The 288358-nt window shown below is 33.6% G+C and overlaps 2 protein-coding genes, 1 long non-coding RNA gene and 1 other non-coding gene across 7 annotated transcripts; 1 reads left to right on the top strand and 3 right to left on the bottom strand.

Moving 5' to 3' along the window:
* Positions 1–68397: 68397 nt before the first annotated feature.
* On the top strand, positions 68398–273341 carry LOC149413758 (uncharacterized). Of its 4 annotated transcripts, XM_089644504.1 has the most exons (7): positions 68398–68840; positions 69679–70065; positions 177245–177294; positions 203587–203644; positions 262004–262886; positions 271275–271459; positions 272037–273341. In XM_089644504.1, the coding sequence occupies exons 5-7, from the start codon at positions 262014–262016 to the stop codon at positions 273031–273033; spliced, it is 2055 nt and encodes a 684-aa protein (XP_089500630.1). In that variant the 5' UTR covers positions 68398–68840; positions 69679–70065; positions 177245–177294; positions 203587–203644; positions 262004–262013; the 3' UTR covers positions 273034–273341. The 4 variants fall into 4 exon arrangements, with proteins under 4 accessions (XP_089500630.1, XP_089500629.1, XP_089500632.1 ...); XM_089644503.1 differs by having other exon boundaries at positions 68398–70065; XM_089644506.1 differs by lacking the exons at positions 68398–68840; positions 69679–70065 and adding an exon at positions 141135–141160.
* On the bottom strand, positions 242554–242626 carry TRNAA-GGC (transfer RNA alanine (anticodon GGC)). The gene has a single exon. It is a non-coding gene; the product is annotated as a tRNA-Ala (tRNA).
* LOC149413759 (uncharacterized) lies at positions 263850–268139 on the bottom strand. The gene is made up of 3 exons (XR_016304188.1): positions 267594–268139; positions 267142–267190; positions 263850–267037 (listed from the first exon to the last, which is right to left on the bottom strand). It is a non-coding gene; the product is annotated as an uncharacterized LOC149413759 (long non-coding RNA).
* A 681-nt stretch (positions 273342–274022) lies between the features above and the next one.
* On the bottom strand, positions 274023–283976 carry Prosalpha6 (Proteasome alpha6 subunit). The gene is made up of 6 exons (XM_089644707.1): positions 283844–283976; positions 278887–279137; positions 278121–278280; positions 277698–277907; positions 275089–275286; positions 274023–274487 (listed from the first exon to the last, which is right to left on the bottom strand). The coding sequence occupies exons 1-6, from the start codon at positions 283844–283846 to the stop codon at positions 274467–274469; spliced, it is 843 nt and encodes a 280-aa protein (XP_089500833.1). The 5' UTR covers positions 283847–283976; the 3' UTR covers positions 274023–274466.
* Positions 283977–288358: the final 4382 nt, after the last annotated feature.

Here is a 288358-nt window from a genome sequence, read left to right as displayed (position 1 = left end):
TTATCAACATCAGCTTGAAGGTGCAGGCAGTCCTCAATATTTCTTATTAGAAGAAATGATTTTAGATCGTCAGCGAACAGCAGAAAGCGAGAAAAACGAATGACTCCAGCAATGTCATTAATGAAAATGGAAAAAAGAAGAGGCCCTAGGATCGATCCTTGGGGAACCCCAGAAAAAACAGGATTCCCAATTCCTAGCATTCCCAATTTCTACGGATTTAAAACTCTCTTTAACACTTTTAAGTTTTGAGTTTCTAAAAAAATATATATTATTTTGATCATATCTTTACTTTGGGATAGCTAAAACGGAAATTATATGAAATTCCCTAGATAGAAAAAAATTGCAAAGTACGTTCAGAAAATGATTAAGGCGATGCACTACGTCATGTAATATTTTAAATTGAGCCGCTATCAATAACAACCCTTACGTAGATGGCGATAAGGTTTAAATTCCCGCTTAACACCATCCACCTGTTTTGATTTATGCAAGAAAAAAACATGGCCAAAAAGTGCCTTTTATTTTATTTTGTGGATGTTCAGGCATAAATATTAATTTTTTTTTCAATCATTTTATAAATAACTTAATTTGCCACATTATACAATAAAATTATAACCGAAAATGGGTTCGTAAGTAGGAGATTTTGATCTTTAAAGCAGTTTTCATAGGCCTTTACACTATTTTTTCTTGGCTTGTAAAAAGACTTATCTAAAAAATACACGATTATTTCAAAGGCCAAGATGTATTCTACTCGCAGTATTTAATTAAAGCATCTGAAAAATTTCTAGGCGACCAAATTTTCAAACCAAAAACACATGATTTTGCATTACTACGTATGGCATCGCCTTAATAACACGTTTAATTCTGTTATTTAATATGTTATAAACATGAAACAATTCACAGTTTATCTTTAAATGCAACTTAAGCATTTGTTGAGAGATTTTTGCTCTATTACAAACGAGTCGTGTTTTATTAAAAAAATTTCACCATTTTCGCTTAATTATTATCGTTTTTTAATATTAGCGCGCTACCTCTAAAGTTCGTATTTAGATATCTCCTTTTCAAACTATCTTTGAACGTTTACCACGAAGCTTTAAGGCGAAGGTTAGTGCTTAATCACTATTTTGATTAATCTTTATAACGAATTGGTTTACATTATGAATACAAAAAAATATGCTTTAGATAAATTGAAGGTTTTCCTATAGTTTCGTTTGATTAGAATACAAATAAAATAATAAATTACTCAATAAAAAATATAAATGTAAACTACTAAAAAAACATTTTTTCAATAGAAATATATGAAGGCGTCAAGGAAACAACTTTAAAAAATACAGTATTATAGCTAAGATTATCTGTTGCAGTTTCACTTGATTAACTTTTTTGCTTTCTTGTAAAATTATTCAAAATAAATAAAAAAACAGTTTTGTGCTTGAAATCGAACGATTCTAGACTCCGTTTGTCAAGCGATTTTAATGCCTATTTAATACCTACAATGTACGGTATACCAAGAATATACAAATTATTGGCTTGTAGCTTCCTCTTAAGGCACAGATTTACATGTAGTTAGAGTTTGTTGTATAATTTTACAGCTAAACATTCTAAGATTATTTGTCCAAGGTTAGTATTACATTTAGGTATATTTAACTTGTCTATTTACTTTGCTTTGGTTTTATGATTAGGTGAGGTGTTTGACTTGTGGTCTTTTTTGAGATGAAAAAACACAAAAATTTAGAATAGATTTTAGATTAGTGTTATTGATATGTTCTTATGTTACGAAAGTCAGTGGGGGAGGGGTATTCTGAGGATGCAAAAATAATTATTACATTTCGACTTCTGTTTTATTGCTTTGTTTAGTGTTCTAGTTGCATGACGTATAGAGAAACAGAATAATCACAAGAACGAACCTTCATGCATCTTTAATTATTTTTAATTTATTATACATTAATTATTCATAATTTAACGAAGATTAATAATTGATACCAAAATCCTTGACACTGCGTCCGAAAAAAACATGACTACTACCAAATAACATTTGCAACATTCCAGTGTGCTACGTTCCATTGTGATTTCCGTTGTGCAACGTTGCAAAAAATTTGGTCGTTGCCCATTTATTTGAATAAACCTTCAGTCTCTCGATCATGCTTGCAATTGGTATACCTATAGAGTTTAGTAATCTCGTAATACCTAGAAGCGGATTTGGATACCACCACCCTGGGGACCTTTATAGGATTAACAACATCTCTGTCATAAGTCACCCAAAAATTCACAGTGTATCTTTAAATACAACATAAGCATTTGTTGAGAGATTTTTGCTCTATTTTAAACGAGTCATGTTTTATCAAATTTTTTCACCATTTTCGCTCAATTATTATAGTTTTTTAATATTAGAGCGCTACCTCTAATGTTCGTATTTAGATATCTCCTTTTCAAACAATCTTTGAACGCTTACTACGAAGCCTTAAGGTGACGCTTAATGCCAAATCACTATTTTGATTAATCTTTATAACAAATTGGTGTACATTATGAATACCATAAAATATGTTTTAGATAAATTGAAGGTTTTCCCTTCGTTTCACTTGAATAGAATACAAATAAAATAATAAATTACTCAATAAAAAATATAAATGTAAACTACTAAAAAAAACATTTTTTCAATAGAAATGTAAATCTGTCATAAGTCACCCAAAATGGTTCCACTAAGTTTTGTGACTTAACAGGGGTGCCCAATTTCATAGGGTGAGGTTAGTTCAGTAGTTAGCGGTGAATGCGTCTGCCGATTGAGGTAGAACCTGTGACCTCTCTAGCCGGACGCTCTCGACCCAAGGCCTTGCACCACAGTTGGCGGAATGGATATTTATTAAATTATATTCCTGGACACACTGACCCGCACATTCCTACCAACACCTCATATGTTTTTCTTATCCGAATCTGCCTCTCTTTCATTTCCTTAAAACACCCTCCACGCAGCATTGATGATCCCAAAGATGACATACGCCCTGGGGGCAATTTTGCTCTCTGCAACCACGATGGACCAATTGTCACAATATCAAATACGTAATAGGTTTTTACTTCCATTAATGTAACAGTCATTTCCAAAGCATTTAAATAACCGCTTTCAGTAAAAAAATTATACATTATTATTTATTGTTGTCATGTCCATTTAATAGGTATGTTTCCTAAGTCATCATAAACCCATTGACGTCACCCAGAATCCCATACAGTCTCACACGATCATCAGAATGATTCACAATCTCCGCTATAACCAGATGAATCACGCGAACGACAGAAAAAACCTGTTAAATTAGATTTTAATATGACACTGGTCATAATCGCGTTTTATTGTTATTTGTTCGAGATATATATTGTTGCTAACGACGCAATAGAAACTTAAAAGATGTTTATTAGAATCTGTAAGCATGGATTATTTATTTTTTTAATGATAAACTAATGTTTATAAGACAAGGTTTTTTATGCATAGCACAAAGGAAAACAAATTATTATAAACAATAATTAGTCACCTGAAATATCAATTCAAATTGAAAATATCTCCCGAGTTAAAATAAATGCCGCCGACGGAAATTGAACCCGCTCCTTCTGATGTCCGGTCAGGTGCTATGGACCACTGAGCTACGTCGGCTTATTTCCAACACGCCAAATAATTCAACATGTACTAGTACTTCAATCAACAATTACAATTAAAATAAAGGTGGTTGTTTACAGGTGAAAAAATATAATAAGCATAATAATAATTTGTTATGTATTATTTATTTATTAATCTTTGGGAAATCAATAATTTTTACTTTTTTTACACTAAATATAACAATTTTTTTAACATTAATTTCCTTCAGGACCTATGTGACCTTTGGGGATTCTGTGTGGAGGGTCTTTTAAAGGAAAGGAAGTAGAGGAAGGAAAAAGGTATGTGAGTTGGGTAGGAATCTAGGATACATTATGTCCAAGAGTTAAGAATATCCCTCCTACTGAGGCGCAAGGCGATGGGTCAAGAGACCAGTTGGAGAGGTCAAAGGGTCTCCCCAAACGGGTGGAAGACAGGTGCATCCTGAACATACCTCATCCGATGAACCCGGGCACCCCTGCTAAGTCACCAAATATAGTGAACCACTTTTCTGACAGTAAGTCAGAATTTATGATTTTTCAATATTCAAGGAAAGGGTATTTACTAATTAATGTAATTTACTATACTTTATGTTACTTAAATTTAGGTAGGTACTAACATAATATCATAAAAAATTACACGTCTCGGCGCTAGTTAAAGAGATGCACTACGTCATGTAATATTATGAATCGAGCCTCATTTTATAAATAACTTAATTTACCACATTATACAATAAAATCATAACCGAAAATGGGTTCGTGCGTAGGAGATTTTGAATTTTAAAGCAGTTTTCATAGGCCTTATACATTATTTTTTTCTGGGCTTATAGAAAGACTTATCTAAAAAATAATCGATTATTCAAAGGCCAAGATGTATTCTACTAGCAGTGTTTAATTAAAGCATCTGAAACATTTCTAGGCGACCAAATTTTCAAACCAAAAACACATGATTTTGCATTACTACGTATGGCATCGCCTTAATACAATAACTGCACAGTCCATTATAATATTACTTAATACATTATGAGTTTTCCTTACAAGATAGACTCACACCATAAATTTTTTTCTGTAGGCTTTTTTAAGATATACAATTCCGTAGTAAATCATTTTGATGTATCTCATAAGGTTTAGACAGCGCAGCAATGTAGTGCCCGAAAATATATTTTTACGACTTTATTTTAAAACATAGACTTTTCTCTACTTTTTATCAATAAAAAATGCACGTATTATGTATGTAAACTTTTCGGAAGAAATTTTCTAAATGATAGTAAAAGTCTTGTCAAAATACGATTCGTAGTTTAGAAGAGCTAGGCGCACAAACAGACAGACGCGCATAGCGATTTTTAAATCGTCCATTCAATAAACAACAAAAATAAACTTACATATTTGGGTCTTGGTTGAAGTTATTTAGTATTTTTATTTTTTTATTTATTGATTTTATTTTAGTAATTTTTACATTTAAGTTTACAAATGACTAATTAATTGTTACATAAAAATATACTATGTTTTTTTTCTTGCTTGATGTGGCTCCTACACAACATCTTGAATTTAATTATTATTAATTTAATTATTACGTATTTGAATACATATCAAGAAGAATCACAAAAATCATGTTTTGTGGCAATCACGAAAATAACGTTTTTATTCATTCCTAAAAATTGCTTTCAAAAACGGGTGAACTGAAGGTTAAACTTGTATAGTTGTTTGATATTTTCTGTGTAAGATTTTTTTAATTTTGCCGAGTCGGTTGTAAGCGTATATTATTACTCAGTGTTATTAAAGATATAAAAAATATTGTTTCATAAATAATTGCTTTCAAATTTTAAGTGTTTCTTTTAAAACTTTCTTGGAAAATCGTGTCTTTGGTCTAACAAGGGGGTCGACCACTGAAAAGATAAACCCATAGGCAAGTATTATGGACGTTTCTCGTGTACCTGGGTAGTAAGGTCAATGTTACCTTAATTTTCTTCTAAATTTGATGAATATTTAAAAGAGGAACCGGGAAAGGGATAATTCTCTATTAAGAGTCGAATTTGAGAATATTAGATCGGTCGCTGTTGATCATACTTACGTGTCAATGTGTTACCACGTCAAAAGGTTAAGTACATGAATAGCTTGTCTTCAACTTCAAACACAAACATAAGTGTCTTAACCCTTTGAATGCCATGAGTAAAATACCTCGCACTCACTCGTACATGATCTCTCACTTCTTGTAGGTATGTTGGTATGTCCGGTTCTTCCTAAATGAATGATTATATCACACATTGATGTTTAGCTAAATGCGTTACGTTCATAATAATAATAATATATTAATATGTTGCGTAGCGCTGTTTCGTGCTATTTCATTTCTAAAAATAATTATTTAGTTTAAAGCAGTCATTTTATTAAAATTATTCTTATAGTGCTCTTTGTCTGGATATAATAAAGAATGAAGTTCAAAATTTGCTAAAAATCTTCTCTATTCGCGATTGTCAGTTTGTGTGCTTAGTTCTTCCAAGCTACTCAATGGATTTTGATAGAGTTTTCATCATCATTTAGATAATTTCTTCCGGAAGGTTTATATATACAGGGTGTATCGTCACGTACCCGACAAACTTTAACCAGCTATTCCTTAGCACATTTGGAGTAAAAAATGTTATCGGCACTTTGCTGTCCGGTAACATTTTTTTAATAAAAAAATTATTATTCATATTTTAACCACATGTCACCAATGTTTTATCCTTTGTCAAAGTTTGAAAACCCATCTGGCAATATTTTGTTCGAGTTTCGTTGAATAATGTACGTATGTACCTACGTTGGCGCGCTTTTACAATCACAACGAAATGGCACGGCACCATTCGTCTCATTTTTAACTATTATTATTTAGTGTGTACGAAAGAGCGAGGACACTTTTTGACACACTTGCTAATAACAGCTGTTGAACACGAGATTCAATGCAAATGATAGTGACGGAGTGTGGATTTTTTTATTTATTTTTTTGTTTTTAATGGAAAAAAAATGTTACCGGACAGTAAAACGCCCATAACATTTTTTACTCCAAATGTGCTGAGGAATAGCTGGTTAAAGTTTGTTGGGTACTTGCCGATACACCCTGTATATAAAAATATAATACGTGCATATTATATTTAAAAAAAAGAGAATATCCGAGAGGATATATAAAAGTTTAGCCTGCGTATGTTTTGTTCGAAACACTCAAAAAGTAGTCGACCAATATCGCTGAAAATTTCAAAATTTGTTCTTATTAGTGCAAGGAGTGTTTATAGAATAGTAGAAGAAGTCGGTGACGCTTAAGGAATACTTAATGCAATATCTCTGCACCGGAATGAGATACGGACTCGAATTAATGTACTTTTTGAACAGTAACATTATGGTATACAGAGGTAAATGGCGTAAAGAACAGAAACACAATAGCAACAGCGGAGCATTGCGGGCTCCACTAGTATTACCATAAAATCAATTCGTTAGTGTGATTCTCCTAATCTAACCTACGTTATTGGTTCAGTCTAGACGCCTAGACTCTAATTCTCAAAACTCAATTGAAATTAAACCGAGAATATTGACGATTGATTGATGCTACTCGAGTCGCAATGAAATAAAACCAGAGATGTGCAAAATGGGTATCCAAAACCATTTGAAATGCAAAATGGAAATGGGTCAAAATTTTTCCATTTAAAAATGCAAAATGCAAAATGGTTTTTAAAAAAGCATTTCAAATGCAAAATGCAAAATACCTATTTTCAAAATGCATTGAAAATGCAAAACGGTTTCTCAGGTAAAACAATCAAAATAATTATAGAATTTTTAAACAATTTTGTCATTTAATAATGGACATCAATGTAGAACAAACATATTACATGATGGTAAATCCAAAAACACCACGACTACAGATTATGAAACCACAAAAAATTTGCGCGGGACTAATGTTGTCAACGTAAAAACATAGAAACTGCTATCTAACATTTAATATTACAGCGTCATGGCCCCATGTTCAGTATTTGAATCAGTATTTTTGTAATGGTATCACTCAATTGCCAGGGCTCCTATCAGGGAGCAACTTGACAAATGTAAATTATCTCTCATAGCGAGGTTGAGGACCGACTGATATTGGGGCTTATGAAAAAAAGATGAGTGGAGATAGTAGGAAGTATGTTGCAAAAAAGCATTTAAAATGGAAAATGCATTGAGAAAAGCATTTAAAATACAAAATGCAAAATGGTTTTTAGAAAAGCATTTAAAATGCATTTTGCATTTCTATTTGAAATGGATTTATTTGAAATAAAGCACATCTCTAAATAAAACTCACAGCAAATAAACAATGAAAATTCCAAGTGTGTCTAAATTGGCAGGTGTTTTTTATATAAAAAACAGTTGGGTATTCCTCAGGTAGTTATACAATCTGATGACCAACAAAACCAATCAATAAATTTATTTTTGCGAGGGAAACAATAAACAATGCTTTATGAAAATTTGAATAATACAACACTGTTACATAACAGATTGGAATATCATTATGGAGCATAACACACATGAGAAGACAATTGAATCTGATACAATAGATCGGTTTTTTTCCATGATGAGATAATATCCATTTGTGTTTACTCAAAAGGTGGAAACCATTATTTGTAAGAAAATCGGATTTTCAATGAATAAATTACGAACACACTGGCAGAAGTTTGTTTCTTTCTTCTTCGTGAATCCTCTTAGTCTTGCGTAAATAAACATAACCTTTTCTAGCCTCCTCTACTATTCCTATATTCCCACAGTCACGAAGTGCCGTATTTATATAAAGAAAACTATCTAATGTATCTAGTAATAAGTCACCTAAAAGTATTCCTATTTTGCGCAATTCTAATAGATTGGGTCCATGTTGTCTTAATGTATTTAACTGTCGAACAGCCTCTGCAAATCAAGAACTAAAAATATAATATTAATCGTCGTTTCAGTGTTTTTCGTTCGTCACGGAAGATAATTCATATTGTTTTACTCATTTTAGTTTTTAGAACCTCAAGATCTACACGAAGACGTACGAATAACTCATGTAACTCTTTTCGTTGCGGAGTTATGACAGATTATTTTGTCGCGCAGAGTGAATTTCGAGGCACTGATCTGACTCCCCTCTCTGCTCGATGACATAAATGCACGATGACGTAAATGCACTAACAAGCAACGGACAGTGGTCTATATTTAGAATATATAAGCCACTTTGCACCACAACCCTTGGGCCATGAGATATATTTAAATATTTCACGACAATTATTTTTTCAACAAGCATTTCTTCGCTAACTCCGGCGGGATCTTAATATGAGACTTTTCACGTTAAAAAAGTAGTACATTAGGTATTTACGTAATTTACTTAGATTTGTGCACGGCGACCGGTAAGACCAGTTTTAGTGGTATGTACAGGGTTTTTCAAAATGAGGTGTTATTTTGATATTCAATCGTAAAAGATCAATGGTTTCATTGCTTGTGTGGCACGTAGCGCCGTCTTGTTGAAAGCAAACGTTGTCCAGATCAATACCATCCAATTACGGCCATAAAAAATCATTAATCATCTCTCGATAGCGCAATCCATTCACCGTAACTGTTGATCCAGCCTCATTTTCGAAAAAGTAAGGTCCAATGACTCCGTCGGACTGTAAACCGCACCAAACAGTCACACGTTGAGAAAAGAGAGGATTTTCAACAATAATTCTTGGGTTTTCCGAGCCCCAGATCCGAAAATTTTGCTTGTTGACGAATCCACCGAGGTGGAAATGGGTCTCATCACTCAAGATGATTTGCATTTGATTCACTCAAGTGAATTTTAATAATTTCAATGCGTTGTTGAAGCGTGTATCGTTCCATTTTTATTAATGGCGTAGTTTCTACTTGTCAAATATCAAATGAAAGCTTCAAAAGTAACATCTACCAAAATAGCGGGCTATTCAAAATAACACCTCTTATTGGAAAATTCTAGTATTCGAACACATTAGTGATTATTATTATTATCATCAATAGGTAAATATAAAATGTCAAAAACATGAATTTTCATAAAATTATGCATTCCATTCAATGTTTATGACATGCAAAAGGCCTGATTTTCCCCGGGCGTGCGACGGGAAATCATTGGAATTTCATTTATGCAAGTCCCTCAACCGTGAAGAGCGATGACTCAGTTCATTTTACCATTATCAACCCACTGAAGTAGTAATGTCTTAGACATTTATTCTTTAAGACTTAAAGAGTCTGCCATAAACACTGACCAAATAATCCCTAGAGGTGTGTGATATATACATGTTGTTCGGAAACTAGTAGTACAAGTTCGAACTAGATAATCCGTATCACATTTGGAGTAGATTTTGTGGTGTAACTTTTATGATTTGTGCTTTCATTTTTGAGTAAATTAAAAAAAAATCTGTCGCTTGGGGTTAATATCAGCTGTTTAATATCGTTGAAATGCGTTTAAAAGTGTAGCCCCGCCCCTAAACGTCGTTAGGAAGCTCCTTAGCATTGGATCCATTTAAATACCTGTAAAATAGACTCAGCATGCCCAAATTGCGTCTGCGCTTTAGTTTCGGCAATCGGTCTGTTAACAATGGATTATCAATCAGAAATCAAGTCAAGTAAATGTATCAAATATTGTGGGGCTCCAGTCCAGAGGTGGCTCCCAAATTCAATTTTTAGGCATTTTCGGGATTAATATAGAGTTATCAACTGATTACTATTGAAGAATACACTAGCCCTGTACAAGACACCCAGTGTCTTGGAAGCCAGTCTTTCTCAAACTTCTATAGAGCTCAGATATTTGAGCCGGTTTGACGTACATACTCCTACAATTACAATAATGTCAAATTTTAAAAAAAAATCGTAGATCAAAAAAAGATTCACGAGGTCCCCTATTGCCCTACGAATTCCGGACACACTAAAACAGTGTTCACACATATGTATTGCTTGCACACATCATATTGGTCTTGTTAGGGGGTATTTCACTATGTCGGGCTAAATATCTGACTAGCTATCCGTTGGCTGGATTTAAAGATCAGAATAACTTCGTTATTCAACGGCGACCGTTTCACCATTGTTTCAAACTTCCGGATAGATAACACTCGAAATAGTCTGGCAACATCGCAAAATGTTTGCAGTTACTCAATCTACTGCCACGGCTGTCATGCATCACAGTCCGCACACCGCGAAGTGTGCATTTTTTTGGTTATGTTATGTTGATTATCAGGTCATTTTAGATAGATTCGTGTCGAATTAATACATTGTTTCTTATTTTGAACACAATCAAATAATTCAGGATGGATCATACAAGCATTCAAATTCATTCTACAAAATTCGACTCACTTCTCAGCTGTTAAACTCGGAATGTTTTGACGCCATCTTTGATTCGAGGAATAGCGCCTAACGTGAAGTTCGAGCACTGATTAGTCAAATCTAACTTTAACCCGACCGTTAGCGTTATTCAGATATAGTGAAAACGAAAAAATGACTAATCCGCGGATAAGTGCTTAGTCAGAACATAATCAGAGATAGTGAAATACCCCCTTAATCTGTTGTCCTTATTAGAAACAATAATCGGGAGTAAGCAAGATAAAAACCTATTTCTCAGTGACGTTTCGCAAGGACGTTACTGTCGGAAGTATGTATATATACACCAAAACACTAATTTCTAAGTGTGTTTTATTTAGATCAACTCTGATAAATAGGTACTTTAAAAAAAAGCTGATGTCACCAATACAAATAACACATTTTAACTCCAAGATTTCAGGAAAGCCAGTGAAATTTATTATCTGTAAAAAGGATTACATGATTATTATTTTATTACTAGCGTTGCTGGGGACTTAATAATGTTTTGAGATGGTGAGGCCTTTTTAAGATATACGATTCCGTAGTACATGATTATGATGTATCTCATCATAATGTTAAGCCAACGTTAGCATTGTAAAGGCCCGAAAATATATTTTTTACCATTTGATTTCAAATCATCCACTTTTCTATACTTTACGTAAATATAATAAGCATGTATTATATATTTATACCTTTCAGAAGAAATTCTCTAAATGATGGTGAAAATTCCATCAAAATCCGTTGCGTAGTTTAGAAGAACTAAGCGCACAAACAGACAGACATGGATAACGACTTTGTTTTAAACTATTTAGAGATGTGAGAAGGTACCGCAGAAGAATCCCAATTTCTCCCAACCGTCTGGAGCCAGTGAGACTTCGGCAACCCTAATTGTAGTATGGGTGTTATGAGGCTGAAGGTAGTGGGGAGGGGAAGAAGGTGTGGAAGAGGAAGATGTACCTGGCAATTCAGATCTGGTCACCAAACACGGCTAAAGGCTTTTCCAGCAACGTTTCAATTCTTAATGGTGTTCTTTCACCAGGACGATACTATAAGTATTTTCCATTAGTTAAGTGAATTAATAAATTACAGTGAAATTGAGTTTAGCTGGGATTCGAGCACGCAACCTTCGGATTTGTAGCCAAGGATTTAATAAGAATCTCTTAAAACTCTTAAAGGGATTGCAGGTCCTTAACGAATGAATTGATAGGTTTCTAGTTAAACTTCTAGTAAAAGAGCCATGTATTAACAGGATGTCGGAACACGTGTCCATAAATACCATAATATCTTCTCATTTAATCGTTTTTTTCATCAGGTACATGATGAGAAAAATGATCCTGTTCAAGTAGTGACAACATCCTGATAAAATATTAGTCATTCAGAATATATCGAGAACACGTGTCTTTTTTCTAATAAATATCATGAGGGAATGCGACAATATCAATTTGTCCATATCAATATCAGTATTTGTATGTGTTCCATTCGTTGTAAGCCTGCGGTCCCATTTTTAACAGGAAAACGAATAATTTGACCAGATATACAATAAACTAACAGTATTTAAAATCTGTAAGTTTTCTCCGTGTAGGATTTTACTAAAAGTTTATCGAGAAACGGCCTGCAATCTCGTTTGTAATAAATCAGCAATACTTATTTTTCTCCGTGCACACAACCATAGAAACCGTCACGAAAGTCATTTGAAATTTTTGATCAATTTTAGCAGAAGTAATGAAAAATTGAGCTTAATTCGGGCACACGGACAAAGCTCACTTCTTTCTGCTTATTTCTTCAGTGGGCATAAATAATAATAATCATTCTGTTCACTGTATCGGATGAGTGAGTCATTCTGATGTAATTCTTTATTCTGTCCGACGGAAGGATGTCTAGATGATATTATTTAATTTATTTATATAATTTATGTTGCTGTGGTTCCGGTTTGTCCTTCATAATGCTAATATCAAATGATTTCAGTGTCTTAGCAACTGAAATGCATGCACATGAATGATATAAAGATATATAGGTGCGAGTTGATATTGATGCAATCTACATGCAATTATTTTCAGCACGATCGTGATGTATCGTTGTTGTGAAATGTTTTGCAGTTTATAGGTTACCACGGACTAAAAATAGATTAGACGTGACTTTGCAAATCAACTGAACATAAGAATGCTACGTAACATTTTATACGACAATATGTAACCTTTTTTTATACACAACGTTTAAAAAACAAATGTTTGAGTGCCAACTGCTCCACACCATCTGGAGCAAGTGAAACCGTAGGGCTATGTTGTGAGGATGAATGTAGCGGGCACGGGAAGGAGTTAGAGGACAGTAAGATGGGGAAATATCTGGTTATTTAGACCTGGTCACTAAACGCGGCTGAACTGTGGGTAGATAACACTGTATCCCAATGGCAAAGTCGCTTACTATTCCGCCTACCGAGATACTTACTACTACGAGATAGAAATGTTCCTGGAGGGACGAGTGCACTCTTTCAGAGCGCTTCTCCGCCACCACATGGGAAGCTTATGGCGCAGACAACGCCAATCAAATAACACTATCGTCACTGCCATGGTTGCCTGGATGGAGTCCCCCCTGATGGTTCTCTGGAGACGGGAGATGTTCAAATATCCTCCATAAACGGCTGCTTGTACACATTTTTCACTTCTATTCTACATTGCCTGTAGCCCAGTCAATGAAGGGAAAAAAAGACCCAATGTCGGAACTAATTCCCCGGAAGCTGAATTTTTCACAGATGTTAGAAGACCTTTAGACATGTATTTTAACAAAAGTCCCCGACTTTCCCCCTTGTGCTTCCTTCCCCACCCCCTCTTGAATATATTTTTCAAAGCCTTTCGGAATACGCTAATATCTCCTTAATGGTTTTATAAAATCAGATTATTTATTTTTTGTTTACTTTTTAATTAGTTATTCTAAAAAATTGTACTCTTTCATTTTTGCGAGAAAAGCTATACAATCTCTACAATTTATTAGTAAAGGAAAAATATCAGTTTTTAAAATAGTATTTCAGAATATATTTGCACATAAGTTTTTTCTGAGCCAGTTAACGAACAAAAATAAATCAACAAAACTTGTAGACAATATGTTTAGCTATAAAATAATGTATATAATGATGGGTTTCAATTTATAATAAGGCACGTAGGCTGTTAATAAGGAGCACGGCGCGCGGCGGCTGGAACGCGCAGCGGTTCGCGGCGCAGCGAAAAATTACAAAAACCTATGGAAAGTAATGATTAATTCATGTGATTGCTTTTTTTATAACAAATTCATTTAACTTTGAAGAGTTTTATTGTTATTTACCAGTTTTAGTTCGGAGGGGAGGGGGGTAATATAAATATTTTCCCCTGCCCAATGAAGCGCTTTCATTATCCACAAACCGCCGTGCCCCGGTCTGGCTAAACAGTCATATTATGTTGTATGATTGTTTGTAACTTATTATTTAAATAAAGGTATGTGAAATAAGCCAAAAATACCTACAACAGCGTGGGACTACCCTTTCACAACATTAAAATATTGCAAACCTTATGTTATGGCGAATTTAAAAAAAATCTTTTGTTGAAATTCTCACTTGTTTTATTAAGTGCACCTATCAACTAAAAAATACCGAAACAACGAATCACTTAAAATAGTGCATAGATCTAAAATGGTTTACTTTCAAACAAGCTTCTTAAAATATACCTCAAATAATATTATAATGACAAAATGGTTTGTAAATTATATTATATACTTATCAATATTATCTATGACAAAATTAGGCAAATATTCAAATAATTTTCTAGTCAAGGGTCTTCCATTTATTCGTCATACTTGGGTGTGTTCAGACATGATAATCCGTTACGGTTGTAGCACATGGCAGAGCAGGTGAATCCAGATTTTCTGCAGCCACAGTTATTTCCACCTCTAGACTTGCAGGAACAGGACACCAGAGAAAGAAGGTCATCATGAGCAAATGGTTTCAGAAATTTCTTCTTTCCACCATTTTCATTAACATTTTCATACCTCCATCCCCAGTTTATAGGGTTTAGTTTGTTTCCTAACCAAAGCTGTACTTGCTAATAAACTCTCAACAAATGTTGATGACACGATTCTGAAGTCGGTGGTAGTTTTGCCAAGTCAAATTTAGATTTAAAAGCTGATTTTGTCGTTAGTCTGGTAAACTTATAGTATCGAGCTTCGTTTCAATTAGAGTAGCTACCAAGACCATACATGGCGAGAGCGAATTTTTCTCCATTTTGCAACAAGTTCTCTTCAGTTGCATCTTTTTCCAGAAATGCCTCAGCTGCGCGTTTTGCTTCGGGATTGTTTTTCATCATCTGAACAGCTTTTATCTTTCCTAACCCATATAAAGATGGGGTCGTATCACAGCCTGTAAATAGCATGTGTTTTCGTTATCATATCTATAATATCTTTTAACATTGAAGGTTTCTCTATGATGTAGAAAGTTCTTGAAGGGACCTTTCCACCAACATCTTTACAGAAAAAAATAGATTTTCCTTCAGGAGCAAGACTTACAAGTAATACCAAAAGATCACGATCAATGTCAATATCGGCATCACCTGCGGCCGTGACTGTTTTCAAACCAGATTCACTAAATTCATGACACAGTTCTTCAATCATTATTTTTGTTGTTTTTCTAATTAGATAAGAAAGCTTGTAATGGACCTGTTTGGGGTAAAAGAACGTAAAGAATTTTTTTTTATATAAATTAAAATACGTTCAGAGAATAGGGAGAAACGAACAGACTATGGACATCTTTGGGACATCCTAGAAGCTTTATTATAGAAACCTACGTCGGTAATAGGTGTTAACCACGTAATAATTGAAAAGGGGCGCGTTGGGTTAGGACACGTAAGTGCAGTTTTAGGGAGGTTGCGTGTTCAATTCAATAAACCAGATATAATCCAATTCAAGTTTTATCAAGGCTTTATTGATAACCAGCCACACATAAGGACTAATATTTATTAAAGAAAAGAAAAAAGGTTAAAGTCACGCGAAGATTCAAAATGGTGGACAAATCAAAGATTGCGTACTTTTCGGTAGAAACAATTAACAGGTAAAGGTGAAGAACAGTTGTTTCAGGTTTTAGGGAGGAACGCTTGAAAAAAAAAAAACCAGGAAAAAACCCACATGCAAAATAGCTACGCGTTTTAAATAGATTCAAGTTGCGAGCATATATCATCATGAAAAAAACACATACAACCAAAACTCCGGTCAGGTACCCATAGAACTTTGCTTAGACCTTTGGGGGTGCAACAAAATTAGTCATAAATCTCCCGGAGAGATAAGGAATGACAGGGTCCCATGTGTATTTAAGAGGAAACTCGGTTATTAACGGAGCGCCTAGAAATAAATGCAAAGTTACGGGTTTTGTGACAAATGAGACCGTGTTTCGCCTTAATGAAATCACGAGTGGTAGGAAAAGACAGATGTGTGAATGGCATTGTGCCTTACGTTTTGTTTAAAAGCATTTGAGTTAAGACACGTACAGGGGCGAACTTCGTGAGAAGAAGATAAGCCAAAAATTAACGGAAGATTGAAAAAAAAAAACCCATTCTAGAATTTATTTTGCATTTAAGGAAAATAGGAACATCTTCTCTTAGGGAGGGATTGGGGCCGGCAAATTGGTTAGTGAATTTAGGCATGTTTAGTGCAGGCCATTTTGCAAAAGGAAGCGGAGTGGAAGCCCCGAACTAGGGATAAATTTGGGCAATCACACGTAGGGAGGTAAGGGGTACGCAACCGTTGGAGTACGAAAAAAAAAAAATTGAAAAGGAAGGAAAATGAGTAATCTAAAACTATTGTTAGTAATGATTTCACCAACTAAACACCAAAACGTGTTTATCCGCTGTAATCCTTACTAAAGGGAGGCTGTAATGGACCTGTTTGGGGTAAAAGAACGTAAAGAATTTTTTTTTATATAAATTAAAATACGTTCAGAGAATAGGGAGAAACGAACAGACTATGGACATCTTTGGGACATCCTAGAAGCTTTATTATAGAAACCTACGTCGGTAATAGGTGTTAACCACGTAATAATTGAAAAGGGGCGCGTTGGGTTTCAACGAATCAGACCATTCCCAAAATCAATTAAATAATTTTTCGCCAATCACGGAGACTAAGGGCGGTCTAAAGACACGAAACACTCTAGGTTGATTTACTGTTGAGCTAACCTTGGGATCCGGTCTCACGATGCGTGTAAAGGCACTTGGAATTCGACGATAAATTTGCATTCTAAGGCAGAAACGAAGCGATACCCAACCATCGATAACGAAAAAGGGGGGTGACGGTTTGGTGGGAGAAGAGGGGGTTTTTAGAATGTTTTGGTCCAGAAGACATATTACGAGTTGATCCTCGTAGAGAGAATTGTTTACGTTCGCTGAACTTCTGAGTGCTCTTTCAAGTGGCCACAGTGAACACAAATTTTAACTTAAGATAGGACGTTTGGCCGAAATTGCCTAATTATATTAACACGGGGGAGATGCAAGTTGGGTAATTAAGAAAAGACATAAAAGTTAATGGGTCACGAAGTCTTTGATTAACGATCAAAATTTTACGACCTTTTTTGCGCGTAAACAAAGTTACGAGGATAATATATTGAAATTCCTGGATGAAGCGAGAAAAGAGTATATGGGTTGGGCTAAAACAAGACGCAAAAAACTGTAAAAACAGGGATGTACTGGGCGTAGATCACCGAAAAGAAAGGACCAGGAATCGAAAAGAAACCCGAAAGGTAGTTTAGCTCATGATGGAAGAGGTTTCAACGACTCGGGTAGTGGACAGCGATGGGTTACGAAAGATTACCAGAAGATATGCGGCGGATATCACGAAAAGAGTCAAAACAGGTAGGCGAAATTACAAAAACGTGTCGAGTCGAATTTCGGAACGAATGCCTACGTATGTCATCACCGAGAGGAAGGTATATGTGTCCTGGGATCACCCACGGATCGTGTAGACACCAATCAAATGCTAGAAGGCAGCACACAAGGAAGGATACTGTATTGCGCAAGCGCTGGACATAATAGGTGAAAAGCTTCCGTTAGTTGGGATAATTTATTGATTATATTATCCATATCAATAGCGAATTTCTCGGAAATATTTCAAAAACAACGATATAGAAATGAGCTACACCTAGTCTAAAGGCCGGAAATCAACCAATATTACGGGCACAACACGTGTACGAGGAAAAATAATCTAATAATTTTACGCAATAATCTACATCGCCGTATATCATTTACGAGGGGGCGCTCGGAGGTCAGGACACCGAGTGCGGGCCTGCACCCGCCTCGACAGGTTGTTAGGTGTCTATCTCAAATCGGGAGGCGGGAACAAAAAACCCTGAAACGGGATTATGCAATTCTAAACTTAACAGGAAGTGAAACCTCGAATGCATAAAGGCGAAAGTCGCACAAATTTTAAGTCGATTTATTCGAAAAAACATTATTAAATAGCGTTGTTTGGAGGAAATCGGGGCTTTTTCGTTTTAACTTGGTTGGAGTCGGTCTTCGAGAACTTAACGTCGCGACAGTTTGGTGTGCTATCTTTAAACTAAACTGATAGAGTTTTAAATATAGTGAAGTTGTGGTTTTAATATTAATTGAAATAATTGAAGTGTTTTAAAATTTAATTAGATTCAACCAAAAAAAAGGGTAAACTCATAATTAGACGATACTAAATTCACGGGTTGGAGTCTCTTGGTTCAGACTAATATAAAACGATGAAACTCGACTGCGGTAATGTTTAATAATAACGCGTGTGCCATTAGAGGAGGAAAAATAGAGAACCATAATAATTATCAAATGACCAGACGAAAACGGCTAAGTCAGAGTTCCAAATTTATTGTGAAATTGAAGAGACAGTGTTTCCTTGCGAGCACGGGAAGGGATTTTAACGGTTTACACGATATAATAATTTAGTGAAAAAATCGAAGTGAACGTGGCAAATAATATATGAAAGGTTCTAGGGAGGGGGAGGGGGTCGGTGACTCTCCATAGGAGAACGGCGCTATATAGATTACCGATAGTTCGCAATAAAACACGGCTGAAGCTACTCCCGTGTTTCACACGCTCATACTCAAAGGGGTAATGAAAGGCTAGCTAATAACCTTCGAGAGTTGCTTACGGGAAATAAAGACAGGATAGATCTCGGCAAATACTTACTTAGATACTCTGAAATACAGATAGGGGGAGATATCTAGACTAGGTACAGTGGAGGCCAACAAATACCTATGCATGTCAACTATCAACTTACGGTTAGGGAGGAAGAGATCTTCTATTGAAAGAAATGATCCGCTTAAACATTCCGAATTCTAGTATCCGGTAATTTATGTGCTATCTACGGGGCGGCGTATGAAAGTAGAAATTTAGCTAGAAAAATTAGATCCAATATGGTTATAGTCTCTACTGGCGAGTAGACGGGTGACATAGAGAATCGATTTCGAATTTAATACGAACCCTTAACGGCTTAGGGGCTTCTACTCATACCTACAGTTCCTGGACGCGGATTAATGTACATGTCGTCGATATCCCGACTGGATTGGTAATATTACGCTTTTGGGGTAAGTGAAATTGCATGTATATATATCTCCAGAACATTAAAATCGCGACGAAGATGGGGCTGCAACCAGCAGCTCGGACAGGGCTGCGATACTGGTAAAATAGTATCACATTTAGAACTGTTTGCTTGCTTCTAACAGCTGTGTTTAGCACGAGGCCAATGACCTACTTATTTGTAAGCAGTTAGGGTCGACGCACGGCCCAAAAGGAAGAAAAGGGACCCCCATAAATCACTTGACGTCTGTGTCTGACGACTAAAGTCGTACACTCTACCGAATTGGCAGCCGCGCAGGGGCACCCCAAATCAACATGGAAGCGACTAGCTGCAACCAACTCATGCTCAAAACAAATAAAAAAATCAAATTAATAATATTTGTATAACCTTATATGTTCACTAACAAATTCCCAAATACCTTTGGCCTCGGCTTAGAACTCGCCGTTGGAGTATGTTGTCCGTAAGCTGTCTTGGGAAAGCACACAACTTCCTCAGCTCAGAAGATTTTCTACTTTCCTCATCACGCGATTTCGGGGCGTCAACGTTGTATGGAGAATCACGAAGAGTTCGGGAGGTCATCCCTTTTCGCGGAGCCGGGTCGGATGAGAGGACACGAGAGGCAGTATGAAAATTAATGTCAAGTTGGAATGTTTGGGCCTTGGTTCGCTGCGAAGGCGTTTAATTGAACGGGCTCCAAGTCTTTCAAAATCGCGTGGAGGGGACGTCGGCGTGATGAACGAGGGTTCAAAATCGGAGGACGAACACATACTAAAGCGGGGTTTACCCGGAGGTTGATGCAACTCGACTGGAAAACCCTCGAGATCCTTTGCAGCAACCTTCGTGAGGTGGATAGTAGGCATGGCGGCTAGTGGACGTTGAAAGCCTCACCAGAACAAACCTATTTGAAACATGCACGCGTTTAGCATCATGACAAGGGAAGCAATGAAAATTCCCCTTTTACAGTCAGTAAAGTAGTCCGTCGGAGGAAGCGGGGCGGGGTGATTTGGGATATTCCAACAGGTGCATTACCTCTCCCTCTGACGTGAGCGGTCCGGAGGTGTCAAGGCGACTATAAGAAGAAGTTAGACCAGACCTCGGGGAAAGCCAGACACGTATTGGTTCTTGGGGTTGTGCATTTGGAAGAATAGCGACCATTTCATTTGGGGCAGTGAGGTGCCGACCCAGTTTGCAAAAAAAACTTTTTCTCGTCATTCAATCCGTTCCCATCTCCTTTTCCCTCTCGTTTCCACTTCCATTCGCAACACCCAAAGTTTACTAACCACAGCTAAATCCATCTATCTAGTTTCAGTACACCATTACAGAGGTCAACGAGGGAGTCCCAGTACTTATGCGGAAACAACACCCCACTCAACGAAGGGTTTAGTAGCACGTACACAAAGGGAGGGGGGGGGGGGTACGGTTCTATGTCACAATCTAGAATTTATAAACACGGGGACATTAGGTAAGGGCGGGGATACAAGGAAATTGTAGAGATATGATAGAAACTACTAGGTCAATTAGCAATAGGGTCCAGTATTCGAAAGTTAGGTGAGACACGTACTCGTTTCTTGTAGTACTCGCTGAGGGTCGATGGACGTTTTCCCCACACTTTGGCTAAAAAGAACCGGGAGTTACCATGGAAAGGAGACATTAAATACCTACCACCCCATAACGGTGGGCTTCGAATTAACAAATCACACAACGTGAAGTTAAGGGATTTATTGTAGATCAACCCCAAAGCGAAGGCCTTATTTTACTGTGTGCAATATCACAGGGGCGGGGGATGTTCAGAGTTAGCTAGGCTCAGCACGATATCATTTTGCAAAAGCGAACTGAACGCTGGGGATAAAGAGGTATAAAAACCTCATTCAAGCGAGTTAGGACAATTAGGAGGTCGAGTCAACACAAGCTTCCTTATTAGTCAAACAACGTGTAGTGAAAATTCAATATCGGACGATGAGTTGTTAGCCGACTTTCGTCTTTGCTCTTCATATTTTACAGTTGGTTCTTCAAGGTATCCATCGAAAACGACAATAGAATGTTTGCCAAATTTTGTATGGACGAAACGTGAGTATGATTTAATGATGCCTTCGTAAGTAGTTTAAGTTTGCCAAACAACAGAGTGTAGGAGGTATCTCCCATCGATGACTATTGCAGCATTTTCCAAATCAACTTCGTCATGAATACTTTCGCTAAATACTTTCGCCATACATGATTTTGTTCCTTTACGAAGGGAGACTTGATTAAAAATAGAAGGAGTCTTGAAGCCAATTCATATCCTAAGTAGGTCTAAAGCTTGCTAGGACTATTACTAATGCACAGTATTCTGTTAAATAGCTGCTGGGGGTTTACTGCAACTTGTCTCGTCCTAAAAGTTGCGGATTTGAATCTTGCTGGGTAGTCACCATGTCTTTCCTTTTCAGTCGTATATCTCCAAAATTACATCCTTTCATTATTTGCATTGCTGCCAGGCCCATCTAATAAGCGTTATCACAATTGACACTATTATCTGAAATAAACCCTGAAGATAAAGACACCAGCTCCCCCAAGAGCTTGGTGAACGGGCTGTGCTGTCTTAGCCATGATGTATATTTTCCTGTATCTAGCTCAACCCTTTTCTTCCGTGATTCGCGCAGCTCAACATTCTGTTCAGTAAAATTAAATTCTATACCGATGAATTCTTCAATGCTCTTTTGAATTTTCACGCAGTAAGTGGTTCCAAGTTTCCACTTTGACAAAGCGCTGTCAGTGATTCCGCGCCCAAGTGTCAAACCTCATACTGACTTCATTGGTCTCATGAGACACTGCTCGATGATCATGTCCGTCTACGTACCGGACCAATATCTGTCGCTTCTTCTTATTGTAAAGTACCCATTTTCAGTGAATAGTTTATATTCTTCTTTAGTTATTCTTGATTCGAATTGCAACATACTTTGAACTTACATATGTGCTAATTTTGCGTATGGTAAATGTCCCGCCGGGTGGAAAAATGGAAGCATATCAACAATAGTATTTAGGTGCATTTTCCGATTCCCGGACTTTTCTGCAAATATAAATCTAAGCATGAGGTCAATGCAATGTAGAAGGTAAAGCCACAACTTGGCAGTCCTTCTCGATAATTCCTTAATCCTGTCTTCACTTGCTTCTGTATATGGAATCGTCTCTTTTAGATTGTCATCATTATTAACCTCCTTCATATTTTTTTCCACGTAACTAAATCTTGATACATATTTTCTATTTGTCTTAATTTCCCATCAATATCTCGGTATTCTTCTCTCATTACGTGGACAAGAGACGCTGCTGTTAAAGTGAAGGCTCTGTTTGCCCGAGAATATTCATGTCCCTGGAGCATGTGGGTTACTGTTGAGGACGCGTAAACTGATTCCCATAAATTTTCCACATACCTTTATTTAAATAATAAGTTACAAACAATCATACAACATAATATGACTGTTTAGCCAGACCGAGGCACGGCGGTTGGTGGATAATGAAAGTGCTTCATTGGGCAGGGGAAAATATTTATATTACCCCCCTTCCCTCCGAACTAAAACTGGTAAATAACAATAAAACTCTTCAAAGTTAAATGAATTTATTATAAAAAAAAGCAATCACATGAATTAATCATTACTTTCCTTAGGTTTTTGTAATTTCTCGCTGCGCCGCGAACCGCTGTGCGTTCGAGCCGCCGCGCGCCGTGCTCCTTATTAACAGCCTACGTGCCTTATTATAAATTAAAACCCATCATTATATACATTATTTTATAGCTAAACATATTGTCTACAAGTTTTGTTGATTTATTTTTGTTCGTTAACTGGCTCAGAAAAAACTTATGTGCAAATATATTCTGAAATACTATTTTAAAAACTGATATTTTTCCTTTACTAATAAATTGTAGAGATTGTATGGCTTTCCTCGCAAAAATGAAAGAGTACATTTTTTTAGAATAACTAATTAAAAAGTAAACAAAAAATAAATAATCTGATTTTATAAAACCATTAAGGAGATATTAGCGTATTCCGAAAGGCTTTGAAAAATATATTCAAGAGGGGGTGGGAAGGAAGCACAAGGGGGAAAATCGGGGACTTTTGTAAAAATACATGTCTAAAAGTCTTCTAACATCTGTGAAAAATTCAGCTTCCGGGGAATTAGTTCCGACACAAAACCTTCATTGACTGGGCTACTGTGTGTTCATATTATTTGTCTGTTATTTTAAAATATGGAATGTATTGCATTGCACTACCCCTGCATACATTCTGGAATAAATTCTTCTTATTATTATTAAAACCATTTTAAGAGGCTGCTTTGGGGAGATCCTTTGACTTCTCCAACAGGTGTCTCAACTCATCGCCTTTGCTGCAGTGGGAGGGATATATTCATATGTCCGTCACTGCAGGATGCACTGACCCCTTGATTTTTACCCAATCCTGATACCTTTTACCTTCCCAGATCTTCCTCTCCTACCATTCATTAAAGAAGACCATCCACACAGCCTTCCTAAAGATAACACAGGCCCTGAAAGAAGTAAGTTACCTCAGGGCCTCCTGTGTGAAGTTAATATAAAAAAGCAAGGTTTCGATTCCAAATGATGGTGTTTGGTGAAAATAACTACCACTCTGATACGTGCTGCAAATATATTATATATTATTTCTACTTAATAAGTTGCGATTTGATACACAATAATCAAATGAAATCTGTTTTCGTATCAATATTCGGAGGTATTCTTTTTTGAATGAGTGCGGGAGAATTCAAAACCAAACGTATGAAAATCTCCAGCGCTTAAGGCGATGCACTACGTCGTGTAATATTTTAAATTAAGCCGCTATCAATAACAACCCTTACGTAGATGGCGATAAGGTTTAAATTCCCGCTTAACACCATCCGCCTGTTTTGATTTATGCAAGAAAAAAACATGGCCAAAAAGTGCCTTTTATTTTATTTTGTGGATGTTCAGGCATAAATATTAAAAAAATTTTCGATCATTTTATAAATAACTTAATTTGCCACACTATACAATAAAATCTTAACCGAAAATGGGTTCGTAAGTAGGAGATTATGAACTTTAAAGCAGTTTTCATAGGCCTTTACATTATTTTTTTCTGGGCTTATAAAAAGACTTATCTAAAAAATACTCTATTATTTTAAAGGCCAAAATGTATTCTACTCGCAGTATTTAATTAAAGCATCTGAAACATTTCTAGGCGACCAAATTTTCAAACCAAAAACACATGATTTTGGATTACTACGTATGGCATTGCCTTAACTCATTTTATCGTAAATATCTAAGCACTCCAGAGCTACGAAAAATTTCGTATATTTATTTTATAGTAGGTACTCATTCAATATTTTATCTTGTAACATTGAATAATTTAAACAGAGTTTGGTACTGTAGACAAAAGTGGCTATGAACGTTTACAAATTAAAAACGTATTTTAATGATTCATCTCAAATTAATCAAGAAAATAAATCATTATAACTTTATTAAAAATACAAGGCTTCAAAATAATTAAGTTTAGCTTTGTTCAGCTGTTCATTTTATATTCATATTAATCAGTTAAAATAAACTTATTAAAAATCAATCAACCGCAATGCTTATATCAATCTAATTAAATATATTATATTCTGAAAGATAACAATATTAAAGCAATCATTACCATAATCAAAATTATCATATCAACCTTGATTTATCATTATTAAAACAGATCTGTCATTATTATTATGTATTACTTAGTGAATTACTAATAAAGTACGCCCAGTACCGGATAACCGTTTAAAGAATTACAATTGACAAAGAGAAGTACTTGTAAATACCTGTTGTTGTAAGTCAGTTACCTTTTGCCAATGTCCTTGGGTCGATAAAATATTAGCGAATAATATTAAAAATCATTAGAATTTTTCCTGTAAAGAATATTCTTATAAATACATCTTATTTTTTTACAGAATTTAATTTAGTGTAATTATTTAACATAGCTAAAAGGTTGAAGATATTTTCTCCAGTATCACCCTTATTAAAAAAAACTCATACCCAATTTTCATCGATTTATAACAAGTTTCTCGTTAACTCTTTAAGTTTTTAAGTTCAAAAAAAATACAGGGTTTTCCAATAAGAGGTGTTATTTTGAATAGTCCGTTATTTCGGTAGATGTTACTTTGAAGCTGTCATTTTTTTACATTGACAAGTAGAAACTACGTTATTTACAAAAATGGAACAAAACACGCTTCAAAAACGCATTGAAATTATTAAAATTCACTTGAGTGAATCAAATGCAAATCATCTTGAGTGATGAGGCCCATTTCAACCTCGGTGGCTTCGTCAACAAGCAAAATTGTCGCATCTGAGGCTCGGAAAACCCAAGATTTATTATTGAAAAGCCTTTTTATCTTCAACGTGTGACTGTTTGGTGCGGTTTATGGTCCGGCGGAGTCATTGGACCTTACTTTTTCGAAAATGAGGCTGGAGCAACAGTTACGGTGAATGGATTGCGCTATCGAGAGATGGTTAATGATATTTTATGGCCGAAATTGGATAGTATTGATCTAGACAACGTTTACTTTCAATGAGACGGCGCTACGTGCCACACAAGCAACGAAACCATTGATCTTTTACGACTGAATATCAAAATAACACCTCTTATTGGAAAACCCTGTATATATGTTATTTTTGAAGATAATATCTATACACTTGTTATGCCGAAACGTTAATTATATGAAAAATTCCTCGATAGAAAAAGAATCGTACAATATGCTCCGAAAATAGTTAAAAATATGTTTTTTTCTGTTATTTAATATGTTATAGGCATGAAAAATTCAATGTGTATCTTTAAATGCCACTAAAGCATTTATCGAGAGATTTTTGCTCCATTTCAAACGAGTCGTGTTTTATTAAATATTTTTAGTATTTTCTTCCTTTGAAACCATCTTTGAACGCTCACTACGGCGCCTTAAGCGTTGCTTAAAATGGCGTTAGCCTTGTTTGGTGACTAGGCCTGAATAACAATGTATTTCAAAACCTTCCTCTCAGCTATCTCCCCACACCCAAGTGTAGATACAGGACAACATCAAGAAACATCACAAATACATAGATTTCGATACCTACCTATAACAAGAAAGAGAACTGTCTGACAACAGAACATCATAAAAAGAAAGTTTACTTTAGGTTTTGTTTGTTGTTTAATGTTCTCTTTTTCATTTTTCCTCAATAATCTGTTTCGTTCCTTTTCTATTTTGTCATGGAATCAAATGTAACAGCATTTGCAAAAAAACCGCGATCACATTGTTACAATATTAAATTTATTTCTCCACGTAGACATTGATAACTACTGGATCCCGGTTATGTGCTTAGTTGCATATTGAATGCATAATGCATAGAAGTAAGTTGGCGTGCTGTAGCATACAAAACTAGCTAAATAATAATATTATACTGTATTGTTGACATGAATGGCTGCAGACAACAGACAACATTGCCAAGAGCTCGACTGATTTAACTTCAGCGCGGCGACTTTCACTTTTCAAGAGATTGAATTTAACTAAACCCGTTGAAGTGAAATCCATTAGACGAATTCACGATGAAGTACTGAAATAGCTAAAGAAATCGACTTATTTTTCTATTTTTGCAAACTTTCGGATGAAAAGTAAAACTTAATGTGTTTTTGTATGATTTAAGATTCTCAAAGTCAATAGCCGGAAGCAGACGTCTGCCATGGCGGTGGGAACCTGCAAAAATCTAAAATAAATGACACCTTTCGAAATGAAACTGTTGTATTAAAAATAACATCACACAAAATGTTGAATGGCTGTGTGGCATGGAATAGACAGTGGAGGGACGAATGTACGAGTATACTACATATGGTAAAAATAGTTACCCATGGTACATATATGTATAGGTATTTTATTACGCTAATGCCGTCTGCCTATTTTGTTCACATATTTGCGTTTACTTCCAATTACGCTACTGCAAATTATTATCACTATGATCTTGACGTCTGTGCAAATTTTTCTTTTTCATTACTGAGAAGATAATTTTTTTCTTAACATTATCATGGATTAACGAGATTTATGTTGGTAGAAGGATATTCCTCTCATTATCCGTGGTGTTGGTAAATTTATTCTTAACATTTTCATGGATGAACGAGATTTATATTTGGTTGAAGGATATTCCTCTCATTGTCCGTGGTGTTAATAATAACGTTCTTTGGGGATCTTGCGAGAGGCACGAAATGAAAGACGTGTCGTGAAGGTCACAGTGTGTATTGAGTCAGTTTGCCGTGATGAAAAGATGACGTAGGATAGATGTAGTATTCTCCGGATGCAGGCTGTGATGGCTGGTCAAGCGCGGGTCAGTAAGTCAACGCCAAGCGCTGGTGACCGGACTCGTTGACTGTCAGGCACTGGTGATCTTGGCAATCAGTACTCCAGTGCTGACGGGAAGGGCGAAGGTGCGGTGGACCTTGTAGGCGGTTGAGCGGGAGCTGCGTAGACCAGTGAGGATGCTGCGTGTCCTCGTGGTGGTCATGGTGCGTGTATAAAGCGCTGGTAAGAGGCGCTGGAACCAGGGCGCTGTAATACGTTGTAGCGCTGGCCAGGGACGGCGGCCGGGGCCAAGGCGCTATAATGATGTCCCGATGGAGTCCATAGTTGAAAACCGGCGGAGCCGGGAATATTTTCCTTCGCGCAAAGGTGCGCGGCTTAACACTTGCGAGACTTGTAAACTGACGGCTGACTGATGACTGACGAGATCCTTCATGCTGTTGCTTTTATAAGGTGAAGAAGCTTCTCGAACATTTTGGTTGCTATGTAGATATTGCCAAAACAAAATTAAAAAGAATAAAAGAACGTTCAAGAAGCTTGTTTGGAAAAAGCCGAAACTTCTATAATGCCGTTCGAATCAAGTAGTGGCGTACCACTGCAGTTCTAAACCATGCATTGTGGATGCTGTGTGGGTGGTATTTTTAGGGAAGGGAAAGAGAGGAAGTTATGCGAAGAAAAAAGGTATGAGGGGTGGGTAGAAATCTGGAAAAGAACAATGTATCCAGGAGTGACGGACCAATGAATCAACACCTCCCCTGCGGTGCAATGCGGAGGGTTGAGAGAGTCCGGCTGGAGAGGTCATAAGGTCTCCCTCAACCTGTATCTGCCGATCCGACCCACTACGTAGCAGGCGGGCAAACGAATTCACCCCGAACCCCGGCCACCCCTGCTATGTGACCCATCGTAGTAAACCACTTGTCAGTTATAAACACCACTGGTTATAACCGACATGGTTATCCCAAAAATGGTTCCTGGGGCGGCGGTACCCAAACCCGCCTCCCAAATTGAAATGCATTCTCAGAAGGTGTTGGTTCTATAAAAGGGCAAAGCTTTATAACTGGTCAACAACATTTAAATTGCGATCCAAAAGCGGGGCGTGCTGTATGGTTAAACCGCATTTTATCAATTTACAAATGTGGTGATTAGTAAAGATGCACGCTGGCTTTAGAATGACCTTGGTTGAGCGTAATGAACAAAGTTTAAAAAAAAAAATAATATGTACAAATGGACACGTCATGATTAAAACGTATCTCGATATACCTGTACCTGCAATATCTGTTGTTTGCAGCACGTTCCAACTTGTTTCAATTATTGCTTCGTGCAAGCACGTTGAATGTGGAATGCGTTGAATGTGGAATGCGTTGAATGTGGAATGGTGCCAACTTCCAGTTTCCAAGATATCTTCCTGGTGATCTTCTTCCACAGATCTTCCCAACTAATATTCGTCACACCTTTGCACGTGTCCAAAGTTGGCTATTTGATGTGAAAGAATCCCTTCTATTTAATGCATTTTTCTTATAGCCCTCATCTCGAATGCCTCATGTGTTTTAATTACCTCCTTTTCTGGAATCCAGGAAAGGCGTCCGGATTGCAAGTTTTACCATACATAGAAGACCGTGACTCAATGTCTAAAATTAAATTCTATCTTCTTAATGCAGAAGGCATTTTTTCTCAGCTTAGTCTTAGCCTGAAAAATAATATGCCTGCTTTTGTATTGCGCTGTCAACATATATAATTATTAAAATGATGAGACCCGAATAATAGAATTCATTGACATTTTTCAGAGTTAACTGAATAACATGATATTCAGTCACAAATGTTGTTCATCTCGCTGCTCATACAAACTAAAGTACATATTTTTCCCCCAGCTTTTTAAAAATACATTTTGTTATTATTTTTGTTTTGTAGGGCTGTAATTTTTAAAAACAGTACTTACAAAAATAATGTCATCTTTGGAAATATCGCGTGGATGTTATTTGTAACGAAATAAAGAGACCCAGTTAGTTGGAGAGAGGAAACACAAAATTCAGAAAACCAATCAACAGATTACAGGAACATGTCGTAAAACAACCCGTTCTAAAGTGACATATTTTTTTTTTTTTTTAATAAAACACAAATAACTTTGTTTAGATCACTTTATTTCACTCATCATTTATTCGGATCATTTATTAAATAACGATCATACTTTCGATATTGATTCAGGTTTTTAAATATTACATTCTGGTTACAAGGTATCTCAAATCAATAATTTTGAAATTTTAGAAATAAGAAAACACGTGAATATGAAAGCAGATATTATTAATAAACAAAAAAAAATTATAAGCTCCATTTTAAATATTTTCCCACTTACCCGGTCTTTCCCGTCTAGTGACATTTTAATTCCTACTTTGAATAACCCTCCCCCACTCTTACCCCTCCCCGCTCCTTCTATCTCATCTTTCTAGACCTAATTTTAATTATAACTTTAGTATACTTGTGCTCCTGATGAAGTGAACTTGGTTCATGAAACATGTTGAGATTTTGTGTCAAAATAAAGTGATGTAAACAAAGTCATTTGTGTTTTAATAAAAAATAAATAATGCCAGCACAAAGTAAAAAGCAGTTAGAAGAAGTTTTCTTCGAAAAACATAAAATATATATTTACAAAATGCGTTTCAAATGCTCTGCCGTGCTTCAGTCCAGGGTATCGATTCTCCAATCCAGGCCGCTCGTAATCGGCGTCGAAAGTACATACATTGGTCGACGTTCTTATTCTTGAGTATCGTCGAAGGTACATACTTACATACGCCAAACGTCAAAAGTCACTCGTTGCTCGAGTGGAATGACTTCGTCGAGGATTGAAGCCCTGGAACATGGCGCTAGTTGATTGGAGCAATTTCCAATGAAATATTGTTCAGTGGATCGTGTAGCGAATGTTCTGATACTAAAACAACAATTTATTCAACGGAATTAAATTATTTTTATAACCTAGACGGAAATGCAATGCGATAAATATAGCTAAGATTTAATGGAGGCTGATATTATAGAAGATTTCAAAAGTGTTAGTAAAAAAAACATAAAACTACAACGAGTAATACAATTCGAATCGAGAGTTAGAATAGAAGAATAGTATGTATAAGTGTGGATAAAGCAAGTCGTACATGCCACGAAAATCTTGTTTTTGCAAATACGTTTTCTCTGCCTGCCCCTGCTTAGAAATGGGGCTAGTTAGTAAGTGATTTTCGTTATTTAAGAACGGAGGTTTACAAAGTTTTTCGTTACACAAAAACCTAATTTATTACCATAATTTAATATTTTCAATTCAAGACTATTATTTGATTTTTCGCAAAACACTTACCTTTATTCGATTTAAGTTCAAGGTTAGGAGAAAAATATTTACCTAATTTTTTTTTGAAAGATCAAATAATGTTGTTTACGTCTAGAAGTTATTTGTACCCATAATTTTAAGAGTTCAGGAGAAAAGAGAAAAAAAGGTCGTCGGATCAAGAAAGGTTACATTGATTGTTGCTAAGTAAATAGAAACCAAACATTTTATATAATTTCAATACTGAATTCTGCTACAGTAGCGAGATAAATTAATCATGGAATAAAAATTTATTTACCTTCGGCATTTGAAAAAATCGAGAAATTAAGTTATCTAATTTTTAAAAAATTCTTTAATGCACATTAATGTACATATTTGTCTTTAATGCACGTTAATGTACATTTTTGTCTTTAATGCACGTTAATGTACATATTTGTCTTTAATGCACATTAATGTACACATTTATCTTTAATGCACGTTAATGTACATATTTGTCTTTAATGCACGTTAATGTACATATTTGTCTTTAATGCACATTAATGTACATATTTGTCTTTAATGCACATTAATGTACATATTTTCTTTAATACACATTAATAATAATAATAATATTTGGATGATTTGTATAGCGCCGTTTTTGTGCAAAATCACCTCAAGGGCGCTGTACAAATATATAATACATTTCTACAATGATCTATGTTATTACTAACTATATATGGAGATATTAAACATTGTAATACTTACCTGATAGGTCACTTGAGATTAACGCTTAATTAACATTCACTAATTGTTTATTAGCGAAATTTAGATACAGGATTTGGGACAACATTGGATATAACTGGAGTTTTTCTCAGGAATGGTATATTTAATTTAAGGGTATGACAGCTTAAAAAGGTAATGTACATATTTACCTTTAATGCACGTTAATGTAGAAAATCCTTAGCAGGTAAGCCTTCTTTCAGATCTACAAAAATCGATTCTACAACACCCACACCTAATTTAGGAAAAAAATATTAACTTTTTTTTGCACTGCGTGGCAATCGAACCCTCAAAAATTGACCCGAATAAAACTCTAATTCTTACAATCACACTTCACCACATCGACCTTAAATGTATTATTATAAGACCGCTTTCTCAGAAAAAAATTTTATCTATGCATTTGATACATAGATTAGTTTGTAGGCGAACTAAATAAAACATAGCAAAAAATATCACTCACCCCCTGTCGGACTAGTGCCTCCCCCAAGCAGAAGTAAATAAATAATTGCTTCTAAAAGTCAGTGAAAATCCCACGGAAAAAGAAAATAGAAACTTTCGGATAACTTTACGGTGTTGACCTAGATTTTAAACATTTAAGGTATCTAATCTTTCCAGTCCAATAAATTTAGGTCTTTATTGTGGCAACACCAAAGAGGTTAACATAAAAACCAAGGTTTTGCCTTCTATTTTTAAATAGACTGCAAACAAAAATAATATATATTTATATCTTTTTTTTGGTTCGACTGAGGATTGAACATTCTTCCCCAGGGACTGGGTCTTATCTGCTGTGAACTTTTAAAATATCTCTTTTTTTTGTTGTACAGGGTTTTCCAATAAAAGGTGTTATTTTGATATTCAATCGTAAAAGATCAATAGTTTTGTTGCTTGTGTGGCACGTGGCGCCGTCTTGTTGAAAGTAAACGTTGTCCAGATCAATACAACCAATTCCGGCTACAAAAAATCATTAATCATCTCTCGATTTCGCAATCCATTCACCGTAACTGTTGCTCCAGTCTCATTTTCAAAAAAAGTAAGGTCCAATGACTCCGCCGGACCATAAATCACACCAAACAGTCACACGTTGAGGATAGAGAGGCTTTTCAACAATTACTCTTGGGTTTTCTGAGCCCCAGATGCGACAATTTTGCTTGTTGACGAAGCCACCGAGGTGGAAATGGGCCTCATCACTCAAGATGATTTGCATTCGATTCACTCAAGTGAATTTTAATAATTTTAATGAGTTGTTGAAGCGTGTATTGTTCCATTATTTATAATGACGTAGTTTTTACTTGTCAAATGTTAAAAAATGACAGCTTCAAAAGTAACATCTACCGAAATAGCGGGCTATTCAAAATAACACCTCTTATTGGAAAATCCTATATTTTGAATGAAGTCAACCGCGCTAACAACTGAACCAAAACCCTCTTGGTTAGGAGTTAGGACTGACTATTATTTCGTCTATTATCTTCTGTAATTTCAGAGAAATGCATATACGTCCACGTGTTTATGCGTGACTGCCACCAAAAGAATTCATTGTGATCGACAACGAGTCCATTTGCTGAGTTTCAGCTCGATAGGATGTCGGTAAAAGTGTTAATTTCCACTTACAAAATTTCCATTAATTCATTCACGTAAACAAAATCGAAATACAAATAGGTATTTAAATTAATTTTAAAAAAAAATCATTAATCTCTAGTATGCTTCTAAAACAATTTTACTATTTTTCTGGATTTAAAATTAATTAGTAGATTTTACTAAAATAAAGTTTAGACTTATTTCTAATTAGGGGATGTTGGATTAAGTTTTTAATTTCATTCAAGTTCAAGAGATTATAAGGATTTGGTAAAAGAAAATAGGTAGGTAGGTACTGCTGTAATCTTTTACAAATACTACCAAGGTGCCTAGTTGAAGGTTCCATGATAACTCAACACAGTGACAATTCAACACACTTTTAAAAAGTGATATAAAGTCATTAGAAACGATGAAAAAATAAATAATTTAAACTTAACCTAACCTAACCTAACCTACTTAACCCAGTTAGTAAAGTTTTTGTTTCATCACTTTCCATGACTTAATATAACTTTTTAAAGATGTGATGATTTATCCGGTCACCCTAGTTGAACACTCTCGGGCGTATCCAAAGCGTATCTATTTTACAACTGCCGGGATCCTATGGCGCTGAAAATACCTAACACCTAACAGTCCTAATACATCGCCTTTTGATTATTTTTCATAAAAACGGCGCTACACAAAAATACAAACCATCCGAATATTATTTACTACAGTGATCACCTAACTGGTTGTGCAAAGGGGCGCCAAAATTTTACTCGCGCCAGGCGTTGATTACGGTCAGACATATAAACCTGATTTCTAACCAACATGTCTGTATTTTGTCTAGACCCGAGGGATTAAACAGAATAGAGTAAAGAAGGGTTCATTTAGAATAAAACAGTTTTTATATCATTATAACATCTCTTTTAATTTCAAGTTTTCAAATTTAGAATTGAAAAAAATATTTCAAAATTTCCAATATCCTCAATTTTCATCAAAAGTTAGTTTTACAATTCAACGACAAAAGATATATTTTTTAAATTTTAATTCACAGAAGAAAATTTTAAAAATATTATACTACTTTATACCGCCGTTTTAGCGAAAAATCATCTCAAGAGATAAACCATGATTGATTGTGATGAAATAATAAAAACAAACAAATGGAATGCGTGGTCAAACTAAATTAAATAAATAAAATATCTAACTAAATGTACGTGGATAATGTTACGAGCTACGTGCGTAGATCATAGGGGTGGAAAAGGTTGTACAATTTTTAGAAAAAGAAGTGTTAAAGTATATACCTACTTGAGGTTTTCTACTAGAGATTTTCCTTTCGTTGTGAGTGTCCCCTAAGTACAATGCCGTTATTAGAATGAATATTTTAATAAAGTTTTAAAGTAAAAATATTAAATATCACCTGAACAGATAGTTAATAATAATTGTCATACATAAAAACAAATCGAAGTTTTTGAAAAAAATGACGGTTAGCGCCATCTAGCGAATGTAATTAGAAATAATAGCAACCTTTTAGTGAATCACTTAAACAGATAATTAATTATTGTCATACATAAAAACAAATCGAAGTTTTTGAAAAAAAATGACGGTTAGCGCCATCTAGCAAAGGTAATTAGAAATAATAGCAAGGATCCAAACCTTTTAGTGCATTTACTTACTAGCGTACTCGTTCTCCATTATTGAAACCCCCCGGTTACTTTGAACAACGTAATGAATAACTTAGGCATAATTTCTGTAGATGGCGTTAGCATTGATGTCTGTGTACACATAAAAAAATGAATGTTATCATTTTTTTATGTATGTGAAAGATTCAATTAATACTTTTAATAATTATTTATTTTCCATTTGCTTAGCAAAACATCATGATGAGTGAATAGATTTTTATTCAGAGAGCGCAAAAATATGAATGCTTGAGAACTAAAAACTTGCTTATCAATTTTCAAAAACCTAAATCAATAATTTAATGCAAATAATATGTTTTTGATGCTAGGTCGTTAATCCCATAAACTTTGAAACCATCTACATTCCCAAACTTTTTAGTGCACAACTCGCAACCAACCTCCCCTTAAAATCAAAAAAGAATAAAGTTTAAAACCTTCAGAACCCCATTACAGTCCGGGGGGTAATGTGCGCTATCTTAGGAAAGTGATTTTACATGTTGGTAGAAGTAAAAAAGATAAATAACTGTTTTTTTATCCATACAAACATATTCTCCATTGCAGAATATTACTTTTTCTATACGAACAATTCAACTTCCTCACCTGAAAAACTACCATAAATTGTTGGAATTTTGAAAAACGTTTTTTTTTACTTTTACTATCACGTAGAATCACCTCCAGAAGTTTGTGCACTTTACTTGGCATATTTTAAAATCTTTCAAAGTTTTACAATAATTGTGAAAAAATGTGTTGAAAGTGAACGACTCTAATCAACCAACTAATTGAAATATCAGCTGACAAAACACTACAACTTGAATTTTTGTCTCAAGATTTAGATATAATCTTCACAATATTATCTTCACCCGAAAATATTTTACTTTACGCGTTTTTCAAATGTCAATAGGAAACATTTTTATATGAAAAACAAACTAAAACTATCGCATTAATTAATTAATGAACGCGTCTTTATTTATTCGTTTATAAGGAAGTAGATATGTATATGACAATTGATTATAACTTGAAATTCGTTATTTCATAAAAAGTATTTTCGTACACGTGACTTTTTAACAGATTGCGAACCTCTATATTTGACCCTAGGGGTGGGTGCACTAGGGGTGGTGAGAAACAATAGTCTATTGTATTTACATACTCGTAGATATACATGTAGATATGTCGTCTAAAGTTGGAAACTTTAGGTCCCTTACTTATCAATTTATTTGACTTATCATGGTTTAATGTCCCTGACACGGCCTGTGCATAGTGTTATTATAGGTGGGTGTTAGGAATACTAAACCTCTCTGGTGGATGCGAAGACAAGGCGTTATTATAAGAAAACGTTTCGGAATGTGAGGCTGCATCTAGCCTGATGGATGCTAGCGGTTAAATATATATATATATATACGTATATTCAAATTTCAGTCTTTGTCGACCAAGAAATGAATTGATAATAAGCTTCTGGTACCTTTTGTAGATTATTCCTGTCATTTTATTGTTTTTGATTTGTTAAATAGATATAATAATGTTTTTAAAAATATGTAAGTTTACTCCTTTCATTCCTCGAAATTCCTACCACACAGCATCTTCAAAGATCACACTATTTCGAAAAGAACCTTAGGGCTTGATATTTAAATCTGATTTGATGAAAACAGTACCTCAGCTTTGCGCAGCTTGCTCCTATATCGACTGAATAAACACTTGTACATGTTCTTAGACCTCGATCCTTCCCCTAAAAGGGCGAAAAAGAATAATTTGGTTATTAGCCTTCGACGACGTAATATGGAATCCATTAAAACACAATTGCTGTGAAACCCTCTTATAAGGTTTTTGGAATCGGAAAAAAATGCCGGAAAACCTTACACAATGGGTAAGAAAGCTATGGTAGAAATTATAAACAATTTCGACAATTTAAACTTGTTTAATGTGTATGTAATTCTTTAGAAACTTACCGTTGATTTTCGCAACCTTCTGATTGCCTGTCAGGTGCTCTACCATTCCATATAGGTGTTTCAGGCTTATAATTACTGCTTTAAAATAATACATTATCCTTTGTGCTACGCAAAAAAACTTGTATCATAAACATTAGTTTATCATTAATAATAAAAATCAAAAATTATTCAATGTTTTGGCTTCAAATACAAATTAATGTTTTGAATGATACATATCGTGCCTGCGTTCCTCTAAATATGCTAGTTTACCTGTAGTAGTTTTAAGTAGGCAGTAAAATCATGTAAATATTATATTTTTAAGTAAGGTCCGATTATTTTGAGTTCGTGATTTAGGTCATTGAATGGGGTTTTTCCCCGAACGGCGACATTGTGTCGTGAATTGGAACCAACTGCAGAACTGCGGCGGGAACTAATGGAAGTTAATGGAAGCACTTGATGGAAACTCGAGGAGTGTAATTTTCTGCGCAGTCATCCGTTGACATTATTCATTATGCGGTCAAATTATGTAGCTTGCCACCGTTGTGGGATTTTCTACCGTGGATTATGAGATATTATTAAATATTGGATACTTCGCATTAAAGAATAGTGAATAATTAAAATCACCGATGCGGTGAGAAATGCGTAGCACTCTTGAAAGAAAAGTCAGTTAAAGCGAAGCACTACAAAGTCACTGAAGGTTCAAAATTTGTTCATAAATTCTTAACATCACATCAAACATAACACATTAAAATTAATTATCATCAGTTCAATTCCTCCGCTGGCTAAGTCCTCCATCATGACAAGCAATATTTCGATGAAAAATACAACAAAGAAAATGTCACCGGAGACCAAAATTTAAATTACATATTTTACTCAAAACACTGCAAGCAACCACTGGTTAAAGTGAGTCAGGTACGTCTCTTGACACCCTGTGTATTATATTAGAGTGGAAGATGGCTATAGACGGTTAAGTGCAGTTGGGACTATGGTTTTCAATCCCGAGAATTTTATTCAGCACTGGGATTACGGTGCTAGAATTTTCCCGGGATTATAAATTATTTTAAAGAAAGTAGAAGTAACAAATGTTTATTTTTGTTTTTCAGGTATTACACATATATTATTAACTATATTATAATAATATAAAAATAGCTGCAAAGAAGAAACAAAATATCTGTTCAAAAAAAAATCAAAAACATACATGGTACAATAAAAAAATCAAATTAATATATATTTTTAAGAAAATGAATTTTATAAAATATTTTATGATAAAACTATACTAACAGACTGAACGATTAGTCATAATAGACCCGATATAGTTTTACATGACAAAATTTAAAAAAAAATAACTTATATCATTGATGTCGCTATTCCAAATTCATATAATATTCAAAAATCTGTTTCTGGAAAAATAAGAAAATACACAGATTTAAGAAATGAGATTAAAAGAATTTGTCATTCTCAGACTATAAAAATATTACCATTTGTTATTTTGGCTACTGGCATTATACCTAGCTCTCTCATTCAAAATTTAGGCGTATTAGATCTGTGAAAGAATTTATATATAAAATCAGTCATTTTAAATAGATGTAGGATTACGAAAGATTTTTAAATATTTATATTGAGGGATCAGTAGGATTTATACATCCAGTTAGGATTTCTTCCGAGCCGAGCCCTCTGATATGAAAATATCTGGAGTCTGTGAATTATTTTCCCGTTTGATCTCTGGTGAGTTGGCGTGTTGTTCTTGTATTGTTTTGTATTTATTATGCTTATAAAACGCATTTTCATAATGTGGATTGACTAGATGATAATTTGTGGAAAAGTGTGTGGAAGGGCTTAGTTTTTCCTGTGGGGTCAGAATTAGAGACCTCATGAACTAATAATTCCCTTTTTAATGTCAAAAAGTACATGCGGACTGCCAATGTACCCTAAAGTTATTATTTTAATTAAATGTGGTCAATTTATTAGCATTTTTAACTTGTACGTAGCCGTCACACGTTTAGGAATGCCTATTCACAGACAAGATGTTCCATTGTTTCCAGCGAATGTCAATTTGCATTATCAATATGTCAATGTCTAGGTATCAACCATTACCAAGGTGTTCCTGGAGACAACTTGTCGTAATGATGGGTCCTCGACCCGAATACGTTAAAGGGAATAAAATGATAATGAAATATATATTTTGAAATAAAATAATATTTCTAGTGTCCAGGTATGTATAGATAATATAGATAGAGTTGCCATCTCTCAATTCCGATTGTGATCTTTTACTAAATCCTATTAAATGTAGCAATAAAAATACAGTTGCAAGATAATAAAAAAACCTTGTAAGTAGAATATAATATCAAAGTTGATAAAATGACTGCTTTGGGAAATTATCAAAAGATCAAAATGTCATCTTATTCCCGGGCAATAAAAGATTCCGCATTCATATTGAAGCGATAATATCGACCAACGAGATTGGATGATAGTCACAAGCAACATAATTACGTATTTATTACATTTATCATGACGGAACATGAGTCCCTTATATTCGAAGCCAGTAAGACAATTATCACAAGTGTTTTTAAAAAATATATAGTTTTTATATTTATAATACGCCCATAAGAGCTTTTACAAACATTTGATAATATGAACATAACAATTCAGTGAAACAGTAATCAATATCAAGATTTGCATTTAAATTATACAGAACCCATACAGAAGAATTGTATTATGCTAAACTTATTTGTTATTATTACTGAGGTATGTTATTATAGCCTTCTTGTAACTATATTCCGTGCAGTTGAACACATCTACTACTTCTGAGAAAACATTGCCAACTGCATGTAATCTAGGTATAAGCGAGTATCTAAATGACTGAGTCCTGATATTTTTATTACAATTAAAAATAGTTTTGGATCGACTAGTTCTTATAGGTATATGGAAGGTAATTAGACTTAATAAATCAGGGCTGTAAGCTAGTTATAAGCTAGTTATTAGTTATCCTTCAGTACCTAAACAATGTTCCACAATAGCGAACCGCTATGAACAACGTTAGAGAATTTGTTATAGAGAGATTAGTTCAGTATTTCTCGACCTTTTTGTGACATTCCCACTTCAACGCTCCAAAAATCTCCATGCCCCCCACTCCTCTAAAATGAAAAAAAAATGGATGCTTCAAATAGGAAATGCACTCACAAACACGTGTAAACCAGTGGTTCCCGAACACTGTCGGTGACGTAACCCTACATAGATGTTTGGATGTGGACGAAACCTTGCGATTTTGATTAAAAAATATTTTATTTTCTTTTTAAGAAACATCATACGTTAATATTGCAGAGATATGTTTTGAGGCTGAAGGAATCTTAACTAAAACAAGGATAAAAGCGACGCAGGCAAAATTTTTTCTCGGTTAACAAAAACGTTTCCGATTATCATAATTCGGAAAGCTCTCTTTACAGTTCTTCAGAGGCCTTGAGGAAAACAATTTCCCTCGGGGCCTAGGTCATCTTTGGGGATGCTTTGTAAAGGGTATTTTTGTGGAAAAAAATGAGTGGACCCTGGTCTCGAAGAGGAAGAAAACAGAGATGCCGTACGTTTTTAAAATACATTAAATGTAAAACCCACGAAAATCGCGATTTCAGGTCGAATCACATAATGATGGTGTTTCCATATTTTTTCGGTCATGGTTGCAATATTCAAAAAAATATTTTCGACAGTCGTTTTTTTTAACAAAATAATGTATGAGTTTCTCAATAGCCCCCATAAAATTCAATTTGTCCTCTCTATGGGACTCCCCACGTTGAGAAACACTGAATCAAATGATATTTTAAATTACGAAATTCAAATAGGAAGGCAAGTGTAGGAGAGACAGAGCGCATGTTAAATAGGCTAGAACCAAAATGTATAAGCTCTCTGATGACATGGGTTTCCTTTCAAATCTTCTTGGCAGGCATTTCTAGTATGTTCTCTATACAGTGTTTGTGCGGTACCTATTCAAATAATAAACAAACAATTTAAACAAAGTACGTACTGTCCCATCATTTTAAAATATCACCAAGAATTATCATCCTCCAAAATGCATAAAAATAAAACAACAATGTCTGGCAGGTACGAGCTGTTTGTATGAAAGCATAATGATGTCACGGATGCGCGCGCACGCCACCGGAAGTTGCACCCCCCTGCCCAACCCGCCCCCCCTCTCGGCATAATGCTCATAGTTTTATATGTATGGAAATTTGAGCAGCAGGTACCAGCACGTACGAGTGTATCCAGGGGTGAGTCACCTTTTCAAGATTCGTATCAGTGACGACTTAAATTCACGTTTCTTTTATTTTATATGACACATTCGATTTTATGCCGTGAGTACATAATGTAATGCAACTCTCTTGAAAATGCCTTTGAACAAGAACATGTTTTTGACGTGTAAAATCGTCTTTATGACAAGGCCGAAAAGAGTACAGGCCTGGCAGGCCATGAATTTTAAGACTCGTTTATTTGAAAACTCTAATACCGTGGGTTTGCTCAAGCTAAAACATCTAAAATATTATTAATTAAAATAAACTCCGTGGAAATATCCATTTTCTAGGCTTGCTAGAGCAAATTCGACCGTAAGTGCGTCTGATAAGACGGGCCGCCTGCCGAATATTTGTTTACACGACTTCTTTACTCACGTCGTTAAGATTTCCACTTACCTACTCGAGTAATGCCAGTGGAACTTCGGCATCCCTAAAGATTGGGGTATGTTGTGAAGCTGGTAGTGGAAGTGGAAGGATATAGGGAAGAGAAAGGTGGGAAAGTACCTGAAACAAGGCTAAGTCTATTTCAAGCAAGTTTTCGACTCGAAATGGTGGTCTTTAACTATGGCGAAATTGAAAGTATTTTTAAAACTTGACAGATTATGATGTATGTACTAACGTAGACTCGGAACTCCGACTAGCGGAATAGTCTGAACTCTTGACCGAAGTAAAAAAGTATTAAATTACAAAACAATTTTCTGTTAAATTATTAAAATATTAAGTAAAAAGTAGGCACTTACCTACTTTAGCGCTTGTGGAATTCTTCACACAATCCGTAATTAAAAAAATATTATTTTTATAAGCAATAATAATTAGCCTGAAACACTCATCCACATTGAAAAATCTCCTGATAAAAGATACATGACGCCAACGGGACTTGAACCCGTGTCCTTTCGATTTCCGGTCGACAGCTCTGACCACTGAGCTATGGCGGCTTATCTCTTATTCAATTTCAGTGCCGGCAAAAAGCAAGTGCCGAGACAAATTGTCTGCATTTTTATGCTGGTGGAGGGTCTTTTTTAGGAGAGGGAGGAGTGAACATGGGTCTTAAAGAGGAGAAAGGAAACACAGTGGCCTGCAAATCACTCCACAGCCGAGCTGTTGAACTCAAGAACGAGTCGTACAAACGACCCGATTTGAAAATAACACAAGTTCAAAGAAATTTGAGTTCATTTAACATGATTTCAGGCAGAACGCAACCGAAATTAATGTTTGATTATAACAAGAAGAACTACACGGAGAAAAATGAGTATAGCTGATTTATTAAAAATTTCTTCAAATTATTCGTAATCCGGTTAAAAACGGGATTGCAGACGAATTTAACGAATGACTTAATAGGTTGAATGACCTAATAAACTTTCAGTAAAACACGAGTGTGTTCTTAAAAATTCAAATATTTTTGCATTTCGTCATTTTATATTATAAGGACAGATGCAGGTGCACGAACACGTATTCCTATGTATTAGGAATGTACTGAAAGTTTTATAGGAAACGGCCTGAAATCCCATTTTTAACCGGATTGCCAATAATTTGAAGAGATTTTTAATAGATTAGAAATACTCATTTATCTCGGTATAGTTACAAAGTCAACATACTAAATTACTAGTAGAACAGTTCAATAGCTTTAAGGCGATGCCATACGTAGTAATGCAAAATCATGTGTTTTTGGTTTGAAAATTTGGTCGCCTGGAAATGTTTCAGATGCTTTAATTAAATACTGCGAGTAGAATACATCTTGGCCTTTGAAATAATCCAGTATTTTTTAGATAAATCTTTTTATAAGCGCAGAAAAAAAATTATGTAAAGGCCTATGAAAACTGTTTTAAAGTTCAAAATCTCCTTCTTACGAACCCATTTTCGGTTATTATTTTATTTTATGATGTGGCAAATTAAATTATTTATAAAATGATCGAAAAAAAATTAAATATTTATGCCTGAACATCCACAAAATAAAATAAAAGGCACTTTTTGGCCATGTTTTTTTCTTGCATAAATTAAAACAGGCGGATGGTGTTAAGCGGGAATTTTAACCTTATAGCCATCTACGTAAGGGTTGTTATTGATAGCGGCTCAATTTTAAATACTAAACGACGTAGTGCATCGCCTTAATGTGGATGGTTCTTCGCCTCTGTATAGATAGGTATACAATACAGCATCGACCAAATATAACATATACAGTCATAGCGCTAGGCGGACAGGTGTTAGATGGTGTGCTGTGTGCAGACTGCAGTGTGCAACGGACATCAACATTATTCACATTCACCTGCAGCAGAAGCGCAAAAGCCAGCAGAACAGCAGTCAGTGGCCATTGTTTCAGGAGTCGGGACAGAGGTCACCAGTATTCAAACAATGTTAATGCAGCAATTATTATCCCTATCATTATGCGACTGGAATGCTAAAACTGCAACTCTGACGGCACAATCATGTCTCGCAATGAGAAATTTCAATGAAAAAATATAATAAATTTTAAAATTTAAATAAAATTTATACATTCGTTGAAAAATCATGTGTATTTGGTTTGAAAATTTGTTCGCCTAGAAATGTTTTAGATGCTTTAATTAAATACTGCGAGTATAATACATCCTGGCCTTTAAAATAATCGAGTATTTTTAAGTTACATATTTTTATAAGTCTAGAAAAAATAATGTAAAAGGCCTACGAAAACTGCTTTAAAGTTCAAAATCTCCTACTTAATTTTCCACATTATACTTTTATTGTATAATGTGGAAAATTAAGTTATTTATAAAATGATCGTAAAAAAATTAAATATTTGTGCCTGAACATCCACAAAATGAAATAAAACGCATTTTTAGCCATGTTTTTTTTCATAATTGAAAACAGGTGGATGTTGTGAAGCGGGAATTTAAGCCTTATCGCCATCTACGTAAGGTGTGTTATTGATAGCGGCTTCATTCAAAATATTACACGACGTAGTGCATCGCCTTAATAACCTAAGGCGAATCTCACCCATCTCTATGCAGTTCTCCCAGTTGTCAGCCTATATTTCATTTATAGCCGATCTTTGCGGCTCTTATTCAATAGAAGACTCCATAAGTAGATCTCTCGTAAAAACATATATTTCATGCACCGATTTATTTATAAAGGAATGTTAGAGGAGAGTTGAACTCGAATTTATAATTAAAATGCACAATTTCGGCGGCCATCTCGATTTCTAGAGTTCTGCACTGATTTGATTTAAAATTGGCCATCTTGAATTTTTATATTTTCTCCGTTTTTTTTCAAAAATGGTACAGGGAAAATTGGGGTTGAGCTAAACTTGAAACTTTAATCAAAATGCAAAGTTTTGGCATCAATTTTTAGACTCTGGAGTTCTGCACTGATTAAGGTCATCGGTACAGGGCTTATGACCTCTATTGGATTATGCCAAGTATGAAATCGTTTCAAAAGGTGGACCATAAATAAACCACTCACAGGTAGACAGAAAACGAAATGCAACTACTCTAATGCCTTGAAATGGAAGGGGGAAATACCAGAAATGTGTTGTAAAAGAGGAAATGATGCGTCTTGCCTATTTCCAGATACACTATAACCTTGAGATAAAGGAAAACGATGGGACTGTCAGGGACAACAACAGATTTTGTAAAATATTTCATACTTAAAAATATGAAATATATTGTTATATCTGTCTTACTTTGCAGATTTAAGTGTTGGGAACTCTTTGTTAAAAAGTAAAAGGTTCTACTTATAATTATGTTTATTTACGCTACATATAATAAGTCTGGATTTAGCTACACTGTTCATTACCCGAGGGTTGGTAATTCAATGGTTTTGAGAAGCTTGTTCCCTGTCACTATTACCTCACAAGCATCTGTTACACTCTAGCGACATCTGACGGACTCTGGAGTAAGCTTTATGATTAGCGCCATCTATCGCTTAAATACTCAACTTCTTACCATACATCACACTATTATTACTTTTTAACATAGTTTTAATGTCACCTTACAATTATTACTACCAATTTACTATAAAATCACGTCGTTAAAACTTGTAAATAACCCAGAGCAGCGCCGAATACACAAAAGTTAGTATTTTGTATTAGTATAATATATCTGTTATTTTAATGGCATGTTTTGATGAACAGAATGATATGGAATAGCAGATAGTCATAAAATTATTAACATTAAAAAGATTGCATCTAAGTTTTAATGGCTTAACTGTGATACGACGATAATAGGACGTATGACAAATAAGTACAGAAGTTGGAATGTGGTTTATTTAATGTCCCTCCGATTAATAACGGTATTAGAATCATAAAAGTCAAGTAAAACTTAAATTTAGACTAATGAAATCCGATTAATAACGGTATTAAAATGTAATAATATGTAAGTTATAATAATGCTCATCGGCTGTTGCGCAGAAATTCGTGTTTGACAAAATTATCAAATGGTTGTTCAGCGCATTTTTGTTTTTTGACAGTTGAAAGACCACCATTTTTTTTTAATGATAAACAAATGTTTATTAGACAAGGTTTTATGCACAGCATAAAGGATAACAAATAATTAATGGTAAGTTAATTAAGAGTAAAAATAAATTCCGCCATATTTCACCAATAAATGAAGATATAATATGTCTCGACGCCATCTAGTGAGAAATTTAGCACTAACAAAGCCTTTCCAACAAAAATAAAGTTGGTTGTTTACAGGTGGAAAAAATGTAATAAGCAGCAATTGTTGATTGAGGTACTAGTACATATTTAATCGTTTGGCGGGTTGGAAATAAGGCGACATAGCTTAGTGTTACAGAGCACCTGACCGGACATCAGAAGGCACGGGTTCAGTTCCCGTTGGCTGCATTTATTTTTACTCGGGAGATATTTTCAATTTGTATTTTATTTCAGGCGACTAATTATTGCTTATAATTATTTGAAAGATTACCGCTAAATGCCGATTCGGAGAATTTGAAGAATTCACTAAATTTCAACATTCATTTTTAGGTTTTGAAAAATTCTTATTCGAGTTCTATTATTATATCATTATAGGCTAGTTGCTTGATAGGACTGAAATAATAACAGAACTTGAAAAAATCTTTTACAGAAACTTTGAAATTTGAATCTCTGAAACAACCCGTCCTTTCCGTCCGTTTCAGCTTTTGAACAAATCGTGATCAGCAGAAGAAGACAACTATCATGTTTTTAAGCTTATCAGCTCTTTACAATTTGATAGAAAACCAAAACGCACCTAGAATGGGCGTTTACAGTGAATTTTCAAATGTCGGAAAAAAACTGTCGCTGAATAACTATTAGATGACAAGGTTACATTTAAATTTTTTCGAAACAACTGGACCTTTAACCATTTTATGTGAATTCGGAACACTTTTTAGGTATGTGGAGGGCCGATAACCATCTGTTATATATTTTTTAAATTTTACTTATTAACATTCAAACCTTAAGTACTGAAGTTTGTCAGCGTATACCTATTGACAACATTACGGATTCACACTTTTGTAATGTTTGGATGTAACTTACATTAGTTTTACAAGAATGTCCCCAAGAAGTAATTCCACATCGAATAGTGGATTCATCTAGAGATAAGTAGATTAATTTTAAAGCATTTAAGATTGATTTGATACATGGTGTCTTGTTTTCACAGGGTCGTCAAAGAGGACGTCAATATTTATTGGGCAATTTATATAGCGCTGCTTTTGTGAGATATCAACTCAGGGGCGCTTTACAGTTGATGCAGGTTTTACAACAAATAAAAATATTACAAAAATAAAGTGAAATGAGATTAAATAAAATGAAGTACAGGAACATGTGACACGCAGATAGAAGATGGAAAGTCTGCAGCAAGAATCCTAGGTGGTGAAGAAACTTGACCAGCTGCTGCAGCGAAAGAGGGCATCGCGTCCACCAACAGTGCCAGCACGAGGTTCGTCATCCGTCCAGGTATGTGTCTGCCGCTAATAGAGCGCTGAATTAGTGAATATTAATCGTAGATTGGCATAGTTCATGCCATAGACTAGTAGATACTGCAAGTATCGCCCTTGTGGAAGAACACAATTCAGAATCGAAGCGTTGCCTAAAATATCAATAGCTGTGCTTTGAGATCAGATTCAGATAGCCTATTATTCCGCAACCTTCCTTGGGAATGCCGTAGACCTGATGGCTTCGGACAGTTACGAGTGCGGTATTCACATAAAACAGGCTTCTCTATAAGTGCTCTCAAATTGTGCACTCGTTTCCATGTAAAATTTTCTTTAGCGCAAGATGTGGATAACATAACACCATATAAAAATATTCGAAGTATAAATTAATTTGAATTCGATCTAGATAACTCAAATTCGTTTTTTAACGGTTTTCACCTGACTTAAGAATAAAGTATCGTTGAGTAGGTAGGTAGGTACTTGTTTCGTAGTTTCAGAGGTAATGACAGGTGGTTCGCGGCCGGCAGGTGTGTGTCACGTGGCCCCTGGAGAGGGATGTCGTTGGTGGATGCTCCAATTTTAATATTGACTGCTGTCAGACTCACTGAAGCGGGGAAAGACGTTAGAACCTGCAAACACTTAATTGTGACTTCGACTTAATTGTGCCAGGGGGAATTACTTCCCTTTGCGCCGCAGAGAGGGTACTAAAATTCTGTGTAGAGAATGAAAAAAAGGACTCAAGATGAGCCCGTATAAATTATTCAAATATTTTTATCAGGTACATGTGATATTTTTATTTAAAACAAATATTATTGTGAACGAATATGAAATAGTAAAATTTTCGTTTTCAAAATCATATTATGCAAAGAGGACAGTTAATTAGTGTTTCGTCTTCGGGAAGTCACCTAGTAAATGCTGATTTAAAGAAATTGTCAAGTTCAGGAACAACTTTTCATTTTTGACTTATTTTGAAGAATATACCCATCGAAGATAATACAAATAAATGAAACAGAACTAGACACAGACAAATAAAATGCCTAATTCTGGGCGTTAACAGAACAAGAAACATTTTTCTGTGTCTTGTTCTGTTTCATGTTTCGTTTAGATTTATTACTTTTATCTCTTTCTTCAATGATAAATTGTCAAGTGTTTGAAATATTGATGTTTATGTAATTGTGACTAAATTGAACAATAATTGGATTTTTTTTTAATTTTTTTATTGCCGGTAACCCGGGCGTTTATTGACATCAATATTTGTTTACAAATTATGTGCGCTACCCGACTCACTAGACAATTTCTGTTCTGAGCCGGGTTATTATTCTGTTATACTATACAGTAATAAAAAATAGATTAAAAATATTTGAGTCGGGCCATGTGAAGAGTCAGAATAACGGAAGAGTATGTATAAGACCATATATGAATTTGAATGAAGCAATGAGTGTGTGCCAAAACACACTCTACGCAGTCTATCCTCTTGGCGTACCTCTGCGGATAAATGGCGTCGTGGTTATAAACAAAGTTCCCAGCCAATGCACCTGTCCTCAAGCCCTTTAACCTTTCTTTTCCCCTGTCCGCTGTATGCCGCTGCTCTTTGGCCCGTAACGGAGACCGGTGTTTGCTGGAGACCGGTGTTCGGTAAAAGTAATTACTGAGTTACCCATCCATCCGTCACTCAACGGTTTCCGATGTTCTTCGATCCTGATGTTAATGTCTCCGCACTCAGAGACACTTGTTGTGATGCGCCATCTGATGTCAAAATGATATTTTTAGGTCAGTACACAAATGGAAACATAATACTCATTGTCTAATTAAAAATGCCCGTTGATCATCCTGCTTTACTTTTAATTTTCTTTTTAATTGACGTCATACACAAGCAGTAAACCATAGTTAGCTTGCATATTTATGTTGAAACAAATTATGAGCTGCCCGTAGAAGCAATTTGCAATAAGATGGGTGAAAAATGTTGGCAACCCTTTTGTAAGCGCGTTTTCATACTAATAATTGGTCCATCTCCCTCGTTTCTATTTTCTATGGCACTGAAACTATTTATTAATTGCCTGGAGTGTATAGCTTTATAAACATTTTGTTGTTGAATTGAGAATACGTTAAATTGTTCAAATTATATTGCTGTTCGATTGAAACGGGTATTATTTAAGAAAAGATATGTATTACATTACTTCAAATAAAGATTGCATTTTATAAATATAATTAATACAATATACGAGGGCCAAATTTTGAAGAGCACTTCTAAATGCTAAACTCCGAAGCTAACGATATTTTGAATACAATATTAGTAGAGCCTCTCAACTTTTCCGGTATGAGAACACCGGACAAATATTCACAAAATTACGGATTGTCTATCTCTGTTATGTGTAAAAAAGTTTCAATGGGCTGTATGATCATTAGTACCCAACCAAGTAATTTCACATGTTTCCTCGCCATATTTAATATCTATGAATACATAAAGAAATATTGACTGATAGAAACACTGACTTGATAGAAACATTCAATTTGTTTGATGAAGAGTTCTAAGAGATGGTCTGCTTAGCTCTGTTAGAACTGAGGCAATAGGCTCTTTGTGCGACCACCCACATTTGATCTTATTCTTTCGACAGTATCTTAGTTGCTATAAAAACGTCAATGACGATTTTTACAAGAAGTTATTGATAACCTCACCTTTTCGTGAGCCTCCCTTTTCAAACAAATTATGAACGGCCCTATTCCGGTACCCTGTAGAACCCCTCAGAGTTAACCCAAGTGACAGTACAATTGCATATTCTTTCATGGATTTCCCTTCACCCGCGTCCATCTCCTCCCAATTTCCTATTGACAATGGAAGAATGCGTAAAATAGCAGTTGTCACTCTGAACTACAATTTTACAAATACAGGGCCGAAATAATATTCCAAAATTTTATTAAAATGTCACAATTAGTTGGCAGGAAAGATTGGTACGAACGTTGATCTAAGCTTTTTTTACTCAGCTGTAATTTTTAAATTCAATTTCATTTTTAAATGTGAAAATTTATTATTTTGAGACATCACAAAAAGTTATCTTCAACCAAGTTTTGACATTATTTCTAAAATTGTTTTTCCTACTAAACGCATTCGTGTTTAAAAAAATGATCTGGTCTTAAATTTTTGGCAGTTGAATGGTACTTATAAAGCTCCTCGGCTCATTATGGAAATGTGAAGTGAAAGTAGTTGCATCTCTTATCCCTAAATAGTATAAAATAAAGTCGCAATCTACGTATGTCTGTTTGTGCGCTTGGTTCTTCTAAACTACGTAACGGATTTTGATAGGGTTTTCAGTATAATTTAGAAAATTATTCCGGAAGGTGTTTAATATATGAACATTTTATTTATAGAAAGTAGAGAAAAGTCGATGTTTTGCCGTAAAAAATATATTTTCGGGCGCTTAGATTGCCAACGCTGGCTAATACTTATGAGATACATCAAAATAATTTGCTATGGAATTGTATATCTTAAAAAAGCCTACAGAAAAATTCACGATGGTATAATATGTCTATCTCCTAAAGATAGCGCCCTTGAGGTGATTTTTCACAAAAACGGCGCTATACAAGTTATCCAATTATCATTATAACCCCATGCAACGCTAAGCAACCAAGAAACAAACGTCTTTGCTAATTTCACGAAGTTGTAGATTACAGTTGGTGAGTTTTTGACGACCCGGTTCAGACGAATAGAATGACGATCAAATTAAAAATAAAAACGAAATAAAAGATTTTTGTCATGGTATTTCTAGTTCACTCCTTTTTCCTTTGTATTCATAACAGTGATCGCCATAACGGATAAATGAGGGAGTTTGCGTAAAGTGTGGCTAATGACAATGCGGTGTTGAGTATTGTCGATGGGAGGAAATTGCCAATACCGTTCACCTACTGCCTTCTGTCTGCTAACTCCTACCTCTTCCATTATGGAAACGCCGCGTCACCTGTCACCAGAGACAAGCGGCGACAGAACTAATCACGGCCCCGCTTTGTGGATGGTTGAACGTTCAGATTAAAAATATAGTCATCATTACGTCAGTGTTTAGTACTTAAGTAGTAGATGATGTCCCCGTGAGTAGTAGATAGGTTGACGAACTTCTGAAAGAGGACTGTCGGTTTCATTTGAAGAATTAGCCATTTTATAAAGCTGGACGCCATGAGGCCAGTGAAGAAGAACATGAAGATATGCAAATAGTTTCGTCAAGACGTCCACACAACGCACAACACATTCCCAATCAGCAAATAAATAATTAAGCGGCCAAAAGGGCAAAGAAACTGGTTGCAGAGAATATTTTAAGTATATCAACTCAATATAATAACCATAATAATTAAAATATAATTCAAGGCCATCGTGTGATCTTAGCAATATTTAACTAAATGTTCCCAATTCTTTTTGTTTAAGACGCTATAACATATTTTACCTGAATATATCGCCTTTTTAACCCTCAGACCCAAATGTGAAGACTATTATGACAAAATAGAGTGTGCTGAAGTAGACATTTTCGTTGATAGTTTATACTTGATTAGATTTCGGGGAGTGAGTCAATTTTCACTAGATTATATTTCATTAATTTATTTATTAGGCGACGCCATACGTAGTAATGCAAAATCTTGTGTTTTTGGTTTGAAATTTTGGTCGCCTAGAAATGTTTCAGATGCTTTGAAATAATCAAGTCTTTTTATAGGCCCAGAAAAAAATAATGTAAATGCCTATGAAAACTGCTTTAAATTTCAAAATCTCCTACTTACGAACCCACTTTCGGTTATGATTTTATTGTATAATGTGGCAAATTAAGTTCTTTATAAAATAATGGATTTTTTTTTTAATATTTATGCCTGAAAATCCACAAAATAAAATAAAAGGCACTTTTTGGCCATGTTTTTTTCTTGCATAAATCAAAACAGGCGGATGGTGTTAAGCTGGAATTTAAACCTTATCGCCATCTACGTAAGGGTTGTTATTGATAGCGGCTCAAAAGCGGTGAACAAAAAATACCTAGTGAGCTACCGAATTATACACAACATTTTCAAAGCATTAAATGACAGTAAACTGATTAATTGAATATGAAACAATATTAGTAAAACATGTAATAGTAACATAAAATAATTTAGAAACAAGAACGATACTACAAATAAGGTAAATCACTGAAACTACATTACCAACGATATTATAATTTGTAGTATTCAACAAAATGCTGGTATAGATTACAATTAATTCTATGAAATGGAGTATCTTCAAACTTGTTCGCCAGATCATGCAGCTTATTGGTTAGTGGGTGTGTCTGATAGTTGGTTGTGTATGTATTGCAGAAGAATGTTATATTTTGTTTTGTGTTCCAAGTCGGCACATGGAATTTAATAGTGGCAACGATCGCAGTGCTGTCAATTAAGTTGTTAATGACTCTGTGTAACACAACCAGGTCTGACATAATTCTCCTATCAGACAGTGTTATTAGATGCAATTGATTAAATAAACTGACATAATTAATGTCTTCAATTAGAATTTCGAGCTTAAAATTTACGTACCTTTGAAAGAAATTTGTGTTGAACTCTTTCTAAATTGTAAGAGTGAACTTTATACAAAGCGGAAAAATAGGTGAATTATACTCCACTTGACTTCTAACTAATGAAATATAGAAGGTTTTCATACAATCTAAGGACTTAAAATCAGTTAAAGTTCTTCAAAGGATGCCAAGCATCTTTACAGTCTTATTAATTACGTTAATTATCAATATTATGTATTTAGAAATAGAGCCGATGGAATTATACAATTCAATGGGCTTTCTGGAATAATGGTAATTACACATGAGTCTAGACAGTGTGGCTGTGTTATAAATTCTAGCGAAAGGCAAATTAAAATAAATACTTGCGTATTACTTACCTACAAATAAAAAGTATTAATTATAAAAAAAAAATAACAGAACTTTAAAAAATCTCTCAAAATGAATATTCATTTAGACTTTTAGAAAAAAGTCTAAAGGTATTTCATATAAATAAAACTCGGATATATTTATCTGAGATACTATTTAGGTTACAAAACCATTCTTAAGAATATTATGATCATTCAAAAAGATAGCTGCCAAAAAGTGATAAAAATTAGTTGTAAGATAATATTTTTACTTCTGAATTTGAAATGTGAGATCGAAAAAAAATTACGTATTATAATAATTAGGTCCCACCGGACGTGTGGCTAAAGACGTTGTCCCGGTAAGGCAGATATCACAATACACCTCAGCCGATGAACCAGGGCACCCCTGCTAAGACACCAAACGTAACGAACCACTTGTGGTGAACTATGACAGGGGTGTTGGTTATCCAATAAATGGTTCCCGGGGCGGCGGTAGCCAAACCCGTCTCTCATAAGAAAACTCGTTAATAATTGCAAAAAAGTTTGTAAGTATTTCTAATGCTTCAATTACCAACGGTTCGTCCACCTGCGGCCAAATAAATCTACTGGAGGTGTAATTTAACGGCTTTTTGAGTTACCTCTCACAGAACCAAAGTAAGGTCCTTCCTCTTGCCGAGGGAAGGTGTAAAACAGGCAATGACGATGGGACTTCAAGCGTGTCCAAAAAACGTTACAGGTGGACCTCAGTAGGTACTTACCGACAGAACCTACAGTCTGTCTACAAAGTCTAAAATTTTTATAAAATGAACATTTTTCATTACGATGATAACGCTGATTTTAGTAAAAAAATTATTCATTCAAATGTTCGACTCCCAATTCTATCAAGTTGACTGGACTGATAAAACGACAAATACCTTTTATCTTATCGTTTTTATTTTGAAAATATTAAGTGCGCGCTCCTTTCACATTTTAAAATATATTATTTTGATTTAACATCTAACAAATGGCCTATTAAATATGTATCTATATTTAATAACTATAAGTTCAATTACGAAATTTTCTTAGAATCGTATTTCAGAAATTGCCACGAAGATAACAAATAACGTAGAACTCACAAGTAAGTGAGAAATGGTATAAAAATATGTAAACAAGTTGTAACTAGTAATAAATAACAAATAGTAGAGGTTTTCTTTCAACCATGTTGGTGTTGTTAATTAAAACCATTTAAACAGTTGCAGCGCCCTTCATTTTTGTCTGCTATTTGTCGGCAGGCTGTACTCACTGAGCCAACCTACAGTGGGGTATCCGGACAAAACAGAACACAATAAAATATAGGTTGGATTTTTGTATTTCCGTTTTCAATTTTCATCCTAGTGGCGTCATATTTTGGCCCGGCTGGTAGCCAATTTCAAAGATTTTTTTTTCGCTTGACTGAGAATTCACGAGGATCTTCATTCTCAGGGACTGGTTTTTAAACTGATGAGAACTTTTAAAACATAAATTTAATTTCTGAGGATTAAACCTTCCTCCCCAGGGGCTGGAATCAACCAATTGAAGACTGGAAATGGGTTAATTTCCGCTTCTTATTTATTATTGATTACATTTAAAAAAAAAACCTGTAAAGTTTTTTGACACAGAGCAGTTCTAACTACCAACAAATTTAAATAAAATAGTCTATTTTAAACGTAGATAATGTAATGTTTATTTTTGCGATTTGTAATGTATATATTCGGATATCATATGAGAGGCGTTATGTACATGTCAATGTAATTTTGTAAATATGTTCGAACTACCGTTAATAAGATAAAAAAATAAAATAGTTTAAATTCAAAATCAATGTAATTTATTAAACAGCTGACCAAGCGCTGAGAAAGAAAAATAATTTTCACTAATGTGTGTTTGTACGAACGTTTTGCAAACTTCACAAAAATAAGAAATTTGTCATAACTTTTTTTATTTGGGCACTAATAAAAAAAAGAAAGATTCATTTTATGTTTTCATGAATAATCACCCCCCAAAGTTTCGCGGTTAAAGCGTGCAACACGGTGTACACCACTTTTGAATAGTGTTCTGTTTTATCACTGTTCTATTTTTTCGTGGAACCCTACAGTGCCTACCTGCTTGCAGTAGACTGCAGGAACCTGGGAACCTTTTGTTGTAACGTTTTTCTTTATCTTTACTTCCGCTATTTTACCTTTTATATTTTATTAATTCAGTTGTTACTATCGGAATAATCGTTATGATACGTGAAGTGTGTATTTTTTATCTTATAATAATAATCAAAATTTTGATGTTTAATAACTGACGTTTCGTTTGTGTTGTGTTCGTACAAACAGGTCTCCAACTCGTTTTGGAAGGAGTTAATAAATAAGTGGTTCTTTTAGATTAATCAGAGATTTAATAATACTCCGCGTATTATAAGGGTGACTCGATAGACGACCTAACTAGTAGCTGGCTAATTGGAATCTGCCACAGTAAGTTTCTCTGAGAGCCTTACCACTGGCCCTGGCGACTACTGGCCGCTGGCTCCATCTTGCGGACTTCCACGCAAGCTCTATGCACTGCCATCTGTGCGTGCATCTATGAAGCTCTTACTTCCCAACAGTTTGTTTGAGAAGTTCGTCGAGATTTTGATTGATTTACTAATTTACGTTTGTTTTGGAATGATGATGTAGTTTTATTGACATAGAAATACTTAAATGAGTACAATTACATTTTGTAAATAGTTTTCGTTGTTTGATGCCTATGAAAATAATTTTTTAGCATATTTTAATATCTGTGACCGTATTACATAATTGATTATTTATTTTATTTATTTATTATTAGTACATAACCACAATGACGGCTGTTTGTTATGTAGGATCTATACATATGATTTAACGTTATATTTGAAATCATGGATTAAGATCTTAACTAAATATTAAAAGAAAACAACACGAAAAGAAAGTAGAGTAAAAAAAATTATATGAAAAATCAGAGAAAAAAAAAGTCGGTATAAAAAAAAATATTTTTTCAGAATGCATTTCATTGTGAAAATTAAGTACTCATTTTTTATTTAGTTTGTTTATTGACTTGTGAAAGTGTTAAACTCCTTTATTTATAAACGCATATTAACGCTTTTATAAAACATGTAACGAATCAGGTCAAAAACATTCTGAGACTGTTGTCTTTGAAATGTGGCTTAGATGTCCATTTGTGATCATACGAAGTACGTCTTGAATACTTCAAGATTAACTCACGAAATTCACTGATCTAATACATTTACACAAAATAATTCACGGCCATCTTGACTCTTTATTATGTCTTAGCAATATTTTAATAAATGTTCCCATTGTTTCACCTGAATAAATTTAAAACATAACCCTCTTTCCCAAATATTTAAATTATTATAATAAAATAGAGTGTGCTGAAGTAGACATTTTCGTAGAAAATTTATACGGATTTAGAATAAAATATTCTGCTGTTGCTTAAAATATATTGCGCTATATATTTTATGTATTACTACTTCACACAAGTCCCATTAGATAAAAACTGAATGTCACCCTATCTTTCTTTATTATCTGCTTTGCTTCTTCTTTTGAATAATGATTAATGATTAGTTATGGTTCAAATATTGTTACAAAATACTGTCAAATTACCCTTCTGGTAACACATCTAATACTTATTTTTTATTTAATTTTGAAATATTTTGTGTTTGTATGTAGAATTACTTTATGTTTGTGATTACTCTTATGTTTGCTTCACTCAAATTTAAATTGTTAACCTCGATACAGGCTTAGTTCTAGTGAGGTTGATTTTTATATGAAAAAAAGTGTTTGATGTATAGTGAGATGCAATAAATAAATAAATTACTTGCGTCTCTGTTTGTGTATCTTGTGTCTCTATTTGTGCCTCTTTTGTCACTTGCCCTTCTTTGTATTATTTGTCATTTGAGTGAGCATACTTTCTGAATATATTTTTGTAGTCTGTGTATCAACTGAGTTTTTATAACTAAATTATTCTCACGTAAGTGAGAACATCTGTAAAAACCCCGTACAAAAAAATAACTTTTCAACGAATACTAATTTAAACTGAGTATACTTATATGTTATGTATTAACTTGTATCTCTTATTTTCGTATCATTCTAGAGCTTGTATTAATTTTATGGATTTTGAAGTCATTGTACGATCTAATACCAAATGATTTTAATTTTATTTTTTTTATGCGCTTATCTGACATGCAATTATCGTTTATGGTATATTTGTACGGTTGATCACAAATAAATACATAAATATTATTTATTGTTATGCACACAGCCTGGTTCTCAAGCGTTAATGGATATCATTTATATTATAATAAAACAAATAAAAAACTTTATTCCACTTAATTTTATTTTGACCGTAACCGGTTTCAGCTCGTCAAAGCCATCTTCAGACTGGTGATCATTTATAATATTGTAAGGCGCAACAATAATAATTGAAGATTTGTGGTTGATAGTTAGACTGTGGGAGTTTTGACTGACAACAGAATACACTGAAGGGTGTAGATTTGTAGATAGTACATATCTGAACTATTTTTAAATATAGAGCATCTTTGGTGATGCTGTGTGGATGCGATGATGTTTTTTAAGGAAGGGAAAGAGAGGATGTTCTGTGCAGTAATAGGTTTGAGGAAATCTGGAAAATGTGTCCAGGAACGAAAGACGTACGAATTATTTTTTTCTCGCTGCGGTATAATATAACTAGGCAATAGGTCGAGAGCGTCTGGAGAGGTCGAACGGTCTCCTTTAACTGACTTTTCTCTTTCCGACCCGCCATGCAACTAGTGAGCAGGTGTATCCGCCTCCAAGACCTGGACAAACTTTACCTCATGACCCCGGGCATACATCTATTTTAGTTAATAGATATATTTATTTGTTGGAACATTTGTATAGCGCCGCTTTTGTGAGATATCACCTCAGGGGCACTTTACAGTAGATGCAGGTATAACAAAAAAAAAATTACAAACATTAAGTGAAGTTAAGTTAAGTAAAATGAAGTATTTTATATATATAAATATAAAATGTACATACGAGCATATATAATTTTTTTATGATTTTACTGAAGATTGAACCTTCCTTCAGATGGATCCTCCATATCTGAACCAAATCCCGATTGGATAGGACCTACATTTTTTCTTCCGATTTCGGAGAAATACATACATTCCGCGTGTGTGTATGTGATTTACGCTAAAAGTTTACAGAATGCATTGTCATCTACAACGAGTCTATATCAGCTCGATTGGAGAAAAGAGAAATTACATTATTTTTGTATTTTAGAGTTGTTAAAAAATATTTCCAAAAAGGGTGCATCATCTTGGACGATGCCGACTAGGAAGAAATAAATGCACTTCGATAAATTCAATATCAGAACTTAATGCTTTCTGATTACTATTGACAAGTAGTTACCTACCTAATGAGAGATGTAAAAAAATACTTTTGAATTGAAAATTATTTCTCGCTGTATTCTATAAAATCTTCTCGTTGAAATTAATTTTATTATTATTTTATTCAATAATAGACACTCAGGTAGAATAAAGATATTCAATATTAAAAGCTCCGTCAAACCGCAACTATGTAGCTACTGCAGTTGTGCATCTACTGGCTACCGGTAATGGCCGAGACATGAAGAGAGGATGCTGTAATCGGATAACTTAATGGAGATAAACTCCCATGGCTTCAGGACGATAATGCAGGACGGGAGATGGGGCAGAAAGCTGTGAAAAATAAAATAAAGTCAATCTGCAAGGTTGTGCTGCCAGTAGCTAGGATGAGAAGATGGCAATTGTGATAGTAATTACATTTTTGTAGAGGTTCGAAAAGTTGTGTATAAAAATGAAATATGACGGATGTTATTAATTACTGGTTGTTTCGGAGAATTTGAACAATTTATCGAATTTCGTCGTTAATTTTAGGGTTCTCTGAAAGTCCTATTCAAGTTCTGTTATTATATCATTATAGGTTCTGTTATTTATTTATTTATTATTACACGCCCTAATGGGCTTTTACACACTACAAAGTTTAATAGTTGAGTATCACAGTTATTATAAATTCTACAAAATTAAAACGATAAAGGAAATATAATTCAACGAAAAAAGAAAAAAATATTAAATGTTACAACAAAAGCAAATAATAAAATAAGATACATTAGTAAAAATGATAAGTTAGTCTCACATAAATAGATATTCAAAATAATAAAAAATATTTATATATTGCGGAAATTATAGATTTCTATTTGTGTCTCGATATATAAAAGAATTTAAATAAACAATATTTAACAATTTGAGGTTTTACTCAATAAAGTTATTCCGAAAAATAAATAATATTTATATTTATTCTTTTTAAGATGAAATATATCTCCCAGATCAGAATATTTATTTCCGAGACTGTGAAGTCCTGGTGTTGTAAAAATAAAAGGGTAGTAAATTTCGGCAAGATCTTTTGGGTATGTGGATGCTGATTAATTGGAGTAACTCAGGAAGTCAATTTTGTAATGAAGTATTTTATGTAGTACCTACTATTAAATCTGTGTTTATTCTTCTTTCTGAAAGTTTTAATAGGGACAATTTATCTAGTAAGTAGTTATAATCAATGTTATCTACTTGCTTACATATTGTGTCAAAATTATTTATCTTTTTTGGAAATCTTGCTAAATATTATTGGAATTTGTTGATTTCTTATCTACCCGAGTGGAATTGACCTTACTGTTAACCGGCATAACCGAGGTACGTATGACGTCACACGTCCGTTGTCAGATTTAGATCGTTTTGGCGGGCTTTGAAAAATATAAACTTTGAAAATAAATTGTTGTTACTAAAACACAACCAATAATATAATTGGTACATTGTTAGAAAAGACTTGAGTAGGCACTAATATTCTGCCCTGATGCTAGACACTGCAAGGCTTTCGATGGATGATCGAGGCTGCAGATGTAAGTGTCCCTGTATGATCTAACGTGTGATTCCTGTTAGTAGCGGAATTCCCACTCAGGCGTCGTTGGTTCAATTCCTCTGCTAGCTAGATCATCCATTATGATTGCAGTAGGAGTTCTTCAAAATTTATAAAGTTATTCTAAACCCCGGAATGTTAGTTTTTCCTTAAAACAGATCTCTAGAAATCATTCACATCCAGCATGCTTCCAGGCCTGAGATGATCTCAACCTTATAACTATTTCTCCTAGGTCTACATAGAAACTTTTGTTTGTTGTAACCCCCGAATCTACTGGTGTGATACATGAGATTCTGAAACCATTAGTAGAAAGGCGCTACTCGTACAGCCTGATTTCAGGGCTGAGATGAACTAAACCTTCTAAATAATTCTGTTATGTCTGGATAGAAATATCCTATGTAACCCACGTATCTACCGGTGTTATCCATGAGATTCTGCAACCATTACTAGAAGGGGCCTACTCGGACTGCCTGATTTCAGGGCTAAGATGAACTCAACCTTCTAAATAATTCTGTTATGTCTGGATAGAAACCTTCGTTATAATTCACAAATCTGCCGGAGTGATTCATGAGATTATGCAAGGATTAGTAGAAAGGTGCTACGCGTACAACCTGCTTCCTGCTGAGATGAACTGAACCATCTAACTATTTCTCATAGGTCTGGGTAGAAACATCCGACGGATCCGTGAGATCCTGCAACCATTGGTAGATAGAAGCTACGCGGAAAGAACCTGATGTACGTATTAAGATGAACTGAACCTTATAATTGTTCCCCTTGAACTAAATTGAGCCCCCTCTGTGATCTACGAATATTCCTCGGTGATCTATGAAATCATTAGCAGCCGCGCGCTACACAAACTGCACCCGGTGTTGAGATGAACTCAACCTCACGCGGGTGATTCACTGGACCAACTGATCAAACCGCGGCCTCTCAGACGGACGGGTGCGTCATCTCTAATTCAGTTGTTAGCCTTCCGCAGGCTGTATGCTCTGCCACCTTACAACCTCCAATAAATGAAAAGGTTCGATTCCTCACACATCAACTGTCGATATCGTAAATATGCAAACAGAGTAATTCTCATAAGAATTTATTTTAGATTAACACAGACCCGTGAAAAATAACGGAGTAATGGTATTGATTTGTGAAGCTGAATGTTTATGTTTTTTTATGTGTAGAATAGTGCACAAGGTTCCCAACTCCTCACAACTATCTGGGGCCAGTGAGACTATTGTATCCCCAATCGGGGTGTGTTGTGAGGCTGAAGGTAGTGGGGAGGGGAAGGAGATGAGAAAGAGGAAGGAGGGAAAGTACCTGGCTATTCAGATCTGATCGAAGTATTCAATTGCTTATTTAATCGAAGTAGAAAATGTACTATTAAATAGTTAGGTAATATATTTATTTATTTATTTATTTATTTATTTATTTATTTATTTAGACGCCGTAAAAGGCTTTTACAATATACATGATTTATGTTTACAGTGGTTCACAGGAGCGAAACAGTATTATGTTAAACAGAATAATTACTGAGAAATTATGTTGAAAATTAAACAAGAATAACATCTGGTATACATAGGTACGATAGCATTTTTATTTTCAATCCGTACAGTAGTTTAGTATTGAGGTTATTGTTACCTTCAATATTGGATTTGGTTGAATTTGCTGAGAACTAAGAGTTAGCTCTATTGAAACAGGGCTGTCAGTAAGACATCTCATAACAATTTTGGGAAAAATTATAGTTTTGATTAAGTATATAAAATTATTAGATAACACTCTTCTGTCTGATATCTGATGTAAGTGCATAGTTTAGGTTCTGTGATAATTTATGAATAGAATGGTATTATGCCTAATAACTTTGATAATTACGACAGAGGTATGTTATTATAGCCTTCTTATAACTATATTCCGTGCAGTTGAACACATCTACTACTTCTGAGAAAGCATTGCCAACTGCATGCAATCTAGGTATAAGCGAGTTTCTAAATGACTCAGTCCTGATATTGTTATTGAAATTAAAAAGAATTTTGGATCGAGTGGTTCTAGTGGGTATATGGAAGGTAATTAGGCTTAATATATCAGGGCTGTCTATAATACCATTGACAATTTTAAAAATAAAAGTCAAATCGGAAATAAGTCTTCTATCTGAGAGTTTAAGTAAGTTTAATTCTTTCATCAAATGATTGTAATTTATTGATTCTATAGGTAGACCGAGTTTATAGTTAATGTGTCTTAGGAATTTATGCTGAATTTTTTCAATAGAGTCGGAGTGGATTTTAAAGTAAGGACACCAAATAGGAGAATTATATTCGATTTGACTTCGAACAAGTGAGGAATATAAGATTTTTAGTGTTGAAATATTTTTAAAGTCTCTGCCATTTCGGAGAATGAAGCCGAGCATTTTTAGTCCTTTGTTGGTGACTGTTTCTACATGTGAAAGAAAGTTAAATTTTGAATCGAAAATAATGCCGAGATCGTTAATTTCACTTACAGAGGCGAGAGAAACATTATTAATTTTGTATTGATAGTTAAGGGGTTGTGTTGTTCTAAAAAATCTTATAATGTGGCATTTACTAATATTGAGATAAAGTTTGTTAGTTTTGCACCAATCTTGAAGTTTATTTAAATTTAATTGAATTTATTCAAATTTATTCAAACAGTCATTTATTGTTTTTATAATTTTAAATAGTTTAAGGTCATCGGCAAAAAGTAGCACTTCAACATTTTTATCAAATACAGTAACAATATCGTTTATGAAAAGGAGAAACAGTATTGGGCCTAAATGTGACCCTTGGGGTACACCGCTAGTAGCTATGAATTTGTGTGAAAGGTTAGAATTATTTTTTACTTGTAGATTTCTATTTGTTAAGTAGCTTTTTATCCATTCCAATAGTTTACCCTCAATTCCGATTTGACTAAGTTTATTAAGAAGAATTTTATGGTTAACTATGTCAAACGCTTTTACAAAGTCTGTATATATTGAGTCGACTTGGGTTTTGTTTTCGAGTGAACATGCTATAAAATTTTCATATAAGGAGAGATTTGTTAGTGTGGATCTGCCTGGCATAAATCCATGTTGATTAGTTACAATGATGTTGTTAATATGTATGGAGATTTTATCGAGGATAAGTTTTTCAAACAGTTTGGGGATAGTTGAGAGCATGCAGATGGGTCGGTAATTAGTGACATCATGAATATCGCCTTTTTTAAATACAGGTGTTAGATAGCAATTTTTCCATAGGTCGGGGAAACATCCAGAATTTAATGATTGGTTAAATATATGACATAGTGGATTGGCTATTATTGATGCACAGTTAATTAGAAAGGCAGGACTAATTTTGTCAGGACCCGCTTTTTTCTTTAAGTCGAGTGTTTTTATTTTGCGTATAACATCAGGAACATTTATATGTAAAGCGGGAATGTGGACCGATTCCTTTGGATGAAAGGGTGGAAGTTGAACATTTGGGATATCATTATCGTAAACATTTTTGAAGAAGTCGGCAAACAAATTAACGATGTCATTAGTATCACTACTACTTTTCCCTTCGAAATACATGTATGTTGGTAGGCTAGGTTTGTTTTTTCTTAGTGAGTTTACATGTGTAAAAAAGTTTTTGGTATTTGAAGGAATAGACTTTTCTGTGTTGAGTATGTATGTTTGATATAATTTTTTGGAGAGCTTTTTACATTCAGTTCTATATTTATGAAATATTTTGTAGTCTGAGATAGAGTTGCTCTCTTTGAAATTTTTGTGCCAGATTTTTTTGTTAATTATTAAGTGTTTTAAGTCATTATTAAACCATTTGGGGAACTTTGATGGTTTGAATTGAATTAAGGGAAAATATTTTTCAATAGCCGTGTTGATGATGGAGTAAAAAGATTCAAGATTTTGGTTAACATTTGTGTTTTTGTCTAAAAAGGACCAGTCTGTACTTTCTAAGTATTTTGTTATGAGTGGATAATCTGCCCTTGCAAAATTGTATGAATATTTAGGAACACTATTAGAGTAAATGTTTAGGAAGTTGTTAGTAATGGTGATGTTTAAGGGAGGATGGTGGGAATCTTCGGGAAGAAGGGGGTCTATGGATTTACATAATTTTACTGAAGGATCGCTACTAAATGCAAGATCTAGTAAATGGTGATTAGAGTTGTATACGTTATTAATTTGTTTAAGACCTAGGAAATTTGACATATTTATAATTTCACGAGCATTAGCAGATGTATTAAAATTAGTTGTTGAGTTATCGCTATGGGTAATCCAGTCTATATTGGGAGTATTGTAGTCGCCGATTAGCAGCATTCTAGCTTCCGGATATTTGAGCTTGAGGGCCTCTACATCTTCAATGTGGTTTACGTAAATTTGTGTAATTGATCCGGGAGGAATATAAACACATCCAAGAATGATTTTTCCTAGGTTCGTCTTGAGTAGTAGGAAAATTTGTTCTATATTTTTGTGTTTGCATTTTAGCCTGGATGCAGTTATAGATTTGGTGACTGATATTAATACACCTCCTCCTCTTGATTTGGTGCTGGTGGCGGTACTTCTATCTAAGCGGTAGGTGTTGTGTGAAATGAAGCCTAGTTCTTCTGTGTTAAAGGACGGATCCAACCAAGTTTCAGTCAGGAAATATATATGAAAGGGATGGATTGGAATCGATGATCTTAGCTCATTAAGTTTTGTGCGGCAGCCTCTGATATTCTGATAGTAAGCCATGATAGGTTTTAGTTTTTTGAGTTACTATTTACAATAACAGGTTTATTATTTTTGTATTTTATTGTGAGTCCAATCTCACCATTTTTGGTTCTTTGTTCTAGTGTTAAACGTAGCTTGGTGAGATAGTTTCTTTGAGCTGGGGTTTGGTCTGAATAAATTTTAATACCGGGGTATTCGGTTATGTTGTTCTTTTTCTTTAGTATGTATATATATATATAAAATATATGAATTTTTGAAAAATCTGTCCAACTTTGAAAACGACAATTTAAATTAAAATTATTTAAAAAAAATACAATTTTATTATTGCGACTATTTGTGAACATTGTAAATACAAAATATGATACACGAGACAGGCAGTCGCCTAGTGTGGTGATTTAATGTATCACATGTAAGAAAATGTATTATTGTATTATCATGTATTCTATAAAATAAAAAAATAAATATATTTTTTAGTCCTCCTCACTAGGGTGACCTGTGCTGAAGCGGACTTAAGTTATTCATTTCTGTTTTATTAGTTTTCCATGTCATTTTAAATGTTTTTTTCAGAGTTTTTTCATTAATCTCTTTCAGCCAGATTTTTATTCTTTATTTGTAATCATTCAAATTCTCTATTCGTTTTATGTCAGGGGGGAGGATTTTGTGGGAGTTTCGTCGCAAAATAAATATTATTTCTTTGTCGGAATGTGGTTTTATGACCTGGAATATTTTTTATGTCATTGTGATTTGACCTAGTTTGATGAATACGAGATCAGTTTTCAGGTTGTGTATATACTTAGATACAGCAGATCCCCGTCCTATAATTCCATATTCAATACGAGAATGACATAAAGCGTAATAGATCTTTTTCATGTCCTTTTTATTTACCAAAGATTTTTTCAGATTTTTAATGAATATATAAGTTTTTCCGTGATACCTTTGATATGTATGACCCATCTAAGATTTTCATCAATTACTACCCCGAGATATTTTATGTTTTGTGATTTTTCTATAATTGGGCATTGCCAATTATTTTCTCTTAAACAATTTTCACGCAATATAAAAAGCCAATATATTTTTTCTACAGGTTTTCTAAAATAATTGATTAACGCTTCTTTATTAAATTGTTGGAATGAATGATTTTCACTGACTGTATTTCTAAATACAATTCTATTAAATGCATTTGATAGTTCCTGGGACTAACTACGATATGTATTCATCATTACCCAGAATACCCATGGAGGAAAGTAATTAGTAATTTTAAGTAGACATCACTTTAAAATACAAACGATTGTTGCGAAGGCAGTTTAGTTACGTATAGTAAATATGTACAGCCTTACTAAAGAAAAATCACTTCACATTCGTTAAACGGTGTTTTTGTTACCAATTGTATAAAGACTGTGAAAGTTTCGAGTTGGTACTAGTAAAAATATCTTTATCTAAGAATTCCATGAAATTAATGTTTTTTAATAAAATAAATGTTTTATGTATGCGCAGATAAATACAAATCATGTAAATCAACGTTAATATTATATTTTTTTATTGTAAAAACAAGATCAAAAGTAAGGTGACAGTTTTATTGCAGATTCGTTAAATAAAAGGAATGTGTCTCGTTTTATCTCAATTTATTGATGTTTGGAGTAAAAACATGTGTGTGTTTTTGTTCAACTTTTATCGTGTTGTTTTTTTCATTTCAATTAAAATACAGTCAGAGACTATTTCAAATATAAAAATATAAAAGATAATTTTGTCTAGTTTCTTAAAATGGTATTTGTTTTTACGAAATCTTCAAAGGAATGAAATATATTGCACATTAAAAATGCCTTGGCAATATTTAGAAATTCGATGAGAAATTTCAAGTTTAAACAACAGATAAAAAAACCCTTTTGGCCGTGTAAAGAAATGTGTATATTTATATGAACTATTTTATGTCAATTTCTATATTAGTAATGTTTTACCATACACGGTCGTTTATCAATTTAATAAAATTTTCAGCAAGTTTATTAGTAAGAGCGGTAGTGTATAATTTTTACTATTCATATGTAAAAACCCCTAAAAAGGGCGTTAATAAATTAATACTTAAAAAAATAAACACACCGATATTTCAAAATTCCACACGTGTTCTTGGCACGTGGGTGATGATTACGATTTGGTAATCGCTTTTCACATTACATATCCAGTTACATCAATAATTAAACCGAGTGAATGGAGCTGAGATTCTTTTCATTCCTTTCAACAACCTAATGCCATTGGTTTCAGATTCACGACGTGAAATTTGATTCATGCCTTTACAGATAAAATAATGTACTGCATTTTAATGTAGGCATTACTAAATACTAACATGTTATACGAGTATCAAATTTCATACACTGGTACGACTAGACATACCGCTGATAGTTCCGTTGTAACCTCTCTGTAATAATAACAACGATTTTATATAAAATATAAATATTTATTTATAAAATATTTATTACGCAGATTTATAATAGTTTATCTCTAGCATGCTTTACACTAAATCTAGTATAGAGAGTACATTTCAAAAGCAGCAAATTTTCAGGCGAGGTTCTGTGAAAGTTCTATTCAAGTTCTGTTATTATATCATTATAACAGAACTTGAAATTTTTTTCACAAAATTTTAGAATTAACTTTTAATTTGAAGAATTGTTCAAATTCTCCGAAACAACCCGTCCTAAGACAAAGAAATCCTAAAGGTATAAACTGACTTGTAATAACTTCTAGTACCAATCAACAAATAATAATTTCAGATGTATTTTTATAAACTTTTGCCTATTTTGAATTGAAATATATTTTTGATATTTTATTGTGATACCACTCGAAGATTTTATCCTAGAGATACAATTTTTTTTAAATTTTTCTTTTAATACTTAGCATGATAGAAATAATACATTAATTATACCTATCACTCTAGCTATATAACCCAACGTACAAAGACCTCCGTTGTTGAGTGGTTACGATGTTCTGCTACGAATCCAAAAGTCGTTGGTTCAAATCCCGGCGCGCGCAAGAAATATATTTTTTGATTAATGTGTGATCTTTCCCAAATTATTTATTTAAAATTATTTATATAATATTTGTGGCACGTTCCAGAGTGATAGATACTTTCAGTATCGCTCTGGTATAAGACCACCATTCAGAATCCAAACGTTGCACGAAATTGCTTTAGCCGTGTTCGGTAACCAGATGTGAGTAGCTAAGTACTTTCCCACATTAATCTCACCATTTCCTTCCTATCCCCACATACTACCTTTAGCCTCCCAAAATACATCAATAGGGAATGTCAAAGTCTCTCTGCCTCTAGACTCTAGATGCTTGAAAGTAGTTAGGTTTCTCGTGCGGTACCTACTAATATAAAAAAAATCTCTTTAGTGCATTTAATACAAAGAGAGGTCTAAAGATAGTATGGTAATGTGGGTAGGTACCACATATGATTAAAATTATAATAAAGGTACCTATATTCACTTTGAATTATAGTATTATTATTATTTTGTCAAATGGCATCCGGCCGATTAATCGCTGACGAGTCCGCCTCGGCGGATAAAATATTCGTCATCCGTCAGCCGAACCGTGTACCTGTGTATAGGATCTTGGTTGGTGTGCACTGGGTAGGCAGGGGGTTTGATGGGGGAGAGGAAGGGGCAACAGGTAGGAGGAGGTAAACTAAGTGAGGTTAGGCTAGTCGCACCACGGCTGGCAGACAGGTACCATCTCGCGCAGGTGGAACAAACCGCGGGAAAGAAACGCGCCAAATCTCGCGTCAGACTTACGTTCGTTCGAAAATCAAAAATAAATATGAAACTCGTAATTTAATTTCAAAGTGAAGTGTAAGCAACATTATTGTGAAGTGTCAATTTTTAAAAAACTGTAAATTTAAAAAAAAACACGCGTTTTGCTTACAATAATTTATTACAGTTGTGTTTCGTTATTCGAATCAAACATTTTTAAACGTACAGTGATTGTGTTCAATTAATTAATATATTGGAGTATAAAGAAATATTTTTGTAAGAGTTTTATGAATCGGTCGAAACTGTGTTACTCATTTTGATGAGGTAAATCAACAAGAACCGGTGAAATCGTTTCAAAACAAATCAACTCTCGTAAAAAGTGCACGACTTTACAAATCTCCCGTAAACGGTACAAAACAAAAAACTTTCTTACTCGCATAACGGAACTTTTAGTAGGAACATTATACTTTGCTGTTAACGTCAAAAATCACCCATTTCAAAACACTTCGGGCTCTTAATGAGCAACGTATTATGATTTTAATATCACAATAAACAGAATTTACAAGTCTTAAATATGTGCGCAATAAAAACTTCACGCAACATCTAGCTATTTGAATTTATGGTGATGACTTCAAGAAACATGTTGTAAATAATTTTAAATGAATCCCACGATACATCGAAAACAGAAAACGAATAAATAATAACACACTGCCAATATATTAGAATTAAAGAATTAGCATAATATATATGTACCCTATGCCTGCAACAAATATCTAAAGTACTTTTATTTTGACTGGTAGAGACTCACAGATGCCAACAAAATGAACAAAATACAAATCAATTCGAACAGTTTATTAGTACATAGATATTGAAGCAATATAAGTATCTAAAAGTGCATGAATACGTGCGGGTCACTGCTGTTTTAATTGCGAGCCCCTATAACCATAAACAGGTACATAAATCGTAAGTGCTGTTCACCTGTGCGCTACTGATAAGGCCGGCGATTTGCATATCACAAATAACATAAACAACCCAGATACCAGCATAAAACTAGGCTTCTGATAGTAAATAACTATCTAACATTAGAGTTACAACTCGTAGAAAGAAACAGAAAATAAAACAAAGATAATTTGTTTAGGGTGATATGTGTTTCGTGTCAGAAAAACTGGCATAAAAGAATACAAAAAAGATGACATACATACATAATACCTTGGTTTTGTATTTCAAAATCACTATCATAATTTCAGCTTGTAACTATCTACAATAAATTGAAGATAGAACTTATAGAAAGAAACACAACATTGAAAATCGAAAAGTTGTTTGGGCTGATCAGTGTTTATGTGTCAGGAAAAAACTAGCATAAACAAAATTTAAAGAATATGAATATATACATATAATTAAAACACAGTGCTTGTAGCACACAATGCCAGTGCTTCGTTTTTCAAAAAGCACTGTTAAAGTGTTTGATGTTTTAGCTCCACAATTATTTACCAAGTGAGTATTACTTTGACATTGTTCTATTGTGTTTGAGTGTTTGGTTGGTTCTTTTCACTGTTGTTGTGTTTTATTGTTCACAAATCCACTGCTGTGTCATATTGTGTTCGTGCCTTCTTCAGAGTGACGTTTCTCCTATTGTAAGTACATATCTGCTCGTATTCATTAATTTTTATTGCTTTATTTTTAAGTGCACTTCGTGGCTTTGCATGTATTCTGATTTTATGTACACATCTAATGCATTTTTTATTTTTTTTACTATTTTTGTAATTTAGAATGGTTCGGTACTGATTCCCTTTGAAAGTACGAATTTATTCGAGTTTAAGTTAAGAATCAATACATCACGTACATAAATATTTTAGATATTACAACTTCATTTATATATCTTTTAATAAAATTGTAAGAAAGGTTTTAGATGGTACTCCTGCTTTTTGAATGTGTAAGAGCGAGATGCATCTGCTCGCTCTCTTTTCCCAACCGACAGCTAAGAAGATAGTAGTAGACAATCCGTTCTAAAGTGTTAATAAACATTCTATCCGCACACGCGTATAATTATTGAGATCCTCACAGTACCACCAAGTCTGTATATAACAAAAATCTTTCAAAATTAAACAATTACTTGAACCAACTGAAGAATGTGTAAAATTTTTAATAAATTTAATTTTTCCAGGATTGGTTCAAAATATCACATTTGAAAATGAGAACTGTTCTCTTCAAATCATTAACTATCCCCTTGAGACCCAACATTCCTAACGTTTGTATGAAAAAATCTTCTATTTGTATATCTGTATCGAATATTTCTATTATATTCGTATCAGACAAGCCGCAACTAGAGAACTAACAATAAGAAAGTGTCGTACCCTGTTAATAAAATATTGAAGAAGAAGATAATACTTATAAATCTTAACTAAACATGAAACAGAATAAGACAAATAAAAATAAAAAGATAACGGTCTCTATCCTGATCAAACATTTTAGAGACTATAATCATCTACACAGTGATATCAATACTTACAAATATAGTTAACAATTTTTGTAAAACAGCATTACAGAGAAAAAACTAGTAGCTTTAGATAATTTGTAAATTCTATTTTCTAGTAAAAACTAGTATTTTTGTAATAATTAATTTTAAAAACATATTTTTATTCATTAATAAAGCCTTGTTGTGCTATAAATATGTTATGCATTGTGATAAAACCAGTTGGACGAGAAACAGTAGCCGTGTGACAGGTTTGTTCCCACTTATTCTAACTCGTCGACTTTTTGGAATTTGTTTGTATTTTTCTCTGTTCCGACTGTAGAAGTGTAGAATCACCCTGGGGAGTTAATTAGCCCTTCTGTTTTACCTGTTAAACAAACGATGTGAACATGTTGCACACAATTTGTAAATGGTTTTGTTTAATTGAGTACAATTAGTCTCCTGTTGTAACTTGATTTTATACTGCCTCCTTTGACCCATGAAACTAATCGTTGTTATTATTTCATTATATTTATATTTTATTTGGTTTTACGCCGAACCGGGCTTTTAGATAGACTTTAAAAATAGAATATATCTAAAGAGATTCGAAAATTATCAAAAAAAAACTTAAACCATGATATAACGGTACACTGATTATAAAACAATATTAGTAAAATACAGTAACATAAACTAATATAGAAACTTGAACAATACTACAAATAAGAAAAATCACTAAAACTACATTACCAACGCTACTCTCATTTGTAGGATTCAACAAAGTGCTGATATAGTTCTACAAATGGAGTCAATAAATATATCATTAGTACCCTCAAATTTACTACCCAAATCGTGCATCCTATTGGTTAGTGAGTGTATCTGATAGTTGGTTATGAGTATGTATTGCAGAAGAATGTTATATTTTGTCTTGTATTCCTAGTTGGCACATCAAATTTATCGAGAAGATTTATAATTATGTCCGTGTCGTGTTTATAAAATACTGTTTGCTTTCACATATTTTTGACTTTTTTACAAAATTATTACAACACTAGCTTTTCAATGTGATTGTAATTTTTTATTTTTATTTTTTTTTTATGCTTCCGATTTTGTTGTCCGGGTTAAATCTTCCCCATTGGAAAAACTAAACCCTTCCACTCACTTTTCCACAAATGATCAGCTAGTCAATCAACATTATGCAAGTGCATTATATAAGTAAAATAAATACAAAACAATACAAGAACAACAACACGTCAACTCACCAGAGATCAAATGGGAAAAAAAATTCACCGACTCCAGATATTTTCATATCAGAGGGTTCGGCTCGGTAGAACTTCTAACAGGGCCTATAAATCCTACTGATCCCTCAACATAATTAACATGATTTGTATTAACATAATCATTTTTCGTAATGTTTTCCCCACAAGGACAACAGCCACAACTGCCTAAAGTCATTAGGATTATGGCAGCCACAATAGATGTGGTATTTTTCGATGTTGAAGTGAATGACGAAGGGAAGGAGATGTACCTGAACCTTCAGACTGGTTACTATACACGGCTAAAGTAATTTCAAGCCAACCTGCCGAATGGTGGCCATTCACCAGGGTGATACTGAGAGTATCCAATTCTAATATTTTTATTTTTAGCATCTCTTTTTTCGGTTAACATTTTTGAAGGCCCCAGCGCGGCGTTGTCCGGGCTTTACACAGATTTTTTCGACATCAGACATAGACAAGAAATCGACAATAACTGTTCTTTTATTTTGAACATCAATAAGTAATTATTAAAATTTCTACGACAGTCACATTCCTCCTGTTTTAAAGGTCAAGTGTGCAAAATTTCATCAATCTCGGAATAAAACTGTAGATCGGTTTAAAAACAAGCCTACAAATCCACACCGATTGATTCTCAATTTGTTTTTTTTTCTATCCAATAAAATTCGCCCTATTCGTAACATCATAAATAATTATAATGATAATTAATTATTTTTCGGATAAATTATTGAGTAAAACCCTGAAATTGTAATATTTTATCATTGAAGACAATATAAGCGTTTCTTCATCAGAGACTTGCAGAAAATTAAAAAGATGTCGCGCATTAAAATATGAATAGGATATAGTATTTATCAAAGACACTATCTATATTGCACTAAGTTCGGAAAGAATCTTGCGAGCATACACAAAGAAGCCAATAAAAACATTCGAATTATGACACGTTTAAATATGACAGAAGGATATATGGTCGGATTAGCTTAGTGGTAGAGCAGCGCAACGGCAAGGTCCTGAGTTCAGTTCTAAGATGCGACCGTATCTTTTTCTGACTCAAATTTCGTTGAAGAATCTCTAATATTGTCTTCAATGATTTTTTATTTGATGAGAACTACCCTTGTTGACGCAACTATTAATCTTCCATTAACATTGTCCTTACAATTTTTCCCATCCTATTTTACCTACAAGTACCTGTCATTATCTGACTATACCCACGTGTATGTTTGACATTTTACAACAATAAAAGCGACTGTCAAACCAGTTTATTGATGAAGCCTATTTGATGAACATCTGTGCTGTTATTGATATCAAATCAGGGTAGAAGGCCTGTGCAGTGAACATATTCGGTTCCGTCAGTGTCTCTCGTATCCAACCTGGATGTTACGGAAGCTTGTGTGTGAAATAAATCATATTTCCTGTAAGTGAAACCAACCATCAACATCTTTGAAGACCATCAAAGGGGTAAGTCGGATTCCTTCCTTACTCCATGTTCACCATCTCCAACCATAGTTGTGTCAACTTCCAACTTCCAAGTTCACAAGTTTTATTTTACAGTCCTTTACTCTTGATTCGCCTATTGCAATCACAACCCTCATTAAACAATAATTCTTCAGCCGTTTGTGTATAAGCCACGCCTGCTCATTATGGTTACTGTCCAGGTTTGTCAATCGCCCTGTCAAGTTTGTTGGCTGATCTATGCGTTATATCCCTTCAAACGAGCTAAAGGGCAAATGTGAATATATTAACATAATATATTGTAGTTTACGACATTCTGCATTGCTACTGGCAGGTGATTGCATTTGGAACCAAAACTAAACTGAAAATAGACATTATGAACAGAATTAAATCTATACATATTTGACCTATTTAGAAGTAGAAGGTTTTTGCGCTGACTAACAGCTGTACATTCTTTTAACTTTTAATTTCCACTTACATCTAGATCTGTATCTGAAATTACAAAGTGAATATTTATCAACGTATTTCAAACCATATAGATTTAAGTTGGCACGCAACGGAGAAGAATACCATAAATAACAATAACAAAAGATAAGTTCTATTGAGATGAGTAAATCATTAAATTGTGCTATATAAAGATTTGTTGTGAAACCGCACAGAAGGCCCAACTTCTCCCAAACATCTGGAACCAGTGGGACTCTGACATACCAACTTGGGTATGTTGTAAGGCTGAAAGGTAGTATATACTCCTCAACATGTCATGTCACATAAGAAATATATATATATATATCAAAATTTATTAATATCATCAAAACATAGAAGTGTCTCACGTTTAGATTATTAAGAAATATCAAACATACTAAGTTCAGTTGTCTACGTTGCCTAGGTGAAGTTGTGTGTGATGTGAAATATTCGTGCGTAACGAACTCAAATTTTCATTTACATTCTCATTTTCAAAACAGATACTAACTTAAAAGCACTGTTAATCAGAAAATCCATGAATAATAACTATAGTTTATTAAATGATCAAATTCATTTATCTTTTAGTCCTATTTATATAGACATATTTCCAATAAACCGCTCAGTTCTTCCCAGAAATCCCTTAATCTCCCCTCCCCCTTTGCTCTCCTCTCATTCCAACATCTAGAAATATGTTTATGTTAACGGAAATGTATGTAATCCGTCATTGTATTCAATTCTTAGGAAATGTATGTAGTTCTTAAAATCGCGAGGAAATGTGAGAAATAAATTATGTCAGACACATTTCATAGGAAATCTATATATTTCCTAAATAGCAATCGGAAATGTAAAACATTTAAGATATCAATGGGTACGCGGGGATAGCGGAACAAGGGGAGGGTATTGCATCGTCTGATCAGGCGATCACGCTAGTGCGGCGTAAACATAACCTAACCTAACCTAACCTAACCTAACCCAACCTAACCTAACCCAACCTAACCTAACCTAACCTAACATAACATAACATAACCTAACCTAACCCTACCCTACCTAACCCAACCCAACCCAACCCAACCCAACCCAACCCAACCCAACCCAACCCAACCCAACCCAACCCAACCCAACCCAACCCAACCCAACCCAACCCAACCCAACCCAACCCAACCCAACCCAACCCAACCCAACCCAACCCAACCCGACCCGACCCGACCCGACCCGACCCGACCCGACCCGACCCGACCCGACCCGACCCGACCCGACCCGACCCGACCCGACCCGACCCGACCCGACCCGACCCGACCCGACCCGACCCGACCCGACCTAACCTTACCTAACCTAACCTAACCTAACCTAACCTAACCTAACCTAACCTAACCTAACCTAACCTAACCTAACCTAACCTAACCTAACCCAACCTAAAAGACTTAATATTGTGACATTTAAAGTTAGTTTCTTATAAGTTAGTTTTAACATTCTCCTGACGAAGAAAGGGTTATTCGGAAACCGTACTGGAGAGTGTAATTTTCATATAAGGATAAAACAATTTATTCATACTCATATTGCATATGTACGGGCGCATGGAAATATATTTTTTAACGTGTAGATTATAACATAATACCTACGTTCTGCTTACCCTTTCCAAAAGCATGGAAAAGCAAGGTAGATAATTATTATTTATTGCTCCGCGTACATACTTTTGGGAACACGGTTAAATTTCAACGCACTGTCGTAAAAATACTGTTGATAAGTTCTAAGCCGTAATTAAGAACGCGTTTCTTAACGATTGGTTGAAGTCACAAATAGTAGACACAAAATAATGTAAATTTTATTACAGACAGTAATGATTTGTTCAATGCTGAGTGACAGGATTATTTGTTTAGTTGCCAAAGGCATTATTTTTAATAATCACTTACTGTTTTTCCCCAGGCAGTGTTATAAACAACCTGCTTTAAATATAAAGTACTTTTGTTTTTTAATTACTCAGCAAGAATTTGATCTCGTATGCAAATGATCTGAGGAAATAAGTAATGACCAATGACGACAGTAGTCCTTCGCTAATGATGATTGAAATGACCTCAGAAATCAGAAACTATCAGTTTTAAAATGATTTTGACTGACAGCTGTCGAGGTCATGTTTTCCTCTTCTTCAGAGCAATTTTCACCCTTCAAATTCTAATTCAAAAAATACTTTAAAATGCACAATATCTGTGACTTTTGTTTGAAAGGTACGTTATGGGCGATTTACACGATGCTTTTTTTCATACCGATCCCCATATAAAAATATTTTCGGACCCATATGAAAAATATTTGCTTTCATATGCATGTACGATTTCATATGCCACTAGAGAGAATTAATATTTTTGGATGTTACTAAATCGAAAAAAATATTGATAGATGACATGACATGCCATTGCAGTCAATAAATCTGTAAAGAAACATCACAAATTCAATCAATAATAACACATGTTTTAGTCCCTTCATCAATATTTTAAATGCAAAACGAAATAAAAACGCTTAATTTTCACATATTACAGTTAAAAAAAACGTAAAACAATGATAGACGACATACGATGACAAATAATGTCCGCCATCTTAAACTGTACGAAAATCGGTACCAAAATAGAACATGTCCTTATTTTTCATCTCAAATCTATACGAATGGGAGACTCATGGAAATTGACGATAAATTGCATCGTGAAACACAACAACGTCTATGCTGAATTATCTTTGCCCAATTGATTAGGCACTTTTTATTACTTTAAATTATTAGTATACCTAGATACTAGGAATTTGGAAGGTGTGTCATTCTTTAGGATATGGTTTAACATGTAAAATTTCCAATTGAGAATTTATTTCAAGGGTCTTAGAGTGCTGTGGGTTCTTTGGGTTTCAGTTGAAAACCCGAAGGATTCAAAATGTTCTCTTGTCATCTCCGTCACGTTTAAAGCATTTCGACTTACATCCTGCTAAGAATTATTTCCTGGAATGTTGTCCACGACGTCGGAGATTCATAATTTATTCAGGCTTCTTATGAATCAATCATAGGCACATATGTTAGAAATCGTCTGAAGGCGTTGATACTAATAATATGTAGTTATTTCCCGTCATCGCCAGAGTAGCAGAAATATGTTGTACTCGCCTACTAAACAATCAAACGAAATTTTTAAAATTGTTCATTTAAAGTTTGGAAATTTTGAAATTTTTTATTAGGTCATGGTGCAAATGAAGTAAGCAACCTAAAAGTTCTTGCAATGACATTCAAATTATTAAATACAAACATTTTTGATGCCGAAGCTCACCTTTGAGGGTTTTAGAAGCATCGGAAAGCAGATTCTATGATTTTTTAAATTCTTTCGACCCCTGACTTTGAGTATTGAATGCTGTGATCATTGCAAATTCTCCAAATAAGTCATTAAAGAATACTTAGGTACCTACCCTAAATAAGAATACTTCCAGGTAAGTATTTATTTCTTCTTCTTTGTATTGTTGGAGATATTTTGTAGAGTTAAAAGTGGGATGCTGAGACTATTCAATCGACCAACGGCATCGGAAGTCATTGGGATGTGCCATTGGGGAACTGATGAAGAGGACATTCTTCAATGATATATGCTGTTGTTTGAATATGTCCACATGCATTCAGTTCAGGATTCTTTTGGCCCCATTAATGCATCATGTGCGCACAAATGCTGTGACTACAATGGATGTGGTTAATGAGGTCCATATCTTCCTAGGATAGGGAAGACATTTTAATAGTTGGATCCATTTTCACATCAGAAGTCTGCAAATGAGTTCTTCCAGACTCTTCAGGGGAGTGTCGTGATAGTATCAGAGTTTCGCCTTCAGTCCAAAAGGTGGCTGATTGGGAGGTTTGTAATTTGTAAGGTCATCTTGAAGTGGAATGTTGCAATTCTTGGCCTTTTTATATTACCTCGGGGTTGTTATGTTCCCTGTGGTTGCAGTGGGTGGTGATTCAAGAATTTCATACGCATCGCACTATTTATTTTAAATATTGGCATTGTCTGCATAAAAAAATTTCCAAAAACAAACTCCCCAAATTGGGAACCCCACATCTCACCTTTCTGGAACTTTTTCTGTTGAATTAATTTGACTTACTTTGACGATAGTGAGACAAACGGAGTTTTTGTTTTATAGTTATGATAATATAGTAGCTACCTACGTATTGTGAGGTGTATTCGAGATGCGGCCAAACAAGCGAAAGAGGTGTGTTCCTACCTGCGTCAGGTGAATGGTTTATCCAATCTGATCGTAGAAAAAATAGTTTTATTATTAATGCACATCGATGCATTATGCAATACAAAATACAATTGAATTGGGTCACGACGTACATTAGTAGGCAATTGCCCGGCTATAATTTGTAAATGGCAACACATTGTTGTGAATGATCCTATTATTTATTAAAATTATATTTGTAACAACTTATTCAGTTACTTACTCGATAAAGTTCAATCACTTCAATTATTTTACAGTCATAACAATGAAAAAAATCTTTTGTATTGCATATAATATACCTACAGTAAAAAATATTTGTAATTTTGTTCTTACTCACTAAAACAGAAAAAACTGTTAGTGAGGGTTGTTTTGAACAGTTCATTAAATTTCAAAGTTAATTTTCAAGTTCTGTTACCATCCAAGTATTGTGAATCAACCGGCCCATATTAAAATAATAACAGAACCTAGTTAGGACTTTCATAGAACTTGATTTTTAACTATAAAATTTGATGAACTCTCCAAATTCTGTGAAAAACTAGCAGAACTTAAATTTTTCACGATTATGTTGTCAACACTTTTGGCAAATCGATTAAAAGAAACAATTTTACAATTCTTAAACTAAAGTTTTTCGCACCGGGAGAAAAATGAGTATTGAAAATCTCTTCAAATTATTGGTTAATCCGGTGAAATACGGGATTGCAAGCCTAACTAGTGAATTAACAGGTATTCTGATAATTTTTTCAGTAAATCACGAATATATTTTCACTATTTGGAACACATATGAATTTATTAAGAGTTTATTAATAATTTAGCAATTCTCATTTTTTTCCGTGAAATATCTAGGTACTCACCTTGTCTAAAAACGTAAGTTGAAACATGTAAGCTACTGGTATTTTAGCAATAGATAAGTTATTTTCAAAACTTTTCTCTTGACATGATATTCTCGACTGACTCGAGATTATATATTTTTTTAAATATAAAATAAGCATCATGATATCAATTAAAAAATGTATGAAGTCACCAAGTCCCGTAAATAAAAACAGAGGTCCATATTACATCATTCTTACTTTCTTTATCAGATTTACATTGTGTCAGATTTATTTTACAAAAGAAATAATCTTAGCATCTCACTCTAAAAGAGCGTCCGGGTTTAAGATGAATCTTAGCTAATTAAAGCAGGTACCGTGGATTTTGTAAACCCTTCGTTTAAATCAGGGTTCAGCATCCTAAAAGGACCCTATATCTTTCTGAGAAGGTTTTACATGTACAAACATGCGAAAGATGTGAACCAAAAAAAATGAAAAGAAAAAATGCACCGTGGTTAAATGTTTCAAGGAACTTAGTTCAAGGGAAGATTTAAAATTAATAAATTATTATAAGTGATAATTAGTCGCCTGTAATATCAATTCAAATTAAAAATATCTTCCGAGTAAAAATAAATGCCGCTGACGGGAATTGAACCTTATGATGTCCGTTCAGACGCTCTGAACCACTGAGCCACGTAAGCAGAAATTGTTGATTGAAGTACTAGTAAATATTGAATTGTTTGGCGGGTTGGAAATAAGCCGTTTTTTATTTATTTTTACTCCGAAGATAATTTAGATTTGTATTGATATTACAGGCGACTAATTATTGCTTATAATAATTTATTATCCTTTATGCTATGCATAAAAACCTTGTCTTATAAACATTAGTTTATCCAAAAAATAATTTATAAAATTGCTCAATTTCTGTAATAATGGTGCTGAAACTCTCATTATAGTCTTGGCGCACAACGGATTTTGAAGCATCACGTGATCAAGTCAGTGCCATCGAGCAACGACGGCTTGCAAATAGCGGCGATTGCTGTTACTGATAGTAGTTCATGCTGCTGATTTGTGTGTCTGTTTACCGCAAGCATATAAATAAATAGAGTGATTAAACTATTCATTGGGTGAGTTGACTTCGCGTTTGGGTTCCACCCAGGCGTAGTGTGTTCAATTCCTCGGCTGGCTAAGTTCTCCGTCACAACACAAGCAACATGTTGAGTGTGGTGGTAGTAGGAGATTTTGAGATATTGTCAGGTTGTTCGTAATTCAGGAAAGTTTCTTTTTTTTATTTAAAAAATAGTAAACAGTCCAATAGTTATTTGTATTTGTATTCGTAATTTGGCGGTCGCGCGCACAGGCCTTTATTCTAGCAGCCTTAAATTAAACTTACGAAATGAGGAAATGCATACAAAAGACACTATGTTTGTTGTCTGTGAAGCTTATCTAGGAGGTTAATCGTAGATACTTCGTCTTAGGAGTCCCCATCTTAATTTTAGATTAAAAATTAAACATTAAAAAATGTAGGAGAAGGCATTTAGTTTTCGCTTGCGATTGAATTATTGTAAATATTGGTTCGATAATTCTTTGTAATATGGAGAACAGCAATCAAAATTTGAATACGAAAGATTTAATATTCTTGAACAGTTAGCTTGCAAGATGATTAACACTTCAATCAAATATAGAATTTCACGTGTATTTTAATTATGCGATAAATTTATTCAGTGCATTTTTTAAGTAGAGCAAATTTCTTAATCAAATATCATGCGGAAGTTGGCACCTACTTTCTACAATCGTTCTAGTAAAAAATGACGTAGAACAAAGAAATGATTGTGCTAAGTAAACAATATCTGAAAGACAATGTAATCTTGCTGACTTAATAATAGTACCTCAACTAGAAATGCTAATTATTGCGATATCATTTCGACAACAATTATTTGTGACTTAAAATGGGTTAAAGAATGTTTCCATTGAATTAGACAATTACATTAAAAAGAAGTGCCACTAATAAATTTATGAATTAAACTTTGACCGGATTTGGAGTTTTTAACGATCAATGTCATTATTACACACTGACAAAATAATTCTTTGTTAGTTTCTATAGCGCTGTTTTTGTGAGCATAATATATTAAAATAATAATGATAATGATTTAAATATTAATTTTAAAATTTTAAGAATATACAATAAATAAAAAAGGGTTATTTTAGTCCTTCTCAATAGATCATATTTATGCTGATGCGAATTAAGTTTTGGATGGAGGGTTTTCCATGGTTTAACTTCAAGGCTTTGGTTGACTACTTTAATGGAGATGTTCAGTTCTTTTTCTGGTAATTCCGTCAAGATTTGTTAGACTTAATGTAGTAATAAATTGATTTAATTTACTTGATACTGGGTGCAAGTTTGTCGTAGGTATAACTTTACAGGATAAAAAAATGTAAATATCATTATTTTGTTAACAAAGTATGTGTTTGAAAAGTTTTGTGTCCTATTGCGATTGAATAAAAAAAATAACTTAGAAAATTAAATAAATATACATCAACCGTTTTTTACGTATACGGAGAAAACATTCTAATATAATTTATTAAAAATCTGGTCAAATTATTCGTTTTCCTGTTAAAACTGGACTGCAGGCCTTTAAGGCGAATCTTAATGCCAAATCACTATTTTGATTAATCTTTATAAGGTATTGGTGTACATTATGAATACTAAAAATATGCTTTTGATAAATTGAAGGTTTTCCTATCGTTTCGCTTGAGTAGAATACAAATAAAAAAAATTAATTACACAACAAAAAATATAAATGCAAACTACTAAAATTTTTTTTTTCAATAGAAATATATGAACGCATAAAAGAAACAACTTTTAAAAAATACAGTATTATAGCTAAGATTATCTGTGACAGTTTCGATTGAATTTTTTGCTTTCTTATAAAATTATTCACAAAATAAATAAAAACCAGTTTTTTGCTTGAAATCGAACGTTTCTAGACTCCGTTTGTCAAGCGATTTTAATGACTATTACCTACAATATAAGGTATACCAAGAATAATAGGATGAGGGGGCGCCTATAAAACTCACACACAACCTCTTTACATTGCGCAAAAACTAATAATTAAAATAATATTAAAGAAATCATTTTTATATTCATCTGAACTCATTTTCAAAGAATTTAAAGTCAGAAAATTAAATACTCTTTTCCTGTATCACGCAACCTTACAAGTTTACAAAGATGATATCCTAAACAAAACCGTACCATTCAAAAACATAGCAAATCTCAGGCAAAAATACATGTTACCAATTCCGATTTGTAAAAAAACTTTGGGTCAGCAAAACTACAAATACTTAGGAACAAATTTCTTCAATAAATTGCCAGAAAATATAAGATCACTAAATGATAGTTTCAAAGAATTCAAAACACAATTAAAAAAATATACCGAAAACCTAAATACAAAAAAAATAAATAAATAAAAGAAAAACAAAAACAAAAAAATAAAATAAAAATCTAAGAAACTAAACAAATAATACCTCATCCCATACACAAAAGCAATTGCTTATTATGGGAGAACATGAAAAATAATAAATATTAATCATATCATAATATCTTATCTTATTATACCTATATGTATATCACAAAAAAAAATATATACACATTTTTGGCTTGCTCTTAACGAATGAATTGACAGAGTTCCTATCAAAGTATCAAAGTATATATTCCTAAAAAAGCGAATGTTTTATGAGGACGGCGGAACACGTGTTCATACAAATACTGATATTGTCGCAATCCGTCATGATATACACATATAAGAAAAAAAACGGGTGTTCTCGATATATTCTGAATGAGAAATATTTTATTAGGAAATTGGCATGCTATCATTTTTTTAACATGATCGTTTTCCTCCCGTGTATAAATCACTAAGGTCACAAATAACCCAACAGATGCCACATTACCTTTAAATGAGGCAACTTGAATTCGAATTACCACAAAAAAACTTAGATAAAAGGCCAGATACGAATCCATCAATCACGGTTATTATTCAAATGTGACACTTATTACCTTCTATATAAGGCGTATTTTGATTGACAGCAAGGCTGGCACATAAATGGGTAAGTGATACCAGCGCCGATCACGATCTCGGCCCAATAACTCCATAAGCCATACTTTATCCACCATAAGTCTTGCTTCATACACCATAAGCTATAAGACATGCTCCATATTATGATATCACGAAGTTGGCCAGGTGTATATCAGATATTGTTACAATACCACTCGAATAAAGAACCACATTGAATGGTATTGAAAGAAATTATCTCGGATGATTTAACGATCATATTAAATTATCAATTGAATCACAAATTTACAAATGATTCTTAAATCCACAAAATGAAAATTTTCGTTTAATTTTCTTCTTTAAATCCAGATCTACCATTTGGCATAAAAATAACTTCTACTCTACATATCTATGTTTAAATTAATTCGGTGAATTTCAAAACAACAAAGTCCTGGACTAAGGTTCTTTAATTATTTTTTTTTGTTATTGTCTTGGGTGTATTTTTCATCTTTGAATCTCATGTTTTTTTTTTTTTTTTTACAGTATTACCGCACAAGAGTCCCAACTGCTCCCGTCTGGAGCCAGTGAGACTATGGCATCCCCAATTGGGGTATTTTGTGAGGCTGAGGGTATTGGGGAGGGGAGGGAGATGGGGAAGAGGAAGGTGAGGAAGTACCTGGCTATTCAGATCTGGTCACCAAACACGGCTAAAGCCATTTCAAGCAACGTTTCAATTCTGAATGGTGGTCTTACACATGTGTTAACTTCTAAAGACTATTTACAAGGATATTTAGACCGGTCGGTAGCCGAGTTGACATCGCGTTTGGGTCCCACCCAGGCGTAGTGTGTTCAATTCCTCGGCTGGCTAAGTCCTCCATCACAACACAAGCAATATATTTCGCTTACTGCGGTGGTGGTAGTAGAAGATTAGAGATAAGAAGACATATATACGCATATATATATACCCGAACGCGATGTCAACTCAGCCACCGATTGGTCAATATGCTTTTTTGGGCTTAAGTATATTTTAAATATCAGATATTCAATTATTGTTTCGTAGATGCAAGACACGTTTATGAACGCTTCATAGTTTTTGCTCAGGAGAGGCGAAATTCGTTGCAATATTTAAAAAAAATTAAATATTTATTTTTGTTTGCTTCCGAGATATCAATAATCATCAGCATTCTATCTCCAACCATTCTTCGTTATAAAGTGTTAAAAAAGTTTAATAACTTTACCGTATTTAAAAAAATATCAATGACTAATAAAATTCATAGTACAGTAATATATTCACAATCCTTACTAGGGTTGACTTTTGCTAATTTGGTGAGCATAAAGTTTATTCCACGTGACAACTGTTTTATCAACATATTCATTTATAGATTTTAAGTTTTTGGCTAATAGTACAAGTCGTAGAAATATTTACAAAGGACTGACTTTTAGTAATAATTAATAATAATATGTAACTATTAACTTTTCTGTTTTATTTGGTTGAGTTGGGTTGTGTTCGGTTCAATCTATTATTTTGCTAGGTAAATGACAATGTGTAAAGTGACCGGATTTGAAATTTTTTTTATCTCTTCTTCGTGAATACGAAAGTCTTGGAGCTCGGGAAAGCTTGGTTTCTATGCATATATTGCATTAGTTAGTTTATCATGCTTTCTATGCTCTGTATTCATCATATAATGGCCTCAATAGATCTCAAACAAACATGTCCGATGGAGGCATGATACATTAAATACTAAGAATAAATAATGCTACATGCATGCCTGTTACTAGAGAGAGAACAATAACATTAATATAATCATTATACATACTGTATTAATTAAAATATATAATTTTGTTACCTATAGTACCTGTGGTAGTACATTTGGGTATACATTTAAGGATAGTACGTTTTGTTACATATAGTACCTTTGGTAGTATGTTACCGTTTTGTTAAGTTTTGTTACCTATTGTACTTACACCGTGTAGAGGGTCTTTTTAAAGAAAGGAACGAGAGGATGTTGTGGGAAGGAAAAGGTATGAGGGGTGGTAGGAATCTAAGGCTCAGTGTGTCCAGGAGTGACATATGAATTCATCCCTTCAATTGCGTTCGAGAGAGTCTGTCTGGAGGGGACAAATGGTTTCTCTCAACAAGCCTCTTACAATTCGGCCCGTCACTAAACTCTATTAATTACGTTGAAGTGATGAAGAAGTATTGTGAAACTAAGAAGAAGATAATACTAATACAACTAAATAAAATATAAAACAGAACAAGACATAGAAAATAAAAAAGGTAACTGATTATAAAATGTATAAAAAATGTACAAAATTTAAAATACGTTTATGTTTAATGTTTTCATCTCTCCCGATGAATGATGACCTATATATTATATTCGTTACAAGTAAATAAAATCGAATTTGAACTGAATATGTGTGTATTGCACCTACTATATTGTCAGAATTTATAAAAAAAATAATTACTAGTACATAATACTGTTTTAAAAAGAGTTTAATGAGAATTTTCACGAGTGAAAAGCAAGTATGAGAATTCATATAATTTGCCAAATTATCTATCAAGAAATAATTATGAATTACCTGTTAAAGAAAAATTTGAATATGTTTCCAGTTACTTTTTAATTTTTTATGTGACACCTCACAAGAGCGTCCCTGCCTGTGCAGTGTACAGACAGGGAAACTATGTCACCACCCGGTTGGGCGGCGTTGTGAGGCGGAATAAGGTAGGGGCTGTAGGAAGGGATTTGTTAATGCGGGCCTTGAAGAGGCTCGGATTATAGGAGGGAGGAAAAACAGATGCCGGTAGCTCGTTCCACATACGAGCCGACTTACACAAAAACGAGTGGTAAAAACGGCCCGTTCTCATGAAGCCAACGTCAACCGTGAACGGGTGTTCAGTTCGTGTTCGTCGAGTTTCGCGCACGTGCACCGGTGCATCACGAATCAATGCTGCTAGCTCCTTGGAGCAGGCTCCATTGAAATACCTGTAGAACAGACACAGCATGCCTACATTGCGTCTATGCATTAGAGAAGGCAATCGGTCTGTTAACAACGGATTGTCAATCAGACGGATCGCTCTCCTTTGCACACATTAATGATGACCTATATATTATATTCGCTACAAGTAAATAAAATCGAGTTTGAACTGAATATGTGTGTATTGCACCTACTATTTTGTAAGATTTTTATAAAAAAATAATTACTAGTGCATAATACTGTTTTTAAAAGAGTTTAATGAGAATTTTCACGAGTGAAAACCAAGTATGAAAATTCATATAATTTTCCAAATTATCTATCAAGAAATAATGAGGAATTACCTGTTAAAGAAAAATTCGCATATATGTAACCAGTTAACCGGTATTATAGTCTCTAGACCCTTATAGGTACCTACCTTTTGCTAACTATACAGAATACAGCCTAAGTCAATGAACGCCATTGTTCTGACATCTTTGTATGTGTGTACTACAGGGTTTTCCAATAAGAGGCGTTATTTTGAATAGCCCGCTATTTCGGTAGATGTTACTTTTGAAGCTGTCATTTTTGACATTTGATAAGTAAAAACTACGTCATAATAAAAATGGAACGATACACGCTTCAACAACGCATTAAAATTATTAAAATTCACTTGAGTGAATCAAAGGCAAATCATCTTGAGTGATGAGGCCCATTTCCACCTCGGTGGCTTCGTCAACAAGCAAAATTGTCGCATCTGGGGCTCGGAAAACCCAAGAGTTATAGTTGAAAAGCCTCTTTTTCCTCGACGTGTGACTATTTGGTGTGGTTTATGGTCCGGCGGAGTCATTGGACCTTACATTTTCGAAAATGAGGCTGGAGCAACAGTTACGGTGAATGGATTGCGCTATCGAGAGATGATTAATGATTTGTATGGCCGGAATTGGATGGTATTGATCTGGACAACGTTTACTTTCAACAAAACGGCGCACGTAGCACGAAGCACGTAGGTGCCACACAAACAATGAAACTATTGATCTTTTACGATTGAATATCAAAATAATACCTCATATTGGAAAACCCTGTACATTTGTAAGAAAAAAACTGGGAGACTTATCGAGTAAAAAGAGGTTTCTAAGAGGCAATTTATTGTTATGTTTGTATCCTTAGGTCCTTATCTGACTTGACTTTTTTTAGCTGTATAAAAATAATGCAGATGTTAAAAGCTACGACATTTTTGCAATTATATGAACACAGATAGACGTGAGTAAAAAACAAAATTCATTCAAATAGATAATCTTAATGCAGCGCACAGTTGAAGACTTTGAATTTCTTTAGTAGATAAAAAAACATGGCATCACTACACCATAATAACGCAGTTCGAACAGTATTTGGGCTCCCGAGCTATTGCAGCGCTTCAAAAATGTTTTCAAGGCCAGAGCATCGGGATGCTGGACTCAAAGAAAGATTCGGCCAAAAGTAATAACTCCAACAACCGAACTTTTTTATATAGAATGATAATGTTTGCACTATAATTACAACAATGGAAAAATATCACGTCTTCTTTTTCTTACTATTAATAAGGTATCTTTATCTAATCAACATCGGTTATTATCGGAGGAGTATAAATACTTAACACACACCTTGCTTCATTCAAATTCATACACACTTCTTTATAACGAATCTTAACACGACCCGACTCGGTCCGACCCGACAAACGCCATTGTTTTATTAAAAAATGGTGCTTATGTTTTTTTTCGTTTTCACTATTTTACTTATTTCTGTACCAATTACATATTTTGGGGTTATCATAATTATTTTTTGGGTTATTATGCCGTGTTGCACTTTATCCTTATTTAACCAACGTCACTTGACTTTCAACTTAAGCTTAGTAGGTTTGGTATCCGTACTTCATGGTTACACCAAAACTAAATTGCAAAAAACCACATTCATTTTCACTAAGTATTATTTTACTGAAAACAGGAGGCATATGGGGATTGACGCTTGCAACACGGTATCAATTCAACATATAATATAAGCGGACATTATACCATTATCTACACATTAGCAATGATGACCAACACGGCATAATAACCTAAAAATTAAGACTTCTGGCAGATCTGTTCACAGTTTGTTTGGTGTTTCTTTAAAAATGACTGAACACCCCACAAGGCGACACTGGAGTAAAAACCTTACACCTAATTATATTTATTAAAACATGAATCTTCGTAATTTGACCCAAGGCAGAATCAATTTCTTACAGGCCAATAAATAGCTCGCTAATCTCTCAATTGCTCTATCGGGACATACTCTGAAGGATCACATCCCATTGAGAAATCAATAGAAATATTGTTGGCTTATCTGCGAACAATTTGTATCCGCGCGAAGAATCGATGGCAGTCGATTACTCGCGTCAAGTTTTCACATTTTCTCAATATTCCTTTGATGGTAACGCGAGGCAAACCCGTAAGGCCAGTCCCAGTCGAGTTGAAGGAACTGAAGATGGCGTCTCCGGTAATGATCTCAGCCTGTAAATGTTTTTATCTAGTGTTTACTCGCTGTTGTCATTACTATTTGTGTCGTCGGGTAGGTGGAGTGTGTTGCGTTGAGTTTAGTTGGGGTAAATTTAGTTCCGTTTTTTAAAGAAATAGTAATTTTATTTATTTCATTTAAACGCCCATAGGGCTTTTACATATAATAATGTACATCTTTATTTTTTTAGTTATACATTTTATATAAAAAAAAAATACATATAGATTACATATAAAAATGTCAGATTTAGCAAAATATAGGTTACATAAAATATAAGAGTTTAAAAAATTAGGTATGATAGAGTGCAAATAAGTGCGACAAAAAATATAAAATTTGCCAAAATCCTCCAAATCAACGATAATGTTAATAAGAAGGTATAAAATTAGTTGATAACAATAGTTTACAAAGTATGTAAAAATAGTTCGCACATACTCCGTTTAAAGTTGGCCAAGTTCAAATTATTGTCAAATACATTTATATTATTTAAGTATTTGTTACCAAGACTGTGTAAACGTTGTATTGGAGAGTGAAAACTATAGTTGGAATGAGATGTATGTATGTAAAATGTTGATATTTGCCTAGTTGTTCGTGTAGGTATGTGTAGATTTATTAAATGCAGGAGTTCACAACAATCGAATTTAGAGTTCAATAATTTTAATAAAAAGGTTAGGTCGTTTATTTTTCTTCTGTTTTCTAATGTCGGAATATTTAAATGATTCAATAATGACTGGTAATTTATGTGTTCTAAAGGGATGTTAAGTTTAAAATTGACGAAGCGTAGAAATTTTCTTTGAATTCTTTCAACATTATGAATATGTACATTGTAGAAGGGTGACCAAACTATGGAGTTATGTTCTATCAGGCTTCTAACAAGGGATATGTACAATAGTTTTATGATTTGTAAAGATTTAAAGTTTTTAATTGTTCTTAATATAAAACCTAATGTTTTCATACCCTTATTCACAGTTTGTTGAATGTGGGCCGTAAAGTCTAGTTTCTCATCCATTATTATGCCAAGATCTCGCATTTCCTTTACTCTTTCTAAATTTGTTTTATTTATTGAATAGCCAAAAAATTGTGATGTTTTTTTTCTGGAAAAGGTCAAAATTTTGCATTTTTCTACATTTAAATATAAATTGTTTTGTGAACACCACTTATTTAGCATGTCTATATTAGATTGAAGAACTTGACAGTCGTTTAATGAGGTTATTTCTTTATATAATTTAATATCGTCAGCGAATAGCAGTACATTGACATTTTCAAAGCAGTTGACTATGTCATTTATAAAAACAATAAATAAAATTGGGCCAAGATGACTACCTTGCGGTACGCCACTAGTGGCCAAAAATGGTTTAGATAAAAAAGATTTTATTTTAACAAGTAAAGTTCTACCAGATATGTAGCTACTTAACCAGCTTAACATATTTGCTCTGATTCCTATAGCATGAAGTTTTTGGATCAGTACTTTGTGAGACACTTTATCAAAGGCTTTCGAAAAATCAGTATATATACAGTCAACTTGTTTATTTTTAGAAAAAGACTCCAATATATAGTTTTGAAACAGTAGTAAATTTGTTGTAGTTGATCTACCTCTAACGAAGCCATGTTGTTTGTCATTTATTAATTTTGTTAGTGTAGGATATATTTCTTCCAAAACTAAAGATTCAAAGATTTTGGGTAATACAGATTGTATGCATATTGGTCGATAGTTTGAAATGTCAGTCTCGTCACCTTTTTTAAATATTGGAATAATATAGCTGGATTTCCAGTAGACGGGAAAATATCCAGAGGATAGTAGGTGGTTAAATAAAATGGTTAGTGGTTTAGACAATACGGAGGAGCACTGTTTTAGGAAAATTGGCGGGATGGTGTCCGGGCCTGCAGACTTGTTTATGTCTAAGGAATTTAATTTTTTTTTGCAAGATTCTTCGGTGATGTAGCAGTCTGTTAAATGTGTGGTTTTTTTTAATGTGTATGAAGGAATATTTTCTTCTAGTGTTTCATCATCATAAACATTTTTAAAGAAGTCAGAAAAAAGATTTACAATGTCTTGCGTATTGTTGGCGTATTTGTCGTCCATGTGCATTTCTGGAGGATAGTCTGTGCTGTCGTTGTTTGTTTTTTTAATAAATTTCCAGAGATTGTTCGAGTTTAAGGCTGTGTTCTCGATAGAATTTATATATGTTTTATAACAGATTTTAGAGAGATCTTTGCATTTTTTCCTACTTTCACTGAAATTTGCATAGTCGATTTTCTTCAGAGTTTTTTTGAATTTTTTATGAAGTATTTTTTTTTGTTGTAGTGAGGCTATTAGTTCTGATGAGAAGTAAGTTGGATATGTATGTTTTTTAGGAGTAAATAGTGGTACATATGATTTGATAGTGGTGGAGAATATTGAATATAGATTTTCTAAGGAATCGTCAGTATTAACATCAGACAAAAAAGACCAGTCAACATGCGAAAGATGAGAATTTATAGATTCAAAATCTGCTTTTTTGTAGTTGAGAGTTTTTTCAACGGGTTTCGGCTCGACGCCACATATATTTAACTTAATATAAAGAGGGGGGTGATGGTTATCAACAGGTAACAGAGGATCATTACATTTCTCAATGAACAATTTAGGATAATTTGATATTGCTAGATCTAGTAAGCGATCATTTATGTTGTATATAAAGTTATGTTGTAAAAGATTTAAAAAATTTGTCATATCTAAAATCTCACGTGCACGATCATTTTGACTTTCATTAACAATGAAACCACTATCACTTGTTTTCCATTTTAGGTTAGGGAGGTTGTAATCCCCGAGAATAATAATTTTAGAGTTAGGATATTTGTAGAGTAGATTTTCAACGTCTTCGCTGTGGCTTCGATAGTTTCCGGCATCAGATAGTGGCGGTGTGTATAAAGTTGCAATTATTATCTTTTCTACAGTGGTATCAATTTGTACAAATAGTTGTTCGAGTGTATTATTTTTTGTTTTCAGTTTTCTTGACATCAATTTCTTCTTTATTGCAATTAGTACTCCGCCTCCCCTTGTTTTGGAACTGGATTTAGAGTTTCTATCGCAGCGAAAAATTTTGTAGTTGTTGAGTCCGAGTTCTGTTGATTTTATTTCCGAGTCGAGCCAAGTTTCTGTCAGCACATATACGTCGTAATGGTGTAGCGATATTGTAGAACGTAGTTCATTTAATTTGGTGCGTAGTCCCCGCGCGTTCTGGTAGTATATCTTGAGTTTGCATCGTTTTTTGGCGGTGTTTGCACTATTTTAGGGTTTCCGTTTACATATTTTATAGTAATATCATTTTCGCCATTTGTCTTTCGTTTTTCCAGTTCTTCTCTTAGATTTTTTAGATGTTTTTGTTGAAAAATTGTAGCATCGGGGTATATCCTTGTGTTGTTTTTTAAAAGATGACGTTTACTTAGTAATGTTCTGGATGTTGTGGAGTTATTGAATTCTATTTTAAGGGACCTTGGTTTTTCAACACTTGGTTTTCCAATGCGGTAAACACGTAGCATATCACGGTTTGCGGTATCATCGAGAGCAGAGATTAAAACCGTTACCTTGTTTTTGTCATCTATTAATTTGTTGGCCGCAGTCGTTTCAGTGCTTTCGGGTATATTACAAAGAATGATGTTTTTAGCTCTTTCGCTACGCTCATTAATTTCAGAAATTACCTCGCAAATGTCGAGGTTGTTTTGTGGGGCTGGGATATTTATTCCGATTTCCTTATAAGCCCGTAATTCACCCTCTAGACTAGCAGTTTTATTAGACACCGTTTGCGCCAATCTACCAATAGCTATTAAGAAATGACTTGTAATTGGGGTTAGTTTTGTTATTTGGTCTTTCGTGAACTTATTTGCTGGATCCGTTAAACAGGTATTAAATGCAGCCACAGCATTTTCTACATTTGTTATAAATGATTCGACATCCATTATGGTAAAAATTGGATTGCAAGTAGAAAAAAGGTTATTATTTTTATTTAATTATTTAACTGCAATGGTTTCACTCCCCTGAAAAGTTGGTTTACTCCGAGTACCTATGTAATATGTCTATGAGTACTTATGTAGTTACAATACACTGCGAGACAGTAAGTTTGACAAGGCAGGTAGCAATAATAATCTTCCAGATATTTGCACTGAGTCACTTTTAATTATTATTTTGTTTTCACTTTTGACACTTTAAAATCACTCTTTTTAAAGATGTAAGACCAGTTACACTTTTGGGCAATTGAAGCCACGTTTTAATATACTTTTCGCTGCTTTTGAGTATATAAATTCACTGGTTTTCTATTAATTTGTATAGAGCGAATATTTGATGTGCTCACCGTGTGTTGTTGTTGTGATATATGTTGTTGTTGTGATATAGTTCAGTGAAGATTCTCACAACATCTGGGACAAGTCTTGATTTTTCAGTTTTTTTTTTGTTTTTTTTTTTGGAACCTACTAGTACTTCATAGGTAGACGGTAAATAAAAACTTTAGAAATACATGCAATGTATAAATTCATCTCATCACATTGTCATTCAAATTGTTACGATGCTCCCGGTAGTTTGGCATTATTATTTTTTTTCTTTGCTCCTACTTAGTTGTAGGCACTTACCTTGATTTTTATGAATTTTTATTTTTTTTACATTTTTTATATTTAAACTTTTTTAATATTTTATACTTTTTTATATTTTATATTTTTTAAATTTTATACTTTTTTTATATTTTATACTTTTTTATATTTTATACTTTTATAGGTATCAGGTGTTCAGAAACTAGTCACAGAAGCGGGAAACTTGGAAATCTACATCTTAAAGAACCCAAAAAACTTATTATTTTTCTTTTTTTGTAACTGAAGGGTTAAAAAAACTTTGGGTTAAAATTACGCTTCGACGCATTTTAAAAGACAACAAACAACTTGTAGTAACCACTAGAAATTCACTCAAAAGCTGATGCCCAAATGCAAAATATTGTACCACTAAATCGGGTCCAAATGTGACTATAGATTGTAGATTCCCGAGATTCCCAAAGTTTCCGGACGTTTTTTTAAAAATATAAATATTTAACAATTCTTAATAAAAGTTAGGTTTTATATTTTTCTTGTTATAGCTAGATATCCATTTTTGTTATTTTTTTGACATTCACTCTTCATACTACTCGTATGTTAAGAGAAAGCTACAAGCCAAAAATATGTGTATATTTTTGGTATGCCTTATATCGTCACAAATATCGGTAATATGCATTAAAATCGCTTGACAAACGGAGCCTAGAAACGCACGATTTCAAGCACAAAAGTGGTTTTTATTTATTTTATAAACAATTTTATAAGAAAGTAAAAAAGTTAATCAAGGCAAACTGTCGCAGATAATCTTAACTATAATATTTTTGTTATTTGTTTTTGGGGTATTATGCCGTGTTGCGCTAACTCCTTCTTTAGCCAACGTTTCGGACAGCATTGCAGTGTCCATCATCAGGGCAGATGTCTTGTTGATGATGGACACTGCAATGCTGTCCGAAACGTTGGCTAAAGAAGGAGTTAGCGCAACACGGCATAATACCCCAAAAACAAATAACAAAAATACTTTTGGCCGTGAAAATCTTAAATCATATTTAACTATAATATTTTATTTTTTAAAGTTGTTTTTTTTCTGTGTTCATACATTTCTATTGATAAAATATATTTTTTAGTAGTTTACATTTATTGTATAATTACATATTAAATTTGTATTCTACTCAAGGAAAACGATAGGAAAGCCTTCAATTTATCTAAAGCATGTTTTTTTGTATTCATAATGTAAATCAATTCATTATAAAGATTAAGTGAAAATAGTGATTTAGCACTAAACTTCGCCAACGGCTGAATATATTGTGCCGTACATATGAACTTTATGGTTATAATGATAATTCAATACAGTGACAATACAACACACTTTTAAAAAGTGATATAAAGTCATTAGAAACGATAATTTTTTTTAACCTAAACGAACCTAACCTACTTAACCCAGTGAATAAAGTTTTTGTTTCATAACTTTCCATGACTTTTTATAACTTTTTAAAGATGTGATGAATTATCATTGTGATGATTTATCCGGTCACCGAAATTTATATAAATCAAAAACTCCGTTTGTTAAAGATCTTTGCCGATTGCTTTGAAATTTTGACACAACGTTGAATTTGAATACGCGTGTGTTTTTTATATACCTCTATCACGTAGTGTCACCTGTGATAGGTAAAAAGACATATTTTTAAATAGCGCCATCTGTTGCAGGTAAAAGTAACACGTACTATTGTTTATCTATTTGCACAGACATATTGAGTCACAGCTAATCGTGGCGGGGAACAACCAAAAAATAAATAAAACCCTTGAGCAGTTCGTACAAGTGTAATATCCTCCCTTTTAGAAAGACTCAATAAATAAAAAATAGACATTCCCGGGTTACGATTAACAAGGCAAATATTTGAACCTATTTGCTACCATAAATAACACCCAAAGAAGTTGCTAGTGAATACGTTTTAATATTTTTTATACTAGATTCACAGGAAGCCCTTTGTTATTCTAGCGGGTTTTGTGAGTAGGTACTTTTTGAGAAAAGGAAGGGGTGATCTTGGATCTTTAAGAAACCCACGTAATAGGAGAAAGAAAACACAGGGATCTAATAATTTTATACTAGATTCACAGGAAGCCCTTTGATATTCTAGCGGGTTTTGTGAGTAGGTACTTTTTGAGAAAAGGAAGGGGTGATCTTGGATCTTTAAGAAACTCGCGTAGTAGGAGAAAGAAACACAGGGGTCTAATAATTTAAACTAGATTCACAGGAAGCCCTTTGTTATTCGGTGTCACTTATATGGTACAATCATTCTATTTCTTCCAGCTAACCCAACAAATACAAATTTTATTACAAAACAATACAATTACATGTCGACAAATATATGTAAATAAATAAAAAACAGAGGTATTTAATTTATGTAAGAGATTCATTTAAAGTGTAGTGAAATTTGTTAAAAATAAATGTATTTAGTAACGATTTAAATTTGAGTATGTCGGTTATTTGTTTGATGTTACGTGGAAAGTTGTCATATACTTAAATGGCCATGTAATGAGGTCCTTTTCGAAATGTAATTTTGTTTTCTTTTGGGATTAATAAGTTTTCTGTGAACCTTGTAGCGTGTTTAAGAGTTTGTTTTTGTATGAACTATCGCAACTATACTATATATATTTTTAATGAATAAATTGTAAAATAACACAAATCAATTCAATAAAAATGTTCTTGTGGACGCCGGGCTTTGAACCCGCGACCTTTGGCTTTCTTATTAAGAACCTTATCAGCCCTCCCTCGACCACGGAGGCCTGTAACTAATTATGTGTTATTTTTGAGCTATACGTGTGTAAGTATTTCTATTCAATTTTGCTAGGTTAATCATGTTTGCACTTCGCAACAATAGGTGTTTCACAAGGCAAATAATGGAGCAAGTATTTAAAACATTTGATTTATGTGGTGATTGTTCATTAAATTATTGAGTGGATATTAAGCTTTCAAGAAATACATACAATCAATACGAAAATCAAAACTAATTTTAAAATACTAATGAGCTGTGTGTATTTAGTGAAAATTAAGCACACTCGTGAGGTGTTATGCATTATTTATAGGATTTGTTTTTTTATGAATATTTCATAAAGCAAATATGATTGTCCATTGTTCTGTCAATACCATGTGTATGTATTAAGACGCGTAACATCTGTTTCGCCTTCTAAAGGCATGGCAAAGCAGCTGAGCAAAATCAATTAAACTATCAGTTATCAAAATAACTTGATTTATAAGATAATAATAATAAAAACATACGAGTGATGGAGTTTAACAAAATTCTTAAAGTATAATCTTCTAAATTTAACAGATCTCTTACTGCTGTGTCATATATTATTAATTCATTTAGTGTTAAATATCAGTTTTGTTTTGAGAGACGTACAGTAACAGGGTCACATAAGTTATATTGTAGACTAGTTCAATCACATTTCAATAACTTAATTGGAATCTGGGAAAACGTATATGAAACAAACATAACTGAATTATAGGTAATACAATAATGAATGCTTTTGACTGTAAAAAACTTAATATCATCCAATTTCTTTAAAATTATGAACAAGGTAATTAAAAAGCTATTTATCTTTAATTCTATCCACCAATAATTATAAGAGGAAACAAAAATAAAATAAATAATTAACTCACACATGCAAAACAGATCATTTTCACACAATTTACACGACAACATTAAAAACATACATTTAAAAATTATACATACACCATATGGCAAGCAATCCATTGGCTCCGAGGAGGGCAATTTATATACGAGTAATTGACTTCCAAACGATACAAAAAAATAAAAATGGGTAGGCATATTTCGTCAAGGGTCTCATCATTCCCTAAACCCGAGTCTCCGGATCCGGCCCGCCACGCAGTAGATGGGCAAACGCATTGACACTTGACAAACCTCTCCTCGTGAACCCGGGTACCCCTGATAAGTCACCAAACATAGCCAACCACTTGGGGTGACATATGGCAGAGTTGTTCGTTATCCAATAAATGGTGACTGAGGCGGTGGTACCCATACTAGCATCCTAAATTGCGGTGGGTTTGCCGTCCTTGTTCTACCGATATATTAACTGATCCCTTCGGAACCGGTGCATAGTCTATCTTTTGTACGCGGTTGAAATATGTCACATGAGATCGGGTCGTTTCTTGAGTTAAAAAATGTAAATGTAATGTAAATTTCTTTTAACTTAATAAATAAATAAAAAAAAAAAAAAAAAAAAAAACTCTGAGGTTCTTCCCTATTACATCATAGGTCTCTTAAAGACCCATGTACATTTCCCTCTCCTCACAAACACCCTCCACATAGCATCCCTAAAGATAACATAGGCCTTGAGAGAAAAAAAATACTCAGAGCTTCCCATGTGGAGTTAATGTTAAAACAATTTGATTGAATTAGTGAAAATTTAATTTTCTTTTATTGGAATTAAAAAAAAAAGTCTTTTACGGTAACGGAATTATCTAGAAATTGAGTTTTCAATTGGATATCATGTTATTTTTTCGACCATTCAAAACCTGCGAAGTACATTCTCTAGAACTCATCTCCATTACAAACACATCCAAAGATTAGAAACCTTCAATAAATTAGTGATATTACGCCCACGAGAATATTCTTGAATCGTTTGAATATGGCGACGTACAAACTTCTCCATAAACCTTCACTGACACCTCTACAGGCAACTTCATAAAAAGCCCAACAAAGAACTCTGATAATTTATTAAACAATTTAAATCTTCTTAAATCACTTTTTTCCGTTATCGGTTTCAGTCAATTACTGTCATCTTTAGACTAGTACAAATGTGTGATAGGTCTGCCAAAAACAAGTTTTAATAAATCATTATAATGAAATTCCACTACGAATTGTCAGCATCAAAGATAGACATATTAAAGAACCCTATAAGAAGCTAAACATTGATATTTTTCTACCAACTGCTGAATGATCTCTCATGCCTTAGATTCATTCTTGAAGTCTTACGAAGACCTTAAATGCATCGAGCACATTGCAGCAATTAGTAAGCAATTGAAATCCACAATAACCCCATTAATATTATTAGAAACAACGCGGCTAAGTTTTAGTTCCTGGTATACGGTAATTCTTGGCTACATCAAAACAAAACGCCGAAAACAACATAAAATTAGCTAATATTATATTTAAATACCCGACCAAAGAGGACCAACGCACGCAACATAGTATTACCTAGACATACATAAAGACACCATAATTCATATATTTGCAATGTTGAAGGACACTGTAACGCTGTCCGAAACAATGGCTAAAGAAGGAAGAATCTCAACTACGTGCAACCCAAAAACTAATCACGATTCATTTTTTTGGCTGTGAAAATCTGCAATCTTATCTCTCCTCCACAGTTGACGGCATTTGTAAAGTTTGTCTTCTATGTTAAATGATTGGAATTGTGGCCTATACTCGTATATTTACCTCGGGCGTTTCATAGCCGTATTATTTCAGATTAAGAGGAAGCTAGAAGCCAAAAATGTGTATATTCTTGATATACCTTTTATCGCAGGTAATAGGCATTAAAATCGCTTGACAAACGGAGTCTAGAAACGTTCGATTTCAAGCAAAAAACTGTTTTTTTGCTTATTTTGTAAATAATTTTGTAAGAAAGAAAAAAAGTTAATCAAGTGAAACTGTCACAGATAATCATAGCTATAAAACTGTATGTTTTAAAGTTGCTTCCTTTATGCGTTCATACATATCTATTGAAAAAATATTTTTTTTAGTAGTTTGCATTTATATTTTTTATTGAGTAATTTATTTATTTATTTGTATTCTACTCAAGCGAAGCGATAGGAAAACATTAAATTTAACCAGAGCATATTTTTGGTTTTCATAATGTACATCAATTCGTTATAAAGATTAATCAAAATAGTGATTTGGCATTAAGTTTCGCCTTAACAAGTTTTCGTTGTTATTTTTTTATTCGTAGTCCGAATTCCAACATAAAAAAAAACATACATTTCAAAGCTCATCGTGGAACGCACTGTGAGCTGAAAGAAGTTCGCTTGACCAAGAAATTCCAGACAGAAACAGCTGTGCACTTCATACCAGCAGAGCTTACTGTTAAAATGACATTGACTTTTTTCAACTTTTCACATTGATAATATTAATTACCTTGCGAGGAAAAAAAAGTTAAATTTTTTTATAAGAATAAGGATGAATTTTTAATTTGCTCTTGCAGGGTTATAATGCTACCTCGAGTTTCAGATCCAAGCAACTTAACACTCTGCCACCATGGAGGCCATATAAAATTGGATATATTTTCATCTTAGATCAATCCATGAGGTTGTGAATGTAATACACAGTATCAAGTCATCAACGTATCTGGCTGTACCACGCAGAGATCAATATCGCATAATGATCTGATGGAATCTGGCGTGATGTTGCAGGCATTTTCCGGCGCATAATGTCCATATTTTATTATTTAGTCGCCATGATGCGTGGAAGCCTCTTTTGTCTCAGCTGGCCTTCGCTTCGTTCAGTCGGCGAAACCGCTTCCGGTTTCCGTTCATTATCTGAACACATGACGTGGCCCCTCTTCCGGTATCTGAATGGTAATGCAGAGGTAACCGTGCGGATAATTTAACACGGGTTCTGCGATTTAAAACTGTCAACTTTAACCTCTCCACAGAATTGCGCAATCATAAAATAATTTAAAAACAAAATACACAAAAAATTCGTGGTGATTGTTCGTTTTATGAAATTAACGATCAACACAAAGTGAATTTCTGGTGAATAATAATATTATTGAAGAATTAATGATTTAGAATTGTACTGGAGTAATTTGTATGTCTATGAGAAGTTACACTCTCGGAAAGTAGTTTAATAAATACGAGGAACGCAACAGTCATACGCTTTTATTCACATATTCACTATCGTGTTGTTTCATTCATACACTTTTATTAACATATTCACTATCATGTTGTTTAATTCATACGCTTTTATTCACATATTAACTATCGTGTTGTTTCATTCATACACTTTTATTCGCATTTTCAATATCATGTTGTTTCATTCATTCGCGTTTATTCACATATTCTGTATCATGTTGTTTCATTCATACGCTTTTATTCACATATTCACTATCATGTTGTTTCATTCAAACGCTTTTATTCACATATTCACTATCATGTTGTTTCATTCATTCGCTTTTATTCACATATTCACTATCATTTTGTTTCATTCATAATCGGTCATTTCTTTTGTAATATTTTTTTTCTCTCATTAATGTTTTAGGGTTATAAATGAAAGAACATGTATGTTTATATATAATTAACGCTATTCGGCTTTTACATATGATACTTGCAGTAAAAGAAATATAACCCAAATTGAGATCCTGTTTATGTAATGACAACATTTTTTGTAAGTTAACAATTTCATACTGTTAAATATTGGGTTAGTTGTTAGGTTAAAATTCGAGTAATCTCCGTCCAAATTCTAATTGTTTAGTATTGAAACAGTTTGGGATAATATCTTCCATAATTTCCCATCATATACTATCATACCTACTATCCATTTCCTTCCTTAAAACAGCCTTACCCACATTGGAAAGAGGAAGATAATTTTGTTGCATTGTAAATTGTCGCAAGTCAGTACATTATTCGCATTCGTGTCGTGTGGCAAGCAGGTGCATTCGTTGTGTCGTCGTGAATTGGAGTCGTATATTGACATGCTTTGTGCTCTGTTTTGCAAATTATCATCCCGTTTTGTTTGTCGAGAGCCATATTGCAAGGATTCATGGGAATTCAAGGTTGTTGGTTGGCTGTTTCCATCGTTCCCGTGATTTTCAAACCCAATTGAATGTGCTTTATATTTTCTTCCTTGTTGATTTGGTTTACAGTCAATTCCGTGTAATATAATACGGTACACTAATAATGCATATACAATGTTGTTTAGGCTACCGCGCTATTGCAGCGTTTCAACGATATTTGTAGAAGGCCTCATGTACAACTTGGTCTCTTTATTTGAGGCACTGGGTTGCTGTCTTCGAGGAAAGACACTGTAAGAGCACCAACTCCATCATTCGAGCATCTTTTAGCTTGAGTATTTTATTGTTATTTGACACGTAATTAATTACTTTTAATGTCTGTATTTGTTAGTGCGGTAAATATGAAAAAAAAACTACGAAATAAGTGTCATCATTTAGAGATGCGAATTTCTTTGAAACAAAAATTTACGATAGTTCATGTAAAGTTCTTCCAATAATAAGATTTATTATTAATCGAATTAAGATATTTTTTACATGCTAAATTCACATGACTGTATTGGGCAATAAACCATAAATTATGTAAGCTCCTATCTCCGTTGAATTAACCTTTAACACTGTTGTATTTATTTGTATCGGCTGGCGAAACAAACAATGAGTTTATACTTAGATTAGCACTACTAAAAAATGAAGTGCATGTTTTGCAAGAACTCGATGGCGGAAAGATTGATTGTTCAATTTATTTATTTACTCATTCAAGTGTTGTTGATTACCATGCGACACCTCCTTTAACAGGTTGCGAAATAAATTGACTCGCGCTTGAATAATACATTTGCATGCAGTAAAAAATGCACACAGTGACTAGCTGACATTGTTTGACATCCTTGTTATATTCTCATTTTATTCAATCGAATGATATTTTGGAAAAAAAAATAATAACTCTTGATAACAATTATTTATTCACCGTTACCAAAATTTATTATTTAATAGCTGATTATGCTCATTTTGGAAATGATGTTACAAACTGAACTCCACTCATGTAAAAAGAAAAAATTTCTAGTAAAATCTGTGCTCATTTCATTACGCCAGAGATCACTGTTTTTTTTAATAATTTTTACACTGCACAAGAGTCCCAACTGCTCCCAACCGTCTAACCCCCGTGAGACTATGGCATCTATTATTTGGGGTATGTTGTGAGGCTGACGGCAGAGAGGAAGGAAATGGGAAAGAGAAAGATGGGGAAGTACCTGGATATTCAGATCTAGTCACCAAACACGCCTAAAGCCATTTCAAGGAACGTTAAATCCCGATTGTTAGTCGAGATCTAGAAAGCTAGATTGCGAGATTATTGCTGTCATTGAGAAAACATCTAAAAATGCAATTGTTTAAAATAAACTACAAAATACAATAACAATGATAATAAAGCTTCCGCAATTTTTATTAAACGGTGGTTACAAAGTTGGCTAATGATCATTAGAAAAATAAATAAAAGCAAGTTTTTCGATGATCACAAATACAATCAAATCTACATTAAAAAAATACTTTTAACATCCGGTTAAACAATAATTTTATACCATCCATAGCCGGTTTCTACTAGGTTTCCATGATAACTCAACACAGTGACAATTCAACACACTTTTAAAAAGTGATATAAAGTCATTAGAAACGATGATTTTTAACCTACTTAACCCAGTTAATAAATCACTTTCCATGACTTTATATAAATTTTTAAAGATGTGATGAATTATCATTGTGATGATTTATCCGGTCACCTTCTACAAGGAGACAAGTCAAAAAGGCCGATTTTAGTTAGTTACGCAATTTCGTTATTAATTGTTTACTAGACGTTCCATACTAGTCAAAAATGATCTAGTTTGACAGAGAAACATTATTGTTAGTTCTATAGGGGAACACTTTAAACTTTTTAGGAATTTGTTAATTTTTAAAATGCTTTAGTACAGAAATTAATATGCCATCAGTATGCTCAACAATGAATGGGGTATAGATTAATACAAACATCCCTCATTAAATATCCCTCGAAAGAATGCTCCATTCACATACTAATAGGTTTACAAAAGGTAGCAGTTACTTGTCCGGGATAGCAAGGTCTTCTGTCCCAACCACAGTCAGTCATGTCCATAAAGAACTGGATGGGTTGCTACCAGATTGGTACAGATCTGGTACCGCATTGCTGAGGCTGTGCGCTGTGATCGGACATGGGAAATTCTCCCATTGTGGTTAAGTACTGGTTGCAGATAGGTTGGCAGTAATGTTGGAGGGTGTGCAGCAGACCTGAACATTAAGCTGGTGCTATAATATCATGCAGGGATGGATCAGGCACCTGTAAGATAGAGTATAAAAATGATCCAGACTCTTTATAATTGTGACTGAGTGCAAGAATTTAAATCTAAACCAGTGAATTTTAAAGAAGCTGAAGATGACACAGTTTGCTTCACTAAACATAGTCACACTATCAAGAACAATTAGATACCCCAAAACCTCAGGGAATTCAATTAGAACGCGCTGCAAGTATTTATGTTTTGAGCACCAAACATGGATTCTAACATGCTTAGTGCCACTTAGCGTACATAGAATTGCCATCTAATAGTATCTCTTGGGGAGATTTTTGAATTAACTTGTGAACATATTAGAATCAAAACGAAGGTCGCCGAAATAAAGGTCCACGTGTTTATTTTTTCAACTGAGCAAATTTTGGGCTTATGGTACGGAAGAGAAGTGAGACGTTCTTTACAACAGATAATATATTATGCTAACTATATAAAGCGATCAACAAATTTTGAGAAACAGCCTATAGGGATCGGACAAATTATATAAAAAATCTAGACAACAGAAAGCCGATGAATGAAGAGAAGAAGGCGTAGCAATTTGGCAAAAATGCTTTCATCGTGACAAGAAAGTTTGTTTATTAGTACTTCTATATATGTATAAGATATTTTGGGAAGGACGAGACTTTGAAGGGGCCCGACACAGAACATAAAAAATAACCATAAATCTTGTCGCTATTATTAAAATAACTTAATCTTCCCTTTATAATGATTAATTTTTGGGGTATTATGCCAGGTTGCACTACCTCCTTTTTTAGCCAACATATCGGACAGCATTACAGTGTCCATCATCAGGGCAGATGTGTAATCTCAAATCAAATCTAATCTTACTACGTCTTTAACTCAAAGGCAAAATTTACTAAATTATTATTATCATTGTTATACCAATAATAATCTAGGTAAATTTCTAATCAATTCAAAAGATAAAGACGACAAACTAAGCCATTCAGGCATTTATAAATTAAATTGTAATAATTGTGCGGCATTTTATATCGGTAAGACAACACGTAATGTTGACATTAGGATTAAAGAACATCTTCGTTGTCTCAATAATAACGGTTTCTCTGAATTTGCCAATCATCTGATTATCAAAGATCATACTTTCTGTTATAACACAGGCGCTAATATTTTACATACAAACGGGCATGGTAACAGACTCAATAATCTAGAAGCACTGGAAATAAAAAATGCTGTAAAAACCAAAAGTCCCATTCTTAATAATCAATTAGATATATCAAGTAGTCCAATATCAAGCTTGTTCCCAATAAACCATTAAAAATGTCCAAGTTCTCCTTATCACCCCATGTCAGTTGATGCTTTGTTTCTCCATATACATTATTATAATCCATTAGTCTACATAATTATCGTTCGGTTTTTCCCATGTCTTTTGTACTTGTGTAAATGTATTGTATGATTTCTCTGTGTTTGTTATATTTATATCATGTTGTCTCCCTCAAAATTTTGTTATATATAAGCTCACACTTTGTACTTCTTGTCTAGTAATAATTTGTACCCTGAAGATGCTTGAGTAAAGCGAAACCGGTCGGTTCAAAAAATTATTAAAAACTCGTGGTTTTAAAACAAAAATTATTTTATTTCATTTTAAATTATTATTATTAAAAATCATCCGAAAGAAACTATCATTAATATTCATTACAATGATAGCTAGTAGAGTGGTGGGTTAATTAGTTCCCTTTACCAACGTTCATTTTTAATTACTGCAAGTATATTTTTGGTAACGAAGGTAAATCTTGTATTTTGTCTAAAAAAATAACCAACACACCCATTTTACTAATTTGGAACAACGGCAATCAATGCGACTTTTTAAAATAAAATATGTCAACTTTTGCAGACGCTATTAAAAAAAACACCTGCAAAATTCTGACCGTGCGAATAAGGACGTGGAGAATTTTAAAGCGAGGTTTTTAATGCAGTTATAAACCAGTTTAAAAAATGATCGAAAGTGAAGCGATATTAATATGCAGTTACACGCACGCCATTATTCTCCATTGAGCTGAGATCTTGCTCAATCTGCCGCATAGTTTTCTTCAAATGACAACTTTCGTGTTGCGCCACAAACCGTTAAGAACAATATAATATAAGGTTCCCACATTATCCAGATTTCATCGCATTGGAGCGATTTTATGTGTACTTATTGTACCTTATTTCGCACGAAACTTCATGCCCGGGTGTATTAGAGATACATTTTTTTTGTTAAGCGACACCATTTCACATCTTTGTGAGTATCTTGCATTACACACTTTCCTACATTGTATAATCTAATATATCTCATTGCTTAAAGCATCAACCACCAAGAAAAATACAAAATTAAATTGACCCACTCTTTGGATAGAGTTTAACAACAACTGAACAAATTGAGAGATTGAATTTTAGGAGAGTCAGACTACTTACCTATTTTGTTACATTTTGTTATTGGACTTTTTCACAAAAGTTTGTCAATGTTTTTATGCATTGGATTCCATCACTTATAATAATAATACATATATAAATAACGAATACTAATTTTACGTAAAATATTTTCTAAAAATATATTATGTAAGCTAATATACCACCACAATTTTTTTTTATATCCCATGAAATTAATTACGAAACCAGACTTTGCTTAATTAATTAAATTTTCATGTGTTACAAACACACACTACCATTTGATCTAAATGATTGATCAACTATACATTTCTTGGCTACATCAATTAGGAAGGAGTTTACAAAAATAACAAACAAAAACAAAAAAAAACAAATATAAAATATGGTCTATAATATGCGACCTACCTTAATGTTTTATTCCTTTAAAATATATACCTTTTATTATTTCAATAAGTATGTTAAAAAAAAACGTCACTTAACTTTATGTTGTATTATATTTTTTTATTATTTTGTTCTCTTCTTTTTCTTTGTTTTCTCTCATTTTTGTTGTTGTACAAAATATGTAATTTAATATTGGTCCAAAATTTTACTGTCCTAAAACGGGATGTCGTCCTAGTTGGACAGTCAAAGCATTTTACAAATGCACAGTATGTAATTCCTGTACTAAATAAATAAAAAATATATATCAGTTCTACAAATTCATTTAAGACAGAAAGAAAAAGCAAGAAAAAAAAAATTAAAAAATTAATTTTCTAAGGACGTTAATTTGCCACATTATACAATGAAAACATAACCTTAATTTTTTTTATTTATTTATTTTTTTTTTTTTATTAAAACACAAATAACATTGTTTACATCACTTTATTTCGATACAAAATCTCAACATGTTTCATGAACCAAGTTCACTTCATCAGGAGCACAAGTATACTAAAGTTATAATTAAAATTAGGTCTAGAAAGAAGAGGTAGAAGGTAGAAGGAGCGGGGAGGGGAAAGAGTGGGGGAGGGTTATTCAAAGTAGGAATTAAAATGTCATTAGACGGGAAAGACCGGGTAATTGGGAAAATATTTAAAATGGGGTTTATAAAAATTTTTTGTTTATTAATAATATCTGCTTTCATATTCACGTGTTTTCTTATTTCTAGGATTTCAAAATTATTGATTTGAGATACCTTGTAACCAGAATGTAGTATTTTAAAACCTGAATTAATATCGAAAGTATGGTCGTTATTTAATAAATGATCCGCAAATTCTGATTCACAGTTTCCCTTTAAAGCCCTAAGATGTTCTTTAATTCTGATCTCAAAGTTTCTATTAGTTTTTCTTATATAAAAGGAATTACAATCATTACAGTTGAGTTTATAAACACCTGATTTTTTAGTTTGACTATCAATATCTTTATTATTAAGAATATATTTTTTTAATTTGTTATTCGTATAAAACGCCGGTTGAATAGTGAAGGGGATGTTTTTATTTATAATTTTGGAAGTATCATTATCTACAAATAGAATTCTACGCCATTGTTTGTTTGTATCTTTATAAATAGGATAAATATAAAGTTTAAAGAATTTATGTTTAATTTTTTTATTTAGTATTTCATCTATCAATTTATTAGGATAGCCGTTATTAGATGCTATTTGTTTTATGATATTTAATTCTGAGATATAATTAGGATCCGACAATGGAATAGAAATTAATCTATTAAGCATAGAATGGAAAGCTGCGACTTTTTGAGAAAAGGGATGATTTGATGAATTATGAATGACAATATCAGTGTACGTATCTTTACGGAAAATATTAAAATCTATTTTATTACCTATTATTGTTAAATTTAAATCTAAGAAATTTAAACTCTTATCTATACCTATTTCTAATGTAAATTGAATATTTTTGTGTATTTTATTTAAAAAGTTTAAAAACATGTTCAATTGTCTTTCTGTTCCTAACCAAATGCAAAAAATGTCGTTCACATATCTCTTCCAACAATATACATTTTTAAGTAACAAGGCACCGCTATTAAAAATCTTATTTTCTAAGATTTTCTTATTTTAATTTTTTCTAAGCTTGAAAAAACTGAAATATAAAAATGCACTATCGTTTCAAAGGGATGTGTCCTACTCGCAGTATTTCATTAAAGCAGCAAAAAAATTTCTGAACCATCAAATTTACAAACTGAAAAAACATGATTTTTCATTAATTCGTGGTGCTTCGCCTAAGTAAATTTGCCTGAGAAAAAATCGATAACTCTCCATTATTATATAAAACATAACCATGGGATGCAAAACGCAATTTACAAACTTTGGCGAAAATGACATTCTGCAGTGTCTAAAATTCTAGGAAATAGAATTATTGAACACTTTACCAAATTCTTCTTAGATATAATGTCATATAAGGTTTCTGATTCCACGTTAAATTTAATGCAAAAATATAAATACCCTCGATATAATGATAATTATATGTTAAGAATATTTAAACGATTTGTCAGCCACTATAAAAAGATTGCTGCGTTCTAGATTTAGAGGCCAGATAAAAGGAGGTTTTATCGTATTTTGCATAAATTTCGCATCTTGAAATCATCGTGTAAAATAAAGCAATTCATTGGTCAAACCAAGTAGTAAGTATCAATTTAGATTTTATGTTCTTGTTTAAATTAGTTTTGATAGTGTTAACATGAATCGTGCAAAAATCACCTGATTTCTGATTTCTTTAACATGTGAGACAAATTTTAATAATTGACTGAGCTTAACTAAGTTATTTTTTAAGTCGACCATTTGGCATTTAATCTGCATGTAAATTTGTGTATAATATATGTTCGTTTTCATTAATCAAGCAAGCTTGAGCAAGCCAAATTGACTAGATGAAAAAAGAATTGTAGTTGAGTTAATGACGTTTCTTTGGACACTTTTTTTTAATTTTATAAAATATTATATGTTTTATAAATAAGTAGGTAAGTATTTAAGTACCTACCTACTAATTTTATATTTTCAAAACATTTTTTGGTTTTGATTTACTAAATAAGAAAAAAATAGAATCTACTTTTTGAATGCGAAGTTTGGTGTTCACAGAACTACCAGTACTAATACAATAATAATAATGACTAGCAGTTAAAAACCCGCTCCGCGGGTTTTTTTCTGCTAGGCCCTGCGGGCGGCACTTGATTGGGCTTCGCCCAGTTTAAGTGATACTAACAACAGTTACATTTAATAGGTAGATATTAGGTCATTCACAGAGAGAGGGTGAGTATATATTGTTAAAACACGGAACAGGAAGGCGTTTAGGCATAATAATAATGACAGTTGTTCGGGTAAAACTTTACCTTTCCCGAATAATTGCCTAAATGGCTAAAGGTAAATTAATATAGGTAAATATTCGGAATCGCTGGACACGGAAAATAGGAAATATTTTTAAATAATACCTTCTGATTTACCTTAATTACTATAAAAGGAATCGAACAGCATTTGGGAAAATTTTAATTTTAGCTTTTTAATTTTTAATTACGTAAAATGAAAATTCGCTTTCGCTGTATGGGATGACAGCCTGAATAATTTCTGTTGATAACATTTTCTTTTGTCGGTATTCCTGAAATGAGCGGCTAGAGACAATTGAAAAACGTAAATTAAAAAAATATAATGTAATACAATATTCCGGCAAAATAGTGCCTACTTAGCACAAATGATTTATTTGACTATTATTTTATTTAACCTCACCTATAATAACCTAACCTAACCTATAATAATCCAGCCTAACCTATAATAATCCAACCTAACCTAAAATAATCCAACCTAACCTATAATAATCTAACCTGACCTAAGCTTACCTCACCTATAATAATCCAACCTAACCTAACCTATATCCTAACCTAACCTATAATAATCCAATCTAGCCTAACCTAACCTAACCTAACCGAACCAATCCTAACCTAACCTATCCTAACCTAACCTAACCTATACAAATCCAACCTAACCTATAATAACCCAACCTAACCTAACCCATAATAACCCAAACTAACGTTACCTAACCTAACATAACCTGACTTATCCTAACCCATAATAATCCAACTTAATCTAACCTTACCTATAAACTAACTTGATAAATAATATAATAATAACATAGAATTTATATAGCGCAGTTTTGTGTTGTTTCACTTCAAGTGCGCTTAACTATAATAAACTTAAAAATAAAATTTCCTATTGTGTTCCTTTAAAAAAAAATTAATTACATAAAATGAAATAAAGAATAAACGGTTTACACAAAAAGAACTATACTAATCCAACCTAATCTAACCTAATCTAGCATAACCCAACCTAACCTATCCTAACCTATAATAACCTTTTTTTAAATATTTCCTTACTTGTAAAAGAAACCAAAATACCAAAATAATATTTGCATAGAGTAAATTATGGTAAAAATTCTAGACACTCATATCAGGAATACCAAAAAAAGAAAATGTCATCAATAGAAATTATTCCGGCTGTCATCCAATACAACGAAAGCAAATTTTAATTTTACGTGATTAAAAATAAAAATGCTAAAATTCAAAAATTCCCGAATGCATTCAGATTCCTTCTATATTAATTAAGGTAAATCCAAAGGTTTTACTTAAAAATATTTCGTATTATCCTTGTCCAGCGTTTCCGAATAATACCTTAATATATATTATATAAATATTTATACCTGGCAAAATGATTGTTTTATTATACATATAAGTACATGTCAGATAAGAGATTTGTTGGCTAATTTTACAATCAACGAAGCGTTTCTATCTTCCGATTGTCTTTCATGTTATTTTATTGGGTTGGCAGTGCCTATACTTTCGCGTATATCGGTGTTCTGTCAAAATAATGCGAAATTATTATTTACGTAAATAATATTAAATATCAATATTTTTCAAAATCGTACATGCAAAGAGTTGTTGTTTATTGTCATTAAGTTGAATCAAATGTTTGTTTTAGAAACGATGACATTGCAAAGTTTAAATAAACTTCCAGAAGAAATCTTTTTATTTTGCATATTTAAATATTCGCGCCAGCCCCTTGGTTCGTTCTTTCACCGCCAGAGGAGCGCTCTGTCGGCTATCTTTGACGCGGTGGCCATGCGTATATATCGGCCATGTTGAATGAACGCGTGCTTTTTCGTCAAACGTCAAACGTAATCACGTAATTGTGGATAATTTTCACTGTAATGTAATTAATCCAATGGATCATGAACTATCTAAAACATATTTTCTTCGATATTATCCAAAAATTGTATGAGCAGAAACGATATATTTGAATAAATATCGTATTACATGTGGCGATTCTATTTCAGTATGAAATCGTGTCTTAATCTTTAAAGTCTTATTTAAACACAATTTGAATTTGACCAATCACAGGGCCTACATCGTCCAGACGCTGGGACAATAATACTATTAGATAATAGCATTTACCGAAAAAGGCATCGAACAATACTAGCAAAATTTGCATAGAATTGCGTAATTTCAGCGTACAGCCGGTACAATGGTTTCCGCGAAGTGTTGTGCTCGCGTTAGCCAACCGGCTATACACAATCTGTTCAACAATGAGCTTTACGATAGGAATATCCTCCCACCGAAATTGCGAAACAAGTGCGCACTGTAGTGTCACGAGGAGTAACTGCACGCGGTGGGAAAGTGTACGCGGTGATGTTTGCAGAAAATTCTTGGATGCTTCTCCTGCGCTTATTCCATAATTCTGTAGTGCTTTAGGTCGCCTTGAATCCGTTCATGTGTACAATAAACCCTACACAGAAAATACAAATTGACAGGCAAATTACTTTTTATTGTGATATTCTTATTTATTTCGCACTCTTTAACTTTGGATGCTATTGTGTAACTAATTGAGTCAAAACGGTGTCCATGACAACTTTTAGTAAAATAGCTTCACGGGATAGTCTTGAATCTGTTATTTTTAAGTAAATTTTATTTTTGTGCGTTGTTAAGTGTACGCATCCACAAAAGTGCGCACACTTATCCCTGTACATAAAACGATTTAAAAAATATACAGACTACGACACATGTTAAATTCTTAAAGTAAAATATTCCACTTGCAAGAAAACGAAATTTTGTTTTGCACCCAAGAGCATATTGAAAGTAGAGTACGTATACTTACACTACAGTACGCGTGTGGTTACCAGACCTACGGGTCAAGCGTATGCAATCGACCGTATGAGGTTTTTGTGCTTATTTGAGATACCTTAATAATCAGATATCTTGAAAAAAAATTGAATAAAAATCCTAAAGTGAAAATTGCGCACGGTTACCCCACGTGACTCTACATACAATGTACGCCTGATACCCGAGGTGTATGCTCCCATTTCACAGTAATGGGTCCAACTCAACATCACGAATTTCATCTCAATAGCAATACAATACCGACCAACTTGTTTAGGGAAATATACTTAATAATTTCATGATATCCAATATAGGTATTCACTGATAATCCTGAGTGGCCTATTCCGTCTTGAAACAAAACCAAAGACGCCAATGTACATAGGATTTTTCAACTGTTGTAGGAGTTTTTTTTTTTTTTTTTCTTTATTCATAAAAATATATTTGGATACAGGTTTTTTACATGCTTTTCGACTACCACACTAGACACATGTCCGTATTATGGTAGTCGAAATTTGTGTATAATTATATAAATGTAATACATGATTCATTCAGTTGTAAAATAGGTATAGGTTAAATAGGTTTAACTGAAAATAAGAAAGCGATGAAAATAAAGATAAATTAAATAATTAGTTCAAAAAGAAATTTTAAACAGAATTGAAATGAAAAAAAAGAATAAGAAAGCAAATGAACTTATTTAATGATGTCAGGTATTCTTTAAAATAGTTCTTTCCCTTCATAAATAACCAATACTGAATATATAATATTATGTACATGATCACATACAGGAAAAGAATTGGAGTAGGTGAATCTTGTTAACATAAAGATAAAAATAAAAATAAGGTAGGATACAAATAAAAATAATAGATAATGCTAGGGATAATAGAAATAAAAATAAAAATAATCGCATCAGCGTAATATAAAGTTTTTGTTTGTAACATGGGCATCTGATTATGATGGAATAGCGTAATTGATCTCTTCGTCACCGAAGCATAGCAAAACAAATCAAACATTTGTAAACGATTGAAATTATTCGTCACGTGTGAACGGGTTCACTCTTTCTTGAGTTCAACAGTTCAGTTGTGTAACGATTTTCCTCTACATTTCCTCCCTCCTATAATATGAGACTCTTCTCTAAAATACCCTCCACACAGCATATCCTAAAGATTACATAGGCCCCGAGGAAAATTATTTTCTTCTGGGCCTCCTTTGATTTTTTTACGATTATTTTATCAATATCAATTGAAGTGAGGGAAAAATGAGCTTACTTTAGGTATACGGACACGCTCACAATACGCTTCCATCGGTCTATCTCTTCAGTGTTTTATGATATCAAATATAATCAATAAACGTTACACGGAAATGTTCACGGATTTTTATTATATAACATTGATAATCGGTTGCATTAACCCTAGAATACTAAACATATTTTTTAGCCCATTAATGCTAAACTTCGCCTGTGAGGCGACTTTTATAAAAAAAAACCATATTTTACTTAAAAAAAATACAACATATTAAAACAAAAACAAAAACACTTTTATTACATATTGGGTAACAAAAAAAAATAACACAATTCATTTTTTAAATACATTAAATATATTAAAAGCTTATTTTAAGATCATATATTTTGTTTCGTGGTATACAGAGATCTTTTACAAAAAAAAAAAATCAAAAAAATTCACAATTGGAAATAAAAAAAAAACTTCTGGGTCTTATAGACCTGAGATGTACTAAGTCTATAAAAATATATTTCACAGCTTACAACTTAAAAATATTCATTGAGACCAAAATAAAGTTTCGGTTTTTTCCACCTACTTTTTTTTGTCGCATTTGCAACAGTTTGGAGACCGGTGTTCTAAGCAGTATGTTAACTTGCATTTTGCGCAGAAATAAATACTCATACGCCTCAATTTCGGGGGGCAGAAGTCACACATTGATCTTTTTCCCTTTTTTATGCATGGTTCATCTGAATCAGTGTCAGTATTATGACCAACCACGTCATGAATTGCAGAACGGACTCTTTTCTGCATACGTGGCCTTTCTTCCAAACGGATGGCGCACCAGTCGCTGCATAGGTTCTTGCTTAATATCTTGAGAAATTCTCTTCTTGACATTGGCTTTATTTTCAAAGCTTCGCAATTGGATACATAAATTACAAAGCTATTGAGTAGAGCCATATTCAACATTCCATAGAACATGCAAAGTGGCCAACGCCTAGTTTTACGGCTACAGCTTGAGTGACCACACATCTGGTCAAAAGTATCCACAGCACCTTTTGTTTCGTTATAAGAATGAATTATTGTCGGCTTACCGGAAACGGAGTCAACAGAAGGCTTGTCGTGCATCGTAGAGAGCAAAAGAACGGTCTTTTGAGGTTTTGGCTTGTAGCTAACAAGAGTGAGCTTTTCGTGGAATCCAAAAAGAGATGTCCCAACAGGGCGTGATGAATTATGTTTGAACTCTGGTGGAATTTCTTGCTTATTATTTCGAATTGTTCCAATAAGAGTAAGGTTGTATGGTGGTCGAAGCAATTGCTCAGCTAGCGGTATAGAAGTAAACCAGTTATCGGCAGTTAAATTACGATTTGTGCCATGTATAGTCTTTGTAAGCAGCTTACAATAGTAAGAGCCTAATGGTTCGTTTATAGCTGTACCGAGGTTTTTTCCCAAATACGGTGAGGCATCAAACATATATTTTGATCTAACATCGCACACTAAAACAATCTTTATTCCGTATTTGGCCGGCTTATTAGGAATATACATACGGAATGGACATCGTCCCCTGAATGCCAAAAGTTGTTCATCTATTGTCGCGTATGAGCTTGGTTTATACAGATCTCTACATTGCTTGATAAAAATTTCCCAAATATTTCGGATAGGCGCAAACTTATCAGTTTTTTTTCTGTCGTCTCGAGTGTTACGATCATCGAAACGCAGACACTTTACAAGGAACTCAAACCGTTCACAGCTCATTGCAGCTAAATTTTGGGATCCACAAATCGTAGGATCAAACAGCTCATTTGTTGTCAAGTGATTATTTTTCAACGCTCCGCTCAAGATAAATATGCCAAGAAGCGCACGAAGCTCTTCTATTCTGACCTGTGATGTAGTAGTATTCTGAATTTTATACTTGGTAGCTGTTTGTATAATATATTCATTAGTCCGCAAAAGTACTTCGTCCATCAACTCCGAAGTAAAAAACAGTTCAAAACATTTCATGGGATCAACAATGCCCTTGGCGCCTTCTTTTGGGCCTGGCACAATATGGACTATGTTTCTCGAAGGAGTTCTGTTCGATTTTTGTTGTGACGAAGAAGGTTCTGAGGACCAAATATATTTGTTCTTTCCCCTCATAATCGATGCCGATGGCGTAATTATCCGATTCTCACAAGCCGGCTGCTCCCTATTTTGCGCCGTGGCTAAAGCTTCCTGAACATGAGTCGGTGTGGATTGTACATCGACATGAATTTGATTTGATACATGAATATTCTGCAAGTCATCGTCTAACTCAGTGACGTAATTGGGGTCATCCACACTGTCATCTGAATCAAAATCCGCTCCTAAATCGTCGTCCTCTTCACTTCCATCTACCGATATTTCCTCCAGCCATTTAAGTAGCTGCGCTTCAGACGTTGCCATTTCATAAAACTATAAAAATTATACTCAAACTTTAATTTTTAGCAAAAAATCAAAAAAAAAACCACAAACATATATGTACAAAAAAATTACCTTTAATGCTAAACTTCGCCTCACAGGCGCCACACGTGTCTGTATCTCAACAACGCAGCCGAGCAAATCCAAAAAACGTCTGTGCGCTAGCTCGTACAACACTCAACTGAGTTGGCGCGAGCGCATGCTTTGATACGAGTGAGCGATCAGGAGATATCACTCCAAAAAAAAATTGCTTCGCCTCACAGGCGATGTTTAGCATTCTAGGGTTAAAAAAATAAAATATTGTCCCTGCTAGTTTGAGTATGGTTGATACTGTGACAGCTTTGTACCTGCTGTCAGACGAAACGCAAAAACAAATGATAATAAATTTATAATACAATCTAGCAGAACTATAGAACCCCGGAATCCGGTGATCGCGGGTTCAAATCCCGGCGTGCGCAACTAAAGTTTATTTGAGTAAATTGTGTTATTTCTCAAATTGTTTTCTTAAAAATAATATATAGTAGGTATTTCATATTTGGTAGATAGTTTCAGTACCACCCTGGTGAAAGCTTGAAATGACTTTAGCCTTTTTCAGTGATCATTTTTTTACATTAACCCCACGCTGGAGGCCCTGAGGGAATTTTTTCCTGTCATCTTAAAAGATTCTCTATGGAGAGACTTTTTCAGCAAAGGAAAGAGAGGGAGTCCTGGGAATGAAAAATGTATGAGGAATGGGTAGGAATCTAGGGATGTCCAGGAGTGACCGACGCACACGGCGACCTGATATAAATAGCCAGATATCCTCACCTTCCTCTTCCCCATTTCCTTTCCCTCCATATACTCTTTAGACATACAACACACTACTCCAATCGGGAATGCCATAGACTCTCTGGCTCCAGACGGTTGGGAGTAGTTGTGACTCGGATAAAAATAATAATACTATTCCTCACTTTTGAAGATGATGGAAGAGGAAGAGAGGAAAGGCATAGTGATAGAGAAAGTATGTGAAATATCTGACAATTCAGACCAAGTTACCAAATATACACAAAGCTATTACATGCAACTGCATTTCTTTTTAAAAGCTGTTCTTTTATCAGAGCGATGATTTGAGAATCTGTCTTTAGAACTAGTTGCAAATATTCTACTTACGTATTCATTTGTTACTGCGAGAATAGCATTTTGGATACCTATTTACATCTCCAGGTCCTGAATCAAGTATCTTACCTCTTTGTCGCGGAGGTCATTGTAGTATTTAGGCGTCTTTCTATTTTTATTAAGGTTATATTAAGGTGTGTTGTTTCCCATAAACAAATCATAGAAACAAATGGATAGATGCCCAATAACAAAGAAGTATAAATCACAAATAATTATTCAAAGATATACACATCACATTGGTGTGTTGCACCATCAAATATATGCAATTACAGCGCTAACATCAATGCTCGCAGGCTTCATCAATGAACACAGCCTGAATAGCATCAGTGAATACAATAGCCTGATTTAACAGCGCGATAAAAGGCACGTAATGCGAAATGAATGTGGCCCCACCTAAATAATAATACAAATAACCCTGATCTGCCGATGCCTGATACGATAGAGCTGTTGTTACCTGTTAACTATTACCTGTTGTCTGTAGGCTAGTACGGGGTGTAACATTGCGAATTAATTGCGAAAATATGAATTGATCAGTTGATGAAACGGAAAAGACAAAAATAATATTGTCATCGAAAGGCATTAAATTATTGTTTTTACGAAATCACTCCTAGAAAGTGACGTCGAATGTAAATTACATAATTATTGTATTTATCTTACTTCATCATAGCATTCTTTTCTTAATCAAACAATAAATAAATTATATTTTGTTAGAACCTCCACGCTTATGTATGATGGTTTAAAAAGCAACACACATTAATTTAGCACCTTAAAGCAGATAAATTTTTCAAGATTCATGACGCCGGAGCTTATCATTATAAAACTGTCTATTTTAAACAATGAAAACAATTTCCTATAAATAACAATAACGTGTATTACAATGTTCCTTTGCAATTGATATGCGTGAGGATTTCCATCGGACATAATTTGATAAAATATAAATAATTAGATTCAGGCAGGTTTTATGTCCAGCAGAACAACCTCATACTTGTGATTAGTAGTCTGCAAAGCGTAAAGTATGACAAATTTTTTTTTCAATGGTATTTCTTTTAATTGAAAAACTATGTTCGAACAATTATTTTAATTTGAATTTATCAATAATAGAGACTCCGGGAAATTGTGTAGAAAATACAAGGCAGTTATGTCTTTCTCATTGTTACACGCTGTATACAAAAGAAGAGTGGCCTCAGAACAGAGCCTTGGGCAACACCAGTGTTTGCCGAAAGGTCAGAGGAATGACTTAATTGAATTCATAGAAGCCTCGATGATGACTGGAGAAAGTGTAACAAGTGAAACCGAATGGTAATCATCAGTTACACGAACCGTTATGCTCCGGGAGAACTCCTTGCTGATTAGATTTGCAATGGTTTTGCTGTTTAGCATTTGAGGAAGTCGATTTAAGTAGCACACTTTAAAAAATGAAAAGAATTGGGTACTATAATTTATTGTTATATTCACAGCGTTTAAAACATGTTTTACAAAAAAATTACAAAACTTGCTAACGGCGTAGCAGCTTGCTAACCTGCTTTAATTTAGATAGGTAGTTTTAACGACTTGCAAAAGAAAAATGATCAAGCGTAATTTGTTAAGAGTGTCTAGATTTTGCCACCTAAAATTGTGTTTGTTTGAAAATTTCAGATATAAAAGCTTTGCAAATTTTACGACGCCAGAGTTTCCTTTTCACGATTTTTTAGTGGGGAAATCAAAAAAGTTTTCACTTATATGCTTCCTCTTTCTCTTTTATTTGCCTTATAATCTTCCTCTTTATGTGTTGATTGTCCTGATAGAAGTTGAGGTCAATCGAAACCGGACGACGATTAAAAATCAAATAAAGTGGTTTTAGACAAAAACCTTTTTTTAATTTGAATAACTTTCCGCTTCATAGAGGAAGTGCAATAAAATATGTGCACTGATAAGTGAAGTGTTATTGTTCAAAATTATTCCACTTAATCTTACCGACACATGAAAATATGTTGATAGTAAGTATTTACACCGTTCGATGTATTTGTTGAGTTTATAACGTGCACAACAAACTGTTTTTTTTTCTTGGTTGTATAACGCATATTTTTACCTATTAATAATATCTTTGGTTGAGTGGCAGCTGCAAAGAAAACTTTATTTTAATTAAATGCTAAGAAAACATTTAAACGTGACGGGTGTCAAAATAAGCCGTGCATGTTGCCAAGTTAATTCATCAACTTCCATCACGATCAAGATACTGTCCATGTTGTATATCGACGTCACATCGTTGCATTTTGCCACCGTAAGGCATATTATAACGACGCCACAAGTGCCCGCAATTATGTATTTTTTAATCAGCCAACTTGTCTGCATTGTTATGTGTAAGTGAGACTAATTTGGCAAATAATGACAATGGAACGTCAGAATTGCACTGAAGATAGAATGAACAGTAAAAATGAACAAAATATTAATGATTTTAATTTTGTAGGTCTCATAAATTAAAACAACATGTTTGTACGATTTACTAGAAGGCCTCCGTGGGTCGAGGGTATGGCTCTCGACTAGCAATCCGAAGGTCATGTGTTCAAATCCTGGTGTGTGCAAGTAAATTTTATTTGGATTCATTTGTTTTACTGCGCAATTTATTGACATATTTAATATAAGTTTGCCTGTGTTTAAGAGATAACTGAATGAAATTTTTATGTAGCATATTTAAAGAGCGATTGCGTATATTTGTTGTTTTCTTGCAGATATGTTGTGAGCTTAAAAAAATTTGTTATTTTTGTGTTGATGTTTTAAACATAAAACCTTCTGTTGTCGCTGTATGCAGTAAATTATGTAAAATATGTATAATGTAAAAGCCCATCAGGGCGTTTAAATGAATAAATAAATTAATTAAAAATAATATATAGTATTCTTGCGGTATGTCCAATAGTGGAAGAAGCTCTTAATATCACCCTGGGGTAAGACCACCACTTATTTGAAACATTACTTGAAATGGCTTAAGCCGTGTATTGTGACTATATCCAGGAATTTTTCCACATTCTTCTTCCCCATATTCGACTGATTGAAGCTAGAACGGCCCTAGAATCGACGTATGCTTATTATTATTATTCGATCATCTCTAGAAAAGTTCCCACAAAAAAACACAACACATAAACACGCTACAAGGTTCACAGAAAACTTATTAATCCCAAAGCAAACAAAACTATATTTCAAAAAGGACCACACTACATGGCCATTAAAGTATATAACAACCTTCCCCGTAGCATCAAACAAATATCCGACATACTTAAATTTAAATCATCACTAAAAACATTTCTTTTAATGAAAATGAAAACCTTAAATAAATTAAATACCTTTGTTTTTTTTTTTTTTACATATATAATTAAAATGTAATTGTTGGGTTATGTAATATAATGTGTATTTGTTGGGTTAGCTGAAAGAAATAGTGTGTAACCTATATACTATTCCCTTTATACTCTGTATTTTTATGCAATAAATATTTTTTTGAATTTGAATTTGAATATGGTGATTTACATTTTCAAATGAACAAAAACAAAACTGCAGTTCATTGACCATTTGACGACAATGTTACATTTGAATATTTGTGACAAACCCCAATCTTGGATTAGAAAACTTTTCTCAAAGTTGTTTATTTTTTTGCTTATTTAAGATATAACCGGTAGCCAAGTCAATCCGTCTCTGATGGCTGCAAACTTAATGTGTAAGTGATGGCGTATTAAGTATTTACATTAAGCATCTTGCAGAAGCAAACCGGTTTGAGTAATGTATTCACACGGCTGCCAGATATGTGTGTCACGCGAAAGTATTACCATTGTGCCCAACCATCGCCATTACTAAATAAAAAAATATATATGTATCGATGGCAATCATTTCGATTTCATTTGGAACGTGCCCATGGTTATTAGTTATTACAATAATCAAAATACAAGATATGTTTTTAAATCAGGCTTGAATGAAATCAGACCAGATAATTTCGTAACAAAACACATGGGAGAAAAGAAAGATTTTTCAATGATCCTGAGATGAGAGCAACCAAAATTAATACGTTTTCCGGAGTACCTACGTATAGATAATTCTTAAATTATGTTTTTATATTAACTTACTGTTTTGATATATCTTGGAATATTTCCGGCCGCGCGTTTCTTGTTTACGAAATAGTAAAAAGGGAAACGGAACGGAACTCTGAAAGGATGCCACTAGAATATTGAAAGCTTTACCTTTTGTTTGGTGTCCTCAGTGTTCCCTCTCTTTTACAGCACAAAAACTCCACGGAGAATTGCGCGTAACCTGGAATTGAACTAGCAACCTGTGATCCTCTGTTGTAAAAAAAATTCAATGTAATAAATACCACATGTTGTCCTAACTGTTCCCAGCTTTCTGGAGCCAGTGAGACTACGGCATCCCCGATTTGGGTATGTTGTGGGGATGAAGGTTGTGGGGAAGGGAGGGAGATGGGGTAGAGGAAGGTGAGAAATTATCTGGCTATTCAGATGTGGTCACTAAACACGGCTAAATCCATTTAAAGCAACATTCCAATTACTAATAGTGGTATAATACCAGGGCTATACTGAAAGTATCTTCCACTCTGGAACGTGCCGCAAATTCAAATTAATAATTTGTAATATTAACAAATTAAGGCGATGCCATACGTAGTTATGCAAAATCATGTGTTTTTGGTTTGAAAATTTGGTCGTCTAGAAATGTTTCAGTTGCTTTAATTAAATACTGCGAGTAGAATACATCTTGGCCTTTGAAATAATCGAGTATTTTGATAAGTCTTTTTATAAGCCCAGAAAAAAAATAATGTAAAGGTCTATGAAAACTGCTTTAAAGTTCAAAATCTCCTACTTACGAACCCATTCTCGGTTATAATTTTATTGTTTAATGTGGCAAATAAAGTTATTTATAAATGATCGAAAAAAAAAAATATTTATGCCTGAACATCCACAAAATAAAATAAAAGGCACTTTTTGGCCATGTTTTTTTCTTGCATAAATCAAAACAGGCGTATGGTGTTAAGCGGGAATTTAAACTTTATCGCCATCTACGTAAGGGTTGTTATTGATAGCGGCTCAATTTAAAATATTACGCGACGTACTGCATCGCCATAATCAAATATAATTTACTTGCGCACGCCGCGATTAGAACCAGACCTTTGGCTTGCTACTTGAGAGCTTTACCCCTCGATCACATAGGCCGTCGATTAGCCTCGGAATAACATTTTAATTATAAATCGATAGGCGAAATAGCTGGCACGCGGGCGGCAAAAATGACACCAAACTAATATAATTTATTGAAAATATATTTGTTAATATTTTAAAGCAAAATTTCATAAGACTTTTCAGATTAACTCTAGTCATAATTTTGTGAATTAAGTTCATTCTAACAGCACAATATTTACGTTTAGGATTACATACAAACATTAAAGCCATTTAACACGTAATTGGTTTATACTTTATAAAATTGAACGGTCTCGTTAGCGTTAGCTGGTAATAAGACTTGCATTATTAGCCAAAGCCGGTGCGCTAAATGCTAATAGACAAAGGATATGAGATTGCATTACTCGTTACTTGATAGTCTAATTATTCCTGACTACTCGCAAGAACTTGTAAAACAAACTGATTTATGAGCAGTTGCAATTCACCATATCCGTTAATAGGTACTGCCTTATGAGACCCGTACACTATTTTGAATTATAACACTTTTCAATGTAACAAATCCGCTTACTCCTTATAAATAACTTGTAGAAATTATTTGTCAGTAACCTGTTGCATGTTTTTAGTCACAAGATATAACAAGATACCATATCGATGGCTTGTAGTTAAAATATTGGATCTCCATAAATCACAGTACTGGGTAACTGAATATGAAAGTTAAACCTTCAAACATTAGATTTTGTGAATTTAAATATTTTTTAGTTCCATATTATAGTGTCTGTATCTGATGTATGTAAATACAATATTTTGGCATACATTTTACAATATATAAAAATATCTGCAGGATTATCAATATATTTTATTACATCTTTGAGACGATAGGTTAAGAATATGTAATATTTAAACACAAAAATATTGGCTATATTTAGTATATTTTGCGTATGGATTGCACTATCGAGAGATGATTAATGATTTTTTATGGCCGGAATTGGTTTTATTGATCTGGACAACGTTTACCTTCAACAAGACGGCGCTACGTGCCACACAAGCAACGAAACTATTGATCTTTTACGATTGAATATGAAAATAACACCTCTTATTGGAAAACCCTATATTTATATTATTCGAAGTCTGTCTCATACCGAAGAATTACATTTAGGAAACATTCTGATGAAAACCTTGTTCCAATACAAGTTTTTTTGCTTTTCCTCACGTAAACACGCTCATAAAAGAACATAAAAACATACTATTAAACTAAATACCGAAATTAATAATGGTATTTCCAATTAAATGTGTTCCAATTATGTCCTGTGCCTGCAAAACGTATATAAATTTCTCTAATAAACGATAAACAGTGTTCATTCCAAGTAACCTACCAGGTAAGTACGGTCCTGTATAATTATCTCCCTGTACAAAATACAAACAAATAAATAAATAAAAATATATATATATAGGTATATATATATATATATATCCATTCTACATAGCATCACGTTCATTAATCAAATGCATTGTACGTGTAGTTTTGTAATAGTGATCGACGAACCGGTGGATGCAATTTGTATGACTTGTCCATAGTTCGTAATAAGATAGATCATTGTAGAAATATAATAAATATTTGTACAGCGTCCTTTATAATAATAATATAATAATACCTCAAGGGCGCTGTACAAATATATTTCTTAAATAGTTAATACTAGAACTACTGACCTATCTGACTTACTGACTTATCTCTAGTGAATTACGACTAAGGCCTATAACTACTATCTTAATGACATATATACGAGTATTAACATATTTATCAACTTACAACTAAAATTAATATTAACAATCTAATCTTAGTAACGCCAGAAGAAGAAGGAAGTTCTATTATATTAGGGTGTTTTTATTGTTAGCTGGATATATATGTTAAATTAATGAAATTAATCAATAAAATCAATCGTGAATCTTAAACGCATTTAGATGCGGTGATTTTGCACAAAAACGGCGAAGTACAAATCATCCAAATATTATTATTATTAGTAACAATCAACAAACTACTCCTTTTTGGATTTGTTCCAGCACAGTTATGAAGGTATTTAATTTGGCGTGGAGTCCAGTCACCGTAACCATATATTGCGTGATCATATATCTAATCGTTAAGATAGAACTTAGTGTTCTACTATTTTCCTTTCATATATCAGAGGTTACTATATATCAATTTTCTCTTTCACCGGAAGAGAAACTGTCATTGTCAAAAACAAAATTATACAGGAAATTCAACGTGTTACAAATTCTTAAAATAATTGAAGGATCAAATGGAGGTCACTTTAAATTGAGATTTTATTATCTCTGCATATCCCTGCAGCGACAGATACAATCATTATCGTAGATATTGAGTAATTTTTCTCGATAATTTATGCATCTAGTTAGTTTGATATGTAATTTTATACCTCAACTCCTTTCGTGTACTTAAATGCAAGTTTTAATATAATCCGCAAACGTAACATTAATAATATATATTTGTTACGGTTACGTCGATTGATACGGGGCTTGAGGCAGTGTTTTTTAATCTCGCGAGATATATTATAGTACGTATTTAAAAACTAATTTAAATTCAAATTGATATGTAAAGTGCATTCGCTATTTGAAAAAAAAAATGCCATTGGGAAGTGTACTATTGCACTTTGTCGTGTCGCGTAACGAGACCAGTAGAAAAAAAAAACTTTATACAGGGTTTTCCAATAAGAGGTGTTATTTTGAATAGCCGGCTATTTCGGTATATATTACTTTTGAAGCTGTCATTTTTTGACATTTGACAATTAGAAACTAAGCCATTAATAAAAATGGAACGATACACGCTTCAACAACACATTGAAATTATTAAAATTCACTCGAGTGAATCAAATGCAAATCATCTTGAGTGATGAGGCCCATTTCCACCTCGGTGACTTCGTCAACAAGTAAAGTTGTCGCATCTGGGGCTCGGAAAACCCAAGAGTTATTGTTTCCTTTCCATCCTTTCTGTCCTCCTTTGGTGCGGTTTATGGTCCGGCGGAGTCATTGGACCTTACTTTTTCGAAAATGAGGCTGGAGTAACAGTTTCGGTAAATGGATTGCTCTATCGAGAGATGATTAGTGATTTTTTATGGCAAAAATTGAATGGTATTGATTTGGACAACGTTTAATTTCAACAAGACGGCGCTACGTGCCACACAAGCAACGAAACCATTGATCTTTTACGATTGAATATCAAAATAACACCTCTTATTAGAAAACCCTGTACTTGGAATGGGAGCAGTTGTTAAATTGTGTTTTTTTTGGTCTGCAATATAAGTTAAATGCAATGACAAGCTTTCTTCGATAAATGTTAAGTAATGTCGCCTTCAAAAACAGATATGTCCGAAGGCTATTTTACCCTTACTTAAGGTAAAAAATAAATTATTTTAACCATCGAAAATTTTCCAGGAATATAAAAAACCGATGTAATCGGTTTAGATCAAACTTCTAAGTATTTTCTGTTTACTGTTTGATACTGTTTCAGGTAATCTTTCATAGTAGCTGAACAGCTACTCTGAAAGATTTTATCTGAACACAACCAATATATTTTTTAAATAAAACTTTGAATCCACTTAATAATTATAAAAGACAACTACTTAAGTTTGGGTAATGGTTAAAGATGTATTATGGTTCTATTTTTTGTCATTTCATGTGTTTTGACAGTTTCGGCAAATGTTTTTTTCTTGTTTGAGGTATTCAAGCGATTTTGAAATTTTACGGTAAAATTATTTTGCTTTACCTAAGCGTGGTGCACGAAAAAATATATATAAAAACAAGCAGATAATATCTGTTTTTATGTGTAACCGCACAAGAGTCCCAACCGTTGCAAAGCGTCTGGAGCCAGTGGGACTTGGGCATCCCAATTAGGGGTATGTTATGAGGCTGAAGGTAGTGTTGGGGAATGAGATGGGAAAGAGAAAGGTGGGGAAGTACCTGGCTATTCGAATCTGGTAAAAAAAACTAAAATTATAATATGGATTATATTATGCGATGCAAACCCCAGTAACTTACCTTTATGTTTTAATCCTTTATTATATGTATCAATTATTTGAATAAGTATGCTAAACAAACATCAGTTAACTTTATGTGTAAATCTATTATCATTTTTTTATTCTTTTACTTCTTTTCTTTTTTCTCTCCTTTTTTCTGTACAAAACATGTATCGTCCAAATTTACTGTCCTAAAACGGCAAGTCCTCCTAGCTGGACAGTCAAAACATTTTACAAACGTAAAATTTTTCCCCTACTAAATAAATATAAAGTATTAATTTCACTGCTCTACTCATTGGTATGCCTATAGATCATTAGTTGGTTGTCAAAACTATCTCAGAAATACACTTTTCATGTTGTTTTGACTGCAAAAAAATACCCGTAGGTACTCTAACTCACCTACTTAAATCGATCTGTTTTCGTAATAGTAATATCATTGGATTTATTTATTATAGATTGCTGACATCAGAGGCTTGGGCAGTGAATTTATTTGGGCAGACACCTGCGTAATTAAAATGACAAGGATTTTATTTACTCCGGCGAAATGATTACGAGTTTTATCTGTAGTAATTTGTTTCAATGCCGAACAACGTTTTTATCTTTACATAATCATGACGAATATAATAATTTTATCTACTTATCTACTAACTAAATGCATAAATATTTGATGAAATGAATGAATGCGTAATAATTTTATTCAATGAAAAAATTATCTACGTTTAAACCACTACTTAAAAATTACTAAACAAAGTCAGTGAAATATGTAAATACGTATGTTAGAGGGATATGATATTAAATGATAATTAATAGGTCTACCAAACGAAAATATTTATTAAAGTATGATTTATAGTACTACTATTATAGTATAAAATGATCCCCTTTATATAAAGTCCACTACAATAATATAGAAAGAGTTCAGCACAAATTTCTTAAGTACGTAAATTTTAAGCTCATAATTCCTATTTACATTAATTATGTCAGTTTCATAAATCAATTGCATCCAATAACACTGTCTGACAGGAGAATTATTTCAGACCTGGTTGTGTTACACAGTAATTAACAACTTAATTGATAGTCCTACCGTCAGTTTGATGAATCAATTGCATCCAATAACACTGTCTGACAGGAGAATTATTTCAGACCTGGTTGTGTTACACAGTAATTAACAACTTAAATGATAGTCCTACCATCATTGCCACTATTAAATTCCATGTGCCCACTAGGAATACACGACAAAATATAACATTCTTCTGCAATACATACACGATCAACTATCAGACACACTCACTGACCAATAGGATGCATGATCTTGGCAACAAGTATGGGGGTGTTATTGATTTATTTATTGACTCCAATTATAGAATTAAGCACAATCTATACCAACACTTTATTGAATCCTACAAATTAGAGTAGCGTTGATAAATTAGTTTTAATGTTTTGTCTTATATGTAGTGTTGTTGTAATTTATTTTTTACTTTATGTTACTCTTACGTTTTACTAATATTGCTTCATATTTATTTTTTTCTTTTAATTATTTCTTAATATTTTCTCATTATACTTGTTATCACAATTTAACATTTGTGTATTTTGTACCTACTTTACAATGGATCACATCTATTTACTGTCAATATCTCCTGTATAATACAGATACTCTCCTATGTACACTGCATCATGTATCCCTTTTATTTAAAAGCCTTTTTAGGCGTATATATATATATATATAAATAAATAAAATAAAGCAGAAAACTCACGAAAAAAATTTCTCAAGTAGCATTTAAAGAAAAATAATGATTTTTTTCTATCCAGGAATTTCATGTAATTACTCTTTGAGCTCGGAAAACGTATATATTGGTTATCTTCAATAATAACATATTTATTTTTTTAACTTAAATAAATAGTAACGGAATTCGGGGAGTAAAACCATGCCACAAATTGAATTAAAAACAGTTATTGAAGAAAATAATAATATTTTATTTTTTAATAAGACTTGTCCTTTGGAATTACTGCTTGAATCAAAGCTTTACCGCTCTTTCAAGCAGGTTGTATCCATGCTACATTTGGAAAGCTCAGTTTCGTCAAAATAAATTGTAAATTAACTCATCAGAAAGATCAGTCGATCGCTTTTTCAACAAATAAAACCTCTTTTAATTTATCACAACAGCAGGTGGGCCTATCAATGTTTAAGCCTGTCGTTCTCATTGGGAGTAGATACCTACTGTAAACTGTAGGCAGTGAATATCTTATTGTATTTTTTGTATCGGCTCAACAAAAGTGAACGATGTTAGCATTTTCCATTGTAACGGTTACATTAGTGTTCCAAATACTGGAGCCTTAATAATTTGATAACATTCGATGAACACAGATAGGAACCTACTAAATAATATTTATATACTTTTTACGTGGTCCAATTGGAGAAATAAATCAGATTCTAGCGTTACAACCCGATCTGGCCTGATGCAATTTCGCCATTAAATTTGTAAAGTGAAAACGTTTTCACAAAGGCTTCCGTACTGTTTCACCAGAGTTAGTGATGAAACGTTTTGCTGTCGCCGAATATTTAAAAATGTTTCGTGGCCCAAGGGTTGTGGCGCAAAGCGGCATATATATTCTTAAAATAGACCATAGTCCGTTGCTTGTTAGTGAACGTACGTCATCCACTGGAGAGGGGGTCAGAAAAGAGCCTAAAAATTCACTCTGCGCAACCAAAGAATCTGACATAACTCCGCAACAAAAAGGGTTGCATGATTTATAAGTGCATCATCGCGTAGATCTTGAGGTTCTCTAAAATTTGATTTGAGCAGAACTAAATTTTTTTTTTTTTTTTTTATATTTACTCCACACAGGAGGCCCTGAAGAAAATAATTTCCCTCAGGGCCTATGTCATCTTTGGGGATGCTGTGTGGAGGGTCTTTTTGTGGAGAGGAAGGAGTGAACATGGGTCTTGAAGAGTCCCATGTTGTAGGAGGGAGGAAACACAGAGGCCGGCAGTTCGTTCCACAGCCGAGCTGTTGAACTTAAGAACGAATCGTAGAAGCGACCCGTTCTCATGTGACAAGTGTCAACTGTGTACAAATGTTGGGCGCGCGTTTGGCGTGTATCCCGACTACGCACCGGTGCCGAAGGGATCAATGACGCTAGTTCCTCAGAGCATCTTCCATTGTAATACCGATAGAACAAGGACAGCATACCTACCTGACGCCTGTGCTCTAAAGATTGCAGTCCGTTTGTTAAGATTGGGGAATCTATCAAACGGACCGCCCGTTTCTGCACAGAGTCAAGGGTTTTATTCAGGTATTTTGGGGCTCCAGACCAGAGATGGCTGCCAAATTCGACAGTAGGGCGCACTTGCGATTTGTACAGGGTGAGCAGTTGTGTACTATTAAAGTATCTGCGGGCCCTGTACAGTACGCCCAGCTTCTGAGAGGCCAACTTTACTCTGGCTTCGATGGAGCCCCCGTACCTGAGCTGGTCACTTATAGTTACACCAAGCATATCAATGGAAGGCCTGTTCGGAAGATTGCTTCCGTTGAAGGAGACTAGATTATCATTTGGATCCCTTTTAGACGTAATCAGACAGGATTGGGTCTTTGAAACATTAAATTCGACGAGATTATTTTTACCCCAGGAGGAAATACTCTCGAGATAACCGTCCATTCTCTGCTTCAAAGCCCTCCGAGCCGTTGGAGTTTGAGTGCCCTTTGGGGGCTTGTCAAACAAAAAGCTATCATGAACTGTACTGTCATCCGCGTAACAATGAATCGGTGCACATGTCAAAAGGTCATTGATGTGCAACAAAAACAAAGTCGGAGACAGAACCGATCCCTGTGGGACGCCAGCATTTATGGAGTGCGAGGAAGAGGTGAAACCGTCAGCAACCGCCTGAATCGACCTATCCCTTAAAAAGTCAGCAAGAACGTATATGAAAGAAGTTTTCATCCAAAAAATTAACCGTAGACATACTACCCACCCCATTTTTTTGACAATTAAAAGGATTTTTCAAAGCAAATTGTGTTGACCTAAAAATTCTAAAATCAGAAAAACTATGAAAGTTTCATAATGCCAGTTCCGAATGCAAGTTCTTACTGCTGAATATATTTATTTTCACGCGAAATATATCAATATAATGCAGCGTAATGTTTCGCCCTCCCGAGGGCACCGTCAAAGAATGAAATAAGATATATAAATATTTGTTTATCTTGAAAAGAAAACAGATGTTCTCTTACATAATTAAAATTAATCATTTCTCGCGAAGCTTGCGAAAATTGCTTTGTTATATTATTTTGAAAGTAACTTCTTATAAGACACTTAGACAAGCCTTGCATTATTCGAAGCTCTGTGAGAAAGATTGATCTGCGATACCATTGATTCATCACTTTGTAATGCCTTTATATCTTTGTTGAAAGGTGATGATTTTAGTCTTCCTGTCAGCATTAACAAGAAGCAAGCCTTTTGTAAGAATAATAAATCATTAAGCTTAGTAAATAAATTAATTACGAATGAACAGATGTTTAACAGACTCAAATCATTATAGGTACGCACTAATCAATCAAAAAATAATGCAGATCAGACGAGAAAACTTTGATTGCAAACATAATTTTTTGTACTAAAATAATGTGGTCACCACTATTTATCAGGTTAAAGCCGGCTAGTTCTCAAATCACATTTTTTTATTTGTTCATTTTATATTAAAGGATTCAAAATCATGACCGTGGACGACGAAAGGACAATAAATCTAAGAACGGGGTTTTTCAAAAGATTTGAAAGATTCATCAAATTTCAATGTTATAACTATGTTATGTTATATGTTAGAGTGGAAGATACTCTCAGTATCGCCCTGGTGTAAGACCACCATTCAGAATTGAAACGTTGCTTGAAATGGCTTTAGCCGTGTTTGGTGACCAGATCTGAATAGCCAGGTACTTCCCCACCTTCCTCTTCCCCATCTCCCTCCCCTCCCCAATACTCTCAGCCTCACATCATACCCCAATTGGGGATGCCATAGTCTCACTGGCTCCAGACGGGAGCAGTTGGGACTCTTGTGCGGTAATACTGTAAAAAAAAAAAAAAAAATACTTTGAAATAACTTTAAAGCAGCTTCTTTTTTTAATGTTAAACTAATGTTTATAAGACAAGGTTTTATGCATAGCATAAAGGATAACAAATTATTGCAAGCAATAATTAGTCGCCTGAATTATCAACACAAATTGATAATATCTCCCGAGTAAAAATAAATGCCGCCGACGGGAATTGAAGCCGCACTTTCTGATTGCCAGTCAGGTGCTCTGAACAACTAAGCTACGTCGGCTAATTCCCAACCCGCCAAATAATTCAATATTTACTAGTATTTTAATCAACAATTATAGCTCATTTTATTTTTTCACCTATAAACAAACGACTTTATTTTTTTAGGAAAAGCTTTGTTAGTGCTGAATTTCCCACTAGATGGCGTCGAGACACATTATATCTTTTGACTCTAGGTTTCCTCGTCATAATAAAACTGTACCCCAGATCTCGAAGAATTTTCCGGTTTTATCAACCAGAAAAAATCAGTGTTTCTATGCTGAAGAAAAAAATGCACATTGAGAATTCTGCAATAAAAGTTCGTGGGAAATAAAGTGAGATTGCAGCACAATGCCCACAATAATACTGACTGTGCATATTTCACATTCTCCATTTAAAAAGAATGCCGGAGTAATATGTTCATTAAACGATGCATTGTTGATAATTATTAAAGTAAGAAACTATTATTTGGAACCATTGTTTATAACCCTTATGTATAAAATTTTAAAAATTTCAATATACCCAATGTAAAAGTAAATAAATAATAAAATAAAAATTGAAAAATTATTTTAATTTAGTTTTTTATATTAAAAGCGATTCAATTATGTTTGTTGATGCATGAAAAACGTAAAATACCTACATTTGTTTTTTAAATAAAATATTGAAACAATTCATAATAATAACAGTGTTAGGCCTTTTTTGAGCAAAGGCTCCAATTAAAAACTCGAAGAAACGTAGATAGGCAAATAAAATTTTAAAAAAAAACAGAAATCATATAAATATTATACTTGAAAATAATAGAAACGAAAAAAGAAGAAGATAAAATTACAATGTATAAAAGGATATCAAGATATAGAAAAAATATGTTATTTTATAGCGAAGTATATAATAATTGAATAATACTATTCAAAAAGTTTTTAATTGTATGTACTTTTGAATTTCGTGTAATTTGTTTCCAATCTAATATTAACTAGTGATTACTTAAACCATTTAATTCCAATATATTTGTAAAATTGTTGGACTGTGGTGTTGTTTAAATGTTTTTTTATTGTGATATACAGTACAATATTTATTATTTTAACATTTTTTTCTTTTGGGAAGGTAGTTAAACGAAAAAGTTTTTTAGTTATTCAAAGAGTAATTCATTGTTTTAAAAATTGGATATAAGTCATTTATAATTAAGACCAATAAAAACAGGACCTTAGCAAAAAAATATTTTATTTAAAATGGTTTGAAAAACAACTATACAATTAGCGGTAAGCACCAGCTTTTATTTTTCTTCATTAACTTCCCAAGAGATTTCGAGACATCTGCGATTTTAATTATACGTTCCTCAGATACAATTCTAATAAACCCCACGGAAAGATCAATTTTATCGACTTTATAGGACAAATTCAACCGTAGGTCCGTCTATTACGCCGGGCTGCACGCCAAAATTTTTTTTATATGACTTTTTCGATTCCCACTTTATTTTAGAAATTTGCTAGGGCAAACTCAACCGCGGGTCTGTCCAATACACCAGGACCGCGCATCGATTATTTTTGTGCATGGCTTCTTCACTTACGTTGTTAAGATTTTGACTTAAGGTCCTCATGAAGACAATACCATGTTTGATAGAGTGACATTTTAATTTTTGTTTTACAAACCCAGTAGAAGTAATATCAAAAAGAAAAATGAATGTTTAAGGTTAACGTTGCAATATGTTTGTGACATATATGGGCACAATTCTTCAACACTGCAATTGCAGAGCTCAGGCTCCTAAGAGTTAATTATGATGGTATGAATAAATGAATTTAATTTATACATTTGTCTTATTATATCCCGGCGTTTGCAGCCTGTAATTATCACATGCATTTGTAAAAAAATCGTTATAAATAACTAAGTATTTCACATTCTTTAATAGCGTTGGTGGAATGGATATTATGATAACGTATCGCTCATTCCAATCGTTCGTGATATGCAATATTAAATCATGCAATTCAGATACACGACAGTCACATAAATACTGTCCCCGATTCAAATAAATACAATAATAATAATCAATATTAATATGTAATGTCACAACAGCTGCGCCAGAATGGATAAGCTACCAGTTAATGAATTTTTTTAAAATTTTTGTGTTAACTGACGGATTAGAACTAAATAATTTCTTTTAATGCATCTACTGAATTTCACTTTTGTGTTCGTAAATGAATGGATATCTTGGAAGTGGAAATTCACCCATTTCTCGACATCGAATCGAGCTGATTCAAAAATTGACTCGTTACCGATGAAAATTCATTCTGCCAACTTTTGGCTGCGATCACAAGTACGTAAGCGGAAATATACGCATTTCTCTGAAATTTAATGTCATTACAGCAGTTAATATGTGAAATAAATAACGCAGTTGATTCCAGTCCCTGGGGAGGAAGATTCAATCCTCAGTCAAACCCAATACAAAATTAACAACCCAAGAGAATGCTCAATTAGATCGAAAATTTTAAGTAAAAAAGCTTTGTTTTTACGAGTTGATTTTTTAAAAAATAGTTATGTCATTCATTTATATCAAACGTTTTTTTGTGAAAATCATAGGTGTAAAGTATTTCTGAGATATTTTCCTGCAATAGATTGCTTATTAGAGAATTAAATATAAATTATAATTTTTCTCCAAAGCAAATTTTTTTTTTTAAGATCTGCATCATGGGCTGAAGTTATGGATTTATCGAACAGGTTTTGACGAAACACAGATAGGTATCATTGATGGCAATAATCAAATAAATGTGAAAATCGAAAAATGGTGATAATCGAAAAATGGTGATAATCTAAAAATTGTGAATATTTAAAGTTGGTGATAATCGAAAGTTGGTGATAATCGAATGTTGGTGATGATCGAAAGTTGGTGATAATCGAAACTTTGTGATAATCGAATTATATTTCAAATTAATGTTAAAAAGATGTTGTCTATATAATAAACTTTCACTGACAAAACCAACGATACATAAAAAATTTAATCTTCGATTGTTATCATTGCGTCATATTATTGTTATCGAAATTCAAAGGAATTTTTATTAGTACAAACAAATCAATATATTCGATTTATTCGAATAGTTAATATTAATTGAAAATTTATTCAAAGTTTATATATCTAATCGGTAAATTTGTCGTTTTAATTCTATTTATCATAAGGAAAATTCCTTATCGCCCTTGTAGGACAAATCTACCTGTAATATACCCAAGAGCGTATAAAAACTATACATTTCACCGTTGCAATTTTTTGCTTAATAACATTACACTATTTTATATGCAAATAACTTCGCAGTAATAGCGTAATAGGTACCGAAATTAAACTGAAAGCGATTTACTCTCGCGGCGAGTTTTTTCTATCGAAATGGGTTCCACATTGATTGAGTGTAAAATTACCATATAGCTGTATATATACACGTCAGAATGGAGGAGTGACGTATATACACGTAGCTGGTTGTGCGGGTGTAATGATGAGGTTTTTGCGTGCCAGAGATTAGTTTTAACGGTAGCGTTGCTCTATTTCTTACGTTACATATACGAGTCAAAGTTTATGAGATATTTTAAATTTTTATTATAACGTATTACGGTTTTTATGAGTGGCGTTTTTAATATTGAATATGATGCAGTTTTATATGTTTTATAGGTACTGTTAAGAAGTTTATAACAAATGGGCATATAAATTAAATTGAGTTTTTGTGCATAATAAATAAACTCTGTTCCACTACATCCAATTTTTATTAAATATCTGCAGGAATCACGAATTTTGATTTCAATGAAGTTTTTCTTGTACTATTTTTGCAAATATTCTGAAATATTGAAAAGTATACCACATTAATATCTTTATAAATGTAACTAGCTTTACTAACCGGCTTTGCCTAGGAAATCACTTAAATGTGAATAATATGGTAAATGGATATTTCAAAGCTCCGTAGCTAATATAGTGCAAAATGCATTACTTACTGAAAGTATTGTTTTTATCAGTAAATTAAAAACAGAAAATGACAAACAATTATTATTATTACGTCACATTTCATGGTGAACTCTAAGGAATGGTTATTTCAAATATTTTGAACAGCCCATCAAATTTTAAAGTTGATATGCAAGTTCTATGAAGGTTCTATTCATATTCCGTTATTATATAATCATTGGCCAGTTGGTTCACAAAAATAAAATGATGAAAGAAGTTGAATAGAACCTTCACAAAACTTGAAAGTCAACTTTGAAATTTGAGAAGTCAATCAAATTCAAGTTGTGTGAAAGTCCTATTCAAGTTCTGTTAATTTCCAAGTACTGTGAAAGGACCGGCTCAACGTGCAATACTAACAGAACTTTCACAAAACTTGAATTATTACTTTAATGAATAATTGCTCACATTCTGCGAAACAACCCTTCCAAAATTTACAAGTTTACAATGAAACAAAAATATTTGTAAATATTTTTTTTGAAAAAATTAACATATTTTTGTCAATTTTCGCTAAAAATCAGAGATCAAAATATTATAGTGTGCATTTCGTTAAAAATAAATTGTTTTGATTTATTCTTCGTAGATTACTTGATGCCTAGCAAAAAAAACCACCGTTTATTTAAAAATAATAAACTAAAATGAATTTGAAAGATTAATCTTGGTACATAATTACCTGTGTAATATTCGTGTGATATTATTTAAAAATATAAATTTTAGTTTGATATTGGGGCAGCGTAATTTCCATACGATAATAATTAATTCAATTTCGTCTGAACTTTTAGAATCCCCCTCATTTTGTAGCGATTTTCTGGCAACCCTCATTTATCGCGCTCATAACCCGTGGCGCCTAGCCAAAACTAGCGGAGGACTAGTAACGACAACAAAATAAAATAATTTTTTTATGTTCCAATCATTTTTCAAATTCAAATAATATAAAACAAACAAGATAGCGCAAGGTTTCATTTTCCCAACAGTTAAACGAATATTTGTGTTCAGAACAAAATACATAATTATCAAAAATGATTAAAATTATCAACAGTTATTTAATTGTCCTTCGAATAATAGTCGAATAAATGAATTAATTTGCAACTGGAGAAATATAAATATATTCATTTTTAATCATTATCATGAAATTATTATGTAAGTACAGCACAAAAGTCCCAACTGCTACCAACCGTCTGGAGCCAGTGAGACGAGGGTTTCCTCAATTGGGGTTTGTCGTGAGTCTTAAGACAGTGAGATAGGGAAGGACATGAGAAAGAAGAAGAGGAAGGTAGAGAAAGTACCTGGCTATTCAGATATACACGATAGAAACACGGCTAAAGCCATTTCAAGAAACATTACAATTCTGAATGGTGGTCTTAGACCATGGCGAGACTATCTTCCACTCTGAAACATGCTGCAAATATACCTCATATTATCTTGAATGAAAAAATTGTAACACAAATTAATTAAAAAAATTACTTGCGCACGCCGGTATTTGAACCCGATACCTCAGGATTGCTAGTCGATCATCCCTCGACCACGAAGGTCGTCATTACGGAAATATGATAATATTTATTGAAAAAATTTATTATGTTTTTGATATTTCAATAATAGTTACTTTCCGACATTTCAAACACGCTCAATTTTAAACGCATACTAACCAATGAATTGATGCAAAGCATCCACGGAAATTTATATTTTTGTTGATAATGAAGATTTCTTCGATGCAAGAAATTTGATTTACAAAATGTTTACTTTGTTTTGTTTGGAAACTAATAATATTAAGAGTTTTATACATATCTGAATGTTTAGTTCCATGTTTTGAAGAAGTAGGTGCGTTAAAACTTAACAATTATTTTATTGAAGTTTTATCTAAATAAAAAAATATTTTTTACATAAACCTCTTCCGTAGGCTACCCTTACCTGTCATTTTGGTAGGGGCGTGTTTAGATCACGGAACTGCCGGCCAAGGGATCAATAACTCAGCCCCGGGGCGCATGCGCACCTCATAACAACTAACAACGGTGTTGCCAGTAAAGGAAACATTTTTACCTATAATACTGTTAAAAATAAAATTGACCTAGAGCGGCATTACTGACTATAATTTAACAAAAAAAAAATATTTCGGTATAATTTTTTTACCCATATTTTTTGCTGTCGCATAAGGGGCCGATTATTGGCAGAACTCTCTGTTACAGGAAGGCTTGACTCTATATTGTTTGTCCCGGTATTTAAACAATCGAGTAAAAGCGGCTGAATAGCTGAATAAAGCGCATAGTATTGTGTAATTTTCGTGGCAAATTTACAAAAAGAAAATGAAATAATTCATATCACATTTTTATTTTTAAAAAAGTTAATACAATCTAGTAGAACATAAATCATTGATATAGAAAAGATAAGAGCGCAAGTTAATTAAATTTTACCAAATCAAAAATATTTTCTTCCTTCGCATTTGAATTTTTAAGTGTGTTATCCTTTTTGGCAATCTGAAATCAGCCAAGGTATATTGCGACACTATGTGTAGATGCCTAAGCAAAAAAAAAGTCTCTTCTCTCGTCACTTCTGTAGTTCTTCGCCCCCCAAAATGAAAGATAAGATTTGTGAAAATAATGTATACCTATTATACTCGTCGTACCGACATCGAAAAAACAAGTGACTATGCTATTGCCATTGAATTTATTTACTACCAAAACGACACAATTCAATTATTTTTTAATAATAAACTAATGTTTATAAGACAAGGTTTTTTATTATATGGCACAAAAGATAATAAATTATTATAATCAATAATTTACACGTACAAATTTAAAATATCTAAGTACCTCGAGTAAAAATAAATGCCGCCGATGGAAATTGAAGCCTCACTTTCTGATTCAGGTGCTCTGAACCACCAAGCTACGTCGGTGTATTTCCAACCCGCCAAATAATTCAATATGTACTATTATTTCAATCAACAATTATTGCTTTTTATAATTTTTCACCTGTAAACAATAAAACCTGTTTGTTTTTGTAGAAAAGGCTTTGTTAGTGCTGAGTTTCCCACTAGATGGCGTCGAGACGTATTATATCTACATTTGTTGGCGCATTATTTTGGCTTGTTAAATATTATTATTTTTTTATGATAAACTGATGTTAAGACAAGATTTTTTATGCATGGCACAAAGGATAACAAATTATTATAAGCAATATTGACTCGCGAGTAAATTAGAGGTTCAGAGCACCTGACCGGCAACCAGAAGGTGCAGTTCGATTCCCGTCGGTGGCATTTATTTTAAATTTGTATAGATATTTCAGGCGAGTAATTATTGATTAAAATAATTTGTGACACTATTCAAGTTATTCAAATATAATTTCAATGCGTTTGTGACAAGAAACGTCATCTTCCATGTCAAAAACACTCGTCGCCGAACAAAAATTGATCTCTGTAGGAATGTTAGGGCGTTTGTGACAAGAAACGTCATCTCCCATGTCAAAAACTCTCGTCGCTGAGCAATAATTGATCTCCGTGGAAATGTTAGTGCGTTTGTGATAAGTCATCTTCTATGTAAACAACACTAGTAACTACCTAGAATATATTTAGTTCGGGTAGAATCTTGCAATCGTACATAAAGATAGCAGTTAATAATCTTGGTAGATCTAAGTCGAACTATTATACAGTTAGAAATGACCAAAGGGTAGAATATCCCGGTAAGAATGTATTCCTGGGTTCAATCCCTAGATTCGACCGAATCTTTTTCTAATTTTTCTATTTCACATGTTCGTATGAGAGTCGTTTATATCGTTTTCAATGATTGAAAATATTCTTACTTCACAGATGTAATAACCAGTGGCGGCCAGCTAATATGTGCTCCCGAGCGCCGAACAACCAGAAGATTTCCGACATGACTAATCACAATACGAAACTCGGTTCGGTTATAATATCTCATTCAAAAGGTACCTACTTATTAAGCGCGCTTAACTTGCAGACCGACTTTGACTTGTGCCTATGTTCGTAGCAGTTCGTTTTCGATTGCGATCCAAAATTTAACTGCTTTGTCGCATATTCTGTGGAACAGTCGAAAGCGTGGGTCCATACCATTACATACTATTCTTTGCAAATAATACCATATCAAGAACGGCGTTCGGAGTTTTACCACCACATCAGAAGGAACGGTTTATTCAGTAGAAAGTTAAACTAAAACGCGTATGTTTAATGTTATTGTCGATATCGTGGTTTCAATTTACCATCTGCTATTTTCAGCGAATGTTTCGCTTCTTGGATACAAGCATTTAAGATAAAATTTGTCATTAAGAGATGAGTGATGGTCAGATTACTTATTATCAGTTTAGTCAGTACTCGCCGTTGCCGGGCACGGTCTGTTGAATTAAAAAATGTTCTTACTCTGCGAAAGTTTTAAAGTTTAATTGCAGGTTATATCGATCTTGTATATCAATTATTAATAGGGTTATCAATTGCAGGTTATACTAATTTATGATTACTTTTGTGTTTGTTCAAAGTATAAATTAAGAATGAGTTTGAATGTGGAATACATTAAGAACAATAGGTCGAGTTTTGAAAACAAAGTGATAATAAAAAATGCCTGTCCACCTAAAATCTGAACTGATAATAAAACAAGAGTGAAAATCTGGATCGAAGAAGTTTACTCGATCATTTAACAAAACAATGTATAACAAAGCTTCGTAGCTCTGTGCATGTGATCAATTGAATAGTTTATTTTGTTTTACGTGTTTAATTTACGATGTTGATTCAGTTTGGACAATCAGCGGTGTTACTGATGTAACTCACCTTTCTGAAAAAATCAAAAAACATAATTCTTGTCATTTACATTTACAAAAAGTTTTGAGCTTAAAGGTTTTAGGAAAAGTTGACATCAGAATGCAATTGGATTCTGGCTACCGTGCCTAAGTTAAACACCATAATGAGCTATTTAATAAAAATCGATACAGGTCAAATTTCCCAGAACATGATTTCAATGTTACGTTTAAAACGTATGACTTCCTAAATAAAGTTCAGAAAAAGTGAACTCTGTAGAATTTACGCCCGCGACGATTTTTCAAAAGCTAACGGCCCTTTATCAATTTTACAAATTTTTTATAGTACTTGTTTATTAGAAGACTTTCCCGAGACTGTGAAATTACTAAAACTTTTGTGCACCATTCATGACCTTTGGAATGACCTCAGTTGAAAGCTAAAGATGTTTCTCAACGTTAAAAAGAATAAAATCTTTTTAAACACGTTGAGCCAGGACAGACTGAACGCACTATCAGTGTTGCATTGATAGAGGTCTTCGCTAAACAAAAGGAGCAGAGAATAGAACTTCTTTATAAATAGGTATGTACCTTTATTTAATTTATTTTATGACTTAATGTTGTAATCCGGTGAACCCCCATATATTTTGACCACCGGCCGCCACTGGTAATAACCCTTATTAGTGGTCGCCAAATGGTCATAAAATGTGTTAATTTTACGTAAATGCTCAATGGGCTTACATTTCTGTGATAATATTGTTCATGATATAAATTTCAAATCAAAATAATTGTATAACTTAATAAGTGTGCCAAGGTAAACTCATAAAATAGGTACTGGTTTATCCCACGCACTGTTTTCTCACGTTGGAACTAAGGTTTTTACACATTTTCCTTTATGTTTTATTACATATGAGAAAATTATTTTAACGCAATGGATAATGTGTCTCGACTCTGTTTTGTAATAGTGCTTGTGTTATGAAAAGATTAATTAAATAATGTTATTAACAGTGTGAAAACATGCAATGTGTCAACAGGTCATGCTATCAATACCAATTTAAATAATACCCCGCTACGGACACTCTTCTTTATATATATATATGTATATATTAAAAATGACGCAGTTATTTTACGCCTCTTAATAGATTTTATCCGATAAAAAAAATCAAAATATTTATCAAGTACTTTTCCTTAAATCGGCTTTATTTCTCAACCCTGGCAACACCCTTAAATTCACTCTCTCGGGGGGCTGGTGCGGCTCACAACATTCAGAGTTCAGTCCGTAGGCAGCCGGCGAGCAGACCACACCTGCGATCTCCGCCCTCTGCCCACCTGACATGGTTCGCTGGACATTGTTGCCTGGCGAATGGTACCCGACATTTTTGATTGACCGGGGACGAGGCCGCACTATTGGGGACTATGGGACAGTGAGTACCAAACAGACCGCAGGGGAGATAGATGGCACGCTTGTTTCACGTTTGACCTGTATATAAACCTTGGCACCCAATCACATATATTGTACATTTAAGCTCTTATGATGGACACTATACCACTACAAGAAAGTGATCATTAAAAAGTGTTTTTAGTTAACTTCTAAAATGACGTTAAATTGTAGATTTAAAAATTATATATTTGAATTGATTATTAACTAAATAAAATCATTCCCGTAAAGTTGAAGTTGATTAAAAAAATAAATAAAAAGATGAAGAAATAATTTTATTTGTGATATAAAATCATAAAAAATAATTTTTTAATTACTGATGGTGTAATGATGTTTTTCCGTATTGTGTCCGGGGGTAAAGTGCGTTAACTTCACGGTGTGATTCTACATGATAGTACAACTAAAACAGATAAATAACTTTTTCGAAATTCCAACGGTTAAAGGTAGTTTTCAAGAAATAAAAATTTGAAGAGTTTTTATGGGAAAATATATACATAATATATTCTAATATGGAAAATAAACAATGAAATTTCAAAAAAAATATTTATCTTTTTTACTTCTACAATCATATTGAATCATCTCCTGAAGTTAACTCACTTTTCCACAGAACACTTTGTATAACTAAAAAAAATCAACTCCCAAAAGAGATTTTTATTCTCAATCAGATTTACGTCCATCAAATAGCAATAATGGGGAAATACATAAATCTTTTCACAGTTTTACTTGTCTAATACTCTGTTAAAATCGTTTATCTGTCGTCTATAAATGTATATTAAAATCAAAGTTTAAAAACGATGCCTTTTAATAGCATTTTCCTAAACAGATTTAATTTTAAAATCATGTTAAATTTTTTAACAATAATGATTGATGCCGAAGTAATAAAATATCTAAGAACTATGATTAAATACATAAAACGATATTGAATTATTTTATTGTTAAACGTAGTATAAAACTTGTAAATAAAATATTTATATTGTTATGGTGTGTTTTATTGTGCATTTTATATATTTTACGCTTATTTTTATCTCATAGATTAAAATTTAATAGTTTTAGATACTCAGGAAAATACATCTCACATAAAATGGACGTACACACTACAAGATATAAATTTCTTTTTTTTTTAAATTTGGATTTCTAGCTTATTCATAAAAACACGAAAAGGATTAAATATTTCCACAAAAAAAAAATTTATTTTTAATTTTGTTGGGTTTAAAAAAAACTAAAATTTGTCACTTTTTAAGTATTTTATTCGCTTGACAAATATAATGTGTCATACCTTATTTTTTAAAGATGGAAATATTTTATACGCTATTGACTCTGTAATTTTACGGAAAAAATATATTACTCCATGAAATATTGACTATTTATACCAAAAATTCCCACTAATTTGAGGTTGTCAAGAATATTTTCAATAAACCCTACTCGTAGAGTTATTTCGTCGTTTTATTACAATTAATTACATGGCTTTAGGATCGTAAGTTCCGATAGCTTCAAAGTTAATCGTTAAAATTGAATAGATTGAATCTTGTATATTTGAATTTATTTTTTAGCATTGGTTTGCTGATGCAAGAACTATGTTCATACGTTTCACTTTACGATGTATATATTTAATTATTAAATACTATGTTAAAGTGGAAAGTTTAATCGTTTTGGTAGTAAAATTTACAAACTTTGATCTATTCCGGTATGTTAACTATACACATTTCTTTCCTGCAATTTTGTCTTGTCGTATTGGTACCATTAATATATTTTTGTTGTCGTTTTGGTACCTCTGATATATTTTTCTTGTCGTTTTGGTACCTTTTTGTAAGTTTTGTCTTAAAACTCAATGCATTTAACTGAACCACGCGATGAAATTCCTTGAATCCTTCACGACAGATAATTCGTGCGATTGTAACATCTTTTGATTTAGACAATACTACGGAAATTCTTGAAAACTTAATATTAAATTTAATTAATTTTAAAAGCTAAAAAATGCTCTTGAATTAGTATATTTAAAATACATTTACATTAGGTAGTTATGTAGCTAACACGTATCTTAATCACAAAATTTTAGGAATGTACAACTCAAGAACAATTACCGTTAGCATTAGAATCGTTGCGAGCTGAAAGAATCCGAGGTAAATCATAAAAAAATTAATAAAAATCTACAAAAAATTAAGACTTCTAGGTATCTAAAATAATGGCATATAAATGTAAGTATCTAATTTTATTTTGTAAAAATATTATTTTATTCAAAATATATGAATGGAAATCGGAAGATATGAAATCGGGATCTGCCATTATCCTGGCGATTGCCATGATCACAGAACAGATTGAATCACAGATTTAAAAAACGCCTATTCCGAATTTATTCCTTTTTATACCATATTTCCCTTAAACACTTTAAATATATGTTATTTTTGAAAATAATATCTCTACATTTGCCATATGAAATTCCCGCGATAGAACAAAAATTGCAAAGTATGCTCCGAAAATTATTTTTGACACATGTGGTTCTGTTGTTTAAGATGTTACAGGTATGAAAAAAATCACAGAGTTTCTTTAAATGCTACTTAAAATATTTGTAAAGAGATTTTTCCACTATTTTAAATAAATCATGCTTTTTTTAATTAAAATCACTCATGCCTAATAATTATAATCGTTTTTTTGAAATGTTAGTGCGCTCCCTCTGACATTCGTATTTACATATTTCCTTTTCAAACCAACTTCTATTTATTTTTTAACGTTAATTTCAGAGTATTTTTGTCAGCACATGATTTGTTGATTATTAATAACTATTGCTTAGGAATTTAAAACAACCTTTATGTATATCAAAAAATTCTCATTTAAATTAATTTCTCCGGTTTTTTGGTTGTGGGACATTGACATCAAATTCAAAGTTGCGTCTTATTTTATCGATAACTTAGTAAGTACTTATCAATGCTTAAAATGGTGGGTCACTGAATTACGTACCTATTTTGGCTTATAAATTTTCTTCTCACTTTAGGAGTATTTTAACCTGGCTTACCTGCGTCATGCATCTAAAGCGATTTAGCTCAGGGAATGCTGAAATTCGCGTGCTTTGCCAACTTTAACACTCAAAGCGTGTCTCAGCATAGAATTTATGGAACAATTACGATGGTAATATTCGATACAGCAATCAATACTCTATCCGACAATAGGTAGCTGGCATCAGACCAAAGGTGACTTTGATAAGTAATGCATTACAGAAATCAAATTTATTTAATTTACCAACAGTTTTATAATTATTCCACATTACAGTTCCTACCCAAATTGCTTTTTCTTTTGTATTTCTTCCATTTCTAACAATATTACCTTGGAAAAAAGCAAGAAAGAAAATTTGAAAAAAGAAGACAAACGCATTTTTTAAATTTTGTGTTATTTTAGAATATTCGTTGTCGTTGGTATATTATTTCGCTCCACGTGACAACTAATAAATTAAGAGTGTATATTATCATCCCCAATAGTTAGTTTTGTGGAAACTACGGTGCTTATTAGATGCACATCTATGAACTAATAGCAGTGTCTACGGAACCTTTCAGAAACCACCAGAACTTTCAATTTATTAACTTCATTCACAAGGTAAAGGCCTCCCTTTCTCATTTCTGATATTCTTTGTGATAAACAAACACTATTGCTAGATTCTTTCTCATTCAAAATACAGTCCATCGCAAGTACCAATCATCGGCAAGTATAATTGCCTTAATAATTATACTAGTTAAATCTGTGTTCATAAATTAGTTGCGCAGAGTTTGACTCTTTTGTATACATTTCTTGAAAAAGCTTTTTTAACGCCCCGTTTAAAAGTTGGAATGATTTGAGATTTTTACTACCACCATTCAAGGGTGAAACGTGGCTTGAAATATTTAAAGCTGTGTTAAGTTACGTATTGTTTAAGCCGTGTTTGGTGACCAAATCTGAATAGCCAGGTATTTCTCCACCTCACCCCTTACATGTCCTGCCCCTCCCAACTATCTTAAGCACGGTTAGGAGCAGTTAGGACTCCCGTACAGTATTATAAAAATAAAAAATAAATTACGTGACTTTTTTGACTCGAGGGAAAGAAGATGAGTAAAAGAAAAATTGAGAAGTACCCTGACTATATAGATCTGGTCATACGGCGAAAGTTATTTCAAGATGTTTCAATTCTGAAAGGCGGTATTTTACGAGGATAAATTCCAAATAGGAAAGTTTCGCAAATACGATTATTTCAAAGGTATATTAATTTTACTGAATTAATTGTAATACAAAACAAACTAATTGTATAAATTTTAACTATGGACGTCGGGATTTCAAGCCATCCGTCGCTTTTCGCCACTAAACGACGTTATTTCTATGTGTATATTTGATACTATTTATTCTTTATACCTCCATTAGTTTTTGTTATCATACAAATTAAATCACTTTTGTGATATATAAAAATAATGTGTCTTCAAAATCAATAAAATCACTCGAAAATCTAAAAATTTAAGATTAAAATCGGCCTAGGAGAAAAATAAATTCTTGGTTTTTAATTCGTTCAATAAACAACCTGCCAGTCCAAGCATTAAATTAACCAAAATCAATATCTGTCAAAGAAAATGAGTAGTTTTGTTAGAAACAATTTGGACGGAATTCATCAACACAAATATAAGCAGGTTTTGATTTGGTTATTTTTAATACAGCGGAAATGCCTGGACTGGTTTGTATGACAGTTAGATGAAATATGAAAGTAATTTTATCATTCTTAGTTTCTATCGGCGATTAAAACAATCATTACGAATAATAAAAAAATCATCAAAGATCGAAGTATAAGATTAGGAAACGATGGTTCAACTCATTGATGTACACAAGGTAATAAAAGTTAATTTCGGAGAAAAGATTGTTTTGCCTATTTAAGTTTACGTGATTTCCAGAAAAGGCCCAAATACCCAATTTGGGATATGTTGTGAGGCTAAAGAAACTATGAACGAGGATTAATAGGAGGGCTGGGTGGTCTTAGGCAGTCAACTCTTCGATCAGCAACATCAGCAGCTGTAGGCAGACTGATGGAACCTAAGCGCAAGCCAAATACTAATTTGGTGATCGCGCTTTCTGAGTATCAGGGCCGAAGGCTTGGAATAAACTCCCTCCGGAATTTAGATCCATAACAAGTCCAACCGAATTCAGATCTAAACTAAAAACTTACCTTTTTAAGCTGTCATACCCTTAAATTAAATATACCATTCATGAGAGAAATTTCAGTTATATCAAATTTTACAATTATCTCCTAAATCCTGTATCTAAATTTCGCTAATAAACAATTAGTTAATGTTAATTAAGTGTTAATCTCAAGTGACCTACCAGGTAAGTATTGTACTGTATATTATCTCCATAAATAGTTAGTAATAACATAGATCACTGTATAAATGTATTATAAATTTGTACAGCGCCCTTGAGGTGATTTTGCACAAAAACGGCGCTGTACAAGTCATCCAATTATTATTATTACTACCTTGCTATTAAGATATGGTCACTGTACATGGCTAAAACCATTTCTGTTCTTAATAGTGGTCTTTCACACTGGCTGATACTGAGAGAAACATGTCGCAAATATGATTTGAGATTTTCATGGCCAAAAGTATTATAATGATTTGTTTTTGGGGTATTATGCCGTGTCGCGCTATCTCCTTCTTTAGCCAACGTTTCGGACAGAATTGCAGTGTCAATCATCAGGGCAGATGTGTAATCTCTTATTATATTCTCAGATTACACATCTGCCCTGATGATGGTCACTGTAATGTTGTCCGAAACATTGGCTAAAGAAGGAGGTAGCGCAACACGGCATAATTCCCCAAAAACAAATCACTATAATGCTACCTACTTCTTTAGACATTGTAACGCTCTCCGAAACGTTGGCATCTCCGAAGCGTTGGAGGTAGCGCAAAACGGCATAATACCCCAAAAATAAATCAAAATAATACTTTTGAAAAAAACATGGGTAGGTATAAATATGAATTAAAATAAATTTATTTCTCTTTTATTTTATTAACTCGCAACCTTTGGTTTTGGAGTCAAAAATATTAACCGCCCCAGAGCGATATTCGTCAAATTATCCTATTTGAAATATAAGGTTAGGCAATTACTACAAATAACTTCTAACTTTTTTAATTAAATTAAAATAAACAGATCATATTTTTGTGCAACCATTAAAAAAAGTTTGTATTGACAATTTTTTTTTTTTTTAAGTTTACATTTATATTTTTCATTGAGTAATTTAATAATTTATTTATATTCTAATCAAGTGAAACGATAGGAAAACCTTAAATTTATCTAAAGCATATTTTTTGGTATTCATAATGTACACCAATTTGTTATAAAGATTAATCAAAATAGTGATTTAGCGTTAAGCTTCGCCTTAAGTATTGCCGCGTTCAGAAAGTTGCTGAGAGTAATACAAACTTTCATCATTTATGAAGAAGATAATACTAATAAATATAAACGAAACATGATCTCTGCCTTACTGGGATAACGCCTCTAACCACTCCGACATTGAAACCTAATTTTTCTGACCTGATCTCATATTTTAATCTTAGAATTCGCAATATTATCTTCATCTAATTATCCAACATTTTTGGCTGCTATCTTCCTCTTATTCTTTTTTTTTCTTCTCCATTGTGATTAAATATTACATTGATAGTTTTAACCTCCAATTTTTTTTAATAGAATTGAATTTTCATTCTAGAATTGTAGAAAAATTCAATTCAAAGGTATCCAAAAAAAATTATTCAACAACAAATAGATTTGTAATTATAGAAAGATAGCTGCCAAAAGGGGGGATTTTTGTGGACACTATTGATAATTCTTATATAAAGATTTATAAGTTCTACACTTATTTATTTTTAAACTAGATACTATCACGGCTGTACCTATCCAAATTAAATTTATTTGGGACACCTATTGACTCTTTCTACAAGTTTACATTTGAGTACAATCTTCAAAACGTTATTCCGATAAAATTAATACATAAAAACTTATTCAAACATGAATCAAAATTTATTAGTGGATAATTATTATTTAGCCATTCCGTGAATTAACATTAACTGGGCGTAATGCAAGTGTGGGTTAATTCAGTATCGAGGCTCTAAACCCATCAGCAATAAACAAATCGTGCGTGTAATGTCAGTCAAGGTAAAAAAAACATTGCAGCAATAGGTACCGTAAAATGATATATCGCAGTTTTGGTTTTGTGACGCAATGTCAGAACGCACGTAATAGACAGACTAGTGGCAGAAAGGGAAATGCTGAAATGAGTCATGTTTCAAAGAAAAAGTTTAATAGGTTTGTGATAGTTTGATCCCTTCGCAACATATTCTATTATATCATAGGTTATGTTCGCATTAAGTATTGAAACTTAATGTAGGGAGTGTGGCGAACCCAAAGCTCAGGGAGCGGAAACACGTCCTAGAATAGCCTTCCCAAGGTGTGAGCTACCGTGCTCAAGCTGAATGACATGGGGAACACTGTCACGAACGGTGCCTCCGAGAAACAGGGTCGTATCTCTAAAGTATTTCGACTTTACCACAGCACTTGAGGCTCTGTTAAGGTGCAGCTTCTATTTTCTTAGTTACAATTCAAACTAAAACCGAGGGGCCTTTGGGGAACCTTGGGAAGACCATGGGAGAGGTGAAGCCATCTCGGTAAACTAACCCTCTTGGAGATATGTGGACACCTCGGTGGACTCTTCACTTTTGGGGCCTTTAGGGAACTTAAACAAAGAAAGACTTGACAGGTGCGAAAACCGTTACCGCTACACGATCCAACAGGGGATCCATGCACAGGAAAACAGGGACCCTCTCGGGACACAGAAATAAATTTAAAGGAAGAGATGGAATGAGAGATAGCACAATGTGCAGATAGCCCGGGTGCTTACGGGAGTTATTCCTACACCGTCTCAGCTATATTATAATAAATATTGAAACAGTGACAATCACTTTTAAAAACATAATTCAGGATTTTGAGAAAAAAATTATTGCTAAAAGCATAAATAGATATGTAATCCTTAGGATAGGATCTATAGGACCTCTTAATGATGTTTACAAAGCAGTAAATAAACATTTTAACAGAGATAATCAATTTTAAACATATGGTTTTGGAATTAGAGAAAATCTCTATTGCCGAAAGCATACATAGATACATGACCTTCGGGAAAGAACATATAGGACTTCCTAAAGACGTTTTTGAAGCAGTAAAAAGAAACACTAATAAGTAAACACTGATGAACTGCAAAACATCTACTGGAATCCTGTTAAAGGAACAAGATTGGATTAAGTATGTACACCATTCTTCTTTAACCAGAATGTCGAGACTTTTGAATTGTTACCTACTTATTGATACCTACTTTTCCACCATTTGTGGTTAGTTCTATGTATTCCTTCAAATTTTTAGTACACAATATGTAAAGACGCTCAGTTTGATACAAACACTCAATAAGAAGGGATTAAAAGGGTAACAAATGATTACGTCACTAATCTAGTTGGCAAATTATGGTTGTATCTCAAGAAGATCCGAGGAAATCATTGTTATTTGCAGGCCAGACTTAAAAAACTCCGGAAATTATGTCGAAAAGGTTCATCGTGATAAATAAAATACTACAACAAGATATTATTAAATCATTATCGTTTTTGTTTGTCGGCAAACAACTGTCTGTGATCCTGTTATGAATATTGACAGCATTATACTTTTAGATCTGTTGATAAGGACCGTAAAATTGCAATGTAATATAAACCTACTTGCCTCGTAAAAACTAATAATAATTACAGTCGTGCAAAGTAAAGTATTATGTACTATTTAAGTATGCAAAGATTTACTACCTTTTTTACATCAGAACAAACAGGAACTAGGTTTTAAAATTGAACTTTAGATGTTTTTGCAATAAGGAAACTTGATTAAAATATCTACTTAATGTGAATACTGTGCAGTGGATTCTAGCCAATTGGATGGGGTGAGATTAAAGGGAGTAAGAATGGAAGGAAATAGGAGAGAGAAAGGTTGGAAAATACCTGGATATTCAGATCAAGTCACCAAACACGATTAAAGCCATTTCAAGCAACGTTTTGATTCTGACATGTATTTTTTCACCAGGACAATTATTCTTATGGGCGTCTTACACGATTCTTTTTTCGTTCAATTTCCATACGGGACGTGTTCTGTTTTGATACCGATTTTCGTATAATTTAAGAAATTATTTGACATTTGTCGTCTGTCGTTGTTTTACATTACTATAACGCACGTTTATTTTGTTTTATATTTTATATATTGATGAAAAAATACTATACCACGTGTTTATTACTGATTATTAAATGTTCCAAATTGTGATTTTTGCATATATTTTTTTATGATTTTTGGCAACGGTAAAAGACAGACGATGTCATGTGATTTATGATTACGTTCAGGGTGTTGTATTTTATGATGATTTAGTACCATCCCAAATTATTATTTCTTATTTAATTGCATGATATCGTAAGTACGAAAATAATGATCGTGTAAATATTGTAAACCAAATGTTTTTTGTGTGAGTCACGATGTATTTTCCATATGGGGATCGGTATGAAAAAAAGTATCTTATAAAACGTCCTTATTGAAGTATCTACCATTATTGATGCTAAGGCGAAGCTTAACGCTAAATCATCATTTTCGATTAATCTTTACTACGAATCGGTTTACATTATAAATACAAAAAAATACGCTTTGGATAAATTGAAGCGTTTCCTATCGTTTTCTTTGAGTATAATTAAAATAAAATTACTAATTGCTTTGTAAAAAAAAGTAAGAGTGAACTAATAAAATATGAGTTTTTTTCATTAAAATACTGAACGCATAGAATCACTATTAGATTAATCTTTATTACGAATTGGTGTACATTATGAATATCAAAAAATATGCTTTGGATTTATTGAAGATTAAAATATTATTTTGCTTGATTAGAATACAAATAAAAAAATAAATTACTGAATAAAAAATATAAAAGTAAACTACTAAATTTTTTTTTATTCAATTGAAATGTATGAACGCATAAAGGAAACAACTTTCTAAAAATACAGTATTAAGGCTAACATTATTTGTGACAGTTTTCGTTGGTTAACTATGTATTTTTATTTTTGATAAAATTACTAGCAAAATAAATAAAAATCCATTTTTGCGCTTGAAATCAAGCGTTTCTAGACTCCATTTGCCAAGCGATTTATATGCCTATTACCTATATTAATGGCATAAACATAAAAGTATGTATTAATTATGTTGTTTATTTCAAAATTTTGCCAAACTCTGACCACATTATTGAAATTTTTTACTAATACTTCTAATATATCAATAATTTTCTTTTTTAAATCAATAAATACTTCATATAAATACTGACAGCGATACTGAGAGTATATACGTCATAAAGACAATGCCAATTAATGATTGAAATACATCACCAGATTTGCAAACTTATAAGGATATACCACTTTTTAAACCAACTACTCGAGGTAATACACATTGTCTTGAAGCAAAACACATCACAACACATACATTAGTCATAATAATTAGAAGAAACGAACACATTGAGTAGATATATTCCTGATGCTAGTTTTTTGCCCATCGACTGTTTATCTTGACCGATCGATTCGCACAGTAGCTAGCCGACTGGCGTCACCGTTTTTCGTAGACAATTTAAAAAAAAATAAACCAGACGTATTATTCTACGAGTTATTCATGCAGGTTTATTATCCCATAGCCTGCAGCGTATTCTGAGCACGTGATGCATTGTTGGGGCCACTGGATTTTAAGTATAATTTCACTTGGAAGGGAGGTTTAAAACACACATTACGAAGTGCATAGATATCTACTTGCTGGCAGCATATTAAATTGTTATTTTAATGATTTTTACATGTAAAAAACCACTGAATGTAATTTGATTTGTATAGTTTCACATTTAAAAATAGCGTGCAAAATAAGTCATAATGTACGCAGAACAAATGCGGAATTAAAATAATCACAATCAAACATTCAAATTTTGAATTTGGGCTAGTCTGAGGCGTAACTCTGGTTCAATGAACTCAGATTTCTTTTGAATTTAACTGTTATTTTCAAAATTGGAACTGATTATACCAAGAATTTAGACAAGCGATAAAGTACCATCCTATAATATAACATTTTAACTACTCAGGCCTATGGCCCATTTCCGCTTTGCAATAAAATCAAAATAAATGGAATATTTCTTAAAGAATCCGATAATTAAAAACTGTTCTTGAAAAGTGATAAAATATGCTTTCAAATTTTATAAATACATGTTAATGTAATGTAAAAATTTAAAAAAATGTTTTTGTGAACTAAAATTACTGATAATGACAAAATAATAAAAAGACACTTATTTTATTAGACAACTTTATTATAAAAAGATCATTTTAAAAGTTTTTTCAATACGCGTACTTATAACTGTATACATACTCAAAGGCGTTAATATTGCGATAATATTAAATTAGTAGTTACACATCCTAACCTTGTTTGATTTTATATCCATTTAGGTTTGAACTGTTTTTAAGAGGAAGCTACATGCCAAAAATGTGAATATTCTTGGTATACCTTATATTGTAGGTAATAGACATTAAAATCGCTTGAAAACGGAGTCAATTTCAAACATAAAACTGCTTTTTATTTATTTTGTAAATAATTTTATAAGAAAGCAAAAAAGTTTATCGAGTGAAACTGTCACAGATAATCTTAGCTATAATACTGTATATTAAAAAGTTGTTTCCTTTACGCGTTCATACATTTCAATTGAAAAAAAAAAATTTTAGTATTACTTTTATATTTTTTATTCAGTAATTTATTTTTTTATTTGTATTCTACTCAAGCGAAACAATATGTAAATCTTCAATAAATCAAAAGCATATTTTTTGGTATTCATAATGTACACAAATTTGTTACAAAGATTAATCAAAATAGTGATTTGGCATTACTGTATGTACTGTTATATCTTAATATTAAATTATTTGCATATTTACAAGAATATTAGCAGTTTTATTTAATTTGTACTTTCCAACCGCTACCTGTTCAATAAAACCATTTTATGCGTTTTTTTTCTTTTTCACTTTTTTTCGACGTTTTGCTTCATCCGTTGGTATAACTAATAAGTAGTTGAACGGCCGCAGAGGTCGGCGAATGCGCACTTTTATATAGTGTAGCTACACTGACGGGCATAGGGAGTGGCCCGCCGCGCCGACTACTGCGCACAATTACACCCGGGACACCGTGGGTGACCACGCCGCAGACCACCTGCCTTAATATTGTTCATTAAAGACGATTTTATTAAAATAATAAGCTGCCAGCGAATCGGCCGTTTGAGGACTTAATACCTGGCGTTTAGGATCACTTTCTTTTGACTGCGCGTACAACGATTTAAGACGATGCCATACCTAGTATCTAATGCAAAATCATATGTTTTCGATTTGAAAATTTGGTCGCCTAGAAATTTTTCAGATGCTTTGATTAAATACTGCGCGTAAAATACATCATGACCTTTGAAATAATCGAGTATTTTTCTTTCTTTTTAGAAGCCCAGAAAAAAATAATGTGTAGGCCTATGAAAACTGCTTTAAAGTTCAAAATCTCCTACTTACGAACCCATTTTCGGTTATGATTTTATTGTATAATGTGTCAAATTAAGTTATTTATAAAATGATCGGAAAAAAATTAAATATTTATGTCTGAACATCCACAAAATAAAATAAAAGGCACTTTTTAGCCATGTATTTTTCTTGCATAAATTAAAACAGGCGGATGGTGTTAAGCGGGAATTTAAACCTTATCGCCATCTACGTAAGGGTTGTTATTGATAACGGCCCAATTTAAAATATTACATGACGTAGTGCATCGCCTTAAATATATCTACTTACAATCGTAATAATAATAATCTGTAAAGAGTTTTATCAGTTTGTTTGTTTTATACACAAAATTACATTTTTGTTCTGAGATTGATTAAATATGATACTTGATTATTTCAAAGGCCAAGATGTATTCTACTCGCACTATTTAATTAAAGCATCTGAAACTTTTCTAGGCGACCAAATTTTCAAACCAAAAACACATGATTTTGCATTACTACGTATGGCATCGCCTTAAAGGAACAAGTTCTGGTATCAAAATGTTGAGGAAACAAGCGGTGGCTCTTCCAAGGGATAAATAAGCAATACACAATACCTTGCAAAATAGTGACTAATTTGTATTTCTAGGTTATTTATAACGTTGCTTATTTATTTACTCCTAATCTTTACAATTCAATAATTGACGATTTTATAATATTTTGCTTGTTTCATTCGAGTGTTAACTAGCATGGTCTTCTAAGATTGGGTTATTTGAAACACCTTCAGGTTTAGTTACCTGCTTCGAATAGCCTTCAGGCACCGCTTTTGTATGATTTACCTGGCGTGGAAGGGTTATTATAATATATTAAACTTTATTTTCTATTTTTAAAACTTAGACTTGTAATTGGAAAATGGCAGACCTTTTGCACTAAGGCAGGTTAATAAAAAACACGTTTCAACTGTTGATTTCAATAAAAAATCTCAATAAAAATTAAAATTATTATGCGTAGTTGAGCCGTTTAACCATATTAAATAATCCTTTCCTGCTATTATGAAGTATCGAACTACATTCGTTTAATTTATAATCACCTACAGTAAAAGCAGTCCGCATGGAAACTAAGTTTAGCGAGCTTTTTTTATGCGACACAACAAAAGTTTCCTGCTACACAGGGTAGCCACTGGAGCGCTAAGATATTTACGATAAAATGCGTCGAGAGCTGGAGATTTTTGGCCGCGCTAATTCGAAAAAACATACCTCCAAATATTTACACAAAAATAGACAAACTGTTAACTGTAGTTTATAGTCAATGAGTTAATTTATATTTCGTTATACAGGTTTTCCAATAAGAGGTGTTATTTTGAATAGCCCGCTATTTCGGTAGATATTACTTTTGAAGCTGTCGTTTTTTGACATTTGACAAGTAGAAACTACGACATTAATAAAAATGGAACGATACACGCTTCGACAACGCATTTAAATTATTGAAATTCACTTGAGTGAATCAAATGCAAATCATCTTAAGTGATGAGGCCCATTTCCACCTCGGTGGCTTCGTCAACAAGCAAAATTGTCGCATCTGGGGCTCGGAAAACCCAAGAATTATTGTTAAAAAGCCTCTCTATTCTGAACGTGTGACTGTTTGGTGCATTTTATGTTCCGGCGGAGTCATTGGACCTTACTTTTTCGAAAATGAGGCAGGAGCAACAGTTACGGTGAATGGAATGCGCTATCGAGAGATGATTAATTATTTTTTATGGCCGGAATCGGATGGTATTGATCTGGACAATGTTTAATTTCAACAAAACGGCGCTACGTGCCACACAAGCAACGAAACCATTGATCTTTTAAGATTGAATATCAAAATAACACCTCTTATTGGAAAACCCTGTATCTTAAGTTTGTAAGTTTTATAAAAAAAATCATATAATTCACAATTTAAGTGTTTCTTATCAGAAATCGTTTCAAATTGTATTTATTACTGCAAAATTTGAAAATATTTTCACAGTTCGTAATAGAACTAAAAACAAGGTTTAAAATGATGTATATATATTATAACATTAAATGCTACAATTTTTACATTTAAAAGTTTTTTACCTCTTCAAATACGTTGGTCCGTTTTTTTAAATTCATATCATATTTCAAATGTAATTTATCAGACTAAAAATTATCCTAGAATTATAAAAAATAGATTGATTTATTTATTATTAATTACTTTTAATGAATTATTTATCAAAAATACATATATCACGATATTACACAATTCATTTAACGATTATTTAGGTATGGCACTGAAAAATTGGCACACTTTTTGACAGGAGCAAAATAAAGTTCACTTTTAAAAATTCAACAACAAAAAATTCAATAACAAATACATTGACACACAATACATAATAGAATTTGTGTAAAATAAACATTCACGGGAATTTTTAACACCACGACGAAACAACATAAAAACAATATCTCGTACTATTTTTTTTTGTTTTCTTTAGAGCACTTTGTAAAACAGTTAGCTCAGTGAATATCAATGACGCGGGAAGTTTAAGAAATGTCTCTCTTCAAATTGGCCATATTTTGGCCAACGCAAGCTCGCGGGTTTTGCAAATTGCCCAAAAATTGGCCAAATAAGCTCCAATGGATAGATGGGATTACTTTAGATTTAGATTTGGAACACTATTTGCGACACGCAAGGAGAACGAAGGAGACGGGTAAATAGTTACGTGCCTGTTCAGATTGGATTAAAACCATCTCAAGCAAATTTCCGTTTCTTGCTGCTCGTCTTTTCCCATTTAGATTCTACAATATTTGCCATAAGAAACGAAGCTTAAATATTGTATACTATTAATAGTATTAAAATTGACCCAAAATCTAGTAGAGCTCCAATAACTGCCAGGGCTCGATTAACTAGCTGGGCTCCAATAGCTGACACAGCTCCAATAACTCACAAAGCTTAGATAACTAGCAGGGCATCAATAAATATTGTTTAATTTATTTACTTACCTCTACCCTAGTCTTCAGAAATGTATTATTTGGTCATTAGACAAAGATATTATTAATTTTAGTCACCATTTGTAAAGTTTAACAAACAATGAAGTTGTAATTTTTTCCTTAAGTGCCAGATATAAGGTACCATAAGTAATTATAAATAATTCTAAAATGTTTTCAACTTGTCCAGAACAGAACCTGTAATTTCTCGTCAGAAGGAAAGTTATAACCGCTCTGCTACTGGGTAATAATCGAGTAAGGTAACTAGAAACCTTCAGCGTTCATCAGCATGATTGGCAGCCTGTATCTATAATGCCTCCATAATTTCAGCGTAAACACTGTCTTTCAACTAATACTGGTTCAACTAGCGCTAGTCATTGATGGGAGATCAGAACGCGGAGAGTTGAACGGTCAGAACAATTAAGTTGGCATTACAAATATTTACTTACGTATTTTTTTAACATTTCAATTATTGTATCGAAAAATTATCTTAGCCTTGCCAAACAATTTGCCAAACATTTTCGATAAGCATTTTGAAAATTACTTAAAATCAAAAGAAAAATACTAATTTATTAAAATAATAACACTTGGCCACAAGGGCGGATTTTTTAAAAGCTTAAACACTAACAGCTTTACTAAAAAACGTTATGTAAATATTACGCGGTGCTTAAGTTCAGAACAGTAAAAAACTTAATACCATGGCGTTTGGATGGTTAAAACAGTCTTAAATCAGGCTCAAGGCCGGCTTTACCACGCCATGGTTGAACGGGCGTGTTCAATGGACGTCGGTAGAAATATGGAATACATAAATTCGTAATGTTGACGTTGATCTTTGTATCTTTGACGGCCTCTGTGGTCAAGGGGTAAGGCTTTCTACTAGCAATCCGGAGGTCGCGCGTTCAAATCCCGGCACGCGTAAAATATTATTTTTTTTGGTTATTTTTGTTATTTCACAAGTAATAAATTGAAAATAATAAATAATATATTTGCGGCATCGTCCAGAGTGGAAGATACTCTCAATATCACCCTGGCGCCATTCAGAAATGAAACGTCGCTTGAAATGGCTTAAGCTGTGTTTGGTGACCAGATCTGAATAGCCAGGTACTTGCCCACCTTCGTTCCTTAAAACGTACCTTAATTGAGGTTGCCATAGTCTCACTGGCTCCGGACGGTCGGGAGCAGTTGGGACTCTTGTGCGAAATTAACGTTAAAAAAAATTTATAAAAAAGTCTGAATTAAACGAAATAATAAAGTAACATGATATTATTATTCACTGAGAAAACCAAAAATTCCATCCAACGATCCAATCATTCAAAGATATCGAAAGATTTCTCTAAACCTAACGACAGTTTATTTAAACAAAATGAAAAAAAATAGAGAAGCTTATTAAAAACAATTTAACTACGACTATTTCTATTTATAAAAAAATAGCCTAAGCGGCCAATTTAGAATCACTTCGAAGTACATAAAGTTACTAATAATCCGTTGAACGTACTGCATTTTACTTTCATAGAGCAGCAAGCACAAACAGATACCACTAGGGATGGGTAAGTTCCCGAGAATTTATTTTAGTGAATTAATTTCCATCTTAATGGTAAAATCCCCAGGCTAACCAATGTATCTTATTTAATAAAATTTCATGTTTTTTACAAATTTATCGAATTAATTAGAGCTTGCTGAAGACAGAACTTTTCGAATTTTCGAAAAATTCCCAATAGTTCCAGAGATATAAGCCTTTAAAATGATGATATTATATTCTACAGGCCGATAAGCCTGTGATTTCACTGTACATACGATGACAGCACTTCCATACGAATTGTATCTCACGTAACATCACGAGATACGATTGTATACGAATTTTACAAAATTGTGTCTCACGTAAGATCACGAGATACAATTGTATACGAATTGTACAGAATTGTGTTTTACCAAAGTTCACTTCCAAGCTCATAACTTCGTCACTTTTACACGGAGAAAAAAGAGTTTTGTTGATTTATTAAAAAAAATTCAATTTATTTGTAATCCGGTTAAAAACGGGATTGAAGACCATTTTCCGCTACACTTTTAGTACAGTCTTAATATATCGAAACACATGTTCATGCACCTGCACCATGCCATGATAAATATATAATGACGAAATGCGAAAATACTATGATTTATATTATTATTAACACGCGTTCGACATCCGACACGCGTTCCGACATCGCTATAATACATTCCTCTGTTACTAAAATAACAAGAAACCTATCAATCATTCGTTAAGGGTCTGCAGTCCTGTTTTTAACTAGATTACGAATAATCTGAAGAGATCCTTAATAAATAAGCAAGATTTTTTAACAGTGTCCCGTTTGAATTTTTTAAATATTAAATATCTTCATTAGAAAAATATGGACTTAATTCAGAACAACTTTTCAAATAAAAATAAAAATTCCAGATTTCGAGTAATTTATATTTAGTTGGGGAACATTCCAGAGTGGACGTCACTAGGTACCACTCAGGTAATTGTTATTGAGGCTAGCTATTGGAATAACCACACGTCCGCCCGAAGGACTATCAGCTCCCGGCGTCCTTCAAATAAAAAGTGCGTCTTGGAAAATTTATTATCGACAAGTTCTGCGGTATCTTTGGAATACTGGTTATTATGAAGGTGAGGGCGTGACGTCATATTACCCGTATGGTAGATAACTAACCGAGGCTAGAGTACAACATACGACTTTATAATATGAATGTGTCAAACGGGCCATTTACTAGGTAAATACGATATTTATTTATTTATTAACGGACATCGTCCAAATTACAAAATAATAACACGAATAAAGTAAAATGAAAAATACAGGAGTAGACAAAGGTACATGAAAGCAAAGACATATGGTAGATATAATATAAGAAAATAAAGTGACAAGTCTAATCAAGTCAAGAATACGCCGTGGGTCAGGACCACAGGACACTTATAATATTCCGTCACTTGTTTAGCGACTGGCAAAAATCATTTAGACTTATCCCAAAAAAGTTAAGGTTTTGACTTGAGTTGACCAGTCTACACATTCTGGACAATGGTGAATAGTATCCATAATTTGTCGAATGATGGTTGAGGAAGAGCAGTTTATTATTTCCGAGTCTTTACGAGGGGATATTGAAGGGAATGAGTTGCAGTAGAGTAGGTGAATCAATAATACTATTTATAATTTTGAAGAAGCAAATGAGGTCATTTCTTTTCCGACGGACTTCCAAAGGAGAAAGGTTTAAAGTTAGTTCAATTTCATCATATGAGTATTTGCCATTTTCTAATCCTAGCCTCCTATCAATCGCTCTTAAGAACCGATGTTGAACAGATTCAATGCGTCGAATGTGGACAGCATAAAAAGGAGACCAAATAACACAAGCATATTCAAGATGGGGGCGAACCAAGGAGCAGTAAAGAATTCTAAGGGTATTTACGTTTTTGAAGTCCGAAGTGATTCTAGTGATGAAACCAAGTAGTTTGAGGGATTTATTAACGATTGCAGTTATGTGATCCCGAAAAGAAAGCTTGCTATCAAAAGAGACACCAAGGTCTTTAATAGATGTAACAGTTGTTAAGCAAATATTATTAAGTTTGTATTCGAAGACAATCAAAACAATATATTTACAAGAAGATGTATATTTTAGTGCCTAATGTTTAGTTAATGGATCGGCTAAAGTTCAATAGTAATTGATAGGTTTTTCGTTATATTTACGGCACGTTCCAGAGTGGATGACAATATCAGTATCGAACTTGAATTCAGAATTGAAACGTTTGCTTAAAATGTCTTGATCAGATCTGAATCTTCACCTTCATCTTCCTTGTCTCATAGCCTTCCACACTACCTTCAGCCCCACAGCATACCCCGATTGGATGCCATAGCCTCATTGGCTCCAGACGATTGGTAGCAGTTGGGCCTCTTGTTTTTTATGGTATTCACATACAAAATTTATTAAATTAGTTATGTTGTAAGACTCGAGGGAGTAGGGGGGGGGGGAAGGAAAGAGGAAGTCCGGAGAGTACCTGGCTCTTAAACTCTGATCAAACCGAAGATTATAAAGATTATCTACAATTACAGCAATAAGATAAAGTCTAGAAAAAAATATTTGTGCAGCGCCCTCACAAAAACTGCGCTAATCAATTATTAAATATGTCTACCATTTCAAGCGACGCCGACGTTTCGATTTTGGATGGGGTCTATCACCAAGGCGATATAATAAAATCAATTAAAGCACCTATTACTTAAAGAAAATAATTAAAATAGTACTCCGACATTTTTCGATTTCTCTTGTTCCATGTAAAATAACCTAATGCGTATACAATCTTACCTAATAAAAACTTAACATTTTATTGGTCAGTAATAAATTAAAATATGATATCAATCACGTGAACCCGACAAATGTACAGCAAACCATAGAAGATATTTACAATATCGAAGCCAGTTTGATTATCGATCAGATATTATCATTATCGTTTGCCCACCTCTACAGTCTGTCCGCTACACCTGTCTCACTATAAGGGCAATACCTTCACTTTCATTACAAGGTACCTGTCCGGTACCGGCACACTGCCTACCAGCGGACATACTATATAGAAACTACATACATCATGCAACTTGTATATGTTACACTTACAAGTTCAGGTGACTCCAAAAAAACCGACATTTTTTTTACCGATTTTTCACCAATTAGCATTTAAATATATATTTTTTTAAATAAACTGCAAATAATCTTAAAATGAACATACGTAATCAAAAATATTAATTTCGGTTGTCTATGTTGCCTGCGTAACCCTGGTTCAATGAACTCTATTTTTCTTTGAATATATGTATCATTTTCAAAATTGAAATCAGTTGTGTGAAGGATTCTGACTAGCGATAAAGTAGAAAAATTATTTTAATTGGCAATTTTTTTACATCAGATTAGATTTGTCAACAATAAGACAATTCCGTGACATTTCACGGGTCTGCGCAAGTAATATAATACATTTTAACATAAAATAATTTTTAATTAATATTTGAAAAATCACCTTTTCCCATCCCAGAATTTTGATACTTCTTGTTGAAATTTTGCACTCTGGATGTTCAAAATCAAAATAAGAAGAAAATTTCTGTATACATATGATTTTCAAAATAATTGCCCAAAACCCGGCAACGCCGGGACTTCAGACAGTGGAAACAAAATTTTTATGTATCGATCCAAAAATCTTGAAGGTGGGTATTGTTTAAAAAAACGTGTTACTTCATAAATGAATCAAAACTTTCACTCGAACTTTATTCACAAGTTTTAACTTTTTTCTATCAATTTTTTTTTAAGAACGTTTTTTTTATATTTTCTTATGTGTGTTTGCTAAGTACTAAGTAGCTACGTAAACTAACCTATAAATCAATCTAATTTCCTCGCGTTACATCCACACACTGTACAAACAAACTCGTATCGTAAATGAAGAATTCGCTTCAGTAGCAGTAGCCATAATAATTAATCTCCGGTACTAATAAAATATGAACCATCGCCGGCGTATCATAATTATGAATACAAACTTATGAGTATAATATTTACTTGTACGAGACACACATGTATGCATACATAGATAGGCAAGTACAGGAGACGCTTGACACACCCATGTGATTATTTATAGGGTAAGGCAGTAAGGCATATCGCATGAATAAAGCGCTCGGTAAATCACTCATTCGCGTTGATACTGACGATATTACAGGCAATCAGGTGTGGTATTTCATCGATGAATTTACTGGTGTAAATTTATTGTTTTTATTTCAGGGGTTTGAACGGTTATTTATATTTATTTCATCAGTATTATTCATGCTGTTTAATGACATAAATGTGGACTATTTTTTTTGTACATAAATTAGACATCTATTTGTCATTTCATAGGGTATAATAACATTAAAAAGAGACATCTTATTCAAAAATCAAAACGAAAATTAGATCGTTCTACCTCCGTAAAACATGAAAACAAATAATATTGAGGATAAATACCTAGGTCTGTGAAAACCAAATAATATAAAAAACAAATAATATTGTGAAAAATAACTAGAACTATTAACCATTGTTAAAAATAAAACAATTACTATCGTACATTATGATCTTAAGCATTATAATAATTAGTAAGTATTTTTATATTAGATATATACTATTAAGTAAATATTATGTATTACGCATCAAGATATCAAGTTGAGATTTAAATATATTATTATAAGCAAATAAATAGGAAAAGTGAGAGATTTCTTACAATCAAACTGATTAATCAGTTTTGTAGGATTTAAGTAAGATAAAATATTGTACAAATAATAAAATAATAATAATATACAGTTTCAAAGTGGTAGATTATTTCAATATTGCCCTGTTAAAAGGCCACCAATTAGAATCAAAACGTTACTTGAAATTTCTTTGGCCGTGTATGGTGATCAGATCTGAACAGCCAGGTACTTCCTCAGCTTCTTCCTCGCCTGCTTCCCTTACCCATTAACTTCAGCCTCAAAAAATATCTCTAATTAAGGATGCACTAGTCTCACTGTCTCCCGACAGATGAGAGCAGTTTGAACTCGCAACATAAAAAATTAACAGGACTAAATAAATCAAATTATATTTTTTACTTTGATGGAAGTATATGAGGAGCGATTACGGAAGATGAATAAGTTAGTTAAAATAAACGAATATTTCCAATTCTCAACTTTCTACTTTTCTATAAAAATTGCAAATGTACCTACATAGATTACCTTGAAAATATTTATTTTTAGAGTTTAACAGCTTTAAGTGATCAATAGGTAATGTTATAATTCTGTATAAATTCGCGGAGTCACATTAATTCTGCAAGTATTTTCGTTATGTCACATTGCGACGATTTATTTATAAGATATTACTTATAACAAGTTAGAGAGTCATCAAATTTGGGATCATTATTTGAAAAATCACACACAAATTCTTCTCAATCATGTGGAAATATCCCTTCCTTGGGAACCTTTCTACCGTGTTTTCTCAGACATCCTGGCAGTTCCAGCTGGTCAGCTGGACAGGATATCATTTTTTAGTCCTTCATATTCACTGATCCGGAAGTTGCACATTCTCTTTATGTGCAACTCAGACGCGCATTTGCAATATGGTTTGCCGAGGAAGTGATCACAGAAATATGATCGATAATCCGGTTGAATTTCGACACATAAAATGTAGGTTCATTATATCAATATTTTCAAAATATACAGGCTTTTTTTACTATCTGTGTTCTTAACAAGGAAGAGGCTCTTTGCATGAATTAAGTCAATCTATTAAAGCTCTTGGGTAAGATTACGAAGATTATGTGAGAAAGAAAAATAGTGGTTAGAAGTACCGGTAATATGGTACGACTTGGATCAATTTTCAACTTTGAAACTTAAAAAATTTTAAGACACATTTATATAAATGTACGTATATGTTTTTAGGAGTAAAAAAAACTAGACGGTCAAAGTCACCTTTTAGATGGAACGAATTTGATATACCATTTTTATCAAAGCTTATTACAATGATGAGCCAACATGAGACTTCAATTTATTCAAATAGTAACATACAGGGTGTCCGGAGGTAAAGTTCGCCAACTGGGGTTGATTCTTCATGATAGTACAAGTAAAAAAAACGTTTTAAAGTGGTTTTAGGTAATTAAGTTGAATATGAGAAATATGAGACGATGTATGAATGTGAATGAGGCAAGGAGTGTGTGCCAAGACCGAGTTGTTTGGCGATCCGTCCTCTCTGCCTACCCCTGCGGGGAAACGGCGTGATGGTTAGTTAGTTAGTTAGTTTAAGTTGAATTTTTTGTATGGGAAAATAAATATTATTAAAAAAAAATCCCAAATTTTAAATAAACAGATAGAACTAACCAACAGCCCGGTTTTAAAGTTGTTTCCTTGCTCCAACCTAACCCGTAACCCCCACCCTTCCTTTGGTCCTCCCCCAACCCCTCTCTCTACCCCTCTTCCTCCCCCTCCACCAACCAGTCTCTGATGTTCTCTCCCTCTACTACCTACTTTCTCTTTCTTTTATGTTTATCTTATACCTTGCTCTGTATTATAATTTAGTATTATATTTTATTGTCCTAAAGAAGCTTGAGTCCAATCGAAACCGGTCGACGAATATATTTCAAAATAAAGTGGTTTAAAACTAAGTGTTTGTTTCATTTTCTATAATGTCAAGCCACAAAGTGTTTGCTTTCTTCGATAATTAAATATTATTCTATGGAAATTATTTTTGTTTGAGAAAAAAAAAGTTGTACATTCAAAAAAGTACATATTTATTATCTTCTTTTTTACTTCTACTATCGTGTAGAATCACCTCTCGAAGTTAGCGCACTTAATCCCCGGATACCCTGTATACCTATTAATTGATATCCCTACACTAATGAACTTTAAAATATAAATAACACCACACATTCATTTTAAAATTTATCTGTAAATAACAGCTTTACATTTCAACCGAAAATTCTTTTAAATATAATTAAAAATCAACTTATTTAACACTTCGAAGCGACGTTGTAACCACGTTGTTGAAAATTAAAAAAAAAGAAACGAATAATTTTTTAAAGGTAACAACAATCGTGCAAATATTTGCGAAGATCAAAGTCATCCCCCGTTTTAAAAGTTACCCATTTTACGATACCTAGTACCTACTCAGTTATTCAGATATAGGCAGCCAACACGGTTCATTGATTTTACAACTCCATATTGTATTTTAATGCTAATATCACACTAGATTTTCGTTATCTCTAGCTAATGAAATTGTGAAACTTCTAAATGGGGTATATTACGAGGCTAATTGTAAATGGCGTAGCAGACTCAAAAGTGGAAAATGAAACAAGGAAAAAACTTGAGCATTCAGATCTGATGATTAAATACAGTTTAAGCCATTTTTTGATGACCTCCGTGCTCGAGGAGTAAGGCTTTTGACTCTTGAATCGGAAAGTTGCGGGAGCACGATTAAATTTTGTTTGAAGAATTTGCGTTATTTCAAAATTCATATTATATAGTATACTCATTATCGCCCGCCCTGGTCAGAATTAAAATGTTCCAGAAAGGACCAGATCTGAAAATCTAGATACTCCCCCACCTTCCTCTTCACCATATCTTTCCCCTCCGCAATACCTTAAACCACACAACATACCCCAATTGAGGATGCCATAGTCTCACTGGCTCCAGGCGGTTGGGTTCGAAAAAAATGCAATAACAACAACATATGTTTATTGTCTTTCTTTTATTCCAGTCTGATGTTCATAGACAAATAAATCAAACATTCTAGGTATATTTTAATTCAAATTTGGTATCCGGTTGACAAAGTGATTATTCTTGTTATTATTATTTATTTGATTGGCGATTATTGTTGGCCATCATTATGGGCAGGATATCGACGGCCGGGCAAGCATCAAACCTCAATCCGAGCCTGGGAAACTGAATGCATTACTTCGCCGCCATGGCCTTACGCGTGTAAATAGTAAATAATATGTAGGCTTACCCGGAAACTGCACCTTTAAAAGGATATTATTATAGAAGAATGTTGTGGGAAAATCGCTAAGCCTATTAGCTTTACCGGAAAAAGGGATTCTGGATTCCAACTTGATGTGGTTCTTATTTCTTTCGAGACTCATTTCCTCAGTTTTTTTTGTATTCTTAATCGTAAGGATTTAATATGAATTTATGATTCTTGTCTTGAGACAGAGTTTCAGACAAGGCACGCTATTTATAATTACATGGACGTTAGTGGAGAAAAAAAGTATTGTTAAATTATTAAGAATCTCTTCAATTCCGGTTAAAAACGGGATTTAATGCCGTTTCCTGATAAACTTTTAATAAATTCCTAATATATCGGAACGAATAATATATAATGACGAAATGCGAAAATCTCGTGATAATACATATGTAATTTACTAAAAGTTTATGATTCAGTTATTAAGGGCCTGTAATCCCGTTTTTAACCGATTTAAATATATAATCGTAGTTAGAGCAAACAAATATACATATTAAACAGAAGCCAGATGTTGAAAAATCCATTGCTTTTCTCGTTTCCAAGAGGTTTTTTGTTTTTTCTTAATTTTTAAATATTCAATATGTTTTTCTTGTGTTTTATCTAAATTTAATAACCCAAGTAAACTTCAACTCCAGTGAGGTTTTTTTTTCTTAAATATTCATAACCCATGATATATTAGGAGATGCCGTATTGGGAATCTTTATGAGGAAGGAGCAAACTTGGTGTATGTCAGGGTCACTGGCTCAGAGAATTTTAAACTGAAACATACCTGTTTGTAAGCAGCAATCAAAATCACTTGTCTACGAATTGGCGTATAGAATCATATATTAAGAGTAAAGTAAGACGAATCAGTCACGATTAAGACTAAAACGGTTTCTCAGAAGATCAAATGTGGGCCAAAACATTACCATAATTATAATTGTATGGTTTTCTTACCGCGAGTAAGATATACGAGGAAAAAAATGCATCAATATTGAGCAGGTTTGGGTTTTGATCGATACTCATCCTTCAGGCGGAACGAGGAAAAAATCTTTCTCAGAACAAATCATTCAAAATTTAAGTCATGCAATCAATTCTCAAGAAAAGGTCCATGGCACAGTCTCTTTTTCAGGGTTAAGTCGGTACAAACAGATAACAAAAACCAAACATATTGAATATGTAATTAGATTATTTCATTAACAATCTGAAATTCACAGCATTGGTTTGGCGTAGTTTTTTAACATCATCGTAAAAATGCAAGCTTCTGCTCGTTAAAAAATATATTGCAAATTTGTTGTTTAAGTTTTTGTGAAGAATATATTATTAGAAAGAGTTATCAAATTATGACATTAATTTTAGTAGATATTCAATTTTTTTTAAACTGTTGCATATATAATAAATTAGATACGACCTCGCTCGTATTAGAAGAAGAAGATAATACAAACAAATCTAAACAGAAAATGTTTCAACTAGGAATCGAACTTCTCTTACCGGAACAGGTGTCTTAATCACTAGATTATTGTCGTCTAAACGTCATATCTGTTTATTTTATTTCTCTAATGAAATCGGTTCATGGTATGAGCTGTTTTTTAGTTGAATCTATTAATTAGTCAAAGGTTTACTGAATGTGAATAGAAGTTAAGCTTTAAGAACTGGTATATCCACCCGAATAATCAAGGATAAGGACCGTTTGTTTATAATAATGACAATATACAGGTAAATCTAGTTGTTGTACATTTACATTTTATACTTTACTTTGAGTTGTTGTACTTTTACATTTTATACTTTTCTTTGAGTTGTTGTACATTTACATTTTATACTTTTCTTTCTGTAGTTGTGTTTTTAAATTTTATACTTGTTACTTTATACTTTTCTTTGAGTTTTTGTACTTTCACTATTCTTACTTTTTTTGATGGCAACGTTATGCCGTATATATGAAAAAATAAAAATAAAATCATCAGGATATACAATTTAACTGAACTAAATTATTTTGTCAAACCACAAGTGACTGTAAGTTTTGCATTTTAGCAGTGTTTTACGTTTTAAAATGAATAATTCTAAGTAAATATAAATATTATGAATTTATTGAAGACAATATCAGCGATTTTTGAACGAAAATTTGACACAGAAAAATCAGAAAAAGATACGGTCACATCTAGGACTTAAACCCAGAACCCTCATCTTGCCGGGTCGCCGCTCTACCAACTGAGCTAATAGGACCATATCTCTTTCTGTCACAGAGTTGATATGATATGACCGATTGTCTTCGTTAATTAAAAATTACAATTTGAGGTTTTACTCATTAAATTCTTCCAAAAAATAAATAAATATAATGGCTGTCCACATACCAAAACGACAAAAACTTCTGGATCAAAGAAAACACCACTAAAACATAGCTAATAAATAAAGCATGATACAGAATGGTTTTCTCTAAGTGCCGAGTTACTTTGCACGTATACTAATTATCCACAAGTTAAAATCTTTAGAATTATATACCTTATAGCAACGACCAAAAATTCTCTCACATTAAAAATATCTAACTGTGGACAGAAACACATTAGTATTAGTCTTCGTCTTCTAAATTTTGATCAGTTCCGTGGAACAATGGGTAAGATTCCGTCACATGTCACAGAGCGTCTTCCCACCGCGCTGTACAATGTATACCCGGCTCTAGGTACAGCGCTAATCGCCTGCCGACGTTTCGAAACAATAGTCGAACCCTTGCTCGGATCTCGTGGGAAAAAAACAACTAGTCCGTCGCAATAATATGGTAAAGGTGGAGAGTAAGTTATGCCATATTCATCTTAAGCCCAGATTAACTTGGCCTGTATTTCTGGTGGTATAAAATGTACCTGCAAAAGAACAAAAAATGTTTTAAGCAACTTATGATTTTTAAATTCAGTCAGGTTAGATTTTGATTATACAGCTCGTGAACACCCTTTTTTACTCAAACTTTTAAACTTTTAAAGACGTCATATTTTTTGTTCTCGAAATTATTATATATATTAGATGTAAACCGCCATACGTTGCTGTGGTTCAGTCTGTCTGTGCAGATGAAGCAAAAATAGCGCGTGTTGCTTTTACATCCAACAGATGGCGCTGTAAAAAAACTTGTTTTTCCTACAGATGGCGCTTTTAAAAAAAAGTTTTTACCTATCACATGTGACATATATATAATAAAGGTTTATAAAAACCCACGCGTATTCGTAAGCAATATTGTGTCAAAATTTAAAAGCAATCGCTCAAAAACTTTGAGATTTTGAGTAAACGAACATTTAAATTTTTATTTATATAGATAGACAGAAGAAGAAAAAAATATACTGGCTGGATCACCCGGCGTTTCCCTAGCTTTATTCTGCTTTATGGGGGTGAGAATAGGGGACGGGGGTGGTTTATCGAAATCTCGGGTAGACAATGACCTTTCTATCGTTTTGAGGGCCAAGCAAATCAAGAAACCCACTAACTTCATAAATTATGGTAATTAAATAATACATAAAATTATATTTGACGAAATATATTATACTAAATATGTACATGATTCATATTATTTGTTCGTATAAATTGCGCCTAGGTCTGGCGCCATCGTTTATTATTTTCCTGTTCAATTGTCTCGGTAAATTGTATTGGGCGATACTCAGGGGCGTGCCGTCCATATTGACATATACGCAGTGTCTACTTAACCTTACTCCCATAAAAATTTAACAATTTATAAAATTATTGTAAAAAATCAATATACAATTACAAAAAATAAGCGCAAAGTAGAAAACGAAACGGCGCCGGTAGTATCAAAGGCAGGAACTAAGAATGCAAAACGACGAACATTCGTATTCAAATATTGTCCGCATTCGACATAAACATGTACATGTGTGTACGATGCTCATTCAGGACGATTCGTCTGTATTAGTGTTGAAAAAGGCCCTGCCTTTCTATATAAACTACAAATGTAGCAAGCAATGCCATCTGTTGGTACCTCTTTTAATTAGTACAACTTTACTAACGAAATAATTAACATATTGTGTTGACTTTTTCTCTCGGCCTCCATGGTCGAGGGGTAAAGTTCTTGCGATCCGGAGGCGGCGGGTTCGGGTTTAAGTAGTATTATTTCACAATTTATTAATCTAAAATAATATAAAGTATCTTGATGAAGGTACTCTAAGTATCGCCCTGGTATAAGACTATCATTTAGAAATGAAACGTTACTTGAAATGGCTATAACCGTGTTTAGTGACCAGATCTAAAAACTAACCAAGTACTTTCCTACCTTCCTCTTTGCCATATCCTTCCCCTCTTCTCTACCTTCAGCCTTGCAACATAACCCAATTGGGGATACCATAGTCTCACTGGCTACAGATGGTTTGGAGTAGTTGGAACTGGTAATCCCGACCAACATCAGCTAAAACCAACAGCTTAGTCATTCATAGCAAAAACTTAGCACTTTCGTGGTAAGCTTTTATAAAAATTTAATTAGATGTTTTTCCTACTGCCTACCCTGATTATAAACTCAGTGCACGCCACTGATGGTACCATGAGAATATAGGATAGAAAGATTTATAAAAAGGCAGCTAAAACATGAAAGGGGCATGAGACTTAAGACGTGTGTTCGCTGTCAGGTTAGATTGAAACATATTGTTATTAACTATTTAAGCCGACCCTATTGAATTCTTTGAATTTAATAACCGCATAGCTTTTAAACGTAGTGATATGAATCAATATGTTGTATTGTGATGCAATAAAGAATGGTAGTCACTAAATAGATTATGTTTTAGATTTGAACGGAAACGAATGTGACCATTGACTTTGTACATTTTGGTTCTAAATGCAATTTGTCTCTCTTACACTTAATTGACATCATATCTCGCCTAGGCATTTGAATTTTATAATGATGATGAAACACAGATTTGTATTGGAAATTTAAGGTCCGATTGGCTTTTGGATAATGAAAAATTCCCACATCGCATTTCCAGCGTTTCTCTTTATTCTACGATGGTAGTTAATTGAAAAGATATACCTTGATTAAAATACGTAGAATAAAACCTGCCAAATGGTGACAAATGTGACGAGTTTTCACCCTGACATTGTGGGTTCAATAACACTGTTGGCTAAGTCCTCCATCATTACACAATTCACATCTTCCGCTAATAATGATGGTAGTATAAGATTTTCAAATATTATCAAGTTTTTGTAACCCGTGAATGTTTGTCATTCTTTAAAAAAAATACGGGACTAAGTACTGCACAAGAGTCTTGGATAAATAAATCCTATTTTTATTTTAATGAGTGTCATCTATTGACTTTTTTGCAAGTCTACGATGAATATTTATTTTTTGGAATAAATTAAAGAGTAAAACCCCAAATTGTAATATTTAATTATTTAAGATAACATTAGCGATTCTCAAACGAAAATTAGACACAAAAAAAGATACGGTCACATCTAGAACTTTAACCCAGGACCCTTGTCTTGCTGGATACCGCTCTACCAACTGAGCTTATGTGACCCTATCTCCTTAAATTAATTAAAATGATCAAAAAACCACTATTTTCAATCAGATTTCAGCCCGCCGCCCGACGCTTTCTTTGTTGAATTTTATTCCGTGGATGAATTAAATTAATGAACCTATTAGTTCTGATAATGTTTGAAGATGGATGATTCCTCCTTTTAGGTATACCATTTCAATTTTTCTGTTATATTCTAATACTAAATAATCTTGGTTTTAAAGTTCCTCAAAGCTTTTGACAAATTCCAATGACCTGCTATAGTTTTCTAGAATACACAATTTTGTGTTATAAATTAATGTAATTTGATTCACGCCTGCCAAAAAATAGAATTAATGATTGTTACATGTTGTGGCGTCGCTTGGCAACCATACATTTTAGAACCAAGGTAGAAACACACCAAATAGCACCCACTCTATTTGAAACAACCAAATATTTTGCATAGCGCGGGTTGAAAAACAGCTAAATAAACCGAATAAAAATGATTATTAATTTATTTTAAATTAATTAATTTCGTAATTTTTAAAGGGTTCGTAGTTTGTGTTAAAAAAGTAGACAAGATTGTGTAAATGAGAGAAAAGTAAACACAAATGTCCGAAGAAGCGCGTTTGTATAAAAAAAACTATTACATTTAATAGGTGTAAACGAAAGTATTTAATAAAGCATGCCTTATTTAAAAAATAACAAAATTCCCTTAGTAAATATTTTGAGTACATTGATAGAATGTTTTTTTGTATGTATAACATGTTAAATAACAGAACTGTAGTTATGTTCGGTATTCTTTTTATTAATAAATAACTACGAAAATTGGCTGAAGTGGTTTTTAATAATACATCCGAAAACAATAAATAAGCGTAGAAAATACAACAAAATGATTTACGAAAGGAAGGTTCGAGAATGTTCCGAAGCGCGTCACGTTGGCAAAATAATTCGATCTCGATGTCGCGGTTGCTGGTACTGTACTGACCATTTCGTACACGCTGTCGCTTATCTAGATGGAAAATAAAACATTATCGAACATTCTAGTTGCTACAGAAACAAATATTAAAAAAATAAAATAAAATCCAAGAAGCTTGTTTGGAAACTTCTAGAATAACGTTCGGGTCAATAGTGGCGTACCTCTACAGAACAAAAAGGGTTTTTTATATTTTTTTAGTAAATTTTCTGTCGAAGTAATATCATATAATTACTTTTCCAGACTAGTCAAATAAAATAGGTTAATCTTCAAAAAACCTAAGTATTTTTGAGAGCTTCAAAATTTAAGGTGTTCAATAATGTAGTATGTTAGAAATTCGGACTTCGGAGTTGAAGTTGAAGAGTCTCTTAACCCAGAGAAACACTGCAGTTAAATATCGATCTTTGAAATGGACTTAGTTTTGTTTACTAACCTTTCAACCTTTCCTTGTACTTTAATAATGATTTAATTGTCTTAAACTCACTTACTCAGTCGAGATATTTATAAATGGCTCACATTTGAAGGATCATAATTCATTAATACTTCATAATATGCGGACCCATATTTGATAGAAAATTGAAATCCTAACGACCTTCCATATCTGCCATCTAGAATATAATATAAGCAGTTGGTAGTTCACCTGTACATATAATTTCCAAAATGCCGCCGGGTTTATTTTCTCTCCTTAAAATGGCGGCCAGCTTCCGGTCGAGTATTTCCTGCTTTTAATGTTTCCTTTTCCCCAATAAACTGCCCCGAATACAAGATGGCGATCAGAGACCATGTGATCAGCCCAGGGGGCGGAAATGTACTAGAGGAGGGGGCAGTTTTATAACAGGGGTTAAATCAGACGCTAAGTAATTAAAAACACCTACCCTTCGTAGTTCGTTAGATTTTTTCGTTTGTGATTATTTTTCTTCAAGTTTCTCGGTTAACAGCAAATCTTTTTTATTGATTAGTTGATATTTAAAAGATTCTGAAAAGACGTTTAGTATTTTGATTAAAAACACTATTTTGATCTTTTTTCTCATGACACTGAAGTGGGAGGAATTCGAGTCATTGAATTGATCATGTATGTTTGAGAAGATGCATAACTATAGTTTAAGAAAGAATAGTGTGTACCAAGACAACTTTGGTTGGAATTCTATCCTCCCTGATAAAATTAAAGTATTAGTTATGTCTCGACGTAAGATTCGGATGCCGGCATTTCATAAATAAAATAAAATGAATTTAAATCACAAGAAATTTTATGATGCCATTTTTACATCTCCATCGATCAGTTTTTTAGTTACATAATCGTTCAACCGACCCAGCCACAAATTCCCTCCACAAATTATCATAAAAATGCTATGAATTACAGTCCGTATTTTTGCATGGCAATGGCGCCCAAATCGTAGTTCAAGTAAAGCAAGGGGCTAACCATGCGTCATAGTTTATTTCAGGCTGTAGGAGGAGGGGGTGTTGAGAGAATTAGGGGCGCAGGAGTGTGAGGGGGTAGAATAGCAGTTAGCCGGTTAGGGGTAGCCCAATAATAATTTGGTAGCGATTTGCCACGGCAGGTGAGGGTAGCAATCTTCGCGTGCGGGAAAAACACCAGTAAGGGTGGTTTGGTGATGGTGGAGGTTATTGTCGGTGGGTTTAAAACACTCCTCAAGTTGAGTTCTTGCTAATCAGTTGTTCGTTGGCCATCGTGGGAGTTTAACATCTCTGATAAGATGCAGTGGTTTGAAGTATTTCTACGTTTACGTGGCGCGGTGGTTCCCGAAGTAGTAAGATAAACTTATACATTTTTTACAAAAAAAACAATACGTAAAATAGTAATGAAGTTCAATTTTTTTATATAAAATGTATTGTGCTTTAATACACATATTAATTATAAACTGAAGCCTTCACAAATAGTTCTGAAAGCAAAATCAGATCGGCATCAAATAAACTAAATACGGATATGTACCCAGTAACTGCTATTACTTTAAGTTCTGTTATTATTTCAGTTATTTGAAGCAACTACCATAATGGTATAAGAACAGAACTTGAATAGGATTATTGAAATTTAGTGAAACAACCCTCCTTAGTTTGTGTCTTAAAAATAGTACACAGTTTGGTTTCTAGAAAGTTATGTTGATATTCTTCTACATATATAAATATTGTTATTTTAGAATTTGCCTAAACCTTGATGACCTTACGATTAATTTATTTCATTATCTATCCGTAGAAATCTGTTCTGTTTAATATAATTTTTAGGACATTTACATTATCAAAATTTGTACAATTAGGTTTTTGTCATGTCCCACGAGTTTGATTGACTTTTTCATAATTAAGTTTTATACAATAGAATATTTTGAAATTATATAACTTTTAACGTGCAAATTAATTCAATTACTTTGTTGTAGCTATCTAATTTTAATTATTTATTTGGATCACAAGGCAGAGGGTTTTTCAAATGTCCCATTTCTATATTCAACGAAACAAAGTCTGATTTTGTAAATAATTTTAGGTGTGTAATATTAATTTGGTGGTTGCTTAAATAGCTTACATAATACATTTTAACTTAACATTTTGGTTAGAGAATCTGTTAGTTCCATTCCGTGCCCATATTTTAAAACGCACTCTTATACACAGGAACGTTTTATAAAATTATAAACAATTATCTTTTTTTTACAAAACTGAACTGTTATTTTATATTAAATTAATGAGTGAAAAATTGAAAATTTCCACTGTAGAATTCAAATTACAACCCTCCATTAATATTCTGGTCAATGAGAAGTACATATTATGGTAGCTAGTCCCAAAATTTGTGGACTGAAAAAATCACACTAATTTGTAAAAATTATTTGTTGGTGGAAACTTAAAAATAAAAGTTTAAAGGAAAGCACAAAAACTATGAAATCGTGTACAAATTTTTGATGAAATTGCTTAATGATGCTTACTTTTGGCAATACACCTAAAATGTTACAAAAACATTAACGAACCTATAACCCACAACAATAATAAATTTCGGATGAAAGATTTCGGTAATTCTAGCTGGAGTGTACCCGGCATTAACTTATTAAATAACACTTAACTCTACTTTCTATAAATATAATATGCATGTAATATACGTATAAACCTTTCAAAAGAAATTTTCTACATGATAGTGAAAATCTTATCAAAATCGCAACCTTATTAAACGCACAAACAGACAGACGCGGATAGCGAATTTGTTTTAAAGTATCGAGAGAATTTCGCCTGGTGGTTGGACATGCCTAAACATAAAATAATACTTAAAAAGTCTTATTTTATAGGTTTATATGTTTGTTTAGTAAAGTAGGGTTAAAACAAAAATATATTTGTAATCTATTCATATAACAGACAATATATTATAACATGTATATATTATGGTGGTACTTTAACTTTTTTGAATAAAACCAACCTTATTATGGTGTTCACATTGACGCGCTTTATCTAATGGTTAGTTTTGTTGGGACAGTGTTTTATTATTCAGCGTTTGTTCTGAAATGAGGTTAACAATCGGAATTATCAACGCAAAGGATATCCGCTTGAATATTTGATACCGACACACAGTAGCAACATTTAAATTACGTACAATAAACACGGATAATGTTTTCCATGAAAATATTACGTATTATCCCACAGCAATAATATTTATTTTATTGTGTTTTATAATTTTGTTAATAGCAAAAAACTTGATTGTACTGCGTATGTGTATTGCTCTGATTTAACTGTGATTACGATAATATACAATACAATCACACACACACACACGTATACACAAGGACTAAAAGAGATAGCGCAATTTTCATGAGCTATCGCGTCATTGGCGCTTTAAATATCTTTAAAATAACTTCCTTGGTATAAGCCACCTTTATGGTTGAGTAGTTATCACCCTTGTCCATGATCCCGGGGCTCGCGGGTTCAAACATCAAATCCCGGCGTGTGCAACTAAATTTCATTTGATTAATATGTGTAATTTTACAATTTATTTATTAAAAACACTACGTAGTATATTTGAGGCACTCTCCAGAGTGATTAGTAGATACTTTCAGTATTTTTTCTCACCTTCCTCTTCCCCATCTCTTTCCTCTCGTCGCTATATTCAGCCTCACAACTTACCCCAATTGAGAATGCCATAGTCTAACTGGCTCTAGATGGTTAGATCAAGTTGGACTCCTTTTCCGTACTAGAAAAAAACCACCAGAGTAGGCGAAAAATATTGCTTGTGTTGTGATGGAGGAATTAGCCAGCCGAGGAATTGAACGCTCTACGCCTGAGTGGCACCTAAAAGCAATGTCAACTCAGCCACCGACTGGTCAATTTAAAATACTTTTATTTGTGAAGGCGTGTGGTTTCAAAGTATGTAGATTATAGATGTCTAGTACTTCCACAATAACAACATAATTTTATTTAATGAAGGCAGTGCAGATGATTTCAATATTGATTAAAAGATATAAGAACATCTAATGTCTTACTTTTATTTTCTTTGTAGGTGTACCGCATCCGAATTTTATTGCACGATAATAATGCTATATAACTATTGCAAGAATAACGATTGTTTCTTTATTTGTTTCAGACTTAAATACAAACACACTGGATAAATCCAGTTCCACCAAAATGAAATTGGTAAGTCAGCTTAATAGTTACTTATCATACAATAAAGCAAACCAATCTTTGGATATAGAGATTAAAGTGGAAATCTCATTTTTAATAATTCGATTAAAATTTGAGATTGATCGATAAACGCGATTATTTTTTTTCTAGCGATTAACTTTTGTATAACAAGATTTTTGAAAAGCCGTAAGCAATCACTATTATAACAATTTATTTGCAAGTTTTTAATATTTTACTTCTATAAAACATCACTTGTAATTTGGTTCATAAAAAAAAACAAATGGTTATTACAAAATTAAAATGATTTTCGGTTGTTTTTACAGCCATGCGAGCTATCGTTACGGTTTAATAGCTTTTAACGTAGAATTTACGTTCTTGCGAGGCCTTAAGTACCGTAGCTGTAGGTGGATAAAGCCTGTGAGAAGCTCAGTGGTTGATATGAACCGATCGCGTGTCTTGAAGCAACTTCCCCTGAGTTTTCCAAGTAAGCTGTAAGCTGTTAATGTCCTAAGTTTTTTCGACGATAAGAACAAAACGTTTTTCCTGCGGTCCTAACGATCGCTTTCAACAAAGCTGATGTCAAATATTAGGGAAGGTTTTCACTCCCTTATAATGATTTATTTGTACGTCTATATAAATAAAAATGTTAATGTTCGTTTGTACTTTCCCATCATATTCCACTCTCTACTCGATTTCGCCTCACAATATTCCACATTAGTTTTGGTATTCACATTTCAAAAGAAGATTAAAATATACTTAAATGTATCTACTATTTTTTTTATTTTTTATTAGGGCGACTCGGTTCATTGTATGAACATTTGCATCACCCTGTATTCAAACATTCTATTATCAGCAGTTTTACGTATCGCGGTACCGATATTTCAATTGAAGTTTCGTAAGTCTGATTGTTGATTCAGCTTTTTTTCACTCGTTCGGTCTGATTATGATATGATGATCCTAGCAGCGGTGACGTTGCCGCTAGAAATACACTATTTGCAAGTTATGCTTAACAATGAATTATTTGTTTTCGCCGGTACATACGCAATATTAATATGAATACATAGTTTTATCAGTATAACAAACTTGATTCATTCAAGAGAGGCAAATAAATATAATATTACATCGGTGATGTGATCCAATATTGTATTTGTATGTCTCCCTTGAAAGAATTGAGTTTTTATGCAGACAGAACTATTCATTCATGTTGCGTAAGTAAGGAAACAAATAATTTATCTTGATATTTTGAAGCATAATTTACAATAAGTGTATGTAAATAATACACAATGAATCCTGAATATTATAAAATAAACATTGTCAGTCAAAGCAAATTCACTGAAGAACTTGTCAACTAATAGACAAGTAAAGTCAACTTTGTGAATGTAACTTATTTGGAGAACCAAATGGTCATCAATTATGACTTAGTTGCAGAGCAAGATTATTGCAAAAAATCGAAAAATTAAATAACATCAATCTCTTTTGTGAAATAACGTATTATTAAAAACTTAACAATGTTTGTTATATCTATTATAATACAGTTTCTCAAATGATATTATATTTTATTTTAGTCACGAAGTAAAGTTTGGGTGCCCTTTGGAAGGGCGTGGAAATCAGTCAGTGGAAAACAATCTCGCGAGTACATTTAGCTTTCATTAATAATGCAGGGAATTTATCATCAAGGGCTGATTCATACTACTCATAGCCTATACCTACATGACCCCCAGCGCAAACACAGAGAGCTTTAGTCACTATCATTAAACCAGTGAATTGAAAACGATCATAGACATAAATAAATATAATAAAAATGTTTTATTTGCATAAGTAATTTTTTGGCCTCCATGGACGAGGGGTAAAGCGCTCAACTACCAAGCTGGAAGTCGCGGGTTCAAATCCTAGCGTGCGCCAATCAATTTTAATTAGTGCGCCAATAATTAGTATGTTTGCGGAACGTTCCAGAGTGGAATATACTCTCAGAACCGACCTGATGTAAGACCACCAACCAGAATTGAAACGTTGATTGAAGTGGCTTTTGGCCGTGTTTGGTGACCAGATCTGAATAGCCAGGTTTAACCCCACCTTCTTCTTTGCCAACTCCATCCTCTCCTCACTAATTTTCGTCTCATTACATACCCATTTTGAGGATTCCATAGTCTCACTGGCTCCAGACGGATGGAAGGAGTTGGGATTTTTATGCAGTTTTATATTTAAAAAAAAAAGTTAGTTACTAGTTTCAGATGCAACCTTGCCTTCTACTAGAAAAAATATATATTGTGTCTCAAATAGTATAAGATAATAATTTAGTACCATGTTAGTTTAATTTAAGTGAAAAATAAAATAAAATAACTTTGTTTAAATACCACTTTATTGTATATATTTATAACCAACCGGTTTCAGTTCAGCCCGAACCTTCATCAGGGTTAATAAAAACATATTAAATTAATTACAGAGGTGTATGGGTACTTATAGTTAAGCTGGAAGAGGGAGAGAGAACATCAACTTTGGTGGTTGGTTATAAATATATACAATAAAGTGGTATTTAAACAAAGTTATTTTATTTTAATTATTATAATTATGTATACCCACAAAGTGTTTGCTACAAGGGAAAAAATGAAAAATAAAATCTGTTATGTGTGGTGAAAATGACAGAATCTAGAATTTTATTAATACGACAACTCAAAAAAATTTAAAAAGTTCAACTCTCTGATAGCGCTATAGCAAAAATAAATTCTTCATGAAGGTATACAATCAAGTGTAATACGGAGAACTATTGAATATTTACACATATTTATCATGGTAGATATTTACACTACCTGCAAAAACTTTTCAGACATGTTTATTTAGTTTGTATGTATACTTTATGCGCATATTGACGTACAAACTTTTTATGCTTACGTAAGCTTTAACTTAAACATTTGAAACGGGGCGTAAATAATGAAGCTTATCTTAAGAAAACATTTTTCTGAGCAACTTCATTGAAAAACACGTAAATAACTTTCATTTACAAGTGTAATTCTGGACGTTAGATTTTTAAGTCTTCCTCGAATGATTAATCTCTTTCTTACTTAAAAAATCTTTATCAACCTCCACTATCAAAAAGCAACTTCTATCTTTGAGAACCTTTGGCTGTAGACCTGTCTGCAGTGTTTACCAGGTAATACTGGGTAGAGGAGGGGAAGGAGATAGTGGTAGGTGGGGTTGGGAGGTTAGGGTGGGGACGACGACGCCACACCGTTGCCACGGAGACGATGCCCAAACAAACCGACGTCGCACGCGACCAACTAAAGCGCTGACTTAACTCCGGCATTTCAGCACTGTGTACATAATATTTGAACATACTTTGCGAAGGGGTTTAATGTTCAAACTAATCCACGTGAAATGATTGACAACTTTGGGCGAAGTAGAATGGAGGGCGGGGAAATATAATGTACTCCAATTTAAATCTGATTTTATTTTATGAAATTCTCTCCACTTGCATTGTTGAAGTTTGTAAAAAAGAAACAATCGTGAAATGAACGACGGTTAACTGTGACGGTTAATGTTTCGTTAACTGTAGCTAGCTGTAATAAGAAATTACAGGAAAAACACTATTAATTAAAGCGCACTACGTTTTATAGTTCGGTCGTATTTCGCGACGTACAAGGAAAATTTTAATGTAAAAAAGTTTGTGCAAGTTTTCTCTTCTAAAATAAATATGTTTTGAATAGAGGGTTTGGGTGGGTTATTTTCAGCAATTTCCACGACGGTGCTTTTGTAAAACACTAATCAGTTATTTTGCTGACAATTCCTTAAGCCAAAATTTGTTGAAGTTAGTGTAATTAATACAATTAATTTGTTTGGGTGGAAGTTTATTATGTTAATATTGTCATAATTGGTCATCCCTTATGAACGATAATTGTTAAACAGGTATCAACGTGGCATTTTATGTCTTTCTGCTGGCATTCTAAATACATGTCCATTAAGTTCAAACCAAATCATCAAAGATTTCTTCGAAAACATCATGCATGGATAAGCATAAATTACATTCAAAGCTTGAATAATTCTAACACTTGGTTCCATCTCACCACCCCTTAGAAAAAGTTCACTTTGGCAATTTAAAACTTTAAAAGCACAATCGCTATGCTTTTTCGTATAAAAATATGAAAATTTAATAAGCTTGGTATGATTAGTTATTAATCATAATTTTCGATGGCGCAAAGGTCTAATTCTGAGAAATTTTAATATTTCCATTTTTCCATTATGAATCTTACTTTTGTGTATCCTTTCTTTGACGATAAACCTGTCACGTTATACATCCTTTCTATGGAGGAAGAAATAAACGTGAAAAGCTTTAAATTACGTAGCTACTGAATACATTGAAGACCGGAGTTAGATCGATATCAACTGGATTACCGATTGAATCACGCAGCGTGGTTAGAATTAATGTTAAGGGAACCTTAAATCAGTGAAAAGGAAAGAAAATAAAGTATAATGAGAGACCACAGTGAGTAATAGAGTGTTGAACTGACCCCAGAGGGAGCGAGGCTGTTATTAGAAATGTAAATCCGTTTCCCTGCCACGAATTTTCTCCGAAATAAAGCGATTTTGTGGAAATTTTGTTCTGTGGAAATTTACATAATGACGTCTGGCATTGATGTTATAGTAAGGTTGTTTTTGGTTTCTTTTGATCACGGCAGTGATTGCTAGTTATTTTTGGGTAATTTTAGGGTTGTAGGGAAAAGACGGGGTAAGAGTGAGGGCAGATGGTTTTTACCTATTCCTATTAACATATATTTACTAACATTTTTTAGAATCCTAGCACTAATAGTTTTGAACTTCGTGTTGTATTATGTAATAAACTTTCCATTTTCAAACCAACAAATAAACCAAAAATTTCACCACAGATGAGGAAATATAGGACGGAGGCAATTCAGCTTTAGTTTTTTTCATTATTCATGTCATTTTGGGGCTTCCCGGCATCTTAAATCGCGTGCAGTATAAATTATTCTCCAGATACTCGTTTATCTGAACATCTGCTCCACATAATATATAAACCATATTATTGCTTCTATCTTTCTTGTTTATTAAATAATCATCAGCCATGCATTATTTTCTGATCTCCTCTTTCAAAATATTTATTTCAATTAATATCTTTAAGAATTTTTTTTTAAGACTGGGACCTGATCTAATCGCAAAGAGGCAAGAAATGTTTTAAATCATGCCACTTTACATTACATTACCATTTTTATCTCGAAGTTGATTCATCAATAACAATATTCATAATTAAAACCATAAATTTAATTAAAAATAAGCAAGTCAATGTTTATGTTGGTCAACAAAGCATCAACAAACCTTTTTTGACTTTAATTATCGAATAAATCGTTTAATAGTTCAAAAGTTTCGATCAATTGAAACCGTTTAGAAATTCAATTACTGAACAATTCCAAGTTTGTAATTTGGCATGTTTGTTTGGTTTTCGGGATTGACTACCCCTCCGCCCCCAACCCCTATATGAGCTAACAACCCTGTGCTGTATAGTTCCATGGCGGTACAATGGAAGGCAACGGTACGGAAAATGAATAGTCGATTATTCGGACGGTACGGTACCACCCGAAATAAATTGATGAAATAACACTTTTATATTGTTATTTTTCCTAAAGTTATGACGAGTCACCTTTTCAAAAACTGTCCTAGATGTACAAATATTTCAAGGTATCTGATTTGAAAATATTAATAAATGTTCTTTTCACATTTGTACAGAACTTTTTATTTGAAATTTGGTAGAAAATCACTAAAGCATTATTCGTCATTCTTACATACTCGTATGTGACCAACTTTAAGCCTATAAGATAGTAATTTTAAGGGCCAGTTTTCAAATTTCAAAGTAAGTTTTGAAGTTTTGTGAAAGATTTTTTATTTCTGTTTTGTTATTATTCCATTATGTGCCAGTTTTTTTAACAGTACTTGAATAAAATTTTCACAGAACTTGAATATTGTCTATGAAATTGGATTTCTGCAAAACAACTGGCCCTAAGTTTTTGCGCGTAATGTTCTTTAGAAACCATATTGAAATACTTTATAAACATATAAATGTGTTTATAAAGCTTGTCCGTATTTTAGTGATTACGATCCTTGGCTACAAATCCGGTCGTCGCGGGTTTGAATGCCGGCGAGCTCAAGTAAATTTGATTTTATTCATGATTGTTATTTCACGATTTAATAATTACAATAACATACAGTATCTATATTAGCAATACTTTCCAAAATGGGAGACACTCTTTAACCGTGTTTGATGATCAGATCTGAATAGCCAGACACTTCCCGTATTTCTCTTCCCCGTCTTTTTTCCTCCTACAACCTTTAGTCTCACAATATACCCCAATTAAAGATACCATAGACTATACTAGACGGTTGGGAGCAGTTGAGACCCATTGGCCGTACTAACATAAAAAATACGTACATCGCCACGGTGACATTTGTGAGATCTGTCAAGCATCGGTCTCATGTTAATGTCGCATTTAATTAAACCAGCACCGATTCATTGTTACGCGGATGACAGTACAGTTCATGATAGCTTTTTGTTTGACAAGCCCCCAAAGGGCACACAAACTCCAACGGCTCGGAGGGCTTTGAAGCAGAGAATGGACGGTTATCTCGAGAGTATTTCCTCCTGGGGTAAAAATAATCTCGTCGAATTTAATGTTTCAAAGACCCAATCCTGTCTGATTACGTCTAAAAGGGATCCAAATGATAATCTAGTCTCCTTCAACGGAAGCAATCTTCCGAACAGGCCTTCCATTGATATGCTTGGTGTAACTATAAGTGACCAGCTCAGGTACGGGGGCTCTATCGAAGCCAGAGTAAAGTTGGCCTCTCAGAAGCTGGGCGTACTGTACAGGGCCCGCAGATACTTTAATAGTACACAACTGCTCACCCTGTACAAATCGCAAGTGCGCCCTACTGTCGAATTTGGCAGCCGTCTCTGGTCTGGAGCCCCAAAATACCTGAAAAAAACCCTTGACTCTGTGCAGAAACGGGCGGTCCGTTTGATAGATTCCCCAATCTTAACAAACGGACTGCAATCTTTAGAGCACAGGCGTAAGGTAGGTATGCTGTCCTTGTTCTATCGGTATTACAATGGAAGATGCTCTGAGGAACTAGCGTCATTGATCCCTTCGGCACCGGTGCGTAGTCGGGATACACGCCAAACGCGCGCCCAACATTTGTACACAGTTGACACTTGTCACATGAGAACGGGTCGCTTCTACGATTCGTTCTTAAGTTCAACAGCTCGGCTGTGGAACGAACTGCCGGCCTCTGTGTTTCCTCCCTCCTACAACATGGGACTCTTCAAGACCCATGTTCACTCCTTCCTCTCCAAAAAAAGACCCTCCACACAGCATCCCCAAAGATGACATAGGCCCTGAGGGAAATTATTTTCTTCAGGGCCTCCTGTGTGGAGTAAATATAAAAAAAAAAAAGCAACTATCAAAATAAACCATCCTTTAATACATCGATGTAGATCCTTAATCTCTTTTAGTTTTTTAGACGTTTCCAATTGACCCTTCAGGTTTTAAAATAATTTTATTACCAACTTCCAACAACATGATGAAATTATACGGAATTTCGAAATGCTCCCGAGATATCTAAAATATGCTATTTATTGCTTTTTTTTAAGTTGTCGCTAAAAGAAATACTATTTTAAAAACTGGATAAAATTATCTTTGTATTTGAAATAAAAATTGATAGTAATAAAAAATAAAAAATTAATATCAAACATGGAAATGTTAACAAAAAAACTTACCGAGACATTTTGACTCGCAACGTCCTTAATTTTGTAAGAATTCAATATTTATGGAACACATTACTTTTGTGTGGGAAATTAATAAGAAAACTGTCACTTCACCTTTTATGCCGTTTATACAACAAAAAAATAAAAATAATATTTTAACTTTCAACTCTAAATGAAAAAATTATGCCGATTCGTAATCATGCACTTTGACATTTTTTATTTATTTTATCCATATAATTCGGTATAAATATTTGATACAAACTGAAAATAATAATTATTTATCTTTATAATGACGAAAAAATCACCTATCTACGCATTATAGAAAAAAAGATTAAAATACTTTTATAACGGATGGACGCCCCGGCCAGATCTGTCCCTCGGAGGCTATAATGGAATATGATGTTTGTGGCTAGTAATGTCCTTCCGAGGCCTGGAGGGTTAAATATCTTAACCATCCAAAGCCAGTGTAAGGATAAAGAAGATGAAGAGGAAGGTTGTGAAGTACCTATCTAATCAATTCTGGTAACTGAAGTTTACCAAAGTGAAACTAAGATTACAATATTATTCCACTCCCATATTACAAAACTCTCACCTCCTTACTAATAAACTTGTTTTAACTTTTACACAACTGATAAACAAACATTTATGTATGGTAAACGGTTAATTATCAGTTGTATACAATTTTAAACACGTTTATTAGTAAGGCCCAATAAATACGCGAAATGGGAGCAACATACACTAAGTTTAATGACTGACGTAAGTTTTCGATTGAATTCTCTGCATTTTAGTTAAATTCATCAACGTATGTAACAGCTCTAAAGATTCATTGAGATTTTTTTTTAAATTATGCAAAATTTGCATGATAAGCTAATGTTTATATATGACTTACAACAGAGAATATGAAATTAAAATAAAACCTTAAAAAAGCAAGAGAAAAAATACTAAAGTTGTGTGTCATTTTATTTTATTGACTTAAGAAAGGCAACATCGTTAATAAAACGAAGAAAAGCCATTGTATAAAATTTTCTTCAATAACTCTATCAAACATGAAATAACGTCTATCTTTTTACGAAAACTAAAACTGATTTCTTTTCTATAACTGGCAATAATTGAATAACACAATATAATATTCTGCGAGTAATTTTCCATAGAAAAGGTTTGAACTACCACTTAAAATGATGAACATAATTGCAATTCACAGAAAGACCTATTAAATAAAAATTCTTGGAATATTTAAAATCAATAAAGTATTTTCTCGGTATGCTTGTAATTTTGTTTTATGTGCATACCGCACAGAAGTCCCTACTGCTCCCAACCATCTAGTGCCAGTGATTGTTTGGCTTTCCACAATTCGGGTATGTTGTCAGGCTTAAGGTAGTATGGAAGATAAGAAGATGAAAAAGGTGGTGGAGTACCTGGCTATTCAGATATGGTCACCAAACACGGCTAAAGCCATTTCAAGCAACGTTTCAATTCTGAATGGTGATCATACACCAAGGCGATAATAAGAGTTTATTCCACTCTGGAACGTGGCGAAATAATTATAACATATATGAAGTTAGAAAGTTCCTCCCTGTTAGAAAGGATTACATTTTATTGTCCTGAACGCAATACCAGATCAAATACTTTATTATATATACAACATTTCAAATCGAAATACGCACAAAACCTCCTTGCTCGGCGTATCTGCAAATCTTATAATGCCTTAAGCGATATTGACATTTTCCACTGTACCCTTAAAACGTTTAAAATCAAATTAACCTTAATATGTACCTAAGTTAAAAATATTACTTCTGTATTGTTTAGTATTCTTTTTTTAATCATTTTTCACACACACTATGTACTTAATAACTTTTAATTAATTTCTGGCTTTTATAAATATTATTAATGGAACTTAACTGGTTTAAATCATGTTCCACATTTTATGTTCAATTATTTTTTTTTGTAAAACTGTATGTTTCTTAAATATTCTAAAATAAAAATAAAAATATATATATTTTTTTTTAAATAAATTGTGAAATAACACAAATTCATAAAATGAAATTTACTTGCGCACGCTGGGATTAGAACCCGCGACCTTCGGATTGCTAGTTGAGAGCCTTAGCCTCGACTACGGTGGCCGTCAACGTACCGCAAAACTTCATTTGGATGATTAAAACTAAGAAAATGAGAATGTTTTGGTATAAAAAGGATAATATATATATATATATATATATATTAAAGCTGTAAATAGTGTCGCGTACGTTAATGGCGTGACACTACAGCTCTTCATTAATTCATCTACATATTACCGCAAGCGACCAAAAAACGCGTTGCACTATATACAGCCAGACATAGGAGGTCACCTTTAGAGATGTTGACTATTTTATTTTGTTGTTTGCGGTCGATTGACCAACAGTTCATATAATTAAAGTACCACTATTATCTAGATGTTTTGCGAAAAGATTTATGTATCTAATGAAAACAGTCAATACTACGAAACATATTTCCTAGAAAATATTCGCACTGAATTTTCTCGAAATGGTTGTAATTGCGTGATTGTATTATTTAACATTAATATCGAAATTAGTGGAAATTAAAAAGCGGCAAGTCACCTAAGTGCTGATTTTTGCTTTGTGATGGAAATTTTCTATACTTAATCACAAAGTTGGTCACACCATTATACAGAAAACGCTATGCTATTAATCACGATCCATTCAACGTATTTATTTTCTTCGCTTTAATTCAAAACATGTTAAAAATATAACCTACAAAGGGATTTAAAATAACGACAAAATATTATTAACATGAAGAGTTTGGTTTTACATGAGTAATGTTCAAGAACGTTATAATTATTTTTGACGAATCGTTCCCCCGATTGGTTCCAAAGGTGATTTTAATAATGGCGACCCGCAACCTTAAATGTATAACATGAAAGGAGAGAAAAAAGCTTAATAATAAGTCACCAAGTTCACATGAAAAGCTTCGAACTCGACCACTTTAACAACAATGCAGGTGAAATACAACCAATCTCAAAAACCTCCAGCACGCATTTGCATAGATGGAGTTTTGATTGTTACAACCTAGCCTTTTCAAACTTTAACACGATAATAAATACAAATAAAGAAGGGGTTTATTATACAGTTAAGACATTTTCAGCAAGAGCACATTGATGTAACTTAAAGTTGTAAGGCCAAATGGCCGCAGTATTTAGTTATATGGAAAAATTATAGAGTATTTGAATAAGCCACAAGTAGTTAAAGGAAAACAAAATCGACAGTAAAAAAGTTAAATTTAAATTCATTTTTTTCCTTCGCCAAACTCAAGAGCTAGTTCTCATCATTGGTGTAGAAATTCTTAAAACATATATTTCACTTTTTTATTTTATGATTGACAAGGTTTTTAAGCATAGCAAAAAGGATAATAAATTATTATAAGCATTCATTACTCGCTTGAAATATCCATACAAATTGAAAATATCTCCCGATTAAAGCACCCAGTGAGGCTCACATTGACAAATAAATTTTATAAAAAAATAGTTATAATCTATCAAGAAAATATAAAAATAAATATATAATAATATGGATGATGTACAACAACATGATGTGAAATGATAAATCTGCCCAGATGATGGACACTGTAATGTTATACGAAACGTCGGATAATAGAGAAAGTTGCGCAGCTACAAAACAGTATAAAATATTGTCGTTTCGTATTTCCATCACTTGCAAGTAGTTTAAGGCGATGCCATACGTAGTAATTCAAATCATTTGGTCGCCTAGAAATGTTTCAGATGATTTAATTAAATACTGCGAGTAGAATACATCTTGGAATTTGAAATAATCGAGTATTTTTTAGATAAGTCTTTTTATAAGCCCAGAAAAAAAATGTAAAGGCCTATGAAAACTGCTATAAAGTTCAAAATCTCTTACTTACGAACCAATTTTCGGTTATGATTTTTTTGTTTAATGTGGCATATTAAGTTATTTATATAAAAATAGAAAATAAATTAAATATTTATGCCTGAACATCCACAAAATAAAATAAAAGGCACTTTTTGGCCATGTTTTTTTCTTGCATAAATCAAAACAGGCATATGGTGTTAAGTGGGAATTTAAACCTTATCGCCAGCTACGTAAGGGTTGTTATTGATAGTGGCTCAATTTAAAATATTACACGACGTAGTGCATCGCCTCAAAGTTTAATTTTTGCTTCGCATAAGCACACATTTACAAGGAAGTGATATTGTTTGATAGACCTAAGTTTTTATAAGTGTCACTATTAGATTGAGTTGCAATCTTCATTACAATGAAAAAAATTAACTTTAGTGTAATGTTGGCTAGCTTTTACAATACACTGTATTTAAGGCAGAGCTTTAGGGTCACATGATTGATTATGATTAGCTCACTGAAGATTTGTACCCAGATTGGCTTTCTTAATGACAGTGCGTGACTCTATAACCCGCGTTAAGCTGCTCGGTACTTGTGAGCTTTTTGTCGAAGGCACTTTTTATTATTATATTTCGTGTACGATAATAGGGCGCACTTAATCTGTTCGTTCCACACACTATTCACCTTAAGGCCAGCCTTTTGGAAGTGAGAATAATTTCATAGATTAGAAATGTGCTTTAGGCTTTCATTATTTGTAAGAAAGTGGTGCTGTAATTGGTTCTTGAATAGGCAAATTATGAGCTTATTTGAGTGATTGCTATTGATTTGACACATTTACAATACCGTATCCCTTTTATGAATATTTTAGAGCGAATAAAAATTGGCGGTTTGCATTTTTTTCATATTTTCCAATTTTTGGTTTAACTTGCTTTGCGCCTAGTTTGCTATCATTTTAGCTACTAATACAGGCAGTAGCCATTTTTACATTATTAAAGATGATTTCTGTGTTAAATTTGGAAAGATTTTTTTTTGTGATGTACAGTTTTTTTAATGAGAATACCGCTGAAGGTGGTGGAGACGGGGAGAAGATGGGTGAGGAAGGTGTGGGAGGGTACTCACCTATTCAGATCTGATCACCAAACACGGCTAAATCCATTTCAAGCAACTTAATAGTGGTCTAACACCAGGACAATACTGAGAGGTTTTTCCACTCTGGGACGTGCAGCAAGTATTATTTTAAATGAGTGAATTGTAAAAAAACAATAAAGTCACAAAAAAAATTAATCGCTCACGCCGGGATCTGAACCCTTGAACTACTGATTGCTAATCGAGAACTTTGCCTCTGAGCCACGGAGGCCGTCATTTTGATGTGTATTTTTTAAAAAAAAATCTATGTTTAATTTATATTCGTTTAACACGTTCTCTGAGACACAATTTTCATTCAAATGAAACTACCAATAACTTCAGAACTTTTGAAAAAATAATATTAATTTGGGCTGAAACTATTTTGGTTTTTATTTCAGTATATAATTCAACGCATTTAATCCCTTATCGAAGAATTTTACCGGTGACCACGAAGGACATACATGCGTGAATGTATTGTAAAAAATATTTTTCTACACTTGTTTGTCAATGTGTCTACCAAATCACGCAGCAGAATTCAACTGTAACAAACAAATCAAAGCCAAAACAATTTAGCCAAGGTGAACCGAAACATTTTAACACGAGAAAGGAGTACCTACTTGTTAATTAAATCGTGGTATATCTAATTATGTCACAAGGCTAAAACGACACATTATAAAATTCGTATGTAAAAATCTTTCTCTACACGTTATGGTTTAAAAAAATAGCAAATTATACGCACAAGGTATAGTTAATGATTTCTCAACTTCCATCGGCTTGTTGAGCAAACTATCCACATTTCATTTGAAGTGTCTGTAATATAAGTGTAAAAAATCTGCAATGATTTCAACACATCACGCTTTTATTGATCATAACACTGTTTTTTTTTGTTATTTTAACTACGGGTTATGAAACAATAAAGAATAACGATAACCTTTCAATAAAATGAGATTTTGGAGAAAGGTGTTTGATTTTAACGAAGACGAAGGTCAGATCGAAGGAATTATTATTTTTTGTTATTGGCCAATAATTGCAGCTAGGTTTGATCATGGGTTGAAGTTATCCGACCAATTAATTAAAGTGACGTAAACAGAAAATTGGCGTAATTATATTGCACTATTCTGCAACTGCAATTTTAAAATTAAATACTCTGATATAATTATTTTAATTTTCTGTGCTTTGTTGTTTGGCGACGGAGGAAAATGAGTATTGCTTACTTATTAAGAAAATATCGAAAATAAGACACAATAAATAAAAAATATAACAATCAAAACGGGACAAGAGATACTGGGTTCGATTTCTAGTTGTGACCGTAATCTAATTATTTTTTAGTGTCTTATTCTGTTTCATGTTTCGTTTATGTATTCGTTAGATTTTTAGTATTATCTTCTTTTTCAATCATATATCACATTGATGGGTATAACTTTCTAAATAGTTTAAAAAGAAAAAAGTTGTTAAAAACGGGATTGCAGGACATTTCCTGATAAACTTTTAGTAAAATCCTTACATATCGGAACACGTGTTCATCTGCACTTGCATTTGATTTGATAATATATAGTAACAAAATGCGAAAATATTACAATTTTTATACAACACGTGTTCCGACATCGTCATCATATATGTATTTGTATTTTACTAAAAGTTTATCAGGATAACTATTATTTCATGCGTTAAGGACCTGCGATCCCGGTTTAACCGGATTACGAATAATTTTAAAACATACTTAATAAATTAGTAATACTTTAGAGTTTTTAGATAGATTTATTTAAAGTAATATGATTAAGAAATAAAAAAAATAAAAAAAAATAAAATGTTATGCATTTAAAATAATGTTTCTTTTTTAAACATCAATAACTAAAAAGTGTGCAAAGTTTCGTGTGAAAAGGGGATGAAGGTGGTTTTTCATATCTAATGTAGTCAGTGACCTTTCTCTAGTTTTGAAGGTTAAGTGTGCAAAATTTCATCAATCTCGGAATAAAAGATGTGTGTAAAAATCAAACGAACGCCGTCCGCCCGTCAAATAAAATTCTCTTTGTATAGATAGAAAGATGCTTAAACAAAATAGAAAGATGTTTAAACAAAATGGATAGATGGTTAAACAAAATAGAAAGATGGTTAAACAAAATGGAAAGATGGTTAAACAAAATAGAAAGATGGTTAAACAAAATGGAAAGATGGTTAAACAAAATGGAAAGATGGTTAAAAAAATGGAAAGATGGTTAAATCAAATGGAAAGATGGTTAAACAAAATGGAAAGTTGGTTAAACAAAAGGTAAAGATGGTTAACTAAAATGGGTTATTTTACGATAAACGGCTAAATTGTACGAGATGGACAGAGGGGATGAAACACGACACGACACTTCTTGCCTAGTTCAAACATCACCTCACTCTTTTCCGTTTTACCAACTCTAACATGATCAACACATATATACTCCAACCATCTAAGCGTCTCTTTCCTCATATTTTTCCATGCGATTATATCGGTGTAAATTGTGTAACATGGTTTTACCACGCATACGCCTCCATGATCTCATTTCTACCAGATTCAGTCTAATTTCGTCTTTTCTCTTCCAGTTCCATGACTCACAGCAACACATCAATGCTTGACGCTGATATTATCACTTATATTCTCATAAATTTAAATAAAAATACGATAAAAACACCTCACAACATAGTATTGATTGTATCAAAAAGTTGTACAAATATTGATGCAACAAATAAAGTCAATCTCAAATTACTGTTCAACAGATTATATCTTTAATTCTCACCTCTTTAAATAAATTAAATTTTACCACATCGTTTTATCATTTATCAATATCGTTAACACAATACGATCCTCTCGCAAACTAGGTCATTAAAATCTCGTCCTCGTTTTTAATAAATAAACATCATAACTTATTAGTTTTATATTTATATTCAAGTGCACGTATCGCTTATTCAAGTCTAGATTCCAGCAGCACATATCTAGGAGAACGGGTCCATTGAGATTGCTACCGTATTATGCGAAGGACCCGGCATTCAATAAATATCATAGTCAACAACTGGAAAATCGTGTTTATTTATTAGGAAATTTATTATGCCATAATTTTTCCATTAAACGATTCTAGTTAGTTCATGATTGACTTGATGACGTTTTAATGTGATAGTGCCTATGATACTTGCAAATAAAATTACTACATTGTTTTCAGAAACATTTGCTAGCAATTTCTCAAAGATATCGTGCCACACTCAAAATTCAAAACTGGAGAGGGGAAAAATGTAGATTTTTTTGTAGAATGAACACCTCGTTCTTTGACTACCCCGCAGCCAAGTGGGGGAGTAGATAGTACCCAAAATGACTATCATCATTATCATCTTAAATACTTGACATATCATTTTACCTATTCCTGCACAAATAAATAGTTATCATTAATAATTGATTGAATAATTCGGATTTATTAGTTTAAAAGCCCATAAGACAGAAAAATGCATGGGGTCGTCGGAAGACTCACTTGGTTACAGACGTTTTGTTTTGCATCTTGGATTGTCAAGAGTTAATAGAATATAATCTCAGTATCGTTTTGGACAGAGACCACTGTTCAGAATCAAATATTTGCTTGAAATGGCTTTAGCCGTATTTAATGACCAGATCTTCAATTTACAATTTAGGAGGCGGGTATGGTTATCATCACCTCGGTAACCACTTATTGGATAACCAATACTTCTGCCATAGATCACCTCAAATGGTACACTGAGTTTAGTGACTTAGCAGGGGTGCCCGGGTTCATGGGTTGTGGCTTGTCTAGGTCTTGGGAGCGGATGCATTTTCTCTTTTACTGCATGGTCGGCCGGATCGGGAAAGACTGGACGAGGGAGACCTTTAGACCTCTCCAACTGGACTCTTTCGATCGATTGCCTTCTAATATATAAAAAATAAGATCTGAATTGCCAGTATCCTTTCACGTCTCTAATTCATCATCTATACTTCATTTAACATAAGCCTTACTAGCTTCGGCAAGTTTTAATTCTTCTGTGATTATCAAAGTAATGCATTTTCTGAGAATGCAGCTTCCTGCAACTGTCTAAAAAATCTCGTCTACAGCAAGAATCACAAAGTTCTCGGATCACATTAAAATTTTAAACCATAATCTAAACCTCACGAAATTCTTAATATTGTTACTATCACGATTGCTTAAATTTAATCGTTTTGTTCTTGTATTACATTTTTTTTATTTTTGGCCAATTAATTTTACCCCAAAAAATCAAGTAAGATAATAAAATGTAGTACCAAAATAGCATAACAGGAAGCAAAACTCAAAATCACTTCGGGAAAATTAACTAAGAGTTATACCGATGGCATTTAAAGAGTTCAATTATTAAATAAAAACGTGACTTATTATGGGCATCTCGGGTAATTATGTATCCAAGTGACCTTGTAATGTGAATATTAACAACCATATGACAAGTCGTTCACTATGTTATCTTTTAATTTAATCGGTCAAATAACCAGAGTTGAATCTGATATTTATGCAAACGCGCAGTAAAAATGAAATGCACGTGGGCGGCTAAAGCAAGGGGCGGCCTTTAAAACTCGCCTCTATGCACCGGTTGTCATTTTAATGGGCCGTTTTTTAACTGATTTACTTTGTTATTATTAATCTATATATCAATTTATATATTTAAATGTTTCTCTCTAAATCTCTCTGACTCTCTCAGTTCCCTCCAAAAACTTAAATCCAGTCCTCTTCTTCACCCTGATGATCACTTTGTATGCCATATTCAAGTGATGATAGCCTCCATTCAAAGCTCTGGTAAAACTGTAACTCTGATTTGGATTCCTGGACATGTTGGTATCATGGATAATGATATTGCGGATGCCTTGGCAAAACAAGGAGCGTCCAACCCTGTTGTTACCCTCGTAAACCACATTCCCCTATCTGACATTTTTTCCATCATCAAAGATAGATCCCGCAATGTTTGGGCAGAGTATTGGCATATTGCTAGTCAATCTAAGGAAGCCTGCTATGCCTCAATACAAAGGACTATCCCATCAAAACCGTGGTTTCAGCAATTCCCCCATTTTTCCAAAAAAAAAAATTCTTAACTCATTCGAATGAGGATCGGAAATTGTTTCGTTCCTTCCCACCTTTTTAAAATTCACGTCGTTGACTCCCCAGATTGTACATTCTACGGTCTAGAAGTGGGAACTTTAGATCACATATTTTTTGATTGCCCCTCTTCGCTTATTTCGCCTATTTAAATAAAATTAATATCTAATTTAAATAAAATTAATATCTAAATTCATCTTTCATTTCTCCATAATTTTAAATGAATGCCAAGAACACCCTTGAAGGGTGAAAGAATTAATGGAAAAAGATGTATAAAGGTGACGTTGGTGCTCGCAAAACGGGAAAAGTAGTCGACCGATTTTGATGTTAAGTTCACAGATTGTTCTTATTAGTGCTAGAAGTGTTTAGATTTAAGTAGATGAATCCAAGGATGCCCGAAGAGTACCTACTTAACGCAATGTTTCTGCACCGGAATCACATACGGAATCGAATTAAAGTCTATGTAATGTAGTTTTTTAATGGTAACATTGTAATATACAGTAGTGACCACATTTTGTGGTGATTTTAATTTTTCTTACCTTTTTAATCGCCTTTGAGATGATGTTTCATCAAAATGGCGCAATGTCATATTGCCAAGTACTATTTCTCATTATCATAAAAATAAAGGCATTGGCCTGCACGACATATTTGTTCAGTATTGCCCAATATTTTAGGCCCCTTAGTAAGCGTTCAAAGATGGTTTGAAAGGGAGATATTTAAATACGAATTTTAGAGAGAGTGCGGATATATTAAAAAAACGATAATAAATAAGCGAAAATGGAGAAAATATTTAATAAAACACGACTCGTTTGTAATAGACAAAAACCTCTCGATAAATGCTTAAATTGCATTTAAAGATACACTGTGATTTTTTTCATGCCTATAACATATTAAATAACAGAACAACACTCGTTTTTAATAATTTTCTTAGCTTATTTTTTCTATCGAGGGAATTTCATATAATTAACATTTCGGCATAAAAATCCATAGTTATTATCTTCCAAAATAATTAATTTATTTTGAAACTTATAAACATAAATAGTTAACGAAAAACTTGTTATAAATTGCTAGAAAGTGGGTATGCGGGGGCTTAAAGATTGTCATAATTTTCTTACTTATGGATGCCATTTTTTGTTTTACCAGGACCTTACAAAAATATTTGCACACAGGTGGAAGCATCCCTCGTGGCGGCCCTGCACTCTTCTCTTGTGTTTATGATTATAGTTTTTATTACCGTTATTATAATTCGCCTAGAGTTTCCACGTTTTGATGGTGCAAGATCAGGTTACTATTTATGGTGCAGTCATTTCCTTATGATTATTGCACTATAACCTTGTTGCTCGTTGTTCATCGTGTTATTTTAAAATCCATGACCCAAAACATAATATCTACGTACACTGTCTGCTGCCTGAAAAACATACATTACAATAATAGCATTGAATTTTTTTTATATACCAAATCCTTTAGTTCCTATCTATATTTAATTTGCATACCTTTAATTATTTCTTCTACAATTATGTATTTTCTATTCACTTCTAGTTGTAACAATTTTTTAAGAAAAAAGATTAATTTCATTTATTACTATTGATTTTAAAACGGTACATTCCGAAACGCTTTAAGCTGGTTACAACGTCATTATGACGTAGAAAACGCTAATGTCTGGTAAGACGGCAGTCACCAAGGTCGCCCGGCGTGACGTCAGCGCCGCCGAATTCACGAAAAAAACCGTGCATGTCGTTTTGTGGCAAATCGAAAATGGCACATCAACAATGTGAAAATACTTATTCTGATGTGTTTTTTTATAAAAAAAGATTCCCTCGATCAACAACTCAATTAAATAATCAACTGTCCAGAATATGTAGAATGGTCAACTCACGTCAAGACCTTGATTTTTTGGTATAAATCAGAATGTTTTTTGTCGTTCACTATGCAATTGAGGATATTTTGTATTACTTTAGTTTTAGCACTTGACACTTCTATTTCATTTCTATTTTCTTATGTTTTCCCTGTTTGTCTCTGCTTTTATATACCATCCTTTACTCTTGCATTGTACATTGTCCTAAATCTCGTGTCTCTTTGTTATATATTGGACAAAGTCCGTTAATTAATTAATAAATAAATAAACTTTTATCTTTATAAATCCTATAATTATAATATCCCCTGATTTTTACAGATCTACGGTAATAAAATAATACAAAATTGAATCAATTGATTTTATTACTTGATACATTAATACTCGTGTATGTTGGATTAACCGTGGCAAATATACTCTTGATTGTTTCTCAGTATGAATATCTAATTGATATGTTTTTCCAACTTCTTGATTAACCCCTAAAGGGATAATTAATAGGGAATAACTGAATGATGACAGACTTGTCTTACCTTACGCAGTGTTACCAATATCCATATACGACCGCTTTATGGGATCTTCTACTGTTAGAAAAGATAAAATGTTAATTTTATAGACGGTCATCAGTCTTGCTGCATGCTTGAGAAGAAAAACCATCGCCCGAGGTGGAAAATATCTTATGGCCATAATCCGAATTGAGAAAAGCGAACGGTTCCTTAGGAAATATACGTATAAATAAAGCTATAAAAGGTTTTCTGTTTTCTGCTCGGGCTGTGACTCAGTTAGCGCAAGGTTGCAGTTTAGATTCCCGTTGAAATGCAGCCTTATTTTTAGAACAAGTGCTTTATTACGTTAGGGTTATAAATTTAAAGTTTTTTTCCAAGCTATTTTTGTCGCAATTTGTACTCCAGTTTTACTGACGTACAAATGTATGGTCTGGAAAGCATGGTGTAATTTTTGTTGGTTTAACTAGGTTATCTTTATCATTTTGTGATGCAATCAAAAGTTACATATTGTTCTCTTAAGATATATCATTTAAGTACATATACATATTAAGGCTTGGAAAATAAATAAAATACACTTACCTAACACCTTTACCATAAGTCATTCCAAGTGCCCGGGCTTATGGGCTGAGGTTTAGGTCCTGGTGGCAGATGAATCCGCCTACTGACTGCTTGGCGGACCGGATCGGAAGAGACTGGTTAAAGAAGACCTTTGACCTGTCGAGCAGGACTATCTCGTCCTTGCATCGTTGTGGGAGAGAACGATTAATACATCCGTACATACTCCAAAGATGAAATAGACAAAATAGCAAGTAGAATTGAATAACAATAAAGAGTACAGTTTATTTTCTGGTTTGGTGTCATGAAATGTGAGCTTCTACTCAAATACCGATATTTTAAACATTTCAATATAAACTTTGTTTATTGCAGATATAAAACTAAACCTGACGTATTTTATTATTATTTCGAAACTGATAACATATCATTTCACTTATTCAATTATTTTTCACCTATTCAGTAGAACGTTGCAGCTAAAATCATTATTGTTTGTATAATAATTTTTCACAGACAAATTCTACGTAAAGTTATATTTTAAAGATTTTTTTTAGCGTTTTAGCATATTTGTGCAAGCGGCCAAAAGATGAACTAACTAACAAAATAACTCACGATATATGTACACGGTAGCGATGCCCCTGGCTGAACAGATAAGTTCGTACATCTGTATTAAAAGTATTTCTTTGTCATACGGACGAGAACTCGTATTTTTTTATGTCGCACATGTTAAAAGTTTTATGGTGTAAATAATGCAAGTGCATGCAAGTTGGCAATATCAAAGGTGTTTCAAACTATACCATAAAAGATGATTGTGATACTGGTTGTTTGCTGTTGAAAGCTGTACAATCACCTGGTCACTTTTAATGTGCACTTACTGCGGCCTGCAGTGACTGATTATTCCATCGTCAATTATGAATAAATGTCAACACTTAACAGGCCGAAGATAGAAGTATCTCTCGTTCACAGAATAACACCCGGGGCGCCGCAGTATTGACTCTAGTTTTACTACACTCAGTCTTTCCTCAAACGACAGAATAATATTTAAATTGACGTTCTCTGTGTAAAATTACGGATCCATAAAAATACGTAGATTTTTATCATAAGATATACAGAAAATTTAATTTAAATATTAGTCTAGTCCTGCAAATTCTTAAACGATAAAGATTTTTTTAAATCGGTGGTTTCGAAGCTAATTGTGGCTATTGTAATTTTTAACTCTTGAAAAGTGGTGTGTGTACACCAAGCCACATGATCTGGAGTTAAGTACGAGTATCTACTAGGTGTGCCAACTACCAAAACAATTTTACCACTGTTGTGATTAATTTTTTGGCTATTATACCGTATTGCGCTTCCTCATTCTTTAGCCAATGTTTTGGACAGTGTTACAGCGTCCATTTCAGGGCAGATATGTAGATTGTGGTGTTGTGTCTGTTAAGTTCCTACGTAGAAATGACACAGCCTTCTCTTAGTATTTCTTTTATATTTAGATAGGAGAATCACTTACCCGTTTAGATTTTATTTGTTAGTTATGAAATATACTATTTAATGTTTTGAGTTGCGAGTTGGTTTTTGAATAGTAATGATTTATTCTGAATAGTAATCTATTTTTTGTTTTTAGATTTTTGACAGGTAATTTAAAAACTTAAATATCATTACATTGGCTATGTACCACCTCGTGTAACATTCGGAATCGGACCACTAACAATAACACTTCTTATGTAGATGGCGATAAGGTTGAAATTCTAGCTTCAATGATAAACTTAAAAACTATTTTGTATACCTGTCTGTTTATTGAGAATGTTAAAATAAATAAAAACACTGTATGTACAAATGGATAATTAATCTGTTGTACAATAATACAAAAATTATAAATGGCTAAACTGAATTCGGAATTATGATGTATGGTAATAAGTTGAGTATTTAAGCGATAGATGGCGATCCAGAGAATTACCAACCCTCGGGTAAAGAACATTGTAGCTTAATCTAGACCTATTATTTGTAAGGTAAATAAACATAATTATAAGTAGAACCTTTTACTTGTTTTACAAAGAGTTCCCAACACTTAAATCTGCAAAGTAAAGTAAAGGCAGATATAACAGGAATGATATAATCCAACATTAATTTTCTCCATTGTATCACCTATCAAGTATAATCCCGTTAATTTCAAAGCTCAAATCTGAATAATTTATTACATGAATTGTATGGCTAACTAACTGACGGATAAGCTCGCCTTTCATTGAGCGGCTATCCGCAAGATGTGGAGGCGTATGTTAGTAAGAGGTAGGTTAGCCTAAGGTAGGCTTACTTATCACCCGCTAACCGGACAATCACTAAACAGTACCGGGCCTATTAAATGTATACCAGTCTACTAGAAACGCCGTTATAGACAGGTGCTATAAAACTGGTGAACTGTTGGTTAGTATTGTTATGCAAGTGGGGCGGTTTTAAAACACACGTTTAAATTCAATGATAATAAAACTACCATTGATAAATAACGATATTTTTATATGTGTTGAAATTGTACAAATTGCTTTTGTACTTTTTTTAATATTTAAAAAGGCTTCCATAAATTGGATATTTTACTGTATTTTAATTGTTTGTTGCTTTTATATTTTCATTTTTAAAATGTTTTTATATGATTATTTTAAAGTCTACAAAAAATTAAGTTTGTTGAAATTTGAAGCACCTACCACTATAAAATTTTATATTATAAAATATTATCTCAAAGTAACCAATCAAATTACCCTTGAATAATGTCCTCCATAATACAGGTTGACTCCTAGCGTTAAGGACAATATACGATCTCCATAAATATACAATACGCTTAGATTGACAATAAAAACCAAAACAAAAACACACAAAACAACAAAAAATGTTAAATTTTTCTTTTCTTAAAAGAGAGATAAAGATTTCCGGGGTATGAATCAACCTGGTTATTTATAAAATAATTTTCTTTAGCCAAAAAAATACTCGTCACATTTTTTCGTAAGAGGTATTCGCAGAAGGCGACATCGCGAAAGAAACCTTTGTCGTATCAGATTTTAACATACCAGTGATGATGTACTAAAAATAATTCCTTCAACTACCATCATTATAAGCAGAAAAGATTGATTGTGCAGTTATGGAGGACTTAGCTTGCAGGATTAAACCTCCTTTTACCTAACTGCCCAGTAACATTGACATATCGAGATTGTTTGGAGATTTTTAAGGAATGATTAGGGCAGTTAATGGGCAAGAAGACTGCTGGGTAGTATACGGCTATTCAGACCTAGTTAGCAAACCGTACATAAAATTCAACAGCTCCCAACTGTCAGAACCCAGTGATACTGTGGCATATTCACTTGGAGTATGTGTGAGGCTTAAGGTAGTGGGGAGGTGAATGAAATCAGATCTTGTTACCAAACATGGCTAAAGCCATTCCAAGCAACTTTTCGATTCTTAACGGTGGAATTTCATCAGGGCGATACTAAAAGCATCTTCCTTTGAAATTTTATGGTTTCAATCAATACTCATATTCCCAATGATTTAACAATATGATTGCTTTAGCATTTAATGTAGGGTTAGAGCGGGAGCACACAGAGAGCGGTCAGGAGTTCCGAGTTCCGAGTTCCGCGTTTGGCGTTCATTAGAATGTACTGATACTATAACAACAACGCACACAGCGGGCAGTCAGACCGCGGCGGTCAAAACGGAACGTCGCGTTCTAAGAGTTCTTTTGCCGCCGAGGCAGCTGCAAGAATTATTGCTCCACAAGAGCAATAATTCTTCATCGGATGATGAACTTTCTATTGACATGTTGCATATGCAAAGACCCAAACGAAACTAGAACGCGAGAATTTGAACGCCGCTTGTGTACTTTGGAACTCTTGAGCGGTCAACGGTCACTAGAACGCAGAACTCTGACCGCTCTCTGTGTGCTCCCGCTCTTAATGATTTTTTTCATCTTAAAAAGCTCTTTGCATTTCCAACCTTCATGTTTTACCCATTTTGCGTTGCATTCTCCGTTGTTATCAGCGAACAGCCGCCTCCCGAGGCTGATTGACGCAATAGGCGTACCTTTCTTGATCTTATTCTTAATGAGGCTTTCCGCGAAAGGTTATCTGTATAACGGTAACGAGCCGCGTGCCTTAACAACTCTTACCCAAAGGCAGGAAAAATTATCTTGTATGATAATTTCTCTAGAATAATTATACTACGAACCTTGCGAAATATGTCTGCCCGGAGCTAGTGTGCCTATAACATCCCGTCGGAAATTATTGTGTATTAGAATAAATTTAAAAATAATGAGAAAAACTAAAGATTTATTATTTATTACCTACCTAACTAATAACTACTAATAATAATTCAGTAGCTAAATATAAAATAGGGGTACAGGGGCGATACCTGTGAACGACTACAATTCAGAATCAACTTTGCTTGAAATGAATTTAGTCGTGTTTTCTGACCAGATCTGAATAATTAGGTACTTCATAACCTACATCTTTCGCATTCCCTTCCTTCCCCAATTTCTACAGCCTCACAATATACCTTAAAGTCCCCCGGTGAAGAAGCAACTTTTCCAAACATACTGTATGAGCTTCTACACTAGCGAGCTATGGACGACATACACACAAGGCGTCATGAACACACTCCGAGTACAGTACAACCACGCATACAGAGCCCTATTTGGCCTCCCCTGGCGATGCAGCGCCTCACAGATGTTCACCGAAGGAAAGGGTGCATGGGTTCGATGCGCCACAGAATAGCCGGGACGAGTCAGAGCTATCAGAGATCGGACAACACTCTTGTCCAGGCCGTTGCCCAGTGGCAGGGAGCGACTCTACACCAGAGATGAAGAATCTCACTCAAGCCACCATAAATACTCAATGTGTTTATCAATGTATTCATTATTTATTTATTTCTATATTGATTTTTTATATATTAACTCAAATGTACACTTTTATGGCAGGCAGAGCATTGCACACACCGCTCTGTCCAGCTGAAATAAACATTATTATCATTATTAATAATCGTGAAGTCGACAATTAAACATTTAACATTTTTATAAAATATTTTACATTTTTATAAAATATTTTTAATTTCACACATCTGTAAAATAATTTCTGCATCTATTAAATATTTTGAGTTACGTTTTGGAACTAGATCTGAACAGCGATGTTTTCACAATTCCACACCACCCTCTTTCTCATCTCCTTCCTTTCTCTTTTCCCTTTAGCATCACAACATTTCAGTCCTACTCGCTCCAAGCGGCATGCACGTAAAAAAAATTAAGTATTTATTTAGTCAGTTCTGTACCCAGTCATGATGTTTACTGTCCCATCAAGTCAATAAAAACAGCCTTTCCTTAATTCCAAGGATTTAAGCTTCGCGAATTCGCCTCTCAAAAATATGAGGACATTTAAAAGTGCGACCTTTCAACCTCTCGCAGTAAAGCCTTAATCCGCGGTCCATAAATCATCCTCTGTAACTGTTACAATAATGCTCCAGTGATGAATTGTTAAATTAATATAATAATGCTGGCGTATTAACATATCGTTATGTGTTTTGGTTGCAGATTTGACAGGACCACCTCGGGAAGCGGACAGGAGATCAGAAACAAGTGAAGATTAATGGTGAGTTTCTTTTAAAATTATTTAAACATGTTTACGTAATAATTTCGTGCATCGCTACTTTGTTCCACTAATTATACATAAGTAGAACAACGTTAAAATGCTTTGAATTCATACTATTTCAATGGTATTCTGACATTAATTAAATAAGTTTAAAAAAACAACTTTTATAAACACTGTCGTTTAACTATGGGCTGTGTTTGTCAAAATTTCATATAGTTGTTGGATTTTTTTCCAGATAATGTATAACTCAATCTTTAAGTTGAAAAAAAAAATATAATGCAAAACATCTTATTGTTTAAAGCAGCCAAATTTCTTCAACAGTGAGCTGAGGAGTCGTGAAAATCTTTGAAAGTTTTATGTCGGCTTAAGAATTTTCAATGTCCGACACAGAAGGTTTCTGTGATATCTTTGATATTAGTGTATGATCTAACCCATAGATGGCCTTTGATAAATCTATTAGGTTAACCATAGATGGCGTTAGCTGTCGAGTATTGTTGAGACCGAGCAGATAATAAATAAGGTTGGAACCTCAAGGTCGTGATATCAGAGAGCGCATTGTCGGTCTATCACATTGAATGTCCAAGTCTTTCGTTGAAACCGGAGTATTATTTAATTGCAGAATTTTCTGAGAAATTTCGTAGAAACTACAGTTTCCATTATGAGCTATGAAGTTTAGAATCATTCATTTAAATTTTAAAAAGTAGTGTTGAAATTGTTGAGCAAATATGTGGTTTACATTGCTACTAAAATCAAATGTTATATAATACAATGAATTTGACCCAAATACGAAGACTCGAAGCACACTTAAAACAAATAACAATTACCTTAAATTAATTAATATCTTAACTTAAGCACCTTTTTGAACAGTCGATTAATTATAATTGAATGTTATTTCAATACAGATATTTTTGGGCAGTTAGAATTAATTATTTTGCTCAACAAGTATGTCGAATGTCGATTCTATAGTTAAATAAAAATAAATGCAACACGATAAAAAGAAGATTATCTTTCTAAAGTAATTCATCAATTAATTATTTTGGTATATATTATCATTTCAAACAAACAGATAATCTGCTGAATCATGAAAATACCGTCTGAATTATGCATTTTATATGTGGCACACTAGTTATGAAACGAGTTCATAATATTATATATACTAACTGTTATGTTGAATATTCTAATGAGTCATCTCAACGATCCTCGAGTCCACTTTAAGAGGCACTCGGTGAGAAGAGTCCTCTGTCAGGAAACAATAATACTTACGAAGATATGCAACGTCTGTACCTCAAATCTATATCAAATCTATTTTTTTCGTTATAAGTACCTAAAGGGCGAAACAACTGTCACGCATAATAATAAATACACAGAAGAACTTGTTTGGTAATGAACATTTTTTTTTGTTAATTTAATAATAATACTTGTATCGAGCAAGTGCTTTATTTGAATCATTACAAAGGACAAAGGTAAATGTGTGCCGGTGCTTATATTTTACAGTTTTTTTCTTGTGCAGGCAAACACGTCCCGTACAATACTATTTAATTCATTGAATATTTAAGACCTGTATAAATTGTTGATGACTTCAAAAAATACACTTTCGATGTGAGACTAGCTGCAATATATTTTTATATTAAACTGTACATGACTTTTAAATACTTCGCAATATTCAAATGATCGCAAACGATGTATAAAAATATATTGAATTGTTTCCATGCAAATAAGTTACACTGAAAGCGATGCTATCATCGCCATTACGTAATATTGCAATAATATCTACCCATGGTGTGGAAAGGCTATCTCCCGTCTTAAATAACAATATTATTTGCCAACATAATAGAAAATTATAGTGCAATTATTTTACGTGAACGATCTTTACATTGTGCAAGGTGTGTGGGGCCCGGTTGAACTTTACCTCTTATTATTATGATGCAGTATTGGTATATCTTACGCATTGGTCAGTATTATGCAGCTTGGTACTGCATTAATCAGTGGCGGTTCGTGATTAAGATTAGTGAAAGAGAAAAAATAACAGAATCTGAGTCCACCTAAAAATCAGTTCGTATTTTATTAGATTTGCAAATGCTGACATAAAAAATGTTAGAAAATGGTAATAAAAATAAATCACTTTATAAATAAAGCAAATTTATTCAAGATATTTGGTCAATTTCGTAACAGTTCAAACGTCACGTGCACTATATACAGGGTTTTCCAATAAGAGGTGTTATTTTGATATTCAATCGTAAAAGATCAATGGTTTTGTTGCTTGTGTGGCACGTAACGCCGTTTTGTTGAAAGTATAAACGTTGTCCAGATTAATACCATCCAATTTTGGCCATGAAAAATCATTAATCATCTCGCGATAGCGCAATCCATTCACCGTAACTGTTTCTCCAGCCTCATTTTCAAAAAAGTAAGGTCCAATGACTCCGCTGGACCATAAACCGCACCAAACAGTCACACGTTGAGGATAGAGAGGCTTTTCAACAATAACTCTTGGGTTTTTCGTGCTCCAGATGCGACAATTTTGCTTGTTGACGAAACCACTGAGGTGGAAATGGGCCTCATCACTCAAGATGATTTGCATTTGATTCACTCAAGTGAATTTTTATAATTTCAATGCGTTGTTGAAGCGTGTATTGTTTCATTTTTATTAATGGTGTAGTTTCTACTTGTCAAATGTCAAAAAATAACAGCTTCAAAAGTAACATCTACTGAAATAGCGGGCTATTCAAAATGACACCTCTTATTGGAAAACCCTGTATATGATACCGGAAGGAGTACCGCTCCAAAAATTGTAAATATTTAAGCTCTAGAGATAGATAGGCATGTACTATTAACCACTCCAGAAAGAATATATTGCAAATTGTTTATAGGTGCGTTCTGGATTCCGCACTTATAGTCGGAAATTCGTACTAATGGAATTAAATAGAAGAGTTTTTTTTTCATTTTATGTCGTATTTGACATGTTCGTTGGTGCACTGGACATACACTCTTTTAAAAAAATCGCCACTGGCAGTAATACGTCCATATTATTGCAGAAATGCATTTATATGATTGTAGAGATAAACAGCATTGATCGGATAATTATCATCTTCCTAATAAGCGACGTTGTAGCCACATTGTGCCAACGCGGAAATTACAGAAACGCAGAACAGGTGTTAAGTTCTTCGTATTGTGGTTTTGAATCGTGTTTCTATGTTATGGACATGTCGTGTATTGATTGAGATATAAATCATTGTCATTGCTGCCATATGCACTGCTGATTATTCAATCACTGCCGAGCAGATAGCGATTTTACTGACGGAGAACTTAATTAAAACCAATTCTTGTACAATCAACTACTTATATGTAAAACATAATGTTAACTGTTTGTATTAGATATTCAAGTAAACCACAATTCACGAATATATGAATAAGTTTAGTGATTACTGTGACTACTGGCATTTCATAAACTATAATATTAAATCTTTGTTTCATATGTCTTTAATTAAATACATCTATTGCTATTTCGCCTTTGCTTTCAAGAATTAATGCAAATCTAGGATGTTGAAATTAATCACAACAAAAAACCACAAATTCTATAAAATTGGCTGCTTGCCGGCCCAGGAGATGAAGCAACTAGATCGTAAATTGAAAATATATCTTTTATAGTAAAAAATCAAGATTATTTTTACGTACCATTTTTTGTCTAATAGACTACAGCCCTTGTCGGCATTATAGGGTTGACACTGATAGTGAAATTCAGTGAAAGCATTTGAAGAATCGCCTTTGAAAAAGACCACCATTCAACGGAATTAAATCAAACCTGTTTTCAATTCAATTAAATAGCAATACATTGTGGATTATATATGTTGCGATAAAAAAGGAGTCCAGTAAAGCTTATCTTAAAATTTTGTATTAATAATAATTGAGAATAAGGATCAGAATAAATAGTGACTTTAACTCTATATCATTCCTCAAACCCCTATTTCTAGTCCCCACAAATTTCGCCCTAAAATAAAACCTCAACTGACATGAGTTAATTTTACAGGCTCCAAGGAATTCGGAACTCTTGGAAGCATTCTCATATAATGTAAAAACTGATTTTTACTAATTTTTTACATATCGTTACAAGGGTTGATTTAAAGTCAAACCTTACAATTGATACTATAAAAGAGAAACACATTTTATTATACTCTAATTATGATGTATCAACCCTAATTTAGCATTGCTTTTTCATTATAAATACGATTCAATAAGATATCGATTCATCCTTTTATACTCAGAATATTGGACATAGTATCACGCCCCATAATAGGCCTTACACTTCATGGTGATACTTCCCATGCAACCCGCATCATTGACACTCGGCCAGACTGACAATAGATAGTGGACAAAAGACACTGGAAATTCTGAACAGTGAATGCTCGTATGTTTATGTTGATTCGTCGAAGATTATCTTCGACGAATTTCTGTCCCCCAGGATGTACGTAAATTATTTATTCATAGCCAAATGATTTGTGCAGACATGTTAGAAAATTATTCGACAATGTTGTACAGCTGCTGGCTGCAAGTGGTATTGTTTAATGGGTGCGAGAAAGAGATAACAAGCTAGTTTGGATGTTTGACACTTGAAGTTCTTGGTCTAGAATAATAAATCTACAGAGAAATCGAACAACTGGTCACTTGTCGAATTCATTGAAACAAAAACAAAATAACGTGATCTGAAAATAGAATCTATTGAAATGCATCATTTTACTTTACTTAGGAATCATGCTTTATATTTTAAACTTACGAAATTCTTTGATACATATGTTCTACTGCAAAGAATTTGAGGTAACTTAGAAAATGATAATTGCAATCTTTAACATGTACAGGTTGGAATGCTGTGTTTATTCTACTGGTTTTTAAACGGTAGGTTCTCAAAAAATTGTTTCGTAGATATATTAATTAGGCGGGAGAAAAGCAAAACGCAAGTCCTATCTGTACCGACCCAACCTTCTAGAAATTTTCTGATTTTTTTCCATTTATTAATAAAAGAAAAGTCATACAACATAATAAGAAATAAATAATACAAAAATAGATAAAAGTTCCAAAAAACTCACTGATTTTGAAATATTGCAAATTTATTAAAAATCTTATCAAATTATTCGTATTCCTGTTAAAAACGGGACTGCAGGACTCTAACAAGCTGTCAGTAAAACAGGAATATATTATTAGTATGTCGGAACACGTGTTCATAAAAATTCGAATATTATAATATTTCGTCATTATATTTATCAGGAATAGAACTAAGTTCTTGTGCTCAGCAAACCGGTTATGGAATGATTTTTCGGAACATGTGTTTCCTCCGTCTTACCACATAGGTCTTGTAGGTCCACTCCTTCCTTTTTTAAATGCCACCCTCCGCACAGCATCCATTAAGATAACTCTGGTGTGCGATTTGTAAAAAAATGTAAAAATAGAAAATTACTAGATTGAATATACTTGTGTTTTGAAACAGCTGGCTATTCGAACCTATTACTATTAAAGATTAAAACTAACCCAACGAAATATGATTTTATTTCTCGCCTCTAAACGATCGAACTAATAATTTTTCTTCTAGTGTTAAATGATGGGCATATATGTGAAATGTATTTTATATTCACGACGTTATGTGGTACCGTTACGGCGACAGAAGTCAAAGTAAATTCTAACTTAGGATAATATTGGTTTAAGATTCGAGGCGTGTTCCGTACGAGAGGTACTCGGAGACAAGGCGGTGGAATTATTTGCCTACCAACTTAGAGTCGGGACTCGACAGTTGAACATCTTAATATTATTTTAATTTTTTACTGCATTGGTTTCTGAAGCTGATATAAATATAATTATGGATTATATTATTGTAAAAATGTGAGTGATTGGTTTAAATTTGTCGAAAAATTCTTTGTATTAAAAATGTTATCTAAACATTTTACCCCTCGGGTCACGTCGTGACGTATTCGGCACTAAACCTCAACAGCCGTTGATCACGTTGTGCCATATGTGGCACAAAATGATTAAGTCCTCATAAAACATGTTCTATCTTATTTTCTGTTATGGTATATAAGATTTGCATTTAAGAGCTTATTATATAATATTCTTAACTTTTATTGGAGTAAATTTTTAGGTTTTTTTACTCAACCATGGAATATATCATCGAATAAGAAGATAATACTAATAAAGCCAAACGAAAAATGAAACAGAACAAGACACAGAAAAATAAAAAGGTAACGGTCTTAACTGTGAATCGAACTTAGGATATCTGTATTATATACCGGGACAACGCCTCTAATCTCTCGACCATTGGAACCTAATTATTTTATTCGATTTCATATTTCAAATTCAGAACTGACAAAATTATCTTCAATTAATTTTTCCCATAAAAAATGAAATAGAGTGGTTAAAGGCATTATCCCGGTAAGACAGATATCCTGGGTTCGATTTCAAATTGAGACCGTTACCTTTTTAATTTTATGTGTCTTATTCTGTTTCATGTTTCATTCAGATTTATTAGTATTATTTTTTTCTTCGATGAGATGTTATATACATTCAAGAATTTGAAATTGAAAGCTAAGCGGGGATATTTCTAATAAATCTCTTTACTGCGTGATTTTTTATCTAACAAGGTACTATATTATCTAGACTCGAGGGATATATTTAGAATAAGGCCAAAGGTTCACTAAATTCTTACTTCTAACTCACTGGTTTTATTTAAATCTTCATTTCGAACTTGTTATGTAAATAAAAATGCATCAAAATTGAAAAGAAAACGTTACATTCTGCAATCTTTAATCAGAAAAACAAATATTTTTGTATAGTTGTGCAATCATTCTAAAGTTTATCACCCATTATTTTGTTTTATAGATAATCTTTTCTTCGACTATAAATATCATACCGAGGAGTGTTAGCATTCAAATGGTTATTTCATAATTTTAATGGGAAGTTTGTTACCTTTTTTGTCAACACAACAGTTAATAAATTCAATAATAATTACTTCTCGTATATTAAGTATTATAATATCTTACTATTCCTTTTGTAATAATTTTCGTTTGTTCGTACATTTATTAAGAATTATTTTCCATCAGAGAAACCAATGAGTTTATCTGTTTGTGTCCACACAAACCGTGAAACTATTTCAATAAATTTTATGTGCGTACAAATCGATTACTAATGATTATAAATTTAATTAAAACCAATAACCATATCGAGTTTAAACTGGGATATAAACAACATGGTTTTCTTAATTGCAAAATAGTTTGAATACTAAGTTAATTATGCTTGGTCGCTAGAAAGAGTTTATGGGCCGTGTGCGATGCAGCTTGTTAACGCATTTTACAATTTTGTATAAGTTGTAAATGCAATAATAATTTGTAGCAGAATTACATAATGACCAGTAAAACTACAAACAAACCCTCGAGACACCATACAGATATAGTTCATAAGGATTATGCCAAGGCATTTGATAAAGCTGATCATCATACTTTACTACTCAAAATGTTCAAACTTGGATTCGACCAACAAACACTTGTCTTCATTACTTCGATTTGAAATCCAGAATCGTGTTAATAAATAGATATGAATCTTAAGACGAGACAATACCCTCAAATAAAGCCAGAATCTTAACGACGTAAGTGAAGCAGCCGTGCACAAAAATTTGCGACGCGTTGCCCTATGTATTGGACAGACTTGAGGTTGAATTTCCCCTATCAAATATCTAAAATAAAATAGAAATCTTAACGATATAAGTGATTAAGTCCTGTAAAAACAATAGTCGACGCGCGGCCCAGCGTAACGGAAGGACCTAAGATCGACTTTGTCCTAGCAGGCTTAGAAAATTGATCTTTCCGTGGAATTTATTTTTATTATTTCTAATGCACGTATTACTAAAATCTCAAATGTTTCAAGAGCGATCTCTCGAGGAGTTACCAATTCATCATTCACTTTATAGTCGAAAAACGTTTTATAAATTTTTCAAACCGTTTTACGTAAAATATTTTAAATGTATCGTCTTATTTTTATCAGTCTTAAATATGAATAACTTACATCCGTAGGGATCCCTCTAGAAACATTTGAGATTTTGGTAATACGTTCATCACATATAATTAAAATGTGAGCGTCGAGCTTATGTCGCCTCAACAATTCACAGCGTTGTCAAGTATTCTACAAGGGTCATACCTTGGTCTTTGTTGTTCTTCATTCTTATATACGACATGTAGGTCTGTGTAAAATATAGCAAATGAATTCTTTTTCGGATGACCTCAAGCTTCTGATGTAAATAATTTATTATCTTTCCAGAATGACTGTAATAACCAAAAATGCTTTGATGGTGTTAAATATACGTAGATAACCTTGTTTATCAGTAAAAAATATTCAATACTTGTACTTTATGAATATTATGAAATTGTGTTTAAAATGACGATGGTATAAGATTCATAATAACAAATAATAACACATATTTACACGTACTTGAATGCACAACAACTCTAAACGCTAACTAGTATTGTACCTGCTTATATTGTCATTACTCGACCTATTATGCTAAGTAATATACACTTATTATTGTACTCTTGATCAGCTTAACTTAAAAATTGTATACACGTAAAATCCTACATGTCGTGAATAAATAAAAAAATAAATTAGAGTAGATACAATCCTATTTCTTCTAATGTTTGTAACCCGGAATATAAAGAGTAACAAGATAATTGTATTACAAAGTAGAAAAAACTGTTTTTATGTTTAAAACCACATACGAGAAATCGGTCATGATTAGTTTTATAATCAGTTTAAAAATATAAATACAAAATAAAAATGTCTACTTCAGCACACTCTATCTTATTGCATAGTCGACACATTTGAGTCAGAGGGCTAAAACAGGCGATTTTGTTTTTAATGTATTCAGGTAAAACATGCTAAGATGTCTTAAACAACAGGAATAGAGAACACTTACTTATTGCTAAGATATAATATAGTATAAAGATGACCACTAATTCTTTATGTTAACATATGAAATAAATCAATTGCCTATTGTGTGTTATTTATCTTCCTGAAGCTACGTTATTCAAACAAGAAGAATAATTGGCAACTTTGAACCTTGGCACTGGGAGAATTCACAGGAGTTATTATGCCCGTGGATTTCCTGCTGCCTCAGTTCAAGGCTGGTCCATCTATCATCAGTCATCAGCAGTCATCAGTCAGCAGTCATCAACTATCCTCCAACAGCCGACATCAGGAGCAAGCAATTCCCAGTAATCAGGGATTACTAATCCCTAGTTTTCAGGTGTCAAATGACGCAAGGAAGTAATCCATCACAAGCAACTTAAAAGTGATATTGTACTCAACACTAGAAGCTATTATCCATTTAAACTGTCATGGATATATCGTAATTCACGTGAAAACTATGTGCGAAAACTGCGAGTTGATTGTTTGTCCACAATCTAGCAACTTAATCTGTATAATGTGTTATAATCTTTCCCTCGTTGTTCGTTTTCGTTAAAAGTCTTATCTTTCTTAGGGGATATTATACCATCCTTTTGATAGCTTATCCATGGGATAACGTGTAGTAATAAATCAACGAATTAATACCCGTAACGCAATATGTACAAAAAACTAACTTATTCTATCGGAGTTTAAATTGAAGAACCCACTATTCATAGGTTCAAGTACAGAATAATAAGCTGGGACTTAATAAATAAATAAATTGAAAATATACGTTATCCTACGGATAAACTATCGAGAGGATAGCGAGACTTACTATTAATAATTCGAGGTTGTTTTGGACAGGAATTTATCTCATACAAAAGATCTTAACGATTGGTAAAAAGCAAAACCCTGAATTATTAGAAATAACGTTAATTAGAATGTACTAGAGCAAACCCATGAAAATTCACGGGATAGTTTGAAGGTGGTGGTGATCACAGTTTTTTTAATGGGTGGATTTTTTTTTTTTTATATTAACTCCACACAGGAGGCCCGGAAGAAAATAATTTCCCTCAGGGCCTTTGTCATCTTTGGGGATGCTGTGTGGAGGGTCTTTTTGTGGAGAGGAAGGAGTGAACATTGGTCTTGAAGAGTCCCATGTTGTAGGAGGGAGGAAACACAGAGGCCGGCGGTTCGTTCCACAGCCGAGCTGTTGAACTTAAGAACGAATCGTAGAAGCGACCCGTTCTCATGTGACAAATGTCAACTGTGTACAAATGTTGGGCGCGCGTTAATGCAAAACGAACTCTAAGCAGAATTCTTGCCAGAACAGGCTATGCAATAATTACAATAGCGTAATATCCAAGGTTGATATTTTCAATTGTGAACTTACCAAATACAAGAGGTCCATAAAAGAATATTTCTCTGATGGTTTATGAATATTGTAATGTCTCTATTGTTAATATTTCTATAATGATTTGATTTATATCTACAACCTCTCTCCATGGCTATAAATGCATATTTTTGTAAATTTTTCGTTTTAAATAATCTTTTGTTTTGTATAATTTTTTTTAATTCATATTCCTTTCTTACAAATTTAATTTACCTATTCCATATTATGCTGTCTCAGTACCTAGGGGTAAAGTCACAAGGAGGAAATCAATAATTGGTTTTATTTTGGCCATATAATACGTATGTACAAACTGGTTAAATGTAAACTGTCGATTTCCCGAAAATTAATAGATAAATAAATAAATATCTCCAAAAATGACGAAGTTACGAGCTTTTCGATATAGACTTGCAGGGGGTCCATGTCAGGGAAACAAAATTGGGGATGCATGAGATGTAAATGGGGGTAATAAATGTCACTTTTTATGGTTTTATAGGGTAAATTATAGTGAGTTTACATCTCCCGAAAATAAAAACAACATTACTTTTACCTACATTTATGTGAGACTATTATCACTGTAAACTCGTGCGCGATACTTCGCGCGGCAAATATTTCATTCTCTCTCCAGTGGTCTGAGCCGCCGGTTTAGCTCTAAATCTCGTCAAACGTACGCGATCTACTTTTGTTCGTAAAAATAAATATAAAGTGAGTTGGTTAAAATAAAACTAAATTTAAAATATTCGAATTCTGATTTTACACACCGAGAGTAACCACTCAACTTTGGGTTCTGCGGATTGGAGAACCACAGAATCATCCAGCCAACAATCCATGAAAATTAGCAATAATTCACAATCCTCCAAAGTTTCATATGGAATAGTTTTCAAAGTACAACAATGATGTGACATCTAGGGAAATTCTAAATTTTGACAAAAAGATGAAAAACTACAAACATGAAAATTTGTCACACAAAAATATTGTGAAGAATTAGTGTCTTCTCTGAAATTCTATAGCCATGGATTTGAAAATATTTTGTGGAGAATTTGTGGATTCCAAAATATTGTGGGGAATCCAGTACTGAGCAATCGAGAATACCTCATACATACAAACCTATTCTGAAATATAGGGAAATTTTGGTATGAAAAAGCAATATTAGGAAAGCAGAGAGCCTAACTAAAACAGAAAAACTTGAAACATGGTCTACGGGACAAAAAAGTTTGGGGACCTCTGCTATAAATTGATATTTGTAAAGAACATGGAATTTAATTGTCGACAAATCAGTATCAATTTTGAAAATAATGACAAATTCAAAGCAATAGTTCTAAATTCATCGAACCAGAGTTACAGACAGACCGATGGAATCACAACCGAAATTAGTATTTTTAGTTGTATAATATAATAGAAATGATGGATCAATTGAAATCTACTATTAAAAAAATATTTATTCCTTGTGGAAAACATGACCAAATGGAATTTCAAACGACCCTTTTTACGTGTGTTAGCGGTTTTTACTAAGAACGCTTGATTATTTTATGAAGTTCTGATGAATTGTTTCAGCAGTGAATTTTCTATAAACCACAATGAATTACTCTTCTTCTCAGAACAGAACAAGCTTTCCGAGTGTTACCCATGTGACTAGTTCACCCTACAAAACGCCAATTTCATGGAATTAAATATCACGCTCTGTCTGGGATTTCTATAATTTAGAACTTACGAAGAACTCGGCAATTTTTAAATGTTATTTACCACTAAAATGACTTCAAAGAAACTTTAAATTCTACACCAATATCTACACCGTACGAACATAATACGCGTAAAAGAGATCTCGTCTTTATTTTATTTATTTTTATTTTTTTGTTTATTGCAGAAACAAACAGTACATAATTACATAGATGACAATAGTTACAAAGTTATAAAAGTTAGTATAATAATTGGTACCAATGACATGTCGCTGACATATATACATAGGAGGTATATTATACATTTACGGTTAAGTTACATTTTTAAGTTAAGTTAATTAGTGTGCTGGGGAAGGAGAGAGGTGTGTGTGAGTGTTTGTGTGTGTGTACGTGTGCGTGTGTGTCTGTGTGTGGTTGTATGTGTTATGTTGGCGAATTTAGTGTGCTAAAAAAGTTTTTCTTAAATAGAGGGAGAGAATCAAAAAATATATCGGTACTTGTGCTTGTTTGAATTGAGTTGAATGTTTGAAGGATGCGAGAAATAGGGGAATTGGCTGCAGCGTTACGTTTACGTTTACGTAGCCATGTAACGATAACTACTCGTACATTGATAGAAAATTAACAAATACTAAACTTACGTAACACCGTGTTATAAATTAACCTCGGTATCTTAACGTAAGGTTCTGTGCGATTATTTAATGCTTGTTCACATGATTAATTGTGGTAAATTCTGGAAAGCCTTTATGAAAGCATAACATGTCATAACTCAAGAGAGTTAACAGCCTGTTAATTATGTCTCTAGCCACTCAATATTCTATTGAAAGTGATTTACGTAATAACAATACTTGTGGATAATCAGCAGATGAACAGAATCGGTATTTACGTGTTTATCAATTTTCAAGATAAATTGACAAAAAACAGTTCTTTTTCGATTTAAAAAAATTTCAAATAAATATAGATATATTACGTTTTATGCCAATACCTTAAACTATAATAGGGCAAAGATGAAGGAACATCTGAAAGGAATTTCAGTACCTACTTACCTACTAACAAAACGTTTTTTTTATTTTTTCTTAATCATAAGCATTTTTTAAATTTATGAATTGTTAAAAAAAAATCTTAAGATTTCATGGATTATCATGAGCAGCGTCCTCGATCGTGACTTCCAGAAGCCTCCAGTCAGGTTGTAAGGCTGATCGGCTTGTAGGCTTCCTTCGTTTTCACGCCAAGAATTGGCTTGCCGTTTGAGAGAGATTGAGGTGTTGAGAGGTTCTTTTTCTAAGTAAAGGCTTGATATGGTTGCTACTTAGTTTATTCAAGGAATAATACACAAACAAGAGGGTAGACTTAAAACTCAGAAAGAGAAGTGAGAGTTGATTGATAATGAATGTAGACTGAATGATAATGTAGAATTGAAGTCTAATTTGGAATCACCACGCTATTTATAAACAAAACAATATTTGACGTGATCATAGACACAAGATATTATAGACGCGAAATTCATGACAATATTAAACTATGACGTGCCATAGACAAAAATATTTAACATAAAAGGTGGCATAGACAGAAAAAGATAATGTAAAAGGCTCTACACATCGAGATTATAAAATGAGAAAGTGAAAGAGTTTAGGCTTGACTGAATTTAAATATAAAACAGGACAATCACAAGATACGACACGCAACATATCATACCTTCAAGTTTTGTATAAATTATGATACTGGGTTGTACCCGGAATAGATCACAAAATTCTGTAAACCTTTTGTGTTGACAGCGTACACACATGTTAAGTTGAACGTGACAGGAAAACATGGCTCAATCAATTGAATACCATACTAATATTAAAGAAGCGAGTGGAAGAAGACGAATGAACGTGAATAGAGCTAGGATCAGATCCTAAATCTTTATTATGTTGTGTTAAAATTTTATAAATAAAACACTGTTACTTTGGACATAATTAGTTCCTTGTTTGTAAAACAAAGTCTTATTTTTTGTACGAATACCACAAAAGAATTCTATTTTCCGATTATGGCATGCATAATTGATGACTTTAGGTTGTCTAATGACCGACTATGGAATGCCTTATTGCAGACTATGCCTAATTTCCGAATTTTGCATGCCTAATTGCCGACTATTATATGCCTAATTGTTGACTATGGCATGCCTAATAGCCGACTATATGCGCCTAATTGCCAATTATAGCATGCCGAGCTTTCGATGATATCATGCCTAGTGGTAGACAATGGCAATCCGAATAGTTGACTACGGCATGCCTAATTGCTGACTATGCCATACCTAATTTTCGACTCTAACATGCTTTATTGACATCTATGGCATGCCTAATTGCCGACTACGGCATCTCTAATTGCTGACCATTCCACGCCTAATTGGGGTATTTTATGAGACTGAATAGATTGGGAAGTATAAGGAGATGGAGTACTTGGCTGTTCAGATCCGGTCACCAAACATCCATGAAGCTATTTCTAGTAACCATTAGATTCTGAATGGTGGTCATAATTGATATATAAATATGCTTATATCTACTCCGACAAAAGCACAGTTATTTCAAAAGCACTTAGCATATTCATCAAAAAAATGATGTGATCAGAGTTATGGTGTTGCATACAATATTAAAAAAATTACAATAACCAAAGGGAAATCTTATAAAACAGTGTAGTTGTGAAAGAACTGACAAAAATCATGGTGTATTTTTAAAACCATGACATTCCCTCGCGTGTACTTGTGTACTCCTGAAGGATATATTTAGATTCCAGACTTCCCTATAACCCGTCAAAGCAAATCCTCATTCATTAATAATTCTTGTCGCCATATTTACCATCACCCCAATCGACATGTCCGTCACGCGCCTCCCCGCCTTCTCGGTACAAAACACAACCTCCATACGTCTCGTATTCATCGGACATGAACAAGTGGAAAGACACGTAATTACATTGCAGGGACTGTCCACTCTCCACGGCTCTAGCATTGTTGGCAAAAGTCTTGGAGACCAGAAATCCAACAAAGAACTGGTAAAAATGGAAATAAGGAATAATTTTCCAACTAAGATATGTTCTCATTCACCAATCGCGCTCCCACTATTCACCAATCCCTAGCCATACCTCCAACCCCACTTCAACGCATAATAATTTATGTTATCACCCATTATTTTGTAGTTTTATTTAAGTATGTATTTTTCCTGAGGAAGGAATTGTCATTCCGAAACCAGTCGGTTTGATATATAAAATATATTATATATATTCGAACACAGTTATTTTGTGTCATGCATTTACAATGGATAACTACAAAGTTTTAGCCACATTAAAAAAAATAGGAATTATTGTTTTTAATTTTTTTTCATAGTTTCGTAGTAAAACCTTAGTCAGAGGCGACCATTTGGAATTCATCGATGCATGATATGCATTTAATTATGATCAGATTTCAATAGTCCGATATTGAAAAAGACTGACAGTAAATCTAGTCTTATTTATTTATTTAATATCAACGGTATAAATATACCATAAACAATGATAACATGTCACAATTAAAATCGTAGAAATATTTTAAAAAAAGAATTACAAATATTTGTGGCATTTGATTGTGAAATGACATTAGAGAGTAAGTAAGTAAATAAACAAGAGATACTAGTATATAAGTTTCTATAGTGCAAATAAGGTAGAATTAGATTAAATTAATATTGATTGAAAAGATTTGATAGCATAGCCCTCTTGTACCTACCTTGCGTGCAGTTAAATAGATCTGCCACATCTGCGTATCTATTACTAACTTCATGCAACCTAGGTACAAGCGAGTGTTTGGAATACTCAGTCCTGATATTGTTGCATTTAAACAAAATTTTAGAACGAGTAGCTCTCGTGGGTATATGAAATTCAATGAGGTTAATTAAATCAGGACTGTCTATACTACCATTTACAATTTTGAACATGAATATTAAGTCGGATATAATTCTTCGATCTGAGAGTTTTAATAAATTTAGATTTTTCATCAAGTAATTATAATTTATATTTTCAATGGGAATACCGAGTTTAAAATTAATGTGTCTTTGGAAATTATGTTGAATTTTTTCGATTGAATCTGAATGTAATTTGTAGTGGGGGGGACCAGATCGAGGAGTTATATTCGACTTGACTACGAACCAGGGATGTATACAAAAATTTTAATGTTGAAATATTCTTGAAACCTCTGGAATTTCGAAGAATGAAGCCATAAATAATAATCTCACCAAATATTGATGCTAACGTCTTGGGAATGGTTCCATTCAATTCCGCACGAATAAAAACATAGTAAACGATACCTCACTCGACCTAGTTTGAAAATATGTTTTTTTTATTCCTCACCTAAAGGAGAGATCCACCACTTTTTTGGGCGGAGTCTGCAGATCTTTATTTATACTGCTGAGAAGAATGTATGACCAAAGTTTCACGAGTGAATCAATTTTACCATTTATCAAACGCTATTTTAGCTTTACTAATAATCAATGTAAAGCCCAGCAGGGATATAAAATCAAATAAAACTTAAAATCTACTTATAAATGTATAATTTGTATCCTAGTGTTATTTGGTTCTGAAACACGTTCATATTATTTGATTAAAATGGTGCTTTTAAACGGAGGAAATTATTTTGATTTTACAATTTATGTACAAAATTCGGCCATCATTGAACAAGCGACAGAGTAGTAAGAGGGAGGAAAGACAACCAGAGAACTTCATTATAATAATATAAAAGATTAATCAGTGAGTCTTTGATTCCACGTCCTCCGCGGTCGAGGGGTAAAGCCCTCGACTATCCGAAGTTCGTGGTTTTAAAAATAAATATTATTTAAGGTTCCATGATAAATCAACACATCGACAATTCAACACGCATTTAAAAAGTGATATAAAGTCATTAGAAACGATGAAAAAAAATATATTTAAACCTAACCTAACCTAACCTACTTTACCCAATAAATAAAGTTTTTGTTTCATAACTTTCTATGACTTTATATAACTTTTTAAATATGCGATGAATTATCCGGTCACCATTATTTAAATAGTATATTTACGACTCTTTCCAGAGTGGAAGACACTTTCATTATCGCCCTGGTGTAAGACCAGCATTCAGAATTGAAAGGTTGATTGAAATAGCTTTAGCCGTGTTTTGTGACCAGACTGAATAGCTAGGTACACTCCTACCTCCCATCATTTTTTCCTCACTTCCTTTATCCGCATAACATACCCCAATTGAGGATGCCATAGTCTCACTGATGGTTCGGAGCAATGAGGACACTTGTGTGGTATTTGTAATAGTTTTATAGTTGGTACCTATATCGATTGTGGTGTGACACCCTGTATCGAAATAACTAATATATGACGTCAGGTATGGATTATTTTATGTAAAACATATTTACCGACAGTAGGTAATGTTCGTACCAGCGTAATAATGTAACACAATAATGTCAAACCATTTGAAAACGTGTAGTGAAATCAAATATTTATATGCGAGATATGTTTATCTCTGGTGCTCGCGCTTACGTTCAGGGAAAAGCCGTAAAACGGACGTTTTTACATATATTGATTCAGTCGAAATTCAGTTTGTTAAGATGGCAACTGAAATGCAATGGTAACTAAAATTGAACATAAATAATACATGGTTTAATACCCCAACACAAATCACTATAGATCTTTTAGCATTGAAAATTTCAAATTATACTTCAACAGTTTTTTTTCTGTTTTAAGGTTGTTAGCATGACAAGAGGTATGGTGCTGCTAAATGAAACCTCTAGGTCTCTTGACATTTTTAACATTGGCCTTGAAGATTTCAAAAGTCATTTTAAGCAAGAACTCTAAAATATTGGTTATTCTAAAATATATCATTAAAAGCTTTGTATATTTCATGTGTATTGTAATAGGATTACATCAATCTGTAATACACAAAACAAAAAGAAAAAAAAAGTAATAGGGTTTTCACGATCATTCCACGTTCAGTAAATTGTATGTTTAGGTAATTATTTTCAGAAAGAACCGTAATTCCTCATAAAAAGCGTAATAAATGACTTAAAATGAGATTTGCATTTTCCGGTGATTATTTAGATGAATAGCGATTTATTACTAAAACCGAGGCCTAAAAAGAAAACAAAACCGTTTTTCACATAACATGGCTACTATTTATTCCCAGTAATAAATTTTATTCTACACACAAAACTTACGAATAAAGATTAAAGAACGCATTAAAATATAAAATACCCCGTGAGAAGGCTTCAAAACCTGTACGACCCTTAAACTAAACACCCCTTTCGTCAGGTTTCCAAGAGATTGTATCTGTTGTTAGTTGGGGTTGCTAGGCAACCCTTATCAGATTTAGTAAGCACATAATTACCACCCCGTTAGGGGGAAACCACCCTAAAGTACACAGAGCCAAGCCACCCAGACTTATAGTACAAGGGTTGGTTATTTTACGGCGTAGTTAACGGGTAAGGAAATCAAAGAAAAGTTTATCGTTATGGGGCTGATTTGAAATCTTAGACATAAAAGCAAATGCATAACTGTTCGTGTTTTCATTGTTATGACCAGCGTTTTATTCAAATGACCTCTATTAAATAACTAGTGCAGATTCGTGAAAAATCACGGGATATTAGAATATTGTAGAAATGGTAATTGCATTATTATTTTAATCTCTTTTTTTTAATCTCTTTTTATTTATTTTATTTATGTTACTCTATGTAAATATTATTTGTACTTATCTCATCTATGGGATGTGTGGGATTGCACTAACCTCCCCACATCCTGGAATAAAGAATTTATTATTATTATTATTATTATTATTATTATAGCCATGAATTGCAGACCATTGGAAAATATAGCGATAAAATAAATTTCAGGTAAAAAAATATTATATAATACTTGGGACGGGTACAGAATTAGAAAAATTCATCAAATTTCAAAGTTAATTTTCAAGTTCTGTGAAAGTTGTGTTATTAAAGCACTATGGGCCAGTTGCTTAAAATAATTGAAATAATAACAGAACTGGAATAGAACTTCCACAGAACTTTAATTTTTTTATTTTATGAATTGTTAAAATTTTGTAAAACAACCGGTCCTTAAACACTTTATCGCGTTTTTGAATTTTTGACAGTCAGTTCCAATTATGAAAATGACTCTTAAATTCAAAATAAATCTCAAATAATCTAAAATCACAAGGAGACACACAGTCAAAATTAGTATGTGTGATTACAATTTAAAAAAAAAAAAAAAATCCAATTACTTGCACCACTACCTACTTTTATGTTTGTACAATATAAAACATTAATACGTTAGTCAGTGCAATGGGTGACTCTTGTATAAATTCAGTTTGCTTAGATTTTTAAAATTATTTTTGGATTAACACAAAACATACAAGTCAGTGGGGTCAACGTAAAACCGGGGTATGGGGAAATGTGTTGAGGGATACAGAAAATAAATAGAGAATGGAATGAGAATGATAAAAGAAAAGATGCGATGTACCTGTCTTTTAAATCTAGTTACAAAACCAAAGCAAAAGTTTATTATTATTTTATATTGCACGATGTAATACTTATCCTGCAATTTTCCAGCTCGTATTTTCAACTCACAAAAACTGAGACCAGAGTAAACAATCTACTAAAATATTATATTAAGGTGATTTTCACCATCCTTGATAGCTTATTCATAGGATAACGTATATTTTTTTATTTTCGATGTATTTATTTATAACGACGTCAGCTCAGAGACAATTTTTCTTCTTAGCTCCTAAAATCTTTAACTTTATCCCCGAAAACCTAAAAACCGTGAGTCAACCCCATTCCTTTAAAAAAAAAACAAATTACGAAATGAATACATTATAACTACAATACCCATTCATTTTAAACTCTATCAATTTAATCAAATTTCAGACGAAACATTATATATCCTTATTCCCTAACTTAGCGGTACATAATTAATTAGTGTGATTTATTTACTAATAATATCTCAAACTTTTCATCTTCTTATAATTCTCTTACATCTCCATCCTCTTCTTGCAACCCAAACTAGCTATACATCACTTTTCTAATTTTTCTTCTTTATATTATAGTAATATATAGATTCTATGTCCGCAAACTGTAAAATTCACCCGCCATAACATAGGGTCATCCCTAGCATGGAGGGTGAAATATCACAAAAAACCACATGTACTCTCTAAATCATGTATCAATAAAATAAAATAAATAAATAAAATCCGAGATTACTATTCGGTACTCGTACCTATGAACAGTGGATATATATGTATATAGATAAGTTAGCCAATTTTTCTACCTATTGCAAGTATTTATTTGTTGATTTATTTAAAAAACTTTAGTATATAGATAAGATATCAAGAGGATAGTGAAAATTCATTTAAAGACTTTGCAATACGTACTATTGTTTAAACGTTTGCCCAAAATTTTTACGTTTGCAATTATGCATTTTTGTCTAGTCCTTCCGAGTTTTAAAGTGGTAAGGACAACGATTAGTGAACTATGTTTATACGCTACAATGTTTCCTACTCTACACCAAGTTGCCAGGCTTAGTTTATTTACGATATTCCTCTAGAAAAGCGAGCAATATTTAAGTGGTAGTTTTAGGATCAGATCTCCGCATCTCGATTCCGGTTCCCGTTTCCGTTTTGTTGCTCCACTACCGCTTCCTCTGGCTCCTCCGGACAGGTTTACCACTCACTGTAAGGGTATACAGATACAGACAGTAAATAAGGATGACTTTGATCAGTTTTACCATTGAAAAAAAATTACTTGTGTGGAAAAATTTTATGTCTTATTTATTGTACGTGTTTAAACTATCGAATAACAATTACAAAAAAGTTATATATGTGTTTTTGGACTCACTCACGTATTTTAATTACCTGCCACGTAGCAAGTAATACGGTAACACGGTAAACCTAGTCACCTTTTGGAATGGGGCGACTTTCATTTAGGTACAATTTTTTATAAGCTAACAAGATACGTCAATCCAAAATTTTAATTTAAATATTCTAGTAGTTATGTATTTAGATTATATCAGTAAAACCTTTAAGATTGATTTTCTTTGTACAAAAAGGCATCTTCACAATAATTCAACTATCAATATGTTGGATGACAACCAGAAACCAACTATTTTGTCACTTATTTTAAACGCGTCATTGTATCCACATTGCCCAAAAACATCATTAAGAGGAAGCTACAAGCCAAAAATGTTTATATCTTATATCGTAGGTAATAGACATTAAAATCGCTTGACAAACGGAGTCCGGAAACGTTCGATTTCAAGCAAAAAACTGGTTTTACTTATTTTGTAATAATTTTATAAGAAAGCAAAAAAGTTAATCAAGTGAAACTGTCACAGATAATCTTAGCTATAAAACTGTATTTTTTTAAGTTGTTTCCTTTATGCGTTCATACATTTCTATTAAAAAAATATTTTAGTAGTTTTCATTTATATTTTTTATTGGGTAATTTTTTATTTTATTTGTATTCTACTCAAGCGAAGCGATAGTAAAACCTTTAATTTAACTAAAGCATATTTTTTGGTTTTCATAATGTACACCAATTCGTTATAAAGATTCGCCTTAAAAAGAAGCCGGTAATTTTCTTTCTTAGTGGTAGCGAGAATTTTGCAGATATCCTCAATGGTCAAAGTCACCCTTGATTCAAAAGTCACCCCATATTACGGTAAAGTATATTTGCAGGTAGATAGTATGTCTGGGAGCAGGGTATAAGGTTTATAATATAATACGTAGGTATCGTGAGTATAATTGAGACGGGCCTGGGCGGGCTGTGATTACAGGGCGCTTGGTTTATGATGCATCACGCTACAAGATACATGGGTAGACTCGTATATACACATACACACTTACTGACCAACAACTTGAACAGGGTAGGATTTTCAAATATAATAAATAATATTTTCCATCAATTTAACATTTGTCACAAAAGCGCGGCAAAGAAGACAAGAGATCAAGATTATCGCAATTCCGCAATTTTGTCAAATCTTTAAAAAGTTAATTTTAATTCAATTAATCAATAAATTAAATTTGTCCAATAGCCCGATAAACCTTTAAACTAATCAAATTCCCAGCAACCTTTAATGACACGTTCAAGTGACGTTTTGTCTCTTTAGATATAATATTTATCCTATAATGTGAATGAGGCAAGAAGTGTGTCTCAAGACCGAGTTTTTTGACGGTCCGTCCTCACTGCCTACCCCTGCGGGGAAACGGGGTGATGGTTAGTAGTAGTAATAGTAGTATGTGACATTATCAGTTTGTTCTCTTTCTCTCTGTTACTATGTCAGATTTGAAGTTCATGCTATCTCACGTTATGTTTTGTCTCACTTTAGTTAGGAGTTTCTTACATTAGTTTAATCTTATACCCTGAAGATGCTTGTACAAAGCGAAAATGAAATTAATAAAATTTACTGGTTAAAAACTAAGTAAAAGTTATTTTTATCAAAATTAGTTTTGGGCTCAACGAAAGCTATTATATCATGGAATAGTTAAATACGAACATTAACTATTATCATCAATTTATATGGAGATACTATAAATATATTGTCAATTAAATACATATAGTAAACCGAGGTAGGGTTAAGTTTTCAACCTTTCTTCTTTGCTTCAAATGCTTCAAAAATATTTTTATGAATTAGCCCTTAAAATTGTAATTTATACTGGTCAGTTACGATTTATCCGTTGGCCCCCGGGTCAGTGCGCCCCTGTGCGCTATCCGCTAGCGCATGCGCCCTGCCGCCGCCGCTGAACAAGAAACAGTGTGATGTTTACATGGTTCTTTTTCCCGAGATAACGGCCGTGGCGCCTCATATCGCTATCAACTACCACCTTACCCTTCTAAACACGTCTAAACACGCGTAAAAGTTTTGTTTTTCTCTCAAATCCTCGCTACAGGATCGTGTAGATTCTAACCTCCCCATACTTGATGGAACGATCCCTTCTACGGTACAAATTTCAAGTGCACCCCGTTGTTGAATTTGACACCCACCTCTGGTCTGGAGCCCTAAGATACTTGAAAACAACCCTTGCAATCTATCAAACGGGTGGTACTTTTAAAGGTAATTTTCAGATCTGGTCACCAAACATTGCTAAAGCCATTACAAGCAATGTTTCAATTATAGTGTTCTTACATCAGGGCATTACTGAGAGTATCTTCAACTCCGTTGGAAGATACATAGTATCAAATTATGAAGATTTGAATAAGGAAAGTTGTGTGTGCCACGGCCGAGAAGTTTGACTATCCGTCCTCTCTGCCTTCCACTGCGGGGAAACAGCTTGTAGTTAGTTAAGTAATAAGTCATTAAGATGATTCTTTATATTAATTTAATAGTACCCACTCAAAAAAATCACTCATAATATATGTTTTCACTAGTTTTGGGCCGAAGAAAAAAGAAATCACACACAGTTTCAAATGTGAAGGGATTTTATTGTTTCTTTTCGGTCCGATGTACAGGATAACGGATTCATGTTTAAAATAACTACACATACTAGCCTGCAAACACAAGCTTTACCACGTAGCGAGATCATCTCATTTGATATACTCTATTATGAATTTTAAACTTAGTTACTGTACCTACAGACTAAATGACGTAATTGTCTTATTTTTTTATAAATTAACATTTATATCTTCTTCATTCAAATGATTTATCCAGTGATCCAATTCAAATTTGCTAATTTGCCGAATTTAGAAATCAGAACCCTGCAATTTGTTATTTTCCTGATAGGTCAACAATTATTATGCCTTGCTCGTTTCGGGCAATTTATAAAATTGGCGTTCCTTCGATAGTTTTGGGTTCACTACCCATCACGATCACGCGATGTTTGATGCTGTATGGCAACTATGGCAACCACAGATAAACCAATAGAGGTATTTTGGGGGCCTTTTCCGTATCCCCGAAGTATGATCAATTTCATCTTATTTTGAATGAAATTGGTAAAATAATTTCGATTGTCGAAATTCTTCTTTGGGCACATAATCAGTTTCATTAACCTCTCTGTGGCCTAGGATTTATTAAGGTATTATGAAAATTGGTGACATCAGTATTCTTTTAAATCAGTGTAGGTTACATTTCTAGAAATTTTTCATTCTGTGTTATTTGGTAAATGAAATCGAATTGATAGAAAACTTGTTTTATCAATTTAAACTGGTAGTTCTGTGTTAACTGTGTATTACTCCGATTTGAAAGCTCGCAATAGTCGCAACGCTCGTGCGCTCGGGCGGAATAAAAAGGTACTATCAAATACGGCTACCATCTTGAAAGGATTGACTAGACACGAGATACACAAACAAATTTACAGACAGACGAATTGCAAGGCGGTGGAATCAAAACAAGACTTTGCCACGTTCAGTGAATAAGACACGGAGAAAAATAAGTAGATATAGCTGATTATTCAAATCTGGTTAAAAACGGGATTGCAGGCCGTTTCCTATTAAAATTTTAGTACATTCGTAAAATATCGGACCACTTGTTCATGCAACTGCGGTGCGTTCGTCCTGATAATATACAATGACGAAATGCGAAAATATTCTTATTTTTATGAACACTTGTTCCGACATCGCGATAACACATTCGTGTCCACTGACATTTTATTAGGAACCAAGCAATTCATTTTCAAGGTTGCAATCCCGTTTTTAACTGGATTTCGTAAAATTTAAAGAGATGCATAATAAATTAGCAATATTTTATATCAGTACATTTCCGCGTGGACATTTCATCTGAAGGCCGAAGGCAGGCAAACGAATTTCATAATGTGTTCCAGCAAGGATTTCAATGTTTGACCAATTTCACCAGAAGTAAGGAAAATTTGAGCTCACTTGGATCACACGAACACGTCAACAGTACACTTCTCTCGGTCTTCTCTTCAGTGCGTTCAATTTAGTGTTTTTGGCATGGTCAATGCAAGTGGAAAAGTGCCGCAAGGGGTAACTTGAAGTAATATTTAAATCTTTCATTGGCCTCTTTGTGGAGCAAGCTTTTCAATCTATATCTTTGCAATAATAATAATGATGCTATCTACTTACCGAAGTAGAATTATTACTACATTTTCAAGAGAATGCCCGATGTAGTTTATATCGCTGCTTAATTAGTGATATTAGGTAGTACGTATGAACGAAAATCTACGTTAATGTATGTCGCAAGCGCATGGCATAAGAAGTTGGCAACACTCCAGGAAGACATGGTACAATAGGCTGTTTCGCAATATTATTTCTATTAAACATAACATATCCTTATTCCCTGACTTAGCGGTATAGTATGTACATAATTAATTAGTGTGATCTATTTACTAATGATTTCTCAAATTTTTCATCTTCTTTTAATTCTATAACTTCTCCATCCTCTTCTTGCAACCCAAACTAGCTATACATATTTTTTTCTTATTTCTCAATTTTATATTATGGTAATTTATAGATTCTTGTCCGCAAAATGTAAAATTCACCTGCCATAACACAGGGTCATCCTTATCATGGAGGGTGAAATATCACAAAAAACCACATGTACTCTCTAAATCATGTTTTTTTTTGTATCAATAAAATAAAATAAAATAAAAATAAACTAAACTGTGGTTTGTGGTTCACAGTTTGAAAATGGCCTTGAAAGCCGAAAAAGCTGTAACAATAACAAAAACCAAAAATACTTGCAGAACTTGATAATTATATTATTAAATATGATTTTAATTAAATTTAAAAAATGTATATTTTATTTTCCCTTGACGAATTACGCATGTGTTCGTTTTCGTTCGTGAATGTGGCATTATTGACGTCACGCCGGCTAACATCGGTGACAGCAGTCTTACGGGAGTGATACTGACGCGGTTGCATGTTTGAACTATTTAAGATTGTGCGGTTTTAGATCGTTTATATTATATGTGATTGAAAATATTATAATGAAACATTTTTAGTTTGATAACCGGAATCAGAAAAAATTGCTTTGTCCGCACATTTCCGATATCCATAGTTTATAAAAATAATTGTAAGCGTTCTTAGGTTCTTTTTAGATATAGTCAATAAATGTTAGACAAAAGGGTACATTTTTTTGATACGTTGGAAGAAAAAATATTTGATTATTTTTAGGTTAAGTGCCCATAATTTGAGGAATGGCTTTGTAGCATTTGTCATAAAATATATTGTTCGATCTGGGAAAAAATGCTTTTTAAATAAATGTCATTAACTCACAAAAAATTACCACAGTTTGCTTTTAAATCAAGAAAAATCGTTTTACCTTCCATTTCAAGACGGTATTGGCTACACATACAGGGTTTTCCAATAAGAGATGTTATTTTGATATTCAAAGAAACTTTTCCCGTAAAAAATCGATGGTTTCGTTGCTTGTATGGCACGTAGCGCCGTCTTGTTGGTAGTAAACCTTGTCCAGATCAATACCATCCAATTCCGGCCATAAAATACATAAATCATCTCTCGATTGCGCAATCCATTCACCGTAAATGTTGCTCCAGCCTCATTTTCGAAAAAGTGAGGTCCAATAACTCCGCCGGACCATAAACTGCACCAAAAAGTCACACTTTGAGGATAGAGAGGCTTTTTAACAAAACCTCTTGGGTTTTTCGAGCCCCAGATGCGACAATTATGCTTGTTGACGAAGCCACCGAGGTGGAAATGGGCCTCATCACTCAAGATGATTTTTCGATGGAATTCTAATAATTAATAATAGTGAATTTTAATAATTTCAATGCGTTGTTGAAGCGTGTATGGTTCCATTTTTATTAATGACGTAGTTTTTAATTGTCAAATATCAAAAAATGACAGCTTCAAAAATAATATCTACCGGAATAGCGGGCTATTCAAAATAACACCTCTTATTGGAAAATCCTATAAAATGTGACTGAAGCAGATGGTCTCTTGAGCACGGGATTCCACATTATTGTTCTGACAATAATTTCTTTTTGCACATATAAGCTCCATGACACATAAACGCCATGAATTTCAGCACGTACCATTTTATGTTCAGTACGCATATTTTTGCACATAAATTTGTTTAAGTACCTTTATGTTTTTTGTAATACTTTGCAAGAATCACTGCCTGGACCAATGGAACTTTGTCAACATCATTTTTGGAATTTTGTGGCTAAGTCTTGCATCTGTATATAACAACTGGGTCCATTTACCATACACACGAACAACAGTAACAAAGATTCAGTAATGTTTTATAACTAAATAGTGTAAAATAAAGTCGCTATCCGCGTCTGTCTATTTGTGCGCTTAGTTCTCTTAAACTACACAACGGAATTTTATAGGGTTTTCACAATCATTTAGACATTTTTTTCCGGAAGGTTTATGTATATTTAACATTCATATTATATTAATATAAAGAAGAGAAAATTCGAAGTTTTGTAATAAAATCGAAAAAAAAAATTTCGGGCGCTTACATTGCTCACGCCAGCTAAACCTTTAGAGACACCTCAAAATAATATATGACGAAATTGTACATCTTAAAAAGGACTACAGAAATGTCCTCAATGGTATATGTCTATCTCTTAAGGATAATCCCCAGCAGCGACTGGTACACTTCAGGCAGTTTCAACATAAAAGTTAACATAAGTTAGTGGTGATTTCTTAAGCCTAATAAAAGTGTGAGTTGAATTAAAAGGCATTATTTGCAGTCTCTTGAAACCTTCGACATTAATGCTGAAGGTATCAAAATACATGTAATTTAGCAGCACCATATACGTCTTTTCCGCCATGTGATATGCTTAGCACATCCTGGTGACACTCCTGTCAGTAGTTGTTTTTTACACACAACTTACCGTTACTGCAATAAATTATTTAATTATTTATTTACGGTTAGAGAGTACCCTTAAAAACACAGAATATATATTTTTTTAAATATTAAAAAACAATTACTATGCAGTGTGAATAAACTAATATGATTCAAGTAAAATAAACTTTACAATGAGGTTCTGGAAAATAAAATGTTAACTAATAACTCTCTTCAAAAACTATATGAAATACTGTTTTTTAAATTCTTTTGGTGCTCTAAAAAATGTCTGCTACTTTTGCATATTGTTTAATGACGGACGTAAGGCGAAAAAGACGAACATAAGAGAGAAGAAAATGGTTGGAAAGTAGATACTAAGATCTTCTGATGAAGTTAAAGCAAAATAATTATATTGACAACTAACTATTTGGACTCCGCTGCAACTCTAAATTGTGAAATCTAACCATCTCGATATTATTGAAATGGCTTTAGCCATGTTTAGTGACCTAATATGAATAATCATATACGTTCCATCATTCTTCCCATCTACTTCCTCTCTTCTACCCACTCACTTCAGCCTCACAAAATACCTAAAATTGGGGATGCCAAAGTCTCACCGTCTCTGGACAGCCGGTTTTTTGTGCGGTATTAACATTAAAAGAAGCAACCTTAAATTTAGTGCAAATAAATATATATATTTAAAAACCCTTATCATATGAGGTAAGCATAATTTGCCGTGTAGCAGTATTTTGACCCAGTGACCCATTTTGACCTGTGGGCATAAAGCCAAAACTAACCCTCTGTAACAAGAATGGGGGCACTGTGACTTCAAAATGTATTTTTTTTAATGCAGCTATTTATTTCTCCTCAATGTAATGAACGATTTTCCTCAAGCGATAAAACCAGCATATCTTATGCACTCTCCTAATCGACAAATTGGCAACATGGCCGGCCGTAAAAGAGGGAACAAATCATCACCGTGGATAAATCCTTCCAACCGATTACACCCTCTCCCCTAGTGGCCACAACTGTATACCTCCCAACCCACAAACCCCCGCCATAAAACCCCGATAAACCTGTGCCACACGGCAATAAATCTCGGTAAATTAAAATGCAGACTGGGAATTAAAAATGGGGATAGTTTAGTGATGACACACAATAGGGAGTTGCAACGAAAACGCGTTATGGTGCGATGTGTTCGTTGAATTTTCACTTTAAAATGAGAATTATTGAGCAATGCCACGTTGCTGGAATATGTGTACTCGTTTATTTTTTATGAAATTGTACTAACAGAATCTAGAATTTCGAAATAAAACATCTTCATATTCAGTTTTATATGAGTAGGTAAAAATAAATATTTAATTATTAAAGACAATATTAGCGATGTCTAAAAGAAAATCTGAAACAGAAAAATCAGAAAAGGATACGGTCACATCTAGGACTCGAACCCAGGACCCTTGTTTTGCCGGGGCACTGCTCTACCACTGAACTAATGGGACCCTATCTAAGTTGCCAATAAAAATGTGCGGTGAGAAAAATGAAGACAATGTTGGTAGTTCCTATTCGAAGAATGATTCAGTTGAATATGACCAAAGGATATAAATATTATGGATGAATCGAAAAATAATTTAATTTAATATCAAATGTCCAATTTCTACATTCAATTAAATTAAAAGTCTGATTTCGTATTTAATTTTATGTATGTAGGATTTTTTTGTGCTGTAATATATTTTTTTGAATTTACAGTTTTTACATAAATTAAAGTAACGTATCGTGACAAAATGTATTTGTTTTACTTACACACCTAACTGAAGTGCCCCAGCAACAAACTTATGATTTATTAAGTGATAAATTGAAAATGTCCACTTAAGAAGCCACCTTATTACCCTTTATCAGTATTCTGGGCAATGAGTGTATATATTATGGTAGTTAATCCCTGAATTTCTGCACTGAAAAAAATCCATACTTCTGGTAATCTGATATTGTTGGAAACTTATAAATAATGATAAAAACCTGCAGAAATTTTGACGAAGAAACCTCCAGCGATTTATTGTAACTTTTAGAGAAAATCGCGGAAGTCTGTGTACAGATTTTACAAAAACCACCTCCACAATAGGGACGATCATATCGCCTGTTATCTAGTCCAAATCACTACATAGTTCCATGCACAGGCCTTCACATCCCTTACGCTTTCCACCCTTTTCCGGTTAGCCCTTCCAACCAGCGTTTCTGATAAGAATGGGCTGATGGCGTCAAAGCTGACCGGCGGTCGGGGAAGGCTCTATACTATACTATAGTACAATACAGCCTTCGTTTAGGGGAGGCCACAGCAATCTACCTGTCGAGGTGGGGCCGTGAAAAATGACCCTTGCAGTCGAACACTTTTACAATCTAAGTCATCGATGATTTATCGGGATGTGATAATAGACTTTTAGGGTTTATTCATTGCGATAAGTGCCTTTAGCTTCCTATTTGTTGCCGATTAACAAACTAAAACCTTTTTCTGTTCCATGTTGTTGCCATGTTCTTCATATGCCAAGAAATGTAACATTTATCACAACCAATTATCCAATAGGATGCATGATCTGGGTAACAAGTTTGGTTGTACTATTGATATATTTATTGACTCCATTTATAGAACTAAGCGTAATCTATACCAGCACTTTGCTGAATCCTACAAATTATAGCAGCGATGGTAATGTAGTTTTAGTGATTTGTCTAATATGTAATTATTTTCTAGTTCGTTTATTATTTTATGTTACTGTTACATGTTTTATTTATATTGTATCATATTCAGTTTATCAGTTGTCTCGTTATTTCACATCTTAAAAACTTTGTGTAATATATTTGAAAGCTCACTAAGTATATTCTGTTCTTAAGATCAATAAAATACTTAGTTATACATGTTGTAAAGATGCAAAATATGGTAATAAATAGTATAAAAATATTTGAAGAAAACTTAAAGTTTTCATGAGAAATACCGATGTTATAATACGTTGGCAGAAATTCGGAATGCAGGTTCTTATACGCATTACTTCTGTTCGAAATAATGCTATAATATGCTAATAAATTTTTAATTCGTACGAAGCTGTCATAAACATAAATATGTAACGCTTTTATTATAATGATCAAATACCAGAACATTAAGTTATTATTAATAGTCTAATGATTCAAACCTGCGTTTTACACCACCATGAATACTTGATTGTTCCGTTGAAGTTTACAAAGAAGCCATCAGAATAATGTGGAAGTCGCTTCGTATACAAACGTAATGATACATCATTCAAAATCAAACTTCAATGATTGATTGATAAAGTCGTGGACAAGTACAGTAAATATGTTACCCATAATTTGTTGGACAAGATTGTTCTACAATAATAATAATAATTTTGTACCCAAGTAGTCTAAAATAAGTATACGCTTTAATTCCTAACTACATAATGCTTCAGTTGTCTGCTGCTTGTCTAGTTGATGGACGATGTGTTTTTGAATATTTAATGAGTGCGACACGCTTTATAAAACCAATTGCCCATAAAATACCGTCAAGTAGGCGATTGTTACCTAATTGGTTTCTGATGTTTAGTCAAATTGATTCATGTGAATTGAACGATTGATTTTTTTTAACAATTTACGGAATTCATTTGAATGTGAAGACCTAATCACTAATCGATAAAAATATTAAGGCAAACTCGGTAGTACGAAAAAAAGATCCAAAAAGCATGCAAGGCGGATTTAAGCGTAATAAACAAGATTAATAAAAGGTTGCTTTGATGGGTTGGACGTATAGAGATTATTGGATGCAGAAAAGAGAGTTTGACGCGCAATTTGATATGAAAATAATTCGAGGATGCCCAAAGTCAAATACTTCATGTTTTTTCATGTGTCCCAAATTCTGCAATTAACTGGAGCCAACAGGATTACGGCGTGATCTTTCTCCAGGGCGATGCCGAGAGTATCTACCATTGTAGCAATACATTTACTTCAACCCAATTCTTAATAATCTTCAGTTTTAATGGTTTGTGATTGAAAATTGTAATTTATTGTGTGCGGTTTTAAACCATTGAATTCACCTAGATTTCACTGACTATCCCAACTTTTAATGTTCTATAAATGTGACACATAACAGTTTTGAAAACTTGGCATAGTATGCCAAAAATCGCTCGATTGGATGTAACTCGTAACGTTCTATTGTAAAGAACTTGTGAAAATTTTACCCATCAAGAAATAATACGATTTATTCCGAATACCAATAAATCTTCTTCGCCGCTGATTTGCAACGTGACAACATAAAACAAGACCTCTGGGAAAAAGCGTGAATACTTTCAGAGTAATTGACTCTAAATGAGACGTACGAACAGATTTCCAGTCAAGATACTATTAATTACAGGCCGAGTGTATTAAGAACATACGGAACAACTGTTACGTTAATATTGAACGTGTAAAATAATTATCTATAGACTTAAATGATTTTGAAAATAATTCTTCTCGGTTTACTTGTATATCTGAAGCAATATTTTAACACGAAATTGAAAAGGGAAACTAATATTTTAATAGTAAATACTAATTTTTATTTTATACGTAATATTTTTACTGTCAAATGAAAATTTCCAAGCACCATAAGCCGTGATGCAAATGAGTTATTTAGGTATTTATATCGGGGTTTTACAGATGATCTCACTTATACGAGAATATCCACTATACAAAACCTCATTAATACACAACATGTAAATACATTAAAAATGTATATACTCAGCCACAGATACATTAATTTGCAAACATCTTAATAAAGATTTTAAAAAAATATATATAAAACTTTGTAAAAGCTCACTCAAATGACAAATAGTACTAAGAGAGGCAAGAGACAAAAGAGACACAAATAGAGACAAAATAAGTACAAATAGAGACTCAATAAACACTAATAGAGATACATTAACACAAATAGAGACACAATAAACACAAATAAAGACAAAAAGACACACAATAAACACAAATAGAGACACATTAAACACAAATAGAGAAACAATAAGCACAAATAGAGACACAGTAAACACAAATAGAGACACAATAAACACAAATAGAGACACATTAAACACAAATAGAGAAACAATAAGCACAAATAGAGACACAATAAACACAAATAGAGACACAACCGTTACGTAATATAATTAGCGCAATATATTTTTTAGCAACAGCAGAACTTTTTTTTCTAAATCCGTATAAATTATTGACGAAAATGTCTACTCAGAGGCGGATTTGCCCTTAGGCCTATGTAGGCCCGGGCCTAGGGCGGCCAGATATTAGGGGCGGCCAATCGTGACAAAAAAGTCACAGATGATAACAAGAAATTACTTCCTAAGTACCTAAATATTCTACGTACAAAATAGCGATATGCAAGAGCGTGTTCACACACAGCACACAGCGCGCCCCCACGCCCCGCAGCCGCCCTCGCCACACCTATGATGGGTACTGAGAAAGGGGCGGCTACATGCTCTGGGGCCTAGGGCGGCCAAGACTGCAAATCCGCCTCTGTGTCTACTTCAGCACGCTCTATCTTATTATATAGTCGACACAATTGAGTCAGAGGGTATAAAAATACATTTTAATTTAAAATTAAACAGTAACTTTGTAAACATCACTTATGGCTAAGTAACTGTTTAATTTTAAATTATAATGTCACATCACAAAGTAACCGCTTCATATGAAGAAAAAAATACATTTTTTTGTAAAAAAGGGTTGTGAAAATTGCATGCAGCCAGAACTCACCATTCGAGAGTTTTCCATAGTATAATTATTATAAACACGATTTATATCCTAAATAAAATTAAGCCTTTTGAAGTAGGTAAAAAGTTTCTTTTACATCTTGTTATAACTAAATAATTTGACACAATATTGTAGATTACACTCGCTTGTACATATTTCATGTACATAATTATAGGCTCTCAAATTCAGCAATTTCCCACTAACATTTTTTAAACTACTACGTACGCACAAAATAATACATTTTTAGGTACGTTTCCCATGATTGGACCTAACTACATAGCATAACATGACGTGGGTAGTGCCTATCTAGCAATATAAAGCATAAGCCAGGGTATTTTAAGATTTCTTTCAGTCACTGGCCTATAATATCACAGGTTGGCGTGACTCGTGACCATTACCGGTGGCGTCCCCCGCCCTTAGAATACCTCGCCGCCTTGAACCACCCGAAAGGGAAAAAGGGGTTGGCGCCGGTAATGAGACGGAAATATTGCTGTGCCAAACCACGAACATGGAATTAAGATGGCGGACTTACACAAAATGTAAATTCGATCAAATTATTGTGGTTATTATTTAAAATACATTTTGTTGTTTCAAATCTAAAAGTATCGCGATGTAGGTAAATTACAACATGCAAACTAGATAATGGAAAAATAGAAAAAAATTCTGAATATTCTTGACATTCTATCAAACAAAACAGAAATTTTTAAATAGCATAATAGTCCCGCTATCTAAATTTGATTAAGCATAGTCCCATGTCTACAGAGGTAGGCAGAGATAATAGAACGTCACACCCGAAACACACCTTAATTATTCACATTCATACGTTAACGAGCTAATTTTTCATGTTAGTACCGCTCAAGAGTACCAAATATTCTCAACCGTCTTGAGACTATGGCATCTCCAATTGTGGTGTGTTGTAAGGCTAATGGCAGAAGGTTGGAGATGTGGAAGACAAATATGAGAAACACCTGCTACTCCGATCTGGCCACCAAACACGGCCAAAACTATTTCAATAAATTTTTCAATTCAGAATAGTAGTCACATGTAAAAAAGGTCAAATAAGTTTTTATCACAATCAAAATAAAAATGTAAAAAAAACACAAAATAAACAATTAAAATTTACTTGCGCGCTCCGGGATTTGAATCCACGACCTCCAGATTCGTAGCCATGTGCGTAGCAAACTACAGGGTTTTCCAATAAGAGGTGTTATTTTGATATTCAATCGTAAAAGATCAATGGTTTCGTTGCTTGTGTGGCACGTAGCGCCGTCTTGTTGAAAGTAAACGTTATCCAGATCAAATCATCCAATTCCGGCCATAAAAAATCACTAATCATCTCTTTATAGCGATTCATTCACCGTAACTGTTGTTCCAGCCTCATTTTCGAAAAAGTAAGGTCCAATGACTCATAAACCATAAATCGCACCAAAAAGTCACACGTTGAGGATAGAGAGACTTTTCAACAATAACTTTTGGATTTTCTGAGCCCCAGATGCGACAATTTTGCTTGATGACGAAGCCACCGAGGTGGAAATGGGCATCTTCACTCAAGATGATTTGCATTTGATTCACTCAAGTGAATTTTAATAATTTCAATGCGTTGTTGAAGCGTTCCATTTTTATCAATGACGTAGTTTCTACTTGTCAAATGTTAAAAATGACATCTTCAAAAGTAACATTTACCGAAATAGCGGGCTACTCAAAATAACACCTCTTATTGGAAAAACTTGTATACGCAATATAGTTTAATTATAATGTATGTGTCAACAGCTATAGTAAATAAACTTATATAAAACACGTTATAAAAATTATCATAATTTTTTTATACTCACTAGCCAAATTCGTCACAATGTAAATGCACCACTACGAAAATAAACACTTTTTTTTTCCTTTTTTTAGTTTCAGTTCTGCATATCATAAAAGCACTCGAGTGACACTAAACGATAACGTATAACGGTACCTAATTAATATCAATGTATCATTTTTTATTCATTTCTCTTATAAGCTATGATTTATTAGGATGCAGTTATTCTGCTAGCAAAAAACCTTCCTCAATCGCAGCGCTAAAATTTTTTAAAAAAAAGTGGGTGTGTCAAGCCTACGCAAGACAGAAGTGAAACTTCTAGTATTCCTCTCTCTCTATTTTCATTTCATCATCTCTATTTTCTCTCTTAGGTTAGTTTGAAAATTAGAGGTTAAATAATTCAACGACGAAGCATGGATTTGCTTTTTCTAATATTTTCTTATAGATGAATGACGTTCGATTAATGTATAGTTCCAAAAATTTTCAATTTATTCACAAGTATACAATATTACATAAATAACAATATTACAATTAAATATCTCGTCACTACTCATTTTTAACACTGAAATTCTGTACCAAACCGTATGAACCACAATTTATGAATGTGGGTTCTGTTGGTTTGTCGGTTTCTTACCTTTGTCGTCTGCGCCTCGAGCCGGTACAGCCGAGATGTTCCTGGTCTCGAGGAACTGTCTCACCTTACTGCAATTGCTTTCCTCGAAGGTTCTATCGGAATTATCCACATTTTTGGAGGCAGCACTACTCACTAAAACCAGCAGCAGCAAGCTGAACGCACAACACGTATATTTACACGGCATTTTAAACATATTTTTTAAAGTTTATAACAACTTCCTCGACAGTAAACAATATTTATATACTGGAATACGAATGGAACGGCAAAGCGCGCGACGCGAGCGCTCTCGACGGACGACTAAACCAGACTGAACGGCGGACGGACGGTACAGGAAAGCCCTGTCCACGTCTGTACCACAGCTAAGGCATGCGCCAAACAAAATTATACTACCGAGTAAAAAAGTACTTAAATAAAACACATAAAAACTTTTATGCGCATGCTAATGATTTGTTGCTTTTACTGAAAACAGTGAACGGTGAACGGTGAGCGGTGGTGGGGGTACCCGCATTTTCGTGTCGATCCTGACTCGGTTTTACTCCGTCCACGAAAATCCATTACGCGCCTAAAGAAGTTTCACTTCAAATATCCATCTTGATTTTAATTAGTTGGACCTCGACTCTTTTAATATTGTTGAGTTTATAAATAATTCACTAATGATTTCCGTGATGTGTTCATTTGTGAAAGACTTATTTATGAAAAAAAGGAATGTATTCAATTTACAAAGCAAAAATTTCACATGTGATTCATTGAATTATTTTTAAATAAATAGATTTGATGTATCTCATAAGGTTTAGTCAGCGTTAACAATGTAGTAGTGCCCGAAAATATATTTTACGACTTGATTATAAAACATCGACTTTTCTCTATTTTATTTAATTATAATATGCATGAATTACATATGTAAACTTTCCGGAAGAAAATCTCTAAATGATAGTAAAAAGCTTATCAAAATCTGTTGGGTAGTTTAGAAGAATTAAGCGCACAAACAGACAGGCGCGGATAGCGACTTTTTATGCTATTTAGAAATTTTTTTGTTATAGTTATGTATTTGTTGCATTTCTTTCATCGTTAGTAAGGTTGTATACATAATTCATTACAGGTTGGCGCAAAAAACCTAGGTGTGGCATTTTGTCATAAAAATAAAAATAGTGCTTGCGATTTTGACACAGGTAGGTGCCGCAGAATGGGGTCGACGTGGGACGAGTAAAAGACCGCTGATGGCTCCGTCGTAACCTCTCCCTCTTTCTCATTAACGACACGTGTCACAGAATGAGAGGATAGAACGAGTCCTAAGCGGCAGGACCAAAGTCGTATAAAATTGCTGCTGCGTTGAATACACTGAAGAGATGAACAGATAGAAATGTGTTTTGGGCGTGCCCCTGCTACTAAGAAGTAAATTAAAAATTTGCGTAGTTCTGGTGAATTGAACACACATTTTCCAATATTGAAATTTTTTTTTATATGTTAACATTGAACTAAAAAGTATCAACTTTTTGGAACAAGTGGGAATATGGTATCCCTGATTGGGCTATATTATGAAGCTGATAGGAGTGGGGAAAGGAAATGAGATGGGGAAGTGGAAGGTTATTCAGATCTAGTCTCCAAACAATGCTTAAGCCATTAATTTCAAGCACCGTTTCAATTCTTGATTTTGTTTTTTAATCACGGCGATATGTTCTCTAATTTATTTATTTGAAAGATAGTTTAATATAATAAAATCATAAGCCGTTCATCTCACTAGGACATTAAAAAAACAATGAAAACTTGGTACAGTATTTAAAGTATTAACCAACAAAATTATTACAAATGTAAATATTAATTTTATTTAATTCAACAAGATATTACTAACAAATCTAACTAAACTTGAAACAGAACAAGAAACAGAAAATAAAAAAATAACGGTCGCAACTAGGAATTAAACCTAGGATCTCTGTTGTCTTTATCCACTCGACCTTTGGGAGGGAGAAGTTGAACCGATTGTTACGATAGAGGCGCAAAATATGAATTATTCATTTTGGCTATTTATAGGATTTTATTAATGGATTCCACTATAAATCCATTAATAAAATCATTTATAGTGGAATCCATTAATAAAATCCTATACACAGCCAAAATGAATAATTCTATACATATTTGAGGCAAACTGGAAAGAATTATTATTTCTCTTAAAAAATGCGTATTTTTGCATGACAGAAAAAATAAAAAAATACTTTTATACAATTTGACCATAAAACGCTGGAGGGGTTATACGTCATATTTGTTGATCTCATATTTCAAATTCAGAATAAAAAATATTATCTGGCAACTAATTTTTCCCATACATTTGGCAGCTACCTTTTTTATCTTTATCTTTTTTTTATTTTCTTTGTCTTATTCTGTATGTTTCAATTAGATTTATTAGTATTATCTTCTTCTTCAATGATATATCACCTTCAGAAGTTGACAAATTATGATATTCAAATTAAAATTACAGCTGGGCAGTACGTTTATAGTTGGCAACGATAACATCCTACTCAACTAATTAAGTATGATAAAGTACCTGTGGTGGCTTATCAGCCACAATCATAGGTCATCCATACCGATAATGAAAAGAGGGATAGTTTAAATATTTATTAACAAACAGTAACAATAAGTAAATGAAAATGAAAATAATCGATAACTTTTTTTTTTTTTTTTATATATACAATAATATTATTATTGGGTTTATAAAAACAGTTTATTTTTTTACAGTTTGATAATGCCTTTAGAGGGCGAAACAGCTGTCACGCGTAATAATAATTACACAGCAGAACTTGTTTAAAAATAAACTGTTTTTATAAACCCAATAATAATATTATTGTATATATAAAAAATAAAAAAATAAAATGGAGTTCTACAAATTAAACTTAATAACAATAAATAATCGATAACTGTTTAATAACAAATTATTATAAACAATAATTTGTCTCTTAAAATATTCATACAAATTGAAAATATTTACCTACTAAAAATAAATACCGCCGACGGGAATTGAACCCGCGCCTTCTGATTGCCGGTCAGGTGCTCTGAACCACTGAGCTACGTCGGCTTATTTCCAACACGCCAAATAATTCAATATGTACTAGTACTTCAATCAACAATCAATGCTTATTATATTTTTCATCTGTAAACAACCATCTTTATTTTTTAGGAAAGGCTTTGTTAGTGCTAAATTTTCCACTAAATGGCGTCGAGACATATTATATCTACATTGTATGGTATATTTATACTGTTGTTATTCAATTAATACATTTGTTAGTGAAATATTTTGACTTGTCACTATTTTGATAAACTAATGGTTTTTTATGAATAGCACATCAGTTTATCATTAAAAAAATGATAACCATTTGATTAATCTGTCTAGGGTTAGAAGTCGAAAGATTGTATTAAATTGGTGACATCCATTTTCATTCAATCGGTATTACAGATAGCACTTCTAGAGAATATCTGAACAGTGTTGTTGGAATCTGATATTTTATAGAAGAAGGATCTCAAACGAGTCGGTAATGATTGTAGGTGTGAAATGCTATTATTTGAGAAGGCAGTGACTCGGTTACTAAATAAACAAAACGTGTCGTAATGATTTTGAGTAAATATAAACATCTATATAACATAGAGCTCATAATTGAAATGAATTATTTCATATAATGAGTGAGCACGTAGTGTAATCGCTTGATAGCTCCACAGAGCGGTAAGCTCATTGACTCTGAACATAGAGGAGGTCAAGGAGTTCAAAAATCTTAAAGAAAAGCAAATAACTTCAACGTGAAAGTAAATATTTTTAATTTAAATCATTTACTTCATTACTCGTATTAGCACCTTGTTTCAGAATCGAATATTATATCTCTTAGTACCAGAATGATCAGGTGATCATCATTATCGTTTAGTGACCTTTTTTAAATGCCAATACCGCACGAAAGTCCCAACCGCTCCCGTGTGGTGCCAGCGTGACTATGGCATCCTGAAGGTAGTCGGGATCAGAAGAAGAAGAAGATGAAGGCGGGTACCTGGCTGTTCAGATCTGGTCACCAATCACGACTTAAGTCATTTAAAGCAATGTTTCAATTTTTATTGGTGATCTTTCAACAGAACTTGCCGAAAATATACTATATACACTATTTTTAATGAATTAGTTGTGTAACAAAACAAATTAATTTGAACACGCTACCCCCGGATTCCTAGTCAAAGGCAATATATCTCGACCACGGATGGCGTCTGCTATAAATAGTCAAGTAAATTAAAGTCCTTCTCCTTTTTTTAGCCCACATTTGGCATGCTAAATGATCGGTGAAATATTATAAATTAATTAGTATAATAAATTAATTATTATTAATCAATTATTATAAATTAATTAATATAATAAATTAATTATTATTAATAAATTGTTATAAATTAATTATTAAAAATTAATTATTAAAAATTAATTATTAAAAATTAATTATTAAAAATTAATTATTAAAAATTAATTATTAAAAATTAATTATTATAAATTAATTTTTATAAATTAATTGTTATAAATTAATTGTTATAAATTAATTGTTCTAAATTAATTATTACAAATTAATTATTACAAATTAATTAATAAGATTGTGTGACAAACATTGTGTTTCCACTCGGATTACAGATAATCACACTGCCACTCTGTCACACTGTCATTCTGTTGCACTGTCATACAATGCTAAAAATAAGAAAAAATAATTACCTACTTCTGACATCTCCGCGTATGACAAAAATTATGTTTCCACTCAGACTACCTATTGTCATTCTGTCACACTGTCATTCTGTAACACTGACATTCAGTTGCACTCTGCAACAAATAAGAAAAAATAATGGCATACTGCTGACATCTCCGTGTGTAACAAATATTATATTTCCACTCAGACTACACACTGTCATACTGTCATTCTGCCACACTGTCATTCTGCTACATTGTCATTCTGCCACACTGTCATTCTGCTACACTGTCATTCTGTCGCACTGTCATACAATGTTACAAATAAGAAAAATGTGATGACGTACTGCTGATATCTCCTTTGACACGTCTCCTCGTATCGTAAATGACATAAGGTATTATAATTTTAGCGCACACCCGTGAAAAATCGCGGGATTTTATAATTGTAGGATTTGCAAAACTAAAATTCTTGTAAATATACAGAGAATATTAATAAACATTTTATTTTTAACTTTGTATCAGTTAGATAATAATGAGAAGTAATTAAGTTTTATTTTTCCCGAAATGGAAAAAAAATAATTTTAGAAGACATTTAGATAAAAAACGATAATTTGACTTATTTTCTTCACTCCATAATAATATATTAAATTGATTTTTTTAAGTTAGAGTTCATTGAACTACTTTACAGACAGACACACAACTGAAATTAGTATTTTTGATGGAGGCGGTACAACGGAGTTCGCAGCGGCAGCACCATAAAAGTCAATAATTAATGTGTGCGAAAAAGAAGGCGGTATAACAAGTAACAGAGAGAAGAGATGTGCTTAATGTGTACAAATAAATGCGAGCTGGTGACCTTTGTATGTGCCAGAAGTCCCCTGGAGCGGATCGGCCACCTGACCTTTGGAAAGGTGGATCGCTGGAATATTAAAGGGAGGACTGCAAGAGAATAAGTACGCCACCCTAGACCTTTACGCCCCTAACTATGGCTGCTAAATATTGTACAGGTACGTTGCAATAATTAACAACACTCCAGTGACTCGGAGATAGACTATTCTTAGACCAGGGCAAGAACATCTTCAGAAAGTCTTCGACAGAAGAGGTTGATATTATTGAAGATAGGTTTTCTTGGAGAGTAAAGCTAAGTCTTTCAAACTTAATAGTAAGGCTCATTCTTCACCTTTCGTATTCAAATGTTGAATATTGAACGGTCTGTGAAGAACTGTTCAGCATTTGATTTTATCATGTTACTAGGACTCGACCATGCATTAAAAAAATGATCGAAATTATTGGATGTTATTTAGCTACCTGATCGAATAAATAATACGTTTGATGCTCACATCAAACATACTCGTGTGCACATGATATATTTATAAATTTAAACGAGTATCTTTGGGGCATTGCCTGTTCGCTGGAGGAAACACAAAGGCCCGTTATTTTTCTAAGCGGGGTTCCTTCACCTCGCATTACAGCGTGCATTACCATGGGATGGCCGCCACTTCAATTATTATCATTAGTTGATTCATTCATTGGAATATCTACTACAACGCACACTACCTGATACCTGTGTTACCTGTTAGTAGTTATCGGGTACCGGTAAATGGCTGCAACGCAAATAATGGAGCAATCTAAATGATCAAAAGCCGAAAAAGCTTTGAGATTGAAAAAAATATGTTTAAAGATTCTCTCTGCAGCTTAGAAGATTGGCCGTTTAGAATTTGGTTACGGTTTTTATATGTCAGTTCACCGATAGAAATATGTTCTAAGCGTATCCATATGTCGAAGTAAACTATTTTCTTTTTCTACTTCTGTTGAAATCGATCAAAGTTTTTAAAATAAAGAAATTCTTTCTTAAGCAGAATATCAATTTCATTGGCCTGTGTTTCCTTTCAGACCGGTATAGATCATACTTCTAAGAATTGAGTACATTGTAGTCGTACGTTTTAATCGAAAATGAAAGAACATGAAAAGTTGCAGAAAAAAGATGAGCAAGTTTCATGCAGTCAGAGTTCATCTTTGGAGTTATTAGTGAGACACACGAAGATATGTCGTGATTGTTGTGAACTTTCTTAAACCTTATGCACCCGGCTTAGAAAATACTAAAATCTAAACAATTTGAAATACCCGATATAATCTGCATGGCAAAAATGCAACTCGCATTATTTCATTTAATAAAGAAGAAACTGTGAACAAGTTAGCACTTGACTGTCTCATTGTCTCATTCCATCATTCAAAACACATAACACATCACCTGAACGGGAACAGTTACAGTCGTTAAACAGAATGACAAACATCACTACTGGAAAACTCCTTTATCATAAAACCAACGATCCACGCTAGAATGATACTTGAACACAAGATTGGTAACTTCATAAAAATAACTTGGATTAGTTAAACATATTAGCTGGGTACTAGAAAAATAACAACTTTGTGGTACGACACCAGATTATGTTTATATCAACAGTTATGGTTTTGCTTAACAAACAAGTGTGTAACAAACCGTGAAATTGTTTCTTAAATCGCTATTTTAAACTCTTGAAATTGCAAAATTTTCAATAAATTGACAATAATTTATTAATCTCAGCTAAAGCCAGGTCATTACTACTAGTACAATAGAATAGAAGCTAGACGGACCTTTATGGATAAAAGCCATTAAAAACTAGAAGAGACTCCGCAGATATAATATATCTCTATAAAATTATCAATGGCTTTATTGATTGTTCTCCCCTTCTGTCTGAAATTAATTTTAGAGTCCCGAGCGTTAGAAATAGAGAAAAATCACTTTTTCATCTCCATAAATGTTCTACTAATATCAGACAAAATGCGTTTATATTCAGAGCCTGTAGTATATTTAATAAGAATTTTAATGATATGGACATATTCACATGTAATTTAAGAACCTTTAAAAGATATATAATAACTAACATTAAATAATTTTAAATATTCTACTGGAAGTTATCATGTTGTTGCTTTGAATCCTTTCCAGTTACTTACCTTCCAATTTATACTCATGTGTTCAATTTAGTTGTAGGTATACATTTATTATATTGTTATTATTGCTATTGTGTAGTGCTTTTATTGATTGCAGCTGTGTTAAATCTTACAATAAATTATGTTTTGAATTTTAGCTATCAGTTAACTTTAAATTTTTGAAATTTAGATGGTTATTAGTATATCAATTAACTTTAAATTTTTATTTATTTGTGTTCTTACATCTTCTATTATTTATTATTTACAATATTGTATTTTTTGTAAATCTCTCGGGCCACGGGTACAGAACCCTTAGTTTTTTTTTAATATTCTTTATTATTATTATAATTTTAAGTGAAAATCTGTTATTGGATTTTATCTTTATTATTTAGTTTATTCTTATATATTTAAATAATATGTTGATTTTCACAAATAAAAAAGAATAACTAGTAAAGTGCCTTCTGGGCTTGTTTCGTGATCAAACAACTCTCTTAACAAACGGGCCTTAGGATTCTAATGCTTAGAGCACAGGCGTCAGATAGGTAGGTATGCTGTCCTTTTTCTACCGGTATAACAATGGAAGATGCTCCGAAGAACTAGCGTCATTGATCTCCTCGGCGCGCTTCATAGTCAGGAAACATATGTACACGGTTGACATTTGTCACATGAGAACGGATCGCTTTTACGACTCGTTCTTGAGTTCAACAGCTCGGCTGTGTTTCCTCCCCCTTACGACATGGCTCCCTTCGAGATCGTTGTTCACTACTTCCTCTACTCAAAACACCCTCCACACAGCATCCCAAAAGAAGACATTGGCTCTGAAGGAAAACATTTTCCACAGAGCCTCCTGTGTAGAGTGAATGTAAAAAAGGTCAAATATCATTCCAATTATTATGACAGGAACTCTGATTTTGTTAATTATTAATTTTATTTTTCAAAAAAAATAACATCATCAGGCCTTATGCTTCCTAATAAACTGTTAGTATGTACCATTGGTACTAACACAATACAGTATTCACAAAGCGGACACACATCGCATCGTTGCGTTGGGGCTTTGACCTCTTCCTTTGTTAAAACTTTGACCAAACTGCGTTACGGGAAGCTAGCAACAATCGCTCACTCGTATAAATAATAATAATACCACATTACATAACTTCAAGCGGTGATTCACTGGCACTAGGACACTGTTCTGGAAACTGCAGCTAACCAACATTCAGTACTGTATCAAACTAGTCTAAAAATCTATTTTAACTCTAGTAATTAAAGTAAATCTGGTAATCAATTTAAATATAATCAAATTAAATTGAGTTAAGCCGTTAATAAAATTATCTAGCAAACAAACTTAATTCTAGTAATTAAATTAAATCTAGTAATCAAATTAAATGTGTTAGTCAAGTTAAATGTGGTAGTCAAGTTAAATGTGGTAAATAAGATACCAAATTAAATCTAGTTACAAAATTAAATTTGGTAGTCAAGTTAAATAAGTTAATTAAGGCAAATATAGTAATCAAATTTAATCTAGTACTCAGATTAAATGTAGTAATTAGGCAAATCTAGTAATCAAATTAAATCTAGTAATCAAATCAAATGTTGTAGTCAATTTAACGATGGTAATTAAGGAAAATATATTAATCAAATTAAATGTACTCTTATATATTGTAAATAATAGGCTTTTTTCAAGGTATAACATCCATTTTTTTTTAAAATTATTTATAATTGTTCCCATTTTACTAGAAGGTAAAACCTCGCCTAGACGGTAATCTTAAAAATCAACAACACTAAAAGCATTCATCAAAATAAACCTGACTCAAATTTTCACTTATTTTAAAAGTAATAACCCTAATAATCTGATTTATTTAAATTTTAAAATAACACCTTAAATTTAATGCATGCATTAAAAATATATTTACTTTTATAAAGTTCAGTAAAATAATCTGATTAATCTATTTAAATGTTAATTCAATCTTATTAATTCGATATAAAGCTCTCGTCAAAATCTAATACGTTCATTAAATGCGTACATTCGTGTTCTCTGTTGATAGGTGAAGTCATAATTGTCATAAATCGATCTCTAAAGTTAACAGTTTCATATAAATTTCAAAAAACATTAATAAACACCGGTAAACTGTCTACTTAGTGGACAACTTTGACAGTTTAATTTGTTGCGTACTTGCAAAATAGTCAGGAAAAGCGATAACGATATTATTTCATCATTTTTGGCATCATTCAGCATAAAATTGCAATTTAGTTATGAATGGCAGCATTTGTTAAGTAAATTTCGACAAAATAACGTGAAAAACAAACTAAAATATCTGTTTATTTTTTTATTAGAGATAAACTTATGTTGACAAGACAAGGTTTTTGTGCAAAAGCACAAAGGATAACAAATTATTATGAGCAATAATTACTAGTATGAAATACAAATATAATTTGAAAAATCTTCCGAGAAAAAATTAATACCTTATTAATGCCTTGTAATTTTTTCAATTTATATTTGTGTTTCAGTTTAAAAACTTATTAATAATTTTTTAATGTTATACTAGTTTGTATTAAATTATTTAGCGGTTGAAAATAAGCCGACGTAGCAAAGTGGTTGTGTGCACCTGACCGGTCATCAGAAGGTGCTGGTTCAATTCCCGTCGGCGGCATTTATTTTTTTTTTCTTGGAAGATTTTCTCAATTAATATATGTGTTTTAGGCTAATACTTAATGTTTATTTTTAAATGTCTTGAATATATTTTTTTACTGACGCATACAACAGAAACTAGTTTAAAAAGATTCTTTAACTTTATGCGTACAATAGAAATCATGTTTCCGATACACAAATCTTTTTTCTGAGAGTCATTAACTGCTAGCTAACATTAAAATAGAATTATACATCTGAAAGTTCTAAATTGTTTGATTTTTGGAGACCTGATTTTATTGCTTGTCTAGATACTACATACTTGCTAGATACTAAATGTAAAAGCATCCGATGAAAAAGTATGTTTTGTCCACCCACCAATGTAATGTAATAAAGCTTAATCACGTGTTCAATTATGAGTTTATCTCAATCTAACTGCTAGCCCCCACCTACGTAATTTTCCATAGACGGACTTGCAAAAAACATTAAATGTAATTGTTAGAGTTATTCACAAAACGCTGAGTATGTATCAACTCCCACAACAATGTTGTGAATCTTCCTTTATGGATAGTTAAATATCGCTTACATGAGTTAAAGACTGACGTTGAAATACGAAAATACAATCATAGATTATATTATCTCTTTGACCTAATTTACAGTTTATGAAAGCTTTTGCCTCAGAACTGACCAATCAAATTGACCAAATTCAATTCGACAGATATCAAGTGTTTCAAAGCCACAAGGTGCAACGTCTTCCTTTGCTGTGTATTCCCCTGGATCCATTCCATTGGATTGTATTTAGTGCGACCCATGATTTGACCTAGATATTGCAGTGTTATAGCTCTAATATCCAACAATTTTTTTGGTAACTCATCGAACAACCTCTGTTTTAGCACTCTGTTATATTTAGAGCACACGCCTACGTCTGTGTAAGCATGTTGATTGAGATCATCGTTTCAAAAGCTGTATTCCGTTCAAATGTTTGGAATAGTGTGCAATTATGTAATATGATACACAGAATAATATATAAAACATTAGCTTTCAATAACAAATTCACCATTCATTAATTTTAATTCAACCCATCAAATATAGATAATTAGCGGACACCACTTTAAGGCGTGTCTTCCGTACCTTGTAATTATTACCTCTCTGCAACGCGCTTTGATTTATGAACAACTGTACGACGGTAATTTTTTCAACAAAAGATCATTAATGCTCATGTTATCTCTGATGGTCTTATGTTTGCTAGATATTAAAATAGAATCAATGAAAACCATATATCGTCAGTGGGGTACCAACATAGGCTGTAAAATACCCGCACAGGATCAAACATTAATTATGAATAAAATAAATAGGCGTTTATAGAAATTGTTTGACGTCTCTTTTCTTGAAGGTACCCTTAAAATGGCATAGTCGGTGCCATATAAGCTTCCCGTAAGAAGTGCTCTGAAAGAGTACACTCGTCCCTCCAAGAATATTTCCTTTTAGTATCTCGGTAGGTGGAATAGTTAAATTAGTGTTGACACCAGCTTTGATGCTAGACTGAAGTCCTACATGGGTTTTATTAATTTATTTTACGCCTTTACCATCAAGTCTTATATTTCCTAATGGTAGTGACATGATTTTCAAGTTCCTAAATTAACTGGATCTTTTAGCATTTTATGGGAGAATATTATAGGGTTAAAACAATTGTTGGAAGATTTTGCATTACATTTTTTCAGGTTACATAAGAGTCGGTTTATATGATTAACCACTTTAACTTCTTAGTTATCGTTTATATTTATAAATGTCTAATTGATTTTTGTGTTCTCTTAAACTCCGTATTCAACACTCACTACTTTGAAACAATTGTCGATGTTGCTAACGTATAGAAGCAACAACAGAGGTCCTAGGTGGGATCCTTGGGAAACTCCTGATGTGTAGGAAAATATTAAGAGATAGCTAAGATTAGTACTTACCTCAGAGCGGATGTCCAGTTAGTGGAAGATCACAGTGCTCAAATTACGGTTGCGGAAATTAATACGCAATTAATATTTTTACAACATGAAATCGTTAAAAATTAATAGTAACGCCCGATTAAAATCATGGATGCTGAAGTTAGTTGCACTCCACTGATATTTTTAGTCACCTTTTTTACAGCTACAGTATAATAAAATGGCCACATATCCAAGATAATAAAAAGAAAAGATTGTTGTTCCGCGAGCTAAATGAACGGCGGACGTAAGAAATTAGTGGAAAAAATGTGTTTCTAGGTCATTACGTCTCTCAGATTATATTGTACGTTTAACTGTCAACCAAGATGAATGGCTAATGATCCGAGCAAGAGGTCAGGGGCTCCTAAATGTAGGTGAATCCGAACCTTCACAATTCTGATGCTATAAATTATTTAAAAAACACGTTTATGGATGTTCAAATACTAAACATTACAGAATTATTTGAAAGAGGATGGGCGAGATTTTAATCCTTACACACCTAGAAGATGCCTAACATACTTTCGGCCAAGGTAGGTAATAATTCTGTTCAGGTGTTTGACTCAAATAAATGGTGAATGTTAAATCGTGAAATTGAAAATATTACGTTTCTCATCTGCCAATCTGTTTTCTAATTTTCTGCCATTGCTTATTCCCACAATGATTATCACCGGTTACTAGTCATATTGTTGTGAAATAAATAAAGTTATATTCTTTAGAATGGGTCACATTGCATTATACCACTGAAAAATGTCGACTGTAGCAGTATTTTACTAATAGCAACAAACTATGGGCGTGATGCATTGATTTTAAAATAGATTTTGTTAAAAAACTGCACATATTCTGAACACAGAATTTAAAACTAAACGATGTTTTTGTCTAATGTTAGAATGTAAATCAATTATTTTTTGGTTCCAGATATAGTCCAAATATTCCCCTAAACTAACTAATAAATGATTTGCCGATTCAAAAGACTCGAGTTATATCACTAGTATATTTTAAAAGTTCACTTAATAGGTTAACTAAATAAAAGCTGGTACTTTACATCATTTAGTCCAAAAATCATAGACATCCAAATTGATATATTTGCCTTTACATCAAATCTGGGTCAAATTTCGTCGAGCTGGAGGCAAACCACGTGACCATGTTTTTGGCACCAGGGGGTTCGAGCATGCTTTGAATAAACCACGACGTCAGTCGTACATTGACCGCTGAAGAAGCACATTGAAATAACCAGACTCTGTGTAGAAACGTTCGCTAATGTAAGGCTTGCAGCGTAATACATTGTGGGAATTCTACGCAGGATCAAAATGTTCGTTTTTTAACGAACCGCCTGGCGGATCGACGCATATATAGTGAGATGGATAAATTATAACACATTTGTAAAAGGGTTTAACTAAACAGTGTAGCTAAATATTCAATTTTGGAAACAAGTCCGAACTTTTGTTTACCCGATTTGGGATTTGTAGCTAAGTTTTTTACGCAGCCAGCGATTTGAGCGCCATAGTAGACTAGTAATTCGTAGGCAGATTTTATTTTCGAGGAATGGATAGTGGTATTACAATGCGAGTTGCCTGTATACCGTCAAATTCATTGATAGACAAATCACAAAAAAAAGAGACGGTCACGCCACCTCCCACACTCTTCGCAACTTAGTTTGTTCCCTTTCTCTGATTGACTGGCTGAATTTTAACGTCTGTGCTAAAAATAAACAAACAAAAAATAAATTTAGGTGAATGCTTAAGAACTCGGAACAGCCTTCATTGGTAGCCGACAGTTGAAGAACCTCTTCAATTAGAAGTGGTTTCTTGTTTAAAAAAAAAAAACAAAGAAATGTCTTGGAGGTGTAAAGAACTTTTATATAAACACTTCACCAACTTTTTTCATACGATTTGTTCCCACGCAACTGACACCTGCAAAAAACTGTTATCAAATAATTCTATTATTTCACTACCTCCAGTACTAAAATACGTTTTTTACAACTGTAGCGATGAAATGACGAACGTTTCGACAATTTTATTTTAGATGGGTTAGAAAAAATGGCACGCGCATCACAAATTGGAACTACACACGGATTTTAAAATAATGACGCGATGTGAGAAAATAATAATGAAATACTTTTGATTTTATATAAGAGGTGATTAGTATCTGTATTTTAGCGGCTAAGGGGAGACCTCTAACTTCAATTAACTAAGTGATCATTTTTTTTCAAATTAACTAAACTATTTCTTTACCGGTAGTAAATTTATTTAGCCGTCTGGGGTGTAGCAGTCGAAATGTACATTGGCTGAAATTGATTTAAAACGGTATAAACCATATTTGTTTGGTTTTGAAATTGAGAATATGCTTAGTTCCTACCGGAATGACATTTATCCTTTTCCTATCTGTCCTTAACCATCACCTTTCTGGAAAACTATTTATAATTTGTAAGAATGGTAAGAATAGAGTGAAAATTTGAGTGCATTTGTTTTGTAAAAAAAACTACAGAAGAATTGAAATACTGGAAGCAAGCTGTTGGTATTTTTCGCCCACACAATCTCGTTTGAAAAGTGAAAAGAAGTAAATTGACTATCTCGGATGTGCCGATAGACTAGACACGGGATATCCATTAATTAATAACCCCAACACAATTTTGGTTTGGTTCACGTGCACATTTATGAAAAGGTCCACGCATTGTGTCACAATGCGAAATGGACACTGTGCATTGCGTTTTGCCTTTTGTTGGTCTAGAGTTTACTTATTTTGCTTCCCAGCTATGGCTGATTCAGACCTGGTTTAATAAAAAAATGTTGGTTTGGTGATGGCTTCGTATTCAAATTACAACAACACCTCGGTAACAAAATGAACGCTGTTCCTTGGTTTCGCTGACGAGTTTGAACGCTTGTTACAAGAAGTTTAAACAGAGTTGGGTTGTTAAGTTTATCTCCATATTTGTGACGTACGCTGTGTGGTGTCATTTTTAAAATGAATTTAACTAGACAGGGCTAATCTAGTATAATACATCAATGGATGTGCCTAATATTATTTAAGATTTATTTCGTTTTTTTGTGGCGATAATTACCTCGAGGCATTGTGGTGGAACTCAATATATTGTTTTGTGCTAATTCGCAGAGATGCAGTAGTAAGTGAATGGTCTTCATTTTAACCCTACTTCCATACCTTGTTCATTCCTACACATACCGTCCCCAATTCCGGCAAACACCCATTAATTTCGTTTCGTTTTAAATTGTTTTCAGTCCATTTTCATGTTCATCTGAAGTAGTTTCGGATGCAACACCATTATTCTAGACTTTATCTATTCAGTGGTATGAACAAAGTAAACGCTTTTTAGAAACTATGTTTATACCAAAGCAGCGATTTTATGCAAGAATCCGGAACGTCCACGATAATGAGGTTTATATCAAACTAGCTGAAGTCCCCGACATTACCCGGACTTAACACAAAGTTTTTCCAAATCAGATGCAGATCTTCCTCTTTCGTTAAAGATCAAGTGTGCACAATTTCATCAACCTCGGAATAAATCTGTAGATATTTATAAAAATTCAAATCAACCACGAAATCATACGAAATGTATTACATAATACATTACAATCTTTCACCCTTTTTTCCATTCATTTGAATGATCCAGTGCGGGTATTTTACAGCCTACGTTGGTACCCCACTGACGATATATGGTTTTCATTGATTCTATTTTAATATCTAGCAAAACATAAGACCATCAGAGATAACATGAGCATTAATGATCTTTTGTTGAAAAAATTACAGTCGTAAGGTTGTTATAATCAACCACGCCGCCCGACACGGTTACTCTCATCTATGTAGATAGAGAGATTCCTTACCCTTAGGCGTATGTGTGGAAAACCGTGTAAGGACCATGTTAAAATTTGGAGACCCAGTAATAATACAAGTTTCAATATCAATATCGCTCATCGAGAAACGTCTCCCGGGAACATCAATTATCTATGTGCGCAGAGCGTGGATGTCGACCATAGTATTGAAATTTCCATCTAGTATATATTAAGCAAATAATAATATTTATGTATGAATGTGAATGAAGTAAGGAGTGTGTGCCAAGACAGAGTTGCGCGGCGGTTCAACTCGGTAACTCTTCTGCTTCCCCTTGCGGGCAAACGAAATGATGGTTAGTTAGTTAGTTTACTTGAATGTGTGATATCAGAAATGGGTCAGGAAATAAATTAGCAGAAATGAGCTATTCTTTTCTGATCATTATTTATTAATTTATTTTTATTTTTGGCGTTTGTTCATCCAAGTTTAATTTTATATTACATACATACTGTGATGTATGGTAATAAGTTGAGTATTTAAGCGATAGATAGCGCTAGTCATAAAGCTTACTCCAGAGCCCGTCAGATGTCGCTAGAGTGTAACAGATGCTTGTGAGGTTATATATACACTATAACCTCACAAGCATCTGTTACACTCTAGCGACATCTGACGGACTCTGAAGCAAGCTTTATGACTAGCGCCATCTATCGCTTAAATACTCAACTTATAACCATACATCACACATACATAGATTATTACATTGATTAATCGATTAATACGGTTCCTACAATCCAGCTTGAATCTATCAATTGGTGCAGACTTTATAGTTTCCGGCAACGCATTATAATATTGCATTTCTTTGTAAAATATTTTGTGCATTGGCTTGTCCTTTTTGGTAATCTAATTTCATTGCACTTTCTTGTATTATATCTTTGAATGTCTTTGTTGTATATAATCTTGTTTGAAAAGTACTATGGTAATAGGTTATTTATTATTTCATGTATAAATATCATCGCGTTCAAGATCAGCATCTGTTTCACTATTAGCAAGTATTATTCTCAATGCTCTATTTTAGACTTTAAGACAATTTGAAACTTATTTTGTTCTTGTTTTTTTAAGAAATCGTTTAGCAATATTGTCACTACAACTTAGTAGGTAATATTTCACCAGATCGATAAACTCATATTTTTACATTTCTTCCAGAAGATTATCTTGCATATGATTGTTTAAAATCTTTAAAAGAGTTTTCCGCAGAATGTTTAAGACAATACATGTACTAAATCTTCGAGCTCATGGTTAGTAAAGTAGTGTAGAAAACGTCACCACAGGAGAGGTCGACTTTAAGGACTTGTAATTGTTCTCCCGGCCGCAGTAAGTTTTGTAGATATGTAACCTATACGACAACAATAGACGAATACTCGATAAAGCAGCTTTTGGCGTCAAATAGTCACCTTGTCATAATGCAACAGCTATATTGCTGACAGGCAGCGCCAGAGGTTAACCAGTGGTAGGTAAAAGATACGACTAGTATTCAATACCGCCGTGTTGAAAGAAAACATTCAGAATTATCGAAACGTCGTTCGAAATGTTTTAGTCATGTTTAATAGTCTTAGGTACTTTCCAATCTTGCTCTCTCCCGTCTTCTCCTCTTTCCCACTCCCATCAGCAACACAAACTGGAGTCATCTTGGCGCAATATTCTAAATTCACTGATTAAAACTTCACGAAAATTGTAATGAAAGTCTCTGTAGAACTAGCACCATAGAATGTAGAAGAACACCAAGAAATGCCTTTTGAACGTGTTTTGTGATTCAAATATTTGGCCAATCAGGCTTTACATTTCCAATAGATAAATGGGTTTCACCATGATTACGAAATTCAAATGGGATGGAGATCTACAATGTTAGGCAAGTGTAAGTGAGATAGAGTCTAGAACCAAAAGGTGTTATTTATTAGGTGTACTGCTTGCACCGTTGGGAACGAATGGCTCCGACTGCACCCGAGGATAGCCGATTCATAGGTCCCTGGCAGAATAACTTATAGACTCAATCAGAACGGTCGTGTGTCCAGCAAGACTTTGGTTGTTTTACCAGACATTACATAACACAACCCAACCTTTCTCTTCCCTGTCTCTTTCCCCTCCACTCTCCCTTCAGTCTCACAACATACCCTAATCGGGGAGGCGTAGTCCTACCGGTGCGCCTCTTTTGCGGTATTCAAATTAAAAACAAAAACAAAAAATTCCCATGGTTCGTGTCACGGCACATCTGGGGCAGAAAGAAGGCAGGCAGTAGGTACCTGGTAGCCATTAGCCATTGAGGTTCTGTTATGACGGTGTGTTATTGGTAGGCCATTAAACTTCAATGTTTAAAATAGTCTAAACACTGTTTATTTATATGCTTGCGGTGAAACAACACAAATCAGCAGTAATAACAAGTATCAAAAACAATCGCCTCTATTCGCAAACTATCGTTGATCGATGGCACTGACTTGATCACGTGACACTTCGAAATCCGTCGCCCGCCAAGGTTGTCATGTACTGTAGTCGGCCTTGGATATGTTAGATATAACTTTTAGCATGAATGAGACGGCATGTGAAAGCAAAGTCTCAAGAGTGTGTACGGTTGTCCAATGTGTCATTTTCATCACATCACGAGATGTGAAGATAACATACTACATTGTGTTAATTACAGAATGTTGACTAATCCGCCATCTTAATTCATATTGGGTATATTTTATTGTTATAAAGAAGTAAACGCGCATTATAATAGGTCGGTTAAGTCGATTAGGTACCTACTCGTCACGGAGCCTTGTTTTAAGGCTATATGGAAGCTCTATGGAGGCTCTGTGGCTGGATCGATGGGTATGCCGCAGTGCTGGCTCGGGGCCCGACACGCCATCACTATTTATATTCACAGGGTGGGACCAACATTCATCACTCACCAACAAATACAGCAACATAAGGTGGAAAACTGTGACTTGACTATTTCAGTGATTTATTTTGGTTCAATATCCCTCACGAAGAGGATAAAGACGTTTTTGTGAGGTACAAAAAGTTAACATCATATATTGGATGTCCATAAACTTCTTAACATCAATATAATTATTTAGTGTAATCTATTCTAATTTAAAAGAAAACAGAAGTCGCAAATTTACATAAGACCTTTTGACTCGCAGGTCCTTTCAGCTAGATGGTGTTCACTTTCTGAGCTCCATGTTGGAATATACACTTTTCTGTAGCGTCTAGGTATAAATTTCTTTGCGGCTATAAATAAAAGGTTTGAAAATCGATCGTAGGAATTCGGTTTTGGTGGTATGTTATCCACAACTCTGTCAACATATTCCGAGAAGTCTCGCCATTTTGCCTTTCTTAGATTCCACCGTGGCATCGGATTGCTGGAGATACACGGAATCTGTATGCTTATGCTTAGCATGACTGGCGTGTTTTGGCTATGTGGGTACTGTTCAATATAGTTCTCGAAACCCTCATAGGTTTTCCGTCCGGCGCTGTAGAGACAAAACATAAGTCAGGCGTATATTCACATCGCCATCGCGCAGAGAAGTATGTCCCCTTTTGAAATAAGTTGGCAATCCTGTGCTGACGCCCAATCGGTGATCTGCTCTCCAGCTTTATCGGTCGTCGAGTAGCCCCATAGGAAGTGGTGGCTATTAGAATCACCAACATACACCGCCGGGTGATTGTGTGCAGGAAGAGCTGGTGACTGCCATAATTCATTGGGAGGTTTGTAGATATTAAAAACAGCAAGTTTTCCAACCTGAATTCCGATCGCGTGATATCTATCAGTGATTTTTCGGGTGATATTCTGCAACTCCGGCTTGATGTAGGTTGCAAACCCATGTTTTGGGTTTCCCCGCACTGACGCTAGAAGGTAGCTAGGAGGTAGCCGGTGTCTCCTGGAGTAGCACAATATCGATGTTTCTGTCAGAGAGTATTTTGAAAAGGAAATCCATCTTTGATGGAGAGGTTCCCTCAATATTCTGGGACAATATTTTTAAGTGTTCCCCTATATTTATCGATTCTCCTTGGCCGGGAGACCTAAATAGCGGCATAGTTTTTTTTCACAATCTAATAGTGAAAAGGTATTATGTCAGTAATCAATTAATCAATATTGATTACACAACATTAAGGACGGGTTATTTCACAGAATTTGAACAATTCGTCAAATTTCACTATTGATTTTCAAGTACTGTGAAGGTTATATTCAAGTCGTGTTGTGATTTCAGTTTTGTGAATCAACTGGCCAATAATAATATAATAATAGAACCTTCACAAAACTTGCCAATTAACATTGAAAGTTGATTAATTGTTCCAATTCCGTGACACAACCCGTCCAAACTCTCTTACAATGCCATCGTATTTGTCATTCGATTTGATTTAGACTTGAGACAGAATTTCTGAATTTTAAATTTGAGCATAGACTGGTTGTAATTGTCACTTTTCTTGTGTTATTCTTAATTCTATGCCTAAAACCACCGCCATCTTTATTTCTCGGCCTTGCTGTAGATTTGGCGGGACCGAAAATTTCGCTAATCATTCAGCTAATAACCCGTTAAGAACAACAGTCATCTATTTTACTATATTGCAATTTTTAACACGATCTGATGAAAATACGTAACTAATTTACTATTAGTATTATTGATTAGTTACGTTTTAGTCAAACTACACTTTCGCCGATTTCGTGACGCGCCATTTTGACGAATACAAATAATACCTAATCGCTTTCCGCGAAAATTCAAATCGGTGGAGCTTTGTATAGAAATTATAATATAATATGTGGGTATACATCATTATGCGGTTTAGTGCACTTAAACACGCGATTTATTCATATAGACTATCGACTGCTAGTACGAGTAGGAACACTAGGAACATGTGAACCTGCCTGCCGATAATGGAAACGTAATTCAAAATGGTAATAGATTTCAAGCTGTAATTATCGGTAATGGATTGAGCTGATGGCCGATATGTGGTATAGATTTCTGAGGCTAAAGAATATTTTATGAAACCACTTACAACGGAATGTAATGTGTTGATGATGTGACACTGACTCAATTGGTAGAGATGTGAGTTCCGGTAAGACTAGAAAATCCAGAGTCCCAGTTGCGGCAGTTTCCTTTTTTAATTTTCTTTATCTTTGTTCGGTTTCATATTTTCGAGTTGTTGATATGACCTTTTTCAGTGATTAATCTGCACACACAATAGCGGAAAGCGTCCCGGACTCGTCGACCAAAAATTCGAGTAAAACTTAATGGCGTTGTAAGTGGTAACTCCTTCACAACTGATAGCGGCCTCAAAGGCAGCCATGCTTCAAGTTAACTCTTTGATCCATCATCCATCACCACCACCGGAGCATGAACCTTATCGAAGCGACTATTGCGGAAGAATTGAATCTACTCTACATTTTTGTAACTCCATCAAATTACATTTAGTCAGACGTACTGTCTGATATGGAATCAAAGAGATGGTGCCTACATAATGATATACTTACATGTAGATACGTACGATTATCACCTTTTATTAGAAGTGGTAAAAGTGGGGGATTATTTTAGCTGTGAAGACGTTCCTATTGTAAACATGGTCGAGTAAATCACATTATTCTCACGGTCAAGAGAACAGCGGGTAAAAGATGCCATATCTAACCTGATGATGAACATTTGAAGGCTGTCTGAAACTTTGTTTAAAGGAGGAGGAAGTGCAACACGTTTATTACCTACCCAGAAATAGATCATTTTAAAACATAAATAATGCGTAAAATGTAAATGTAATCGACAAACACTTTTTTAAGATGACAAATGACAATGCAGTTAGTTAGGAAAAAACTTTAAGTATTATTATCTCCACATACAGAGGGCCGTGAGGAAAATTATTTCGCTCAGGGCCTTTGTCATATTTGGGGACGCTGTGAGAGCCTTTTTAAGAAATATAGGAGATGGAGTTCTGTAGTACCGATAATAATATATTAATTTTTCTTCATAAGCCTTCTGGTGTCCAGCTTTGTACACAATTCAAGTGTGTCCATTTTTAGCAATTCTAAGCAACCCTTACCCATTAGAAGCCGGCAGTACCTACCTACCTAATATTGTTCCACCGTATGTGGAGATTTCTAAATAAAATACATTAAATAAATTTTTGGTAGAAAGCAGTTACTTTATGGTTTGACATATTAATAAAATAAAACAATAACTTTGTTTGTAATCACGATGGTTATAAACAAAGTCAATGTTTAATTTCAAAATAAATATGGTTAGATTAATTTCACATATGAACGAAATTGGAACTTATTGTCTAATTATGTACTTATTTATCCTAGTGTGCCTTTCAGTGCAGCATGTTTTCGATTATGAAGTTATTTTATTTGACATTTAACGATTTTTTACCTTTTTCCAGGTGCGGCGCGATGGAAGCTACTTGCCGGGAGGTGCGGGCGGAGCGATCCGACCGCCCGTTCGAGCGGTCCACTGACCGCGCCCGCAACCGAGCCGTCGATCGCCCGCCCGACCGCGCGTCTGACCGCACGCCGGACCGCAGGCTCACCCGCGGTGGAGACCGCTCCTCGGAACGCGTACCACCCAATAGAACAGGCGAAACAAAGACCAACCGAGGAAAAGACAGATCAAGAGATCGCTTGGAAACCAATGAAAGGATTGTGGGCGACTGCGTTTACGAGGCAAGAGCTTTAGCACATAGAACTATCGGAATGAAAGAAGGGTTCGACCGCGTTCCAACACTGTATAATGAAGGTTATGAACATGCAGAGACCAGGACTTCTGGACATAGAACCATAGGTCTTAAAGAGCGGTTAAACGATCGCGTTCCACAATTGTATAATGATGTTAATGGACAGGCAGAAACCAGGACTTCTGGACATAGAACCATTGGACTAAAAGATCGGTTAAATGATCGCGTTCCACAACTGTACAGTGAAGGTTTAGATGCAACTGGACACAGATCCATAGGAGTCAAAGACCAGCTAGTTCCAGATTTTTACAGCAATGCAATTTCTGATGAGAGTGAAGAAGATGATTGCGAGCAGGCAGGAGAAGAAGTGTGCGTTTGGGTGGATGACCGACAGTTGTGGGTGAGCGGGGTGCTAGCGGGCACGACGTGCTCAGAGCTCGTGCGCGCATTGTTGCCACATCAGCCCGGGCACGCGCGCTCTAGTGAAGCCGACTGGGTGATCACCGAGAGATGGAGGAGTATGGAACAGCCGCTGGATGGAGACGCGACCATCTTGGACATTTGGAACGCCTGGGGAGATGCTCAAAGCGAGGTAAGCAAACGATGTTTATTAAGATATATTCCTGAATTCATCAATGTTCATTAGACATTTGGCGGTACAGCGGAAGGGTATCAGATTTATTGTGGTCTTGCACAATAGTTTCTGCATAATCTTCCTGCTTTTGTTTGACTTCTCGGTGGAAAAGTTGCAATCTATTTGATGGGTGGTGATGGATCCTCTCCATGTTAGATGAAATCCTTGAAGCCCTGGTCGCCTCTCGGAATCACCTCCACTTTATCGGTCTCGTTTTTGTGTGAGTAGCACACAAGAGTCCTAAATGCCTGTAGCCAATGGAACTATGGTATTGCCATAGAGCTTCGATTCGACAACATTTCGATGGATGGTGGTCTGTCATCAGGGCTACACAGCGTCTCTAAGCCTTAGGATATGATGTTCACCTATAAAAGGTTCGGCCACCAATGTTGAGGTCTCCCAGAAATCCTTCGTCCAACAGAAATATTGTAGAGAAGCCTCTTCGGTGATCAGTTATTTTGCATCTTTGTTACACCCTTTGAATCATATCCGATATCTGCCTAAACCAAAGGTGCCAACCTTTCTATGATTACCAAGTTCCGGTCCTTTCAGTGAAAGTAAAACATGTTGCGAAAGAAAATATGGTAAAAATAAGAACACAGAATTGAGAACAGAAATAGCCACTTTATTTTATAATTTTAATCTCGGAGATCCTACGGTAGTTACATGAATCCATTTTGCTCCCCGCAATTTGAATTTTGACAGATGTTATGAAGTGAACCTCGTACAGATTCGTACGGCTTTCAAAGCATCTGGCTTAGAAGTATAGTGTGAGAGGTATATTTATGCTTAAAGGCATATAATAGGCAAGGCAGATTTCCGAAACTACCAAAATATGTTTATTATTACATCGCTAGGTGGCAGTAAGGATGCCTTCACCGATGTACAATATTCAACATTATACGTGAGTTGTAGCTTTAAGAATTCTGCCTTAGCACATTCATATGCATCATGTTCCATATCCATTTTTTCGCACAATTCGCCATAATGGATATCAGGTGCTCCTGATTTTGTAAGTAAATGTCTCCCTTGTTTTTTTCGTAAAGATCTTTTATCGTTTGTTTTAGAAGCCATTCTTCTTTTTTTTCTTTTCAATTCTAATCGTTTCAAAAAATTACTAGGGCTCCTGTTGAAAATCTGCTTATGTAAAGAATAATACGGTCGCTTGGAATTGAAAGAAACTACTGCAGCTGCACAACGACCCATATATGACTGTTTTAAAGAATAATTAATTCGTTTTCCACCAATAAATTTTGCAATAACTCCATTGAAACTCTCAACAATATTACTGTCTAAACAATGTACTAGACTCCGGGCATTGTTGACAAGACGAGAATTAGCTTCCATAATTTTTGAAAATATAATATTGTTTTGTAACTTTGGAACGTGATTGTGGTCTAATGTTTTATTTGGATCAATTTTAAATTTGCAGAAGTACAGTAAACAATCTTTATGTTCACCGAAAACATGTTTGGGTCCATTTAATAAATCTTTCCTTAAATCGATAATTTTTTGGTCTAATGTACTATTTGATTGCATCCTGTAATTTGCAGCTCCAACTACCGCCTTCCTAAGACGAAGTTTGTTGGTTGAAACAATTTTTCTAAATTCCAAAGGAAAGCCGGTATCTTTCGTAATTTTTTCAATTTGATTGCTGTAGTTTCGAATTAAGTGGTTAGAGCATTCTATTTTCTGTACTGTAATATTGGGATATGGGTGACTACTTCTGATTCTGGCATAAGTGCTGGAGTCTCCATCGGCAATGAGGGTTGAATATATAAGACCGTACATACTTATCGATTGTTGAAATCCGTCTAAAATTGCTTCAGCTTCCATTCCGCTTGAAGAACCAACATAATTTTTGAAGCATGTGTGCTCGGGCACAGGAATTTTCAAATTTATAGCTCTTGCGCAGTTCGTACAGTACTTATTTTTAACTGCCATGTAAATAATTTTTTTTGTGCGGTAACCGATTATCGTAGCAGCTCCTGAGAGGGCGGAGTAGTTGGTTTTATAAGATCGTTTAGACCAACATGCATCAGCTACTACAGTGATCATTGGCGTCCCGTTTTCATCAACATCGCCGCTTTGAATAGCCAGTTTTTTTTCTTCATCGGCTGCCGCAGCCATACTGGTAAATTTGGTTTTCTCCCACCATTCACAAACCTTCTTATGGCATTTTCCATATCCAGCAATAGATAAGGACGGAACTTCAAGGGTAGCACATATTTCTTCCATGCCCGAATAACCCGATCCTATGCTCATTATTCCCGACACAAAAGATTCGTTGATGCCAATGCCTTCTTGTATGCTTTCGGACGTTTTAAGTTTAAAATGTTTACCACATAACACACATTTTAAATTAAAAGTAGAGTTCAAACCATTTCTATTTTCTGAGGTAAATCGTAAATGCTTTAAATTGCAGTTAAAAAGGGAATCATGTTGACTAATACATTGGAGTTGTTTAAAAAAATAATCAAATTGTACTACTCTCCGCCCTTCTATGCAAATATCATCGCTTTCTTCTATCGCCTTTTCAATAACAAGCTCTTGCTCTGATTCTTCACAGCTCCATCCTTGGTCATTGGTCACAGGTTTTTTCCCCAAAAAATTGCTGTCTTTTTGGTCCTGAACATAAAATAAAATTTTAGTAAAATACAAACCTATTATTACGATGTTGGGAACACGCGTCATAGAAATCATAAAAATTCTCGCCTTTCGACAATATACTTCATGAGGGCTAAAGCAGGTGCATGTAACAAGTGTTCCGATATATCAGGAATATAGGTAGAGATGGCAAAAAAAAACGCGAAAAAATATTTATGGTTCGAAAATAGGGCATTTATAAGTTTTCTTTGCGTTTCAAGGCATTTGAAAGTGTTTCCAGTGATTTCTATTTCGCGAATTAACGCGAAAAACGTGATTTTGGCCGTATTTCAGCTAAATTATTCTATTTAGCGAAATAGGCGCGAATTTCCCGAAAATACCGGGTATTGACTGACAGGCGTACGAGAATGAAGGAGCCCACTATTGAAACGTGCGCAATGCTATCATTCAATCAGTAAAGTGCCACATCCATTGTTGCATGTATTTACCTGTATTTCAAATATGCCTACTTTATTTCATTTTTGGAAGCCTGTCCTACCTCTTTTTACAATTTTGTTACTATTTTATGTGTAAATATTTAATATTTTTAATTTATACTGTACGCTGAATTTAAACGCTTTCCGAGAATATAGCGTATTTTGTAAGTCAAAGAACCATACAAATTGGAGAAGCTGATACAGTAATATTTAGTCCTGTACAACTAAAGAATAATTGAGAAAAATGCATAAGGAAGGTAGTTTCATGTGAATGTGCAGGGAAAAGTATTATGCCTACTTTATTTAATTTTTGGAAGCCTTTCCTACGATTTTTTATAACTTTGTTACTATTTTATGTGTAAATATTTAATATTTTTATACTGTAGGTTAAAATAGCTTTTTGACATTACCCATTTTTTGCGAAATAAATTACGCCTATTGATGTTAATCGCAATCTGCATTTGTTGTGTTTGTGTTCGACCCGTACTTAGAGTTTCCTTCCTTATTAATTTAATATTAAAAATAATTATTTATAATCTTTCACATGGAAATATGTACTTGCAAATGAAGGTTAAACATATATTTTACCAAAAATACTTAAAATATGCGCTAAAAACATTCACGAAATACATTTTTTTCTATTTTGCTACAAAACGCTAAATTATGCCTCAAAATGCTATAAAACCCTAAATTTCCAATTGCTAATGCTAACAAAATCTGAAAATTAATGCTAAATTTTGCCATCTCTAAATATAGGTAAATAGGCTATGAGAAATCGTCTTTTCAAACTTTGACACCTCATATCTCAGAACAAGTTAAATGAAGTTAGAACCCTATCCAAATGAGGTGACGAATAGTAAATGCGAGATATTTGAAGTATATAAGTACCTTTTCGACAGTAGTGGCTGATGAACCAATAAGAATATCCTCGTGGTCTAAATCTTCCAAGTTTGGTCCTTTGTGTGCAATATTTACAGTAGACTCATTTGGTTCTATCGTATGTTGGTGTTTTTGCTGTATTTTTTCCTAAATAAAAAAGCAAAAAAAAATATATATTATGATGAAAAAGTCCAGAACCCCCCCCCCCGTGACTCCAACGCACTCAAATTAATTTGTTGCTCGAAGCATACCTTGTTTGGAGTATTTTTTCCGGCTGCTATGGATAAATCATGTGTTGATCTACAAAGAGAAAAATAATATAATTATTTGAAACTGTACAACACAACACATAGATAGAATATCTTTGATTTGACAATGTGTGAATGGTTACGTGTTTATACGCGGAAAGGTGATATGAACTAAAAATGATTCGGCGTGAGATGGTAATTTTTGGTTCAATTACCAAACGTGCCCTATGAAAAAACGTTCTATCTCCCACTTAGTCAGAGCGCGTAAAGACAATGAATTCTCTCACACACACTTGCATAAAGATGCCGCCAGTAAACAACATGACGTTAGTGCTAACCGTTAGGAAACGGAACGCATATTAAATGTTGGATATTACACGTTTCAAAGAATTTGACACTTGAAAATATACAATGCGACAAATTTATATGAAAAAAGAGAATTTGTGAGTACTTACTGTTTTCGTAGCTTCTTTAAATTATTGCAATGCTTCAAGTGAGTCGGTATTCTACTTTTAGACCCATTAATGAAACATTTTGATGGCATTTTCGAAATATATACGCCGTGAAACAGGGAGCGATAGCTTCAGTACCGTTCACGGGGGCTTCTCACCCGTAATAAGTAAAATACTGTGAAATGTCTTGAAAATTTGGTGCAAGATGAAGTATTTATTTAATTGTTAATATCCACAGATATCATAACGATAATAAGAGGCCGTACTTCTACAGATGTGTGTATTATATACATATTTTAAATTAAAAATATTGTGTAAAAGCGTTTTTAATGCGATAATCATGGATCGAAGTTTTAAAAGTGGGTTGTATGGTGTATCAATGTTTTTATTTTTTATAGTCGAATGCCTACAACAACTACAAAAAAAAATAGGCAGACTGAAAAATAATAGTCCATTAATTGGTATAAAAAAATATGAAGTCTGAGAATGACATACGAAAGGTAGTATTAAGCCGTTTTAGGGAGCCGTTTTCCAGCAAATCACCATTATGCCCTATAACCCACTCTTAATGGTTTGAAGCAAACGTTGATGATAAGGATGGATCAAGGGGAAAAAATAATTATGAGATGAAATATTTTTGGTGTGTCTCCGACGTTTTTTCAAAGTATTTTGGCTATTTAACAACTGATATTCGCACCATAAATTATGTCCGCTATTTCTGGTTTATAAAAAATAGTCTGATTTTGCGGATTATAATTTTCAAAAAATTGCAATGGTGCCAAAATTACGCTAAAAAAATCTCTATCTATTATTTTTAGAATTATTCTCGGTTATTAGTACCTAGTTATCTAAATAGTGTGTTAATTTCTTGCATAGTTATTAGTTATAATATTCGCCGAATAGAAGAATTATTATTGTGTATACCTACTTCACAGATCCCAGACATGATTTTATTATGTCTTCATTTTATTGACCGTTTCTGAGTTTAACTGTCAGACTATTAAAAGATGTAACGTGTGTGTTGTGGTCGTTAGAATTTCTTTAAATTCGTCATGTCCAGTTGACAACGCAAAAATACGCCGGGCCTAGTTATTGTACGCGACACGCAATTGCCTTATTATTTGCCGGCGGGTTCGTGACAACTCGCAGTAAACGCCACAATATTATATGCCTAAAGAGCATAAAACATTATGTTATGTTTTTCCACAACCCCCTCCGTATTAAATACAAGTAGCTAGATACCGCAAACTAACATCATATTCGAGGTTTCGTGATGACATTTTTTTTAAATGGAAGTTGAGGTCTATGAAGTATAGCTACGATTTCTCCAAGAAAAGTTTTCGGTAAAGTTGTCTAACTCCGCTTCACGCAAAGGCTCTTTCTCCTCAAGCTAATTTGTTCAGTTTTTTTTTTAACAAACAGCTGTTATTATCCGTATAGTCAATTTGTTTGCATTTCGGAACAGCTCACATAAGTCTTTTTGAAAGCGTTGTCTCTCTCTTACCGACATAGTTAGAATTATGAATTATGAACAGTGTTAGAAAGGGAGAACACCAAGCTTTATATTCAAATATATGGCCGTTATAATTATTGAACTCTTTTGTACAACAGAACTCTCTATTTTTAACTTGTATTGTACCTGCTTATATTGTTCATGCTCGGCTCTATTATGTTATGTAATATAAACTTATTATTGTCAGTGGCTGAGTTGACATCGCGTTTGGGTCCTACCCAGGCGTAGTGTGTTCAATTCCTCGGCTGGCTAAGTCCTCCATCACAACACAGGCAACATTTTCCGCCTACTATGGTGGTAGTAGGAGATTTTTCAAATATTTTTATTCGTAACCCGGGAATGTTTGCCTGAAAGGTTTAGTTAAAACCAACTGCTATTTTCTTTTCTTTTTGTGTATTAAGCGTGAGGCGGAATTTGAAAAATTTACTGTTTTATGAGCAAGAAGTAGGTAAGCTACGAATTTTAAATTTGGGGTTGTGAGTTATTTGGTTGAACAATTTGTTTATTCGATTGGTTGGTCCCTCATAATTTAGTAATATCGCAGGATAAAGTAGAATCACAATCAATGGTGCGGTGGTCAAAGGAGAACAACAAAAGAAAATCACATTGTCCATTACCCTAAAAGGCACCATTTATCCACGGCCATCTTTAAAAATAGATGAGGTTGAAAAATTCGATAGATTGGTGACAAAAAGGAGGGCTAATTGTATATGAGGTGGGGTCGGTCAGAAAATTCCTGAAGATAAAGTTTCCCTAGAATATATGATTGGGTTCAGTATAAAAATTAGCTTTTAGAAGCTGATGACCTCGATTTAGAGCTATTAGATTCATAATTTTGGTACATTTTCTATGAATATCGGTAGATTTTAGTTGTAATCGGTATCTACCGCAATTTTGGTGCAAATGGCATCACTGAACGATACATAGACAACTATTCATAACATAGACAATTGACAGGCAATCTTGAGAACATATTATCATGACGGTACTACATCAAAGAATTCGATTAAGAGTGCCTACCAGAAAAAAACACACTACAAATCCCTCAATGCAACACTAACTCAAAACAAAACACATTCATTCATCGCGCTTGGTACATTTTTAACACACAGTGAATGCGACTTATTTGACACAGCATCTCACATTTTCAAAACTAAAATCAATAAATAACATTGACATAATACTCAATAGAGACTAGATCCATCCCCTTCCCCTCCCTCCAGTCATCCCATCCCCATGGCCAAAGTAACTCTCTTCTCTTTTATATTCACTAAAAGATCCATCAGTTCAAAACCTTTCATTGGTTGAATGATTACATTTATTTCACTATACATTATAAAATTATTATAAGTATTGGTATCCAAAATAAAATTAGGGTTGGCACTTTTATTAAGCTTTTCAGTCTTTTGACAGCAATGGGCAAATAAATATTTTTGTGATTGCATATTGCCTACATGGTGGTTCACCTAGATCAAGGCTGCCCAACCCCAGGCCCAGGAACGAATTATAAGTGGCCCGCATGAACCATTTTCAAAAAACCCGCCAATCCGCCAATTTGAAAAAGTGTCGCGGGCCCGCGGTAAAACAAACAATGCAGTTTGCGCGCGGTCACCAGTGTTGCCAACGAAGGCGATTTATCGCTATTTAGGCTACTCAGAACGAGAATCAGCGACGAAAAAATCTAACCTGCTGAACTTACTTTTTAAACAAAAATACACCAGTTTTTGATATAATATTTTTTCTCAGCGAAGTTCCGTAACAACCCCCCCCCCCCCCATGGATTTCAAATATTTTGTGGGGAGCACTCATTTTGTTTTCATTTTGTGGGGAATTATGCTTTATAGAAATTCTCTAACAAGCCCCCCCTCATGGAAATAGGAACCGTCAGGTATTCAGTGGCCCGCCAGTGATTCAAAATCGTCAATTTCGCCCAACTGTTAAAAAGGTTGGGCAGCCTTGACCTAGATCATTGCAGCGAGCATTTAACCTCCCCATAGGATAAAATGGTAACCGGACAAAACAGAATATAGTAAAATAATAGGATAGGTTAGATTAATTTATTTAAATCACTTTTGAATTTTTTTTTCTCATTCTCAACAAAATCTGATTGAATATTGCTTCCGCTATTACAATTTAACCCCACAACTAACCATGTATTCTCTTGTTTCCAGATACGCTTCACCCTCCGCTACGTGGACAGCTCGGGCGACTCGGGTCGTGGCAGTCCACCCTCGCCTCGCCGGCGGGAGCGTCGCCGCTCGGCCGCCCACCGCCGCCGCCCCCGCCCGCAACAGCTGTTCCCACAGCTGCTGCGCGCACAGGGGGATACTCTGACCCTGCAGGCCGACAGATTGAGGTAGCTAATTACCTAACACTCATTTTATATAAAGATCTGTTTCACCCTCTGCTACGTAAAGATCTCTTGACGACTCAAAAATTATTAGTAAACAGAGCTCTCGCCAGCAAAACAATATAAATTCATCATTGCAAATTGTGACAGAGTGACAATTGTGATTGTATCACACCTGATCTATTCTAGAATTATTCTATTAAATGAAAATTACTATTGAATGGACTTCAACTTTCGTTCCATAAATTGACGATATGTATACAGAATAGACAATTTATGGAACAGTAACAGATAGAGGGATTACACAGCTCTCAGTTACAGGACCGTAGACATTTCAATACTTCTGGGTAGCTTTGCGCTTTTGTAGTTCTGCATCTTGACTCCGTCCTGGTGCAGCAAATCATGTGACGCTTGACCTAAACAATATAAAATACAAAGGCCCAGAATATATTGTCATTCTGACAGCAATTTTTTGTCCAAAGTATCAAAAGTTACAAACACTATTTTCCCTGCTCCACATTTGGAATTAAGTAATAGAAAAGTTTTTTGATATTGTTGCTAATGAATACATTTTCTATTGCAGGGAGCAAGACAGGCAGATCAATCACCTCGAGGAGCAGACCCACAAAACCCGGATGGCCAAACATGGCCCCAACTACCTCCTCGAAAGCTACCTCCGCGATATCGCCCGCAACAACAATGAACTTGCAAACAGCGACGACAGAAGAGACGAACTTGCCGGAATCAGCGAACTAAACAACATAGCACAGTATGACCACAAGAACAGGGAAGCTACAGAGATCAATGATAGTGGAACTGTTCAAACGGGTGAAGGCTTAGATAGCCACGCAAGAAGTAGTGAAGCAACAGACAGTCCAGCTGCCAATAGTGACAGCGGAGTAGGAGTAAGTGGAAGCCCTCCTCGTGCTAACAAACGTAGGTCCAGAGGACGTCACCTCCTCAGAGAACACTACCTCACTAAAGAACTAACAGACATCTGTCAGATCAATGCCAATAGAATCGTACAAACCAAATCAGACGACAATTCAGAAACATCAACAGACGAATTGAGCAGGATACAACAACAGATAGACATCTTGGAAAAACTGACAATCGTCAATAAAAGATTGCAGAGAGAAGAAGAACTGATTGTTAGATTAGGTGTGAAGCTCAGAAGATATCTCTGCGAAGATGAAATAAGCTATATTGACAGTCAAGATCAAATAGTTTCAATGCTGAACACGTTAAGATCCCAAATGGACAACAGCTCAAAAGAAATAGAAAACGCAGCAATCGAAATGGAGCGTGCAGATTACCAATTGGAGAAGAGAAAGAATCTTTTAGACATCTTGGCTAAAGAAATGGAGGATGTGGACTTGGAAAGCCAAACGCTCGAAGTTCAAAACACCATCGGGGAGAGTGACCAAATGTTCACTGATGTGCAATACGTCGCCATGCAGACGCCTTACGAAGACAATGCTTTATGTAACTTACCTTTAGACATAACTAAAACTCAATTTGTAAATGTTAACTACAATATTAATAATGTACCAAATTATCCCCTGGATACATTAGTATGACAACTCGTTTTGTATTCTTCACAAGTCAAACCAAATTGACTTCCATGACTGTTGACCGTCTTCCAATAAAAACAGAAAAGTTTAATAATAAATTAGGTGTTAGTTCTAAAAGTAACGGTGTTCCAGAAAATTTATCGTAGGCTTGGAGAAAAATTAATTACATATTTCTTTTACAAAACCAATATGTATTTCCAATATTATTATATGCATTTCTGTAACTCTTATTCATTGATAAAGATTTCATTACGAAGGGTGACTTGCAATAAGCTAGCAAATGAAAAAAGAGCCTAAATTAATTATAGAGAAAAGAATATACCAGGGTTTAGAGGTATGTTTGAACGGCAGGCATACTTTTTCACAACTTTGCAAGAATTATTCATTCACACAATTTGTCAAAAAAGTGAGTGGCTGATGTCGTGCGTTCAATTCCTCGGCTGACTAAGTCCTCTATCACGACACAAGCAACATTTTCCGCTTACTGTGGTGGTAGTAGGGTTTTCCAAATATATAGTAAGGTTATATACGTAACCCGGAAACGTTTGTATTTCTTTATAAAAAAAGAAAAAGGTACAATTTCAACCTCCTAACAAAGTTACTCTTTTACAAAAGCATGATATTTTGTCAGGGAATTTACAGTCACCTTTTTAAAATTTATATATTTCTTCTGTATTATCAATGACTTCTTCACAAATAACTTCTTATTTTTACTACATATTCTTCAACCTTTTTAATAATAGATTAGTTATTTTATTCTTACAAAGTTATGTATAAAACGAAAAGTACAACGAAATAATGTTTAAAATGGTGCTCTCTTTACGAATATAAACATAAATATTATATATCATTTAAATTAAGAATGAATTGAAAATAAATACTAAAAACATAAACAACGATTTTACAAGATTATACTTTATACATTTGTACATTAGATAGAAATTATAAATACTCATTTTTGTATAATGTAAATAGATGTTAAGAAATAAAAGATATTTTTACAAAGTTAGAAATCCTTTTTTTTATTTTTAGTAGAATTAATGCAAATTGACAATACATAATTCAGCAACACAGAAAGAATACATTTGTATTCAAGAAATGATCGGGATTAAAATAATAGTGGACAGGATAAATTGAAATGCCAGCATTTTTGTACAGTTTTTTCCATGGCCGACAGTAAATAAAAATAAAATATATTTTGCGAATATAAAAATTCAGAGAAATATTTTTTTATCAGTTCACTACTGCCGGCCATGGAAGGTCTTTGAAATTCACAAAAAGGGGAAAAGGTTTCAAAATGAGCTTGGACAACTCAGAAACTGAAAAGTGAAGGCGGAATACCAAAGGATTACTGGAAAAATCCACCGGGAGTTCAGAAGTTGGAGAGGGTAAAGAATTTTGCTGATCTGAATGATGTCCAAGTCTGTCTTCGTCAGGACTTATTCTGTGTCCATTGCCACCTGGAATACACAATACAAATGTTATGCAACAACAAGGAATGCAGGAAATTTGTAGAGAAAGTTATGATTTCCGTAAAAAGTTACTTTGGAATATGTATATACATATTCCACTCAAGCGATTTTCGGCAAATTATGCCAAATTTGCCGAAATTGTATGTTTATTTAGTGAACATCCTTCAATGCAGATTGATGACAAACTGGGTTGGAAGCACCAATATTGAGCATTTAAGACAAATTTGAATTGAAGAGGTCACTTAACATGCTTAACACGCAATTTACATTATATCAATCAAATAAATTTTAAAAATACAATTAAAATATTTCGTTACAATTATAATGCCATCTGCAGAAACTTTACTCAACTAATTATATCCATCCGAGATTTTTACCATTCAAATAAGTTTCATAAAAAGGGCGATAGATGGCATTAATAGCAAAATAATGGATAATTTTTCAGGCAAATTTTGTAAAAAAAAAACGAAAAGAAATCAATGAAAATCCAATGAATGACTTTTTATTTTTTTTTCACACGCTGAAACTGATTGCTTCTTCGATCTAACCTAAAAATTCAGCATCAAGAGGGGATGTTTGGTTCTATTACCTGTGGCACAGGTTCTGGCCGATCCTTTGGTTCGTCCCCCTCCCCCCCCTGGGAGCCCTGGGAGCCTTGGGCCGCCACGTGGGGCGCCAAGGGTCCCCTCCTCTCCTCTCCCTCCACCAGCGTCAGGTACTTGGCAGTCTCCTCATCATCCAGCATAAGGAAGGGATGGTTCTTGCCAACAATACCGATTGAGATATTCTAAAAATAAAAAAAATAAATGTAAGTAAGTAGGTTCAGTTTGTCAATAAAATTAAGACATCTAATTAAATATCAAAATTGTACAATAAAAAAAATTGAAGATATTTGAGATTTCTTACATTCAAATATATCACATATACATAATTTTATAAGACTTGTAAAATTATTGAGCCCTTATAGAGAAAAACAGTGTTTTCGAAATAACGCTGTTTTTGTGCAAATCCATTCAAATCATTATTTTTTTATTTTTTTATTTATTGATACATTACTCTACAGTACTTTACATTTCAATTCAGCAACGTTGGCCTCACTGGGTTGTTCACCCGTGCTGAGGCCCCCATTTTAAAATATGCGAATTTATACATTTAAACAAAAAACAACATTAAAATAAAGATAAATTTACATCAAAAATAAAGATTAGAAATCAAAATCCAATTCTCACACCAAAATAAAAACATTAGAAGAGAATGGAAATCGGCATTTACAATGATCTATGTGCTTGTGCGTGCCGCTTGCCTTATACATTTTTTGTGTTGCGTGTATATGTTTTATTCTCTTATGTTATAGAATTTTGGAAATATTGTCTTTTTTGTTCTCTAATCCATTTTTTTATTTTGTGTTTGAATTTATTTTTATTTTCCTCAATTTTTGTTTCAAGTGGAAGACTGTTGAATGCTTTAATTGCGTGGTATTTATGGTGTCTTTGTCCAAAGGTAGTGTTTACCGTCGGAGTTTTTATGTTTTTTTTATACGCTTTTCTGACCGGTCTATTAGTGATATTTTGTGTTTGTTGGGGATTGTTTTTTTGGTCGAAAATGTAGTTTAGTAGAGTTTTAACATATAATTGGCGTATATCAAGTATGTCACAGCTTTTAAATATTTGGTCTGTGTCGGTTAGTTTATGTTTTTTGAGTATTACCTTTAATATCGTTTTCTGTGCGATTTCTATTTGAGCGATAGCTGCGTTTGTTGCTCCTCCCCAAGCAATTATTCCATATTCTATTATTGATTGGCATAGTGCATAATATATTGTTTTCAATTGTTTTATTTTATATATGTTTCTTATATTTAGGAAAATGTGTATTGTTCTGAGGAATAGGAATTCATTAGATATATATTCCTATGTTCACACCAAAAACCGTTTTAAAATCTCAACCACAGATGGCAGTACGTGGCCTAGAGTGACGCCGGGTAGACAAACATCCCTTTTTAGTACAAAAGTCAAGTGAAGTTAATTTGAAACTGATTTGAGTGGAGGCGCATGGAATATTAGTCATTATTTGAACTTTTTGTTTACTAATCACTAATGAAAATGATTTCGATAAAATTAGCAGCGAATAAAGTTGTTTTATAGAAACACAATGTTAGGAAATAGCAAATTAATGTTAATTTTTTGGAGGTTTGATTCATAGGTTCTCCAGTCGGCAGAATCTAAGGTTGCGTGGTTACTCTCGGTGTGTAAAATCAGAATTCGAATAATTAAACTTTAGTTTTATTTTTACAAACGATAGATACAGTCATTTTATGAACAAAAGCAGAGCGCGCACGTTAGAAGGGATTTAGGGTTAAACCGGCGACTGAGACCGCTGGAGAGAGAATGAATTAGTTGCCGCGCGAGGCATCTTGTGCAAGGTTACCATGATACCAGTCGCACGTGAATGTATGAAAAGGTAAACATTATTATCATTTTCGGGAGATTTAAACTCCCTGTAAGTTACCCTACAGTGTTAATTTATGAAACAATATAAAACTATATGTACATAATTATCGAATCATAATGCAAGTCTTCATTTTATATTTATATTCATGCCTTTCGTTTACATAGTTATTTCAACAAAAGGATAGTATATTATTTGTTATTGTAATAATTCAATTCCTGGAATGAGGGTTTTTATGACCATGAAACCCGATTCGTATCTCTATCTCTGTTCCGCACCCACTCAACTCCTATGTGCAAGAGAGCGAGAGATGTCGGGCATATTTAAAGAAAGCAGGTATGGGCAAATACCGATAGGCGGACCGTAATAAACATATTACAAGGTTAATTGAGTTGCATTTGAAATAATATTCGATTCGATAGTACTTTTATAGCTTGGGTATGCTGAGTTACTAGGTAGAAATTTTTATTAAAATATTTTAATTATTTTCGAAGATATAGCAATTTGAAACAAATTAATGAAATTCGCACAGGACCTTTATTTTCGCCCGGAAACAGCGTAGCACCAGTGCAAAAAGTACCCGCCAGAAATGTATTAATTAAAAAAAGCCTAGATGTGTTCTACTCACAGTATTCAATTAAAACATCTATAATATTTCTTTTTGATCAAATTTTCAAACTAAAATAGACATAATTTTGCATTACTTTGCCTTGACGTTTTTAATTTTATAATAAAAAAAGCTCATGAACAAACCTTAGTATTGAGTTCCATCTCATTGGGCAGAGTGTCACGGATGGCGCGGAGCCCGTGCGCCACGAGGGCGGCGAGATCGCAAGTGGAAAGCTCGTTCAGCTGACGCTCCAGGTAAGTTCGGGCGGACTGCGAACGAGCGCCAATGGCCATGGCACGGCAGTCAAAGTAGTTTGCTGAGGGGCACGTTTGGAAGATGTGCGGGCCGTTGTCCTGGACAAAATAAACACACATAGTTCAAGCCAAAGATAATAGAAATAGAAGGATAAATGGCATGGAAGAATTCCAACTTTGGCTGTGCTACAATAAAACTGCATGTACAATCAAATCAATCCGATTTGCAGTACTATGAGTGAATGAGGTTGGCGTCACAGTGTACGCACGGTTTCATCTTATATAAAATATAAATTATTTTGAAGAACTTACATCATATCCGCAGACCAAGAGACCCACCCCGAGGGGACGCTTGTCGTAGCGCTGTGTGCAGATCTGCATCTTGTTGCCCACAGCAGTGATAAGGCGTGACACCGCCATCGGCGCATCGTGCGAGTAACGGTGGTTCAGGCATTCTGTACGCATGTAGCGGCTGAGGACAGAACAAACTTCAATTGATTGTCAATTATCAAACACAAACAAAAAATACACTAAGCCCACCACACCAGTAAAATTGAGAGAAGATGGTATAGGCTGACTAACTCTAAGTATACCTCCAAAAAACCTTCCAATAAACACCTCAATGAAAGTAAATTTCTGGAAATAACATTTGGAGTGCAAACATGGATTGTAAACGTAAACATACTGGCGAAAATGGCAACCAAACAAAGAGTCACTAGGAACTAGGCTGGGTATGTGCATAACTTACTTTTGATATTTCCTGATGAAATTTTGCATGCTTGACATTCAAAACAAGAGGAAAATTACTGTCTTCATCTGATTTGTCAAAAAGCTCTGCGTAAATTCCGGACAACGCCGGAGACTTCAGTTGGTCGATTGTTCAAGTGATTGCTTTCTTTGACTTTTTTTGTTTCGGAAAACATATGGTTGCATGTACACACTTTGACGAATTAATTGTTCACTTGGTTGCATCAACCAACCGACAAATGTCAGCTAATAACAGATGACTGTTGGAACCACAGTCTCATCAGTTGGTGTCTTTGGTTGGGAAAGAGAAACAGAGGTAACATAATCATACCTCAGCATCCTAGCATCGGCCGTGAGCCCCGCAAAGGAGATCCCAATATGCGTGTCGATAGGCACGATCTTGTTCTGGTGCGTGCTGAGCTCGCCCGCCGCGCGGTTCAGCGCGATGATGACGGCGTACTCTGTAGACTTGAGGCCAACCGTGGCCGAACCTAGCTTCACGGCCTCCATGGCGTACTCCACTTGATGCAGGCGGCCCTGAGGACTCCATACTGTCACATCGCTGTCGTATTGATTGCGGAACTGGAAAGTTTACATGTTTTATTTTATTATTTATTACCAATAAATAAAGTTACTTAATTTACAGAAATATAGTAATTAATTTTATACATAAGATGTATCACTATAATAAAGCTAGGCTTGTGTATATGGGGGATGTGTAATTTTTTTATGTAATTTGCAAAAGTATTCAGTTTATATTTTCAGTGTTTTTTGACATGAAGTTTAAAATCTTTGTTATTTATATTTTGGATACTTTCTGGTGAGGAATTGAAAAATTTTACTCCAGATATTTATAGTTGAATTGCCCCATTGTCTTTTTACATTTCGGAGTTGGGAGTATTGATGTTTCTCTGAGTAATCTATTGTTTTTAAAAGGAGCATTTTTATTTAGAATATTACACTTGTAAATTTGTATTTATTTATTAATATAAACACACTTCATACGGGCGAAAACAAGAGTCCCGTTTAAAAAAATTGATATGCACTGTCGCTTACTGTCCAATGCTGTGGGAAACTGCCCTTGAGGTGATGTTTCACAAAAACAGCACTACACAGTTCTTCGAAATATTAGAAATTGTATTCCTGCGCAATTCGTAAAATTATTCAAATTCAATTTATAACACAATTGTTGGTAAAAGGTTATTTATTTAAAGTAAGTAAGTTCGCAGATCACATAATATGGTAAAAATAGTCACAATGTATCAATTCACTAATTAACTGAGCAAGGGATCGGAGGGAACCTTGCCGTTAGGCTTTGGGAACAACAAAACTGACTGTGGTTCTGCTTAGAGGGTCGTACCATAGGACGAAGCGCAACTAAGGCAGCAGTCGAGGGTCTGGTTGGGGCTTTACTTATGGTAGTAGAATACTTCTTAGAGGGTCGTGCCAGAGGACGAAGCGCAACTAAGAGAGCGTACTAGCCAAGAGCGAGCTGCAGACGAACTGACTAATTTAGGGCGCGCAGCCTGTTATATAGCCCATTCCTTGTTGCGGGGTGGGGTTGGTGTAGTGGCTCGAGGGTGGGAGATGCGCAGAAGGCGTCGGCGCATCCGGGTTTGCTTAGGGGTGAGTGAGCAGGATGGCGCTGTACGGGGGAAAGAGATGGTGTAGTGGCAAGCGTAAAAACGGCGCGCTACATCCTCCCCCTCTGGATCGAGGAACGTCCCGTCGAAGATCCAGGTCTGTAGTAGCGTGGCGGCTCGCGTATTCTACCGGATGTTCTTCTAGTCCCTCCCCCTGGACCAAAACTGCTCCTATTGCGTAGCTGCTTGCGTCCGACTTTATGATGAATTCCTTGCTTCCATCGGCTTGTCGTAGTATGGGGGCGCTAGTGAGTAGTGCTTTCAGGGTGTCGAAAGCATTCTGCTGTGGGGATTTCCATTTCCAGGTGGCGTCATTTTCCATATGCAGCATATACCGTACTTCGGGGCTGTCCGTGAATGCCCATGCGCGCTGGGGAATGTTTATATCGATCCCCGCGTCTTCGATAAAATCGACGCCTAGGAGTGTTCGATTCTCGTGTCCTCCTGGGAGCACGATGAAGCTGGTGGGTATCTGTCAGCCTCTTAGTGTCAAGGTGGCGGATATTGTCTCGACCTCCTGACGTTTAGGGACACCATCTGCCAATACGATGTCCATGATGGTTCGCTGGGTTTTGAAATTTTGAGCGATTAGCCGCAGGTGTAGCTCAGCTGATGCTACGCTCAATTTTGATCCGGTGTCTACGTGAGCAGTGCCCAGGAAGTTTCCAATCCCGATGTGTAGTATAGGTCTCGCTCGGGGAAGGCCTACTTCATGTATCGAGCAAAAATCGGCTCGTGGGTTAGGGGTGTCTATTCTCCCTTGGCTGCATTGCGGGCACTTGCTTCTTACCACGCCTGGTTTACCGCAACCGTAGCATGCGAACTTCGCATCACTGGGTGTCTCCAGCTTTTTGACTGGAGGAGTGTACTTTACGTGCGCTCCTGTATCATAGCGGGAACGGCACTCCTCGGAACGGTGCCCAAATCTGCGGCAGTTAGTGCAGCGTAGGCGGCCGTCTGTTCGGTTTTCCATCGCGCGTAGTGGGACGGTCTTCATGCTCTCGTACAGGCTTTCTTCCGCTGCACGGGCTTTTTGGAGTAGTTCGGCGAAGGTATTGATCGCTTCGCGCGGCACTCTGTCTCGTATCCGGATATTCAGTTGTCCGAATATTAGGTCTATCTGGACCTTCTCTGGATGGCTGGGCGGTGGTAGCTCCACGAGTAACATCCGCTGCTTAGCAATGAACACATCGGTTGACGTTAATGCGTCTTGCTTGCATAAAAATATCTCTGTGTACACTTTGTACGCTGGCTTCTTAGGGGCGAAAGCATGCCTGAGGAGGGTCGTTGCGCTCTCCCAGTCTCGTACTTCTCCTTTTATGCCGAGCCACCAAGCGGCGGCGTCTTTCGTAAGCAGCAGTGGTAATCCTTCCAGAGCGCTTGCGTCTTCGATGTTCTCGGCGCACTTGAAGATGGATGCGGCGGCATTAAAACTCTCGACCGCACTCCTGTCTCTGGTACCACCGAAGCGTGCCGTACAGGTGGTGAATGTACCCGTACGTGTTGGTTGCGACTGCGTCCGCATCATGGAGTTCATTAGTTCCGCGAACTGCTCCTGCGTGAAGCAGATGCCAGCACTTTCCTTGGCCTGCATTGTGAAACGAGGACTTCGACGTGGTAGCGACGAAATTTTTGTAGATGCACTGATTTTAATTTTTTTTTTTACTTTATGTGTCTGGCTACTAAGTTGGGCGCCAGTTTTATAACACAATTGTTGGTAAAAGGTTATTTATTTAAAGTAAGTAAGTTCGCAGATCACATAATATGGTAAAAATAGTCACAATGTATCAATTCACTAATTAACTGAGCAAGGGATCGGAGGGAACCTTGCCGTTAGGCTTTGGGAACAACAAAACTGACTGTGGTTCTGCTTAGAGGGTCGTACCATAGGACGAAGCGCAACTAAGGCAGCAGTCGAGGGTCTGGTTGGGGCTTTACTTATGGTAGTAGAATACTCCTTAGAGGGTCGTGCCAGAGGACGAAGCGCAACTAAGAGAGGGTACTAGCCAAGAGCGAGCTGCAGACGAACTGACTAATTTAGGGCGCGCAGCCTGTTATATAGCCCATTCCTTGTTGCGGGGTGGGGTTGGTGTAGCGGCTCGAGGGTGGGAGATGCGCAGAAGGCGTCGGCGCATCCGGGTTTGCTTAGGGGTGGGTGAGCAGGATGGCGCTGTACGGGGGAAAGAGATGGTGTAGTGGCAAGCGTAAAAACGGCGCGCTACAAATTTAATTTTCAAAATTGGAATAATTGGAAAATTGGTATAAATCATATTAGATCTAAATCTGCCAAAAACTAGACAGATTAGGAACGGTGTTCATAGGTAATTCTGGTAGTCTCTCTAATTATTTGTCAACAAAAAATATAATTTAAATATTGAAAAAACTTTGCCTTATTTGTTTTGGATAAGCAATGATCTTGTGGAAATTAGTTTATAAATACTCACTTCTAATTCACAAATCCTATTTTTTATGGGTTTGCGATAGTTAATTATAAAAATAAATAAATAATTATAAAGGGAAGGTCTACTCGTAATATAAACTCAGTAATCGCTGGTTTAACGTCTGTTGGTAAGTCACCCTGTATACATAATGGTGCGTATACACTTGAAAGCTAAGGCACGAAAGCCAAACGACGAGAACAGCCATTTCCGGTTGGTTCATTTAACAGTTTTCTGTTTGATTTTTTCCTTGGAACCCCTGGCAAGCTAATGGGTTTATGCATTATCATACTGTATATGTACTTTAATATAGTTATTTTTCTTGACATTATGCTACAAAAAACTTCAAAAAGAATTGCGTAACCCATCATTTGGTCGCTAGCGTATAAGATTGTTAAAATAAAGACAAACATTCCCAGGTCACAAATAACCCGAAAATATTTGAATTTTTCCTACACTTATATAAATATAAATAAGCTAAAATTTTATCTTGCATAGTGAAAACTAGGCCACAAACCAGTTTTATATTACAAGTCCGCATTTCTTATGAAATAATTATAGCACCAATTGCAGTAATGAAAGCAACATGAACATAGAGGCAACATAACCCTAAAAGTAAAGAAAAAGATAAAAATACAACTACAAAAGTAGCTGCCTAAACTGTAAAGGTAAGACGATAAGTTTAAAGTAACTGAATGGAGTATATAATAACTTTAGCAACATAATATAATCATTGAACGAAAATTCAGATCGTTTTCAATTTTGCAAAAGTATCAAATCAGATTTTGACAGCAGTTATTAAAATAATGTTATGCAGTTTATTTAAAACATAAAAGTTAGTTTAATTACAATTCCTAAAACCATTTTTATTTCAAAGTAACACATTAGCATAATTATTATGTAGATGATGTCGAAACAACAAAAAAGGCAAGATTTTTCAAATATTAGAACTTTTCAAACATGTATTTTTACATACATAATATTCTCCTTGGTAATTTAATTTTCTGTATCACTAGGTAACTAATCTAAAACAAGCATTTTGATGATATTATATTGAAAATTTTACAAAAAATATTTAAATCTACGTAAAGTTAGTATAGGTTAGGAGTGACTTGGCATAATTGATAACTAGTCGATTTAATAACCTCTTTTAGATAAAATAAACAACACTTAACTGAAGCCAAATACTCATTATTAGTGTACGTACCATTTCGAAGGATTAGAGAAAAACGCTACGATACTAAAAGACAAAACGTTTTTACAACTTTGCAGAAACCGGCAAGAATTTCAATAATGACAAACGAAAACTATGTTCGATTTTCTCTATGGCGAGTAGCGAGTGTGGCGGGACTGGCGGGCTGTGAAAAGTGCTGCCAGTACAAAATTTTGTATTTTGGTAATATTATTTTATTTGGTTTTCGAGAACACGAATGTCATGTCTCATAGACCCGGTATATCAGTGAATTTTATGCTCGGCTTGATTGGAATGTCGAGCTTAGCGCAGATTAACATAATACACATATAAATCGTAAGCCTCATGAAACTAAAAGGCGCTGTACAGTACATTAGTGCTATTTTGTATGAATGACACTGAAGTCAAATTTAAGTTGTTCCAAAGAGTGTCTTAAAATTCCGTTTTTCAAAATGGCAGTGAATTGAATGTCTTTAATATGCATTTAATTTATTACATTTTTGGTTGATTATAATTTGGCTTAGAGCCTGCCGGACGAAGAAAAATTGCATGGAAGTCATCTTGTAGGACAAACTTTGGAAATGATTTGTATGCAAAGTGGTATTATTGATAATATCAAAAATTTATTTTTCATACTGTTAATGCAATTATTATTAATTTATTCAGGCCATGAAGGTTTTTACATGAATACATTGTTAAGGATAAGTTGTTCAAGAGTACAATAATAAGTGTATATTACATAATAAGCCGAGTATGAACAATATAAACAAGTACAGTACAAGTTCAAAATAGAGCATTGTTTTACAAAGGAGATCAATAATTATAACGTCTTATGCTTTTTTAGGTATTTGATGAGACAGGGAATGAGATACGTTATCAAAAAATGTATGTTGGGAAAGTTTTTTTACATATCTTCCCCCTCATCCTGTGCGAATTTTATAATAGATCCGTCCAGGGATTTTGAAGCCTGAACCTGAAAAACCTTGGACGGAGCTATTCGAGAACAATTTGAAGCCGCGGGGGGGGGGGAAGATCTATGATAAATGTCAAAACCTACTGAAAGTTTTGGATGACATATTTCATCCCTTGTCTCATAAAATACCTTACAAATGTAAGCTGTTATAACTGCATTAACAATACAAATAGTTAATTACTCACCACTTTGCACACAAATCATTTCAAAATTTTGTAATACAAGATGGCTGCCAGGCAATTTCCCCTCACCCTAAATTTGGCTTCAATGCCATTCATACAAAATCACAATAATGCTCTGGTCCAGGGCTTTTCAAGTCTAGATATCACAAAGTTTACTCGTATTGTCTATAATTTTAAAAGAAGCATGTGTTTATTTTTTATTTGAAAAACCTACTGTCTCCGCGTGGTGATATATGCGAGGATTCTAATTATTTTAAATAGTATTTGCTTTAGTCAGTGCACTCTGAAATTACAGCGATTTTTTTTCAAATTTTATCAATACAAAGATTTTCAAAAATCTAACTGACTGAAAACTACAAACACCAAGTGATTTAAATTATTTATGTTGTGTTATAATGGATGCAAGTAAATTTATTAGGTAAAATAATGTAATATTCTAAATATCGATAAAAGTCAAAGACACGATTTTTTAACATCTTTTTCTCTTTGTTGATGTCGCTCTGTTGGGAATTTCTATTACCTACCACAAACAAAAATAAATTAGTCACGGTAGAATTAAAATAATGTTGTTTTGTACTCTGTAAGAAACTTGGCCATGTTGCCAAAATTTTGCCAAAGTATATGAATAAATATGCACGTTTTTTTGTGAATTTGAATTTGTGTACAGATGAATAAAGTTCTTCATATATTTCGAACAACAGAAAATTGAAACAATATTATTTTGGATTTTTATTTTCAGTTGGTACATATAATTTTTTATAAATTTAATTTAGATTAAATTTGATAATATTATTATTAAGTTCTGCAAGTGTTTTAGTTTTTTATTATTGTGACAGCTGTTTCGGCTTACAAGGCCATTTTCAAACTGTGGTTAGTCCACATTGAGACGACGTATTTATACTATTTCAAATGTAAATTTTGAAGGTGCATACATTGATTTATTACTGGTGAAACCGATGACATGATCTATTGTTGGTTAAACCAATCTATGTTTTCCCCTCAGTAAATGGTAATGAGTTCTTAATTATTTACTAATGACTTTATTTACTAATGACTTTATTGCTATGAATTATTTGGGTGCATTATACTGCTTGGGTTTTGTGAAAATACTGAGAAGTGGTGAGTAAATTATTTTCCGTACTTTATTAATTACATATAATGAATTTATGCATACGTTCTTACAACAGTTGGTGGTGTAATGGTCATTACAGTTCCAAGCAGTTTATCGGGGATCGATTCTTGGCGGTGGCTATTTAAAAAAAATTGTGTTTCTTATTTTTATTTCTTTAAATACAAAAAAAAAACTAATATCGAGTGTTTTTTCTATTATTTCAAGGTTGTTCTTGGCCACCATTTAAAATTATGGAGAAATGAAAGGTGAATTTAAATTTAAATTTTATTTAAAAGGGCAAATTTCAAAATTATAATTAAAATTGTTTCAAAATTATAAAAAAACGAAGTTTAAGAGATGAGATGTTGGATGGAGGGGAGGCAATTTTAGTTAATGCTTGATAGAAGAGAGGATATTTGTTTAGAGAGGGACAACCAAAAAATATGTGATCTAAAGTTCCCACTTCTAGACCACAGAATGTACAATCTGGGGAGTCAAGGACGTGAATTTTAAAATGGTGGGAAGGAACGGAATAATGTCCAATCCTCATTCAATAAGTGAAGAAATATCTTTTTTGGTAAAATTGGGGAATTTTTGAAACACGGTTTTGATGGGATAGACCTTTGTATTGAGGCATAGTAGGCTCCCTTGGATTGACTAGCAATGTGCCAATACTCTGCCCAAACATTGCGGGATCTATCTTTGATGATGGAAAAAATGTCAGATAGGGGAATGTGGTTTACGAGGGTAACAACAGGGTTGGACGCTCCTTGTTTTGCCAAGGCATCCGCAATATCATTACCCATGATACCAACATGTCCAGGAATCCAAATCAGAGTTACAGTTTTTCCAAAGCTTTGAATGGAGGCTATCATCACTTGATTAAGGCATACAAAGTGATCATCATGATGAAGAAAAGGACTGGATTTAAGTTTTTGGAGGGAACTGAGAGAGTCAGAGAGAACGAGGGAATGTTCAAAATTATTAGTATATCAAATTTGTTAATGGCAATTGCATGTAAATGTCTATTTTTACATGGCAAATTGAAGAAATAATAATTCTTTTGGTCTTACATAGTTTTCCGAGTTACATTTACAGACATTACATAAATGATAAAATATGTGCTAAAACTTAAAATCAACAGCAGGTATTGACTAAAGCGTGTAGGTAGGAACCTGTAAATATTTTCATCATTCTCGTTTTACCCAATTTCCTTTTCCGTTCTGACATATTTTTATTTGGTATTTATGTACATATTATTATTTTTCTACGTCGAAACTCTCGGAATATTTTTTCTATGCCTACAAATATGATTAGAATTAGTTGAGCGAATCCTGATCGCATTCAGTTATTTCCTTTCGGAGTATTTTCCGAGGAGATGGATATTTTAAGTATTTTTATGCTCGTATTTACCCAACACAGGAGTTTCTGTGGTTTACACAAAGCCCAAAGGTCATGTCATCTCTTGGGGTGTTAGAGGAGGGAATTTTTTTTGGAAAATAAAGAAGATAGTAACAGCGTAATGGGGAGTAATTCAAGAAATTCTCTGTAAATTATTTTTAGGAACCATATCTTTTAAATTTTGAAAAAAAAATTCTTTTGTGTTTATTTATTTTAGTAAAACCTCAAATTGTAATATTTAATTATTGAAGAGAATATAAGCAATTTTTTAAACGAACATTTAAAGACAAACAAACAAGATGCGACTGTATACACTAGCGATCTATGAAAAAGATACGCACAAGGCATCGTGAATACACTCCGAGTACAGTATAACCAGGTATACAGGGCGCTGTTCGGCCTCCCTTGGTGATGCAGCGCCTCACAGAGGGAATGGTGCATGCGTTCGCTGCTTTGATGCGCCACATAAAAGCCGGTCACCAACTTTTTCTTCCACTCACTACCAACTATTCTCTTGACAATATTATCTTTGTTGCAAAACGACTTATGATCCCTTATCGATCACATTCGGTGGCTTAACTCTTGACAGACCAAGATGCCAAACAAAACGTCTGTAACAAAGTGGGTCTTCCGACGACCCCATGCATTTTTCTGTCTTATGAGCTTTTAAACTATAGAAATCTAAATTATTCAGTCAATTATTAATGGTAACTTATGTATTTGCGCAGGAATAGGTTAAATACAAAAATGATGTGTCAAGTATTTAATCTAATATATGAATGATAGTAATTTTGGGTACTACCTACTCAGAGATGTGCCTTATTTCAAATAAATCCATTTCAAATGGAAATGCAAAATGCAAA

This window comes from Hesperophylax consimilis, chromosome 21 (assembly GCF_061612785.1).
Source record: "Hesperophylax consimilis isolate HC1 chromosome 21, BYU_Hcon_1.0, whole genome shotgun sequence".
NCBI classification, from domain to species: domain Eukaryota; kingdom Metazoa; phylum Arthropoda; class Insecta; order Trichoptera; family Limnephilidae; genus Hesperophylax; species Hesperophylax consimilis.
This window is presented reverse-complemented; position numbering and strand designations above follow the sequence as displayed.

Bases quoted from the DNA above. Each gene is read 5' to 3' on its own strand.
- LOC149413758 (XM_089644504.1), top strand. From the start codon at position 262,014: ATGGAAGCTACTTGCCGGGAGGTGCGGGCGGAGCGATCCGACCGCCCG. The intron at 262,887-271,274 runs GTAAGCAAACGA...TCTTGTTTCCAG, and splicing joins GGGGAGATGCTCAAAGCGAG to ATACGCTTCACCCTCCGCTA. The intron at 271,460-272,036 runs GTAGCTAATTAC...TTTCTATTGCAG, and splicing joins CTGCAGGCCGACAGATTGAG to GGAGCAAGACAGGCAGATCA.
- Prosalpha6 (XM_089644707.1), bottom strand. The intron at 275,287-277,697 runs GTTTGTTCATGA...TTTTATTTTTAG, and splicing joins AGATGGAACTCAATACTAAG to AATATCTCAATCGGTATTGT. The intron at 274,488-275,088 runs GTAATAGAACCA...TGTGTATTCCAG, and splicing joins GGCCAGAACCTGTGCCACAG to GTGGCAATGGACACAGAATA.